This window comes from Anomaloglossus baeobatrachus, chromosome 6 (genome assembly GCF_048569485.1).
Source record: "Anomaloglossus baeobatrachus isolate aAnoBae1 chromosome 6, aAnoBae1.hap1, whole genome shotgun sequence".
Lineage (NCBI taxonomy): Eukaryota > Metazoa > Chordata > Amphibia > Anura > Aromobatidae > Anomaloglossus > Anomaloglossus baeobatrachus.
The window spans coordinates 15,563,771-15,830,313 of record NC_134358.1 but is presented as its reverse complement, the minus strand read 5'-3'; the positions used below and the strand labels follow the sequence as shown (position 1 = coordinate 15,830,313).

General features: G+C 51.1%; 5 protein-coding genes across 9 annotated transcripts in view; all 5 read right to left on the bottom strand.

Moving 5' to 3' along the window:
- Window positions 1–992: 992 nt before the first annotated feature.
- On the bottom strand, window positions 993–7,847 carry LOC142243853 (uncharacterized). 4 transcript variants are annotated; one of them, XM_075316056.1, is made up of 8 exons: window positions 7,654–7,847; window positions 6,976–7,162; window positions 2,983–3,101; window positions 2,820–2,897; window positions 2,660–2,737; window positions 2,349–2,562; window positions 2,117–2,273; window positions 993–1,982 (listed from the first exon to the last, which is right to left on the bottom strand). In XM_075316056.1, exons 6-8 carry the CDS (start codon window positions 2,461–2,463, stop codon window positions 998–1,000), a joined length of 1,257 nt encoding a protein of 418 aa, XP_075172171.1. In that variant the 5' UTR covers window positions 2,464–2,562; window positions 2,660–2,737; window positions 2,820–2,897; window positions 2,983–3,101; window positions 6,976–7,162; window positions 7,654–7,847; the 3' UTR covers window positions 993–997. The 4 variants fall into 2 exon arrangements, with proteins under 4 accessions (XP_075172171.1, XP_075172173.1, XP_075172172.1 ...); XM_075316057.1 differs by having other exon boundaries at window positions 7,678–7,847.
- A 25,724-nt stretch (window positions 7,848–33,571) lies between these two features.
- LOC142316971 (uncharacterized) lies at window positions 33,572–91,324 on the bottom strand. Its single transcript, XM_075352804.1, is given in 10 exon segments — window positions 33,572–34,860; window positions 34,862–36,270; window positions 37,813–37,900; window positions 38,016–38,092; window positions 38,196–38,271; window positions 40,369–40,433; window positions 46,111–46,234; window positions 78,560–78,730; window positions 87,579–87,677; window positions 91,236–91,324. Coding segments are annotated over 9 exon segments (2,250 nt in total). The 5' UTR covers window positions 87,657–87,677; window positions 91,236–91,324; the 3' UTR covers window positions 33,572–34,698.
- A 4,444-nt stretch (window positions 91,325–95,768) lies between these two features.
- Window positions 95,769–221,777, bottom strand: WDR97 (WD repeat domain 97). Its single transcript, XM_075315986.1, has 27 exons — window positions 219,954–221,777; window positions 219,177–219,278; window positions 181,602–181,661; window positions 168,567–168,645; window positions 162,908–163,008; window positions 154,439–155,028; window positions 153,143–153,264; window positions 143,871–144,510; window positions 139,423–139,571; window positions 138,981–139,217; window positions 137,118–137,208; window positions 136,749–136,881; window positions 136,417–136,511; window positions 135,942–135,990; window positions 132,519–132,674; window positions 127,643–127,801; window positions 125,365–125,481; window positions 121,813–122,067; window positions 119,562–119,609; window positions 112,773–112,970; window positions 110,433–110,609; window positions 110,184–110,305; window positions 109,604–109,769; window positions 106,350–106,439; window positions 103,673–103,845; window positions 102,491–102,546; window positions 95,769–96,413 (listed from the first exon to the last, which is right to left on the bottom strand). Exons 1-27 carry the CDS (start codon window positions 221,775–221,777, stop codon window positions 96,217–96,219), a joined length of 6,186 nt encoding a protein of 2,061 aa, XP_075172101.1. The 3' UTR covers window positions 95,769–96,216.
- A 4,462-nt stretch (window positions 221,778–226,239) lies between these two features.
- Window positions 226,240–236,945, bottom strand: MAF1 (MAF1 negative regulator of RNA polymerase III). Of its 2 annotated transcripts, none has more exons than XM_075352802.1 (9): window positions 236,842–236,945; window positions 235,396–235,548; window positions 233,326–233,426; window positions 232,866–232,994; window positions 232,421–232,586; window positions 232,194–232,315; window positions 228,639–228,758; window positions 228,146–228,244; window positions 226,240–227,654 (listed from the first exon to the last, which is right to left on the bottom strand). In XM_075352802.1, the coding sequence occupies exons 3-9, from the start codon at window positions 233,406–233,408 to the stop codon at window positions 227,630–227,632; spliced, it is 744 nt and encodes a 247-aa protein (XP_075208917.1). In that variant the 5' UTR covers window positions 233,409–233,426; window positions 235,396–235,548; window positions 236,842–236,945; the 3' UTR covers window positions 226,240–227,629. The 2 variants fall into 2 exon arrangements, with proteins under 2 accessions (XP_075208917.1, XP_075208918.1); XM_075352803.1 differs by having other exon boundaries at window positions 228,153–228,244.
- Window positions 236,946–265,034: 28,089 nt separating this feature from the next.
- GRINA (glutamate ionotropic receptor NMDA type subunit associated protein 1) overlaps window positions 265,035–266,543 on the bottom strand; it is a 22,961-nt gene continuing 21,452 nt past the window's right edge. Inside the window, 1 exon segment of the mRNA XM_075315985.1 lies at window positions 265,035–266,543. This exon segment is cut by the window's right edge and continues 1,115 nt beyond it. The gene's annotated coding sequence lies outside the window, so the exon portion shown is untranslated.

Below are 266,543 nucleotides of genomic sequence, written 5' to 3'. Positions count from 1 at the left end.
TGGCTGGCAATTGCCGAACAATACTACAACATTTGTCAGTTTCCAAATTGCCTTGGCTCAGTGGACGGCAAACATATAAGGATTGTGAAACCGGCAGCTTCGGGGTCTGAATACTACAACTATAAAAAGTATTTCTCAATTGTCCTAATGGCAATAACGGATGCGGACTACAAATTTATCTCAGTGGACATTGGCGCATATGGGAGATCAAATGACTCGCAGGTCTTTAAAATGTCCCCAATGTGGCGGCGAATCTATGGGAATACTTTTGATTTACCTCCTGCAAGACCTCTTCCTGGCACATGTGAGCCCCCAATGCCCTTTGTTTTTGTGGCCGACGAAGCCTTTCAACTCTCCCAACATCTATTAAAGCCATATGCAAGCCGTGGATTAACGCAAACACAAAAAATATATAATTACCGATTATCCAGAGCCAGAAGAATGGTGGAATGCTCCTTTGGGATACTAACCAGCAAATGGCGAGTCTTGTTAACAGCCATTAATTTAAACATTGAAACTGTTGATGAAATAGTGAAAGCATGTGTGGTACTACACAATTTTGTTTTAACAAAGGAACCTTTGTCCTTGGATGACCAGAGTTTGGAATCCACCTCTTTGTCTGACTACACCAGTCCTGGATTTAGGAGTAGTGTTGCCTGTTCAACAATACGTGACAAATATGCTGACTATTTTGTGTCCCCAGAAGGTAGAGTAGATTGGCAAGATCAAATGGTATAAGATTTGTCTTTAGTTTTATAAGAAATAAAAATAGTTAAAAATAAATAAAAAAATATCTTGTTAACCTTGGTAATTTTAATCTTTGTATATCTTTAAAAATTTGTAATTTTTACACCGTCAAATTATAACATGTTATGTTTTTGTATTACCTTATTATTAACTGAACTTGAAAAATAATATTCCCCCCCAAAAAAACAAGAACAAATAAATACATTTCAACTAAAATGTTTTATTTTTTATTACATACATAAATAACAAATTATAAATTCGTATATCTTGGGCTTGGGGTGGAGATAGTACTGGAGGGGCTGACAGATGGGAACACATGCACAGTGGGAGTATGGAGGGTGGAAAGTGGTGTTGGTGGTGGTGGTGGGGAAGTAACAGAAGGGGAAGGTGTGGTGGAGAAACCAAGAGGGAAAACAGGAGATGGGATGGGATTTGGTAAGGATTGAGGGGTGGAGTGGAGGGATTGGGAGACAGAAGAGGTGGCGGGTGAATTAGTGGCTTGTGTTGGGGTCATGATGGGTGTGGAAGGCGAGAGGTGGTAGTGGGTAGGAAGTGTAGGGGCAGATGTGGTTGGGAGCTGGTACTGGGCAGCAGGCTGGTACTGCGCAGCAGGGGGAGTAGGGACAATGGCTGGAGGGGGGGCAGGTGCTGGACGAGGGGTGGGTGGAGGTGGTTGGGAGGAAACCTGCGCCAGAGCCTGCTGTGTGGCTTGCATTACATGCATCTGCTGGTCAGGAGACAGCTTTTCCATGCGCTCGAGTACGGCTTGAAAAAAACAATGATTGGGTGATTTACTTGCATCTAAATGCAGCCTGTCCAGACGCGTGCACAATTCGTGTGTATTTTTATCCATAGAGGCCTTCATGAAGCTAAAACCAGAACTAGATTGTTCGGCTAATAATTGAATGGCGTTCTGGAAGGCTGCATTTAGATGCAAGAACTCGGGCGCATAGCTCCTTTCCTGACCCCTATGACGCTGACGCCCAGAACCCAAAGGAGTTCTACTGAGGGCAGCAGTGTCAGAGGGGTGGGGTAGGGGAAAAGCTATCTCGTCACCAGCAGCTTCAGGTAATGAAGTCTCACCGGAAGCTCCAGGGCAGGTGGATGGGACCGAGGTATCAGATGAAAGGGAAGGTTCAGATGGGTGGGGTCTGTGCCTGTGTTCCCCAGTGGCGGACTGTTCAGGGATCGCTCCTGACGGGTTCGATGCAGGCTCCCGAGTGCTGCAGACGGTGCTGTTAAAAAGAGGAAAAACAAAACAATAATTAATTTAATTGCTATACATTGCCACTGACTAAAAAAAAAAAAAAAGGCAAAAAAGGTCAGACATAAACTATTATACTTTGTACATATTGTGGGGAATATTTACCTTCTGCACACCATAGTTGTCCGGAGGAACGACAACGCTCTAAAGTAACGGTATTTGGATCTGCGTCCTCCGGATCCACTCGGGGCCTGCATCTCTTGATTCAACTCCTTCTTGAAGCGATCCCTGATAGACCGCCACCGCTTCTGAAGTTTGTCACCTGAAAGTGGAAAGCACAAAGTGGTTATAACACATTACATCCTGCAGCATAACCTACTGAACTGTGAATACTTACGCGCTTTCTTCTGGCCACGAGAATTGAGCTCCTCCCAACCTTCTATCGCTGCGTGGCATACCTCGTCCCAGAGTCGACGGGTTACGATAGAATCAGCGTGGCGGCGGTCAGCCATGTTCCACAGCGGCTCCCTCTCTCTAACTTCATCGATGAGGAGGTCGATGTTGATAAATCCGGCCTTCTCACCGTCAGAATCGGGAGCACGCTGTGATGCCTGTTCAAAGAAAGAAAAAAGAACAAAAAAAAAAAAAAAAATTAGACAGCAATTCACACAGACATGAAACCAAAAAAAAAAAATGTTATTTTCTTACACTATGACCACCGCCACCTCAACGCCGACCCTGAGACGGTCTTGGAGGAGCTCTATCGTGAGCCCTAGAAGTGGAAGCCTTTAGTGAAGAAAAAAAAAAACAATTATTTGCTTTTATGTGTTGGGTGTGCTGTGGTAATCAATTCCTGTATGAAACTTACACTCTGACCGCCCGCTCCGTGGATTTCGCCACCCCTTTTGTCCACTTCTGGCAGCACCTCCTGTGATGTTTCTGCAACCTGTGGAAATTTTTTTTTTTTTTAAAACTTTTGTTTTTCTTAAAAAAAAAAAAAAAAAAAAAAAAAACAAAAAAAAATAAAATACCTCAGTTTGTGAACAGGAGGGAGGGCTACCAGAAGACGACATCGCTTGTTTTTTTGACAGGACTTGCTTCAACACCAACTGCCTGGACCACGAGACTGTAGCTGACCGCAGCACTGCACCTGTAAAAAAAAAAAAAATATATGTCTAAGTACATGTACGCAGCTCAGAACAGTGATCTGTGGACAGTACTGTGGACATTACCTCTTCCCTGGAGCACTGGACTGGAGGACAGCACAACTTGGCAGGAACGAATGGCAGGAAGTGTGTAGAATGTCCACAAGGCTTTTATAGGTTTTGTGAAGAAAAAAAAAAAAAAAATTGCGCATGCTCTTGTGGCGCCCCAGGACCTGGTCGCCACAACAGCATTGCCCTCCCAAAGGGTTAATGCTGAGCCTGGAGTTAATTGGGAGATCTATTGGCCAGTAAGTTAACAACCAACACAGTTCTCCCTCCGGCCAGCAGGGGGAGCTCTGAACCTGGAACTTCAGGGAGCATTCCTTAAGTCTGGCTGGAGGGAGGAAGGAGTGGTGAGTCTGTAGACAGGAGTGAAGGAGGACAGACTGAGAGTAGTGCTGCCTTGTGAAACTGGGGCCTAGAGCTGGGATAGCTTGGCCCAGTGAAGCAAGAGGTGCAGAGAGGCACAGCAGAGACTCGGACATCGGAGTCTGTGGTTGCCAGGGCATAAAATCCATCCCTGGTAGCCGAATCCGGAGGGCAGGAGAGCTGCAAGCCCCTGGCCCAGAAGTAATCTGAAGGTACAGCTGCATTCCAAGGGCCCGGTGTGGACTCCAGCAGAGAAGCACCAGAGAGGCCTGCGCAGTCTACCACACAGAAAAAGGGACGAACAACAAGTCCCAGCAGCAAGAGGGCAATTGCAAACCCAAAGTGCAGTGTCCTAAAACAGCAGAGAAAGATTAAGGAGTAGGCCTCATACTCAACTGGCCAAAGATCACCCCAGGCACTTCCAGGCCGGCCGGACCATCTTTACCATCTGTGACGGTCTCCCTGGACTAAGTTTCTGCCGAGTAAAAGAGGAGAAGGTAAAGAGACTACTGTTTGTGCCTGGTTCTTTCATTGCTTGTCAGCCCTGCACCGTGCTAGTCGCACAACACCATAGACTTCCACAAGCACCAACTGTGCCCCGGGCATTGCTCCACCTGTGGGGAGCAGTACCACCTTTGCTGCCATAACATCATCCCGGTGGCCTCACACAGCAGCGGCGACTTAATAGCCGCATACCACAGGTGGCGTCACGAATACAAACTTAAAGTCATCCGCCACATATTCAACTGACACCCACCAGGGCCACGGAGCCGGGCCCCGCCACCACTGACTACCACCGGACTAGTCCGGCCCGGCACCGGGTGTCCCATAGCCCTGGGGTGGGCGAGTCAACTTTTGGCGTCACGAACAGGATTTCGTGCCCGGTCACACCGGGTACTGTGCGCCTGAAGAATTACGCTTAAAAGACTGTGTTACTGCGTGTTTCATTGTTTGAAAACTGCCGCCGCCATTAGCCTCGCTGAGCGCAGAAAGAAGGGGGGCGTGCCTGACAAAGAGCGCGAAGGGAGCGCGCCATCAGAGCAGAGCGCTGTTAACCCCGCGCAACCCAGAAGGGAATTTGAAAAGTGAACGGAGCCTGGTAAGGTTCACTAAGGGGGAGGAAGATGTCCGACTCGGAGGGAGGGCAGGTGGCTGCCATAGCCCGAGACGCCGCAGCACCAGCCGAAGCAATCCCAGTCGCCGTCGCCCCAGCCCCCGCTGCAGCGCCGGTAATGCCGATCACAATGCCGTACATCCCGGGAGCAGAATGGCTGCCGCAGTACTCCGGGGAGTCCCATACCTTGAGCGACTTCAGGGAAAGCCTGCACAGCTTGTTCCGGGTGTATCCTCTGACCGAGAGCCAGAAGGTGGGCATATTAATGGGACAGCTAGCCAGCGCAGCCCAGCGTGAAGTGAAGTCCTGGCCTGATACAGATAAAGGGACAGTAACCCAGATATTGGCCAAGCTAAAGAGTACTTTTGACACCCGCACCGCAGCAGAGATAAAGATGAGATTCTTTGGGTGCAAGCAGCGGGCCACAGACAGCATAAGGGACTATGCCTTAAACTTGCAGGAGGCCCTGAAAGCAGTTAAACAGGTGGACCCAGAGAGTGTACGTGAAGAAGACAAACTCCTAACTGAGCAGTTCATAGAGGGGCTCCTGTCAGATGCCCACAGGACCCAGCTGCGTATCATGGTCCTGCAGAACCCTGCTCTGGACTTTGCAAAGTTTAAGGACCAGGCCATCCGGGTACTGAGAGAATCTACACCGAATGATCCAGTACCCCTCCGGCCTCTTGCTATCACGTACCCCGGGGTGGTGCCTGCAACACGAGCCGCTGCAGGGGCTGAGGCGCAGTCCCTGGATAAGGACCCCACTGCAGAGCTCAGACAGCAGGTCCAGGAGCTGACCAAGACTGTAGCTGCCCTGGCCAAGACCGTGCAGTCTCTACAAGTGACCCCATCGCCTGCAAGACTCGAGTTGGCCTCCAGCCCAGATGACGTCCCCTGGATGCGACAGAGGAGGATTCCGCCGACCCGAGGCAGAGACACAGACCGGTATGATTCAATGGGGCAACCAATCTGCCGCCGCTGCAGCCAGGCGGGCCACATTGCACGACACTGTCCTTTAAATGGGCCGAGCCTGGGGCCAGGAGCCAACCCCCAGGTGTGAGGAAGCCCGGCTCAACCCCCAGCCGCAGCAAGTATGTGGGAGGACGCCCGGTCCTTCCTATTGTGCTGGATGGGATCCCTTTGAATGCCCTCCTGGATACGGGGTCCCAGGTAACAACCATCCCCTATAAACTGTACAAAAGATATTGGGCTGATTCAGACATTGACCATGGCCCAGATGATGATTTAACAATTGTGGCCAGTAATGGTCAGCCCTTACCCCAAATTGGGTACAAAGAAGTAACCATTAAAGTGGGGCGGGTGGAATTGCCATGTCAGGGGATGATAATTGTCGATATTGATCGCAAAGAATCTGACCCACTGCTAACCATTGGTACAAATGTGATAGAAAATTGTATTGCCGAAGTGATAATTTTGTTGCAACAGGCGTCTGAAACCGCCAGCTCCGGGCAGCAGCGTGCCCTACAGAGGGAGATCAGAGCCCTGATGAGGAGGCAGCAGGTAGAGCTAGCCGGAGGAGAAATTGGCAGTGTGAGGGTAAGTGACCCCCTCCCCATTGTAATACCCCCAAGAAGTGAAATGTTGATATGGTGTCGGGCAGCAATAGGCCTCAAGGGTCAGGATTACCATGCCTTGGTAGAACCGGTGTATTCAGACAGTAGGCCGGGAGTCCTGGTAGCCAGAGGGGTAGCAGACGTCCGCAAGGGGAGAGTGCCCGTCCGTGTCCTGAATTGTGGGGAGGAGGAGGCCAAATTGCCCCGGTACGCCACTGTAGCAAAACTGTACACTGTCAGCAACAATACCATCAAAGCAGTGGAACCCTTGATCCCGTCCGACCAGGCGGAAGACAATGGCTCCAAGGGGCAGCCGGAAGACTGGTGCCAAAAATTACATGTGGGCACCGACTCCACCCCCTCACACCAAAAGCATGGGGTTTACCGGGTGGTACAGGAGTACGAGCGGGTCTTCAGCAAACACCCCCTAGATTTTGGGCAGGTGAAAGGGGTTAAACATCAAATCCCCACGGGTGATCATCATCCCATTAAAGAGAGATACCGCCCTGTACCCCCCGCACAGTATCAGTGTGCCAAGGAAATGTTACGGGAAATGAAGGAGGCTGGGGTTATCAGAGATAGTTGTAGCCCCTGGGCAGCTCCACTAGTGCTCGTAAAGAAAAAAGATGGTACAATGAGAATGTGCGTAGATTACAGGCAAATTAACCGCATTACACATAAAGATGCTTATCCACTGCCCAGAATAGAGGAGTCACTAACAGCCTTAAAATCAGCTAACTATTTCTCCACCTTGGATCTCACCAGTGGGTATTGGCAGGTTCCCGTGGCAGAGGCGGACAAGGAGAAGACTGCATTCACGACGCCAATGGGCCTCTGCGAGTTCAACTGTATGCCATTCGGGCTCTGCAACGCCCCAGGAACATTCCAAAGGTTGATGGAGTGCTGCTTGGGCCACCACAACTTTGAAACCGTGCTGTTGTACCTGGATCTGGAACACAACACATGGGAAAGAGTGAGCACAACTACACCAAACATATACTGGAAAATCCAGAATAATGGAATCAAGCAAGAGGAGTCCCTTGTTGCATGCAAAAAGTGTGAAAAAGTTTATTAGTAACACAGAGAGATATTGTTAAGACCATTTAAAAATGGGAAAGATCAAAAGAATGATCTACCCATGAGCAAATTGGCACATCACCAACCAAAACCTCATGAATTAATATGAAGCATACAAGCTCAAAATAGCAGTACCAAAGGACAGTATACAGCAGTACATAGTCACCAATTGTAGGATTCACATAAATATGGTACAGATCAAAGAGAGCTAATACAATACCAGGTAAGTAAATAGTGAGGGAGGTGGTATGGGTGCGCCTGCCCCACGCGTTACGCCACCATATGTGGCTTCATCAGGGGTAAGTTGAGGAGTGACCAGAGCCTAAATATATATATACAAAAGGACCATTAATAATTACTAACCGGTGGGTTGAATAAACCACTCACCAAGCAGGTGAGGAGGGCAGAATCCTCTGTAATCTCCCTGTAAACTGGAACCAGGCTGTCGGCGTGCGTTCCACAGTGGAATGCAGCACCATGTGATCCGGTCATGTGACCGGAGTGACGTCAAGCCCCGCCCCTCAACTCCTATGGAGTAGGGAAGCAGTTATCAGCGTCATTCAGAGTCTGGTGTCACTAAGGATACCACAGATAAGACCCTGAACAGCAGATGTGCACATCTATTGGTTCCATAGTAATGTAATCCTTTTAGTGTAAAACAGGAAACTGGTCACCCCAGTGTGTGCTGAAACAAAAGAACGACTTAATATTTTCTCTGCAAGGACAATACACATTTAGATACAATATAATGCACAGGTGCAAAGCAACAGGAATAAGCAAACAAACAGGTATGCAAATGGAGCAGAGAATGGGTTAATTGCAGACACAGTAAAGCATCCTTGAGAAAGTTTATATGGAATTCTCATGTTTATAGTGGAACAAAGAGGGGAAGGTAAGGGGGGCCCAATCAAAATGCAGGATAAGAGTGTCTATTTTTTATAGTACCCAGTAAATAAAAGATTCTCATTAATGCCATTGGGCATAACTGTATCAAGCTGGAAAATCCACCAGGATTCAGTTCTCAGGAGTGCCGGAGTGGGATTACCACCTCGTATATTGCTCAAAACTTTATCCAAGCCAACCACGGTTGTATTTCCAATTCTGCTCCCATGGTGTCTAAGATAGTGCTGTGCCACTGTAGAGATTGAAAGATTGAAACTAATCTTTACCGTAAGTGCACATCCACTAATAGTCTTTTGCATTATAAGAGCTCACATCCTAAACATCTTAAAGTTGGTATACCGGTGGGCCAATTTTTTCGTTTAAGAAGAAATTGCAGTGCACAATCTGATTTTCTTGTACAGGCACAGGATCTGTCCAAACGATTCAGAACGAGAGGCTATCCACGGAAGATCATTCATCGAGCATACCAGAAAGCCATCAACACGGACCGCCATACTTTGCTGAAACCTAAGGACCATAAGCCCAAAAATGACTCTCCACGGTTGGTAACCACTTTTAATTGTCAGTGTCAGTGGTCAGATATATATCAGACCCTGAATAAAAATTGGAACATCTTGTTGTCTGATTCCAACCTAAAAAAGTTTATCTCTTCCAGACCACTCCTTACAGCAAGGAGATCAGCAAATCTGAGGGACCACCTTTGTAGGAGCCACTTCACACGACCTACTACCCGTATTGGGAGAGGAACCATTTTGAAGGGATCTTTCCCATGTGGACAGTGCTCTATTTGCCAATTCATGTCTCCTGTATCCAATTTTAGTAACCATCGCACCCAGAGGTCGTACCTATTACGACATTATGTGAACTGTAGGTCCCAGAACGTTGTTTACGCTCTCACCTGCCCTTGCCAACTTATTTACGTCGGACAGACTTCGCAGGAGCTGCGACATCGTATTCAAAAACACTTCTCGGACATTGCGTTGGCTTCTAAACATCTTAAACAGGGACGAACGATCTCTACAGTGGCACAGCACTATCTTAGACACCATGGGAGCAGAATTGGAAATACAACCGTGGTTGGCTTGGATAAAGTTTTGAGCAATATACGAGGTGGTAATCCCACTCCGGCACTCCTGAGAACTGAATCCTGGTGGATTTTCCAGCTTGATACAGTTATGCCCAATGGCATTAATGAGAATCTTTTATTTACTGGGTACTATAAAAAATAGACACTCTTTGTCAGGTTTCCAGGTTTTCCAGTTCTCTTTTGACTGCCCTTGCCCTCGGTTAACATGGAGGTTACCGTTCTGTTGCCCTACTTCCTGTCCAGCAGCTTAAAAGGCCGCCTCCCAGCCCAGTCCAGTGCCTGAGTATACTGCCTGCTGTGTGCTCCTGCTGTGTTTGCTGCTTATTCCGGATTGCCTCGGGATTCCCCTAAAGGACTACCTACCGATTGTCTCAGGACTGTACCCGGCTCTTAAGGCTGTGCCCGGATTCCGTTTACCATCTTCGGTCAGCATTCCGCCTGGTTCTCTTTTGGTTCGTAACCATCCTGGATAAACATTTCCGTACGGACACTCATTGACTTTACCGCTTGCTCCTTATCCCGGCCGCTGCGCATTTAGGCCTTCCGGGGTAGATTGCCGGACAGTCCCTGTATAGGGGTTCGCTCCGGTGGTCTCCCTGGGGGAGTCCGGTGCGTGGTCCCGGGAATCCCCTGCGCGTCTATTCCGGAAAGTATTGTATGTGTTATTGTATTGTTGTGTTTGTTCTGTTTCTACCGTGGTGACATACTATAAAACATCTTGTACCCGGAACTCGTCTCTGATTGTCATTGCCCTACGCTATCGAAATCCTCAGAATATAGAATAAGTATTACATTATACTCAGGCCTTTTAGAGGATTTCGCTGGGGCAATGACTGAGACACGAGTAGATCAGCTGTTCTCCATGATTAACTCCCTGCAGCAGGAGATGGAGGTGGTGCAGACTAAGCTTAGAGATGTGGAGGCACAGCTGGGCCATGATCACCAGGTACTGGGTCCGGCTATACAGGATTTGCAAGTCAGAGTGGAGGCTCAGGAAGCCGTCCCCACTACGTCCGTACCAGCTGCCGGTATGCCTAGGTTACCCCCATTCCGTTTTAATGGTGATCGTAGTCAGTTCCGTGGATTTATTAACCAATGTATACTGTTTTTCGATGTACATGCTGAATATTACCGTTCTGACCGGTCAAAGGTGTTATGTATCATCATGTTATTAACCTCACGAGCACTGGCTTGGGCTAATCCGATGATAGAAAACCGGGACATCCGTTTAAATCACCTAGATGACTTTCTGAACGCAATGGTGCAGATGTTTGATGATCCGAATCGCCGTGCTACCGCTGAATCTGCTCTCCTTACCTTACGTCAGGGAAAGCGCTCTGTCATTGAATACGCCACTGAGTTCAGGAGGTTAGTGGTAGACACCGACTGGGGAAACAATGCATTATTGTCCGTTTTCAGAAAGGGTTTGTCCGGTACCATCAAGGACGAGTTAGCCCGTTCCGAATCCCCAGGGGATTTTGACCTGTTTCTCCAGCACTGTGTGCGCATAGATACCCGTTTAACGGAACGTAGACAGGAAAAATGGGCAGCTATAAACCGTATAAATAATAATACATTTCCTTCCAGAGAACCGGCTTTCAGGACGCCACGGGAGGCTGAGGACGTTCCTATGCAAGTGGACTCTCTACAAAAGCGAGAGACCAACGAACGTCGTGAACACCGGCTCCGTGAGCGTTTGTGTTTCTACTGCGGTCAATCGGACCATTTTTTAATCGACTGCCCGAAACGTCCGAATCGCCCAAATAAGGTATTGGCAGCCATGGCAGAGTGTGATAACACAGACGCAGAGTCTGATATCTCTGAGGCAAGTGGACACTTGGATGCGGTATTTCCCTTGACGGTAATGTCTACCTCACCGAAGGACTCGGAAGGGAAATATACCCATTGTTCACTCCCCATTCAGATCCGGTGGGAGGGACAGCTAATTCCTACCTCTGCAATGATAGACTCTGGGGCAGGGGGAAATTTCATGGACTTTTCTTTTGCTAGTAAACACGGTATCCGGACTCAGCAAAGATCCTTACCGGTTACCATGGAGACGGTAGACGGATCTCCGTTAACATCTGGACCAGTGGATCGGGAAACAGTACCGCTAGAATGCGTGATGAAACCAGGTCAGCAGGAGACTCTTGTTTTCATGATGATCTCTTCTCCACATTTTCCGATTATTCTAGGTATTCCGTGGCTACGGTCTACAAATCCGGTCATCAATTGGGAAACTAAGGAGATATCCTTCCCACCGCAGAGTGATCCGGCCATTTGTCCAACTGTTCCGGTTCCGGTAACACCACATGCAGAAGGCACGGTACAGGTACCCGTTTTACCCTCGGTTTATCGTGACTTCGCTGACATATGCGACAAAAGAAAGGCCGATCGGCTTCCTCCGCATAGACCGTATGATTGCCCCATAGACTTACTCCCAGGGGCAGAAATCCCGTTTGGTCATGTTTACCCGTTGGCGGCACCTGAGCTAGAAGCCCTAAAGGAGTATATTGATGAAAGCCTGGCCAAGGGATTTATTCGCCCGTCTACCTCGCCCGCAGGGGCACCCATCTTTTTTGTGAAAAAGGAGGGGACTCTGAGACCCTGTATTGACTACCGGGAACTGAATAAAATAACCATCCGGAACCGGTATCCGTTACCGTTGATTCCGGAGCTATTGGAGAGAGTCCAACAGGCAAAGATCTTCACCAAATTGGACCTCCGTGGGGCATATAATCTGCTTCGTATACGTCCCGGAGACGAGTGGAAGACCGCGTTCCGATGTCGGTACGGACATTTTGAGTATTTAGTGATGCCTTTTGGACTTTGTAACGCTCCTGCGGCATTTCAACATCTAGTTAATGATATTTTCAGGGATATCATGGACCAATTCATGGTGATCTATCTGGATGATATTCTAATCTTTTCTGATTCTCTCCAGGAACACCAGGAGCACGTCAAGACCGTACTTACCCGGCTGAGGGACAACCACCTGTACATTAAACTGGAGAAATGTGAGTTCCACTGCTCACAAATACAATTCTTAGGTTATGTCATCTCTCCTCAGGGACTGAACATGGAATCTAGCAAGATACAAGCCATTCTCGACTGGCCGGAACCGGGAAACATCAAAGAGGTACAACGCTTTGTCGGTTTTGCCAACTTTTACCGACGCTTTATCCGTAACTTTTCAGAGATTGTTCGTCCCATCACCCTGTTGACTAAGAAAGGACAGAAGTTTGTATGGTCCGCCCAGGCTCAGGAAGCGTTCCATCGTCTCAAGGGATGTTTTACCTCAGCACCCATACTAGTGCATCCGAATCCCGCACTTCCCTTCATCGTGGAGGTCGACGCTTCCGACTACGCATTAGGGGCCATTCTTTCTCAAAGGACCGGGGACAAGAGTCTCCTGCATCCGTGTGCCTTCTTCTCCCGCAGGTTGTCCCCTGCGGAAAGGAACTACGACATTGCGGATAAGGAATTATTGGCGATTATTGCCGCCTTCAAGGAATGGAGACACCACTTACAGGGAGCCGCGCAGCAAGTGATAGTACTCACAGATCACCGTAATCTGGAATTTCTCAAGTCTGCCAGGTGCCTGTCTCCACGACAAGCCCGTTGGAGCCTATTTCTTAACCAATTCAATTTTGTTGTTACATACCGTCCAGGTTCACGTAATGGGAAAGCCGATGCCTTGTCCCGAATCCCTGCCGTGGACTCCGTGCCTGGAACCCCGTCGCAGACCGTGTTAACAGATGCCAATTTCGTTGGAGTAATCCAGGACCAGGACTTGTGGAAGGACATCAAGCTGGCCTATGATGGTGATGTATTGCTTGCTGCCCCCCCGAATGATGTAACACTTGTTCTTCGGAATGGTGTGTGGTTAAGAGAACGACGCATTTATGTCCCGGAGGCCGTAAGACTTCGGGTTCTCAAGTTGGTTCATGACTCCGTGTTGGCCGGTCATAGGGGGGTACAGAAGACGCAGGAATTTCTGAGCCGGTTTTTCTGGTGGCCTACCTGTTTAAAGGACGTGAAGGACTATGTCCACTCATGTGTGGTTTGTGCCCGGTGCAAGGTCCCTCGTGTGGCTCCTACGGGACTCCTCCAACCGTTACCCGTGCCATCTCGCCCTTGGGGGTCTATCTCCATGGATTTTATTGTGGAGTTGCCGGTCTCAGGCGGGCATAATACCATTTTAGTGGTGGTGGATCGATTGACTAAAGCTGCTCACTTCATTCCGTGTACCGGTCTTCCCTCAGCCGCAGAGACAGTGGATTTGGTTGTCCAGAACGTATTCCGATTGCATGGGGTACCGGATGAGATCATCTCCGATCGGGGCGTGCAGTTCACGTCGAGATTCTGGAAGGGGTTTTGTACGGCACTCCAGATTGATGTCTGTTTGTCTTCTGCATACCATCCTCAGACAAATGGACAAACCGAACGGACGAATCAAACCCTGGAACAATATCTTCGCTGTTATGTCAGCCATCTCCAAGACGATTGGTTGAAGATGCTTCCGTTGGCGGAGTTCTCCTACAACAACACTCAGAGCAGCTCCACTAAGGTAACGCCCTTTTTCGCTAACCTGGGTTACCATCCGACTATTTTGCCTAGGTCACCGGTTGCGGTTTCGGTACCAGCGGTGGAGGACAGAGTGACAGAACTACGACAAAATCTGGAGGTTTTAAGGAACACCGTAGCTACGGCCCAGGAGCGTTACAAGAGGTCGGCGGACACTCACCGGAAACCGGCACCCATGTACAAGGTAGGGGACTCTGTATGGTTATCCACCAAAAACCTGAGATTGGGTGTTCCTTCGCAGAAACTGGGACAAAAATTCATCGGTCCGTTCAAAATCACCGGGATCGTGAGCCCTGTGGCCTGTCGGCTACGGTTACCGCACCATCTAAAGGTACACCCGGTCTTTCATGTGTCTCTCCTCAAACCTGTTTCCCCTAATACTTTTCATGGTCGTATTGTGCCTCCTCCTCCGCCTGTGATGGTCGACGGCGAGGAGCAGTTCGTGGTTGAGGACATTATTGACTCCCGGCTCCATCGTCGTCGGCTTCAGTATCTGGTACGTTGGCAGGGGTACGCCCCCGAGGACGATTCCTGGGAACCGGTGGGTAACATTCGGGCACCCCGGAAGATTGCTCAGTTTCATCGCCGGTACCCGGACAAACCTGGCCCTGATCCGTCCTGAGGCCGTCTCTGGGGGGGGGGAGTAATGTCAGGTTTCCAGGTTTTCCAGTTCTCTTTTGACTGCCCTTGCCCTCGGTTAACATGGAGGTTACCGTTCTGTTGCCCTACTTCCTGTCCAGCAGCTTAAAAGGCCGCCTCCCAGCCCAGTCCAGTGCCTGAGTATACTGCCTGCTGTGTGCTCCTGCTGTGTTTGCTGCTTATTCCGGATTGCCTCGGGATTCCCCTAAAGGACTACCTACCGATTGTCTCAGGACTGTACCCGGCTCTTAAGGCTGTGCCCGGATTCCGTTTACCATCTTCGGTCAGCATTCCGCCTGGTTCTCTTTTGGTTCGTAACCATCCTGGATAAACATTTCCGTACGGACACTCATTGACTTTACCGCTTGCTCCTTATCCCGGCCGCTGCGCATTTAGGCCTTCCGGGGTAGATTGCCGGACAGTCCCTGTATAGGGGTTCGCTCCGGTGGTCTCCCTGGGGGAGTCCGGTGCGTGGTCCCGGGAATCCCCTGCGCGTCTATTCCGGAAAGTATTGTATGTGTTATTGTATTGTTGTGTTTGTTCTGTTTCTACCGTGGTGACATACTATAAAACATCTTGTACCCGGAACTCGTCTCTGATTGTCATTGCCCTACGCCAGGGGTGGGGAACCTCCGGCCCGCGGGCCGTATACGGCCCGTGATGACTTTTTATGCGGCCCCCGGGCACATTCCCGGGGACCATTGTGCTTTGGTGGCAGCCGCGCTTTTCCCGGCTGCCGGCCCTTTAAATCCCACTGCCTGATGCCCTGTGGGTAGATGCTAGAATGTACGGGCTCTCTCCAGATCCTGACTTCCAGGACCTGACTGCAGCCCATACATTCTAGGCTTATCCCCGGCCTGTGTGCTCTGGTGGGCGGGTAAGCAGCACGCTGCGATAAAGTCACACAGAAGAGCTGCAGCAGGTTTACCAGCCTCCCGAAACTGTGCTGTGTGTGTGTGTGACTCTCCCTCCCCCTCACTGTGAGTACTGAACCCATCGCTGCCCCCCCCCCCCCCGCTCAGTGCTGTGTACCCCCTCGTACTGTGTGTACCCCCCAATGCTGTATGTACCCCCCAATGCTGTGTGTACCCCCTCGTGCTGTGAACCCCCAGTGCTGTGTGTACCCCCCAATGCTGTGTGTACCCCCTCGTGCTGTGTACCCCCTCGTGCTGTATGTACCCCCCAATGCTGTGTGTACCCCCTGGTGCAGTGTGTACCCCCTAGTGCAGTGAGTACCCCCTAGTACAGTGAGTACCCCCTAATGCTGTGTGTACCCCCTAATGCTGTGTGTACCCCTTAATGCTGTGTGTACCCCCTAGTGCTGTATACCCCCTCGTGCTGTGTGTACCCCCTCGTGCTGTGTTTACCCCCTCGTGCTGTGTGTACCCCCTCGTGCTGTGTGTACCCCCTCGTGCTGTGTGTACCCCTTCATGCTGTGTACCTCCTAGTACAGTGTGTACCTCCCAGTGCTGTGTACCCCAAGGTGCTGTGTGTACCCCCTAGTGCTGTGTGTATCACCTAATGCTGTGTACACCCCAGTGCTGTGTACCCCCTCGTGCTGTATGTACCCCCTAGTGCAGTGTGTACCCCCTAGTGCAGTGAGTACCCCCTAATGCTGTGTGTACCCCCTAATGCTGTGTGTACCCCCTAATGCTGTGTGTACCCCCTAATGCTGTGTGTACCCCTTAATGCTGTGTGTACCCCCTCGTGCTGTGTATACCCCCTCATGCTGTGTGTACCCCCTCGTGCTGTGTGTACCCCCTCATGCTGTGTACCTCCTAGTGCTGTGTACCCCCAGGTGCTGTGTGTACCCCCTAGTGCTGTGTGTACCACCTAATGCTGTGTACCCCCTCAGCGCGGTGTAACCCCTCACTGCTGTCCGTGCCCCCCCTAGTGCAGTGAGTACCCCCTGGGTGATGTCTATGCCCCCCCACCAGTGCTGTCCGCACCACCTAATGCTGTCCATGCTGCCACCAGTGCTGTCCATGCCACGGTGAGTGCTGCCTGTGCCCCCCATATGCTGTCCATGCTCCCCAGTGCTGTGTGCCACCCCTCAGTGCTCTTAACTCGCTACTGCTGTCTGTACCCTCCCACTGCTTTCTATGCTCCTCAGTCCATGCTCTCCTGTTGATGTCTATGTTCACCCAGTGCAGTCCGTGCTGCCACCCAGTGCAGTCCGTGCTGCCACCCAGTGCAGTCCGTGCTGCCACCCAGTGCAGTCCGTGCTGCCACCCAGTGCTGTGCGTGTCCCCAGTCATGTCTGTGCCACCGCCAGGGCTGTCCATGCCCCCTACTGATGTATATGCCCCAGCCCCTCCTGTGATGTATATGCCCCAGCCCCTCCTGTGATGTATATGCCCCAGCCCCTCCTGTGATGTATATGCCCCAGCCCCTCATGTATATGCCCCAGCCCCTCCTGTGATGTATATGCCCCAGCCCCTCCTGTGATGTATATGCCCCAGCCCCTCCTGTGATGTATATGCCCCAGCCCCTCCTGTGATGTGTACTCCCAGTGTCTCCTGTAATTTATGCGCCCTGTCCCCTCCTGTGATGTGTATGCCCCCAGCATCTCCAGACAGAGATAAACCTGGAAAAGCAGCTGTGAGAAACAAGATGATCAATATCACCGAACATCACAAATCGCACCAAAGAGAAGCAGCTCCGGCCACCACAATAGGGGTGAGTTAATTAATCGTTTGACCAAATATAGCAGGGTTATTTTTCAGGTTGATAATGTTGTGCGGCCCCCAAAGGTTAGTAGGAAATTCCAAATGGCCCCCGGCAGTAAAAAGGTTCCCCACCCCTGCCCTACGCTATCGAAATCCTCAGAATATAGAATAAGTATTACACTCTTATCCTGCATTTTGATTGGGCCCCCCTTACCTTCCCCTCTTTGTTCCACTATAAACATGAGAATTCCATATAATAAACTTTCTCAAGGATGCTTTACTGTGTCTGCAATTAACCCATTCTCTGCTCCATTTGTATACCTGTTTGTTTGCTTATTCCTGTTGCTTTGCACCTGTGCATTATATTGTATCTAAATGTGTATTGTCCTTGCAGAGAAAATATTAAGTCGTTCTTTTGTTTCAGCACACACTGGGGTGACCAGTTTCCTGTTTTACACTAAAAGGATTACATTACTATGGAACCAATAGATGTGCACATCTGCTGTTCAGGGTCTTATCTGTGGTATCCTTAGTGACACCAGACTCTGAATGACGCTGATAACTGCTTCCCTACTCCATAGGAGTTGAGGGGCGGGGCTTGACGTCACTACGGTCACATGACCGGATCACATGGTGCTGCATTCCACTGTGGAACGCACGCCGACAGCCTGGTTCCAGTTTACAGGGAGATTACAGAGGATTCTGCCCTCCTCACCTGCTTGGTGAGTGGTTTATTCAACCCACCGGTTAGTAATTATTAATGGTCCTTTTGTACATATATATTTAGGCTCTGGTCACTCCTCAACTTACCCCTGATGAAGCCACATATGGTGGCGTAACGCGTGGGGCAGGCGCACCCATACCACCTCCCTCACTATTTACTTACCTGGTATTGTATTAGCTCTCTTTGATCTGTACCATATTTATGTGAATCCTACAATTGGTGACTATGTACTGCTGTATACTGTCCTTTGGTACTGCTATTTTGAGCTTGTATGCTTCATATTAATTCATGAGGTTTTGGTTGGTGATGTGCCAATTTGCTCATGGGTAGATCATTCTTTTGATCTTTCCCATTTTTAAATGGTCTTAACAATATCTCTCTGTGTTACTAATAAACTTTTTCACACTTTTTGCATGCAACAAGGGACTCCTCTTGCTTGATTCCATTATTCTGGATTTTCCAGTACATGTTTGGTGTAGTTGTGCTCACTCTTTCCCATGTGTTGTGTTCCAGATTCTATTTATGGGTTGAAGCACACTTCCATTACCTATATATATTTAATGGTGGTGCCGTCCCTATTTTGTTCTATGACTGTTGTACCTGGATGACGTCATAGTCTACTCCAAGACTTATGAAGACCACCTGAGGCACTTAGCAGAAGTGTTTGAGTCCTTGTCGAAATATGGCCTGAAGATAAAGCCGTCCAAATGTCACCTCTTGAAGCCAAAGGTACAGTACCTGGGTCATGTGGTCAGCGCAGAAGGTGTGGCACCTGATCCGGAGAAAGTCACCGTAATCAAGGACTGGCCAAGACCCACCACGGTAAAGGAGGTGCGGCAGTTCCTTGGGCTGGTGGGCTACTACCGAAGGTTCATTGATGGTTTTACCAAGGTAGCAGCGCCCCTTCAAGATCTCCTGGTGGGCCAGCCAAAGCAGGCTAAGAAGCAGAGCCCTCCATTTGAATGGAGCAGCCAACTAGAAACATCCTTTGTCCGGCTGAAAGGGGCTCTCACGGGCGAAGAGATTCTGGCCTACCCTGACTACAGCCAGCCGTTTGTACTGTACACGGATGCCAGCAACGTGGGACTGGGAGCAGTTCTATCCCAGGTGCAGGGAGGCAAAGAGAAGGTGATAGCTTACGCCAGTAGGAAGCTTCGGTCCACAGAAAGGAATCCAGAAAACTACAGTTCCTTCAAGCTGGAGTTCCTCGCTATTGTTTGGGCAGTGACTGAACGCTTCAAGCACTATCTGGCGTCGGCCAAGTTCACCATCTTCACGGACAACAATCCGTTGACACACCTGGCAACAGCCAAGTTAGGTGCGTTGGAACAGCGATGGATGGCCCGGCTGTCTAACTTTGACTTTACCATCAAGTATCGGGCTGGCAAGAAGAATAACAATGCTGATGCACTGTCCAGAATGCCTCACTTACCCGAATCTGGAGAAGACCTGGATGAACTCGAAGAGATAGAGTTACCGGCTTTCCATCATCAGGGTGTTTCCCAGTGTGAGCATGCTGTGGGAGTGAAGCGCTCGAGCCAACACGAGGTCTCGGTTAACCCATTACTCCACCATAATTGGGAAGAGACACAGAACGGTGACCCGGCTGTGCGATTGGTCAAAGAAAAGCTAGCACAAGCTGAGACTCATCTTGGCCCAGATGCTCCAGAAGAAGCCCAGCAGTTGTGGAAAGAGAGGGGACGACTGTTCACCTACCAAGGCAAGCTCTGCAAGAGATATGTCAACTGGCGAACAAATGAACTTGTCTGGCAGATAGTGGTTCCACAGAGGGATGCTCCAATGGTCCTAGCAGCTTATCATGATAACGCAGGACACTTCGGGTGGAAGAAGTTGGAGGCCCTACTCCGTGATCGGTTCTATTGGGTGCACATGAGAAAGATGATCGAGAAGTGGTGCCGAAACTGTGGCCCGTGTAACCTGAGGCGGAAGGATGATGCCAGCCAAAGGTCTCCCCTACAGCCAATTGTCACGAAGCAGCCACTGGAGTTGGTGGCCCTGGACCACGTGAAGTTAACACCAAGCCGGTCAGGCTATGTGTACGCCCTCACCATTGTGGACCATTACTCTCGTTTCCTGGTAGTAGTGCCTGTGAAGGACCAGACAGCCAGAACAGCAGCTAGAGCGTTCCAGCATCCTTTTGTCGGCCTCACGGTTATCCGAAAGGGGTACTGACTGATCAAGGTCCTGCATTCGAGGCCGAAGTGTTCCAAGAGTTCTGTAACATGTACGGCTGTAAAAAAATCCGAACCACACCGTACCACCCCCAAACCAATGGACTGTGCGAGAAAATGAACCATGTGGTTATTGATATGCTGAAGACCCTACCTCTGGAAGAAAGGAACCAATGGCCAGAGAAGTTGCCAGATCTGGTAGACCAGTACAACCATATCCCAGTAAATTCGACCAACTGCAGCCCCGCTTACCTGATGCGAGCCAGGCCTGGCAAGTTGCCTGTAGACTTTGAGATGGGGACTGTGTCGCCTGAGGCGGTTCAAGAAATAGAGGATTGGGATACAGAACAGCAGCAGCGGTACCGTAAGGTCCAGGAATGCGTAGAGAGGAGCCTGTCTCAAGCAAGAACGAGACAAGAGCAGCATTACAATCAAACAGCCCCAGCAACTCCTTAGCACCTGGAGAACAAGTCCTCAAGAAGAAGCGGAGGATGCATAAATTGGATGATCAGTGGGAAAACGAGCCCTACACCATTATCCCCCTCCAACTTTGACAATAGTAAGGTATGCCTCATAAGCAAGGATGAAGGCAAGACCTATCAAGCAATTTCTCGAGACCGCCTGAAAGCGTGCCCTGAACGGTGCAGAATCCAAAGAGAAATGGAAGAAGTACAAGGAAGTCCCCAAAGTCAAGAGAAAGAGGGGGAAATGATCCAAACAATCCTTGGAAAATTCCCCAAAACTTGGACCCGAATAAACAATGCCATAGTGGTACCAGTTTTGACGTTTCCGCAGTTGGTTGAGCCAGAAACAGAAGAGGTTCCGAATCCACCTAAAGAACCGTCCGCTCCAACACGAGATGACACGCCAGCAGTGGAACAAGAGGATCAACCCCCTGTCAGTGGTGAACCTGTCATACCCTTGGCGACTCTTAGACCACATAGGCAATCATCACGCTTACCTATCGGGGCTAGGCCTACCTGTAGTGCTGAGGTAGAAGACACACCAAGTAGTCAGGGGAAAACACCAGAGCTACGCAGGTCTCAACGCAGCACCCGGGGACAACCCCCTCCAAGGTATAGGGAGTCAACTGTATAAGGGGAAGAGTACTTATTAGAATGTAAATAGTTATGCGAAATGTCCGTCATGTTGTGTACAAAATGTTTTTCTTTTTCCTTGATTGCAAAAATGGACAATTGGGCCACTGGACTATGGGTGGCCAACACCTAAATTGTTCATAGTTAGCACCAGTGTGCTCAACACCCCTGAAGAAAAACCCGTCCGGCGTGCATAGAGTGGGGTCATCAATGCTCTGACGCACGCCCAGAGCCTACGTTGGGGGTTTGAACGCGGCGGGTCCCCCATGGAGCAGTGTAAAGGACACCCGGCAGGGAGCCACACTGGACTCTTGTAGTAATATTTAAGGTTGTAACGTTCAAGTAATGCGCCTCCCATAATGGGATGAAATGTTTTAACATGTCATGTTTGTTTCTACAGTCCGGGAGTACTGAATTTAACTAAGGGGGAGTGTGGCGCCCCAGGACCTGGTCGCCACAACAGCATTGCCCTCCCAAAGGGTTCATGCTGAGCCTGGAGGTAATTGGGAGATCTATTGGCCAGTAAGTTAACAACCAACACAGTTCTCCCTCCGGCCAGCAGGGGGAGCTCTGAACCTGGAACTTCAGGGAGCATTCCTTAAGTCTGGCTGGAGGGAGGAAGGAGTGGTTAGTCTGGAGACAGGAGTGAAGGAGGACAGACTGAGAGTATTGCTGCCTTGTGAAACTGGGGCCTAGAGCTGGGATAGCTTGGCCCAGTGAAGCAAGAGGTGCAGAGAGGCACAGCAGAGACTCGGACATCGGAGTCTGTAGTTGCCAGGGCATAAAATCCATCCCTGGTAGCCGAATCCGGAGGGCAGGAGAGCTGCAAGCCCCTGGCCCAGAAGTAATCTGAAGGTACAGCTGCATTCCAAGGGCCCGGTGTGGACTCCAGCAGAGAAGCACTAGAGAGGGCCTGCGCAGTCTACCACACAGAAAAAGGGACGAACAACAAGTCCCAGCAGCAAGAGGGCAATTGCAAACCCAAAGTGCAGTGTCCTAAAACAGCAGAGAAAGATTAAGGAGTAGGCCTCATACTCAACTGGCCAAAGATCACCCCAGGCACTTCCAGGCCGGCCGGACCATCTTTACCATCTGTGACGGTCTCCCTGGACTAAGTTTCTGCCGAGTAAAAGAGGAGACGGTAAAGAGACTACTGTTTGTGCCTGTTTCTTTCATTGCTTGTCGGCCCTGCACCGTGTTAGTCACACAGCACCATAGACTTCCACAAGCACCAACTGTGCCCCGGGCATTGCTCCACCTGTGGGGAGCAGTACCACCTTTGCTGCCATAACATCATCCCGGTGGCCTCACACAGCAGCGGCGACTTAATAGCCGCATACCACAGGTGGCGTCACGAATACAAACTTAAAGTCATCAGCCACATATTCTCTGACACCCACCAGGTCCACGGAGCCGGGCCCAGCCACCACTGACTACCACCGGACTAGTCCGGCCCGGCACCGGGTGTCCCATAGCCCTGGGGTGGGCGAGTCACTCTGTTTACCAAACCGGATGCGGCATGCATAGACAATCATTGTAGACAATGCCGCATTGTGCCGGATCCGGCACAATGCGTTTTTTTTAAGGGGCAAAAAAAACGTTACATGGAACGTTCTATCCGGCCGCCGCATTTAATTATTTTGCCGCATCCGGAAAAAACCGGATGCACCGCAAAGCCATCAGGTACAATCCGGTTACAATGCAAGTCTATGGGGATAAACCGGATGCGATACCGGATCCGGTTTACCCTTTTTTTTCCGGATTGTACCTGATGGGAAAAAACTGATGTGTGAAAGTAGCCTAACCAGGCACCCCTGTTCCCTCCCCCCCACCCACTTATTACATATAGAATGTGTAGAAAGTTTATGGACATAATTTATTTACAGAGCTTAGCTCCAGTGACATTCACTGCGAAAAAACCCGCTGTTGGTGGATTTCTTGTACATTCTCTTTTCTTCTTTTGAAAAATTCTCCTGTGAAAAATTCCTCGGTGAAGGGATGCCATTTTTTGCTGAGTTATTATAACTTATTCTCCATATTACGGCCGTATACCGTTGCTTTGTCTTCATCTGATCTCCTTTATCTCGTTGGATACATTCATGCACAAAGAAGCTGCTTGTATATATTGTAATATAAATATGTAAATATGTGTCTGTATGATATTGTAAGATATTCATTATTGTTTTTCTGCACTTTTTTTAGTGACTTGGCGTGGTAAAGGCCGCGTAGGGCCGAAATGTCCCATGTCCTCTTAGTCACCTTATCAATAAAAGTACAAGTGTGTTTGCAAAAGAAACATTCAACTTCGTCTCCTTTTTGCTTCAAAAAATTCTTCGACTCCAAGAGAGTGCAGTGCCTATAGTTGACATATAAGATTAGTAGCAGCCAATATCTGATTATACATCATACCCCAAAGATGATCCATGTTCAATACAATGTATAAAAATCATCATGCCAAGATCAGGGCAAGGAGATCAATATCTAATATATAAAGCTGTGTGTGTGTGTGTGTGTGTGTGTGTGTCCGGGATTGGCATCTGCACCATCGCAGCTACAGCCACAAAATTTTGCACACTCACACTTCTGGACCCCGAGAGCGTCATAGGCTATGTTTTGAGGGGAAATTTTAACCCCGCACTTTACAGTTATTCACCAAAAAACCTGCCTCCATTAAAGCGAATGGAGCTGGGAGCCACAGTGCAGCCAGAACTTCAGAAGAATGCGCAGCCACGCCCTTATATGGAATGTTGGCGTGTCACAATGCAGCCAGGGAAAGAGACAGACACAGACATGGAGAGAGGCAGACACAGACAGGGTAAGAGACAGACACAAAGAGGCAGGGTAAGAGACAGACACAAAGAGACAGACACAGACAAAGAGACAGACTGACAAGGAAAGAGACAGACAGGGAAAGAGAGGGAAAGAGAGAGACAGGTTAAGAGACAGACACAGACAGGTAAAGAGACAGACAAAGAGACAGAGACAGACACAGGGAAACAGACAGACAGGGAAAGAGGAAAAGAGACAGACAGGGTAAGAAACAGACAAAGACAGGTAAAGAGACAGACAAAGAGACAGACACAGGGAAAGAGACAGAGGGAAAGAGACAGACAGGGAAAGAGAAGGAAAGAGACAGACAGGGAAAGTGACAGAGATAGATAGACAGACAGGGAAAGAGATTGAGACAGACGGAGAAAGAGACAGAGACAGTCAGAGACAGACAGGGAAAGAGACAGACAGACAAAGAGATAGAGAGAGAGACAGAGAGATATATACAGAGGGGGAGACAGACAGAGAATGGGAGAGAAACAGAGACAGTTACTATCCCGGGCAGCGGATATTGTGTGCAGAATACATTTTTGTTAATACATTCTATTTTGTTAACAACAGTTATTAACCCGGGCGAAGCCGGGTAGTACAGCTAGTTAATATATAAATAATATACCAGGATCAATGGGTCAGACTAAGGGGTACTTTGCATGTTGCGACATCGCTACTGTGATATTGTCGGGGTAAAATCGAAAGTGACGCACATCCGGCGCCGGTAACGACGTCGCAACATGTAAAGCCTAGATGCGCTGATAAACGATTGCAAAAGCGTCGTAAATCGGTGATCTGTGTAGTGTCGGTCATTTCCATAATGTCGCACTAATAGGTGATACGATGTTGTTCCTCGTTCCTGCGGCAGCACACATCGCTGTGTGTGAAGCCGCAGGAGCGAGGAACATCTCCTTACCTGCCTCCACCGGCTATGCCGAAGGAAGGAGGTGGGCGGGATGTTTACGTCCCGCTCATCTCCGCCTCTCCGCTTCTATTGGCCGCCTGCCGTGTGACGTCGCTGTGACGCCGCACGACCCGCCCCCTTAGGAAGGAGGCGGGTCGCCGGCCAGAGCGACGTCGCAGGGCAGGTAAGTGCGTGTGACGCTGCCGTAGCGACGGGGGAGGGTACTATCGCGCTCGGCACCGCTATAATCAGCTAGCGATGTCGCAGCGTGCAAAGTACCCCTAAGAGTAGTTACCTTAGGCCATAACTGTAGCAGCTGTGCCGACGTCAACTTCCAACCCTACGCGCGTTTTGGCGTACCTTCGTTGGAGGGGATGGTGCCGGAGCAGCAAAGCCGATGCTATTTAAAGCACCCTCATCCAATCAAATGGGGAAGAATTCATGCGCACCATTCCAGAAATATATATGGATGGAGCAATATACAAAAAGAATGTAATAAGAGAATGTGAAATCACATATCATATAAAAAATATATATAATATATATATAATATATAAAGCTGAATGTGTGTATGTGTGTGTGTGTGTGTGTGTGTGTGTATGTCCAGGATTGGCATCTTCACCGTCGCAGCTACAGCCACAACATTTTGCACACTCACACGTCTGGACCCCGAGAGTGTCACAGGCTATGTTGTGAGGCGAAATTTTAACCCCGCGCGTTCCAATTTACCAATCAATTTTGCCCCAATCTACATAATGGGGAAAAAGCGAAACGAAAAGTGTATCCACACCGTCGCATTTACAATCACGAAATTTTGCACAGACATCTCATGTGACCCAGAGAACGTCGTAGACTATGTTTTGACAGGAAAATTTAACCCCCGCGCTTTACACTTACTCTCCAAAAAACATGCCTTCATTAAAGTAAATGGAGCCTGGAACTACAGGTTATTAGTAGGAGCTGTGAGTGGTTGCTATAGGAACAAAAGACATTCATAGTATAAGAAGCTTATATGTGAGGTAATAAGATGTCGGTGGGGAGACGGATAGAGACAGACAGACAGAGAGACAGATAGAGAGAGAGACAGAGAGACAGACAGGGAAAGAGACAGAGAGAAAGAGACAGACAGGGAAAGAGACAGAAAGAGACAAACGGTGAAAGAGACAGACAGAGACAGACCTGGAAAGAGACAGACCTGGAAAGAGACAGACCTGGAAAGAGACAGACCTGGAAAGAGACAGACCTGGAAAGAGACAGACCTGGAAAGAGACAGATGGGGAAAGAGACAGATGGGGAAAGAGACTGACCTGGAAAGAGACAGACCTGGAAAGAGACTGACCTGGAAAGAGACAGATGGGGAGAGAGACAGATGGGGAGAGAGACAGATGGGGAGAGAGACAGATGGGGAAAGAGACAGACATGCAGACAGGGACAGAGACAGGCAGACAGGGAAGGAGGAGACACCCAGAGAGACAGACAAAGATAGATGGGGAAAGACACAGACCTGAGACAGAGAAATAGAGACAGACAAGGAAAGAGACAGACAGAGACAGGCAGACAGGGAAAGAGACAGACCGGAAAAGACACAGACAAAGAGACAGGGAGACAGACGGGGAAAGAGACAGACCTGGGAAAGAGACAGACCTAGAAAGAGACAGATGGGGAAAGAAACAGAGAGATAGAGACAGACAAAAAAGAGACAGACAGAGACAGGCAGACGGGGAAAGAGACAGATGGGGAAAAAGACAGACCTGGAAAGAGACAGACGGAGCACATTACTTGGCCAATTTAGTTAAATCTGTGTGGAATATCTGTGGTGTTGAAATATATGTTGTGAAATGCTTCTATTAGCTTAGTTTTTGCCTTTTAATAATTACATTTCTATCTATTTGTTTTGTGGTTTTTGTGTGCAGAATACATTTTTGTTAATACATTCTATTTTGGTAACAACAGTTATTAACCCGGGCGAAGCCGGGGAGTACAGCTAGTATATATATATATATATATATATATATATATATATATATATATATATATATATATATATATGTATATATATATATAATATATAAAGCTGAATGTGTGTATGTATATGTGTGTGTGTGTGTGTGTGTGTGTGTGTGTATGTATGCGTGTATGTCCAGGACTGGCATCTGCACCGTCGCAGCTACAGCCACAAAATTTTGCACACTCATACTTCTGGACCCCGAGAGCGTCATAGGCTATGTTTTGAGGGGAAATTTTAACCCTGCGCTTTACAGTTATTCACCAAAAAACCTGCCTCCATTAAAGTGAATGGAGCTGGGAGCCACAGTGGAGCCAGAACTTCAGAAAAATGTGCAGCCACGCCCTTATATGGAATGTTGGCGTGTCACAATGCAGCCAGGGAAAGAGACAGACAGACAGGGAAAGAGGCAGACACAGACAGGGTAAGAAACAGACATAGACAGGGTAAGAGACAGACACAAAGAGACAGACACAGACAAAGAGACAGACTGACAGTGAAAGACAGACAGGGAAAGAGAGAGACAGGTTAAGAGACAGACAAAGAGACAGAGACAGACACAGGGAAACAGACAGACAGGGAAAGAGAGGGAAAGAAACAGACAGGGTAAGAGACAGACAAAGACAGACAGAGACAGACGCAGGGAAAGAGACAGACAGGGAAAGAGAGGGAAAGAGACAGACAGGGAAAGTGACAGAGATAGACAGACAGGAAAAGAGATTGAGACAGACAGAGAAAGAAACAGACAGTCAGAGACAGACAGGGAAAGAGACAGACAGACAGACAAAGAGATAGAGAGAGAGACAGCGAGATATATACAGAGGGGGAGACAGACATTATAATTACATTTATATCTATTTGTTTTGTGTTTTTTGTGTGCAGAATACATTTTTGTTAATACATTCTATCTTGTTAACAGCAGTTTTATATATATATATATATATATATATATATATATATATATATATACTTACTATGTGTGTGTTGTAATATGATAATGTGAAAATAAAATAAAAGTGTAATATAGTGTGTTTTATTCTTCCCTTTAACTACTTTATCCTGCCCTCCCCTTCTCTCCTTCTCCCATCCATAAAAAAAAAATATATAGAAAATAAATAAGAAAATAACAACAAATAAAAAATATTAAATAAGAAAATAAAATAATAAATCTATTTTTTTTTTATTTTATGATTTAATATTTTGTATTTTTTAGTTATTTTCTTTATTATTATTTATTATTTTCTATATATTTATATAATCCCCTTCTGTCTTTCCTTTATCTGTATATTCATCTCTTACTTAATATTTTTTGCTCTATTTCATTACATTGGTTTTTTTCTTTATTTGTATATTCACTTCTTACTTAATATTTTTTGCTATGCTGCTATATATGCCCAAAAATCTGCAAAAACATTAGTGCATGCCCTCATCATCTCCCGCCTCGACTACTGCAACCTCCTGCTCTCTGGCCTCCCTTCCAACACTCTTGCACCCCTCCAATCTATCCTAAACTCTGCAGCCCGCTTAATCCACCTCTCCCCTCGCTACTCCCCAGCCTCGCCACTCTGCCAATCCCTTCACTGGCTTCCCATCGCCCAACGACTCCAGTTCAAAACATTAACCATGACATACAAAGCCATGCACAACCTGTCTCCTCCCTACATCTGTGACCTAGTCTCCCAGTACCTACCTGCACGCAACCTTAGATCCTCACAAGATCTCCTTCTCTGCTCCTCTCTTATCTCCTCTTCCCACAATCGTGTACAAGATTTCTCCCGTGCATCCCCCATACTCTGGAACGCTCTACCTCAGCACATCAGACTCTCCACGACCGTGGAAAGCTTCAAGAGGAACCTCAAGACCCACCTCTTCCAACAAGCCTACAACCTACAATAGCCCTCAGTCCAGTAGACCACTGCGCAACCAGCTCTGTCCTCACCTATTGTACCATCACCCATTCCCTGTAGACTGTGAGCCCTCGCGGGCAGGGTCCTCTCTCCTCCTATACCAGTCTGTCTTGTACTGTTAATGATTGTTGTATGTATACCCTCTTTCACTTGTAAAGCGCCATGGAATAAATGGCGCTATAATAATAAATAATAATAAATAATAATAATATATTTTATAACATCGGTATTCCTATTTCCACAAATACATATTTATGGCCCGCTTTATCTCTCATTACATTCTTTTTGTATATTGTTCCATCCATATATGTTTCCGGAATGGTGCGCATGTGCAGATGGAGAGAGCAGATGTAATCTTTGGAGGAGTCCTTTGCTCGGCGCGGACTGGGTCACGTGATCGGCATTGCGTCATGTGATTATCACATGGCTCTGTGCCGGCCGCGTCACCCGCTCCACTTCCGGGTGACATCTCTGATCAATGCCGTCTTGCTGTCCCGGAATCTGGTACACATGCGCGAATTCTTCCCCATTTGATTGGATGAAGGTGCTTTAAATAGCCTCAGCTTTGCTGCTCTACCACCATCCCTCCCTGACGAAGGTACGCCGAAACGCGCGTAGGGTTGGAAGTTGGCGTCAGCACAGCTGCTACAGTTATGGCCTCAAGTAACCACTCTTAGTCTGACCCATTGATCCTGGTATATTATTTATATATTAATATTGATCTCCTTGCCCTGATCTTGGCATGATCATTTTTAGACATCGTATTGAACATGGATCATCTATGGGGAATTATGTATAATCAGATATTGGCTGCTACTAATCTTATATAAATTATTTATTTATGTCATTTTTTTATTAATAGTTCAGTTTATTATTTATTCACGGGTGCACTTATATTATTTCAGCGTCATTTGCACGCACAGTGCGCTTTATATAAAGCTGCTAGTGTTACATATTGGACATACTCTGTTGCACATTGTTGCTACTATAACTATTATTACACTACTTTGCACTTTATATTAGAACAATGATGTGCAGCCGCCATTTCCATTAATTTAATATACATCATTTATCTGATATCGCCATCTAGTGGCCTATATTCTTATTGCACCTGAAATGATTATTTTATGAAATGTACTTACAATCTTTTTGACTTTTTGGTGTTAAATTGCTGGGTTCAGACCCATTCTCCTGATTGTCATTTTCCTTGCTGTTTTTTAATGCTGAATTAATAAAATTATGAATTTTATCATTGTTTGCGGCTATTTTATGTTAATCGGGTTTATATATATGTGTATATATATATATATATATATATATATATATATATATATATATATATATATATATATATATATATATATATATAGCTGTACTACCCGGCCCGGGTTAATAACTGCTGTTGACAAACTAGAATGTATTTACATTCCCGGGATAGAATGTATAAATAGAATGTATTAACGCCCGGGATAGTAACTGTCTCTCTGTTTCTCTCCCATTCTCTCTGTCTCCCCCTCTGTATATATCTCTGTCTCTCTCTCTGTCTGTCTCCTTCCCTGTCTGTCTCTGACTGTCTCTGTCTCTCCGTCTGTCTCAATCTCTTTCCCTGTCTGTCTATCTCTGTCACTTTCCCTGTCTGTCTCTCTTACCTTGTCTGTCTATTTCCCTGTGTCTGTCTCTGTCTCTTTGTCTGTCTCTTTCCCTGTCTGTCTCTTTCTCTGTCAGTCTGTCTCTTCCCCTGTCAGTCTGTCTCTTTGTGTCTGTCTCTTACCCTGTCTATGTCTGTTTCTTTCCCTGTCTGTCTGCCTCTTTCCCTGTCTGTGTCTGTCTCTTTCCCTGGCTGCATTGTGACATGCCAACATTCCATATAAGGGCGTGGCTGCACATTCTTCTGAAGTTCTGGCTGCACTGTGGCTCCCAGCTCCATTCGCTTTAATGGAGGCAGGTTTTTTGGTGAATAACTGTAAAGAGCGGGGTTAAAATTTCCCCTCAAAACATTTTGTGGCTGTAGCTGCGACGGTGCAGATGCCAATCCCGGACAAACACACATACACACATTCAGCTTTATATATTAGATATATATATATATATATACATACACACCCACACTCAGGTATATAAAACCAACCACACTCGGGTATATAAACAGAACTCTATTTACTTGGAAGTATAATAAATCAGAGATCAGAGGCTAATTTAAAATTTGGTATGAGCCTTGGCCGGTTCGGCTCGCTCTCGGGGGTGATCCGAGCACTTCTGTCAAAAGTTGGTAAGGTTTGGTTTTGTTCGATAACTGTTTGCAGCTTTGCTAATACTTTACTATTACTTTATAGTGGTGCTGTGTGATGAGCGGGGGGACGTGTTGGGGAGAGGTCAGAGGAGCGGCAGACGATTTTTTTTCTTCTTAACTTTATGTGTGGATGTTCCTACAGCAAATCACAATGCAGAAAACATCCACAAAGGGAAATCCCGAGGTCATGGTGGAAGGTGGAATACGCGTGGTGTGCAGGGTCTGAGCACTGACAGGCGGACCCCTGTAACCTCTATAGTGTGCAGTGTATGGTCTGAGCACTGACAGGCGGACCCCCCCCAAGCCTGTAACCTCTATAGTGTGCAGTGTATGGTCTGAGCACTGACAGGCGGACCCCCCACCCCTGTAACCTCTATATTGTGCAGTGTATGGTCTGAGCACTGACAGGCGGACCCCTGTAACCTCTATAGTGTGCAGTGTATGGTCTGAGCACTGACAGGCGGACCCCTGTAACCTCTATAGTGTGCAGTGTATGGTCTGAGCACTGACAGGCGGACCCCCCACTCCTGTAACCTCTGCAGTGTGCGGTGTATGGTCTGAGCACTGACAGGCGGACCCCCCACCCATGTAACCTCTGCAGTTTACAGCATATGGTCTGAGCACTAACAGGCGGACCTTCCCACCCCTGTAACCTCTCCAGCAATGCTGGCAGCACTCATACATCTATTCTGAAGAGATGACCTCTGGATATGATACTGAGCTCGTGCACTCAGCTTCTGTGGTCGACCACCGTGAGGCCTGTTCTGAGAAGATCCTGTCTTGTTATACCTCTGTATGGTCTTGGCCCCCGTGCTGCAGCTCAGGGTCAGGTTGGTGACAATCTTCTTATATCCTTGGCCATCTTTATGTAGAGCAACAATTCTTTTTCTCAGATGCTCAGAGAATTCTTTCCCATGAGGAGCCATGTTGTCCTTCCAGTGACCAGTGTGAGAGATAATACCAAATGTAACACACCGGCTCCCCATTCACATCTGAGACCTTGTAACACTAATAAGTCACATGACATAAGGTAGGGAAAATAGCTAATTGGGCACAAATTTAGCTATTATCACTTATGGGGTGTACTCACTTTTGTTGCCAGTAGTTTAGACATTAGTGGCTGTGTGATGAGTTATTTGCACTATTATACAAGATGCACATTGACACTGTACATTGCATCACAGGGTCAGATCTACAGTGTTGTCCCGAGAGAAGAGATAAACTATTTACATAAATGGGAGGGGTGTACTCACTTCTGCGATATATGGTATTTTGGGAATTTATTGTGCTATTATCACTCTTTTGCCTGGTTTGTTATGGCTATTTAGGCATTATGACTGTGTGATAATATATATTTTCCCTGCTGGTAAAAAGATATGAATTTAATGTGTTGATGCATGGGGTTTATTTTATTCTATTTTTTCAGTAAAGTTTAGCATTTTACATAGGGACTAGAATCAGATTATATACTCTTATATATTATATTCTGTTAGCTCTAAAGTTTAAGACATCGTCAAGCGACAGAAATACTCAGCTGTGCAGACAAAAATGTTCATTGTCAGTTCATTACTCCATCTAAAAAGGTCAAGAAAATTGCACAATAAATTTCCTCAATCAGAAGACCCAACGAAATGGATGATAAACCAATAAGTATTTTACTGTTCATGTCGGCGGAATCCCTCACATAGCGCTATTGTCACTGGGATGGGATGACTGGACAGAGACACGTAGATTGGCCCTCAGACTGGGGATCCTGCGCTGTGCCTTAGCTCAGAGATACACTTGATGGTAGCGAGGTCTGGACCACCAGCGTGACCTTAACTCCTGTCCAAGCCCTGGTGTAATTTCCCTTCCCCTCCTCCACCCAAGGGGTGAGCCAGGACCATAGTCGCAAACCCCACAACTAAACACGGACAGAGAAAAAAACCCAAAACTCGTACACAATGGAGCAACAATACATGCACAGGGGAAAATAACATAAAAGGGAGGAAGTAAAAAGACAACCGGGAAACTTACACTCCACACATCACCAAAATTGGATCACCACAATCCGGAATCACTGCACAAGCTGGAGATATAATCAGCACTGAGTAGCAGGATTCAGAATCTTGTATAGGAAGCAGAATGCTGTGATTAATAATTAGCAACCGGAGATCCTAGCAGAGGTCCTGAGGTCAGCAGGAATTAGCCCCTGCGGGACTGAGGAAAGGAGCACATAAAACAGCCGACGTCCAGCTCTGGCTTAACAACTAGGAGACATCAGGTTGCCTGTCAGGCTCTGCAGTGTGAACAGAGCCCGACGCCGCCGTGACACCTAATGAGTCCGGAATCGAACATCGCATGACACCTATTTGCCTTCAGAGTCGAAAAATGACCTTCGTTAAATTAGATTTAAATCCAAAAAAACCTTGGTTTAGTGTAAACAGCTATGGGTAAGAAAGCGATTCATGCTTATCATTAAAATAAATACATTTTATTAAATCATATTATAAAAACATTAAAAAATCAAAGATCTCCACTGAGGAACTGAACAACCCAGGTACTTGTATGAGATTGCTGTAACATACTAGTGAAAAATATAGCGAAAACATTTAGTAAAGGGTGACAAAAGATATAAAAATCAATAAATACACATGTAAATGTAAAGCTGATCAATTCATCCCAAATATGTTATGACATAGTTCATACTGGCTGCTTACATTTGCCCAATCACAATAAAATAGAATTTTGGCATAGCACTGTTGCTGAGACATAAGATGCTGATATACACTGCCGACTTGCTCATAAGTTAAAACTTACTAGCTTCTCACCACAAGAAAGCACCGATCATGAATTAGTAAAAATGTCTTAGTCAGGTATAAATACCATATAACACATTAATGGCTGATTCGGGTCCTAGGTAGTCCATTCCTCCACCCCGACGCTCGTTTCGCCCTTTGAAGAAGCTGGACAACACCTGTCTGCACTGAGTCTACACTGTTAGCACTGTATTTAGACAGATAACAAGGCATTTGATCAAGCACATAGCTCAGGACAGTGAAAGCCATCATGAGAACTGCTGTGGGAGAAGCTGATGTGGTGGGCTATTGATTGTGCAAGATTTGTCACAGCAGCATTTCATGAGCTGAGAGGGATTGAAATGAGTAGCTAACTGATGTTTTAAAATCAATGGGCTGGAGAGATGTGGCTGGATTGTTAAGAGCAAATCCCTCCCCTGGAATGTAAATACAGCGCACTCTTGGCCAGGTTCTGGGCAAGCACTAGTGGTTGAGCTCAATGGAAGCTGTGCACTATGAAAGATAAAAGTGCTCATTGCAAAAAATTGACAGCAGATAGTAAAAGTAAGTCAATTGCAAATTTGTTTATTCTAATGCTAATTAAGTTAAAAGAAAAAAGTTTTGGTACCGTGTTAGCCAGTTTAAAAATGATCTGATTGCTCTCAGTGAGAGAAACAAAATTATAATCTTGTATTTCTGATATATTTTACTGTTAAAAGGTATCAAAAATACAAGATTATATTTTGTTTCTCTCACTGAGAGCAATCAATGCTAATTAAAGCACATTAATAACTTGAGAATAACTCTTTAAAACAGCTTCTCCCTTATGTAAGTGATCATGTGTAACAAGGTGCAGTTTAAACGGAAAACAACTAGCATTACTACATCCTCAACATGAATATGGTTTCTCGCCTGTGTGACTTCTCTGATGATATATAAGTTTAGCTTTAGTAATAAAGCCTTTCCCACATTCTAGACATGAATACGGCTTCTCTCCTGTATGAATTCTCTGATGATCCCTAAGTTTAGCTTTAGTAATTAGACATTTCCCACAGTCTAAACATGAATATGGCTTTTCTCCTGTGTGACTTCTATCATGTGTAACAAGATGTGATTTTGTTATAAAACATTTACCACATTTTAAACATGAATATGGCTTTTCCCCTGTGTGACTTCTTTTATGTGTAACAAGGTGCGACTTATATGTAAAACATTTCCCACATTCTGAACAGGAATGTGGCTTCTCTCCTGTGTGAATTCTGTCATGCATAACAAGATGTGATTTATGTCTAAAACATTTCCCACATTCTAAACAGGAGTACGGCTTCTCTTCTATGTGAATTTTCTCATGCATTATAAGATGTGATTTATCTGTAAAAGACTTCCCACACAGAGAACATGAATACGGCTTCGCTCCTGTATGAATTCTCTCATGCCTAGCAAGATGTGATTTGTGTGTAAAACACTTACCACATTCTGAACATGAAAACGGCTTCTCTCCCGTGTGACATCTCTCATGTACAACAAGATTTGATTTACGCGTAAAACACTTCTGACATTCGGAACATGAATATAGCTTCTCTCCTGTGTGACTTCTTTCATGCCTAACAAGATGTGATTTATATGTAAAGCATTCCCCACATTGTGAACATGAATATGGTTTCTCTCCTGTATGAATTCTCTCATGTGTGATCAAATGTGATTTTTTTCTAAAACATTTTTCACATTCTGAACATGTATATGGCTTCTCTCCTGTGTGAATTCTCTGATGTATAAGAAGACTAGATTTTACTGAAAAACATTTACCACACTCACAGCATGTAAAGGACATATCCCCTGTGTGGATCTTCTCATGTCTTTCAAGATTTGACTTGGAAATGAAACCTTTGCCACATTCTGAACATGAGTACGGTTTCTCCCCTGTGTGACTTCTCTCATGTTGATCGAGACCTGATTTATGTGTAAAGGATTTCCCACATTCTGAACAGACGTACGGCTTTTCTCCGGTGTGAGTTCTCTCATGTTGATCAAGGCCCGATTTCTGGGTAAATGCTTTGCCACATTCTGAACAGGAGTACGGCCTCTCCCCGGTGTGGATTCTTCTGTGCACATAAAGACGGGAACTGTTTGTAAATTGTTTTCCACAGTCACCACATTGAAACCTTTTACCTCGGTTATGAACTGTATTCGATGTAACAATCAAAGATTGGTCAACAAAAGGCATCTCATGATCAGGGAGGTCGTATGACTGATCTGTTCCATGAAGTTCTGAATATACGTTAAAGGTAACAAGGTTTTCTTCTGAACATTGCTGCATATCTTCATCTTCTACTTTAAGTGATATCATGAAGTTTCCCTCTGAGCTCATACTGGAATTTTCTGTTAAAAATAGACACATTAGTACATTTTGGTGACATCTTTTGGGCCAAAGACAGAAATGGAATCAACAGAAAAAAATAAATATATATATTTTTTTTTTCTCCTAAAGTCACTATTGGCATAAAAACTGAAGAAAAAAACAAGTGTGATTGCAGCTTTATAACATTTTATATAACACCAGGCCAACATTCTGGTATATGCTCTTTGTTAACCCCTCCCTGACTTAGCAATTTTTCCATTTTCCTCTACCTTCAAGAACCAATTTTTTTATTTTTCCTTCCACCTTTCCGCATACCAGAGCTTTTTTTTTTTTTTTGCGGGACGAGTTGTTGATTTGAATGGGAAGGTGAAGTGATTTTTTTTTTAATTGAAAATTTGTGATTTTATAATCAATTTGTTTTAATACAAAATTAAATGCACTAATTTTAGTTTATTTATTACCGTATTTTTCGTTTTATAAGACGCACCCCAAATTTGAAAGAGGAACATAGGAGGGTCTGTCTTATAATCCTAGTGGTTCTTATATTAGCTCACCAGGGTGGAGCGGCTCAGGAAGGTCACAGGAGGCAGCGAGGCAGAGTAGGCAGGGATGCTGCGGGTTCGGAGGAGGAGGTGTCACGGCTTAGGAGGGTCGGCGATGCTGCGAGCTCAGAGGAGGGGGTGTCCCGGCTCAAGAGGGTCAGTGTGCAGAGGGTTGGCGATACTGCGGGCTCGTGTGGTGTCACGGCGGTGGGCGCCATTGATCTGCCTACAGGTTTGGAGGAGATGTGTCGCGGCTCAAGAGGGTCAGTGTGCGGCAGCGGAGGGTCGGCAATACTGCGGGTTCATTTTAGGGGGAAAAAGTGAGTGTTACAAACCGAAAAATACGGTACTTCTTTCTGCAGCCGCTGCAGACGGCCAATTTCATTTGCTGGTGTCTAGAGGGCACTTTACTCACAAGTGAAAGCACCCTCTCCCGTCGGTTGTGCGTCACGGGCAAATTGCTGCCCGTGGCGCACAACATCACTAACACCCGTCACACATACTTACCTGCCTGGCAATGTCGCTGTGGCCGGCGAACCGCCTCCTGTCTAAGGGGGCAGTTCGAGCAGCGTCACAGCGATGTCGCTAAGCAGCCGCCCAATAGAAGCGGAGGGGGCGGAGATGAGCGGGAGGAACATCCCGCCCACCTCCTTCCTTCCTCATTGCCGGCGGCCGCAGGAACGGTGATGTTCCTCGGAATGCGGTGTCACATGTGTGCTGCCGGGGGAACAACGAACAACCAGCGTCCTGCAACAGCAACGATAATTGGGAAGAGAACGAAGCGTCAACGATCAACGATAAGGTGAGTAATTTTGATCGTTAACGGTCGTTCGTGCGTTTCACACGCAACGACGTCGCTAACGAGGCCAGATGTGTGTCACGAATTCCGTGCCCCCCCAACGACATCTCGTTAGCGATGTTGTTGCGTGTAAAGTTGCCTTTAGTGTCTGAGTACGACACACATCAAATATGGCCGCCCCTGTACATAGGCGACTGTGATATCACCAAGTTATTACACACCTGCGGTATCGTCCTCTGGAGTCTCCTCCTTCACGCCAGTCGGCCATTCTTCTTCACCCTCCACTTTAATATCAGTCAGATCTCCAACCTGATGTCACATAAATAACAATTTATTACAATACAGCAAATACATCAACAGAAGAAGCCCTGAAATTTCTGAGCGTTGCTCCATATTTCTGTGGTGGAGGCGCAGCTGCATCTACCTGGCAGATCTCCGGACAGTCCTGGGAATACAGAGGAGTCGGACATCTCTCCGGAGAATTTCTTACACGGACTCCATCTGTAGGAATCGGTGACACAAGAGACTGTTACATGTGATGATGGGAGTAGTGTGTAGGTGACCATCCGAATACATTTCTACTAGGAGCCCTCCCCTGCCTTACATTGATGATCAGCCATTAGCTCCGTCTCCTCTTCGTCTTCTAGAACGGTAACCTTAATATCAATCAGACTTTCAGCCTAAACAGACAAGGAAATGATAATTGTCACGGGTGACAGACAGTCATGTGGTTTCTGGCAATAGAAGGTCACAGCGTTTGGCTACGAAAAATGATCCCTGACTTTCTATTGTTCCTGCTGTTAGTATTCATTGGTATAGGTAACTTTCCTGCTGGATTTTTATCTCTATCTCTCCCCCTTTTGGACCCAGCAGGATCCTCCTTCCAGCCAGCTGCTGATTATCGGTATTCCCTTTGTGCTTAAATACTCCCATGTTCCCTGGACTTGTGCTGGTGATATTATTCAGTTCATTCTAGCTCAGGATGCAAGCAGGTGGCTTGTACTCAGCTGTGGTGTTGTTGCTGAAGTTTTGCTCAGTCATCTGTTGATAAGTAGTTCATGGTTTTCCCCCTGTGTGACCTCATTGTGTCTTCCTTTAGAGTTTAGTTTTTAGTTTTGTTGACAAAGAGCTCTTCCCGCCCGTTCTCTATTTACGACCCAGCACTAGGTATACCTAGGGTCAGGTATCTTGCTCGGTGGATAGGTGTGTAACCTATCTAGGGTGGTGAGGGACCCCAGGGACCAGCAAAAGGTTTGGTCAGGAGTCACCATCTCCCCCTTCCCTAGACACAGGAGTCCCCTTCCCTTTCACCGCTTGCTTGGTACTTCCCTTTCCCTAGTGTGACAATGCAGGAAGAGATTGTCCCTTGACCTTCTAGGAACAGAAAACACAAAAAGGTTCAAAAGACTTCTCTAACCCTCCTCCATGACATCCGGATACCACATTATGGGTGTCAGGTCCGAGCACTGCTATAAGAACAGTGTCCTGGAAAGTGGGTTGGTCATCGTGGGCCAGTTGAATGTCCACCAAGGTCTCCCGATCTGACCCCCTTAGACTTTTATCTTTGGGGTTATCTGAAGGCAATTGTCTATGTTGTGAAGATACAAGATGTGCAGCATCTGAAACAACGGATACGGGAAGCCTGTGCTGGCATTTCTTCTGCGGTGCTGCTATCAGTGTGACAATAGTGGGAGCAGAGGGTTGCATTGACAATCCAACACAATGGGCAGCACGTTGACCACATTTTATAAGTGGTCATAACATTGTAAATAACTAATCGACGAATAAAGTTATGTTAAAACTAAGCACACCATTGTTTTTTTTGTGAAATTCTCAATATGTTTTATGTGTTACGCAACCCTCTTCCCATTGGAAAAAATAAAGTTGGATCCAAAATGGCTGACTTCAAAATGGCCGCCATGGTCATCACCCATTTAGAAAAGTTTCCCCTCTCACATATACTAATGAGCCACAAACAGGAAGTTGATATCACCAACCATTCCCATTTTATTTAGGTGTATCCATACAAATGGCCCACCATGCATATATGATGCAATTGCTCCGATCCGCAAAAACAAAGGTCAAGAGCAGAGGTCTCCAACCTTTCTGACCACATTTTCTGACCACTTTGAGAGCCACATTTAGCTATGAAATAGGGTCACGAACCACATTGAACTCCTACCCTCCCAAAGTAGTGACACCCCGAGCCCCCATTACAGTATAATGACAGCCAAAGCTTTTCCACAGAAGCCACAAATAGGAAATATACCAAGATCAAGGGGTTCCTCACAAAAGTCACCAACTGGAGTTCTACTTTACATAGTTGTTTGGTAGACCTGGTGCTAATGCACCAAACTCTTAGGCAGGCGCGAGTCACACATCACAGGCCCGCGAGCCACACATGGCTCCCGAACTACAGGTTGGGGACTTCTGGTCTAGAGCAAGGTGCTCCTGAATATAAAGAGACAATGGGAGCATTCTGGAGAGGCTTTTCTCCATCTAACATGAAAAAAGCCAAAAATCGCAAGGTGACTTCAGAGATCCCTGTCGCCAACCAAAAAATCACTGCTCCGAGGTGACCTCTTTGCATCTTAACCTACTAAGATCACCAAAGTGGAGGACAGAAGAAAAATTTCCAAAATTTTTGGTGTTTCCTGTTTCTACATAGTCGATTAGAAGTCTCTCAGAGGTGAAATTACAGCAGCAAAGTGAGAACAAGTAAATAAGAAAAACCAAAATGTAAGGTCATATCCTGGTGAGAAGTTAGCACCATCTACCTGGTTATTCTGCGAGGAATAAAGAGGACTGGAACATCTCTGTGCTGGACTTCTACTGCGTCCATCTGTGGAAGAGAAGAAGCGAGATCAGGAATATTGCCCACCAATTGTCAGGATGACCACACAAGTGACTGACGATTAATGGATGAGGCGATGACTACTATTGCTACTCGGCAGGATATTGGGCACTTCCTGGGGAACATATAGTATATACACCCCCGATTCCTACACATGAGTATATACAGTTAGGCCTAGAAAGTATCTCCATGATCTTCAGGTCACACATGCGGGAGCATCTCTCGAACGAGTGACCCTAGGCTCCCATTTTTCGGATATACAATATATTCGAAAAATGGGAGCCTAGGGTCACTTGTTTATTAATACATGTTAAAAAGGTTAAAAACCTGGACGAGGGACACTTTTCGGAATATGCTTCCTTATCCAGGACTGTGAATAAGGAAGCATATTCCGAAACATGTCCCACGTCCAAGTTTTTAACCTATTTGACATGTATTAATAAGAACAGGTTTTATATTTTGGATGTTGTGCTGGACTTTTTCATTTTTCCTAGTGTCATGGCCAAGATTTTTTTTCCATGCACCATCTGACCGGACTTCCATCTAACTGGTGAGCTGGAATTGAGAGTTCACTCTCCTTTGTTTTGTAGTGAAGGAAATAAGTATTGGATCCCTCACTGATTTTGTACATTTGCCCACTGACAAAGACATGAACAGTCTATAATTTAAAGGGTCAGTTAATGTTAACAGTGAGAGAATATCCAAAATAAAACCCAGAAAAATCACATTGTATATAAAATTTATTTGCATTTTGCAGAGAGAAATAAGTATTGGATCCCCTACCAACCATTAAGAGTTCTGGCTACAGACACTTAGACGCTCCTGATCACATCGTTCCCTGCATTACAGACAGCTCTTACATTGTATAAAGACTCCTGTCCACAGACTCCATTAATCAGTCAGACTCTGACCTCTACAACATGGGCGACCAAAGAGCTTTCTAAGGATGTCAGGGACAAGACCATAGACCTGCACAAGGCTGGAATGGAGAAGACCATAGACCTGCACAAGGCTGGAATGGAGAAGACCATAGACCTGCACAAGGCTGGAATGGAGAAGACCATAGACCTGCACAAGACTGGAATGGAGAAGATCATAGACCTGCACAAGACTGGAATGGAGAAGACCATAGACCTGCACAAGGCTGGAATGTAGAAGACCATAGACCTGCACAAGGCTGGAATGGAGAAGATCATAGACCTGCACAAGGCTGGAATGGAGAAGATCATGGACCTGCACAAGGCTGGAATGAAGAAGACCATAGATCTGCACAAGGCTGGAATGGAGAAGACCATAGACCTGCACAAGGCTGGAATGGAGAAGATCATAGACCTGCACAAGGCTGGAATGGAGAAGATCATAGACCTGCACAAGGCTGGAATGGAGAAGACCATAGACCTGCACAAGGCTGGAATGGAGAAGACCATAGACCTGCACAAGGCTGGAATGGAGAAGACCATAGACCTGCACAAGGCTGGAATGGAGAAGACCATAGACCTGCACAACGCTGGAATGGAGAAGATCATAGACCTGCACAAGGCTGGAATGAAGAAGACCATAGACCTGCACAAGGCGGGAATGGAGAAGACCATAGACCTGCACAAGGCTGGAATGGAGAAGACCATAGACCTGCACAAGGCTGGAATGGAGAAGACCATAGACCTGCACAACGCTGGAATGGAGAAGACCATAGACCTGCACAAGGCTGGAATGGAGAAGACCATAGACCTGCACAAGGCTGGAATGGAGAAGACCATAGACCTGCACAAGGCTGGAATGGAGAAGACCATAGACCTGCACAAGGCTGGAATGGAGAAGACCATACACCTGCACAAGGCTGGAATGGAGAAGACCATAGACCTGCACAAGGCTGGAATGGAGAAAACCATAGAATTGCACAAGGCTGGAATGGATAAGTCCATAGACCTGCACAAGGCTGGAATGGAGAAGACCATAGACCTGCACAAGGCTGGAATGGAGAAGATCATAGACCTGCACAAGGCTGGAATGGGCTACAAAACCCTAAGTAAGACGCTGGCTGAGAAGGAGAAACTGCTGGTGCAATAGTAAGCAAATGGAAGAAATACAAAATGAGTGTCAATCCACATCGATCTGAGGCTCCATGCAAAATCTCACCCTCAGGATCATGAGGAAGGTGAGAGATCAGCCGAAAACTACACGGGGGAACTTGTTACTGATCTCAAGGCAGCTGGGACCACTGTCCCCAAGAAAACCACTAGTAACACATTGCACCGTAATAGTACCCGCAAAGTGCCACTGCTCAAGAAGGTCCATGTGCAGCCGACCCGTCTGAAGAAGGCCCATGTGCGGCCGGCCCGTCTGAAGAAGGCCCATGTGCAGCCGGCGTGTCTGAAGAAGGCATATGTGCAGCCGGCCTGTCTGATGAAGGCCCATGTGCAGCCGGCCCATATGCAGCCGGCCCGTCTGAAGAAGGCCCATGTCCAGCCGGCCCATCTGAAGAAGGCCCATGTCCAGCCGGCCCGTCTTAAGAAGGCCCATGTCCAGCCGGCCCGTCTTAAGAAGGCCCATGTCCAGCCGGCCCGTCTTAAGAAGGCCCATGTCCAGCCGGCCCGTCTGAAGAAGGCCCATGTCCAGCCGGCTCGTCTGAAGAAGGCCCATGTCCAGCCGGCCCGTCTGAAGAAGGCCCATGTCCAGCCGGCCCGTCTGAAGAAGGCCCATGTCCAGCCGGCCCGTCTGAAGAAGGCCCATGTGCAGCCGGCCCGTCTGAAGAAGGCCCATGTGCAGCCGGCCCGTCTGAAGAAGGCCCATGTCCAGCCGGCCCGTCTGAAGAAGGCCGATGTGCAGCCGGCCCATCTGAAGTTTGCCAATGAACACCTGGATGATTCTGAGAGTGATTGGGAGAAGGTGCTGTGGTCAGATTAGACAAAAATTCAGCTCTTTGGCCTTAACTTAACTCGCCGTGTTTGGAAGAAGAGAAATGCTTCTTATTGCCCAAAGAACACCGTCCCCACTGTCAAGCATGGAGGTGGAAACATTACGTTTTGGGAGTGTTTCTCTGCTAAGAGCACAGGACTATTTCACCGCATCAATGGGACAATGGATGGAGGCATGCACCAAAAAATCCTTCCCTCCTCCAGGACATTAAAAATGGGTCGTGGCTGGGTCTTCTAGCACAACAATGACCCAAAAACATAGAGCCAAGGAAACAAAGGAGTGGTTCAAAAAGAAGCATATTAAAAGGTCATGGAGTGGCCTAGCCAGTCTCCAGACCTTAATCCCATAGAAAACCTATGGAGGAGCTAAAGCTCCAAGTCGCCAAACGACAGCCTCAAATCTTAATGATTTAGAGATGATTTGCAAAGGGGAGAGGAACAAAATTCCTCCTGACATCAAACCTCATCATCAACTACAAAAAACGTCTGACTGCTGCGCTGCCACCAAGGGGACGGCCACCAGGTATTAAGTCTTGTTTGCCAGAGGGATCAAATACTTATTTCTCTCTGCAAAAGAAAAATACATTTATATAATTTATACAATGTGATTTTTAGGATTTTATTTTGGATATTTTATCTCTCACTGTTAAAATTAACCGACCCTTAAAATTATAGATTGTTCATGTCTGTGTCAGTGGGAAACTTACAAAATCAGCAAGGGATCCAATACTTATTTCCTTCACTATATATGTAGCATAGTATAATTTGTCTCAAATATCAGTATGAGATCGGAGTGCTGGCAGAAATTACAGACGTTTTGTAAAGATGAAGACATTGGTTGGTAGTAAACTCAAAACAACAAATAAACACAATGCAGATTCAATTCTCAGACACAGGAATGGATCCAATGAGCCATAAAAGGTCGTGTCTGATGACGTCACTGAAGAACGCGGCCACTTGTAAGACCAGACATGAAGCGCAGTAATGGACACCGGCAATAGGGAAGAGGAACGGAGCTTAGCTTTAAAGTTGTGACCGTGTGTAACACCACGGTCTCCTAGTGATCCCTCTCATCTAGCCGGCACATACAGTAAAGACCAAAAGTTTGGACACACCTCATTCAAAGAGTTTTCTTTATTTTCATGACTAAAAATTGTAGATGCACATTGAAGGCATCAAAACTATGAATTACCATATGTGGAATGAAATACTTAAAAAAGTGTGAAACAACTGAAAATATCTCTTATATTCTAGGATCTTCACAGTAGCCGCCTTTTGCTTTGATTACTGCTTTGCACACTCTTGGCATTCTCTTGATGAACTTCAAAAGGTAGTCACCGGAAATGGTTTTCCAACAGTCTTGAAGGAGTTCCCAGAGATGCTTAGCACTTGTTGGCCCTTTTGCCTTCACTCTGCGGTCCAGCTCACCCCAAACCATCTCGATTGGGTTCAGGTCTGGTGACTGTGGAGGCCAGGTCATCTGGCGTAGAACCCCATCACTCTCCATCTCAGTCAAATAGCCCTTACACAGCCTGGAGGTGTGTTTGGGGTCACTGTCCTGTTCACAAATAAATGATGGTCCAACTAAACGCAAACCGGATGGAATAGCATGCCGCTGCAAGATGCTGTGGTAGCCATGCTGGTTATGTATGCCTTCAATATTGAATAAATCCCCAACAGTGTCACCAGCAAAGCCCCCCCCCCACACCATCACACCTCCTCCTCCATGCTTCACGGTGGGGACCAGCCATGTAGAGTCCATTCGTTCACCTTTTCTACAAAGACACTGTGGTTGGATCCAAAGATCTCAAATTTGGACTCATCAGAGCAAAGCACAGATTTCCACTGGTCTAATGCCCATTCCTTGTGTTCTTTAGCCCAAACAAGTCTCTTCTGCTTGTTGCCTGTCCTTAGCAGTGGTTTCCTAGCACCTATTTTACCATGAAGACTGCTGCACAAAGCCTCCTCTTAACAGTTGTTTTAGAGATGAGAAGGTGTGTCCAAACTTTTGCTGGGGTCCTAGGTTCAATTCCCACCAAGGACACCATCTGCAGGAGTTTGTATGTTCTCCCCGTGTTTGCGTGGGTTTCCTCCGGGTTCTCCGGTTTCCTCCCACACACTCCAAAAACATACAGTTAGGGACCTTAGATTGTGAGCCCCAATGGGGACAGTGTTGCCAATGTATGTAAAGTGCTGTGGAATTAATAGCGCTATATAAATGAATAAATTATTATTATTATTGCAGTTGTTTTGTACTTCGTTCCTGCTCCTGTTTTTTGCATCTGAATTTCCTTTGTCTCATCCTGTATGTATGCCTGCTGTGTGACAATTTTGGTCTTCCCTTGACTGTTTTTATCTGTGGGTTTCATCACACTCTTTTCCAGTCCCTAACTGGGGATGGGGGAATCAGATCAGGACTGGTCAGGAGCAGGGCCAGGAAGGAGACTCAGGCCTCTCCACCATCAGGAGTATACGCGATATTAGGGACCCCTAGCTTGAGGGACACCATAGGAGCTTGCTGCCTCAATATCCCATAGTTATCGTGACAGCTTCCATGTAAAAAAAGTAATGTAATAGCAGAAAATAGCGCAATCTACCACAACCGCCCAACAGTGACCACAAGGGCGAACAGAGCCAACCCCAACCCAACCACCAAGAAGTCTGAGGGAAAAGAGCTGACTGCACAAGATGGAGCGAAGGCGTCAGACACGTCCTATGTACTGGGGTCACGCATACAGCACAACTCATACCTGCTGATGTAGGAGGCCGGAGACCATCCATCAGGACGTCCTGGTAGAATTCCCGGTGTCCTTCTACATAATCCCACTCCTCCACAGAGAAATAAACAGCCACGTCCTGACACCGGAGAGGAACCTGACAACCAACGAGACACACATCACCCACAATCCTCCAGTGTACACTGTATAATCTCCCAGCAGTCTCCTCTCACCACCCAGAATCCTCCAGTGTATAATGTATAATCTCCCAGCAGTCTCCTCTCACCACCCAGAATCCTCCAGTGTATAATGTATAATCTCCCAGCAGTCTCCTCTCATCCCCCAGAATCCTCCAGTGTATAATGTATAATCTCCAAGCAGTCTCCTCTCATCCCCCAGAATCCTCCAGTGTATAATGTATAATCTCCAAGCAGTCTCCTCTCATCCCCCAGAATCCTCCAGTGTACACTGTATAATCTCCCAGCAGTCTCCTCTCATCCCCCAGAATCCTCCAGTGTATAATGTATAATCTCCCAGCAGTCTCCTCTCATCACCCAGAATCCTCCAGTGTACACTGTATCATCACCCAGCAGTCTCCTCTCACCACCCAGAATCCTCCAGTGTACACTGTATAATCTCCCAGCAGTCTCCTCTCACCACCCAGAATCCTCCAGTGTACACTGTATAATCTCCCAGCAGTCTCCTCTCATCACCCAGAATCCTCCAGTGTACACTGTATAATCTCCCAGCAGTCTCCTCTCACCACCCAGAATCCTCCAGTGTACACTGTATAATCTCCCAGCAGTCTCCTCTCATCACCCAGAATCCTCCAGTGTACACTGTATCATCACCCAGCAGTCTCCTCTCACCACCCAGAATCCTCCAGTGTACACTGTATAATCTCCCAGCAGTCTCCTCTCATCATCACCCAGAATCCTCCAGTGTACACTGTATCATCTCCCAGCAGTCTCCTCTCATCACCCAGAATCCTCCAGTGTACACTGTATAATCTCCCAGCAGTCTCCTCTCATCACCCAGAATCCTCCAGTGTACACTGTATCATCTCCCAGCAGTCTCCTCTCATCACCCAGAATCCTCCAGTGTACACTGTATCATCTCCCAGCAGTCTCCTCTCATCACCCAGAATCCTCCAGTGTACACTGTATAATCTCCCAGCAGTCTCCTCTCATCACCCAGAATCCTCCAGTGTACACTGTATAATCTCCCAGCAGTCTCCTCTCATCATCACCCAGAATCCTCCAGTGTACACTGTATCATCTCCCAGCAGTCTCCTCTCACCACCCAGAATCCTCCAGTGTACACTGTATAATCTCCCAGCAGTCTCCTCTCATCACCCACAATCCTCCAGTGTACACTGTATCATCTCCCAGCAGTCTCCTCTCACCACCCAGAATCCTCCAGTGTACACTGTATAATCTCCCAGCAGTCTCCTCTCATCACCCAGAATCCTCCAGTGTACACTGTATAATCTCCCAGCAGTCTCCTCTCATCACCCAGAATCCTCCAGTGTACACTGTATTATCTCCCAGCAGTCACCTCTCTCCTCATCACCCAGAATCCTCCAGTGTACACTGTATCATCTCCCAGCAGTCTCCTCTCACCACCCAGAATCCTCCAGTGTACACTGTATAATCTCCCAGCAGTCTCCTCTCATCACCCAGAATCCTCCAGTGTACACTGTATAATCTCCCAGCAGTCACCTCTCTCCTCATCACCCAGAATCCTCCAGTGTACACTGTATCATCTCCCAGCAGTCTCCTCTCATCACCCAGAATCCTCCAGTGTACACTGTATAATCTCCCAGCAGTCTCCTCTCATCACCCAGAATCCTCCAGTGTACACTGTATAATCTCCCAGCAGTCTCCTCTCATCACCCAGAATCCTCCAGTGTACACTGTATCATCTCCCAGCAGTCTCCTCTCATCATCACCCAGAATCCTCCGGTGTACACTGTATAATCTCCCAGCAGTCTCCTCTCCTCTCCCAGAATCCTCCAGTGTACACTGTATCATCTCCCAGCAGTCTCCTCTCACCACCCAGAATCCTCCAGTGTATAATGTATAATCTCCCAGCAGTCTCCTCTCCTCATCACCCAGAATCCTCCAGTGTATAATGTATAATCTCCCAGCAGTCTCCTCTCCTCACCCAGAATCCTCCAGTGTACACTGTATCATCTCCCAGCAGTCTCCTCTCACCACCCAGAATCCTCCAGTGTATAATGTATAATCTCCCAGCAGTCTCCTCTCATCACCCACAATCCTCCAGTGTACACTGTATCATCTCCCAGCAGTCACCTCTCATAACCCAGAATCCTCCAGTGTACACTGTATAATCTCCCAGCAGTCTCCTCTCCTCACCCAGAATCCTCCGGTGTACACTGTATAATCTCCCAGCAGTCTCCTCTCATCACCCACAATCCTCCGGTGTACACTGTATAATCTCCCAGCAGTCTCCTCTCACCACCCAGAATCCTCCAGTGTACACTGTATCATCTCCCAGCAGTCTCCTCTCACCACCCAGAATCCTCCAGTGTACACTGTATAATCTCCCAGCAGTCTCCTCTCCTCACCCACAATCCTCCGGTGTACACTGTATAATCTCCCAGCAGTCTCCTCTCATCACCCAGAATCCTCCAGTGTACACTGTATCATCTCCCAGCAGTCTCCTCTCATCATCCAGAATCCTCCAGTGTACACTGTATAATCTCCCAGCAGTCTCCTCTCATCACCCAGAATCCTCCAGTGTACACTGTATCATCTCCCAGCAGTCTCCTCTCACCACCCAGAATCCTCCAGTGTATAATGTATAATCTCCCAGCAGTCTCCTCTCACCACCCAGAATCCTCCAGTGTACACTGTATAATCTCCCAGCAGTCTCCTCTCATCACCCAGAATCCTCCAGTGTACACTGTATAATCTCCCAGCAGTCTCCTCTCATCACCCAGAATCCTCCAGTGTACACTGTATAATCTCCCAGCAGTCTCCTCTCATCACCCAGAATCCTCCAGTGTACACTGTATCATCTCCCAGCAGTCACCTCTCATCACCCAGAATCCTCCAGTGTACACTGTATAATCTCCCAGCAGTCTCCTCTCATCACCCACAATCCTCCGGTGTACACTGTATAATCTCCCAGCAGTCTCCTCTCATCACCCACAATCCTCCAGTGTACACTGTATAATCTCCCAGCAGTCTCCTCTCATCACCCACAATCCTCCGGTGTACACTGTATAATCTCCCAGCAGTCTCCTCTCATCACCCAGAATCCTCCAGTGTACACTGTATCATCTCCCAGCAGTCTCCTCTCACCACCCAGAATCCTCCAGTGTACACTGTATAATCTCCCAGCAGTCTCCTCTCATCACCCAGAATCCTCCAGTGTACACTGTATCATCTCCCAGCAGTCTCCTCTCCTCTCCCAGAATCCTCCAGTGTACACTGTATAATCTCCCAGCAGTCTCCTCTCATCACCCAGAATCCTCCAGTGTACACTGTATAATCTCCCAGCAGTCACCTCTCCTCTCCCAGAATCCTCCAGTGTACACTGTATAATCTCCCAGCAGTCTCCTCTCATCACCCAGAATCCTCCAGTGTACACTGTATAATCTCCCAGCAGTCTCCTCTCATCATCACCCAGAATCCTCCAGTGTACACTGTATCATCTCCCAGCAGTCTCCTCTCATCACCCAGAATCCTCCAGTGTACACTGTATCATCTCCCAGCAGTCTCCTCTCATCACCCAGAATCCTCCAGTGTACACTGTATAATCTCCCAGCAGTCTCCTCTCATCACCCAGAATCCTCCAGTGTACACTGTATAATCTCCCAGCAGTCTCCTCTCATCATCACCCAGAATCCTCCAGTGTACACTGTATCATCTCCCAGCAGTCTCCTCTCATCACCCAGAATCCTCCAGTGTACACTGTATCATCTCCCAGCAGTCTCCTCTCATCACCCAGAATCCTCCAGTGTGCACTGTATAATCTCCCAGCAGTCTCCTCTCATCCCCCAGAATCCTCCAGTGTACACTGTATAATCTCCCAGCAGTCTCCTCTCATCACCCAGAATCCTCCAGTGTACACTGTATCATCTCCCAGCAGTCTCCTCTCACCACCCAGAATCCTCCAGTGTACACTGTATAATCTCCCAGCAGTCTCCTCTCCTCATCACCCAGAATCCTCCAGTGTACACTGTATAATCTCCCAGCAGTCTCCTCTCCTCATCACCCAGAATCCTCCAGTGTACACTGTATAATCTCCCAGCAGTCTCCTCTCATCCCCCAGAATCCTCCAGTGTACACTGTATCATCTCCCAGCAGTCTCCTCTCACCACCCAGAATCCTCCAGTGTACACTGTATAATCTCCCAGCAGTCTCCTCTCATCACCCAAAATCCTCCAGTGTACACTGTATCATCTCCCAGCAGTCTCCTCTCACCACCCAGAATCCTCCAGTGTACACTGTATAATCTCCCAGCAGTCTCCTCTCATCACCCAGAATCCTCCAGTGTACACTGTATCATCTCCCAGCAGTCTCCTCTCATCATCACCCAGAATCCTCCGGTGTACACTGTATAATCTCCCAGCAGTCTCCTCTCCTCTCCCAGAATCCTCCAGTGTACACTGTATCATCTCCCAGCAGTCTCCTCTCACCACCCAGAATCCTCCAGTGTATAATGTATAATCTCCCAGCAGTCTCCTCTCCTCATCACCCAGAATCCTCCAGTGTATAATGTATAATCTCCCAGCAGTCTCCTCTCCTCACCCAGAATCCTCCAGTGTACACTGTATAATCTCCCAGCAGTCTCCTCTCACCACCCAGAATCCTCCAGTGTACACTGTATAATCTCCCAGCAGTCTCCTCTCACCACCCAGAATCCTCCAGTGTATAATGTATAATCTCCCAGCAGTCTCCTCTCATCACCCACAATCCTCCAGTGTACACTGTATCATCTCCCAGCAGTCACCTCTCATAACCCAGAATCCTCCAGTGTACACTGTATAATCTCCCAGCAGTCTCCTCTCCTCACCCAGAATCCTCCGGTGTACACTGTATAATCTCCCAGCAGTCTCCTCTCATCACCCACAATCCTCCGGTGTACACTGTATAATCTCCCAGCAGTCTCCTCTCATCACCCACAATCCTCCGGTGTACACTGTATAATCTCCCAGCAGTCTCCTCTCCTCACCCACAATCCTCCAGTGTACACTGTATAATCTCCCAGCAGTCTCCTCTCATCACCCAGAATCCTCCAGTGTACACTGTATCATCTCCCAGCAGTCTCCTCTCACCACCCAGAATCCTCCAGTGTACACTGTATAATCTCCCAGCAGTCTCCTCTCATCACCCAGAATCCTCCAGTGTACACTGTATCATCTCCCAGCAGTCTCCTCTCACCACCCAGAATCCTCCAGTGTACACTGTATAATCTCCCAGCAGTCTCCTCTCATCACCCACAATCCTCCAGTGTACACTGTATCATCTCCCAGCAGTCTCCTCTCATCACCCAGAATCCTCCAGTGTACACTGTATAATCTCCCAGCAGTCTCCTCTCATCCCCCAGAATCCTCCAGTGTACACTGTATCATCTCCCAGCAGTCTCCTCTCACCACCCAGAATCCTCCAGTGTACACTGTATAATCTCCCAGCAGTCTCCTCTCACCACCCAGAATCCTCCAGTGTATAATGTATAACCACCCAGCAGTCTCCTCTCATCATCACCCAGAATCCTCCAGTGTACACTGTATAATCTCCCAGCAGTCTCCTCTCATCACCCACAATCCTCCAGTGTACACTGTATAATCTCCCAGCAGTCTCCTCTCACGACCCAGAATCCTCCAGTGTACACTGTATCATCTCCCAGCAGTCTCCTCTCCTCATCCCCCAGAATCCTCCAGTGTACACTGTATAATCCCCCAACAGTCTCCTCTCACCACCCAGAATCCTCCAGTGTATAATGTATCATCTCCCAGCAGTCTCCTCTCATCACCCACAATCCTCCAGTGTACACTGTATAATCTCCCAGCAGTCTCCTCTCATCACCCAGAATCCTCCAGTGTACACTGTATAATCTCCCAGCAGTCTCCTCTCATCACCCAGAATCCTCCAGTGTACACTGTATAATCTCCCAGCAGTCTCCTCTCATCACCCAGAATCCTCCAGTGTACACTGTATCATCTCCCAGCAGTCTCCTCTCATCACCCAGAATCCTCCAGTGTACACTGTATAATCTCCCAGCAGTCTCCTCTCATCACCCAGAATCCTCCAGTGTACACTGTATCATCTCCCAGCAGTCTCCTCTCATCACCCAGAATCCTCCAGTGTACACTGTATAATCTCCCAGCAGTCTCCTCTCATCACCCAGAATCCTCCAGTGTACACTGTATCATCTCCCAGCAGTCACCTCTCCTCTCCCAGAATCCTCCAGTGTACACTGTATAATCTCCCAGCAGTCTCCTCTCATCACCCACAATCCTCCAGTCTACACTGTATAATCTCCCAGCAGTCTCGTCTCATCACCCACAATCCTCCGGTGTACACTGTATAATCTCCCAGCAGTCTCCTCTCACGACCCAGAATCCTCCAGTGTACACTGTATCATCTCCCAGCAGTCTCCTCTCATCACCCAGAATCCTCCGGTGTACACTGTATAATCTCCCAGCAGTCTCCTCTCATCACCCACAATCCTCCAGTCTACACTGTATAATCTCCCAGCAGTCTCCTCTCATCACCCAGAATCCTCCAGTGTACACTGTATAATCTCCCAGCAGTCTCCTCTCCTCACCCAGAATCCTCCAGTGTACACTGTATAATCTCCCAGCAGTCTCCTCTCATCACCCAGAATCCTCCAGTGTACACTGTATAATCTCCCAGCAGTCTCCTCTCATCACCCAGAATCCTCCAGTGTACACTGTATAATCTCCCAGCAGTCTCCTCTCCTCATCACCCAGAATCCTCCAGTGTACACTGTATCATCTCCCAACAGTCTCCTCTCATCACCCAGAATCCTCCAGTGTACACTGTATAATCTCCCAGCAGTCTCCTCTCACGACCCAGAATCCTCCAGTGTACACTGTATAATCTCCCAGCAGTCTCCTCTCCTCATCACCCAGAATCCTCCAGTGTACACTGTATCATCTCCCAGCAGTCTCCTCTCCTCATCACCCAGAATCCTCCAGTGTATAATGTATAATCTCCCAGCAGTCTCCTCTCATCACCCAGAATCCTCCAGTGTACACTGTATAATCTCCCAGCAGTCTCCTCTCATCCCCCAGAATCCTCCAGTGTACACTGTATCATCTCCCAGCAGTCTCCTCTCACCACCCAGAATCCTCCAGTGTACACTGTATAATCTCCCAGCAGTCTCCTCTCCTCTCCCAGAATCCTCCAGTGTACACTGTATAATCTCCCAGCAGTCTCCTCTCCTCTCCCAGAATCCTCCAGTGTACACTGTATAATCTCCCAGCAGTCTCCTCTCACCACCCAGAATCCTCCAGTGTACACTGTATAATCTCCCAGCAGTCTCCTCTCACCACCCAGAATCCTCCAGTGTATAATGTATAACCACCCAGCAGTCTCCTCTCATCATCACCCAGAATCCTCCGGTGTACACTGTATAATCTCCCAGCAGTCTCCTCTCCTCTCCCAGAATCCTCCAGTGTACACTGTATAATCTCCCAGCAGTCTCCTCTCACGACCCAGAATCCTCCAGTGTACACTGTATCATCTCCCAGCAGTCTCCTCTCATCCCCCAGAATCCTCCAGTGTACACTGTATCATCTCCCAGCAGTCTCCTCTCATCCCCCAGAATCCTCCAGTGTACACTGTATCATCTCCCAGCAGTCTCCTCTCCTCATCCCCCAGAATCCTCCAGTGTACACTGTATAATCCCCCAACAGTCTCCTCTCACCACCCAGAATCCTCCAGTGTACACTGTATCATCTCCCAGCAGTCTCCTCTCATCACCACCCAGAATCCTCCAGTGTACACTGTATCATCTCCCAGCAGTCTCCTCTCATCACCCACAATCCTCCAGTGTACACTGTATAATCTCCCAGCAGTCTCCTCTCCTCATCACCCAGAATCCTCCAGTGTACACTGTATAATCTCCCAGCAGTCTCCTCTCATCCCCCAGAATCCTCCAGTGTACACTGTATAATCTACCAGCAGTCTCCTCTCATCACCCAGAATCCTCCAGTGTACACTGTATCATCTCCCAGCAGTCACCTCTCCTCTCCCAGAATCCTCCAGTGTACACTGTATAATCTCCCAGCAGTCTCCTCTCATCACCCAGAATCCTCCAGTGTACACTGTATAATCTCCCAGCAGTCTCCTCTCATCACCCACAATCCTCCAGTGTACACTGTATAATCTCCCAGCAGTCTCCTCTCCTCATCACCCAGAATCCTCCAGTGTACACTGTATAATCTCCCAGCAGTCTCCTCTCATCACCCAGAATCCTCCAGTGTACACTGTATCATCTCCCAGCAGTCTCCTCTCCTCATCACCCAGAATCCTCCAGTGTATAATGTATAATCTCCCAGCAGTCACCTCTCACCACCCAGAATCCTCCAGTGTACACTGTATAATCTCCCAGCAGTCTCCTCTCCTCATCACCCAGAATCCTCCAGTGTATAATGTATAATCTCCCAGCAGTCACCTCTCACCACCCAGAATCCTCCAGTGTACACTGTATAATCTCCCAGCAGTCTCCTCTCATCACCCAGAATCCTCCAGTGTACACTGTATAATCTCCCAGCAGTCTCCTCTCATCCCCCAGAATCCTCCAGTGTACACTGTATCATCTCCCAGCAGTCTCCTCTCACCACCCAGAATCCTCCAGTGTATAATGTATAACCACCCAGCAGTCTCCTCTCATCATCACCCAGAATCCTCCGGTGTACACTGTATAATCTCCCAGCAGTCTCCTCTCCTCTCCCAGAATCCTCCAGTGTACACTGTATCATCTCCCAGCAGTCTCCTCTCACCACCCAGAATCCTCCAGTGTACACTGTATAATCTCCCAGCAGTCTCCTCTCACCACCCAGAATCCTCCAGTGTATAATGTATAACCACCCAGCAGTCTCCTCTCATCATCACCCAGAATCCTCCGGTGTACACTGTATAATCTCCCAGCAGTCTCCTCTCCTCTCCCAGAATCCTCCAGTGTACACTGTATAATCTCCCAGCAGTCTCCTCTCACGACCCAGAATCCTCCAGTGTACACTGTATCATCTCCCAGCAGTCTCCTCTCATCACCCAGAATCCTCCAGTGTACACTGTATCATCTCCCAGCAGTCTCCTCTCCTCATCCCCCAGAATCCTCCAGTGTACACTGTATAATCCCCCAACAGTCTCCTCTCACCACCCAGAATCCTCCAGTGTACACTGTATCATCTCCCAGCAGTCTCCTCTCATCACCACCCAGAATCCTCCAGTGTACACTGTATCATCTCCCAGCAGTCTCCTCTCATCACCCACAATCCTCCAGTGTACACTGTATAATCTCCCAGCAGTCTCCTCTCCTCATCACCCAGAATCCTCCAGTGTACACTGTATAATCTCCCAGCAGTCTCCTCTCATCACCCAGAATCCTCCAGTGTACACTGTATAATCTCCCAGCAGTCTCCTCTCATCACCCAGAATCCTCCAGTGTACACTGTATCATCTCCCAGCAGTCACCTCTCCTCTCCCAGAATCCTCCAGTGTACACTGTATAATCTCCCAGCAGTCTCCTCTCATCACCCAGAATCCTCCAGTGTACACTGTATAATCTCCCAGCAGTCTCCTCTCATCACCCACAATCCTCCAGTGTACACTGTATAATCTCCCAGCAGTCTCCTCTCCTCATCACCCAGAATCCTCCAGTGTACACTGTATAATCTCCCAGCAGTCTCCTCTCATCACCCAGAATCCTCCAGTGTACACTGTATCATCTCCCAGCAGTCTCCTCTCCTCATCACCCAGAATCCTCCAGTGTATAATGTATAATCTCCCAGCAGTCACCTCTCACCACCCAGAATCCTCCAGTGTACACTGTATAATCTCCCAGCAGTCTCCTCTCCTCATCACCCAGAATCCTCCAGTGTATAATGTATAATCTCCCAGCAGTCACCTCTCACCACCCAGAATCCTCCAGTGTACACTGTATAATCTCCCAGCAGTCTCCTCTCATCACCCAGAATCCTCCAGTGTACACTGTATAATCTCCCAGCAGTCTCCTCTCCTCATCACCCAGAATCCTCCAGTGTATAATGTATAATCTCCCAGCAGTCACCTCTCACCACCCAGAATCCTCCAGTGTACACTGTATAATCTCCCAGCAGTCTCCTCTCATCACCCAGAATCCGCCAGTGTACACTGTATAATCTCCCAGCAGTCTCCTCTCACGACCCAGAATCCTCCAGTGTACACTGTATAATCTCCCAGCAGTCTCCTCTCACGACCCAGAATCCTCCAGTGTACACTGTATAATCTCCCAGCAGTCTCCTCTCATCACCCAGAATCCTCCAGTGTACACTGTATAATCTCCCAGCAGTCTCCTCTCATCCCCCAGAATCCTCCAGTGTACACTGTATCATCTCCCAGCAGTCTCCTCTCACCACCCAGAATCCTCCAGTGTATAATGTATAACCACCCAGCAGTCTCCTCTCATCATCACCCAGAATCCTCCGGTGTACACTGTATAATCTCCCAGCAGTCTCCTCTCATCACCCAGAATCCTCCAGTGTACACTGTATAATCTCCCAGCAGTCTCCTCTCATCACCCACAATCCTCCAGTGTACACTGTATAATCTCCCAGCAGTCTCCTCTCCTCATCACCCAGAATCCTCCAGTGTATAATGTATAATCTCCCAGCAGTCACCTCTCACCACCCAGACTCCTCCAGTGTACACTGTATAATCAGCCCAGCAGTCTCCTCTCATCACCCAGAATCCTCCAGTGTACACTGTATAATCTCCCAGCAGTCTCCTCTCATCACCCAGAATCCTCCAGTGTACACTGTATAATCTCCCAGCAGTCTCCTCTCACGACCCAGAATCCTCCAGTGTACACTGTATAATCTCCCAGCAGTCTCCTCTCACGACCCAGAATCCTCCAGTGTACACTGTATAATCTCCCAGCAGTCTCCTCTCACCACCCAGAATCCTTCAGTGTATAATGTATAACCACCCAGCAGTCTCCTCTCACCACCCAGAATCCTCCAGTGTACACTGTATAATCTCCCAGCAGTCTCCTCTCATCACCCAGAATCCTCCAGTGTATAATGTATAATCTCCCAGCAGTCACCTCTCACCACCCAGAATCCTCCGGTGTACACTGTATAATCTCCCAGCAGTCTCCTCTCATCACCCACAATCCTCCAGTGTACACTGTATAATCTCCCAGCAGTCTCCTCTCACCACCCAGAATCCTCCAGTGTATAATGTATCATCTCCCAGCAGTCTCCTCTCATCCCCCAGAATCCTCCAGTGTACACTGTATAATCTCCCAGCAGTCTCCTCTCACCACCCAGAATCCTCCAGTGTACACTGTATCATCTCCCAGCAGTCTCCTCTCATCACCCACAATCCTCCAGTGTACACTGTATAATCTCCCAGCAGTCTCCTCTCCTCATCACCCAGAATCCTCCAGTGTACACTGTATAATCTCCCAGCAGTCTCCTCTCATCACCCAGAATCCTCCAGTGTACACTGTATAATCTCCCAGCAGTCTCCTCTCATCACCCAGAATCCTCCAGTGTACACTGTATAATCTCCCAGCAGTCTCCTCTCATCACCCACAATCCTCCGGTGTACACTGTATAATCTCCCAGCAGTCTCCTCTCACCACCCAGAATCCTCCAGTGTATAATGTATAACCACCCAGCAGTCTCCTCTCACCACCCAGAATCCTCCAGTGTACACTGTATAATCTCCCAGCAGTCTCCTCTCATCACCCAGAATCCTCCAGTGTATAATGTATAACCACCCAGCAGTCTCCTCTCACCACCCAGAATCCTCCAGGGTACACTGTATAATCTCCCAGCAGTCTCCTCTCATCACCCAGAATCCTCCAGTGTACACTGTATAATCTCCCAGCAGTCTCCTCTCATCCCCCAGAATCCTCCAGGGTACACTGTATAATCTCCCAGCAGTCTCCTCTCATCACCCAGAATCCTCCAGTGTACACTGTATCATCTCCCAGCAGTCACCTCTCCTCTCCCAGAATCCTCCAGTGTACACTGTATAATCTCCCAGCAGTCTCCTCTCATCACCCAGAATCCTCCAGTGTACACTGTATAATCTACCAGCAGTCTCCTCTCATCACCCACAATCCTCCAGTGTACACTGTATAATCTCCCAGCAGTCTCCTCTCCTCATCACCCAGAATCCTCCAGTGTACACTGTATAATCTCCCAGCAGTCTCCTCTCATCACCCAGAATCCTCCAGTGTACACTGTATAATCTCCCAGCAGTCTCCTCTCCTCATCACCCAGAATCCTCCAGTGTACACTGTATCATCTCCCAGCAGTCTCCTCTCATCACCCAGAATCCTCCAGTGTACACTGTATAATCTCCCAGCAGTCTCCTCTCACGACCCAGAATCCTCCAGTGTACACTGTATCATCTCCCAGCAGTCTCCTCTCCTCATCACCCAGAATCCTCCAGTGTATAATGTATAATCTCCCAGCAGTCTCCTCTCACCACCCAGAATCCTCCAGTGTATAATGTATCATCTCCCAGCAGTCTCCTCTCCTCATCACCCAGAATCCTCCAGTGTACACTGTATCATCTCCCAGCAGTCACCTCTCATCACCCACAATCCTCCAGTGTACACTGTATAATCTCCCAGCAGTCTCCTCTCATCACCCAGAATCCTCCAGTGTATAATGTATCATCTCCCAGCAGTCTCCTCTCATCACCCAGAATCCTCCAGTGTACACTGTATAATCTCCCAGCAGTCTCCTCTCCTCATCACCCAGAATCCTCCAGTGTACACTGTATAATCTCCCAGCAGTCTCCTCTCATCACCCAGAATCCTCCAGTGTACACTGTATAATCTCCCAGCAGTCTCCTCTCATCACCCAGAATCCTCCAGTGTACACTGTATAATCTCCCAGCAGTCTCCTCTCATCACCCACAATCCTCCGGTGTACACTGTATAATCTCCCAGCAGTCTCCTCTCACCACCCAGAATCCTCCAGTGTATAATGTATAATCTCCCAGCAGTCTCCTCTCATCACCCAGAATCCTCCAGTGTATAATGTATAACCACCCAGCAGTCTCCTCTCACCACCCAGAATCCTCCAGTGTACACTGTATAATCTCCCAGCAGTCTCCTCTCATCACCCAGAATCCTCCAGTGTATAATGTATAACCACCCAGCAGTCTCCTCTCACCACCCAGAATCCTCCAGGGTACACTGTATAATCTCCCAGCAGTCTCCTCTCATCACCCAGAATCCTCCAGGGTACACTGTATAATCTCCCAGCAGTCTCCTCTCATCACCCAGAATCCTCCAGGGTACACTGTATAATCTCCCAGCAGTCTCCTCTCATCACCCAGAATCCTCCAGTGTATAATGTATAACCACCCAGCAGTCTCCTCTCATCACCCAGAATCCTCCAGTGTACACTGTATAATCTCCCAGCAGTCTCCTCTCACGACCCAGAATCCTCCAGTGTACACTGTATAATCTCCCAGCAGTCTCCTCTCACCACCCAGAATCCTTCAGTGTATAATGTATAACCACCCAGCAGTCTCCTCTCACCACCCAGAATCCTCCAGTGTACACTGTATAATCTCCCAGCAGTCTCCTCTCATCACCCAGAATCCTCCAGTGTACACTGTATAATCTCCCAGCAGTCTCCTCTCATCACCCACAATCCTCCAGTGTACACTGTATAATCTCCCAGCAGTCTCCTCTCACCACCCAGAATCCTCCAGTGTATAATGTATCATCTCCCAGCAGTCTCCTCTCATCCCCCAGAATCCTCCAGTGTACACTGTATAATCTCCCAGCAGTCTCCTCTCACCACCCAGAATCCTCCAGTGTACACTGTATCATCTCCCAGCAGTCTCCTCTCATCACCCACAATCCTCCAGTGTACACTGTATAATCTCCCAGCAGTCTCCTCTCCTCATCACCCAGAATCCTCCAGTGTACACTGTATAATCTCCCAGCAGTCTCCTCTCATCACCCAGAATCCTCCAGTGTACACTGTATAATCTCCCAGCAGTCTCCTCTCATCACCCAGAATCCTCCAGTGTACACTGTATAATCTCCCAGCAGTCTCCTCTCATCACCCACAATCCTCCGGTGTACACTGTATAATCTCCCAGCAGTCTCCTCTCACCACCCAGAATCCTCCAGTGTATAATGTATAACCACCCAGCAGTCTCCTCTCACCACCCAGAATCCTCCAGTGTACACTGTATAATCTCCCAGCAGTCTCCTCTCATCACCCAGAATCCTCCAGTGTATAATGTATAACCACCCAGCAGTCTCCTCTCACCACCCAGAATCCTCCAGGGTACACTGTATAATCTCCCAGCAGTCTCCTCTCATCACCCAGAATCCTCCAGTGTACACTGTATAATCTCCCAGCAGTCTCCTCTCATCCCCCAGAATCCTCCAGGGTACACTGTATAATCTCCCAGCAGTCTCCTCTCATCACCCAGAATCCTCCAGTGTACACTGTATCATCTCCCAGCAGTCACCTCTCCTCTCCCAGAATCCTCCAGTGTACACTGTATAATCTCCCAGCAGTCTCCTCTCATCACCCAGAATCCTCCAGTGTACACTGTATAATCTACCAGCAGTCTCCTCTCATCACCCAGAATCCTCCAGTGTACACTGTATAATCTCCCAGCAGTCTCCTCTCCTCATCACCCAGAATCCTCCAGTGTACACTGTATAATCTCCCAGCAGTCTCCTCTCATCACCCAGAATCCTCCAGTGTACACTGTATAATCTCCCAGCAGTCTCCTCTCCTCATCACCCAGAATCCTCCAGTGTACACTGTATCATCTCCCAGCAGTCTCCTCTCATCACCCAGAATCCTCCAGTGTACACTGTATAATCTCCCAGCAGTCTCCTCTCACGACCCAGAATCCTCCAGTGTACACTGTATCATCTCCCAGCAGTCTCCTCTCCTCATCACCCAGAATCCTCCAGTGTATAATGTATAATCTCCCAGCAGTCTCCTCTCACCACCCAGAATCCTCCAGTGTATAATGTATCATCTCCCAGCAGTCTCCTCTCCTCATCACCCAGAATCCTCCAGTGTACACTGTATCATCTCCCAGCAGTCACCTCTCATCACCCACAATCCTCCAGTGTACACTGTATAATCTCCCAGCAGTCTCCTCTCCTCATCACCCAGAATCCTCCAGTGTACACTGTATAATCTCCCAGCAGTCTCCTCTCATCACCCAGAATCCTCCAGTGTACACTGTATAATCTCCCAGCAGTCTCCTCTCATCACCCAGAATCCTCCAGTGTACACTGTATAATCTCCCAGCAGTCTCCTCTCATCACCCACAATCCTCCGGTGTACACTGTATAATCTCCCAGCAGTCTCCTCTCACCACCCAGAATCCTCCAGTGTATAATGTATAATCTCCCAGCAGTCTCCTCTCATCACCCAGAATCCTCCAGTGTATAATGTATAACCACCCAGCAGTCTCCTCTCACCACCCAGAATCCTCCAGTGTACACTGTATAATCTCCCAGCAGTCTCCTCTCATCACCCAGAATCCTCCAGTGTATAATGTATAACCACCCAGCAGTCTCCTCTCACCACCCAGAATCCTCCAGGGTACACTGTATAATCTCCCAGCAGTCTCCTCTCATCACCCAGAATCCTCCAGGGTACACTGTATAATCTCCCAGCAGTCTCCTCTCATCACCCAGAATCCTCCAGGGTACACTGTATAATCTCCCAGCAGTCTCCTCTCATCACCCAGAATCCTCCAGTGTATAATGTATAACCACCCAGCAGTCTCCTCTCATCACCCAGAATCCTCCAGTGTACACTGTATAATCTCCCAGCAGTCTCCTCTCACGACCCAGAATCCTCCAGTGTACACTGTATAATCTCCCAGCAGTCTCCTCTCACGACCCAGAATCCTCCAGTGTACACTGTATAATCTCCCAGCAGTCTCCTCTCATCCCCCAGAATCCTCCGGTGTACACTGTATAATCTCCCAGCAGTCTCCTCTCATCCCCCAGAATCCTCCGGTGTACACTGTATCATCTCCCAGCAGTCTCCTCTCATCACCCAGAATCCTCCAGTGTATAATGTATAACCACCCAGCAGTCTCCTCTCACCACCCAGAATCCTCCAGTGTACACTGTATAATCTCCCAGCAGTCTCATCTCATCACCCAGAATCCTCCAGTGTACACTGTATAATCTCCCAGCAGTCTCCTCTCATCCCCCAGAATCCTCCAGTGTACACTGTATCATCTCCCAGCAGTCACCTCTCACCACCCAGAATCCTCCAGTGTATAATGTATAATCTCCCAGCAGTCTCCTCTCATCATCACCCAGAATCCTCCGGTGTACACTGTATAATCTCCCAGCAGTCTCCTCTCATCACCCAGAATCCTCCAGTGTACACTGTATCATCTCCCAGCAGTCTCCTCTCATCCCCCAGAATCCTCCAGTGTACACTGTATAATCTCCCAGCAGTCTCCTCTCATCACCCAGAATCCTCCAGTGTACACTGTATCATCTCCCAGCAGTCTCCTCTCATCACCCAGAATCCTCCAGTGTACACTGTATAATCTCCCAGCAGTCTCCTCTCATCACCCAGAATCCTCCAGTGTACACTGTATCATCTCCCAGCAGTCTCCTCTCACCACCCAGAATCCTCCAGTGTACACTGTATAATCTCCCAGCAGTCTCCTCTCATCACCCAGAATCCTCCAGTGTACACTGTATAATCTCCCAGCAGTCACCTCTCCTCTCCCAGAATCCTCCAGTGTACACTGTATAATCTCCCAGCAGTCACCTCTCCTCTCCCAGAATCCTCCAGTGTACACTGTATAATCTCCCAGCAGTCACCTCTCCTCTCCCAGAATCCTCCAGTGTACACTGTATAATCTCCCAGCAGTCTCCTCTCATCACCCAGAATCCTCCAGTGTACACTGTATAATCTCCCAGCAGTCTCCTCTCACCACCCAGAATCCTCCAGTGTACACTGTATCATCTCCCAGCAGTCTCCTCTCATCACCCACAATCCTCCAGTGTACACTGTATAATCTCCCAGCAGTCTCCTCTCCTCATCCCCCAGAATCCTCCAGTGTACACTGTATAATCCCCCAACAGTCTCCTCTCACCACCCAGAATCCTCCAGTGTATAATGTATCATCTCCCAGCAGTCTCCTCTCATCACCCAGAATCCTCCAGTGTACACTGTATAATCTCCCAGCAGTCTCCTCTGACCACCCAGAATCCTCCAGTGTACACTGTATAATCCCCCAACAGTCTCCTCTCCTCATCACCGAGAATCCTCCAGTGTACACTGTATCATCTCCCAGCAGTCTCCTCTCATCACCCACAATCCTCCAGTGTACACTGTATAATCTCCCAGCAGTCTCCTCTCCTCATCACCGAGAATCCTCCAGTGTACACTGTATAATCTCCCAGCAGTCTCCTCTCATCACCCAGAATCCTCCAGTGTACACTGTATAATCTCCCAGCAGTCTCCTCTCATCACCCACAATCCTCCGGTGTACACTGTATAATCTCCCAGCAGTCTCCTCTCCTCATCACCCAGAATCCTCCGGTGTACACTGTATAATCTCCCAGCAGTCTCCTCTCACGACCCAGAATCCTCCAGTGTACACTGTATAATCTCCCAGCAGTCTCCTCTCATCACCCACAATCCTCCAGTGTACACTGTATAATCTCCCAGCAGTCTCCTCTCCTCATCACCCAGAATCCTCCAGTGTACACTGTATAATCTCCCAGCAGTCTCCTCTCATCACCCACAATCCTCCAGTGTACACTGTATAATCTCCCAGCAGTCTCCTCTCCTCATCACCCAGAATCCTCCAGTGTACACTGTATAATCTCCCAGCAATCTCCTCTCATCACCCAGAATCCTCCAGTGTACACTGTATAATCTCCCAGCAGTCTCCTCTCCTCATCACCCAGAATCCTCCAGTGTACACTGTATCATCTCCCAGCAGTCTCCTCTCATCACCCAGAATCCTCCAGTGTACACTGTATAATCTCCCAGCAGTCTCCTCTCACGACCCAGAATCCTCCAGTGTACACTGTATCATCTCCCAGCAGTCTCCTCTCCTCATCACCCAGAATCCTCCAGTGTACACTGTATAATCTCCCAGCAGTCTCCTCTCACCACCCAGAATCCTCCAGTGTACACTGTATCATCTCCCAGCAGTCTCCTCTCACCACCCAGAATCCTCCAGTGTACACTGTATCATCTCCCAGCAGTCTCCTCTCACCACCCAGAATCCTCCAGTGTACACTGTATCATCTCCCAGCAGTCTCCTCTCATCACCCACAATCCTCCGGTGTACACTGTATAATCTCCCAGCAGTCTCCTCTCACGACCCAGAATCCTCCAGTGTACACTGTATAATCTCCCAGCAGTCTCCTCTTATCCCCCAGAATCCTCCAGTGTACACTGTATAATCTCCCAGCAGTCTCCTCTCATCACCCAGAATCCTCCAGTGTACACTGTATCATCTCCCAGCAGTCTCCTCTCATCACCCACAATCCTCCAGTGTACACTGTATAATTTCCCAGCAGTCTCCTCTCCTCATCACCCAGAATCCTCCAGTGTACACTGTATAATCTCCCAGCAGTCTCCTCTCATCATCCAGAATCCTCCGGTGTACACTGTATAATCTCCCAGCAGTCTCCTCTCATCACCCAGAATCCTCCAGTGTACACTGTATAATCTCCCAGCAGTCTCCTCTCATCACCCACAATCCTCCGGTGTACACTGTATAATCTCCCAGCAGTCTCCTCTCACGACCCAGAATCCTCCAGTGTACACTGTATAATCTCCCAGCAGTCTCCTCTCATCACCCAGAATCCTCCGGTGTACACTGTATAATCTCCCAGCAGTCTCCTCTCATCACCCAGAATCCTCCAGTGTACACTGTATAATCTCCCAGCAGTCTCCTCTCATCACCCAGAATCCTCCGGTGTACACTGTATAATCTCCCAGCAGTCTCCTCTCATCACCCAGAATCCTCCAGTGTACACTGTATCATCTCCCAGCAGTCTCCTCTCATCACCCAGAATCCTCCGGTGTACACTGTATAATCTCCCAGCAGTCTCCTCTCCTCATCACCCAGAATCCTCCAGTGTACACTGTATAATCTCCCAGCAGTCTCCTCTCACCACCCAGAATCCTCCGGTGTACACTGTATCATCTCCCAGCAGTCTCCTCTCATCACCCAGAATCCTCCGGTGTACACTGTATAATCTCCCAGCAGTCTCCTCTCCTCATCACCCAGAATCCTCCAGTGTACACTGTATAATCTCCCAGCAGTCTCCTCTCATCACCCAGAATCCTCCGGTGTACACTGTATAATCTCCCACCAGTCTCCTCTCATCACCCAGAATCCTCCGGTGTACACTGTATAATCTCCCAGCAGTCTCCTCTCATCACCCAGAATCCTCCAGTGTACACTGTATCATCTCCCAGCAGTCTCCTCTCACCACCCAGAATCCTCCAGTGTACACTGTATAATCTCCCAGCAGTCTCCTCTCACCACCCAGAATCCTCCAGTGTACACTGTATAATCTCCCAGCAGTCTCCTCTCATCACCCAGAATCCTCCAGTGTATAATGTATCATCTCCCAGCAGTCTCCTCTCATCATCCAGAATCCTCCAGTGTACACTGTATAATCTCCCAGCAGTCTCCTCTCATCATCCAGAATCCTCCAGTGTACACTGTATAATCTCCCAGCAGTCTCCTCTCATCACCCAGAATCCTCCAGTGTACACTGTATAATCTCCCAGCAGTCTCCTCTCCTCATCACCCAGAATCCTCCGGTGTACACTGTATAATCTCCCAGCAGTCTCCTCTCACCACCCAGAATCCTCCAGTGTACACTGTATAATCTCCCAGCAGTCTCCTCTCCTCATCCAGAATCCTCCAGTGTACACTGTATAATCTCCCAGCAGTCTCCTCTCATCATCCAGAATCCTCCAGTGTACACTGTATCATCTCCCAGCAGTCTCCTCTCATCATCCAGAATCCTCCAGTGTACACTGTATAATCTCCCAGCAGTCTCCTCTCATCACCCAGAATCCTCCAGTGTACACTGTATCATCTCCCAGCAGTCTCCTCTCCTCACCCAGAATCCTCCAGTGTACACTGTATCATCTCCCAGCAGTCTCCTCTCATCATCCAGAATCCTCCAGTGTACACTGTATAATGTCCCAGCAGTCTCCTCTCCTCATCCAGAATCCTCCAGTGTACACTGTATAATCTCCCAGCAGTCTCCTCTCATCATCCAGAATCCTCCAGTGTACACTGTATAATCTCCCAGCAGTCTCCTCTCATCATCCAGAATCCTCCAGTGTACACTGTATAATCTCCCAGCAGTCTCCTCTCATCACCCAGAATCCTCCAGTGTACACTGTATAATCTCCCAGCAGTCTCCTCTCACCACCCAGAATCCTCCAGTGTACACTGTATCATCTCCCAGCAGTCTCCTCTCACCACCCAGAATCCTCCAGTGTACACTGTATAATCTCCCAGCAGTCTCCTCTCACCACCCAGAATCCTCCAGTGTACACTGTATAATCTCCCAGCAGTCTCCTCTCACCACCCAGAATCCTCCAGTGTACACTGTATAATCTCCCAGCAGTCTCCTCTCATCACCCAGAATCCTCCAGTGTACACTGTATAATCTCCCAGCAGTCTCCTCTCCTCATCACCCAGAATCCTCCAGTGTACACTGTATAATCTCCCAGCAGTCTCCTCTCATCATCCAGAATCCTCCAGTGTACACTGTATAATCTCCCAGCAGTCTCCTCTCCTCACCCAGAATCCTCCAGTGTACACTGTATAATCTCCCAGCAGTCTCCTCTCCTCACCCAGAATCCTCCAGTGTACACTGTATAATCTCCCAGCAGTCTCCTCTCATCACCCAGAATCCTCCAGTGTACGCTGTATAACCACCCAGCAGTCTCCTCTCCTCATCACCCAGAATCCTCCAGTGTACACTGTATAATCTCCCAGCAGTCTCCTCTCATCACCCAGAATCCTCCAGTGTACACTGTATAATCTCCCAGCAGTCTCCTCTCATCACCCACAATCCTCCGGTGTACACTGTATAATCTCCCAGCAGTCTCCTCTCATCACCCAGAATCCTCCAGTGTACACTGTATCATCTCCCAGCAGTCTCCTCTCATCACCCAGAATCCTCCAGTGTACACTGTATAATCTCCCAGCAGTCTCCTCTCATCACCCAGAATCCTCCAGTGTACACTGTATAATCTCCCAGCAGTCTCCTCTCATCACCCACAATCCTCCGGTGTACACTGTATCATCTCCCAGCAGTCTCCTCTCATCACCCAGACTCCTCCAGTGTACACTGTATCATCTCCCAGCAGTCTCCTCTCATCACCCAGACTCCTCCAGTGTACACTGTATCATCTCCCAGCAGTCTCCTCTCACCACCCAGAATCCTCCAGTGTACACTGTATAATCTCCCAGCAGTCTCCTCTCATCACCCAGAATCCTCCAGTGTACACTGTATAATCTCCCAGCAGTCTCCTCTCATCACCCAGAATCCTCCAGTGTACACTGTATCATCTCCCAGCAGTCTCCTCTCATCACCCAGAATCCTCCAGTGTACACTGTATCATCTCCCAGCAGTCTCCTCTCATCACCCAGAATCCTCCAGTGTACACTGTATAATCTCCCAGCAGTCTCCTCTCATCCCCCAGAATCCTCCAGTGTACACTGTATAATCTCCCAGCAGTCTCCTCTCACCACCCAGAATCATCCAGTGTACACTGTATAATCTCCCAGCAGTCTCCTCTCATCATCCAGAATCCTCCAGTGTACACTGTATAATCTCCCAGCAGTCTCCTCTCATCATCCAGAATCCTCCAGTGTACACTGTATAATCTCCCAGCAGTCTCCTCTCACCACCCAGAATCCTCCAGTGTACACTGTATAATCTCCCAGCAGTCTCCTCTCCTCTCCCAGAATCCTCCAGTGTACACTGTATCATCTCCCAGCAGTCTCCTCTCCTCATCACCCAGAATCCTCCAGTGTACACTGTATCATCTCCCAGCAGTCTCCTCTCACCACCCAGAATCCTCCAGTGTACACTGTATAATCTCCCAGCAGTCACCTCTCCTCTCATCACCCAGAATCCTCCAGTGTACACTGTATAATCTCCCAGCAGTCTCCTCTCATCACCCAGAATCCTCCAGTGTACACTGTATAATCTCCCAGCAGTCTCCTCTCACCACCCAGAATCCTCCAGTGTACACTGTATAATCTCCCAGCAGTCTCCTCTCACCACCCAGAATCCTCCAGTGTACACTGTATAATCTCCCAGCAGTCTCCTCTCATCATCCAGAATCCTCCAGTGTACACTGTATAATCTCCCAGCAGTCTCCTCTCACCACCCAGAATCCTCCAGTGTACACTGTATAATCTCCCAGCAGTCTCCTCTCATCACCCAGAATCCTCCAGTGTACACTGTATAATCTCCCAGCAGTCTCCTCTCACCACCCAGAATCCTCCAGTGTACACTGTATAATCTCCCAGCAGTCTCCTCTCACCACCCAGAATCCTCCAGTGTACACTGTATAATCTCCCAGCAGTCTCCTCTCATCACCCAGAATCCTCCAGTGTACACTGTATAATCTCCCAGCAGTCTCCTCTCACCACCCAGAATCATCCAGTGTACACTGTATAATCTCCCAGCAGTCTCCTCTCATCATCCAGAATCCTCCAGTGTACACTGTATAATCTCCCAGCAGTCTCCTCTCATCATCCAGAATCCTCCAGTGTACACTGTATAATCTCCCAGCAGTCTCCTCTCACCACCCAGAATCCTCCAGTGTACACTGTATAATCTCCCAGCAGTCTCCTCTCCTCTCCCAGAATCCTCCAGTGTACACTGTATCATCTCCCAGCAGTCTCCTCTCCTCATCACCCAGAATCCTCCAGTGTACACTGTATCATCTCCCAGCAGTCTCCTCTCACCACCCAGAATCCTCCAGTGTACACTGTATAATCTCCCAGCAGTCACCTCTCCTCTCATCACCCAGAATCCTCCAGTGTACACTGTATAATCTCCCAGCAGTCTCCTCTCATCACCCAGAATCCTCCAGTGTACACTGTATAATCTCCCAGCAGTCTCCTCTCACCACCCAGAATCCTCCAGTGTACACTGTATAATCTCCCAGCAGTCTCCTCTCACCACCCAGAATCCTCCAGTGTACACTGTATAATCTCCCAGCAGTCTCCTCTCATCATCCAGAATCCTCCAGTGTACACTGTATAATCTCCCAGCAGTCTCCTCTCACCACCCAGAATCCTCCAGTGTACACTGTATAATCTCCCAGCAGTCTCCTCTCATCACCCAGAATCCTCCAGTGTACACTGTATAATCTCCCAGCAGTCTCCTCTCCTCACCACCCAGAATCCTCCAGTGTACACTGTATAATCTCCCAGCAGTCTCCTCTCACCACCCAGAATCCTCCAGTGTACACTGTATAATCTCCCAGCAGTCTCCTCTCACCACCCAGAATCCTCCAGTGTACACTGTATAATCTCCCAGCAGTCTCCTCTCATCACCCAGAATCCTCCAGTGTACACTGTATAATCTCCCAGCAGTCTCCTCTCACCACCCAGAATCCTCCAGTGTACACTGTATAATCTCCCAGCAGTCTCCTCTCATCACCCAGAATCCTCCAGTGTACACTGTATAATCTCCCAGCAGTCTCCTCTCATCACCCAGAATCCTCCAGTGTACACTGTATAATCTCCCAGCAGTCTCCTCTCATCACCCAGAATCCTCCAGTGTACACTGTATCATCTCCCAGCAGTCTCCTCTCATCACCCAGAATCCTCCAGTGTACACTGTATCATCTCCCAGCAGTCTCCTCTCATCACCCAGAATCCTCCGGTGTACACTGTATCACAGACCTGGGCAAGGGGCGGCCCGTGGGCCACATCCGGCCCGCCTGCTCTCTGTGACCGGCCCGCCCGTCTTCAGCCGGTGCAGTGGAGCCGGGCTGCAGCGTGCCGAGCAGGAAGAGATCCTGTGCAGGTCCGCACAGTCAGTGCAGGCAGCGGAACGCAGGAGTCTTTCCTCTGTTCCCTGCCGGCACTAATTGTCAGTGACACACGCGCGCGCTCTGACGTTGTCAGTACTGCGCTGCGTGTGTCATTTCAAAAGTTCCCGCCGGCAGAAGAAGCAGCACAGCAGACGGAATAATTCATCTTACAGGACCTGCGATGATGTCACGCCCATGTGACTGTGTGGGAGGAGACACAGGATGCCGGGCAGAAAGCAAGACACTGAATCCTGAAGGAGATGTGGACACATGATGACTGGTAATGAGAAAAGAGGGGACATGAGGGGGAGATGGAGTTGCAGGGTGAGTGGCATATGAGGGAAGATGGAGTTGCAGGGTGAGTGGCATATGAGGGAAGATGGAGTTGCAGGGTGAGTGGCATATGAGGGAAGATGGAGTTGCAGGGTGAGTGGCATATGAGGGAAGATGGAGTTGCAGGGTGAGTGCATATGAGGGAAGATGGAGTTGCAGGGTGAGTGGCATATGTGGGAAGATGGAGTTGCAGGGTGAGTGCATATGTGGGAAGATGGAGTTGCAGGGTGAGTGCATATGTGGGAAGATGGAGTTGCAGGGTGAGTGGCATATGAGGGAAGATGGAGTTGCAGGGTGAGTGGCATATGAGGGAAGATGGAGTTGCAGGGTGAGTGGCATATGAGGGAAGATGGAGTTGCAGGGTGAGTGCATATGTGGGAAGATGGAGTTGCAGGGTGAGTGGCATATGAGGGAAGATGGAGTTGCAGGGTGAGTGCATATGAGGGAAGATGGAGTTGCAGGGTGAGTGCATATGTGGGAAGATGGAGTTGCAGGGTGAGTGGCATATGAGGGAAGATGGAGTTGCAGGGTGAGTGGCATATGAGGGAAGATGGAGTTGCAGGGTGAGTGGCATATGAGGGGAGATGGAGTTGCAGGGTGAGGGGCATATGTGGGGAGATGGAGCTGCAGGGTGAGTGCATATGAGGAAATATGGAGTTGCAGGGTGAGTGGCATATGAGGGAAGATGGAGCTACAGGGTGAGTGCATATGAGGAAATATGGAGTTGCAGGGTGAGTGGCATATGAGGGAAGATGGAGTTGCAGGGTGAGTGGCATATGAGGGAAGATGGAGTTGCAGGGTGAGTGGCATATGAGGGAAGATGGAGCTGCAGGGTGAGTGCATATGAGGGAAGATGGAGCTGCAGGGTGAGTGGCATATGTGGGAAGATGGAGTTGCAGGGTGAGTGGCATATGTAGGAAGATGGAGTTGCAGGGTGAGTGGCATATGTAGAAAGATGGAGTTGCAGGGTGAGTGGCATATGTAGGAAGATGGAGCTGCAGGGTGAGTGGCATATGAGGGAAGATGGAGCTGCAGGGTGAGTGGCATATGAGGGAAGATGGAGCTGCAGGGTGAGTGGCATATGAGGGAAGATGGAGCTGCAGGGTGAGTGGCATATGAGGGAAGATGGAGTTGCAGGGTGAGTGGCATATGTGGGAAGATGGAGTTGCAGGGTGAGTGGCATATGAGGGAAGATGGAGTTGCAGGGTGAGTGGCATATGAGGGAAGATGGAGCTGCAGGGTGAGTGCATATGAGGGAAGATGGAGTTGCAGGGTGAGTGGCATATGAGGGAAGATGGAGCTGCAGGGTGAGTGGCATATGAGGGAAGATGGAGTTGCAGGGTGAGTGGCATATGTAGGAAGATGGAGTTGCAGGGTGAGGGGCATATGAGGGAAGATGGAGCTGCAGGGTGAGTGGCATATGTGGGAAGATGGAGTTGCAGGGTGAGGGGCATATGTGGGAAGATGGAGTTGCAGGGTGAGGGGCATATGAGGGAAGATGGAGTTGCAGGGTGAGTGGCATATGAGGGAAGATGGAGTTGCAGGGTGAGTGGCATATGAGGGAAGATGGAGTTGCAGGGTGAGTGGCATATGAGGGAAGATGGAGTTGCAGGGTGAGTGGCATATGTGGGAAGATGGAGTTGCAGGGTGAGTGGCATATGAGGGAATATGGAGTTGTAGGGTGAGTGGCATATGAGGGAAGATGGAGCTGCAGGGTGAGTGGCATATGAGGGAAGATGGAGCTGCAGGGTGAGTGGCATATGAGGGAAGATGGAGCTGCAGGGTGAGTGGCATATGAGGGAAGATGGAGTTGCAGGGTGAGTGGCATATGAGGGAAGATGGAGCTGCAGGGTGAGTGGCATATGTGGGAAGATGGAGCTGCAGGGTGAGTGGCATATGAGGGAAGATGGAGCTGCAGGGTGAGTGGCATATGTGGGAAGATGGAGCTGCAGGGTGAGTGGCATATGAGGGAAGATGGAGTTGCAGGGTGAGTGGCATATGAGGGAAGATGGAGTTGCAGGGTGAGTGCATATGTGGGAAGATGGAGTTGCAGGGTGAGTGGCATATGAGGGAAGATGGAGTTGCAGGGTGAGTGGCATATGAGGGAAGATGGAGTTGCAGGGTGAGTGGCATATGAGGGAAGATGGAGCTGCAGGGTGAGTGCATATGTGGGAAGATGGAGTTGCAGGGTGAGGGGCATATGTGGGGAGATGGAGCTGCAGGGTGAGTGCATATGAGGAAATATGGAGTTGCAGGGTGAGTGGCATATGAGGGAAGATGGAGCTGCAGGGTGAGTGCATATGAGGAAATATGGAGTTGCAGGGTGAGTGGCATATGAGGGAAGATGGAGTTGCAGGGTGAGTGGCATATGAGGGAAGATGGAGTTGCAGGGTGAGTGGCATATGAGGGAAGATGGAGCTGCAGGGTGAGTGCATATGAGGGAAGATGGAGCTGCAGGGTGAGTGGCATATGTGGGAAGATGGAGTTGCAGGGTGAGTGGCATATGTAGGAAGATGGAGTTGCAGGGTGAGTGGCATATGTAGAAAGATGGAGTTGCAGGGTGAGTGGCATATGTAGGAAGATGGAGTTGCAGGGTGAGTGGCATATGAGGGAAGATGGAGCTGCAGGGTGAGTGGCATATGAGGGAAGATGGAGTTGCAGGGTGAGTGGCATATGAGGGAAGATGGAGCTGCAGGGTGAGTGGCATATGAGGGAAGATGGAGTTGCAGGGTGAGTGGCATATGTAGGAAGATGGAGTTGCAGGGTGAGGGGCATATGAGGGAAGATGGAGCTGCAGGGTGAGTGGCATATGTGGGAAGATGGAGTTGCAGGGTGAGGGGCATATGAGGGAAGATGGAGTTGCAGGGTGAGGGGCATATGTGGGAAGATGGAGTTGCAGGGTGAGTGCATATGAGGGAAGATGGAGCTGCAGGGTGAGTGCATATGTGGGAAGATGGAGTTGCAGGGTGAGTGGCATATGAGGGAAGATGGAGTTGCAGGGTGAGTGGCATATGAGGGAAGATGGAGTTGCAGGGTGAGTGGCATATGTGGGAAGATGGAGTTGCAGGGTGAGTGGCATATGAGGGAATATGGAGTTGTAGGGTGAGTGGCATATGAGGGAAGATGGAGCTGCAGGGTGAGTGGCATATGAGGGAAGATGGAGCTGCAGGGTGAGTGGCATATGTGGGAAGATGGAGCTGCAGGGTGAGTGGCATATGAGGGAAGATGGAGCTGCAGGGTGAGTGGCATATGTGGGAAGATGGAGCTGCAGGGTGAGTGGCATATGAGGGAAGATGGAGTTGCAGGGTGAGTGGCATATGAGGGAAGATGGAGCTGCAGGGTGAGTGCATATGTGGGAAGATGGAGTTGCAGGGTGAGTGCATATGAGGGAAGATGGAGCTGCAGGGTGAGTGGCATATGAGGGAAGATGGAGTTGCAGGGTGAGTGGCATATGTGGGAAGATGGAGTTGCAGGGTGAGTGGCATATGAGGGAAGATGGAGTTGCAGGGTGAGTGGCATATGTGGGAAGATGGAGTTGCAGGGTGAGTGGCATATGTGGGAAGATGGAGTTGCAGGGTGAGGGGCATATGTGGGAAGATGGAGTTGCAGGGTGAGTGGCATATGAGGGAAGATGGAGTTGCAGGGTGAGTGGCATATGAGGGAAGATGGAGTTGCAGGGTGAGTGGCATATGAGGGAAGATGGAGTTGCAGGGTGAGTGGCATATGAGGGAAGATTGAGCTGCAGGGTGAGTGGCATATGAGGGCTGCAGACTGACAGAAGGATGTGAAGGGGTGCAGAGTGTTTGAGAGGGGTAAGTTGGGGTACAGACAGGGTGAGATATGTGGGCAGGGTGTGTGATATGGGGGTGCAGGCTGTATGGGGTGTAGTGTGTGTGATATGGTGGTGCAGGCTGTATGGGGTGTAGTGTGTGTGATATGGGGGTGCAGGCTGTATGGGAAGCAGGGTGTGTGACATATGGGGGTGTAGTATATTACAGGTGTGCTATATGGAGGTGTATATAGTGGTGTAGTATATGGGGGTATAGTGATGTAGTATATTACAGGTGTACCATATGGAGGCGTAGTATATTACAGGTGTGCTATATGGAGGTGTAGTATATTACAGGTGTGCTATATAGGGGTGTAGTGATGTAGTATATTACAGGTGTGCTATATGGAGGTGTAGTATTATACAGGTGTACTATATGGGGGTGTACTATATTACAGGTGTAGTATATGGGGTGTAGTGATGTAGTATATTACAGGTGTACTATATGGAGGTGTAGTATATTACAGGTGTGCTATATGGAGGTGTAGTATATTACAGGTGTGCTCTATGGAGGTGTAGTATATTACAGGTGTGCTCTATGGAGGTGTAGTATATTACAGGTGTGCTCTATGGAGGTGTAGTATATTACAGGTGTGCTCTATGGAGGTGTAGTATATTACAGGTGTGCTCTATGGAGGTGTAGTATATTACAGGTGTGCTATATGGAGGTGTAGTATTATACAGGTGTGCTCTATGGAGGTGTAGTATATTACAGGTGTAGTATATGGGGTGTAGTGATGTAGTATATTACAGGTGTACTATATGGAGGTGTAGTATATTACAGGTGTGCTATATGGAGGTGTACTATATTACAGGTGTAGTATATGGGGTGTAGTGATGTAGTATATTACAGGTGTACTATATGGAGGTGTAGTATATTACAGGTGTAGTATATGGGGTGTAGTGATGTACTATATTACAGGTGTAGTATATCGGAGGTGTATTATATAGTGGTGTAGTATAATACAGGTGTAGTATATGCAGGGGGGGTGTAGTATATTACAGGTATATGGAGGGAGTGTAGTATATAGGGGTGTAGTGGTGTAGTTTATTACAGGTGTAGTATATGGAGGGGGTGTAGTGATGTAGTATATTGGGTAGAACTGAGGTAATTATATTAGTCCGGCCCTCTAAACCAATCCCAATTTCTCATGCGGCCCCATGGGAAAATTAATTGCCCACCCCTGCTGTATCATCTCCCAGCAGTCTCCTCTCATCACCCAGAATCCTCCAGTGTACACTGTATAATCTCCCAGCAGTCTCCTCTCATCACCCACAATCCTCCAGTGTACACTGTATAATCTCCCAGCAGTCTCCTCTCATCATCCAGAATCCTCCAGTGTACACTGTATAATCTCCCAGCAGTCTCCTCTCATCACCCAGAATCCTCCAGTGTACACTGTATAATCTCCCAGCAGTCTCCTCTCACCACCCACAATCCTCCAGTGTACACTGTATAATCTCCCAGCAGTCTCCTCTCATCACCCAGAATCCTCCAGTGTACACTGTATAATCTCCCAGCAGTCTCCTCTCATCACCCAGAATCCTCCAGTGTACACTGTATAATCTCCCAGCAGTCTCCTCTCATCACCCACAATCCTCCAGTGTACACTGTATAATCTCCCAGCAGTCTCCTCTCACCACCCAGAATCCTCCAGTGTACACTGTATAATCTCCCAGCAGTCTCCTCTCATCACCCAGAATCCTCCAGTGTACACTGTATAATCTCCCAGCAGTCTCCTCTCACCACCCAGAATCCTCCAGTGTACACTGTATAATCTCCCAGCAGTCTCCTCTCACCACCCAGAATCCTCCAGTGTACACTGTATAATCTCCCAGCAGTCTCCTCTCATCACCCAGAATCCTCCAGTGTACACTGTATCATCTCCCAGCAGTCTCCTCTCATCACCCAGAATCCTCCAGTGTACACTGTATCATCTCCCAGCAGTCTCCTCTCACCACCCAGAATCCTCCAGTGTACACTGTATAATCTCCCAGCAGTCTCCTCTCACCACCCAGAATCCTCCAGTGTACACTGTATAATCCCCCAGCAGTCTCCTCTCATCACCCAGAATCCTCCAGTGTACACTGTATAATCTCCCAGCAGTCTCCTCTCACCACCCAGAATCCTCCAGTGTACACTGTATAATCTCCCAGCAGTCTCCTCTCACCACCCAGAATCCTCCAGTGTACACTGTATAATCTCCCAGCAGTCTCCTCTCACCACCCAGAATCCTCCAGTGTACACTGTATAATCTCCCAGCAGTCTCCTCTCATCACCCAGAATCCTCCAGTGTACACTGTATAATCTCCCAGCAGTCTCCTCTCATCACCCAGAATCCTCCAGTGTATAATGTATCATCTCCCAGCAGTCTCCTCTCACCACCCAGAATCCTCCAGTGTACACTGTATAATCTCCCAGCAGTCTCCTCTCATCACCCAGAATCCTCCAGTGTACACTGTATCATCTCCCAGCAGTCTCCTCTCACCACCCAGAATCCTCCAGTGTACACTGTATAATCTCCCAGCAGTCTCCTCTCATCACCCAGAATCCTCCAGTGTACACTGTATAATCTCCCAGCAGTCTCCTCTCACCACCCAGAATCCTCCAGTGTACACTGTATAATCTCCCAGCAGTCTCCTCTCACCACCCAGAATCCTCCAGTGTACACTGTATAATCTCCCAGCAGTCTCCTCTCATCCCCCAGAATCCTCCAGTGTACACTGTATAATCTCCCAGCAGTCTCCTCTCATCACCCAGAATCCTCCAGTGTACACTGTATAATCTCCCAGCAGTCTCCTCTCACCACCCAGAATCCTCCAGTGTACACTGTATAATCTCCCAGCAGTCTCCTCTCACCACCCAGAATCCTCCAGTGTACACTGTATAATCTCCCAGCAGTCTCCTCTCATCCCCCAGAATCCTCCAGTGTACACTGTATAATCTCCCAGCAGTCTCCTCTCATCCCCCAGAATCCTCCAGTGTACACTGTATAATCTCCCAGCAGTCTCCTCTCATCACCCAGAATCCTCCAGTGTACACTGTATCATCTCCCAGCAGTCTCCTCTCATCACCCAGAATCCTCCAGTGTACACTGTATCATCTCCCAGCAGTCTCCTCTCATCACCCAGAATCCTCCAGTGTACACTGTATAATCTCCCAGCAGTCTCCTCTCACCACCCAGAATCCTCCGTTGTACACTGTATAATCTCCCAGCAGTCACCTCTCCTCTCCCAGAATCCTCCGTTGTACACTGTATCATCTCCCAGCAGTCACCTCTCCTCTCCCAGAATCCTCCAGTGTACACTGTATAATCTCCCAGCAGTCACCTCTCCTCTCCCAGAATCCTCCAGTGTACACTGTATCATCTCCCAGCAGTCACCTCTCCTCTCCCAGAATCCTCCAGTGTACACTGTATAATCTCCCAGCAGTCACCTCTCCTCTCCCAGAATCCTCCGTTGTACACTGTATAATCTCCCAGCAGTCACCTCTCCTCTCCCAGAATCCTCCGTTGTACACTGTATAATCTCCCAGCAGTCACCTCTCCTCTCCCAGAATCCTCCAGTGTACACTGTATAATCTCCCAGCAGTCTCCTCTCCTCTCCCAGAATCCTCCAGTGTACACTGTATAATCTCCCAGCAGTCTCCTCTCACCACCCAGAATCCTCCAGTGTACACTGTATCATCTCCCAGCAGTCTCCTCTCACCACCCAGAATCCTCCAGTGTACACTGTATCATCTCCCAGCAGTCTCCTCTCACCACCCAGAATCCTCCGGTGTACACTGTATCATCTCCCAGCAGTCTCCTCTCACCACCCAGAATCCTCCAGTGTACACTGTATAATCTCCCAGCAGTCTCCTCTCCTCTCCCAGAATCCTCCAGTGTACACTGTATAATCTCCCAGCAGTCTCCTCTCATCCCCCAGAATCCTCCAGTGTACACTGTATCATCTCCCAGCAGTCTCCTCTCCTCTCCCAGAATCCTCCGTTGTACACTGTATCATCTCCCAGCAGTCACCTCTCCGGTCAGCAGCTCGGTGATCTTGTTGGTGAGTTCTAGGATCCTTTTCTCGGGTATCGGTGAGTGCGGGGCTTCTGTGATGGGGCCGAGGTTCTTTCCTTCTGACTCCTGTACATGGATGATGGGAGTCACACATTCGCCCAATGTCTTCTTCACGATTGTGTAATCCTGTGTATAGAGAGTAACAGTTAACCGAGTCGGGTATTCCTCCTCCCTTAGTATAAAGTAGGAGATGGTGACCCTACCTACTAAGATCTAGAGAGGCCACATCTCTAATAGTGTAGACCTTACTTAGGAGAAGACTTTCATAAAGAATGTGTCTAGGACGACTACAACATTGGCGGAAGGTCTGAAGAATAAAACTTTTGAGGAGAGACTTACAAAGGTCATCTCACGTGGTCTCTGTAGCAGCTGTGAGCTCTACTGTCTCCTCACATCCTGGTTGTCGGGAGGCTGGTGCCGCTCCTTCAGTGACCGTTCTGGTCAACAGCCCCTTTCCACTACTACACAATCTCCTCGGTCAGTGCTGGATCTGAGCCACTGTAGTTACATATAGAGATACCAGAGACTTTGAAAAAACACGGCTCGGAAAGTGAGAGCCATGATTAGAACTATTGTGGAAACTGCCTGAGTGGTGCTAAGTGCGGGGGGCATTGTGATTATGTGGACTGATGAGAGACCGGAGTTAAAATGGAGTGGGAGTGAGGTATAGATAAAATAATGGGGTGGACAGAGGTGGCTGCTATATTATTCCTCTCCGAGAATGTAACTAGTATGCACTCTGGACCAGGCACTAGTGGCCGAGCTTCATGGAAACCAGCTGTATACCATGTAAGATAAAAGTTCTCATTGCAAGATAATAACAGCATATAGAAAGAGAAAGTTACACGCTGTTCAGGGCCACCTTTACAGGTCTGTGTTAGTGTGGTGTCCGTTTTCACACTTACTGGAGACATGTTTTTGTGGAGGTCGCCTGAGCTGTATTTTGTTTGTTCAAACGTAATAAGAATATCTGTGTATATAAATAATAAAAATGTAGATGTAGTTGTTTAATAATCTGTCTGTCTATGTAGCAATTGCACAGATCTATAATACTCCCTGTTCAAAGCTGTATAGTCATAAAGGAGTTAATCAAAGATAATGAAGCCAGAATGTGAAGCTGCAAAGTCTTATCAGTAGCTTTCACATAGAAAGAATGTACAAGAAACAAACTGCACTGTGAGAAATTAAGGAGTAAAAGTACTCCCTGTCTAGCTTCAAGGTTAGAAATGTAGATTGTATAATTGGGTGTCTTGTTGGAATACACGAGTTTAGTTGATGATGCTGGCTCAAGGAGAGCATGTCTGTGTGTTCATTGTCTGATACACTGATATATCGGCACTGGTATACAGCTAATACAGCACCGTCTCTGGATATCCCAAACGAAGACTCCAAATTCCTCCCTTGACATTTTCACCCTCAACATGTGTTAATGTGCTCCACACGGAGACATGTTCGTTTTTTTGTGTCAGCACAGCTGATCAAGCCAATGGTCATGTGTCAGTGAAAAACACAAACATTCATGTTCCATTCATGTGATATTGATCAAAATTAAAAGCAGTTAAGAAGTTAAATATTTTTATTAGTGATAAGTGAGCCTGCTCGGCACTGCCAGGTGCTCGATTGAGCATCGGGTGCTCGTCACTCATCGAATATCCTTGTGTTAGGGCGCCATGCTCAAGTTCCCAACCCAAATGTTTCATGGCTGTTTGTCAGCCATTAAATATGCGGGGATTGCCTGTCAATCACGGTAATGCCATAGCCATGTTGGTTTGTTGCTTTACAGCCCCTTCTATAGGTATACTGCTGCTGCAACCCAACTGCGTTGGTTAGGGCACGTGTAATGTTATGGGACAGGTGCTGGTGTAAGGCGAGGACGGCACACCAGGAAATATACCGGCGGATGGGGACTGAATACTACGGAACAGTCGCCGCCATGAGGCTGTGAAAAACCTCAGTGTCCATACGGCAATCAGTGAGGATACACAAGTACATAGCACCCCGTGTACTTTCTTTCTCCATCCCCACCTGGTCCACATGCACAGTAAGGGGCACTTTGCACACTACGATATTGCAGGTGCGATGTCGGTGGGGTCAAATCAAAAGTGACGCACATCCGGCATTGCAGATGATATCGTAGTGTGTAAATCCTTTATGATACGATTAACGAGCGCAAAAGCGTCGTAATCGTATCATCGGTGTAGTGTCCGACATTTCCATAATGTAGCTGCAGCAACGGTACGATGATGTTTCTTGTTCCTGCGGCAGCGCACATCGCTGTGTGAGAAGCCGCAGGAGCGAGGAACCTCATCTTACCTGCGTCACTGCGGCTTACGTCGGCTATGCGGAAGGAAGGAGGTGGGCGGGATGTTTACGTCCCGCTCATCTCCGCCCCTCCGCTTCTATTGGCCTCCTGCCGTGTGACGTCGCTGTGACGCTGCACAACCCGCCCCTAAAGAAGGAGGAGGTTCGCCGCCCAGAACGACGTGTCAGGTAAGTGCGTGTGAAGCTGCAGTAGCGATAATGTTCGCTGCGGAAGCAATCACAAGATATCGCAGCTGCGACGGGGGCGGGGACTATCGCGCTCGGCATCGCAAGCATCGGCTATCGTAGTGTGCAAAGTACCCCTAAGGATTTGAGTAGACACAGAAGCGGGATGGTTACATTGATTATTGTGTCATCGCCGCTCACCATCTTGGTTGATTTCTCAAAGTTCAGTAGAACCTCACAGATGCCACACATCCATGGCCACTCGTCCGATCTTATGTGCGGAATATGACCAGATACAGATGGGCATGGTGGAGCTGGTATTCAACTACTGCCCTCTGCTGCTCACAAAGCCTTGCCAACATATGTAATCTTGCGTTCCAGTGCGTGGATACACCGCACACCAGTCGGTAAGCTGGTACTTGAAAATGCTGCTACCGCACTGCCAGACTGTAGGTGGCTTGTGGAAATTGGTGCACGCGTGGTGAATCTTCACAAGGAGCTCAGGCAAATCTGGGTAGGTTTGAGCACTACGTTGAGCATGTGGGCTAAACATGGTACGTGTGTCAGGTTCCCAAGCTTCAGAGCTGCCACCAATTTACAGCCTTTATCCCATATGACCATTCTTGGTTGTAGATTAAGCAGACGCAGTTCTGTCTGATGTTAGACCTTTCTCTATGGCGGAGTGCGGTTTGCCACCTAAACAAATTAGGTCACCATTTCACCGAAGCAGTGCTTCCAGCGTGCCACCAATATGGATTACCCAATACTTGGTTGCGGCTCCTTTTGCATGAATTCCTGCATCAATGCGGCAATGTGGCATGGAGGCGATTAGCTTGTGGCACTGCTGAGGTGTTATGGAAGCCCAGGTTGCTTTGATAGCCGCCTTCAGCTCGTCTGCATTGTTGGCTCTGGTGGCGCTCGTAGATTCTTTGAGGTATCAACCGGCTGTATTACAAAGGGCCGGTATGTTTTGCAGAAACGTGGGTGGGTGCTCTGCAATGTGAAGTTGGCTGGGACCTGTGGTTCCACAGGATTGCATTACATGCAGAGCCATGGAAGGGTGTGTGATGCTGATTACACACTCCTTACCACCTGTGGGTGTGGCTCCAGGGGTTAAAGCAATCCTGTCTCTGAACCTGGGTGGAGTGTGTCTAGGGCAGTCTAGAGAGAGGCTGGCTCCAGACGTCCAGTGTGTGTGCTGGAAACAAGTGAGAGCAGAGCCGGGAGCTCTGGGTGTATCAGCCTGTGTGGAGGCTGAACACAGGGCTCTGAAATTGAGTCTGAGTTGAGACTGAGGTGAGTGCAGCCAGGCCAGGGCTGTAGGGTCGAATCTCTCCAGGAGGAGAGACAGACGGGTCTGCAGAGGGCCCTGGGTGCTGGAAGGAACCTTGGCTAGAGCTGTATGCTGGCAGGAGCCAGAGAGAGGGGAAGTTGCTAAAACTTCCAATATGGACTTATAATGGACTGGATGCCCACGGTACGTGGATCGTTTATGTTTAAGGGCAGTTTATGCTGAGTGTTTTTAAATAAACTGCCGGAATTTCTATAAAGAGACTGTGTACATATGTTTCTGAAGCTACCTCACACCGCTGCAAGCGAGTGGAACCCCCACGTTGCCTGCAACGTGTATATGGTGTCTCGAATGCGGGCATGCGGTCTGGTTGCTAGGGGCAACGCAGCCTGGTTGCTAAGGGCAACGGCCTAGGACGTATTGCTGTGGATCAGCGGGTCCACGAAAATCGTGTCGGCGCACTCAAGCAGCTGGCGGTGGATCGGCGGGTCCACGAAAATTTTGTCTGCGCACTCAAGCAGCTGGCGGTGGATCGGCGGGTCCACGAACAGGGACAGCGTGCAATCAGTGGGTCTGCATGGTTCTGTGCTGCAGTGGCGAGAGACCAGTGACTGGAGGTTCCAGGCCAGCCGGAATTGCGAGGCCCTGCTTGGTGAGCAGTGATACACCACAGGCTGGAGATCCTGGTTGTACGGGCGGTACAACCCGGAGAGGTTAGTGGTTCTCTAACCCCCCCCCCCCTTGTCTTTGACCACCGGGTATTACCCATTGGAGTGCTCCTCCTGTTCCTATTCTCGTTGCAGCATGGAGGGGCTGCAGAGCCAGCAGCACCAACAGCATGTGCCAGGAGTCCCAGAAGGGGATGGTTACCCAAAAGGGGCGGAGTCCCAGAAGGGGGTGGTTACCCAAAAGGGGGAGGAGTTCCAAAAGGGAATGGTTACCCAAAAGGGGTTGGAGCATTCACAAGTCGAACAGATGGACTATAGCAAGGGGCAATGGGGTTCGCTTTACCTATGTCCTACCTGCGGTATAGGCTATCCATCCGATGTGAGGCCACAGAAGTGCTCCGTGGACTTGAATGGGCTACATGTGTCCGGTCTGTTGGACCCGGGGAGCCAGCTGACCTTAGTGAGACCCATGTCCAATCTCCATTTTATGGATGGTAGGACAATATAAGGAAGCTGTGTGCATGGGACCACTAAAGAATATCCTCTGGCCAGAGTGATGATTCAGACGCCTGACCGTATGGGGCGCCCAGATGTGGGTGTGGTTCAGGATTTGATCTATCCCGTTATCATAGGTCGGGACTTTGAGTTGTTTAAGGACTTATGGAAGACAGAGGCCGGGACCGATTGCATGGGAATGAGTCGGCATTCCCCTAAGAAGGCCTCTTTACTGTACGAGGTTAAAAGGGGTCCTTGTTGTGCAGTTGTGTGGTAAGGAGGAGATAGTATCTCCTAAAATTGACTGTCCTAAGTTAGGGGTGACCAAAGAAAATAATGGACGGACCCAACTTAGTGACATAAGGACTAAGGGAATAACCGATAGCGTGACCGTTAAAAACGGGGTAGCTCCAGAAAGGGAGGCAGATATCTGGTTAAGTGGGGACATGATAGTCCAGGATACCAGGGGGAGTGATGATGACTCCAGTAAAGACACTGACTCTAGAAAGGTGACAAACGAGTACAGTGTGGTACAGAGTTGAGTAAGGGAGCTGGAGAAAGAAGTGGCTGAGCTCCGAAGTCGCTTGGCAGAGTACCAGTCCAGGTCCCAGGGAGCCTTGGAGCAGATGGAGCAGCGAGTGTCGATCCTGACCAAAACTTATTGAAGCAGGGGAGGCCCAAAGAGAGCTGACTCTGGAAGCGAAACTGGACAAGCATGTGGAAGCGGCAGGGATGAATGAGACTTCTGTAGTCAAGTGCATGGTGGATATACCTGAGGACTTAAGAGAAGCGTGTGCCACCGAGGGCATGCATGACGAATTTAAGAGAGCTGTGGAAGCGTGTGAGGTCTACTGTACCCCAGAGGCTGAACAGTTAGTGATATTGTCCACCAGTGACATTACTGGGCAGCGGGTGGCTATTCTAAAGGACATGCACTTCAGATGTGTTCGTATGAAGTGGAAGGTCCAACTGCAAAATGAGGAAGCCACAAGACAGCTAGAGTATAAAAGGAAAGCGCAGAGTCTGGCGGAAGATATTGTCCAAGTACCCCGGGCTCTGGTGGGGAGAGTCATTGGAAGAACCGGACGAGTCATGCAAGACATGGTGAATAAGTCGGGATTAGTGCGATTAAGAATCCCTGCTGCTAACGAGAGCAAGATACCCAGGGAAGCTGGTATGGCTCCGTTCGTCTGTGTCGGGACTGTAGAGAGTCTTGGAAACATTCGAAGCCTTCTTGGATATGGGGTACACCATGTACGTGACATGGAGCGGTTGAGGCAAGAAAACCTGAAAATTAAGGAGCAGCTTCGCCAACTGTGTGGGGGACAGCAGCCGTGTTCTCCCCGTTGTTCAGAGGAAAGAAGTGGAAGATGGCGTGTCGGTCCAGTAGTTAAGACACGCGATAAAAGGAATCGCCGACAGAGAAGTACCCTGCGATGTACTGTAGATAGTGGCCGCTATGAGCTTAGAGTTCCTGATAGTAGCCCTGGGGGTACACGAGTAAGCCTAGGTTAGGACAAGACTGTAGGTGTGACTGGCGACGTGTCTCTCTACTACGGTGACCCTGGGAGGGGGTCAGGGAGAGAACGGTCCGGAAATGGGACGTCCTTTAACCCTCGGTTGACAAGACCGGGTTTGGTGACAGTGTTGGGCGATGTCTCAGGGCCTAATGCTCTTGGGCACCTTGGACGGCCCTCTCGACTGGTGGGGCATGGCAGGGGGGGGGGATACCCTGTCTCGCGGCCCCAGGTCGTTGGCAAGTGTTCTCCCCTACGGGTTTGAACAGAGGGGGAGGGTATGTGACGTATCAACCGGCTGTATTACAAAGGGCCGGTATGTTTTGCAGAAGCATGGGTGCTCTGCAATGTGAAGTTGGCTGGGACCTGTGGTTGCACAGGATTGCATTACATGCAGAGCCATGGAAGGGTGTGTGATGCTGGTTACACACTCCTTACCACCTGTGGGTGTGGCTCCAGGGGTTAAAGCAATCCTGTCTCTGAACCTGGGTGGAGTGTGTCTAGGGCAGTCTAGATAGAGACTAGCTCCAGACGTCCAGTGTGTGGACTGGAAACAAGTGAGAGCAGAGCCGGGAGCTCTGGGTGTATCAGCCTGTGTGGAGGCTGATCACAAGGCTCTGATATTGAGTCGGAGGTGAGTGCAGCCAGGCCAGGGATGTAGGGCCGAATCTCTCCAGGAGGAGAGACAGACTGGGGTCTGCAGAGGGCCCTGGGTGCTGGAAGGAACCTTGGCTAGAGTTGTACGCTGACAGGAGCCAGAGAGAGGGGGAAGTTGCTAAAACTTCCACTATGGACTTATAATGGACTGGATGCCCACGGTACGTGGATAGTTTATGTTTAAGGGCAGTTTATGCTGAGTGTTTTTAAATAAACTGCCGGAATTTCTATAAAGAGACTGTGTACGTGTGTTGCTGAAGCTACCTCACACCGCTGCAAGCGAGTGGAACCCCCACGTTGCAGGGCGCAACGTTAGAATTCTCTATGGGGTTTAGGTCAGGGGAGTTTGCTGGACAATCAAGCCCAGTGATACTGTGGTTAGTAAACCAGGTATTGGGACTTTTGTCAGTGTGGACAGGGGCCAGGTCCTGCTGGAAATTGTAGTTTCCATCTACAGAAAGCTTGTCGGCAGAGGGAAGCATGAAGAGCTGTACAATGTCCTGGTAGACGCTGTGCTGACTTTGGTCTTGATAAAGCACAGTGGAGCTACACCAGCAGATGACATGGCCCCCAAACCATCAGTGATTGTGGAGACTTCACACCAGACCTCAGCAGCTTGGATTGTGGCCTCCACTCTTCCTCCAGACTCTGGGACCGCGATTTCCAATTGAAATGAAAACTTTAATTTCATCTTAAAATAGCACCTCGGACCCTGAGAACAGTCCAGATCTTCTTCTCCTTGGTCCAGGTAAGACGCTTCTGGCGTTGTCTATTGGTCATGAGTGGTGACACAAGGAATGCGACACTTGTCGCCCATGTCCTGGATACGTATGTGTGTGGTGGCTCTAGAAGCGCTGACTCCAGCCGCATCCACTCCTTGTGAATCTCCCCCAAATTTATGGATGGCCTTTTCTTAACAATCCTATCAAGGCTGCGGTTATCCCGATTGCTTGTGCACCTTTTTTACCACACTTTTTCCTTCCACTCAACTTTCCATTAATATGCTTGGATACAGCGCTCTGTGAACAGCCAGCTTCTTTACCAATGACCTTTTGTGGCTTACCCTCCTTGTGGAGTGTGTTAATGACTGCCTTCTGGTTCTGGACATCTGTCAAGTCAGCAGTGTTCGCCATGATTGTGTAAACTACTGAACCAGACTAAGGGACCATTTTAAACGCTTAGGAAACCTTTTTCAGGTGTTTTGCGGTAATTCTTCTTATTTTCTGAGAAAATGACTTTTGGGATTTCATTGGTTGTAAACCATAATCAACAACATTAACAGAAATAAACACATGAAATAGATCCCTCTGTGTGTAATGACTCTATATAATTTATAATAAACATGTGAAATACATCACTGTGTGTAATGACTCTATATAATATATAATATACACGTGAAATAGATCCCTCTGTGTGTAATGACTCTATATAATATATAGGAATAGATCCCTCTGTGTGTAATGACTCTATATAATATATAGGAATAGATCCCTCTGTGTGTAATGACTCTATATAATATATAGGAATAGATCCCTCTGTGTGTAATGACTCTATATAATATATAGGAATAGATCCCTCTGTGTGTAATGACTCTATATAATATATAGGAATAGATCCCTCTGTGTGTAATGACTCTATATATTATATAGGAATAGATCACTCTGTGTGTAATGACTCTATATAATATATAGGAATAGATCACTCTGTGTGTAATGACTCTATATAATATATAGGATTAGATCCCTCTGTGTGTAATGACTCTATATAATATCTGTCTTTTCTTTTGTATTGAATTACTGAAATAAATGATCTCTTTGGTGATATTGTAAGTCACTGAGAGGCACTTGTGGAGGTTTTACCTCTCCGCTCAGCAGGGAGATTATCTCCAGCGTGAAGTGTAATATCCTCCGGGTGAGGTCCGTCTTGTCCTCGTACATGGTGACACATTCAGGAGGAGGCTATAGAAGAGAAAACAGGATGAACTTCTTACTATACGGAGAGTCCCATTTTCTTCATATAACTGTGGCTCCAATAGTCGTAGACACTCGATTTCCTAAGGTTCTCATTTATTGTACATTCCTCTATAGATGTGAGCGGGGTGTGTACACTCCTCTATAGATGTGAGCGGGGTCTGTACACTCCTCTATAGATGTGAGCGGGGTCTGTACACTCCTCTATAGATGTGAGCGGGGTCTGTACACTCCTCTATAGATGTGAGCGGGGTGTGTACATTCCTCTATAGATGTGAGCGGGGTCTGTACACTCCTCTATAGATGTGAGCGGGGTCTGTACACTCCTCTATAGATGTGAGCGGGGTCTGTACACTCCTCTATAGATGTGAGCGGGGTCTGTACGCTCCTCTATAGATGTGAGCGGGGTGTGTACACTCCTCTATAGATGTGAGCGGAGTCTGTACACTCCTCTATAGATGTGAGCGGGGTGTGTACACTCCTCTATAGATGTGAGCGGGGTGTGTACACTCCTCTATAGATGTGAGCGGGGTCTGTACACTCCTCTATAGATGTGAGCGGGGTGTGTACATTCCTCTATAGATGTGAGCGGGGTCTGTACACTCCTCTATAGATGTGAGCGGGGTGTGTACATTCCTCTATAGATGTGAGCGGGGTCTGTACGCTCCTCTATAGATGTGAGCGGGGTCTGTACACTCCTCTATAGATGTGAGCGGGGTCTGTACACTCCTCTATAGATGTGAGCGGGGTGTGTACGCTCCTCTATAGGTGTGAGCGGGGTCTGTACATTCCTCTATAGATGTGAGCGGGGTGTGTACGCTCCTCTATAGATGTGAGCGGGGTGTGTACACTCCTCTATAGATGTGAGCGGGGTGTGTACGCTCCTCTATAGATGTGAGCGGGGTGTGTACGCTCCTCTATAGATGTGAGCGGGGTGTGTACGCTCCTCTATAGATGTGAGCGGGGTGTGTACGCTCCTCTATAGATGTGAGCGGGGTCTGTACACTCCTCTATAGATGTGAGCGGGGTGTGTACTCTCCTCTATAGATGTGAGCGGGGTCTGTACACTCCTCTATAGATGTGAGCGGGGTCTGTACATTCCTCTATAGATGTGAGCGGGGTGTGTACACTCCTCTATAGATGTGAGCGGGGTCTGTACATTCCTCTATAGATGTGAGCGGGGTCTGTACATTCCTCTATAGATGTGAGCGGGGTGTGTACACTCCTCTATAGATGTGAGCGGGGTGTGTACACTCCTCTATAGGTGTGAGCGGGGTCTGTACACTCCTCTATAGATGTGAGCGGGGTGTGTACATTCCTCTATAGATGTGAGCGGGGTCTGTACATTCTCTATAGATGTGAGCGGGGTCTGTACACTCCTCTATAGATGTGAGCGGGGTCTGTACATTCCTCTATAGATGTGAGCGGGGTCTGTACATTCCTCTATAGATGTGAGCGGGGTGTGTACACTCCTCTATAGATGTGAGCGGGGTGTGTACACTCCTCTATAGGTGTGAGCGGGGTCTGTACACTCCTCTATAGATGTGAGCGGGGTGTGTACATTCCTCTATAGATGTGAGCGGGGTCTGTACATTCCTCTATAGATGTGAGCGGGGTGTGTACACTCCTCTATAGATGTGAGTGGGGTCTGTACACTCCTCTATAGATGTGAGCGGGGTGTGTACACTCCTCTATAGATGTGAGCGGGGTCTGTACACTCCTCTATAGATGTGAGCGGGGTGTGTACACTCCTCTATAGATGTGAGCGGGGTCTGTACATTCCTCTATAGATGTGAGCGGGGTGTGTACACTCCTCTATAGATGTGAGCGGGGTCTGTACATTCCTCTATAGATGTGAGCGGGGTGTGTACGCTCCTCTATAGATGTGAGCGGGGTGTGTACACTCCTCTATAGATGTGAGCGGGGTCTGTACACTCCTCTATAGATGTGAGCGGGGTGTGTACACTCCTCTATAGATGTGAGCGGGGTGTGTACACTCCTCTATAGATGTGAGCGGGGTCTGTACACTCCTCTATAGATGTGAGCGGGGTGTGTACACTCCTCTATAGATGTGAGCGGGGTCTGTACATTCCTCTATAGATGTGAGCGGGGTGTGTACACTCCTCTATAGATGTGAGCGGGGTGTGTACGCTCCTCTATAGATGTGAGCGGGGTCTGTACATTCCTCTATAGATGTGAGCGGGGTGTGTACACTCCTCTATAGATGTGAGCGGGGTGTGTACGCTCCTCTATAGATGTGAGCGGGGTCTGTACATTCCTCTATAGATGTGAGCGGGGTCTGTACACTCCTCTATAGATGTGAGCGGGGTCTGTACATTCCTCTATAGATGTGAGCGGGGTCTGTACACTCCTCTATAGATGTGAGCGGGGTGTGTACGCTCCTCTATAGATGTGAGCGGGGTCTGTACATTCCTCTATAGATGTGAGCGGGGTGTGTACATTCCTCTATAGATGTGAGCGGGGTCTGTACACTCCTCTATAGATGTGAGCGGGGTGTGTACACTCCTCTATAGATGTGAGCGGGGTGTGTACACTCCTCTATAGATGTGAGCGGGGTGTGTACATTCCTCTATAGATGTGAGCGGGGTCTGTACATTCCTCTATAGATGTGAGCGGGGTCTGTACACTCCTCTATAGATGTGAGCGGGGTCTGTACATTCCTCTATAGATGTGAGCGGGGTCTGTACACTCCTCTATAGATGTGAGCGGGGTGTGTACGCTCCTCTATAGATGTGAGCGGGGTCTGTACATTCCTCTATAGATGTGAGCGGGGTGTGTACACTCCTCTATAGATGTGAGCGGGGTCTGTACATTCCTCTATAGATGTGAGCGGGGTGTGTACACTCCTCTATAGATGTGAGCGGGGTGTGTACACTCCTCTATAGATGTGAGCGGGGTGTGTACGCTCCTCTATAGATGTGAGCGGGGTGTGTACGCTCCTCTATAGATGTGAGCGGGGTGTGTACGCTCCTCTATAGATGTGAGCGGGGTGTGTACGCTCCTCTATAGATGTGAGCGGGGTGTGTACGCTCCTCTATAGATGTGAGCGGGGTGTGTACGCTCCTCTATAGATGTGAGCGGGGTGTGTACGCTCCTCTATAGATGTGAGCGGGGTCTGTACGCTCCTCTATAGATGTGAGCGGGGTCTGTACGCTCCTCTATAGATGTGAGCGGGGTCTGTACGCTCCTCTATAGATGTGAGCGGGGTCTGTACACTCCTCTATAGATGTGAGCGGGGTGTGTACACTCCTCTATAGATGTGAGCGGGGTCTGTACACTCCTCTATAGATGTGAGCGGGGTGTGTACGCTCCTCTATAGATGTGAGCGGGGTGTGTACGCTCCTCTATAGATGTGAGCGGGGTGTGTACGCTCCTCTATAGATGTGAGCGGGGTCTGTACATTTCCCCTATAGATGTGAGCGGGGTCTGTACATTTCCCCTATAGATGTGAGCGGGGTCTGTACATTTCCCCTATAGACTCCAGACTCTTCTCTTAGATTCCCACAACCCCCTGCGGCCACTTACCGTATATATCACGTCTCCTGGAGCCTCCGTGTACAACCTCCGAAAACGGCTGACACCAGAGAGAACAACCTTCCCGACTGCACCGAAAGCCCTGTGATGACATCGGCACCACGTGACCATACTGTAGTGTGGGCGGAGCTGATGTCTAAGCTGGTGGAGGCGGAGACCGTGTCCGGAGAAGGACCTGCTGACGTCACCCGGTCATGTGATTTTGTCGAGTCACATGACTACTCTGAAGCCGCTGTCAGTGAATGTGATGTGCTAAAGCTGTGACCATAAGATGCGACGGCTGGAAAGTGAGGAAGGAGAGAAAGGCGTAAAATAACATGGCGGCGGTGTGGAGCACACTAAGGTGTATGAAGGGGGGTTATGGGGCACACTGAGGTGTATGGAGAGGGTATGGGGCACACTGAGGTGTATGGAGAGGGTATGGGGCACACTAAGGTGTATGAAGGGGGTTATGGGCCACACTGAGGTGTATGGAGAGGGTTATGGGCCACACTGAGGTGTATGGAGAGGGTTATGGGGCACACTGAGGTGTATGGAGAGGGTTATGGGGCACACTGAGGTGTATGGAGGGGGGTTATGGGGCACACTGAGGTGTATGAAGGGGGGTTATGGGGCACACTAAGGTGTATGAAGGGGGTTATGGGGCACACTGAGGTGTATGGAGGGGGGTTATGGGGCACACTGAGGTGTATGGAGGGGGGTTATGGGGCACACTGAGGTGTATGGAGAGGGGTTATGGGGCACACTAAGGTGTATGGAAGGGGGTTATGGGGCACACTGAGGTGTATGGAGGGGGGTTATGGGGCACACTGAGGTGTATGGAGGGGGGTTATGGGGCACACTGAGGTGTATGGAGGGGGGTTATGGGGCACACTAAGGTGTATGGAAGGGGGTTATGGGGCACACTGAGGTGTATGGAGGGGGGTTATGGGGCACATTGAGGTGTATGGAGGGGGGTTATGGGGCACACTGAGGTGTATGGAGAGGGTATGGGGCACACTGAGGTGTATGGAGGGGGGTTATGGGGCACACTGAGGTGTATGGAGAGGGTATGGGGCACACTGAGGTGTATGGAGAGGGTATGGGGCACACTGAGGTGTATGGAGGGGGGTTATGGGGCACACTGAGGTGTATGGAGAGGGTATGGGGCACACTGAGGTGTATGGAGGGGGGTTATGGGGCACACTAAGGTGTATGGAAGGGGGTTATGGGGCACACTGAGGTGTATGGAGGGGGGTTATGGGGCACACTGAGGTGTATGGAGGGGGGTTATGGGGCACACTGAGGTGTATGGAGAGGGTATGGGGCACACTGAGGTGTATGGAGGGGGGTTATGGGGCACACTGAGGTGTATGGAGAGGGTATGGGGCACACTGAGGTGTATGGAGAGGGTATGGGGCACACTGAGGTGTATGGAGGGGGGTTATGGGGCACACTAAGGTGTATGGAAGGGGGTTATGGGGCACACTGAGGTGTATGGAGGGGGGTTATGGGGCACATTGAGGTGTATGGAGAGGGTATGGGGCACACTGAGGTGTATGGAGGGGGGTTATGGGGCACACTGAGGTGTATGGAGAGGGTATGGGGCACACTGAGGTGTATGGAGGGGGGTTATGGGGCACACTGAGGTGTATGGAGGGGGGTTATGGGGCACACTGAGGTGTATGGAGAGGGTATGGGGCACACTGAGGTGTATGGAGGGGGGTTATGGGGCACACTGAGGTGTATGGAGGGGGGTTATGGGGCACACTGAGGTGTATGGAGGGGGGTTATGGGGCACACTGAGGTGTATGGAGGGGGGTTATGGGGCACACTGAGGTGTATGGAGGGGGGTTATGGGGCACACTGAGGTGTATGGAGGGGGGTTATGGGGCACACTGAGGTGGATGGAGAGGGTATGGGGCACACTGAGGTGGATGGAGAGGGTATGGGGCACACTGAGGTGTATGGAGAGGGTTATGGGGCACACTGAGGTGTATGGAGGGGGTTATGGGGCACACTGAGGTGTATGGAGGGGGGTTATGGGGCACACTGAGGTGTATGGAGGGGGGTTATGGGGCACACTGAGGTGTATGGAGAGGGTATGGGGCACACTGAGGTGTATGGAGGGGGGTTATGGGGCACACTGAGGTGTATGGAGGGGGGTTATGGGGCACACTGAGGTGTATGGATGGGGGTTATGGGGCACACTGAGGTGTATGGATGGGGGTTATGGGGCACACTGAGGTGTATGGAGAGGGGTTATAGGGCCACACTGAGGTGTATGGATGGGGGTTATGGGGCACACTGAGGTGTATGGAGAGGGGTTATAGGGCCACACTGAGGTGTATGGATGGGGGTTATGGGCCACACTGAGGTGTATGGAGGGGGGTTATGGGGCACACTGAGGTGTATGGAGGGGGGTTATGGGGCACACTGAGGTGTATGGAGAGGGTTATGGGGCACACTGAGGTGTATGGAGAGGGTTATGGGGCACACTGAGGTGTATGGAGAGGGTTATGGGGCACACTGAGGTGTATGGAGAGGGTTATGGGGCACACTGAGGTGTATGGAGGGGGGTTATGGGGCACACTGAGGTGTATGGATGGGGGTTATGGGCCACACTGAGGTGTATGGAGGGGGGTTATGGGGCACACTGAGGTGTATGGAGGGGGGTTATGGGGCACACTGAGGTGTATGGAGAGGGTTATGGGGCACACTGAGGTGTATGGAGAGGGTTATGGGGCACACTGAGGTGTATGGAGAGGGTTATGGGGCACACTGAGGTGTATGGAGAGGGTTATGGGGCACACTGAGGTGTATGGAGAGGGTTATGGGCCACACTGAGGTGTATGGAGGGGGGTCATGGGGCACACTGAGGTGTATGGATGGGGGTTATGGGCCACACTGAGGTGTATGGAGGGGGGTTATGGGGCACACTGAGGTGTATGGAGGGGGGTTATGGGGCACACTGAGGTGTATGGAGAGGGTTATGGGGCACACTGAGGTGTATGGAGAGGGTTATGGGGCACACTGAGGTGTATGGAGAGGGTTATGGGGCACACTGAGGTGTATGGAGAGGGTTATGGGCCACACTGAGGTGTATGGAGGGGGGTTATGGGGCACACTGAGGTGTATGGATGGGGGTTATGGGCCACACTGAGGTGTATGGAGGGGGGTTATGGGGCACACTGAGGTGTATGGAGGGGGGTTATGGGGCACACTGAGGTGTATGGAGAGGGTTATGGGGCACACTGAGGTGTATGGAGAGGGTTATGGGGCACACTGAGGTGTATGGAGAGGGTTATGGGCCACACTGAGGTGTATGGAGGGGGGTCATGGGGCACACTGAGGTGTATGGATGGGGGTTATGGGCCACACTGAGGTGTATGGAGGGGGGTTATGGGGCACACTGAGGTGTATGGAGGGGGGTTATGGGGCACACTGAGGTGTATGGAGAGGGTTATGGGGCACATTGAGGTGTATGGAGGGGGGTTATGGGGCATATTGAGGTGTATGGAGAGGGTTATGGGGCACATTGAGGTGTATGGAGAGGGTTATGGGGCACATTGAGGTGTATGGAGGGGGGTTATGGGGCACATTGAGGTGTATGGAGAGGGTTATGGGGCACATTGAGGTGTATGGAGAGGGTTATGGGGCACATTGAGGTGTATGGAGGGGGGTTATGGGGCACACTGAGGTGTATGGAGGGGGGTTATGGGTCACACTGAGGTAGGTGTATGGAGGGGGGTTATGGGGCACATTGAGGTGTATGGAGGGGGGTTATGGGTCACACTGAGGTAGGTGTATGGAGGGGGGTTATGGGGCACATTGGGGTGTATGGAGGGGGGTTATGGGGCACATTGGGGTGTATGGAGGGGGGTTATGGGGCACATTGAGGTGTATGGAGGGGGGTTATGGGGCACATTGAGGTGTATGGAGGGGGGTTATGGGGCACATTGAGGTGTATGGAGGAGGGTTATGGGGCACACTGAGGTGTATGGAGGGGGGTTATGGGCCACACTGAGGTGTATGGAGGGGGGGTTATGGGGCACACTGGGGTGTATGGAGGGGGGGTTATGGGGCACACTGGGGTGTATGGAGGGGGGCTATGGGGGCACACCGAGGTGTATGGAGTGGGGCTATGGGGCACACTGGGGTGTATGGAGGGGGGCTATGGGGCACACTGAGGTGTATGGAGGGGGGTCATGGGGCACACTGAGGTGCATGGAGGGGGGTCATGGGGCACACTGAGGTGTATGGGGGAGGTGTTGGGACACTGAGGAGTATAGGGAGTGCTGAGGTGTATGGCGGGGGGGGCACGTTGTGGTGTATTGGGAGTGCTGAGGTGTATGGTGGGGACCCCCAGTTCTGGGGGTGGGTCCTGTATTTCCCTAGTTGGGTTGTGTCTTTGGCTTGTGCACATGCACTAAACAAGTCCTCACACCCTTCCTCCCTCTCGTAGGGCTCCCTGAATCGGCACGGAAGGGTCTGGGTCTGGGCCATTGCAGATCCGGTGGAGCAGGAATGCTGGGATAACAGACGCAGGAATCATCAGCTTTAATGTATCAAAAATTAAAACATCCAAACAATGACACACAAGATATGTCGACAAGTGGCTAAAGTGCTGCACCGAGAACCAACGCGTTTTGGCAATCCCTGTGGCTCTGCTGTAATCATGGTTATAACCGCTACCGTACATCCAGTGTCGCCCGCAGCCGGCGTCTGTAGATGGTGACTGATCCGCTATCAGCTGCTCATTCTGGGTCAGTCACCGTCTGCTGCCGATGGCGTCACACAGACGCGGGGTGGATCAGGGTCAGTCCAGACTTGAATGGTTTGCGGAAATGTAACCCGGCTCGTATAGAGCACGAGCGATCCGGAAATTACTCTATGTACAACAATAACAGAAACTGAAGACTGTGGATGGTGAAAATGAAGGGGCCTAAAGCTTCACCATAAAAGCATCATCTGGGAGATGTGGCTCCCGCCATTAATATCTCTCTGTGTAGGATTGCTGCACAATGAAATGTCTCTGAATGTCTTGTCTGAGGGAGCCGGTGAAATATTCCCTCGCGGAGGCGTCTGTGTCACCGATGAACGGGTGGACGGTCACCTTCTTCACAGGCAGGTTAATAAACGGGATGATGTCAGAACGTAGAAGTGGGCGAAGAGCATAAACGTTTCCACCTGGAAGAGAAAATGTGATGATGATGAGTCTGAAGACGGTAGGACAGGAGGGCCACAGCGCTAACATCTGAAGAGGGTACAACAGGAGGGCCACAGTACTAACATCTGAAGACGGTAGAATAGGAGGGCCACAGCGCTAACATTTGAAGAGGGTAGAATAGGAGGGCCACAGTGCTAACATCTGAAGACGGTAGAATAGGAGGGCCACAGCGCTAACTTCTGAAGACAGTAGAACAGGAGGCCCACAGTACTGACATCTGAAGAGGGTAGAACAGGAGGGCCACAGCGCTAACTTCTGAAGACAGTAGAACAGGAGGCCCACAGTACTAACATCTGAAGAGGGTAGAACAGGAGGGCTACTGCGCTAACCTCTGAAGAGGGTACAACAGGAGGGCCACAGTGCTAACTTCTGAAGATGGTAGAACAGCGCTAACATCTGAAGAGGGTACAACAGGAGGGCCACAGTGCTAACTTCTGAAGATGGTAGAACAGCGCTAACATCTGAAGAGGGTACAACAGGAGGGCCACAGCGCTAACTTCTGAAGATGGTAGAACAGCGCTAACATCTGAAGAGGGTACAACAGGAGGGCCACAGTGCTAACTTCTGAAGATGGTAGAACAGCGCTAACATCTGAAGAGGGTACAACAGGAGGGCCCAGCACTAACATCTGAAGATGGTAGAACAGCGCTAACATCTGAAGAGGGTACAACAGGAGGGCCACAGCGCTAACTTCTGAAGATGGTAGAACAGCGCTAACATCTGAAGAGGGTACAACAGGAGGGCCACAGCGCTAACATCTGAAGATGGTAGAACAGCGCTAACATCTGAAGAGGGTACAACAGGAGGGCCACAGCGCTAACTTCTGAAGATGGTAGAACAGCGCTAACATCTGAAGAGGGTACAACAGGAGGGCCACAGTGCTAACTTCTGAAGATGGTAGAACAGCGCTAACATCTGAAGAGGGTACAACAGGAGGGCCACAGCGCTAACATCTGAAGAGGGTGCAACAGGAGGGCCACAGCGCTAACTTCTGAAGATGGTAGAACAAGAGGGCCACAGCGCTAACATCTGAACAGGGTACAACAGGAGGGCCACAGCGCTAACATCTGAAGAGGGTAGGACAGGAGGGCCACAGCGCTAACTTCTGAAGACAGTAGAACAGGAGGCCCACAGTACTAACATCTGAAGAGGGTAGAACAGGAGGGCCACAGCACTAACTTCTGAAGAGGGTAGAACAGGAGGCCCACAGTACTAACATCTGAAGAGGGTAGAACAGGAGGGCCACAGCACTAACATCTGAAGAGGGTAGGACAGGAGGGCCACAGCGCTAACTTCTGAAGATGGTAGAACAGGAGGGCCACAACGCTAACTTCTGAAGACAGTAGAACAGGAGGCCCACAGTACTAACATCTGAAGAGGGTAGAACAGGAGGCCCACAGTACTGACATCTGAAGAGGGTAGAACAGGAGGGCCACAGCACTAACATCTGAAGAGGGTAGGACAGGAGGGCCACAGCGCTAACTTCTGAAGATGGTAGAACAGGAGGGCCACAACGCTAACTTCTGAAGACAGTAGAACAGGAGGCCCACAGTACTAACATCTGAAGAGGGTAGAACAGGAGGGCCACAGCGCTAACTTCTGAAGACAGTAGAACAGGAGGCCCACAGTACTAACATCTGAAGAGGGTAGAACAGGAGGGCTACTGCGCTAACCTCTGAAGAGGGTACAACAGGAGGGCCACAGTGCTAACTTCTGAAGATGGTAGAACAGCGCTAACATCTGAAGAGGGTACAACAGGAGGGCCACAGCGCTAACTTCTGAAGATGGTAGAACAGCGCTAACATCTGAAGAGGGTACAACAGGAGGGCCACAGCGCTAACTTCTGAAGATGGTAGAACAGCGCTAACATCTGAAGAGGGTGCAACAGGAGGGCCACAGCGCTAACTTCTGAAGATGGTAGAACAAGAGGGCCACAGCGCTAACATCTGAAGAGGGTACAACAGGAGGGCCACAGCACTAACATCTGAAGAGGGTAGAACAGGAGGGCCACAGCACTAACATCTGAAGAGGGTAGGACAGGAGGGCCACAGCGCTAACTTCTGAAGATGGTACAACAGGAGGGCCACAGCGCTAACATCTGAAGAGGGTAGGACAGGAGGGCCACAGCGCTAACTTCTGAAGATGGTAGAACAGGAGGGCCACAGCGCTAACATCTGAAGAGGGTAGAACAGGAGGGCCACAGCGCTAACATCTGAAGAGGGTAGAACAGGAGGGCCACAGCGCTAACATCTGAAGAGGGTAGAACAGGAGGACCTCGGCGCTAACCTCTGAAGAGGGTAGAACAGGAGGGCCACAGCGCTAACATCTGAAGAGGGTAGAACAGGAGGACCTCGGCGCTAACATCTGAAGAGGGTAGAACAGGAGGGCCACAGCGCTAACATCTGAAGAGGGTAGAACAGGAGGACCTCGGCGCTAACATCTGAAGGGGGTAGAACAGGAGGGCCACAGCGCTAACATCTGAAGAGGGTAGAACAGGAGGGCCACAGCGCTAACATCTGAAGAGGGTAGAACAGGAGGACCTTGGCGCTAACATCTGAAGAGGGTAGAACAGGAGGGCCACAGCGCTAACATCTGAAGAGGGTAGAACAGGAGGACCTCGGCGCTAACATCTGAAGAGGGTAGAACAGGAGGGCCACAGCGCTAACATCTGAAGAGGGTAGAACAGGAGGGCCACAGCGCTAACATCTGAAGAGGGTAGAACAGGAGGGCCACAGCGCTAACATCTGAAGAGGGTAGAACAGGAGGGCCACAGCGCTAACATCTGAAGAGGGTAGAACAGGAGGGCCACAGCGCTAACAAGACCTGCGGGCACAGAGCCTTCTGGAGAAGTCGCGGGACCAGACCGGATCATGGTCGTATACATGTCTGGTGTGCAAGGGCTGGGGAGCAACTCAAAGAGTCATCAGCAACTTATCAGCTACATCCTCGGTAATCAACAAGACAATGACCGCATGGAGGTTTTTACATCAATTATGGAACGCATTCTGAGCTGAGGTCCACTTCAAAAACCACGTGTGAGGGTGCGATGAGTGCCTGTAGTGTGGAGTGTGAAGCTCCACAGCATAGAAAAACAATGAAATGACAGGTCCTTGTAGGCAGCGCGGGGAGGCAATGGTTGCACGTCTGCTTTGCACCGTTGGGATTCTGGGCTCAAATCCCACTAAGGACAATAAGGAGTGTGTAGTATGGAAGGAAACCCCCGAAGAGACACTGATGAGGCGCTCAGATTGTGAGGCTTAGGCCACGTTCACACGTTCAGTATTTGTTCCACTCCTGATTTTGGCTACAATCGGAGGAAAAGCACAATAGAAACTCGGGCACCACTTGTACGTTTTTCTGAACATGTGAATGTGGCCTTAATGTGGTCTGTGAAGTGCTGAGGAACATGATGTCGCTGTACAATCCACACCAAACATGACATTAAAGTGGAAAAGCTGTGGAAAAAAAACACTTAAAAAATGTCATCACAACTGAAAAACCACAGGTTATGGACACGGATTTCTCTTAAAAACAAGTTGGATTTTTCCACCTCAAAAAAATCCTCGACCTCCTGTGTGAGTGACCATAATACTACACCCCTAATCTTCACTTATACATACGGTAATATGATCCAACCTGTGTGCACCCCTGACTACGACAACTGTAGAGCGTAATCAGGGTGGGAGGAGGGTGAGATTAATATTCTCATCTCGTGTTTCCACCAGATTTTGGGATGTTTGTAGGACGTTGTGCCACATTTATGAGGGGAGACGTTCTGGGTCATAATTGTCCCCTAGTATATCTCGGAGGGTTGATGTGTAGATTCTTGAGGTTCTCCTTCTGTCTACTCCATGTCGTAATGGTGCTAATTATGTGCACGGGGGCGTCTGCTCACGATAGTCCTTCCAGCATCCATTCTCAGCAGACTAGGATTGCTCCGTTAATCCCGGCGTCTTGACCTCTCTTTACGGTGAGCCCTTTAGCCGTCATACAGATGTGGCACCTATTCTGCTCCCCTCGGCTCCCTACTGTCATCTCTACAAGTCTATGGTATCTCAGCCTTCATCTACGTCCCGGTTCCCTTCACCCGCTCTCCAGTGTTTGTCTGCAACACTTGTCATCCATAAACCATTTCTCATTCCCTCAAGGAAACAAAACAATAATGGAAGACTGATCTGTTTAGGTATTTTTCGCTTGCTTATTTGTGTGACTTTATTTGTATACCTTTTAGGCTGCGCGCCCACGATCAGGATTAGCAGCATTTTGGACACTGTGTTTTCACTGCTTCCAAAATACTGCATTGTGCAGCACAGGCACAGTGGATGGGATTTATAGAAATCTCCGGCCCCGTGTTTCTTTTATAAGGTCCGTAAATTGGCTTGCTGAGCCGCAGCGTGTCAATTTATTCTTGCGGATACCCTAGTGTTCTGAGTGGGAAACAGTGAAAATCCACTGTCAGTAATTTTGATCATGGGCACAGACAGCGTGTTCTCCTGCCCAGGATACTAGCATCTCCGCAGAAGAGAGTACGCTGCCTCCTGAACACCGGCGCTCCAGATCGTGGGCACGGACCCTTTTATGTTTTTAATTTTGAAGCATAAAACTTTAATGTTTGGTTCTTGTCTACTTTAAAGAATTCACAGCCTTAAGGCCGCTTTACACGCAACGAGATGTCGTTTAGGGTCACGGAATTCGTGACGCACATCTGGCCTTGTTAGCAACGTCGTTGTGTGTGAAACGCACGAACAACCGCTAACGATCAAAATTACTCACCTTATCGTTGATACGTCGTTCTAATCTCTAATATCGTTGCTGCTGCAGGTCCGATGTTGTTCCTGCGGCAGCGCACATTGCTACGTGTGACACCGCAGGAACGAGGAACCTCACCGTACCTGCGGCCGCCCGCAATGTGGAAGGAAGGAGGTGGGCGGGATGTTCCGGCCGCTCATCTCCGCCCTTCCGCTTCTATTGGGCGGCCGCTTAGAGTCGCCGCACGAACTTCCCCCTTAGAAAGGTGGCAGTTCACCGGCCACAGCGACGTCACTAGGCAGGTAAGTCCATGTGACGGGGAGTAACGATGTTGTGCGTCACGGGCAGTGATTTGTCTGTGACGCACAACCGACAGGGGCGGGTGCTTTCACCAGCGATATCGCAGCAATGTCGCTGTGTGTAAAGTGGTCTTTAAGCCTCTTTCACATGTCCGTGAATAACCACACATGTTTTGCTCGGACGTGTAAAAGGTGCGTATGGCACTCCGTGTTCCGTGATTTTGGCACATGAGTGTTCTCTGTGTGCTATGTGTGATAATATATGGAGAACAGGAACTTTCTGCTCACCTGTCCCTGGCACTGCTGTCCGTGGTGCTGATGTCTTCTGCTCTGTGGTCTCCCGCCCGGCTGACTCCCCGCTGCTTCAGTGAATCCACTGGTCCAGTGAATATGCAATGAGCAGGGGCCGGAAGCAAGTGACCACAACGGCAGAGTCATCAGCGCTGGAGAAAGTGAGTGTAGAAATTCATTTTATTTCACAAAAACGTGGTTTTCGCCAGTACGTGTCACACTGATGTCACACAGAGCACATCCGTGCAATCCGTGTGACACCCGTGCTGCCGAAAACAAAAAATGGACATGTCTACGTGTGGAGTGCACTGACACATGTATACTCCACACGGACATACGGTCCATGGGAAAACACGCACATGTGCGCAAACCCATTGATTTTAACGGGTCAACGTGCGCCTGTGTCTCCCATACATGTGAAAAAGAATGTCACACGTACCGGAGACACGGATGTGTGAATGGGGCCTTACAGGGAGTGCGTGATCTTCTGACTGTCAGACAGTTATCTATACTTCGGGGACTCCTCACCCTATATAATAAGTGTGATGAGTGGTTGCAGCGTGTTGTGTATCCGGGGTGTGTGGACTTTGTCAGGGGGGGTGGAGGGCAAAACGGAGTGAGAGTAGATCAATTAACCCTTGCAGTTGCAGACAATGTCACATGCTGAGAAGAGTGTGTATATGACACCCGGCACTCACCGTTTCTTTTTCTTTCTCGCTTCTCAGTCTCGCCCAGCCGCAGTAAAGCTCGTCTACTGCAAATTAGAGAAACCATTATATGACCACAGGGGGCAGTATTGTATCATGTCACAGTTACTAGTGATGACCACAGGGGGCAGTATTGTATCCCGTCACAGTTACTAGTGATGACCACAGGGGGCAGTATTGTATCCCGTCACAGTTACTAGTGATGACCACAGGGGGCAGCATTGTATCACATCACAGTTACTAGTTTAAGACAGTGGTAAAATCCTGGAGGGGAGATATTTATCACTGAGGTTATTAGCCTCAGTGATGTGACACCCAGAATGTATCCTCCGGCATCAGTAGGGTGATGAGAAGGTTAATCGGCCATGTGAACAGTCAACGAGATTGGTAGGATGGCTGTTCACATATCTCCACCCTACGGTGTGATCCAGCACGTAACATGAAGGCCTATGGAATCACTTGTCCTGTATATGGAGGTAGCAGACCTCCAGAAATGGGCTTCTTAGTAAAGAGTGGACCCCTGTGTCTGAGCGAGCGAATCCCGCAGCTATAGGGACTGTTTGGTATTTTCTTTATGCCAGAAAGACTGTTTGTTTTTTCCCTCACCCTATGACGGCACCACAAGATAAGGGTGCCATCATGGGTTTGGAAAAAACACATTACCGGTAAGTAATTACGTATATTTCCCTCACCCATGATGGCACCATTTTCTTGTGGTGCCGTCATGGGTTTGGAAAAAACACATTACCGTTAAGTAATTACATATTTTCCCTCACCCATGATGGCACCCTTATCTTGTGGTGCCTTCATGGTTCGGAAAAAACACATTACCAGTAAGTAATTATGTATTTTTGTTTTATTTTGTTTGGACTGGTTTATGAAATTCCTCTGTCTATTTCGTAGAGCAGCTAAGGGAGACGATCTGCCACACCTAGTAATGACCACAGGGGGCAGTATTGTATTAGATGACAGTTATTAGTGATGACCACAGGGGGCAGTATTGTATCACATCAAAGTTACCAGGGGGGGGCAGTATTGTACGGTGCATGTCCGAATGTGTAAAGTTCCTACAGTGTCCAGGTTCATGGCAGCATGGAAGGAAATAGGGTCACCTAACCACTCAGCATAGGGACGCACCGGGTGACTTGTGAGGTGGGGGTCTCTAGGTGTTACCTGTCTATCGGTGGCAGGGCGAGCACCGTGCTTCCGCGTCCCGGGTCACAATCCTGCAACACCTGCAGCTCTCTCTTCTCCCGGATATCACAATAATAATTCAGAACATCGATGGCCGTCACATCGTAGTCTTGATGTTCCTGACGTTCCTCTCGTCTCGATCTGTTACCACCCTAGAAGATGTACATGGTGGTCACATCACATGATCTTAGAGGCGGAGCTTCCTAGTGACAGCGCTCATGTGGCAGCTCAGGCGCCAAAGTGTGATGAAGCCAGTCAGTAGGAAGCAGAGGAGCAGTGAAGGGTCTGATCTATCCGTACAAAAGGGAACAAGTTGGTCGAAACAGGGAAGAACCACAAGTACCAGGAGGACGAGCTAAGGAGATGTCAATACTACTGAAGTAACTAGGAAGAAGCAAAAATATTAGGAGACTAAGCATGCAAATACAAGAAAAAAGCACTCAAGATCCTGAGGATTTCCAGTACTGTGCAGAAGTCTTAGGCAGGTGTGGAGAAATGCCTAGCAGTGAGAAGCTTTAGACACAGAAGGGTTAGTAGTTTATTTTTTATCAATCAAGAAAATGCAAAGTAACTGAAGAAAAGAAATGTGAATTTCCTATCTGGTGACCGCCTGCCTTCTCCGTCCTCAGTATTCAGTGACCGCCGCCTCCTCCATCCTCAGTATTCAGTGACCGCCGTCTCCTCCGCCCTCAGTATTCAGTGACCGCCCGTCTCCTCCATGTTCAGTATTCAGTGACCGCCCGTCTCCTCCATCCTCAGTATCTGGTGACCGCCTGCCTCCTCCATCCTCAGTATTTAGTGATCGCCTGTCTCCTCAGTATTCAGTGACCTCCCGTCTCCTCCGTCCTCAGTATCCAGTGACCGCCCGTCTCCTCCATGTTCAGTATTCAGTGACCGCCCGTCTCCTCCATCCTCAGTATCTGGTGACCGCCTGCCTCCTCCATCCTCAGTATTCAGTGACCGCCCGTCTCCTCCATCCTCAGTATTCAGTGACTGCCCGTCTCCTCCATCCTCAGTATTCAGCGACCGCCAGTCTCCTCCATCCTCAGTATCTGGTGATCGCCTGCCTCCTACATCCTCAGTATTCAGTGACTGCCCGTCTCCTCAGTATTCAGTGATCGCCTGTCTCCTCAGTCCTCAGTATTCAGTGATCGCCTGCCTCCTCCATCCTCAGTATTCAGTGACCGCCAGTCTCCTCCATCCTCAGTATTCAGTGATCGCCCGTCTCCTCCATCCTCCGTATTCAGTGATCGCCTGTCTCCTCAGTCCTCAGTATTCAGTGACCGCCAGTCTCCTCCATCCTCAGTATTCAGTGACCTCCCATCGCCTCCATTCTTAGTATTTGGTGACCGCCCATCGCCTCCATCCTCAGTATTTGGTGACCGCTGTTTACTTCCGTTCTCAGTATTCAGTGACCGCCCGTCTCCTCCATCCTCAGTATTTGGTGATCGCCCGTCGCCTCCATCCTCAGTATTTGGTGATCGCCCGTCGCCTCCATCCTCAGTATTTGGTGACCGCTGTTTACTTCCGTTCTCAGTATTCAGTGGCCGCTTGTCACCTCAGTCATCCGTATTCGATGACTCCCCATCGCCTCAGTATTTTGTGCACATCAGTCACCTCCATCCTCTGTATGTGGTAACTGCCTGTTGCCTCCCTTCTCTGTATTCGATGACCACCTGTCGTCTCCATTTTAAGTACTTGGTGACTGCCCGTCGGCTGTCTTTAGTACTCGGTGACCACTTGGCCTCTCCAGCCTCAGTATTCAGTGACCACTTTTCGCCTGTGTCCTAAACATTCGATGACCAACCATCACCTCTGTCCTCAGTATTCTGTGACGGTTCGTCGCCTCCATCCTCAGTATTCGGTGACCACCTTTCTCCTCTATCCTCACTATTTAGTTAATATTTGTCATCTTCTCAGTATTTGGTGATCACCTTTAGCCTCCGTTCTCAGTATTCGGTGACCATTCATTGCCTCCATTACTAACACAAATCTTTGATAATGTGGTCCCAAGCTCTCTTCTGGTCATTGACCAGGTCCTCCCGTGCAGTTCTGGGCAGATACATGACCTTTCTCAGAATCATTCTTACCCACGAAGTGAGATCTTGCATGGAGCCTCAGACCAAGTAAAATTACCGTAAGTCATCGTGTCCTATTTCTAATAATTGTGCCAACAGTTGTTGCCTTCTCACCACGCTGCTTGCCTATTGTCCTGTAACCCATCCCAGCCTTGTGCAGGTCTACAATTTTGTCCCTGGTGTCTTCAGACAGCTCTCTGGTCTTGGCCATGGTGGAGAGGTTGGAGTGGGATTGAGTGTGTGGACAGGTGTCTATTATACAGGTAATGAGTGCAGAATAGGAGAAAACATAACAGCTCTGTGAGAGCAGAATTCCTGCTGGTCTGTCGGTGATAAAATACTTATTTCATGCAATAAAATGTAAATTAATTATTTAAAAATTATACAATGGGATTTTTTGTGGGGATTCTAGTTGTCACAGTTTAAGTGTACCTATAATAAAAATTACAGGCCTCTCCATTTTTTGTAGATAGGAAAACTTGCAAAATCGGCGGCGGATCATATACTTATTTTCCCCTATGCTGTTTGTATTTGTTTATTGGGCAAACTCCTACTGATGTCTACAAATCCCGTCTCACCACGCTCCTCGCAGGCTGACATTTCCTGGTCTTCTCTCCATGTGATGTCAATGGCTCCTTATTCCTGGTGGTCACTGTGTGGAGATGATCCTAATGGTGAAGCATGGACCATGTCAGATAAGCGGGCTATGTGTACTGGGTGTAATATATAACAAACAGTAGGCAGTGTGGTGGGATCTACTCAAGAGGAAAGCCAACTTGAGATCCAGATTTTCAGGTCACAGCTGATGAAATAAGTATTGAACGCTTCACCGATTCTCTAAATATATTTCTAAAAGACCTATTGATGTGATTTTCTCACCAGATGTTGGTACCAACCCATCCAATCCACAAAGGCAAAAAAAAATAAATCAAAACTATAGATGTCTGTAAATTTTGTGATGTGTAATAATGATAAATGACACACAGAAAAAGTATTGAACACACTTACTGAAATGTACGTAACCCCTTTATCCCCGGGAATTTTCCGGTTTTCGTTTTAACTTTTTCTCCCCTTTTCCAATAGCCATACCTCTTTTTTTAGTTTTCGGTCAGTTTTGCCATATCAGGGCTTGTTTTTTTTTGTGGGACACATTGTACCTTTAAACGACTCCATTCATTCTGCCCCATATTGTACTGGAAAATGGGAAAAAAATTGCAATTGCAAAAAAAGTGCAACTCCACAATGGCTTTTTGTTTTTTTTTTTGTTTTTAATTTACAGTGTTCACTTTATGGTAAAACTGACCCGTAGCATTCTCATTTTTTCGGGATCTGGGGCTCATCAGCTGACCCCCACGGGGAACAGCGTGATCCGGGATTAATGCAGATAAAGTAGACAGCTAGGGGCTCTAATTATCGGGCTGGGAAGGCCCATGGTTATTTGGCCCTTCCCAGCCAAAAAAATAGAAGTCTGCAGCTGCTCAAGAATTTGCACATCCATTAGATGTACTAAATCTGACACTTTACCTGGCTCATTTTTCCAGAAGATTTTCAGGAAAAATGCTTGAGTTGCCCATTTGACTGCAAATATACTCAGTAACCTGATCGAGCTGTCCAAGCATCAAACTGCTTGTTACGAGTACCGAGCACCTGAGCATGGTAGTGCTCGCTCATCACTACTGGTGAAAAATTCATGTCAATAGTTCTTTTAGAAATATATTTACTTAGAAAATTGGTGACTTGTTCAATTATTTCTTCACCTGCTGTACAAGGATCAGACTTTCAAAGTTCATGTCTACACCATACCCAAAATTCAACATGCGCCATATTTTTTTCTACTGGATAACACAGTACCAAAACCTTTTTGTTTTATCTTTTTAAATGTAATGCCATCAGAAGGATATGATGTCGACTTATTAACCTTTTATTGTTTAGAATGCATACATCCTGTATTCCTTTTCATCACACAGTCTTCTCTTATAATCTTCAATTTCACACCGTCCATCACACTGTCTTGTCCTGCAATCCTTGGCTTCATAATGTCCTGTCCTATAATACTGGTCATCACACCATCATGTCCTGTAATCCTTGGCTTCATAATGTCCTGTCCTGTAATGCTGGTCATCACACCATCCTGTCCTGCAACCCTTGGCATGGTAATGTCCTGTCCTGTAATGCTGGTCATCACACCTTCCTGTCCTGCAACTCTTGGCATGGTAATGTCCTGTCCTGTAATGCTGATCATCACACCACCCTGTCCTGCAACCCTTGTAATGGTAATGTCCTGTCCTGTAATGCTGGTCATCACATCATCCTGTCCTGCAACCCTTGGCATGGTAATGTCCTGTCCTGTAATGCTGGTCATCACACCTTCCTGTCCTGCAACTCTTGGCATGGTAATGTCCTGTCCTGTAATGCTGGTCATCACACCATCCTGTCCTGCAACCCTTGTAATGGTAATGTCCTGTCCTGTAATGCTGGTCATCACACCATCCTGTCCTGCAACCCTTGGCATAGTAATGTCCTGTCCTGTAATGCTAGTCATCACGCACCATCCTGTCCTGCAATCCTTGACATCGTAATGTCCCGTCCTGTAATGCTGGTCATCACACCATCCTGTCCTGCAATCCTTGGCATGGTAATGTCCTGTCCTGTAATGCTGGTCATCACACCATCATGTCCTGTAATCCTTGGCATGGTAATGTCCTGTCCTGTAATGCTGGTCATCACACCATATTGTCCTGCAACCCTTGGCATGGTAATGTCCTGTCCTGTAATGCTGGTCATCACACAATCGTGTCCTGTAATCCTTGGCTTTATAATGTCCTGTCCTGTAATGCTGGTCATCACACCATCATGTCCTGTAATCCTTGGCTTCATAATGTCCTGTCCTGTAATGCTGGTCATCACACCATCCTGACTTGCAACCCTTGGTATGGTAATGTCCTGTCCTGTAATGCTGGTCATCACACCATCATGTCCTGTAATCCTTGATATCACAACGACCTATCCTGTAATACTCATCATTACACTGTCCTGTCTTGGAATCCTAGTCCTCACACTGTTCAGTCGTGTAGCCTTCTTGACCTGTAAACCACATCCTCACATTGTCCTGTGTTACAATCCTGCTTATTCCACTTAAGCGGGCTTTACACACTGCGATATCGGTCCCGATATCGCTAGTGTGGGTACCCGCCCCCATCTGTTGCGCGACACGGGCAAATCGCTGCCCGTGCCGCACAACATCGCCCAGACCCGTCACACATACTTACCTGCCCGGCGACGTCGCTGTGACCGGCGAACCGCCTCCTTTCTAAGGGGGCGGTCCGTGCAGCGTCACAGCGACGTCACTGAGCGGCCGCCCAATAGCAGTTGGGGGGAGGAGCTGAGCGGGACGTAACATCCCGCCCACCTCCTTCCTTCCGCATAGCGGCCGGGAGGCAGGTAAGGAGAGCTTCCTCGTTCCTGCAGTGTCACACGGAGCGATGTATGCTGCCGCAGGAACGATTTTTGAGAATGGACCCCCATGTCACCGATGAGCGATTTTGCACGTTTTTGCAACGATGCAAAATCGCTCATCGGTGTAACACGCAACGGCATCGCTAATGCGGCCGGATGTGCGTCACCAATTCCGTGACCCCAACGACTCCGCATTAGCGATGTCGTAGCGTGTAAAGCCCCGTTTAGTCTTCTGCTCCTCATCATCAGTGGGTAGTGATCTGCAGTCCTTGTCATCAGGTCATTTTATCCTGAAATCCTCACTCTCACACGGCCAACAATGTTAGAACTCGATGTTGATGATTTCTTTGATCAAGAAGACAGGAGACCTTCTTACCATCAAGCGAAAAGTCCATAGACGCAACCAGTCCTCACAGACTTTCTTCAGAGCTTCTCTATGGTTTCCAGTCTTCTCCCAACTGTCCCAGGAACTGCACTTTTTGGCAATAAATCCATGGGGGTCATGAACGCCAAATTCATTGAAGAGAGAAATAAACCTTCCCCTGTAGGTACAAGATGGAGACTGGTAAGAGTTACGGCTGTGGAGATATACAGCTCCTGACATCTACACCTGGAGACACATCAATCTGTCTGATACACTTCACTTCCAGAGGGAAGAGTGAGACCAAAGCTCGTAACCTACTCGTCCATCCACCAGATCGGCACATTCTCCCGTTACTCAGCCACATTGTCCGATATTAATATTGTGCTGGACACATTTTGCAAGGGCTGCATTACAAAATACTGTATGTCACTGATTAATCTGGACCATACCACCGGCTATACGACCGGGAGAAATACTTCATTTTCTGGAACAATGTCAACACTTTTGGCCATGACTGTATAGTGGTCCTCTGCCTTGTGGATCTATGAGCGTCCCCTTCTTCTCAGTGTGGACCCTCTGTGTGTGCACCAACCTGTGCGGGGCCTGGAGCTGCGTACACGTCACCAGGAGCTCCACAATCAGCTCCCCGCTATCACAGGACAGGTCGTTCATGAATCGCAGACACAGCCAGACAAACTCCTGCTCCTCACAGGCCTGGAGAGAGAATCAGAACATGCTTTGTGGTCCCAGACTGGTGCTGTAGACATGAATTTAATGTGGATGGGTTTGTTGGAAGACATGTTGATCGCGGTTAGTATTGGGGGCACGGCTGTTAGTTTACCGTCAGGTCAGCTTCATGGCTGAGGACATCTCTGAGGGTTTGGAGGAGGCGTGGGGATTTCAGGTGTCCTTGTTGGTGCAGAGTCTGAAGAGCGTGAAGCAGCTGAGTGCCCATCGGTGGTCCAATCTGGAGCAACATCTGTACCAAGCGCGACTCAAATTCGGAATATTGTGCCTCCTGCAAGGAAGCAAAGGAGGTCACTATGGCTGGAATATGGGATTATGGAGTCTGATAACAAGGGTGCAAAATGTTTATGAACAGCCCCTTATAACGTCACAGTCGTGAGAGAAACTATCTGTCCTTAGGTGGTCTTAACATGAGGTAAATCCAACCTGAGATGAAGAACATGACTTACGTGTCGCTATTTATTTACCGAAACCTAGGCCACAATATAGGAACTGTGTGTAAGAAATTAAGTGCACCCTTCCATAGATAAGGGGGTAACCAGCAGCCAATCAGCTATTAATCAAATTACCGTATTTTTCAGATTATAAGACACACTTTTCCTCCCAAAAATTTGGGAGGAAAATAAGGGGTGCGTCTTATAATCTGAATGTACCTTACTGGGAGGTGGTGGAGAGGGGTAGCAGGAGGCAGAGGCCATCCTGAAAATGTCAGCGTTGCGGGCTTCAAATACTGGCACCTGGAGTCAGCGCATGTGTAGATGGAGCTGGCTCAAGATCTCACCTGTGCACGTGCCGGCTCCAGCCCATTGATCTCCCAGCAGTGGACTTAAGAAAAATGGCTCCCGGAGGTAGCGCATGCACAGATGGGATCTCGGCTTGTCATTGAGCCAATAGCTCAATCTGCGCACGCGCTGAGTCCGGCCGCCATTTCTTTAAAGCCAGCACCACCGACCGTTTCTGGATGTTGCCTACCTCATAGCGCCCGCAGCGAGCATCCGGGACACCTGCCACACCACCAGCACCGTCGCCGTGCTCCACCACCGCCCCTGCCTCCTGTTATCCTGCTCCACTACCGCTGCCGCTGGGAGCTGAAGCTTTAGAGAAACTCTTCAGACAGACAGGAGACATGATAACTCAATAACGCCTTACAAAATGATATGTCCTAGCCAGATACCAGTTACATTTCCTAAATATTTTCTTTGGGAACGTGATGAAGGTCTGCATATGTCTCAACCTGTTCTAGCGCACCGCGGGGATACATACAACAGCTAGTAGAAGCCAGGTAGTGAAGCTGTGTTTGGTCTTCAAGCATAAAGGGGGGCAGCCTGCTCGGATGGCACCAGAACTGCATTCCTATGACCTTCCATTGAGAAGGTATTGACTATCATAGGTTTTTGGAGTTTTCAGCTACCAGACACAAGGGGAGGGAAACTAGGACCAACTCAGGGTGGGAAAAGGAGTGACTGACCAAGTGGTTGTTTGCTAGTGCAAGGTGGTGGTCGAAGGTTGTCTTTTGAGAGGAGGAACCAGGAATCCCCTGGTATCACACACCCCCTCCATGTGGTTTCCATCACCAAGGCCTATCAACCAACGGTAACGGACTTCATCTGCTTATACCTCTTGTATCATCACCTGTATCTGCATATCTGACCACAGTTTGTATTTCCTTTGTGTATCTAGTGTTTTGTCTAGTGTGCCCTTAAGGCGATAAAATATCCAATTTACCGTGGGCTGTTCTTTTATCTCAGTCCACAAATTCTCGCGTCCGTGTGCTCGGTTACTTACATGCTACTGGGCTGTTTCTGGCCCGACATCATCTCGCTACAGACCAGGCTTATATCTAATGAGGAACTGGTGGCGATCTTACCAACAGGCAGGTCTTGTTTTCTCTGGGTCTAGTGAACGGGGCCCCTGAGCCTGTCAGGGTTGTGAGCGAGGATAATGCCACGCCGAAGGTGGATCACCCTCTCTTCCTTCCCATGCCTACCTGTGGCCATGTGGACATGGGGTGCCAAAATGACCTTACGTATCCCCAGGGGGTGGGAACGTCACTTGTTGGCGGAAGTGACAAGACCGTATCTCGTGACTCCGACGTTTTAGAGACGTCAGGGCCAGGACTGTGCGGTGCGGTTCATCACACCTGGCTTTTGGTAAATAATGTGGTGTAATGTGTCATGCATTGTTCTGTATCTGAGGTTGGATTTACTGACATTCAAGACGTTCTAAGGACCAGATGGGTTTGTCTTATGTCCTGTATGTAAAGCCCCAAAGATCAAATCCTACTTAGAGGAGTACGTAAAAAAGCCTCCATCTTATAAATCAAGCCTTATAACTAGAAGCAAATAAAAACTGCATTCCTGTAACCACCTCTGTACAAAGGAAACGGGGCCCCATAATAAGAACACCACTGGCACCACACCACGGGCTCTGTCACCTCGGGGAGAACAAGGGAGAACCAGCTCTGATCCTGAAACTGCAAAATGAATGGTGGGATCTGTGGAAGCTCTGACGTCTCCGGGCTGTCCACAGAAAGCTCATCATCCGGGAGGATTGTAGATGTGGAGCACGCCTGGTCTGCAGGAGGACTCGGTGCAGGAGATCGTGGAGGAGGCTGTACGGGGATGACGGGCTCCTGAAAAATTTGACAAAGTCCTAAGGAATTAGTAAAGGTGATGGAGAACATCCATGAATATTACAAAAGTCAGGAAGAACAAAACCATACAACTCAGCTACTCAACACAAGGGAAGAAAAGTGGCAAATGGACTGGTTTCCAGCTAAATTCCAGTCAGTGTCATTACAGTGGGGGAAATAAGTATTTGATCCCTTGCTGATTTTGTAAGTTTGCCCACTGACAAAGACATGAACAGTCGATAATTTTAAGGGTAGGATAATTTTAACAGTCAGAGATAGAATATCAACATGGCTCCATCCATTGTCCTATTGATGCGGTGAAGTAGACCTGTGCCCTTATCAGAGACACACCCCAAAACTTAATGTTTCCACTTCCATGCTTGACAGTGGGGATGGTGTTCTTTGGGTCCTAGGCAGCATTTCTCTTCCTCCAAACACAGCGAGTTAAGTTAAGGCCAAAGAGCTCAATTTTTGTCTCATCTGACCACAGCACCTTCTCCCAATCACTCATCCAGGTGTCATCCAGGTGTCATTGGCAAACAGACGGGCCGGATGCACACATGGGCTTCTTCAGACAGGCCGGCTGCACATGGGCCTTTTTCAGATGGCTAGCTGTACATGGGCCTTCTTCAGACAGGCCGGCTGCACATGGTCCTTTTTCAGATGGCCAGCTGCACATGGTCCTTCTTCAGACAGGCCGGCTGCACATGGGCCTTTTTCAGATTGCTAGCTGCACATGGTCCTTCTTCAGACAGGCCGGCTGCACATGGGCCTTCTTCAGATGTGCCGGCTGCACATGTGCATTCTTCAGATGGTCCATCTGCACGTGGGCCTTCTTCAGACGGGCTTGGCTGCACATGGGCCTTCTTCAGACAGGCCGGCTGCACATGGGCCTTCTTCAGACAGGCCTGATTCACATTGGCCTTCTTCAGACAGGCCGGCTGCCCATGGGCCTTCTTCAGATGAGCCGGCTGCACATGGATCTTCTTCAGACAGGCCGGCTGCCCATGGGCCTTCTTCAGACAGGCCGGCTGCCCATGGGCCTTCTTCAGACAGGCCTGCTTCACATTGGCTTTCTTCAGACAGGCCGGCTGCACATGGGCCTTCTTCAGACAGGCCTGCTTCACATTGGCCTTCTTCAGACAGGCCGGCTGCACATGGGCCTTCTTCAGACAGGCCTGCTTCACATTGGCCTTCTTCAGACAGGCCGGCTGCACATGGGCCTTCTTCAGACAGGCCTGCTTCACATTGGCCTTCTTCAGACAGGCCGGCTGCACATGGGCCTTCTTCAGGCTGGCCGGCTGCCCATGGGCCTTCTTCAGACGGGCCGGCTGCCCATGGGCCTTCTTCAGACGGGCCGGATGCACATGGGCTTTCTTCAGACGAGCCGGCTGCACATGGGCCTTCTTGAATAGTGGCACTTTGCGGCCACTGCAGGATTTTAAGCCATTACGGCGTAATGTGTTACCGATGGTTTTCTTGGCGACAGTGGTCCCAGCTGCCTTGAGATCATTAACATGTTCCCCCGTGTAGTTTTAGGCTGATCACTCACCTTCCTCATGATCCTGGAGACCCCACGAGGTGAGATTTTGCATGGAGCCCCAAGTCGGTGTTGATTGACACTCATTCTGTATATCCATTTTCTTACTATTGCACCAGCAGTTTCTCCTTCTCACCCAGCGTCTTACTTTTGGTTTTGTAGCCCATTCCAGCCTTGTGCAGGTCTATGGTCTTCTCCAGTCCAGCCTTGTGCAGGTCTATGGTCTTCTCCATTCCAGCCTTGTGCAGGTCTATGGTCTTCTCCATTCCAGCCTTGTGCAGGTCTATGGTCTTCTCCATTCCAGCCTTGTGCAGGTCTATGGACTTCTCCATTCCAGCCTTGTGCAGGTCTATGGACTTCTCCATTCAAGCCTTGTGCAGGTCTATGGTCTTCTCCATTCCAGCCTTGTGCAGGTCTATGGTCTTCTCCATTCCAGCCTTGTGCAGGTCTATGGTCTTCTCCATTCCAGCCTTGTGCAGGTCTATAGTCTTCTCCATTCCAGCCTTGTGCAGGTCTATGGTCTTCTCCATTCCAGCCTTGTGCAGGCCTATGATCTTCTCCATTCCAGCCTTGTGCAGGTCTATGGTCTTCTCCATTCCAGCCTTGTGCAGGTCTATGGTCTTCTTCATTCCAGCCTTGTGCAGGTCTATGGTCTTCTCCATTCCAGCCTTGTGCAGGTCTATGGTCTTCTCCATTCCAGCCTTGTGCAGGCCTATGATCTTCTCCATTCCAGCCTTGTGCAGGTCTATGGTCTTGTCCCTGACATCCTTAGAAAGCTCTTTGGTCGCCCATGTTGTAGAGGTTAGAGTCTGACTGATTAATGGAGTCTGTGGACAGGAGTCTTTATACAGGGGACAATGTAAGAGCCGTCTGTAATGCAGGGAACGAGGGGATTAGGAGTGGCCAAGTGTCTGTAGGAGCCAGAACTCTTAATGGTTGGTAGGGGTCAAATACTTATTTCTCTCTGCAACATGCAAATAAATTTATATAATTTATACAATGTGATTTTTAGGATTTTATTTTGGATATTTTATCTTTCACTGTTAAAATTAACCGACCCTTAACCCCTTCACCCCCGGCCACTAAAACACCCTAATGACCGGGCCATTTTTTGCAATTCTGACCAGTGTCACTTTGACAGGTTATAACTCTGGGACGCTTCAACGGATCCTGGCGATTCTGAGATTGTTTTTTCGTGACATATTGTACTTCATGTCAGTGGTAAATTTAGGCCGATATTTTTTGCGTTTATTTGTGAAAATTTAGGAAATTTGGCGAAAATTTTGAAAATTTCGCAATTTTCAAACTTTGAAAATTTATGCCCATAAATCTGAGAAATATGTCACACAAAATAGTTACTAAATAACATTTCCCACTTGTCTACTTTACATCAGCGCAATTTTCGAAACAATTTTTTTTTTCGTTAGGAAGTTAGAAGGGGTCAAAGTTCATCAGCAATTTCTCATTTTTCCAACAAAATTTAGAAAATAATTTTTTTTAGGGACCACATCACATTTGAGGTGACTTTGAGAGACCGAGGTGACAGAAAATACCCAAAAGTGACCCCATTCTAAAAACTGCACCCCTCACTCTGCTCAAAACCACATCCAAAAAGTTTATTAACCCTTTAGGTGCTTCACAGGAACCAAAGCAATGTGGAAGGAAAAAATGAAAATTTTACTTTTTAACACAAAAATGTTACTTTAGCCATAAAATTTTCATTTTCACAAGGGAGAAAAGAGAAAGTGCACCCTACAATTTATTGTGCATTTTCTCCTGAGTACGCCGATACCCCATATGTGGTAAAAATCAAATTGTTTGGGTGCACGGCAGAGCTCGGAAGGGAAGGAGCGCCATTTGAATTTTTGAACGCAAAATTAGCTGCACTCATTAGCGGACGCCATGTCGGGTTTGAAGACCCCCTGAGGTGCCTAAACAATGGAGCTCCCCCACAAGTGACCCCATTTTGGAAACTAGAGCCCTCAAATATTTTTTCTAGATGTTTGATGAGCACTTTGAACACCTGGGGGCTTCACAGAAGTTTATAACGTTGAGCCGTGAAAAGAAAAAAAAATTTTTTTACCACAAAACTGTTGCTTCAACTAGGTAGCTTTTTTTTTCACAAGGGTATTGGGAAAAAATGCAACATAAAATATATCGTCCATTTTCTCCTGAGTACGCAGATACCTCATATGTGGTGGAAATCAAATGTTTGGACACACGGCAGTGCTCGGAATGCAAGGAGCGCCATTTGAATTTTTGAACGCAAAATTAGCTGCACTAATTAGCGGACGCCATGTCGGGTTTGAAGACCCCCTGAGGTGCCTAAACAATGGAGCTCCCCCACAAGTGACCCCATTTTGGAAACTAGAGCCCTCAAATATTTTTTCTAGATGTTTGATGAGCACTTTGAACACCTGGGGGCTTCACAGAAGTTTATAACGTTGAGCCGTGAAAAGAAAAAAAATTTTTTTTACCACAAAACTGTTGCTTCAACTAGGTAGCTTTTTTTTTCACAAGGGTATTGGGAAAAAATGCAACATAAAATGTATTGTCCATTTTCTCCTGAGTACGCAGATACCTCATATGTGGTGGAAATCAAATGTTTGGACACACGGCAGTGCTCGGAAGGCAAGAAGCGCCATTTAAATGCAAAATTAGCTGCACTCATTAGCGGACGCCATGTCAGGTTTGAAGACCCCCTGAGGTGCCTAAACAATGGAGCTCCCCCACAAGTGACCCCATTTTGGAAACTAGAGCCCTCAAATAATTTTTCTAGATGTTTGGTGAGCACTTTGAACACCTGGGGGCTTCACAGAAGTTTATAGCGTTGAGCCGTGAAAAGAAAAAAAAATTTTTTTACCACAAAACGGTTGCTTCAATTAGGTAGCTTTTTTTTTCACAAGGGTAACAGGAAAAAATGCACCATAAAATGTATTGTGCATTTTCTCCTGAGTACGCAGATACATCATATGTGGTGGAAAGTAATTGTTTGGGCGCATGGCGGGGCTCAGAAGAGAAGGAGCGCCATTTGACTTTTCAAACGCACAGACGCAGTGCACTGATCGGCCGCTGCAGGACGCACGGTCGGATGCGATAAAAAAAGCGTCGGGGATACGTAAAAAAAAAAGTCACGCCAAAAATTGACCATGGATGCAGATACGTTATGTGCATCCCTGATCAGCGCTCGGCGGGACGCACAGACGGATGCCATACAAAAATTGTCGCGAATACGGAAAAAAGTCACGCCAAAAATTGAGCAGGGATGCCGATCCGTTATCTGCATCCCTGATCAGCGCTCGGCGGGACGCACGGACGGATGCGATACAAAAAGCGTCGCGAATACGGAAAAAAGTCACGCCAAAAATTGAGCAGGGATGCCGATCCGTTATCTGCATCCCTGATCAGCGCTCGGCGGGACGCACGGTCGGACGCGATACAAAAAGCGTCGCGAATACGGAAAAAAGTCACGCCAAAAATTGAGCAGGGATGCCGATCCGTTATCTGCATCCCTGATCAGCGCTCGGCGGGACGCACGGACGGACGCGATACAAAAAGCGTCGCGAATACGGAAAAAAGTCATGCCAAAAACTGACCACGGATGCAGATCCGTTATCTGCATCCCTGATCAGCGCTTGGCGGGACGCACGGACAGATGAAGTGTAAAAATGGACAGGATACAAGAAAAAAAAAAAAAAAAAAGTTATACTCACAGTACCAAGAGGATCACTGACCAGAAGAGTTGCAGAGGAACAAGAAGGCAGTGAGATAGACAGCTTTACACCAGCAGCAGGCAGGACGTTGGACAGATCAGCAGAAGGACCCAGCGATGGAGGCAGATGTGATCGGGCCAGTGAAGACCTCGGACGACCCGTGAAGGCAGGTAAGAGGACGTCGGGGGGGGGGGGGGCAGGGGGGGGATGGGGAGTGGGGGGGGGCAGAGGGGGGGCAGATGGGGGGGGTTAGAGGGAGAGCAGAGGGGGCGGAGAAGCAAAGGCAGAAGGAAGGAACCTTGGAAGCAGAATAGAGATGACAGAGGAGGCAGGCAGATCGCGTGGGGAGCAGATCGGGATGCCGGGGGGCAGATCGGGGCGTAGGGGGGCAGATCGGGGCGTAGGGGGGCAGATCTGGGGGGGGCACGGGCAGGGGCCTTCACGGGAGCGCGCAGGGGCCTTCACGGGAGCGCGCAGGGGCCATCGCCGGAGCGCAATACTTACCTTTGGAGCTGGCGCGGTGACAGCAGAGGCGGCGTCTGCGGCGGCAGCAGCGGTGGCGTGGTACCAAAAGTACCAGCCACTCCACGCTGCAGCCATGTTGGGGGAGGGTCCCCAGAGCAGCACAGGCCTGGGGAGGGCGGCCACCGGCAGATCAGACCGCCCCACTGCACACTGATTGGAGCGATTGCGCGTCATAGCACGATCGCTCCAATCAGTGCTGCAGGGGCTGGGGGCGGCATGTTTGAGGTCCACCTATGATATGCTGCAGCAGCTGCGGCATCTCATAGCTGGATCTCATAGGATCGCACTAATTCGGGCGTTATTTTTGCCGAAATTAGTGCGATCGATGTGGTTGGCGGTTCAGATTTGAACAGCCAATCACATCGATCGTCGATAGGGGGTGGCGATGCCGCCCCCCCTGGGGTCAAGCAAAGGTCCCCTGCTGTAAGAAACAGCAGGGGACATCATTTGAAAGCCGTTGCTATGGCCACGGCAATCAAATGAAGTTTAGGCCGTAAAATTACGTCCCTGGTCGTTAAGTCACGTTAAAATAGGACGTAATTTTACGGCCCGCGGTCGTGAAGGGGTTAAAATTATAGACTGTTCATGTCTTTGTCAGTGGGCAAATGTACAAAACCAGCAAGGGATCCAATACTTATTTCCTTCACTGTATCTCCATGAGAAACTCAAGGTCTACAATATGAAATTACCCTGTATCATATTTCTTCTGTGACTGTTGGGGGCTCTGTCTGCGCTCAGAGGGGGTAACAAAACACAATTTCCTCCGTGACCCTGAGAGAGACTCCCTGGAGGTCTCCCCCAACACCATCCTACCTTTGTTTGGATCGGATGTGGCCTTGGAATCCGGGACAGCCTTGTTTTCTAAAAGAGAAAGAAATGGTCTCCTGTCACATAGTGACTAAAGAAAGTCCGACGTATGGCAAAACACACAACAAAACAAGGGGTACACCGGAGACACTATAACAACGGCGGGCCCTAGCACTAGTGAGGGGGAAGATGGGACACCTCGTGCACTCACCTGCAGCCCTACCCTGCACTCCTAGCCAGTCCCTATACAGATTACGCACCTGACGTTGAACAGGATACCCTGGCAGACCCTGTAAGAACCCTGGCTAGTGAGCTGGAAGGTGACTAGCCACACCGCTGCACTAATACAACATCAGTGAAAGGAAAGACAAACAGGGAATAACAACAAACAGGTAGGGTCATGGGGACTGTCTACGGGGGAAGCTGATGGCTTGATGACACCACACTACAGAGGCAGAATCATGGGGACCATCTACAGGATAAGCTAATGGTTTCATGACAACACACCACAAAGGCAGAGGTGTCATGGGGATAGTCTATGGGGGAAGCTGATGGGTTGGTGACACCGCACCATAGAAGCAGATAAAAAAGGGAAAGTCTATTGTGGGAAACGTCTATGGTGAGATGTTAGGATCCCAGCATAACGCCCACACCACAGTGAAAGAGTCATGGGGCCATTTACAAGAGGAGGTGATGGGTTGATGACACAGCACTACAAAGGCAGAGTCATAGGGACATTTCTACGGGGAAAGCTGATGGGTTTGTGATACCACACCACAAAGGTAGTTATGGGGGCCTCCATGGTCGGATGTCAGGATCCCAGTATGTTCCCACACCAATATTTGTAGAGTTATGGAGAACATCTATGGTGAAAATGTGATGGTTTCCTCATTCATGTGAACATCACATCAGTCTCTGCCACAGAAAGTAAAGTAATCTACCCCAAAGGGTTCACGCCCCTGGTATAAGGGGTGTTACGTCACCACTGGAGTCCACCCCAGCGACTTCTGCTCCGATCGCCAGGCGACGCCGTGTTCCTGCCGTGGATGGTGCTGGTGATGGGAGAGGAGTCGATGCCAGCGGCATCGGTGGGCGCAGGCTCCGCTCATCCACTAGGCTGGGTTTCCCTGGAGCTTGCAGTACTACTGGCTGACTGTAGGTGGTGTGTGTCTTCCAGCTTGAAGTTGCCAGCATTCACCTGCAGCCAATGGGAAGACACCACACCCTTCTTATTCCCCCTCCTGTCACATGACCACTGCCAGAGATAGTTCTGTACTCCTGGCTCATGTGCTGTTTGTATTTTGATTCTTGTGTGCTGACCTTTGCTTGTTGTTTGACTACCGTCCTGCCTGCTGTTTTTGTACCTTGCTGCCCGATCTGGATTTGACCTCCGCTACTTTTTCTGATTACGTCCTTGTCTGCCGATTCTGTCCCTGTTCTGCTATTCCTGGTTTGACCCTGCCTGACTACTCTCATCGGACTGCAGCCTTCCACAGGTAGAGATCTCCAGGGCCCTGTGTAATTCCAAATCCCTGTATAGGTTTTAAAGGGTTTCAGGGGGTCCTGCTTGGCGAGTGGCTTCCCTCTAGTCTGTCCATTACATCCCACCTGAGTCTGTTGATCCAGGCAGGCGTTACAAGGGGTAAGGCACAATTGTAAGGCAATGTCCTGGAAGAGTTTTAACTACAGTATCCGTTTCAAAAAGTTAGCGACAAATGTCCCATACTGAGGTGAGGGACCAAACAGAGGGGAAAGCACCATGGCAGGGGAAACAGGACCCACGTCTTGGACAGAGTATTGGAAACAGGAACACCAGGAATAATAGACTTCTAGAACAATGAAGGACAAAGAAAGAAATCTCTCCAGTATGAAGATCTCTCTCTTGACACTAGATAGGCACTTACATGGACATGACATAGGGGTACCTGGGGTGACAATACAGGAATTTTACATTTTTGGACTAATAACCCAGACACAAACAAACCTGAAGGGAGTTGGAGAAGAGAGGAAGGAGGGAGCAGCGTAGGAGACAGCGCCATGTCCCTACCAGAAATGGGTACTGGACAGGAGTGCATGATGTCTAGACCGCTGCACAGGTTGACATATGATCTCAGGGACATGTGATGAACATGTGACTTAGGGTAGTCTGGATCATACAGACAGACGTGTCCTGCTGTGATGTACAGGATAGGTTAATCCTATGCAGCCACCTCCACACGGTACCGGAAGGCTCTACTGTCTACACTTGGATGTTTACCTGCGGCCTTGTGGTTCTCGCCTGCTTATGGTTTTCGGCAGGAGGTGACGTAAGAGGAGGTGAACTTGTCTCAGGTACAAGTGATTGCTTGTTTTTTGTAGTCATTATGGCCAGAAGGTCCTGAAGGATAGACGGTAATTCATCTATATCACCCGTCTCCTCCGCAATCGCCTCAGTTGTCTCTTCAGTCTCATCACTCTTTTTCTCCTTTTCTACCTCAGGACGTTCTCGAGCCGTCACTATAGATTGTGTATTCTAAAGAAACAAGAGTAGTAAAGGAAAAATAAGGACCCAAACTCACTATAAAGTGACCCATAATCACTGATCTGTAACCTGTAACCCACATCTACGGAACCATACCACCCACCTATAATCAAAGACGATATATTTCTACTGACCCATACCACCCACCTATAACCAATGACCCACATCTACAGACCCATACCACCCACCTATAACCAATGACCCACATCTACAGACCCATACCACCCACCTATTACCAATGACCCACATCTACAGACCCATACCACCCACCTATAACCAATGACCCACATCTACAGACCCATACCACCCACCTATAACCAATGACCCACATCTACAGACCCATACCACCCACCTATAACCAATGACCCACATCTACAGACCCATACCACCCACCTATTACCAATGACCCACATCTACAGACCCATACCACCCACCTATAACCAATGACCCACATCTACAGACCCATACCACCCACCTATAACCAATGACCCACATCTACAGACCCATACCACCCACCTATAACCAATGACCCACATCTACAGACCCATACCACCCACCTATAACCAATGACCCACATCTACAGACCCATACCACCCACCTATAACCAATGACCCACATCTACAAACCCATACCACCCACCTATAACCAATGACCCACATCTACAGACCCATACCACCCACCTATAACCAATGACCCACATCTACAGACCCATACCACCCACCTATAGTCAAAGACCTATATCTGCTGACCCATACCACCCACCTACACTGTGGAGAATTATTAGGCAAGTTGTATTTTAGAGGATTTTTTTTTATTATTGATGAACAAATATGTTCTCAATCAACTCAAAAGACTCATAAATATCAAAGCTTAATATTTTTGGCATTTAGAGTGCGGTTTTCTAGATTTGGCTTCTTAGGAGGATCTGTTTGTGCAGGTAACTATTACTGTGCAGAATTATTAGGCAACTTAATAAAAACCAAATCTATTCCCATCTCACTTGTTTATGGTCACCAGGTAAACCAATATAACTGCACAAAATTTAGAAATAAACATTTTTGACATGCAAAAACAAAACCCCAAAAAATGAGTGAACAATATAGCCACCTTTCTTTATGATGACACTCAGCAGCCGACCATCCATAGATTCTGTCATTGCTTGATCTGTTTATGATCCACATTGCGTGCAGCAGCCACCACAGCCTCCAGACACTGTTCCCAGAGGTGGACTGTTTTCCCTCCCTGTAGATCTTACATTTTATGAGGGACCACAGGTTCTCTATGGGGTTCAGATCAGGGGAACAAGGGGGCCATGTCATTATTTTTTCATCTTTTAGACCTTTACTGGCCAGCCATGCTATGGAGTAGTTGGATGCATGTGATAGAGCATTGTCCTGCATGAAAATCATGTTATTCTTGAACGATACGACTTCTTCCTTTCCTGTAGCACTGCTTGAAGAAGTTGTCTTCCAGAAGCTGGCAGTAGGTCTGGGAGTTGAGCTTCACTCCATCCTCAACCCGAAAAGGTCCAACAAGTTGATCTTTGATGATCCCAGCCCATACCAGTGCCCACCTCCACCTTGCTGGCGTCTGAGTCGGAGTGGAGCTCTCTGCCCTTTACTGATTCAGCCTCTGGCCCATCCATCTGCCCATCAAGAGTCACTCTCATTTCATCAGTCCATAAAACCTTTGAACAATCAGTCTTCAGATATTTCTTGGCCCAGTCTTGAGGTTTTATCTTATGTTTCTTGGTCAGAGGTGGTGGTTTTTCAGCCTTCCTTACCTTGGCCATGTCCCTGAGTATGGCACACCTTGTGCTTTTTGATACTCCAGTAATGTTACAGCTCTGAAATATGGCCAAACTGGTGGCAAATGGCATCTTGGCAGCTTCACGCTTGATTTTCCTCAATTCATGGGCAGTTATTTTGCGCCTTTTTTGCCCAGCACGCTTCTTGCGACCTTGTTGCTATTTGCCATGAAACGCTTGATTGTTCGGTGATCACGCTTCACAAGTTTCGCTATTTCAAGACTGCTGCATCCCTCTGCAAGACATCTCACAATATGGACTTTTCAGAGCCCATCAAATCTCTCTTCTGACCCATTTTGGCAAAGGAAAGGAAGTTGCCTAATAATTAAGCACCCGTTATATAGGGTGTTGATGTCATTACACCGCGCCCCTCCTCATTACAGAGATGCACATCACCGGAGTTACTTCATTGGTAGTTGGTTCTCAGCCTATACAGCTTGGAGTAGGACAACATGTATAACAAGTATCATGGGATCAAAATACTCATTTACGTAATAATTCTGCACACAGTGTATAATCAAAGACCTATACCTATTTACCCATACCACTGACATATGAGCAATAACCCATATCTACTGACCCATAATACTGACATATAACTACTAACCCATATCTACTGACCAACAATATAACCAAACCATGACCAATGCCCTATATCTACTGATCCATACCCCCAGCATATAACCAACGCCTCATTTCACCGGCATATAACCAATGACCCATAGCTACTGACCCATACCACCGACATGTAACCACTAATCCAAATCCCTTGACCCATACCAACAACATATAACCGATATCTACTGACACATACCACCAACCTATAACCACTAATGAAAATCTACTGACCCATACCACCAATGTATAAACAATATGTACTGACCCATACCTCTATGCTATAACCATACCACATATCTACTGACCCAAACCACCAACCTTTAACGACTAATCCAAATCTAGTGACCCATACCATCAACGTATAACCTATACTTACTGACCCATATCACCAACCTATAACTACTAACCCATAACTACTGACCCATACGACCAACGTATAACAATAATATTTATCTACTGACTCATATAAGGAACATATAACCAATGACCACAGGACGCATCCAGAGGACAGGAGTCTCCTCTATTCGTCATGTGTTATGGCTTTGGAGATGGACATCTCCAGAAGGACAGACATCTCTTCCAGGCACAGGGTTATGAAGTGGACATTTCCACCATGACTGGAGACTCCTGTGTCCGGGCTGCTTGTGGTGACATCATTGTGAGTTTTAAGGAGAAGTTTAGGAAGACAGAATAGTCCATAATGATTTTTGGCAAGTGAGGACCAAAGAGCTCACAAATATTGCGCTGATCCCATGGCAGCTCCTCCTTTTGTACAGGCGTTATCTCTCTAATGCACAGTCCCCAACACTTCACGTAATGCCGCTCTTCTACACACTCCTCATTCTCATACATCATGGACTCACTATTGGCTGCACGGGATTTCTTCTTTTTGCCAGTCTGAGGTCCTCCTCAATCTTCTTTGGCCAGAGGAGCTGGAGAAGAGCTGAGTTTGGAAGGACACCAGCGGCTAAAAATGAAGTCTAAAAAGAAGAGAGTGAAAATAATGGCTGCAGTGATAAACGATCGCTGATACCAGCCGAGTCATGGCGTCCACCCTCCCGATCTTACACCATGATTATGTAGTACGGACATATGCTGGAAAACAGAAGACAGGAACATGAAGGTGCGGGTAGGAGCCCACCTGGTAAACTTCTGTGCCCCACAACAAAGCATGAAGAGCAGAGGTCCCTGCTGGTCGTTCTTAAAGCTCTGTGTGCTGAGCGGCAATCAGAAATTCCCTATTGGGCCCTAATTCTCCATAATTTTGGTATTTTCAGAGCCATTGATCTTCACTCCACCACCATCTTTGACCCCGAAGAAGATTCAGACACTAATTTAGTTGTAGACGAAGCTGACGGAGAAGATCCTGATAATCTAGGCCATGAGACTGGGGAGCCTCACAAACTAAAACAGGTCCATCTACAGTGTAAACCCTTAGTTTCCCTCCTCTTCTTATACAGACACATCTGCAGATGTGTCTTTATAGAGAGCGGAGGGAAAAACCTGCAGATGTGTCTGTATAGAGAGTGTAGGGAAAAACCTGCAGATGTGTCTGTATAGAGAGTGTAGGGAAAAACCTGCAGGTTTTTCTCCTGTTTTCGGTCAATTAGGAACCAAGATTTCTATTTGCCAAATGCCAGAATAATGAGGGAGATAATGTTTTCAGGCATTTTTATTCCTTTCTGCACAGTGACGTTTCCTCCAGTTCATTAGTATTTTGTGGCATTGCCCTTACATTGTACGACTTGGGGGAAACGTTTTGGATCCTTCCAGAAGCTTCTCACAATAGTTGGTGGCATTTGGGCCGATTCCTCCTGACAGATCTGGTGGAGCTGAGCCATGTTTTGAGGTCGCCGCTCGCTCCGGCCTTTTCAGCTTTGCCCCCACTTTTTCCATGGACTGACATCAGGGTTTTGTGATGGCCACTCCAAAACATTGACTTTGTTCTCCTTAAGCTACTTTGTAACCAGTTTGGCAGCTTCGGGTCATTGTCCATTTGGAAGACCCATTTCTGACCAAGCTGTAAGTTCCTGGCTGATGTCTTGAGATGTTCTTCAGTATTGCCACAATCTTCTTTCCTCATGATGCCATCTATTTTGTGATGTGCACCAGTCCCTCCTGCAGCAAAACAACCCCACAACATGATGCTGCCGCCACCGTGTTTCACAGTTGGGATGGTGTTCTTAGGCTTCAAAGCTTCTCCCTTTTTGCTCCAAATGTAATGATGGTCATTATAGCCAAACTGTTCAATTTTAGTTTCACAGACCAAACGACATATCTCCAAAAATTAAGCTTTTTGTTCCTGTGTGCATCTGCAAACATTAATCTGGCTTTTTTCTGTTTCTTTTGGAGTAATGGATTCTTCCTGGCAGAGTGGTCTTTCAGCCCATGTTGATACAGGACTTGTTTCACTGTGGATTATGACACAATCTTACCAGCTTCCGCCAGCATCTTCACAAGGTCTTTTGCTTTTGTTCTTGGGTTGACCTGCACATGTCTGACCAAAGCACGTTCATCTCTGGTGCACAGAACCCGTCTCCTTGCTGAGCAGTATGATGGCTGGACATTCCCAGCTTGTCTGTACTTGTGTATAATTGTTTGTACAGATGAACGAGGCATCTTCAGGTATATGAAAATTGCACTCAAGGATGAACCAGACTTGTGCAAGTCCACAATTCTCTTCCTGAGATCTTGGCTGATTTCTTTTGACTTTCCCATGATGTTACACAAAGAAGCCGTGTGTTTCAGGTGTGCATTACAATACATCCACAGGTGTGTCTGTAATTAACTCAGATGTTGTCAATAAACCTATCAGAAGCTTCCAAAGACAAGACATCATCATATCGGTGGTCTCATATTGTTTAAAGGCACAGTACACTTAGTGTATGGAAACTTTTGACTTTGTTTTAAGGCATTTTTATTACTTTCTGCATTCTCTCTCTCATTATTCTGGCATTTGGCAAATAGAAATAATTTTGGTTCCTAATTGACCTAAAACGGGAGAAAGCTCATTCATGGGCAGAAATGTCCCCGTGTAAAGGACATTTATATGTGGAAAAAAAATCTCTCAGGAACCAAGAGGACAATGGTTTCCAGAATACAAAAAGTAGATGACAAGACGTAGACATCACAGACACTTACTTGGAAACCCCTTGAAACCAGATCCATGGAGAATCCCAGAGCTGAATCCGTGAAGAATCCACGACTGTTCTGCAGCGGAACAAATGGCCGTGTCCCCGGCTCCTGAACTCCAGAGACCCTAAGCAGCTCATCTGGATCAAAGTCATCCTGCTCAGGAATCTAGAAGAGAAGAACTGAGCTGAAGAAATGTCAAGTAAATACAGACCAAGACAACGCTGACGGACCATAGAGACCAGCAGGGTTTGACAGGTGTGAGCGAAGATGCAGACTGGACACCAGGACCAAATACTGATCAGACAAGGACTGAAAACACACCCAACGGGATCAGGCACTGATCACACACACACACACACACACACACACCGGTATCAGGCACTGGTTATACACACACTGGGAAGTGCACTGATCATACACACACCGGGACCGTGCACTGACCATACACACACCGGGACCGTGCACTGATCAGCCTAGGTATCACAATAGTAACGGAGTGACTGGGAATTGGGACTCCTAAACTGGCCATCACGCTAGGGGAGCCCCAAACTATCCCTTATCCCAGAGGTACACTTAATGGTGATGAGGTCTGGACTCCCAGTATAACCCTAACTCCTGAGAAGCCCTGGTCATATACCCCTTCACCCCCACACCGGGGTCGGGACTGGAGTGATAAATCCCCACACAAATAGACAGGCAGGGAGGAACTAAAACTTTAACTCAGAGCAGTCACCCACAGAGGTAAAGACAATACATGCACGAGGGGGGGGGGGGAGAATAAGAATAGGAAGGAAATACACAATGACAAGGGTATCTCCACAACACACCAGAATAGTATACAGCAGTAATCCAGCAGCTGAATCACCATGCACCACAACCGGTAATGCTTTCACTATATTTGCATGGAGGGACAGAATCCACCATCTATCAAAGGGTGGAGGCGGTTGTAATAGGTCTCCCTTAGCCCTTGACCCCAGCAGCAACTCACAGGCTAGCAGGAATTAACACCTGCCAGACCAATCACCACCGAGCACAAAACTGGTCAATGCCCGGCTCTAATTATGCAACACAGAAGCACTGGGGGGGGGTGTCAAACTGTGCAGTGTGAACAGAGTCCAAAGTCGCCATGACACCTGGTGCATATAGAGCAGCACACCACAAGACAGTACCTCTCCCTGTACAAAGGGCCTCAGAACCCTCAAAACTATGTTTCTCCGGATGACGGTGATAGAAAGCTCTAGCAAGGCGCTCCGCATGAATATCTGCTGCTGTGGTACCCAAAACCCCTCCTCAAGACTATAACCTTGCCAGTGCACCAAATATTGTGGAGAACAACACACGACCCAGGAATCAATAATACTGGACACTTCAAATACCAAAGACTCATCCACCAAAACCAGGGGTGGAAAGAAGGGTTAACAAACACTCAAATTTCTTTAAAAGATTTATGAAACACACTGAGTTTTATATACTGCAGGTAAAGCCAAGTGGAAGGCCAACGCGTTGATGACGGCCGTAATCCTGAACGGATCAATGAAACGAGGTCCTATCTTAAGTGAAGGTATCCTCAGCTTGATATTCTTAGTGGATAACCATAGCCAATCATTCACTCACAGGTCCGGACCAGGCACACGTCCACCATCAGAAACATGCTTGTACCTAGAGCCCATGTTAAGCACATGTTGCTGAACTTTTCTCCAAGTAGACGATAACGTTGACCCCAAATGGTTCTCATCTGGTACCCCGGAAGAGTGACCTTTACCCAAAGTACAGAATTGAGGATGCTGACCATAGACACCAAAGAAAGGAGACACACTAGAGGACTCGTGGCGGTGATTATTAACAGCAAACTCAGCTAGAGGAAGGAACGAGGACAACTCCTCCTGGTTATCAGAGGCAAAACAGCACAAACACTGCTGAAGGTTCTGTTCATGCGCTCTGTTTGGCCATTGGACTGTGGATGGAAAGCCGATGAGCGAGACAACTTAATCCCCAGAATTGCGTTCCCATATCAGAGACTATGTCAGACGGGACTCCATCGAGTCTGACATTCTCTCGAATAAATACCTGGGTTAACGTCTTAGCATTAGGAAAAGAAGACAAGGCAATAAAATGAGTCATTTTGAAAAATCTGTCAACCACAACCAAAATGACCGTATTACCAGCAGAAGGCGGAAAATCTGTAATGAAGTCCATGGAAATATCCATCCATGTTTTGCTAGGTACACTCAAAGGCAGCAGACACCCACACGGACGAGAGTATAATGGTTTAGCAGAGGTGGTACAACAAGACACATATGAGACCACATCCCTCTGGATTTTGGGCCACCAAACACGACGCAACACGAGATCTAGTGTGCCCTTCACCCCAGGATGACTATTCAGGAAAGAATCATGATGTTCCCCCAAAACCTTTAAGGCGAAGGTTAAGGGGAACAAATGACTTGTTTGCAGGAACCCCAAATGGTGCCTCATCCTGGGCCTCAGCAATCTCAGACTCAACCGCAGTACTGAGTGCCGACACAACCACACATTTTTGCAGGATGGGCACTGGTTTCTCATAAGGTTCCCCACCTGGAAAACTCCTGGACAATGTATCTGCTTTAGTGTTTTAAGTCTCAGGACAGTACGTAACGAAAAAATTAAACCTGTTAAAGAACAAAGACCACCGATCTTGTCTCGGAGAAAGGCGCTTTGCTGACTCAAGATACAGGAGATTTTTATGATCCGGAATTACAGTGACAGGATGAATAGCTACCTCCAAAAAGTGTCGCCATTCCTTAAATGCCAATTCATTAGGAAGCAATTCCTTATTACCTATGTCATAATTACGTTCGGCTGGCGATAACTTCTTAGAAAATAAAAGTACGTGGACGGTGTAAACCAACTGACGGACTCTGAGACAACACAGCCCCCACCCCCACCTCAGAAGCATCAACCTCCACAGTAAAGGGAAGTGACTCATTGGGCTGTATAAGTAACGAGCAGACGCAAAGCATTATTTTAGACAGTCAAATGCACGTAAAGCACTGTCAGACCAGTCAGAAAAGTCTGTACCTTTCTTTTTCATGTCAGTCAGAGATCTCGCTATAGCAGAAAAATTATTACTAAACTTTCTGTAATAATTAGCAAACCCCAAGAACCGTTGTAGCGCCTTATGATTTTAAGGACGGTCTCACTTTAGAATAACCTGCAGCTTAGAAGGATCCATCCTAAACCTGAGGCCGAATATAAAATAATTGCACAGTAGTAATGGAGTTTCTGAGTATCGGGACTCCTAAACTGGCCATAACTGTCCCTTATTCCAGAGGTATGCCTGATGGTTGCAAGGTCTGGCCCCCCAGCGTAACCCTAACTCCTGAGAACTCTGGTTATATACTCCCTCACTCCCACCCCGGGAGGAGGCCGGGATTTGAGTGATAAATCACAGCAGTCACTCACTGAGGTAAAGACAATATGTGCACGGGAAAAAAAGGGGGGGGGAGGGAATAAAGAAAAGGAAGGAAATACACAACGAGAAGGGTATCTCCACAACACAGCAGCAGCAACTCACAGGCTAGCAGGAATTAACTCCTGCAACACCGATCACCAGCGAATACAAAACTGGTCGACGTTCGGCTCTGTCTAAGCAACACAGAAGCAGCAGGTGGTATGTCAGACTCTGCAGTGTGAACAGAGTCCGAAGTCGTCACGACAACTGGTGCTTATACAGCAGCACACCGCATGACACCAGGACTGAAGATACTCAAACTGGGACCGGGCACTGATTGTACAGACCTCAGAACTGGGCACTGATCATACACACGCCGGGACTGGGCACTGTACATACACGCACTGGGTCCGGGCACTGTACATACATATGCCAGGACCGGGCACTGATCATACACACACTAGGACTGGGCACTGATCATGCACACACCAGGACCAGGCACTGATCATACACCCACCAGGACCGGGCACTGATCATACACACACCAGGACCAGGCACTGATCATACACACACCAGGACCAGGCACTGATCATACACACACCAGGACCAGGCACTGATCATACACACACCAGGACCAGGCACTGATCATACACACACTAGGACCAGGCACTGATCCTACACACACCAGGACCAGGCACTGATCATACACACACCAGGACCAGGCACTGATCATACACACACCAGGACCAGGCACTGATCATACACACACCAGGACCGGGCACTGATCATACACACACCAGGACCGGGCACTGATCATACACACACCAGGACCGGGCACTGATCATGCACACACCAGGACCAGGCACTGATCATACACACACCAGGACCAGGCACTGATCATACACACACCAGGACCGGGCACTGATCATACACACACCAGGACCAGGCACTGATCATGCACACACCAGGACCGGGGACTGATCATACACACACCGGGACCGGGCACTGATCATACACACACCGGGACCGGGGACTGATCATACACACACCGGGACCGGGGACTGATCATACACACACCGGGACCGGGGACTGATCATACACACACCAGGACCGGGGACTGATCATACACACACCAGGACCGGGGACTGATCATACACACACCAGGACCGGGGACTGATCATACACACACCAGGACCGGGGACTGATCATACACACACCAGGACCGGGGACTGATCATACACACACCAGGACCGGGGACTGATCATACACACACCAGGACCGGGGACTGATCATACACACACCAGGACCGGGCACTGATCATACACACACTAGGAAAAATGTGTCCACCCTGGAGACTATAATGTTAGTGTTTAGGATCTGGGAGCAGGAACTCTCAGCCCCTTGTGTCTGCACCAGACTCCGGCTCCCGGCACCACGTTATGTGCCACTCACGGGGACACCGGCCGTCTGCTGGTACATGAGCTGCAGGTATCTCTCCATGGCTTCTCTTCTGGATTTTTTGTTGCTCTTCGTCCTCTTGCAGGATCGCAGTTTTCCCATCTGGATAAGGTGAAGATCTTGATCCCGGATACTTAATGATGAAAACTCCTGGAAATGTAAAATAAGAAGTAAGATGGCACTAAGGATTCAGCGACTGTCACCGACCACAATTTATCATTACACATTATATAATGTCCGGGTACGACCCCATTATGTAACATCCAGTTCAGCCCCATTATATAACGTCCGGGCCCATTATATAGCGTCACTTCTGGCCCCATTATATAGCGTCAGGTCCGGCCCCATTATATAATGTCTGGCCCCATTATATTGTGACGCCCTGGACACAGGGGTCACAGGTCACAACATCACCACATACACCACACCCCCACACTAGAAAGGTACCATCAGTCAACCATAAAGACCTGATTGCCTCCCTCAGTGTTAGACAGGCACACCAGGTGGGCGGAGTCAGGCGGAAAGACACGCCCCCGAGGAGTCTGCTGGCCTGAGGCAGGAAAACACAAACAGTCCAGTTCTGCCCAGCGCAGAGAGGAGTTGAGTCTCGTAGAGTGCAGCACAGTGGAGTGAAACAGTCAAGCAGGCAGACGGCAGTGACTGCCTGCAGGAGACCGGGAACACGACCAGCGGAACCGTAAGGGACCGGGACAGGGTAGTGGCCCGCCGGAACCGAACCAGGGAGCTAACAGGATACCGGAGCACCAGGCAGGGTACTCAGAGTCCGAACTAGGCTATATGCCACCACCATAGTCGAATTAACTGATTGCGGTCTGGACCTCAGGGGTTCATTCCCACCAAAGTCCCGTTTGACGGCAACAGCCCAACCCGTCCGGATAGTAGCCACCGCCAAAGGCCAGAGATCCAAGGGCCAGCGCCTGCGGGCAAAGGAGCTCCTCCGACATCTACACGCCAGGGAGTGGACTACCAGTGCCCAGGCACAGTGGTCAAACTACTACATAGATGCAGGAGAAAGGTGGACATTGCCAACCTGACTAGGAAGCTGCAGACGGCTGCGGGCCCCGTTCATACCTTCGTTTGGTTTACCAGTGACTCTGTGTGGTTTAATCGTGAGTACACCAGTGCCCTCAGGCACCGCACCGCGCGGCACTGCAACCCTGCGCCCTGCACCCCGGCCCTCGCACCACCAGGCCCTGGGACCAACATCCCCTACCCACGGAGGGATCAACACCTAGCTGCGTCACTACACCGCTCCCGGGAGTCCCCGTACCTTCACCTCAGCAGTGGTGTCCACCATCACCACAACCCATGGGTGGCGTCACGAACAATCATCCCAAAACCAAATACCCGCATTCCCCCGTGTGCAACGCCAACCCCCTTGCAGAGCGACATGACCCCCGGGTCCATGAGAGGCTTGAGCCACCCCCCCTAGAATGCGAGCACGGATCAGAGCGGCTCGGCGGCCGCAGCCGAGGCCGCGGGGCGGTACAATATAATATCTGGCCCCATTATACACCGTGTGCAGAATTATTAGGCAAATTGTATTTTAGAGGATTTTTTTTATTATTGATCAACAACTATGTTCTCAATCAACCAAAAGACTCATAAATATCAAAGCTTAATATTTTTGGCAGTTGGAGGGGTTTTTTTTTAGATTTGGCTTCTTAGGAGGATCTGTTTGTGCAGGTAACTATTACTGTGCAGAATTATTAGGCAACTTAATAAAAACCAAATCTATTCCCATCTCACTTGTTTATTGTCACCAGGTAAACCAATATAACTGCACAAAATGTAGAAATAAACATTTCTGACATGCAAAAACAAAACCCCAAAAAATGAGTGCCCAATATCGCCCCCTTTCTTTCTGATGACACTCAGCAGCCGACCATCCATAGATTCTGTCATTGCTTGATCTGTTTACGCTCCACATTGCGTGCAGCAGCCTCCACAGCCTCCAGCCACCACAGCCTCCAGCCACCACAGCCTCCAGACACCACAGCCTCCAGACACCACAGCCTCCAGACACCACAGCCTCCAGACACCACAGCCTCCAGACACCACAGCCTCCAGACACTGCTCCCAGAGGTGACCTGTTTTCCCTCCCTGTAGATCTCACATTTTATGAGGGTCCACAGGTTCTCTATGGGGTTCAGATCAGGTGAACAAGGGGGCCATGTCATTATTTTTCATCTTTTAGCCCTTTACTGGCCAGCCACGCTGTGCAGTAGTTGGATGCATGTAATGGAGCATTGTCCTGCATGAAAATCATGTTTTTCTTGAACGATTCCGACTTCTTCCTGTACCACGGCTTGAAGAAGTTGTCTTCCAGAAACTGGCAGTAGGTCTGGGAGTCGAGCTTCACTCCATCCTCAACCCGAAAAGGTCCCACAAGTTGATCTCTGCTGATCCCAGCCCATACCAGTGCCCACCTCCACCTTGCTGGCGTCTGGCCGGAGTGGAGCTCTCTGCCCTTTACTGATCCAGCCTCTGGCCCATCCATCTGCCCATCAAGAGTCACTCTCATTTCATCAGTCCATAAAACCTGTGAAAAATCAGTCTTCAGATATTTCTTGGCCCAGTCTTGAGGTTTTATCTCCTGTTTCTTGGTCAGAGGTGGTGGTTTTCAGCCTTCCTTACCTTGGCCATGTCCCTGAGTATGACACACCTTGTGCTTTTTGATGCTCCAGTAACGTTGCAGCTCTGAAATATGGCCAAACTGGTGGCAAATGGCATCTTGGCAGCTTCACGCTTGATTTTCCTCAATTCATGGGCAGTTATTTTGTGCCTTTTTTGCCCAGCACGCTTCTTGCGACCCTGTTGGCTATTTGCCATGAAACGCTTGATTGTTCGGTGATCGCACTTCAAAAGTTTGGCAATTTCAAGACTGTTGCATCCCTCTGCAAGACATCTCACAATATGGACTTTTCAAAGCCCGTCACATCTCTCTTCTGACCCATTTTGCCAAAGGAAAGGAACTTGCCTAATAATTAAGCCCCCCTTATATAGGGTGTTGTCATTACACCGCACCCCTCCTCATTACAGAGATGCACATCACCGGATTTACTTCAATGGTAGTTGGCTCTCAGCCTATACAGCTTGGAGTAGGACGACATGTATAAAAAGTGTCATGTGATCACAATACTCATTTGCCTAATAATTCTGCACACGGTGTATAACGTCTGACCCCATTATGTAGAGTCAGGTCCAGCCCCATTAAATAGCGTTAGGTCCCATTATATAATGTCAGCTCCGGCCCCATTATATAAAGTCAGGTCCAGTCCCATTATATAGCGTTAGGTCCCATTATATAATGTCAGCTCCGGCCCATTATATAACGTCTAGCCCCATTATATAAAGTCAGGTCCAGTCCCATTATAAACAGTCTCCTCCTTGTACCTCCTGTTTTTGTCTAGTTTTCTCCTCGTAGTCTGAGTTGATAAAGGGCCTGAAATAGAAAATAGCAAAAATGTGACTGCAGGACGAGCAGACCGTGTTACACAGACAGGAGACTCACCGGCACATGAGAGGATTTTGACCCCTAGAGACAGTCAGCATGGAGGACACGTGACTCACAGGCCATTAGTTATGCTCACAGGCACATGAGGGGACTACGGCACCTGGAGACAGTCGGCATGGAGGAAAACGTGACTCACAAGCCTTTCATTATCCCCACAGGCACATGAGGGGACTGTGGCCCCTGGAGACAGTCAGCATGGAGGTACACGTGACTCACGGGCCCCTGGAGACACACTGCAGACTTTGCTCTGACATTACTTTCAGTGTCTATCCATTGATTTACAGAAATCTAAAACAAAAACTTCAGAAGAGAAGACAGGAATGGCAGAATAACAACGGGAAGCATTGTGGCTACCTGTGCACGTGGTCAGGTGCCTTCAGGTCCTCCATGGATAAGAGAGCTAAGTCATCCCCAGGATTGGGAGGATGGGGAGCCGCTATGCACATTATCTAGGAGAGAAGGAGACATACAGACAGAAATCACAGCACGAAATCCATAGTGTGCACAGGTCCTAATGTCTCAGCACTGCATGGTGAGCAGCCATCACTAGAGGATCTCTCGGAGACCTGGGTGAAGGCATCTGTCATGGTGGACAGTGGAATCATCTGCCTCTATACTCTTCACTCTCCACTGACCTGTGCTGAGTAGACAGATCATCACATGGTCATGTCTAGAAGACGTCTTACCTTCAGCTTGTACGGCTGTGGCAGTAACGTCATAAGACTGATCCGACAAATGTGTCCCTGAATTCCCACGAGGAGCTCTCCCCGACTGCTACAAAGTGAGAGGCTCTCAGGTGAGGCATGAAGACGGAGGAGCCTGCAACCAGAAAACAGGTGTGACCACGAGACTCCAGGGATCTGTGCCCTGGACCCATCATATCAACCCACAAGGGCAACAAGCAAGTGCTATAAGATACCCCACATCTTGTGGAAAGCCTTCCCAGGAGAATGCTCCATATTACCTTGGTTGTGGAAGGAGATGTCCACTAACCTCACATGGGTTGATGGTCGGGGGGGGGCAGATACTTAATCTATAGAGAATAATGACAAGACCTGAGCAGCTGGTTCTCTTCCGTCCAGATCCGAATCATCTGATCTCTTCCACACGAGACCACTAATCCCAATCCTGGGCTGGAGCACAGGCCTGAAAGCAGAAACTATTATAAACCCCGAGGACTGAAGGTCTTGGGCAGGATCACCAAGGTGAGACGGACTTTAATATAGGAGAACGTATTGTAGAGGCAGCCCTAGCATCCATGGTGGGTGACGTGAGCGTATTAGTCTCCCTATTACACAATATGCTATAAGCCTGGCACAGACAATACAATGTAAAAAGTCTACACCATATAACCTGGTCCGAAGGAATCTGCAGCTGAGCCCGGTGGATCCTCACAATGGTGCTGACAAGATGAATCATATCTATACCATATACCCTGTCCCTGGTTCTGAGGAATCTGAAGCTGTGCCTGGTAGATCATCACCATGGTCCACACGAGATGTTCTGAATATACACCATACACCCGGTCCCCGGTCATGAGGAATCTGCAGCTGAGCCCAGTGGATCATCACCATGGTGCAGACGAGATGTACGGAATCTATACTATACACCCAATCCCTGATCCGTAGGAATCCGCAGCTGAACCCAGTGGGTCATCACCATGGTGCTAACGATATGTGCTGGATCTACACCATAGCTCGGTCCCTGATCCGAAGGAATCTGCAGCTGTGCCTGGTGGATCATCACCAAGGTGCTGGCAAGATGTGCTGGATCTACACCATACACCCTGTTTCTTGTCCAGAGGAATCTGCAGCTGAACCCAATGGATCATCACCATGGTGCTGACTAGATGGTGCTGGATCTATATCATACACCCTGTTCCTGGTCGGAGGAATCTACCGCTGTGCCCAGTGGATCCATCACCATGGAGCAGACGAGACGTACCGTATTTACACCATGCACCCTGTCCCTGGTTCAAAGGAATCTGCTAATGCGCCGGGTGGATCATCACTATGGCGCTAACAAGATGTGCTGGATCTACACCAAACACCTGGTCCCCAGTTTGGAGAAATCTGTAACTGAGCCAGACCTTCTGCATTGTCCACTCTTATACGCCTCTGCTCTGTGCCAGTCATTGCACTGGCTGCCCATATATCATAGGATCCAATTCAAACTGCTTGTTCTCGCCCACAAAGCTCTCCACAGTGCAGCACCCCCTTACATCTCCACCCTCCTCTCTGTCTATCAGTCCACCCGTTCTCTACGCTCTGCAAGCGACTTTCGACTAACATCCACACTAATTCGAACCTCCCACTCCCGGATCCAAGACTTCTTCCGAGCTGCACCAACCCTCTGGAACGCTCTACCCCAAGAAGTTAGGACAAATCACAACTTACTCAGCTTCAGACGCACCCTAAAGACGCATCTTTTTAGGGCGGCCTATCACACTCCCTAATCAGATTCGATTCACATAGTCCCTCTACAACCTCTCACAACATAGCTCCACATCAAACTCCATGGCACCCAAAGGCATCTCAAGGCTCGGGCCCACTGGTCCAGGAAACCATTATCCAGCCCCATTTCCGTGAGATGGTTGGATTGTCATCGTAAATAAGCACTTGAACCTTGCCTCTCCCCCCATCTCATTGTAGATTGTAAGCTCTCACGAGCAGGGTTGTATTTTTTTTTCCCCTCTAAATATTGTATTTCTATAACTGTTACTTGTTTGTATATGATCCTCCTGAATTGTAAAGCGCTACGGAATATGTTGGCGCTATAGAAATAAAGATTATTATTATTATTTATTATTATTATTATTTACTCCAGCCACATTCTTCTAAAATCTCTCTATGTCTAAGAACATCAGTGTGGACTGAGAAGGCCTTGATATACAGATCTGCAGGAAAGAGCCCCTTCACCTGTTATCTGGTCCTGATGGTCATCACTGGCCAGATGATCGCTCCGTGTCCCAGTTGTCAGACAGTATTGTACAATCGTGTAGGTTGCACTAGAGTCATCATGGAAGGCAACAAAAAGCTGAGACTGGAGGTAGCACATGCGTCGTACCGACTGAGCACAGTAAAAGGTCATGCACAGACTCAGGCTCTCCTCGCTGTATGGGTAGAGGCGCCAGACCTTCACAGTCAGATCTGATCCTAGGAAGGAAGATGTCGTAATGGAGTCATTAGTAATCCCATTAATCATTGTACCCCTGATATGCTAGAATTTCTATTTCCAGATTCAGAAATCAGACATCAGCACCGAGCAAAGACAAAAGAACTAATGTACAAATTTCAGTAGTAAGAACCTCCTCCAAAAGTGGAGAAGTAACACGTGCCGAAGGGTCATGTGGCCGCTCACCAGCCGATATGATGTACTGCTTCTCTGGGCTGGACATCAGACAGGTGACTTGGCCAGGATTATGAGCATCAGTGTCACATTGCAGCTGGTCTGAGTGCCAGTTATACACTCGGAGGTGGCCATCATCTAATCCAACTATACAAAACAACCTGGAAGACACAAGGCAATGAATGAAGACAGTGAGGTCTGTAGGTCTCACTGCTCCATCCAATGATCGTATGAGGGAAGGAGAAGGAGACAATTAGGAAAAGGGTGATTAGATCAACAGGAGAAAGAAAGGAAAGAAGAATTCACAAAGTGAAGAAATGAAAACAAAAATCAGGATAAATCCGAATAGACGTACAAAGTGAAAACCTGACATGCCGGCCACCCCATCATCAGTCAGCACTCCAGAGGAGTCATCCCCGCTTCTGTCATACTTTCATCCAAGCTATCCCTCCATCTCAGTCATCCTGTCATTCATCATCTCAGTCATACCTACAACTCAGTTATCCAGATGCATCATCTCAGTCATCCCTTGTTATCAGTCATCCTGTTATCTCAGTTATCCTGACATCTATCATTAGGTCACCCTCCATCGGAGTTATCCCTTCATTGTAATCATCTTGTCACCTTAGTCATACCTTCACCTCAGTCATCCCCACTTATCAGAGATTCTGTCATTCCAGTCAACCCTCTAATTCAGTCATCCATCATTTCAGTCATTCTGTCATCTGTTATCTTGTCATCTGTCATTTCAGTCATCCCTCCATCTCAATCATAATGTCATCCTCTCATGTGTCATTGCAGTCATCCCTGTTTCTGTCATACTTTCATCCAAGTCATCCTGTCATCCATTATCTCTGTCATACCTACAACTCAGTCATCCAGACGTGTCATCTCAGTTATCCCACCATCTTAGTCATCTCTGTCATCTCAGTTAACTTCCATCTCAGTCGTCCCTTGTTCTCAGTCATTCTGTCATCCATCACCTCAGTCATCCTGTCATATCAGTTATTCTGACATCTATCATTTAGGTCTCCCTCCATCTGAGCCATCACTCCATTTCGGTCATCCTGTTCACTTAGTCACACCTTCACTTCAGTCATACTGCATTTCAGTCACTGTCATTCCAGTCAACTATCCATCTCAGTCATCCCTACATGCCATTCATCCTGTAATCCCTCCATTTCAGTCATCCCTCCATCTCACTAATCCTATCATCTGTCATCTCAGTCATCCCTCCATCTCACTAATCCTATCATCTGTCATCTCAGTCATTCCTCCATCTCAGTATTCCTAATCATTCATCCATCTGAATCATGATGTCATCCCTACATCTCAGGCATTCTGTCCTCTCGGTCATCCTGTCATGCGTTGTCTCAGTCAGCCGTCCAATATCATACCGCCATTTTAGTCATCCATCATCAGCTATCCTGTCATTTCAGTCATCTTGTGATCCATCATCTGTCATCCCATTATGACACATTTTCCCATCTCAGTCATCCCTCCATGTCAATCATCCTCTCATCCCTCCATGTTGGTCATTCCTTCATGTCATTTATCTCATCTCAATCATCCTGTATCCCTTCATCTCAGTCATCCTGCCATACATATTCTCAGTCATCCCTCAAACATCAGTCATCCTGCCATCTTAGTCATCCCATCATCAGGTATCCCATTTCAGTCATCCTATGATCCATCATCACAGTTTTTCCATCAGTAGCCATTCTGTCTTCTCAGTCATCCCTCCATCTCAGTAGATAGGGATGGCATGGCACTTCTGGCCGGGTGGTGCGAAAGTAGGTTCCAAACCCATATATCGTATCAAGTAATACTTGGCACTCAATAGGTGATTTTATTCAATTTATTATGGCCAGATATTAAACAGGCAAAAATGTTTCGATCAGGCGACCTTCACCAGGGTGCTGAAATCATACAATAAATAGGAATATATACAGTGACAACAAAAATAACAATATTGTCATAAATGGCGGAAAAGCAGAAGAAAAATATGAGGAAAGCAACACCATTCCTAGTGTAAAGCATGGAGGTGGATCGCTGATGATGTGGGGATGTGTGAGCTACAAAGGCATAGGAAACTTGGTGAAAGCTGAAGGAAAGATGAATGCAGCACGTTATCAGCAAATACTGGAGGCAAATTTGCACTCAACAGCATGGAAGCTGCGCATGGGACATATTTGGACGTTCCAACATAACAACAATCCAAAGCACACGGCCAAGTCGACCTGCCATTGGCTACAGCAGAACAAAGTGAAGGTTCTGGAGTGACATCTCAGTCTCCTGACCTCAATATAATTGAGCCACTCTGGGGAGAACTCAAGAGCGCAGTTCATGCAAGAAAGCCCAGGAATTTACAGGAAATGGAGGCGCCAAGAAGAATGGGCAGCTTTACCATCTGACCAAGAAGAATGGGCAGCTTTACCATCTGAGAAAATAAAGAGCCTTCATCCACAACTGCCACAAAAGACTTCAAGCTGTCATTGATGTTAGAGGGGGGCAATACAAGGTATTAAGAACTGGGGGATGGGAACTTTTGATCAGGGTCATTTGGATGTTTTTGGTTGTCATTATGATTTAAAAAGCGAAAACACAGTAGTTTGACAATAAATGGCTTCACCCAACCACTAACCATGAGTGGAAAAAAAGATTGTGTTATCATTCATATTCTCTGAAGAGAGGCCAAGAAAGCAAAAAATCTGCTGGGGTGTGTAAACTTTTGAGCACAACTGTATGTTGTCATCAGTTATCTTAATCATCCTTCCACCTCAGTCATCTCTCCATCTCAGTTACAGAGGGGAAAAAAAAGTATTTAGTCAGTTCCCAATTGGGCAAGTTCTCCCCCTTATAAAGATGACATTTCCCTGTAATTGACGTCATAGGTGACCACAACTATGAGAGATAAAATGAGAACACAAATCTAGAAAATCACCGCATTTGATTTGAGAAGATTTTATATGCAAATTATGGTGGAAAATAAGTATTTGGTCAATAACAAAAGTTCATCTCAATATTTTGTTATAACTGCTTTGTTGGCAATGACAGAGGTGAAACATCTCCTGTAAGTCTTCACAAGGTTGGCACACACTGTTAGTAATATGTTGGTCCATTCCTCCATGCAGATCTCCTGTAGAGCAGTGATGTTTTGGACCTGGGAAACATGGACTTTCAACTCTCTCCAAAGGTTTTCTATGGGGTTGAGATCTGGAGACTGGCTAGGCCACTCAAACATTCCCAAAGCATGGTGTTGCCACCCCATGCTTCACAGTAGGTATGGTGTTTTTTGGATGCAACTCAGCATTCTGTCTCCTCCAAACATGACGAGTTGTGTTTCTACCAAACACTTCTACATTGGTTTCATCAGACCATATGACATTCTCCCAGTACTCTTCTGGATAATCCAAATGCTCTCTAGCAACCTTCAGACGGGCCCGAACATGTTCTGGCTTAAGCAGGGGAACACGTCTGGCACTGCCGGATCTGAGTCCCTGGCGACGTAGTGTGTTACTGATGGTAGCCTTTGTTACGGTGGTCCCAGCTCTAGGCAGGTCATTCACTAGGTCCCCCCGTGTGGTTATGGGATTTTTGATCACTGTTCTTGTGATCATTTTGACCCCACGGGCTGAGATCTTGAGCGGAGCCCCAGATCGAGGGACATTATCAGTGGTCTTGTATATCTTCCATTTTCTTATTATTGCTCCCACAGTTGATTTCATCACACCAAGCTGCTTGCCCATTGCAGATTCATTCTTCCCAGCCTGGTGCAGGGCTACAATTTTGTTTCTGGTGTCCTTCGACAGCTCTTTGGTCTTCACCATAGTGGAGTTTGGAGTGTGACTGTTTGAGGTTGTGGACAGGTGTCTTTTATACTAATAACAAGTTCGAACAGGAGCCATTACTACTGGTAATGAGTGGAGGACAGAGGAGCCTAAAGAAGAAGTTACGGGTCTGTGAGAGCCAGAAATCTTACATGTTTTAAGATGACTAAATACTTATTTCCACCATAATTTGCAAAAAAAAATCTTCCCAAATCAGACGCGGTGATTTTCTGGATTTGTTTTCTTATTTTGTCCCTCATAGATGTGGTCTACCTATGATGTCAACTACAGGCCTCTCTCATCTTTTTAAGTGGGAGACCCTACACAATTGGTGGCTGAATAAATACTTCTTTTCCCCTGTATGTTATAATAAGTCATCCGTCAACTCAGCCGCCATTCATCTCCGTCATCCTTCCAGCTCTATCATCCCTCCATTTCAGCCATCCAATCAACCCAATTATTCTTTTAGAACTGTTATGCCATCATCTTAGTCTTCTGATCACACTCTTCGTGTCATCATGACATCAGTCTGAACTTTCCAATCATCCCATTACTCCACACAATGTGGTCATCGGACCATTTTGGTCTTTCTCTCTATACATCCCATTTTTCCAGTGACCTCACACTTACCTGTGTTTCGTCCTGTTGTCCTTTTCTTTTGAGCCTTCCTCTCGTTGCTGTGTTCCCGCTCCTGTGCCGTCAATATCTGTTGCCTTCTTCTCCACCATGTAAGAGAACAGGCAGAAGCAGCAGGGAAGACTCTGTGAGCTGCTGGCCTTCATCCGACTGACCACCCGCATGGGACTGGTCAGGGCACTGGCCTTCAGTAGGTGTCCATCTCCGAGCAGTGCAGTGACCGTCTCCTGCAGTGGACAGTATTCTGCAGCTAGCAGTCGCTCCCCTACATCCAGCTTTGTTATCAGCTGTCCAGTGGCTGTACATAGGAGCCGCACAGTACCATCAGCGCAGACGCACAGGGTTCTGGAGGGGGTGAGATCTTCATGGACAATAATTGTAGTCACTGTTGTTCCCAGCATGCAGTGCAGTTGGTACAAGTGCTGAAACTGCCAGACATGTAGTTCACTGCTACAACAGGATACAATATGGTCCCCATTGCTGAAGAAAGAAACCAGTCCCAACACAGGTCCTGATAGTCGCTGCTCCTCCATCTGCTCCTGTCTGGTGAGGTCCCATGTGCGGAGAGAAGAGTCCTCAGACCCAGAAGCCAGGACTGTCCCTGAAGAGATGAGTGACAGCGTGATGACAGGACCTGGTCAGGAAGAGAGGAGAAGAAGATGGACAGTGGGTAAGGGGCAACGTACATTAGTGGTCAGTGAGTGACAGCGTGGTGACAGGACCTGGTCAGGAAAGAGGAGAAGATGGACAGTGGGTAAGGAGCAACGTACATTAGGGGTCAGTGAGTGAGTGACAGCGTGATGACAGGACCTGGTCAGGAAGAGAGGAGAAGAAGATGGACAGTGGGTAAGGGGCAACGTACATCAGTGATCAGTGGGTGAGTGACAGCGTGGTGACAGGACCTGGTCAGGAAGAGAGAAGATGGACAGTGGGTAAGAGGCAACGTACATTAGTAGTCAGTGGGTGAGTGACAGCGTGGTGACAGGACCTGGTCAGGAAGAAAGGAGAAGATGGACAGTGGGTAAGAGGCAACGTATATTAGTGGTCAGTGGGTGAGTGACAGCGTGGTGATAGGACCTGGTCAGGAAAGAGGAGAATATGGACAGTGGGTAAGGGGCAACGTACATTAGTAGTCAGTGGGTGAGTGACAGTGTGGTGACAGGACCTGGACAGGAAAGAGGAGAAGATGGACAGTGGGTAAGGAGCAACGTACATTAGTGGTCAGTGGGTGAGTGACAGCGTGATGACAGGACCTGGTCAGGAAGAGAGGAGAAGAAGATGGACAGTGGGTAAGGGGCAACGTACATTAGTGGTCAGTGAGTGACAGCGTGGTGACAGGACCTGGTCAGGAAAGAGGAGAAGATGGACAGTGGGTAAGGAGCAACGTACATTAGTGGTCAGTGGGTGAGTGACAGCGTGATGACAGGACCTGGTCAGGAAGAGAGGAGAAGAAGATGGACAGTGGGTAAGGGGCAACGTACATCAGTGATCAGTGGGTGAGTGACAGCGTGGTGACAGGACCTGGTCAGGAAGAGAGAAGATGGACAGTGGGTAAGAGGCAACGTACATTAGTAGTCAGTGGGTGAGTGACAGCGTGGTGACAGGACCTGGTCAGGAAGAAAGGAGAAGATGGACAGTGGGTAAGAGGCAACGTATATTAGTGGTCAGTGGGTGAGTGACAGCGTGGTGATAGGACCTGGTCAGGAAAGAGGAGAATATGGACAGTGGGTAAGGGGCAACGTACATTAGTAGTCAGTGGGTGAGTGACAGTGTGGTGACAGGACCTGGACAGGAAAGAGGAGAAGATGGACAGTGGGTAAGGAGCAACGTACATTAGTGGTCAGTGGGTGAGTGACAGCGTGATGACAGGACCTGGTCAGGAAGAGAGGAGAAGAAGATGGACAGTGGGTAAGGGGCAACGTACATCAGTGATCAGTGGGTGAGTGACAGCGTGGTGACAGGACCTGGTCAGGAAGAGAGAAGATGGACAGTGGGTAAGAGGCAACGTACATTAGTAGTCAGTGGGTGAGTGACAGCGTGGTGACAGGACCTGGTCAGGAAGAAAGGAGAAGATGGACAGTGGGTAAGAGGCAACGTATATTAGTGGTCAGTGGGTGAGTGACAGCGTGGTGATAGGACCTGGTCAGGAAAGAGGAGAATATGGACAGTGGGTAAGGGGCAACGTACATTAGTAGTCAGTGGGTGAGTGACAGTGTGGTGACAGGACCTGGACAGGAAAGAGGAGAAGATGGACAGTGGGTAAGGAGCAACGTACATTAGTGGTCAGTGGGTGAGTGACAGCGTGATGACAGGACCTGGTCAGGAAGAGAGGAGAAGAAGATGGACAGTGGGTAAGGGGCAACGTACATCAGTGATCAGTGGGTGAGTGACAGCGTGGTGACAGGACCTGGTCAGGAAGAGAGAAGATGGACAGTGGGTAAGAGGCAATGTACATCAGTGGTCAGTGGGTGAGTGACAGCGTGGTGACAGGACCTGGTCAGGAAGAAAGGAGAAGATGGACAGTGGGTAAGAGGCAACGTATATTAGTGGTCAGTGGGTGAGTGACAGCGTGGTGATAGGACCTGGTCAGGAAAGAGGAGAATATGGACAGTGGGTAAGGGGCAACGTACATTAGTAGTCAGTGGGTGAGTGACAGTGTGGTGACAGGACCTGGTCAGGAAAGAGGAGAAGATGGACAGTGGGTAAGGGGCAATGTACATTAGTGGTCAGTGGGTGAGTGACAGCGTGGTGATAGGACCTGGACAGGAAAGAGGAGAAGATGGACAGTGGGTAAGGGGCAATGTACATTAGTGATCAGTGGGTGAGTGACAGCGTGGTGACAGGACCTGCTCAGGAAGAAAGGAGAAGATGGACAGTGGGTAAGGGGCAATGTACATTAGTGATCAGTGGGTGAGTGACAGCGTGGTGACAGGACCTGGTCAGGAAGAAAGGAGAAGATGGACAGTGGGTAAGGGGCAACGTACATTAGTGGTCAGTGGGTGAGTGACAGCGTGATGACAGGACCTGGTCAGGAAAGAGGAGAATATGGACAGTGGGCAAGGGGCAACGTACATTAGTGGTCAGTGGGTGAGTGACAGCGTGGTGACAGGACCTGGTCAGGAAAGAGGAGAAGAAGAAATCCACTCTGGTGATTTGTCTTCCCTTTTGGTAATGGGAATTGAGAATGTCCGTAAACCTCGTAGAGGAGGAGATTGGGAGAATCGGCTTCTTTCCAGGGAATCTTGCTGGATTTGATACCTGAACGCGCGCATTCCCCTCAGTCTTAATTACCGCAATCACCTTTTTTTTATTTTTTAGAAAATAAGTGAAAATATTTTTCAGGGTAAAAAAGTTCTATATATTTTCAGTTTGTGTTATATTGCATTTACCTATAAAATTGGAAAACATTTTATAGGGCACGGATTTCATGAATATTAGTGATTTCATTCTATCATTCCCCGGAATGATTCCCCGGGCGTCTCCCTTTAGGCGACTTCCTTTTGTTTGTGTTCACATAGATCTGTTCTCACTGAACAATACACCATCTATGAAGAAGGAGCCGCTATTCTCAGGGTCTGAAACGCGTAAGATTTTAAAAATTTCTCATTTTTAATCATCTTTAATGAAATGGAACTTTCAAAACAGAAAAAATTTTAAGCAGAGCACGAAGCTATCAAATACCAATGACGTGGAGGGAAACGTCACTGTGCAGAAAGGAATGAAAATGCCTGAAAACATTCTCTCTCCCTCATTATTCTGGGATTTGGCAAATACAAATAATATTGGTTCCTAATTGGCCTAAAACAGGAAAAGTTTACTCTGATTTCATGTCAGATAGTGAGAAAAACCTGCAGATGTGTCTGTATAGAGAGCGGAGGGAAAAACCTGCAGACGTGTCTGTATAGAGAGCAGAGGGAAAAACCTGCAGATGTGTCTTTATAGAGAGTGGAGGGAAAAACCTGCAGATGTGTCTTTATAGAGAGTGGAGGGAAAAACCTGGAGATGTGTCTGTATAGAGAGCAGAGGGAAAAACCTGCAGATGTGTCTGTATAGAGAGCAGAGGGAAAAACCTGCAGATGTGTCTGTATAGGGAGCGGAGGGAAAAACCTGCAGATGTGTCTTTATAGAGAGTGGAGGGAAAAACCTGCAGATGTGTCTTTATAGAGAGTGGAGGGAAAAACCTGGAGATGTGTCTGTATAGAGAGCAGAGGGAAAAACCTGCAGATGTCTGTATAGGGAGCGGAGGGAAAAACCTGCAGATGTGTCTGTATAGGGAGCGGAGGGAAAACCTGTAGATATGTCTGTATAGAGAGCGGAGGGAAAAAACCTGCAGATGTGGCTGTATAGAGAGCGGAGGGAAAACCTGCGGATGTGTCTTTATAGAGAGCGGAGGGAAAAACCTGGAGATGTATCTTTATAAAGAGAGGAGGGAAAAACCTGCAGATGTGTCTGTATAGAGTGGAGGGGAAAAACATGCAGATGTGTCTTTATAGAGAGCGGAGGGAAAAACCTGCAGATGTGTCTTTATAGAGAGGGAGGAAAAACCTGCAGATGTGTCTTCATAGAGAGTGGAGGGAAAACCTGCAGATGTGTCTGTATAGAGAGCAGAGGGAAAAACCTGCAGATGTGTGTGTAGAGAGCGGAGGGAAAAACCTGCAGATGTGTCTTTATAGAGAGCGGAGGGAAAAAACCTGCAGATCTGTCTTTATAGAGAGCGGATGTGCACCAGATACTGCAGAAAATGATGAATGACCCGGGAATCAATAATTTACAAGGGGGATCCACAACGGTTAGAGAAAAGGAAGTTTAATCAGAATCACAAATGCAGATTCTTTACTGTAAAAGCAGTGAGACTATGGAACTCTCTTCCACATAATGTTGTAATGGTTGATTCACAGCTAAAATTTAAGAGAAGCCTGGACGCCTTTCTGATAGAATATAATATTGCCGGCATGGCCGGCCTTAGGCAAGTGCGACTTGTGCGGTCGCACAGGGCACCGACAGCCATGCTTCAGGGGGGGCGCAGCAGAGAGGTAAGAAGTCGTACATTTCCTGGCTCCTCCGGTCCCAGCACTGCGTTTTTACTGTAACCGCCGCTGGTTAATTACTTAGCTTTATGTAGCCCTTGGCCAGCCGGGCCCACCACCTTCACCGAGCCCCAGTCACAGCTGCAGCAGAGGGGCCCGGCGGTGTCGCTCCAGCCACAACTGCAGTCTGCACATGACTAAGGTACGTGCAAAGTCATCCTAGGGCATCGCTTAGAAAATAAGCCATGTGGTGGGGGAGGCACTGTGAGTGGAGCAGAGCAGAAAGGTGGCGCGTCATCCCGCAGCCCAATGTGATGAGGTCATCACTTTGCACCTCATCACAGTGCTGCAGGCAACGCGGAGCTGGCGAGCGCGCGGTATCCGGCAGGGAGAGGTAGGCGCTCTATGAGCTGAAGATTGCCGGGGGTGGTGGGATTGTAGTCAGCCGTGGGGGGGGGGGGGGGGCGCTGACTACAGCTGCAGGGGGTGGGGGGGAGGGGCGCTGACTACAGCCGCGGGGGGAAGGGGGTGTGTGCTGACTCCAGCCACGGGGGGCTGCTGGCTCCAGCCACTGGGCGGGGGGGGGGGTGCTGACTACAGCCGCGGGGGGCTGACTACAGCAGCGGGGGGTGGGGGGGGCCACTGACTCCAGCCACGGGGGGGCGGGGGGGTGCTCACTACAGCCGCGGGTGGTGGTGGTGGTGAGGCACTGACTCCAGGGGCGGGGGGGTGCTGACTCCAGCCGCGGGGGGGCGGGGCCACTGACTCCAGCCGCAGATGGTGGGGGGGCGGCTGACTCGAGACCTGGGTCGTGGGGGCGCCCGCTGACTGCAGCCCCTGCCTTGCTTTAGCTGGATGTGTGGTGAGCACACATCCAGCTGAAATGCATTGCTGCTCAGAGAGGACGCTGCAGGATGTGGGAGCTGGGGAGGGTGAGTAAAATGTTTGTTTTTTTTTCTTTTTGCAGTAGACAAATATACGAAGAGAGACCCAGGAAAGACACATATACACAAGAAGGAGGAGATATATACCAGGAAGGGGACAAAAACCAGGATGGAGACATATATACCAGAATGTGCCCAGGAGGGGAACATATATACATTAGGAGGAACCTAGGATGGGGATATATATGCTGGGAAAGGGACAAATAAACCAGGAGGAGGACATATATACCAGGAGGAGGACATATATACCAAGTAGCGGACAGAAACCAGGATGGGGACATATATACCAGAATCTGCCCAGGAGTGGCATATACATACCAGGAGGTGCCCAGGATTGGACATATATACCTGGAAGAGGACATTTATGCTAGGAAGGGAACAATAAACCAGGATGGGGACATGCATACCAGGAAGGGCCCAGGATGCAGACATATATGCCAGGATTTGGACATATATGCCAGGAGGATATTATACAAAGAGACAATGTGTGTGGGGGGGATAGTATACAGAGGAGTAGTGTGTGTGGGGTGATATACAGAGGAGCATTGTGTGTGTGTGTGAGGATATAGATATATATATATATATATATATATATATATATATATATATAAAGAGGGGCAGCTTGTGTGGGGGATAGTGTACAAAGGGGCAGTGTACATGAGGGATATTACACAGAGGGTCATTGTGTGTGTGTATATTATACAGAGTTGCAGTGTGTGGGAGATATATAGAGGGGCAGTGTGTGTGTGTGTAGGATGCTACACAGAGGAGCACTGTGTGGGATATTATACAAATGGGCAGTGTGTTTTGGTATTTACAGAGGAGCCGTGTACGTATGGGGACATTATACAGAGGAGCAGTGTGTGGAGGGGGATATATTGAGGAGCAGTGTTTGTGGGGAGATATTATACAGAGGAGCAATGTGTGGGAGGATATTATACAGAGGAGCAGTGTGTGTGTGTGTGTGTGTGTGTGTGTGTGATCTTACAGAGGGGCAATGTGTAGGGATATTATACACAGGGATATCGTGTGGGGGTACACTGAGGGGCAGTGTGTGTGGGAATATTATAAATAGGGTCAGTGTGGGAGAGAGATTATGGAAAGGGTCAGTGTAGAGAGTATATTATGGAGAGGGGAAGGGTAGGGGCTGTATTATTAATTTTCTAAGGGATATGCTTTATTTTCTGGAACAACTTCAAAGGTGCTAACACTTTTTGCCATGACTGTGTGTATATATATATATATATATATATATTATATATATATATATATATATATATATATATATATACATACATACATTTTTCAAAGAATGGTGGTGAGTGTGGAGGGTTTGAGGGGTGGAGTTGGAGCTGGGGTGGGGTGTAGTGTCCATGGATACGGCATAAATGGTTGAAATTGGGAGACCTCTAAAAAAAACTGGTGGTGGATTTGAGGTGCAGATTCTCCAGCACAAATTTGTAATTTATTGTACATTTGAAGAGATCAATTTTCTTAGGATATAAAAAAAAATGGCCTCCTGTCCTCGTTTGTTTCCTGGGAAACTGGGTAAAAAAATCAGTAGAGGGGGCACCAAAGGGCAGTTTTGCACAAGGCACCATTCAGGCTAAGGCCGGCCCTGATTGCCGGGTATGTGCAGTAGATTCTGTGATGGACGCTGATCCAGGGACCTTGTTGTAGTGCCGTATGTGGCGTTGTGAAGGAGTTTTCCCCTAATGTTGAGCTCACTGTCTGCCCCATGGAGGTTTCCCAGTCTGGACTAACATGTTAGGGTCATGGGTTGAACTCGATGGACTTAGGCGGGCTTTACACGTTGCGACATCGGTAACGACATATTGTTAGTGACGCACATCCGGCATCATTACCGACATCGCAGCGTGTGACACCAAGGAGCGACGATCCACGATCGCAAAATCGTCAAAAATCGTTTATCGTTGACACGTCGCTCCTTTTCATAATATCGTTGGTGGTGCATGCCGCTGGTTGTTCGTCGTTCCTGCGGCAGCATACATCGCTATGTGTGACACCGCAGGAACGACGAACATCTCCTTACCTGCGGCCGTCGGCAATGAGGAGGGGAGAAGGTGGGCGGGATGTTGAGGAGGGGAGAAGGTGGGCGGGATGTTATGTCCCGCTCATCTCCGCCCCTCCGCTTCTATTGGCCGGCCGCTTAGTGACGTCGCGGTGACGCCGAACGTCCCTCCCACTTGAAGGAGGGATTGTTCGGCGGTCACAGCGACGTCACCGACCAGGTATGTGCGTGTGAAGCCACATATCGCATGTGTGACGGGGGCGGGTGCTATCGCGCTGCACATTGCTAGCGATGTTGCAGCGTGTAAAGCCTGCCTTAGTTTCATAGTGTTTAAGGTTGAAGGTAAAATTATGTGTCATCCGACAACACAGGAGGGTGCTAGACGGGACGGACAGCGCCCATCTGTCCAGGAGTCAGGGGTTCACCTAATGGGGTTGGGCAGCAATTCCAGACACAACCATGGACGGAGGGGGCGCTGTCCACAGATGTATTGCTGCCCTATTACCTGACTAATCTTCAGAAATCCCCAGCTTATCAGGTTGATGGTAATGACACTAGTGTACCGGGACGGCCATTGTCCAGACGTTGCGTCTAGTGACTAGTGAAGATCACCTGTCTGCACTGACACACTGTGACGTAAATCAGCGCTCTTCATTAATTGGAGCGCAGTCTCTTATCTCCCCACCACTGAGAATCCATTGCCCGACACCTCACATCTTCGCTCCCCACCCCAGGAGGTGGATGTAGGGGTTCAGTTGAGTCTCCTGGGCTCGTATGGCCGACCACCTTACTGACAACCTTCCATCCACACAGGCTCCACAGCACCCATCAGCTCCACAGCACCCATCAGCTCCACAGCCAGGTGACCAGGGACAGAGGACCCTGCCCGCCAACTATTCCTGTAACCTCCATCTTCCAGTGTGCGGTGGCTCCTCCACACACCCCTCTACAACCTCTTCCCCCCGCTGTATATCTCTGGGCAGTGTTGTGCTTACCTACCCCTACATGTGTTTCGCCATTGCTTCCTCAGGGGAGTCATCACATTGGTACATTATGTCTGGGTCTTCCTTGTATCGCTTTTATTTGTGTCTATTAATGAACAATTTCAATTCAGACAATAATGAAACTGATCTATGTCTATACTGCACAGATGTGAACGCTCCTGCTGTATGGGAATCACCAGTCATTTCAGGAGAGTCACCGCCACTGATTAGCAACTGCGCCATAATATAGGTTTGTATAAAGCTGGACCTGAGAACTCACCGGTGTGTCCCACGAGCACAGCCACGAGCCGCCCCGCTCTGTCCCACACGTTAATACTTCCGTCTCTGGATCCCGATATTAGAAGGTGAAGCTGCGCCGAATATAAGAGGCTGCTGATCGCTCTGCGGAAACACGGAGGCCATCACATATTACATAGCCACAGAGGAGGCTACAGCGAGGCAGTAATGCACCAGCCGCCCAGCTCCCCGCGCAGAGTGTCATCACCCCCGCGCACAGTGCCATCACCCCCGTGCACAGTGCCATCACCCCCGCGCACAGTGCCATCACCCCCGCGCAGAGAGCCATCACCCCCGCGCAGAGAGCCATCACCCCCGCGCAGAGAGCCATCACCCCCGCGCAGAGAGCCATCACCCCCGCGCAGAGAGCCATCACCCCCCCTCAGCATCCCAGCACCCTCTTACCTCCCCGCGCTGTGTCCCATCACCCGACACTGTGTCCCATCACCCGACACTGTGTCCCATCACCCTCGCACCTCCCCGAACTGTATCCCATCACCCTCATACCTCCCCAAACTGTATCCCATCACCCTCATACCTCCACGTGCTGTATCCCATCACCCTCATACCTCCCTGTGCTGTATCCCATCACCCTCATACCTCCCCGAACTGTATCCCATCACCCTCATACCTCCCCGTGCTGTATCCCATCACCCTCATACCTCCCCAAACTGTATCCCATCACCCTCATACCTCCCTGTGCTGTATCCCATCACCCTCATACCTCCCCGTGCTGTATCTCATCACCCTCATACCTCCCCGTGCTGTATCCCATCACCCTCATACCTCCCCGAACTGTATCCCATCACCCTCATACCTCCCCGTGCTGTATCCCATCACCCTCATACTTCCCTGTGCTGTATCCCATCACCCTCATACCTCCCCGAACTGTATCCCATCACCCTCATACCTCCCTGTGCTGTATCCCATCACCCTCATACCTCCCCGTGCTGTATCCCATCACCCTCATACCTCCCTGAACTGTATTCCATCACCCTCATACCTCCCTGTGCTGTATCCCATCACCCTCATACCTCCCCGAACTGTATACCATCACCCTCATACCTCCCCGTGCTGTATCCCATCACCCTCATACCTCCCCGTGCTGTATCCCATCACCCTCATACCTCCCCGTGCTGTATCTCATCACCCTCATACCTCCCCGTGCTGTATCCCATCACACTCATACCTCCACGTGCTGTATCCCATCACCCTCATACCTCCCCGTGCTGTATCCCATCACCCCCGCATCTCCCCGCACAGCTTCCCATCACATTACCTGGTGTGTAGATGTGGTCTCACTCTCCGCAGGGTCCCATCCTCCAGGTCATAGTCCCATACACCAGTCCTACATGCAGCATAACACGTGTGCACCTCAGGAGCCTCGGTGTCTGTGGTGAGCGCGGTGACCATGTCCTCCGCCGTCATGCCCAGGCTCAGGTATCGCTGCAGTACAAGGCTTCGTCCGCTGTGGCCGACACTCCACACATTGACTCCTCCACGTCCACCGCTCAGGACCAGGTTTGTGCTTGGGTGGTAGACACATGAGGAGACTCCCTGCTGCACAGGAGCCCTGGACAGAAGCATAAACGAGCCATCGAGCAGCAGCAGCTCCTGATGAGTCCAGGCCACAAACTGCTGAACCTGCGCCGCATACAGCAGACCGACCACCGGCCACGGAAGCTGCCTGCTGCCACGAAACCGCCCGTCCTCATGATACAGATGCACCGACCCTGCGCAGTCCAGCGACACGAGGATCCTCTGCTGACACACATAAACGACACAAAGCAGCGGAACCGGGACAGTGACCCGCCGACGTAACCGCACCCCGTGCACCAGGACGGAGGGCTGCAGCTCTGCTCGTCTCATCTGCAAAGAGGACAACAACCCCCATCACCCTCCAGTTATATCAAACTTATCTGTAAGGCTAGTTTCACACTTGCGCTATTTTGACGCAAACGGAATCTTTCACTAATGTAGTACAGTTCATTTATTTACAGTGGAAGCGCGTTACTATGGCGCGTGTGTGTGTCATGTGTGGCGCCCTGGACAAGCCAGGTCGTCACAGAACTACACCAACACACCCCACCCCACACTCCCGGTCAGGCACACCGAAGCCAAACACAAAAATCCTTATTGCCTTCCTCCAGGGGCTGATGTCCACACCAGGGGGTGGGCCAGGCGGTTGGTCCCGCCCACCGAGGAGTTCACAGTCCTGGAGGCGGGAAAAGGAGTCAGTTTAGTTTTGAAGTGGAAGAGTGAAGTGGTAGCAGAGGAGACTGACCGTGTCCGGGTGTGTGGCTCGGGCACATACAGCAAGGTTGGCAGATGGTGGTGACAGTCTGCAGGAGGGGCCGATTGGAGCGAACCATAAGGACCGTGGACGGGCGGTGGCCTGACGGTACCGGATCGGGGAGCGAAGAGAAGCCAGCACCATTCGGCAGGGCCTACGGACCCCAACCAGGCTAGGAGTCGCCGTAAAACTGGTCAAATCCATTAGCGAAGGGAACCTCCGGGGTTTCCCAGCAGTCAAGACCCGATTGAAGGCAACAGCTCACACCGTAGAGGGAAACACAGTCACCGCCAAGGCTACAGTTCCCAGGGTCAGAGCCTGCGGGCAAAAGGGGCTCCTTCAGCCTCCATCCAAGCTGGGGAGCGGGTTACCGGTGGGAAGCCATTGGAACCGTACACAACACAGGTGCAGGGAAAGGCAGTCACCATCAACCTGCCGGGAGGAGAACAACCGCAGCCGTCTGTGGGACCCGTCCATCCAGCCGTTCGTTTGACCAGAGACTCCGCGTGAATTACTGGCTGAGTGAGTACCACCGTGCCGTGCGGCACAGCGCTGCCCCCGCGACCCTGCACCTCACCAGGCCCCGTAAACCCGCCTACCATCCATCCCTACCCCTCACCGGGCCCCGGGACAACCAACCCCCTACCCACGGAGGGGAGAAATAACATCCAAGCTGCTCCCTGTCATCGCTCCCGGGATCCCCGTCCAAAGCAGCGGTGGTGTCACAACCTCACCACAACCGTGGGTGGCGTCACGGACAATATCCCTAAACCAAACCACCCCCTTTCACTCACGGGCGAGGAACGCCACTCGAGTCCCCAGGATCCGGCCCATCGCTCGAGCCACCGAGCAGCAGCAGCCGGACCCGAGCAGTGGGTGAGCGCAGCGTCCCCTCCTCCGCCCGCGACAACTTTCAGTAACCGCTTATGTCCACACGATGTCGCGCTTCCACTGTAAATAAATGAACTGTACTACATTAGTGACGGATTCCGTTTGCGTCAAAATAGCGCAAGTGTGAGTGGGCCCTTACAGTAATTACTGCACCCGTGTGACCTATACCTAGGATAGCTGGGAAGGACAGGGTTAATCCAGCTCCCAAGGTCTTGATTAGGAGTGCACCTGCAATGTTTTACCAAAGAACCAGCAGATGGGTTCAGTGTGAGTCAGGCCAGAGGTGGTCTGCAGAGGAGAGACATGCCGGGGTCTATAGAGAGGCTGGAGAGACAGCCGAGATGTGATCTGTAGAGGAGAGACATGCCGGGGTCTATATAGAGAGACTGGAGAGACAGCCGAGATGTGATCTGTAGAGGAGAGACATGCCGGGGTCTATAGAGTGACTGGAGAGACAGCCGAGATGTGATCTGTAGAGGAGAGACATGCCGGGGACTATAGAGAGACTGGAGAGACAGCCGAGATGTGATCTGTAGAGGAGAGACATGCCGGGGTCTATATAGAGAGACTGGAGAGACAGCCGAGATGTGATCTGTAGAGGAGAGACATGCCGGGGACTATAGAGAGACTGGAGAGACAGCCGAGATGTGATCTGTAGAGGAGAGACATGCCGGGGACTATAGAGAGACTGGAGAGACAGCCGAGATGTGATCTGTAGAGGAGAGACATGTCGGGGTCTATAGAGTGACTGGAGAGACAGCCGAGATGTGATCTGTGGAGGAGAGACATGCCGGGGTCTATAGAGTGACTGGAGAGACAGCCGAGATGTGATCTGTAGAGGAGAGACATGCCGGGGTCTATAGAGAGACTGGAGAGACAGCCGAGATGTGATCTGTAGAGGAGAGACATGCCGGGGTCTATAGAGTGACTAGAGAGACAGCCAAGATGTGATCTGTAGAGGAGAGACATGCCGGGGTCTATAGAGAGACTGGAGAGACAGCCAAGATGTGATCTGTAGAGGAGAGACATGCCGGGGTCTATAGAGTGACTGGAGAGACAGCCAAGATGTGATCTGTAGAGGAGAGACATGCCGGGGTCTATAGAGAGACTGGAGAGGCAGCCGAGATGTGATCTGTAGAGGAGAGACATGCCGGGGTCTATAGAGAGACTGGAGAGGCAGCTGAGATGTGATCTGTAGAGGAGAGACATGCCGGGGTCTATAGAGTGACTGGAGAGACAGCCGAGATGTGATCTGTAGAGGAGAGACATGCCGGGGTCTATAGAGTGACTGGAGAGACAGCCAAGATGTGATCTGTAGAGGAGAGACATGCCGGGGTCTATAGAGTGACTGGAGAGACCGCCAAGATGTGATCTGTAGAGGAGAGACATGCCGGGGTCTATAGAGTGACTGGAGAGACAGCCGAGATGTGATCTGTAGAGGAGAGACATGCCGGGGTCTATAGAGTGACTGGAGAGACAGCCGAGATGTGATCCGTAGAGGAGAGACATGCCGGGGTCTATAGAGAGACTGGAGAGACAGCCGAGATGTGATCTGTAGAGGAGAGACATGCCGGGGTCTATAGAGAGACTGGAGAGACAGCCGAGATGTGATCTGTAGAGGAGAGACATGCCGGGGTCTATAGAGAGACTGGAGAGACAGCCGAGATGTGATCTGTAGAGGAGAGACATGCCGGGGTCTATAGAGTGACTGGAGAGACAGCCGAGATGTGATCTGTAGAGGAGAGACATGTCGGGGTCTATAGAGAGACTGGAGAGACAGCCGAGATGTGATCTGTAGAGGAGAGACATGTCGGGGTCTATAGAGAGACAGGAGAGACAGCCAAGATGTGATCTGTAGAGGAGAGACATGCCGGGGTCTATAGAGTGACTGGAGAGACAGCCGAGATGTGATCTGTAGAGGAGAGACATGCCGGGGTCTATAGAGAGACTGGAGAGACAGCCGAGATGTGATCTGTAGAGGAGAGACATGCCGGGGTCTATAGAGAGGCTGGAGAGACAGCCAAGATGTGATCTGTAGAGGAGAGACATGCCGGGGTCTATAGAGAGTGACTGGAGAGACAGCCAAGATGTGATCTGTAGAGGAGAGACATGCCGGGGTCTATAGAGTGACTGGAGAGACAGCCGAGATGTGATCTGTAGAGGAAAGACATGCCGGGGTCTATAGAGAGACTGGAGAGACAGCCGAGATGTGATCTGTAGAGGAGAGACATGCCGGGGTCTATAGAGTGACTGGAGAGACAGCCGAGATGTGATCTGTAGAGGAGAGACATGCCGGGGTCTATAGAGTGACTGGAGAGACAGCCGAGATGTGATCTGTAGAGGAGAGACATGCCGGGGTCTATAGAGTGACTGGAGAGACAGCCAAGATGTGATCTGTAGAGGAGAGACATGCCGGGGTCTATAGAGTGACTGGAGAGACAGCCAAGATGTGATCTGTGGAGGAGAGACATGCCGGGGTCTATAGAGTGACTGGAGAGACAGCCAAGATGTGATCTGTAGAGGAGAGACATGCCGGGGTCTATAGAGTGACTGGAGAGACAGCCAAGATGTGATCTGTAGAGGAGAGACATGCCGGGGTCTATAGAGAGACTGGAGAGACAGCCAAGATGTGATCTGTAGAGGAGAGACATGCCGGGGTCTATAGAGAGACTGGAGAGACAGCCGAGATGTGATCTGTAGAGGAGAGACATGCCGGGGTCTATAGAGTGACTGGAGAGACAGCCAAGATGTGATCTGTAGAGGAGAGACATGCCGGGGTCTATAGAGAGACTGGAGAGACAGCCGAGATGTGATCTGTAGAGGAGAGACATGCCGGGGTCTATAGAGAGACTGGAGAGACAGCCGAGATGTGACCTGTAGAGGAGAGACATGCCGGGGTCTATAGAGAGACAGGAGAGACAGCCGAGATGTGATCTGTAGAGGAGAGACATGCCGGGGTCTATAGAGTGACTGGAGAGACAGCCAAGATGTGATCTGTAGAGGAGAGACATGCCGGGGTCTATAGAGAGACTGGAGAGACAGCCGAGATGTGATCTGTAGAGGAGAGACATGCCGGGGTCTATAGAGAGACTGGAGAGACAGCCAAGATGTGATCTGTAGAGGAGAGACATGCCGGGGTCTATAGAGAGACAGGAGAGACAGCCAAGATGTGATCTGTAGAGGAGAGACATGCCGGGGTCTATAGAGAGACAGGAGAGACAGCCGAGATGTGATCTGTAGAGGAGAGACATGCCGGGGTCTATAGAGTAAATAGGAATAACGTTTGGAACACCATTCTAAGTCTGAACTGGGTGCAAAAACCTAAAAAAAATCACTATGGGGAGATAAGGTATGCACACCAGTGACTATGCAAGGGGAATACATGGAATAGCAGAAACTGCTGTGTGAATACTGACTTGAAAAATCCAATAGCTATATGCAAGAGTGAATATGTGAAAAATGGAATCTGCATTTTTAGGTTTTTTAGGTTTTTGCACCCAGTTCGGACTTAGAATGGTGTTCCAAACGTTATTCCTATTTGTTAGTATTTTTTCGTTTGTGAACCCTCCCCACCACACCTATTGCCAATCCATATCATACGCATAAATAGCCTGGGTCTCAGCGTCCCATACACGGTAAGTTTTTTACCTGCATGAGAGGACACACACAAGCTAGGGACCCCAACGTAGAGAAATACTTTGGCGTAGTGTTGGGGTCTATTGCATTGATCAATTCAGTAGCTAAATTTCTCTTGATTCATATGTTCATGGCAGTAATGCAGATTCCATTTTTCACATTTTCACTCTTGCATATAGCTATTGGATTTTTCATGTCAGTATTCACACAGCAGTTTCTGCTATTTCATGTATTCCCCTTACATAGTCACTGGTGTGCATACCTTATCTCCCCATAGGGGTCTATAGAGAGACTAGAGAGACAGCCAAGATGTGATCTGTAGAGGAGAGACATGCCGGGGTCTATAGAGTGACTGGACTAAAAACTTGTGAACGCTGCACAATACCTAATGCCTACATGAGCGATTTTCTACATCGTGTGACCTGTACCCGTGTGATCTTATATGACCTGTACCCGTGCGACCCTGTATGACCTGTACCCGTGCGACCCTGTATGACCTGTACCCGTGCGACCCTGTATGACCTGTACCCGTGCGACCCTGTATGACCTGTACCCGTGCGACCCTGTATGACCTGTACCCGTGCGACCCTGTATGACCTGTACCCGTGCGACCCTGTATGACCTGTACCCGTGCGACCCTGTATGACCTGTACCCGTGCGACCCTGTATGACCTGTACCCGTGCGACCCTGTATGACCTGTACCCGTTTGACCTTGTATGACCTGTACCCGTTTGACCCTGTATGACCTGTACCCGTTTGACCCTATATGACCTGTACCCGTGCGACCCTGTATGACCTGTACCCGTGCGACCCTGTATGACCTGTACCCGTGCGACCCTGTATGACCTGTACCCGTGCGACCCTGTATGACCTGTACCCGTGCGACCCTGTATGACCTGTACCCGTGCGACCCTGTATGACCTTTACCCGTGCGACCCTGTATGACCTTTACCCGTGCGACCCTGTATGACCTTTACCCGTGCGACCCTGTATGACCTGTACCCGTGCGACCCTGTATGACCTGTACCCGTGCGACCCTGTATGACCTGTACCCGTGCGACCCTGTATGACCTGTACCCGTGCGACCCTGTATGACCTGTACCCGTGCGACCCTGTATGACCTGTACCCGTGCGACCCTGTATGACCTGTACCCGTGCGACCCTGTATGACCTGTACCCGTGCGACCCTGTATGACCTGTACCCGTGCGACCCTGTATGACCTGTACCCGTGCGACCCTGTATGACCTGTACCCGTGCGACCCTGTATGACCTGTACCCGTTTGACCCTGTATGACCTGTACCCGTTTGACCCTGTATGACCTGTACCCGTGTGACCTTATATGACCTGTACCCGTTTGACCCTGTATGACCTGTACCCGTGCGACCCTGTATGACCTGTACCCGTGCGACCCTGTATGACCTGTACCCGTGCGACCCTGTATGACCTGTACCCGTGCGACCCTGTATGACCTGTACCCGTGCGACCCTGTATGACCTTTACCCGTGCGACCCTGTATGACCTTTACCCGTGCGACCCTGTATGACCTTTACCCGTGCGACCCTGTATGACCTGTACCCGTGCGACCCTGTATGACCTGTACCCGTGCGACCCTGTATGACCTGTACCCGTGCGACCCTGTATGACCTGTACCCGTGCGACCCTGTATGACCTGTACCCGTGCGACCCTGTATGACCTGTACCCGTGCGACCCTGTATGACCTGTACCCGTGCGACCCTGTATGACCTGTACCCGTGCGACCCTGTATGACCTGTACCCGTGCGACCCTGTATGACCTGTACCCGTGCGACCCTGTATGACCTGTACCCGTGCGACCCTGTATGACCTGTACCCGTGCGACCCTGTATGACCTGTACCCGTGCGACCCTGTATGACCTGTACCCGTGCGACCCTGTATGACCTGTACCCGTGCGACCCTGTATGACCTGTACCCGTGCGACCCTGTATGACCTGTACCCGTGCGACCCTGTATGGCTTGTACCCGTGCGACCCTGTATGGCCTGTACCCGTGCGACCCTGTATGGCCTGTACCCGTGCGACCCTGTATGACCTGTACCCGTGCGACCCTGTATGACCTGTACCCGTGCGACCCTGTATGACCTGTACCCGTGCGACCCTGTATGACCTGTACCCGTGCGACCCTGCATGACCTGTACCCGTGCGACCCTGCATGACCTGTACCCGTGCGACCCTGCATGACCTGTACCCGTGCGACCCTGCATGACCTGTACCCGTGCGACCCTGCATGACCTTTACCCGTGCGACCCTGCATGACCTTTACCCGTGCGACCCTGCATGACCTGTACCCGTGCGACCCTGCATGACCTGTACCCGTGCGACCCTGCATGACCTGTACCCGTGCGACCCTGCATGACCTGTACCCGTGCGACCCTGCATGACCTGTACCCGTGCGACCCTGCATGACCTGTACCCGTGCGACCCTGCATGACCTGTACCCGTGCGACCCTGCATGACCTGTACCCGTGCGACCCTGCATGACCTGTACCCGTGCGACCCTGCATGACCTGTACCCGCGCGACCCTGCATGACCTGTACCCGCGCGACCCTGCATGACCTGTACCCGCGCGACCCTGCATGACCTGTACCCGCGCGACCCTGCATGACCTGTACCCGCGCGACCCTGCATGACCTGTACCCGCGCGACCCTGCATGACCTGTACCCGCGCGACCCTGCATGACCTGTACCCGCGCGACCCTGCATGACCTGTACCCGCGCGACCCTGCATGACCTGTACCCGCGCGGCCCTGCATGACCTGTACCCGCGCGGCCCTGCATGACCTGTACCCGCGCGGCCCTGCATGACCTGTACCCGCGCGGCCCTGCATGACCTGTACCCGCGCGGCCCTGCATGACCTGTACCCGCGCGGCCCCGTATGACCTGTACCTTTGTGACGAGGGATCGCTGCTTTCCCCGGAGATGTCCCCACAGGTCCTGACTCTTCTCTCTGGATGTGTCCATGTTCCGGGGTCTGAGCTCCTGGAGATCTGCGGAAGAGACACTGACGTCACCCTGAGATTAGTGTCACCGTCCACGTCACGGGCCCCACGCGTCTGATGTCCATACACAGGACAGGTGCGGAAAACTCGCTGCAGTCACAAGCTTCAGGCACAGAAGGGTTAATAGTTTATTATCAGTGAACAAAATTTAACGTAACCGAAGAAAAGAGAAGTGTCAATCCCTCAGTGTCCGGTGACCGCACGTCTCCCCCGTCCTCAGTATTCAGTGACCGCCCATCTCCTCCGTCCTCAGTATCCGGTGACCGCACGTCTCCCCCGTCCTCAGTATTCAGTGACCGCCCATCTCCTCCGTCCTCAGTATCCGGTGACCGCACGTCTCCCCCGTCCTCAGTATTCAGTGACCGCCCGTCTCCTCCGTCCTCAGTATCCGGTGACCGCCCGTCTCCTCCGTCCTCAGTATCCAGTGACCGCCCGTCTCCTCCGTCCTCAGTATTCGGTGACCGCCCGTCTCCTCCGTCCTCAGTATTCAGTGACCGCCCGTCTCCTCCATTCTCAGTATTCAGTGACTGCTCGTCTCCTCCGTCCTCAGTATTCAGTGACCGCCCGTCTCCTCCGTCCTCAGTATTCAGTGACCGCCCGTCTCCTCCGTCCTCAGTATTCAGTGACCGCCCGTCTCCTCCGTCCTCAGTATCCGGTGACCGCACGTCTCCCCCGTCCTCAGTATTCGGTGACCGCCCGTCTCCTCCGTCCTCAGTATCCGTGACCGCACGTCTCCCCCGTCCTCAGTATTCAGTGACCGCCCGTCTCCTCCGTCCTCAGTATCCGGTGACCGCCCGTCTCCTCCGTCCTCAGTATCCAGTGACCGCCCGTCTCCTCCGTCCTCAGTATTCAGTGACCGCTCGTCTCCTCCGTCCTCAGTATTCAGTGACCGCCCGTCTCCTCCGTCCTCAGTATCTGGTGACTGCCCGTCACCTCCGTCCTCAGTATCTGGTGACCTCCCGTCTCTTCCGTCCTCAGTATCTGGTGACTACCCATTTCCTCCATCCTTGGTATCCTGTGACCGCCCGTCTCCTCCGTGCTCAGTATCTGGTGACTGTCCGTCTCCTCCATCCTCAGTATCTGGTGACCGCCTGTCTCCTCCGTGCTCAGTATCTGGTGACTGTCCGTCTCCTCCATCCTCAGTATCTGGTGACCGCCCGTCTCCTCCATCCTCAGTATCTGGTGACCGCCCGTCTCCTCCGTCCTCAGTATCTGGTGACCGCCCGTCTCCTCCGTCCTCAGTATTTGGTGACCGCCCGTCTCCTCCGTCCTCAGTATCTGGTGACTGCCCGTCTCCTCCATCCTCAGTATCTGGTGACTGCCCGTCTCCTCCGTCCTCAGTATCTGGTGACTACCCATTTCCTCCATCCTTGGTATCCTGTGACCGCCCGTCTCCTCCGTGCTCAGTATCTGGTGACTGCCCGTCTCCTCCATCCTCAGTATCTGGTGACTGCCCGTCTCCTCCGTCCTCAGTAATCAGTGACCGCCTGTCTCCTCCGTCCTCAGTATTCAGTGACAGCCCGTCTCCTCTGTCCTCAGTATTCAGTGACCACCCGTCTCCTCCGTCCTCAGTATTCAGTGACCGCCCGTCTCCTCTGTCCTCAGTATTCAGTGACCGCCCATCTCCTCCGTCCTCAGTATTCAGTGACCGCCCGTCTCCTCTGTCCTCAGTATTCAGTGACCGCCCGTCTCCTCTGTCCTCAGTATTCAGTGACCGCCCGTCTCCTCTGTCCTCAGCATTCAATGACCGCCCGTCTCCTCTGTCCTCAGTATTCAGTGACCGCCCGTCTCCTCTGTCCTCAGTATTCAGTGACCTCCCGTCTCCTCCGTTCTCAGTATTTAATGACTGCACATTTCCTCCATCCTCAGTATCCGGTGACCGCCCGTCTCCTCCGTCCTCAGTATTCGGTGACCGCCCGTCTCCTCCGTCCTCAGTATTCGGTGACCGCCCGTCTCCTCCGTCCTCAGTATTCGGTGACCGCCCGTCTCCTCCATCCTCAGTATCCGGTGACCGCCCGTCTCCTCCGTCCTCAGTATTCGGTGACCGCCCGTCTCCTCCATCCTCAGTATCCGGTGACCGCCCGTCTCCTCCGTCCTCAGTATTCGGTGACCGCCCGTCTCTTCCTTTCCTCGGTATCCGGTGACCGCCCGTCTCCTCCGTCCTCAGTATCCAGTGACCGCCCGTCTCCTCCGTCCTCAGTATTCGGTGACCGCCCGTCTCCTCCATCCTCAGTATCCGGTGACCGCCCGTCTCCTCCGTCCTCAGTATTCGGTGACCGCCCGTCTCTTCCTTTCCTCGGTATCCGGTGACCGCCCGTCTCCTCCGTCCTCGGTACCCGGTGACCAAGAAACTTGGCAGGAGGTTGCCTCAAACATCTAGGAGAACTGAGCCCTGATCTTCTGTGTATGAGGCTTGTGCGGATCCTTCAGCGTCTTGATCCCATACAAAAGGGATGATCTGATATCGGGGATCTGTGAGGCCGGATCAACACCTCCAGGAATCCACGTTCTTAAGCCCGCTACACACGCTTCAATATATCTCACAATCCGTCGTCGGGGTCAAGTTGTAAGTGACGCACATCCGGCATCGTTTGTGAGGTATTTGCGTGTGACATCTACGTGTGATCAGGATTGAACGCAAAACCGTTGATCGCAAACACATCGTATCATTCTCTAGAATTGAGCGTTTTGTTGCACGAACCTAGTGAATTGTAACGTGTGACATCCCTCATACGATTTTGTTGTCTGAGGCTATGTGCGCAGGTGTGCGCTCTGCACCGCAGCTTAAAAAAGGTCCGCTTCAGAGCGCAGCTGAAAAGCCTCACAATGCCTGTCATTCACTAATCTCTGTCAGTCGGTCACTATCTCTGTCCCTCACTGTCTGTCCATGTCAGTCTATCCCCCTCTCTCATACTCACCGATCCCCGGCGCTGCACGGCATTCACACTGCTCCGGCGGCTTTTACTGTTTTGAAAAAGCCGGCCGCCCATTAAACAATCTCCTATTCCCTGCTTTCCCCGCCCACTGACGCCTATGATTGGTTACAGTGAGACACGCCCCCACTCTGAGTGACAGGTGTCACACTGCACCCAATCACAGCAGCCGGTGGGCGGGTCTATACTGTGTAGTGAAATAAATAATTAAATAATTAAAAAAAACTGCGTGCGTTCCCCCCCAATTTTAAAACCAGCCAGATAAAGCCATACGGCTGAAGGCTGGTATTCTCAGGATGGGGAGCTCCACGTTATGGGGAGCCCCCCAGCCTAACAATATCAGCCAACAGCTGCCCAGAATTGCCGCATACATTATATGCGACAGTTCTGGGACTGTACCCGGCTCTTCCCGATTTGCCCTGGTGCGTTGGCAAATCGGGGTAATAAGGAGTTAATGGCAGCCCATAGCTGCCACTAAATCCTAGATTAATCATGTCAGGCGTCTATGAGACACCCTCCATGATTAATCTGTAAATTACAGTAAATAAACACACACGCACCCGAAAAAATCCTTTATTAGAAATAAAAACACACACATATACCCTGGTTCACCACTTTAATCAGCCCCAAAAAGCCCTCCATGTCCGGCGTAATCCAGAATGCTCCAGCATCGCTTCCAGCGCAGCTGCATGGAGGTGCCCGGAGCTGCAGAAGACACCGCCGCTCCGGTCACCTCCACGCAGGTAATGAAGACAGCCGCGCGATCAGCTGATCTGTCACTGAGGTTACCCGCTGTTACTGGATCCAGCGGTGGCCGCGGGTAACCTCAGTGACAGCTCAGCTGATCGCGCTACAAGGCTCATACACAGGAGGATCCACACAGCCTCATACACAGGAGGATCCGCACAGCCTCATACACAGGAGGATCCACACAGCCTCATACACAGGAGGATCCGCACAAGCCTCATACATAGGAGGATCCACACAAGCTTCATACACAGGAGGATCCGCACAGCCTCATACACAGGAGGATCCGCACAGTCTCATACACAGGAGGATCCGCACAGCCTCATACACAGGAGGATCCGCACAAGCCTCATACACAGGAGGATCCACACAGCCTCATACACAGGAGGATCTGCACAGCCTCATACACAGAAGGATCCGCACAGCCTCATACACAGGAGGATCCACACAGCCTCATACACAGGAGGATCCGCACAGCCTCATACACAGGAGGATCCGCACAAGCCTCATACACAGGAGGATCCACACAGCCTCATACACAGGAGGATCTGCACAGCCTCATACACAGGAGGATCCGCAGAAGCCTCATACACAGGAGGATCCGCACAGCCTCATACACAGGAGGATCCGCACAGCCTCATACACAGGAGGATCCGCACAGCCTCATACACAGGAGGATCCACACAGCCTCATACACAGGAGGATCCGCAGAAGCCTCATACACAGGAGGATCCGCACAGCCTCATACACAGGAGGATCCGCACAGCCTCATACACAGGAGGATCCGCACAGCCTCATACACAGGAGGATCCGCACAGTCTCATACACAGGAGGATCCGCACAGCCTCATACACAGGAGGATCCGCACAGCCTCATACACAGGAGGATCCGCACAGCCTCATACACAGGAGGATCCGCAGAAGCCTCATACACAGGAGGATCCGCACAGCCTCATACACAGGAGGATCCGCACAGCCTCATACACAGGAGGATCCGCACAGCCTCATACACAGGAGGATCCGCACAGCCTCATACACAGGAGGATCCGCACAGCCTCATACACAGGAGGATCCACACAGCCTCATACACAGGAGGATCCGCACAGTCTCATACACAGGAGGATCCGCACAGCCTCATACACAGGAGGATCCGCACAGCCTCATACACAGGAGGATCCGCACAGCCTCATACACAGGAGGATCCGCAGAAGCCTCATACACAGGAGGATCCGCACAGCCTCATACACAGGAGGATCCGCACAGCCTCATACACAGGAGGATCCGCACAGCCTCATACACAGGAGGATCCGCACAGCCTCATACACAGGAGGATCCGCACAGCCTCATACACGGGAGGATCCGCACAGCCTCATACACGGGAGGATCCGCACAGCCTCATACACGGGAGGATCTGCACAGCCTCATACACAGGAGGATCCGCACAGCCTCATACACAGGAGGATCTGCACAGCCTCATACACAGGAGGATCCGCACAGCCTCATACACAGGAGGATCCACACAAGCCTCATACACAGGAGGATCCGCACAGCCTCATACACGGGAGGATCCGCACAGCCTCATACACAGGAGGATCCTCACAGCCTCATACACAGGAGGATCTGCACAGCCTCATACACAGGAGGATCCGCACAGCCTCATACACAGGAGGATCCGCACAGCCTCATACACAGGAAGATCCGCACAAGCCTCATACATGGGAGGATCCGCACAGCCTCATACACAGGAAGATCCGCACAGCCTCATACACAGGGGGATCCGCACAGCCTCATACACGGGAGGATCCGCACAAGCCTCATACACAGGAGGATCTGCACAAGCCGAAAGCCTGGTCCGTACCACACTCACCATCATCCGGGATTGCACCACAGCCCGGCATCGCCAGATCTCTGGCGTCCACACTTATCAACAAGATCAGGAACTCCTCCTGTATGTAGGAAAACAGATATAAGATATTGTACCAGGAGATTATATTCATCAAACCAGTCTGCCTGCAGCCTCCAGGACCTCTGCTACTAGTCTCCTGTCTGCCTGCAGCGTACCTCTGCTACTAGTCTCCTGTCTGCCTCCAGGACCTCTGCTACTAGTCTCCTGTCTGCCTGCAGCCTCCAGGACCTCTGCTACTAGTCTCCTGTCTGCCTGCAGCCTCCAGGACCTCTGCTACTAGTCTCCTGTCTGCCTGCAGCGTACCTCTGCTACTAGTCTCCTGTCTGCCTGCAGCGTACCTCTGCTACTAGTCTCCTGTCTGCCTCCAGGACCTCTGCTACTAGTCTCCTGTCTGCCTGCAGCCTCCAGGACCTCTGCTACTAGTCTCCTGTCTGCCTGCAGCCTCCAGGACCTCTGCTACTAGTCTCCTGTCTGCCTGCAGCGTACCTCTGCTACTAGTCTCCTGTCTGCCTCCAGGACCTCTGCTACTAGTCTCCTGTCTGCCTGCAGCCTCCAGGACCTCTGCTACTAGTCTCCTGTCTGCCTGCAGCCTCCAGGACCTCTGCTACTAGTCTCCTGTCTGCCTGCAGCGTACCTCTGCTACTAGTCTCCTGTCTGCCTGCGGCCTCCAGGACCTCTGCTACTAGTCTCCTGTCTGCCTGCAGCCTCTAGGACCTCTGCTACTAGCCTCCTGTCTGCCTGCAGCCTCCAGGACCTCTGCTACTAGCCTCCTGTCTGCCTGCAGCCTCCAGTACCTCTGCTACTAGTCTCCTGTCTGCCTGCAGCCTCCAGGACCTCTGCTACTAGTCTCCTGTCTGCCTGCAGCCTCCAGGACCTCTGCTACTAGCCTCCTGTCTGCCTGCAGCCTCCAGTACCTCTGCTACTAGTCTCCTGTCTGCCTGCAGCCTCCAGGACCTCTGCTACTAGTCTCCTGTCTGCCTGCAGCCTCCAGACCTCTGCTACTAGTCTCCTGTCTGCCTGCAGCCTCCAGGACCTCTGCTACTAGTCTCCTGTCTGCCTGCAGCCTCCACGACTTCTGCTACTAGTCTCCTGTCTGCCTGCAGCCTGCAGGACCTCTGCTACTAGTCTCCTGTCTGCCTGCAGCCTCCAGGACCTCTGCTACTAGTCTCCTGTCTGCCTGCAGCCTCCAGGACCTCTGCTACTAGTCTCCTGTCTGCCTGCAGCCTCCAGGACCTCTGCTACTAGTCTCCTGTCTGCCTGCAGCCTCCAGGATCTCTGCTACTAGTCTCCTGTCTGCCTGCAGCCTCCAGGACCTCTGCTACTAGCCTCCTTTCTGCCTGCAGCCTCCAGTACCTCTGCTACTAGTCTCCTGTCTGCCTGCAGCCTCCAGGACCTCTGCTACTAGCCTCCTGTCTGCCTGCAGCCTCCAGGACCTCTGCTACTAGTCTCCTGTCTGCCTGCAGCGTACCTCTGCTACTAGTCTCCTGTCTGCCTGCAGCCTCCAGGACCTCTGCTACTAGTCTCCTGTCTGCCTGCAGCCTCCAGGACCTCTGCTACTAGTCTCCTGTCTGCCTGCAGCCTCCAGGACCTCTGCTACTAGTCTCCTGTCTGCCTGCAGCGTACCTCTGCTACTAGTCTCCTGTCTGCCTGCAGCCTCCAGTACCTCTGCTACTAGTCTCCTGTCTGCCTGCAGCCTCCAGGACCTCTGCTACTAGTCTCCTGTCTGCCTGCAGCCTCCAGGACCTCTGCTACTAGTCTCCTGTCTGCCTGCAGCCTCCAGGACCTCTGCTACTAGTCTCCTGTCTGCCTGCAGCCTCCAGGACCTCTGCTACTAGCCTCCTGTCTGCCTGCAGCCTCCAGGACCTCTGCTACTAGTCTCCTGTCTGCCTGCAGCCTCCAGGACCTCTGCTACTAGCCTCCTGTCTGCCTGCAGCCTCCAGGACCTCTGCTACTAGCCTCCTGTCTGCCTGCAGCCTCCAGTACCTCTGCTACTAGTCTCCTGTCTGCCTGCAGCCTCCAGGACCTCTGCTACTAGTCTCCTGTCTGCCTGCAGCCTCCAGGACCTCTGCTACTAGCCTCCTGTCTGCCTGCAGCCTCCAGTACCTCTGCTACTAGTCTCCTGTCTGCCTGCAGCCTCCAGACCTCTGCTACTAGTCTCCTGTCTGCCTGCAGCCTCCAGGACCTCTGCTACTAGTCTCCTGTCTGCCTGCAGCCTCCAGGACCTCTGCTACTAGTCTCCTGTCTGCCTGCAGCCTGCAGGACCTCTGCTACTAGTCTCCTGTCTGCCTGCAGCCTCCAGGACCTCTGCTACTAGTCTCCTGTCTGCCTGCAGCCTCCAGGACCTCTGCTACTAGTCTCCTGTCTGCCTGCAGCCTCCAGGACCTCTGCTACTAGTCTCCTGTCTGCCTGCAGCCTCCAGGACCTCTGCTACTAGTCTCCTGTCTGCCTGCAGCCTCCAGGACCTCTGCTACTAGCCTCCTGTCTGCCTGCAGCCTCCAGTACCTCTGCTACTAGTCTCCTGTCTGCCTGCAGCCTCCAGGACCTCTGCTACTAGTCTCCTGTCTGCCTGCAGCCTCCAGGACCTCTGCTACTAGCCTCCTGTCTGCCTGCAGCCTCCAGGACCTCTGCTACTAGCCTCCTGTCTGCCTGCAGCCTCCAGTACCTCTGCTACTAGTCTCCTGTCTGCCTGCAGCCTCCAGGACCTCTGCTACTAGCCTCCTGTCTGCTTGCAGCCTCCAGGACCTCTGCTACTAGCCTCCTGTCTGCCTGCAGCCTCCAGTACCTCTGCTACTAGTCTCCTGTCTGCCTGTAGCCTCCAGGACCTCTGCTACTAGTCTCCTGTCTGCCTGCAGCCTCCAGGACCTCTGCTACTAGTCTCCTGTCTGCCTGCAGCCTCCATGACCTCTGCTACTAGTCTCCTGTCTGCCTGCAGCCTCCAGGACCTCTGCTACTAGCCTCCTGTCTGCCTGCAGCCTCCAGGACCTCTGCTACTAGCCTCCTGTCTGCCTGCAGCCTCCAGTACCTCTGCTACTAGTCTCCTGTCTGCCTGCAGCCTCCAGGACCTCTGCTACTAGCCTCCTGTCTGCTTGCAGCCTCCAGGACCTCTGCTACTAGCCTCCTGTCTGCCTGCAGCCTCCAGTACCTCTGCTACTAGTCTCCTGTCTGCCTGTAGCCTCCAGGACCTCTGCTACTAGTCTCCTGTCTGCCTGCAGCCTCCAGGACCTCTGCTACTAGTCTCCTGTCTGCCTGCAGCCTCCATGACCTCTGCTACTAGTCTCCTGTCTGCCTGCAGCCTCCAGGACCTCTGCTACTAGTCTCCTGTCTGCCTGCAGCCTCCAGGACCTCTGCTACTAGTCTCCTGTCTGCCTGCAGCCTCCAGGACCTCTGCTACTAGTCTCCTGTCTGCCTGCAGCCTCCAGGACCTCTGCTACTAGTCTCCTGTCTGTCTGCAGCCTCCAGGACCTCTGCTACTAGTCTCCTGTCTGCCTGCAGCCTGCAGGACCTCTGCTACTAGTCTCCTGTCTGCCTGCAGCCTCCAGGACCTCTGCTACTAGTCTCCTGTCTGCCTGCAGCCTCCAGGACCTCTGCTACTAGTCTCCTGTCTGCCTGCAGCCTCCAGGACCTCTGCTACTAGTCTCCTGTCTGCCTGCAGCCTCCAGGACCTCTGCTACTAGTCTCCTGTCTGCCTGCAGCCTCCAGGACCTCTGCTACTAGCCTCCTGTCTGCCTGCAGCCTCCAGTACCTCTGCTACTAGTCTCCTGTCTGCCTGCAGCCTCCAGGACCTCTGCTACTAGTCTCCTGTCTGCCTGCAGCCTCCAGGACCTCTGCTACTAGCCTCCTGTCTGCCTGCAGCCTCCAGGACCTCTGCTACTAGCCTCCTGTCTGCCTGCAGCCTCCAGTACCTCTGCTACTAGTCTCCTGTCTGCCTGCAGCCTCCAGGACCTCTGCTAGTAGTCTCCTGTCTGCCTGCAGCCTCCAGTACCTCTGCTACTAGCCTCCTGTCTGCCTGCAGCCTCTAGTACCTCTGCTACTAGTCTCCTGTCTGCCTGCAGCCTCCAGTACCTCTGCTACTAGTCTCCTGTCTGCCTGCAGCCTCCAGTACCTCTGCTACTAGTCTCCTGTCTGACTGCAGCCTCCAGGACCTCTGCTACTAGTCTCCTGTCTGCCTGCAGCCTCCAGTACCTCTGCTACTAGTCTCCTGTCTGCCTGCAGCCTCCAGTACCTCTGCTACTAGTCTCCTGTCTGCCTGCGGCCTCCAGTACCTCTGCTTCTAGTCTCCTGTCTGCCTGCAGCCTCCAGTACCTCTGCTACTAGTCTCCTGTCTGCCTGCGGCCTCCAGTACCTCTGCTACTAGTCTCCTGTCTGACTGCAGCCTCCAGGACCTCTGCTACTAGTCTCCTGTCTGCCTGCAGCCTCCAGTACCTCTGCTACTAGTCTCCTGTCTGCCTGCAGCCTCCAGGAGTTGTAGTATTCGGGGTCAGTGGTGACAGGAGGAGTTGTAGTATTCGGGGGTCAGTGGTGACAGGAGGAGTTGTAGTATTCGGGGGTCAGTGGTGACAGCAGGAGTTGTAGTATTCGGGGGTCAGTGGTGACAGGAGGAGTTGTAGTATTCGGGGTCAGTGGTGACAGGAGGAGTTGTAGTATTCGAGGGTCAGTGGTGACAGGAGGAGTTGTAGTATTCGGGGTCAGTGGTGACAGGAGGAGTTGTAGTATTCGAGGGTCAGTGGTGACAGGAGGAGTGGTAGTATTCGGGGTCAGTGGTGACAGGAGAAGTTGTAGTATTCGGGGTCAGTGGTGACAGGAGGAGTTGTAGTATTCGGGTCAGTGGTGACAGGAGGAGTTGTAGTATTCGGGGGTCAGTGGTGACAGGAGGAGTTGTATACGGGGGTCAGTGGTGACAGGAGGAGTTGTAGTATTCGGGGCAGTGGTGACAGGAGGAGTTGTAGTATGGGGGTCAGTGGTGACAGGAGGAGTTGTAGTATTCGGGGCAGTGGTGACAGGAGGAGTTGTAGTATCGGGGTCAGTGGTGACAGGAAGAGTTGTAGTATTCGGGGGTCAGTGGTGTCAGGAGGAGTTGTAGTATTCGGGCGTCAGTGGTGACAGGAGGAGTTGTAGTATTCGGGGGTCAGTGGTGACAGGAGGAGTTGTAGTATTCGGGGGTCAGTGGTGACAGGAGGAGTTGTAGTATTCGGGGGTCAGTGGTGACAGGAGGAGTTGTAGTATCGGGGTCAGTGGTGACAGGAAGAGTTGTAGTATTCGGGGGTCAGTGGTGTCAGGAGGAGTTGTACTATTCGGGGGTCAGTGGTGACAGGGGGAGTTGTAGTATTTGGGGGTCAGTGGTGACAGGAGGAGTTGTAGTATTCGGGGGTCAGTGGTGACAGGAGGAGTTGTATACGGGGGTCAGTGGTGACAGGAGGCGTTGTAGTATTCGGGGTCAGTGGTGACAGGAGGAGTTGTAGTATTCGGGGTCAGTGGTGACAGGAGGAGTTGTAGTATTCGGGGTCAGTGGTGACAGGAGGAGTTGTAGTATACGGGGGTCAGTGGTGACAGGAGGAGTTGTAGTATTCGGGGGTTAGTGGTGACAGGAGGAGTTGTAGTATTCGGGGTTAGTGGTGACAGGAGGAGTTGTAGTATTCGGGGTCAGTGGTGACAGGAAAAGTTGTAGTATTCGGGGTCAGTGCTGACAGGAGGAGTTGTATACGGGGGTCAGTGGTGACAGGAGGCGTTGTAGTATTCGGGGTCAGTGGTGACAGGAGGAGTTGTAGTATTCGGGGTCAGTGGTGACAGGAGGAGTTGTAGTATTCGGGGTCAGTGGTGACAGGAGGAGTTGTAGTATACGGGGGTCAGTGGTGACAGGAGGAGTTGTAGTATTCGGGGGTTAGTGGTGACAGGAGGAGTTGTAGTATTCGGGGTTAGTGGTGACAGGAGGAGTTGTAGTATTCGGGGTCAGTGGTGACAGGAAAAGTTGTAGTATTCGGGGTCAGTGCTGACAGGAGGAGTTGTAGTATTCGGGGTCAGTGGTGACAGGAGGAGTTGTAGTATACGGGGGTTAGTGGTGACAGGAGGAGTTGTAGTATTCGGGGGTTAGTGGTGACAGGAGAAGTTGTAGTATTCGGGGTTAGTGGTGACAGGAGGAGTTGTAGTATTCGGGGTCAGTGGTGACAGGAGGAGTTGTAGTATTCGGGGTCAGTGCTGACAGGAGGAGTTGTAGTATTCGGGGTCAGTGGTGACAGGAGGAGTTGTAGTATACGGGGGTCAGTGGTGACAGGAGGAGTTGTAGTATTCGGGGGTTAGTGGTGACAGGAGGAGTTGTAGTATTCGGGGGTTAGTGGTGACAGGAGGAGTTGTAGTATTCGGGGTCAGTGCTGACAGGAGGAGTTGTAGTATTCGGGGTCAGTGGTGACAGGAGGAGTTGTAGTATACGGGGGTCAGTGGTGACAGGAGGAGTTGTAGTATTCGGGGGTCAGTGGTGACAGCAGGAGTTGTAGTATTCGGGGGTCAGTGGTGACAGGAGGAGTTGTAGTATTCGGGGTCAGTGGTGACAGGAGGAGTTGTAGTATTCGGGGTCAGTGGTGACAGGAGGAGTTGTAGTATTCGAGGGTCAGTGGTGACAGGGGGAGTTGTAGTATTCGGGGTCAGTGGTGACAGGAGGAGTTGTAGTATTCGGGGGTCAGTGGTGACAGGGGGAGTTGTAGTATTCGGGGTCAGTGCTGACAGGAGGAGTTGTAGTATTCGGGGTCAGTGGTGTCAGGAGGAGTTGTAGTATTCGGGGTCAGTGGTGACAGGAGGAGTTGTAGTATTCGGGGTCAGTGCTGACAGGAGGAGTTGTAGTATTCGGGGTCAGTGCTGACAGGAGGAGTTGTAGTATTCGGGGTCAGTGGTGACAGGAGGAGTTGTAGTATTCGGGGTTAGTGGTGACAGGAGGAGTTGTAGTATTCGGGGTCAGTGGTGACAGGAGGAGTTGTAGTATTCGGGGTCAGTGGTAACAGGAGGAGTTGTAGTATTCGGGGTCAGTGGTAACAGGAGGAGTTGTAGTATTCGGGGTCAGTGGTGACAGGAGGAGTTGTAGTATACGGGGGTCAGTGGTGACAGGAGGAGTTGTAGTATTCGGGGGTTAGTGGTGACAGGAGGAGTTGTAGTATTCGGGGGTTAGTGGTGACAGGAGGAGTTGTAGTATTCGGGGTCAGTGCTGACAGGAGGAGTTGTAGTATTCGGGGTCAGTGGTGACAGGAGGAGTTGTAGTATACGGGGGTCAGTGGTGACAGGAGGAGTTGTAGTATTCGGGGGTCAGTGGTGACAGCAGGAGTTGTAGTATTCGGGGGTCAGTGGTGACAGGAGGAGTTGTAGTATTCGGGGTCAGTGGTGACAGGAGGAGTTGTAGTATTCGAGGGTCAGTGGTGACAGGAGGAGTTGTAGTATTCGGGGTCAGTGGTGACAGGAGGAGTTGTAGTATTCGAGGGTCAGTGGTGACAGGGGGAGTTGTAGTATTCGGGGTCAGTGGTGACAGGAGGAGTTGTAGTATTCGGGGGTCAGTGGTGACAGGGGGAGTTGTAGTATTCGGGGTCAGTGCTGACAGGAGGAGTTGTAGTATTCGGGGTCAGTGGTGTCAGGAGGAGTTGTAGTATTCGGGGTCAGTGGTGACAGGAGGAGTTGTAGTATTCGGGGTCAGTGCTGACAGGAGGAGTTGTAGTATTCGGGGTCAGTGCTGACAGGAGGAGTTGTAGTATTCGGGGTCAGTGGTGACAGGAGGAGTTGTAGTATTCGGGGTTAGTGGTGACAGGAGGAGTTGTAGTATTCGGGGTCAGTGGTGACAGGAGGAGTTGTAGTATTCGGGGTCAGTGGTAACAGGAGGAGTTGTAGTATTCGGGGTCAATGGTAACAGGAGGAGTTGTAGTATTCGGGGTCAGTGGTGACAGGAGGAGTTGTAGTATTCGGGGTCAGTGGTAACAGGAGGAGTTGTAGTATTCGGGGTCAGTGGTGACAGGAGGAGTTGTAGTATTCGGGGTCAGTGGTAACAGGAGGAGTTGTAGTATTCGGGGTCAGTGGTAACAGGAGGAGTTGTAGTATTCGGGGTCAGTGGTAACAGGAGGAGTTGTAGTATTCGGGGTCAGTGGTGACAGGAGGAGTTGTAGTATTCGGGGTCAGTGGTGACAGGAGGAGTTGTAGTATTCGGGGTCAGTGGTAACAGGAGGAGTTGTAGTATTCGGGGTCAGTGGTAACAGGAGGAGTTGTAGTATTCGGGGTCAGTGGTGACAGGAGGAGTTGTAGTATTCGGGGTCAGTGGTAACAGGAGGAGTTGTAGTATTCGGGGTCAGTGGTAACAGGAGGAGTTGTAGTATTCGGGGTCAGTGGTAACAGGAGGAGTTGTAGTATTCGGGGTCAGTGGTGACAGGAGGAGTTGTAGTATTCGGGGGTCAGTGGTGACAGGAGGAGTTGTAGTATTCGGGGTCAGTGGTAACAGGAGGAGTTGTAGTATTCGGGGTCAGTGGTGACAGGAGGAGTTGTAGTATTCGGGGTCAGTGGTGACAGGAGGAGTTGTAGTATTCGAGGGTCAGTGGTGACAGGGGGAGTTGTAGTATTCGGGGTCAGTGGTGACAGGAGGAGTTGTAGTATTCGGGGGTCAGTGGTGACAGGGGGAGTTGTAGTATTCGGGGTCAGTGCTGACAGGAGGAGTTGTAGTATTCGGGGTCAGTGGTGTCAGGAGGAGTTGTAGTATTCGGGGTCAGTGGTGACAGGAGGAGTTGTAGTATTCGGGGTCAGTGCTGACAGGAGGAGTTGTAGTATTCGGGGTCAGTGCTGACAGGAGGAGTTGTAGTATTCGGGGTCAGTGGTGACAGGAGGAGTTGTAGTATTCGGGGTTAGTGGTGACAGAAGGAGTTGTAGTATTCGGGGTCAGTGGTGACAGGAGGAGTTGTAGTATTCGGGGTCAGTGGTGACAGGAGGAGTTGTAGTATACGGGGGTCAGTGGTGACAGGAGGAGTTGTAGTATTCGGGGGTCAGTGGTGACAGCAGGAGTTGTAGTATTCGGGGGTCAGTGGTGACAGGAGGAGTTGTAGTATTCGGGGTCAGTGGTGACAGGAGGAGTTGTAGTATTCGGGGTCAGTGGTGACAGGAGGAGTTGTAGTATTCGGGGTCAGTGCTGACAGGAGGAGTTGTAGTATTCGGGGTCAGTGCTGACAGGAGGAGTTGTAGTATTCGGGGTCAGTGGTGACAGGAGGAGTTGTAGTATTCGGGGTTAGTGGTGACAGGAGGAGTTGTAGTATTCGGGGTCAGTGGTGACAGGAGGAGTTGTAGTATTCGGGGTCAGTGGTAACAGGAGGAGTTGTAGTATTCGGGGTCAGTGCTGACAGGAGGAGTTGTAGTATTCGGGGTCAGTGGTAACAGGAGGAGTTGTAGTATTCGGGGTCAGTGGTAACAGGAGGAGTTGTAGTATTCGGGGTCAGTGGTGACAGGAGGAGTTGTAGTATTCGGGGTCAGTGGTGACAGGAGGAGTTGTAGTATTCGGGGTTAGTGGTGACAGGAGGAGTTGTAGTATTCGGGGTCAGTGGTAACAGGAGGAGTTGTAGTATTCGGGGTCAGTGGTGACAGGAGGAGTTGTAGTATTCGGGGTCAGTGGTAACAGGAGGAGTTGTAGTATTCGGGGTCAGTGGTGACAGGAGGAGTTGTAGTATTCGGGGTTAGTGGTGACAGGAGGAGTTGTAGTATTCGGGGTTAGTGGTGACAGGAGGAGTTGTAGTATTCGGGGTCAGTGGTGACAGGAGGAGTTGTAGTATTCGGGGTCAGTGGTAACAGGAGGAGTTGTAGTATTCGGGGTCAGTGGTGACAGGAGGAGTTGTAGTATTCGGGGTCAGTGGTGACAGGAGGAGTTGTAGTATTCGGGGTCAGTGGTGACAGGAGGAGTTGTAGTATTCGGGGTCAGTGGTAACAGGAGGAGTTGTAGTATTCGGGGTCAGTGGTAACAGGAGGAGTTGTAGTATTTGGGGGTCAGTGGTGACAGGGGGAGTTGTAGTATTTGGGGGTCAGTGGTGACAGGAGGAGTTGTAGTATTCGGGGTCAGTGGTAACAGGAGGAGTTGTAGTATTCGGGGTCAGTGGTGACAGGAGGAGTTGTAGTATTCGGGGTCAGTGGTGACAGGAGGAGTTGTAGTATTCGGGGTCAGTGGTAACAGGAGGAGTTGTAGTATTCGGGGTCAGTGGTAACAGGAGGAGTTGTAGTATTCGGGGTCAGTGGTGACAGGAGGAGTTGTAGTATTCGGGGTCAGTGGTAACAGGAGGAGTTGTAGTATTCGGGGTCAGTGGTAACAGGAGGAGTTGTAGCATTCGGGGTCAGTGGTGACAGGAGGCGTTGTAGCATTCGGGGTCAGTGGTGACAGGAGGAGTTGTAGTATTCGGGGGTCAGTGGTGACAGGAGGAGTTGTAGTATTCGGGGTCAGTGGTAACAGGAGGAGTTGTAGCATTCGGGGTCAGTGGTGACAGGAGGAGTTGTAGTATTCGGGGGTCAGTGGTGACAGGAGGAGTTGTAGTATTCGGGGTCAGTGGTAACAGGAGGAGTTGTAGCATTCGGGGTCAGTGGTGACAGGAGGCGTTGTAGCATTCGGGGTCAGTGGTGACAGGAGGAGTTGTAGTATTCGGGGGTCAGTGGTGACAGGAGGAGTTGTAGTATTCGGGGTCAGTGGTAACAGGAGGAGTTGTAGCATTCGGGGTCAGTGGTGACAGGAGGAGTTGTAGTATTCGGGGGTCAGTGGTGACAGGAGGAGTTGTAGTATTCGGGGTCAGTGGTAACAGGAGGAGTTGTAGTATTCGGGGTCAGTGGTGACAGGAGGAGTTGTAGTATTCGGGGTCAGTGGTAACAGGAGGAGTTGTAGTATTCGGGGTCAGTGGTAACAGGAGGAGTTGTAGTATTCGGGGTCAGTGGTGACAGGAGGAGTTGTAGCATTCGGGGTCAGTGGTGACAGGAGGCGTTGTAGCATTCGGGGTCAGTGGTGACAGGAGGAGTTGTAGTATTCGGGGGTCAGTGGTGACAGGAGGAGTTGTAGTATTCGGGGTCAGTGGTAACAGGAGGAGTTGTAGTATTCGGGGTCAGTGGTGACAGGAGGAGTTGTAGTATTCGGGGTCAGTGGTAACAGGAGGAGTTGTAATATTCGGGGTCAGTGGTAACAGGAGGAGTTGTAGTATTCGGGGTCAGTGGTAACAGGAGGAGTTGTAGTATTCGGGGTCAGTGGTAACAGGAGGAGTTGTAGTATTCGGGGTTAGTGCTGACAGGAGGAGTTGTAGTATTCGGGGTCAGTGGTAACAGGAGGAGTTGTAGTATTCGGGGTTAGTGCTGACAGGAGGAGTTGTAGTATTCGGGGTTAGTGCTGACAGGAGGAGTTGTAGTATTCGGGGTCAGTGGTGACAGGAGGAGTTGTAGTATTCGGGGTCAGTGGTAACAGGAGGAGTTGTAGTATTCGGGGTCAGTGGTAACAGGAGGAGTTGTAGTATTCGGGGTCAGTGGTAACAGGAGGAGTTGTAGTATTCGGGGTCAGTGGTAACAGGAGGAGTTGTAGTATTCGGGGTTAGTGCTGACAGGAGGAGTTGTAGTATTCGGGGTCAGTGGTGACAGGAGGAGTTGTAGTATTCGGGGTCAGTGGTAACAGGAGGAGTTGTAGTATTCGGGGTCAGTGGTAACAGGAGGAGTTGTAGTATTCGGGGTTAGTGCTGACAGGAGGAGTTGTAGTATTCGGGGTTAGTGCTGACAGGAGGAGTTGTAGTATTCGGGGTCAGTGGTGACAGGAGGAGTTGTAGTATTCGGGGTCAGTGGTAACAGGAGGAGTTGTAGTATTCGGGGTCAGTGGTAACAGGAGGAGTTGTAGTATTCGGGGTCAGTGGTAACAGGAGGAGTTGTAGTATTCGGGGTCAGTGGTAACAGGAGGAGTTGTAGTATTCGGGGTTAGTGCTGACAGGAGGAGTTGTAGTATTCGGGGTCAGTGGTGACAGGAGGAGTTGTAGTATTCGGGGTCAGTGGTAACAGGAGGAGTTGTAGTATTCGGGGTCAGTGGTAACAGGAGGAGTTGTAGTATTCGGGGTTAGTGCTGACAGGGGGAGTTGTAGTATTCGGGGTCAGTGGTGACAGGAGGAGTTGTAGTATTCGGGGTCAGTGGTAACAGGAGGAGTTGTAGTATTCGGGGTCAGTGGTAACAGGAGGAGTTGTAGCATTCGGGGTCAGTGGTGACAGGAGGCGTTGTAGCATTCGGGGTCAGTGGTGACAGGAGGAGTTGTAGTATTCGGGGGTCAGTGGTGACAGGAGGAGTTGTAGTATTCGGGGTCAGTGGTGACAGGAGGAGTTGTAGTATTCGGGGTTAGTGCTGACAGGAGGAGTTGTAGTATTCGGGGGTCAGTGGTGACAGGAGGAGTTGTAGTATTCGGGGTCAGTGGTGACAGGAGGAGTTGTAGTATTCGGGGTCAGTGGTGACAGGAGGAGTTGTAGTATTCGGGGTCAGTGGTAACAGGAGGAGTTGTAGTATTCGGGGTCAGTGGTGACAGGAGGAGTTGTAGTATTCGGGGTCAGTGGTAACAGGAGGAGTTGTAGTATTCGGGGTCAGTGGTGACAGGAGGAGTTGTAGTATTCGGGGTCAGTGGTAACAGGAGGAGTTGTAGCATTCGGGGTCAGTGGTGACAGGAGGCGTTGTAGCATTCGGGGTCAGTGGTGACAGGAGGAGTTGTAGTATTCGGGGGTCAGTGGTGACAGGAGGAGTTGTAGCATTCGGGGTCAGTGGTGACAGGAGGAGTTGTAGTATTCGGGGGTCAGTGGTGACAGGAGGAGTTGTAGTATTCGGGGTCAGTGGTAACAGGAGGAGTTGTAGCATTCGGGGTCAGTGGTGACAGGAGGCGTTGTAGCATTCGGGGTCAGTGGTGACAGGAGGAGTTGTAGTATTCGGGGTCAGTGGTAACAGGAGGAGTTGTAGCATTCGGGGTCAGTGGTGACAGGAGGAGTTGTAGTATTCGGGGTCGCACTCACTTTTGGCTTCTGGTTGCGCTGCGTCCTGTTGTCATAGAAGCGAAAAGTGAGACAGCGGGGCTGTGACGTCAGAGGGCGTGGTCATCGTCAATTATAGGCGGGGCGAAGAGGGGCGGGGAGCATTAGAGTAATATAACAGTAGGGGGCGGTCCCGCGGGGTCTCCCGGTGTCAGCTGTAATGGGCGGTCCCGCGGGGTCTCCCGGTGTCAGCTGTAATGGGCGGTCCGGGTCTTCTGGATCATTCATGGACCCCAGGTGACCACATATTTAACATTTAACTCCTCTGAAACTCCGCCCACTTACAACGGTGTAATAATTCGCTGAGTGGGCGGGATTTGTTCAGGTGGGCGGGGTTCCGTCCAGTGAACGCCGGGCTTTTACGCCGGCTGCTTTCACACATCCGGTTTGAGCCCTGCGGCTCAATCCGGCTGTGAAAACTATGCAACGGATGCGGCGAAAACACCGCATCCTTTGCATACGTTTTTACATGCGGCAGGTCTGGTTTTTTCCGGTTGCGGCATGCTACTGAGCATGCGCAGTGGAAAATACCGCATGCGGCGACCGGATGCGGTTTTTTCCGCATCGCGCCGCATCCGGCCTCCATAGGGATGCATTGAAAAATGCGCCGCAGCGGCCGGATGCGGCGCGATGCGGTGTTTTTTGCCGGAGCAAAAAACGTTGCAGGGTACGTTCGATCCGGCCGCCGCATCGGCTAAATCTGCCGCATGCGGCAAAAACCGGACCGAACGCAAGCCCCTACGGCACAATGCGGCACTAATGTAAGTCAATGCAAAAAAAAACCGCAATCGGCGTTACAAAAGCCGGTTGCGGTTTTTCTGCAGAACGCCGTATTGTGCCGCAGAGCCAAAATCCGGATGTGTGAAAGTACCCTTACATTAGTGCCGCATTGTGCCGTAGGGGCTTGCGTTCGGTCAGGTTTTTGCCGCATGCGGCAGATTTAGCCGATGCGGCGGCCGGATCGAACGTACCCTGCAACGTTTTTTGCTCCGGCAAAAAACACCGCATCGCGCCGCATCCGGCCGCTGCGGCGCATTTTTCAATGCATCCCTATGGAGGCCGGATGCGGCGCGATGCGGAAAAAAACCGCATCCGGTCGCCGCATGCGGTATTTTCCACTGCGCATGCTCAGTAGCATGCCGCAACCGGAAAAAACCGGACCGGCCGCATGTAAAAACTGATGCAAAGGATGCGGTGTTTTCACCGCATCCGTTGCATAGTTTTCACAGCCGGATTGAGCCGCAGGGCTCAAACCGGATGTGTGAAAGTAGCCTTAGTCAATGCAAAAAAAACCGCAATCGGCGTTACAAACGCCGGTTGCGGTTTTTCTGCAGAACGCCGTATTGTGCCGCAGAGCAAAAATCCGGATGTGTGAAAGTAGGCTACTTTCACACATCAGTTTTCTGTATTCAGGCACAGTCCTTTTTTTTCCTGATCCAACGGATCCTGAAAAAAAAGTGAAAACCGTATCCATCGGATCCGTTTTTTAACGGATCCGTTATGCCGGATCCGTTAAAAAACGGATCCGGTGGATACGGTTTGCATCCGTTTTTGCATCCTTTTCGTCCGTTTTTTGGCTGGATCCGTTTTGTTAATTACATTGGAGCATGCTCAGTTTAGAAAAACGGATCCGGCGTCCATAGGCTTCTATTGTAAAACACGCCGTATCGCGCCGGATCCGGCGCGATGCGTTTTTTTTGCCGGACAAAAAAACGTTGCAAGCTACGTTGCCTCCGGCCGCCGCTTTAACTAATTTTGCCGCATCCGGAAAAAAACGGATACAACGCAAAGCCATCCGGTACAATCCGGTAACAATGCAAGTCTATGGGGAAAAAACGGATACCCGTTTTTTTCCGGATTGAACCTGATGGCAAAAAACTGATGTGTGAAAGTAGCCTAAGGAAAATAAGTGGCTCTGATTGGCGGCGGCTCCTGTCAGTCACAGCGAGGGTCGGAGCTTTGTGTCGCATCCTCCGCGACCGACACATCACTAATTTCAGCTGTCTCTCTGGGTGTCAGCTGTGTGGGGGGATACAGCGAGGTCTCTGGGTGTCAGCTGTGGGGGATACAGCGGGGTCTCTGGGTGTCAGCTGTGTGGGGGGATACAGCGAGGTCTCTGGGTGTCAGCTGTGGGGGATACAGCGGGGTCTCTGGGTGTCAGCTGTGGGGGATACAGCGGGGTCTCTGGGTGTCAGTTGTGGGGGATACAGCGGGGTCTCTGGGTGTCAGGTGTGGGGGATACAGCGGGGTCTCTGGGTGTCAGCTGTGGGGGATACAGCGGGGTCTCTGGGTGTCAGTTGTGGGGGATACAGCGGGGTCTCTGGGTGTCAGCTGTGGGGGATACAGCGGGGTCTCTGGGTGTCAGGTGTGGGGGATACAGCGGGGTCTCTGGGTGTCAGCAGTGTGGGGGGATACAGCGGGGTCTCTGGGTGTCAGTTGTGTGGGGGATACAGCGGGGTCTCTGGGTGTCAGTTGTGTGGGGGATACAGCGGGGTCTCTGGGTGTCAGTTGTGTGGGGGATACAGCGGGGTCTCTGGGTGTCAGCTGTGGGGGATACAGCGGGGTCTCTGGGTGTCAGCTGTGGGGGATACAGCGGGGTCTCTGGGTGTCAGCTGTGGGGGATACAGCGGGGTCTCTGGGTGTCAGGTGTGTGGGGGGATACAGCGGGGACTCTGGGTGTCAGCTGTGTGGGGGATACAGCGGGGTCCCTGGGTGTCAGCTGTGTGGGGGATACAGTGGGGTCTCTGGGTGTCACGTGTGGGGGATACAGCGGGGTCTCTGGGTGTCACGTGTGGGGGATACAGCGGGGTCTCTGGGTGTCAGGTGTGGGGGATACAGCGGGGTCTCTGGGTGTCAGCTGTGTGGGGGATACAGCGGGGTCTCTGGGTGTCAGCTGTGTGGGGGATACAGCGGGGTCTCTGGGTGTCAGCTGTGTGGGGGATACAGCGGGGTCTCTGGGTGTCAGGTGTGGGGGATACAGCGGGGTCTCTGGGTGTAAGCTGTGTGGGGGATACAGTGGGGTCTCTGGGTGTCACGTGTGGGGGATACAGCGGGGTCTCTGGGTGTCACGTGTGGGGGATACAGCGGGGTCTCTGGGTGTCAGTTGTGTGGGGGATACAGCGGGGTCTCTGGGTGTCAGTTGTGTGGGGGATACAGCGGGGTCTCTGGGTGTCAGCTGTGGGGGGATACAGCGGGGTCTCTGGGTGTCAGCTGTGGGGGATACAGCGGGGTCTCTGGGTGTCAGGTGTGGGGGATACAGCGGGGTCTCTGGGTGTCAGCTGTGGGGGATACAGCGGGGTCTCTGGGTGTCAGTTGTGTGGGGGGATACAGCGGGGTCTATGGGTGTCAGGTGTGGGGGATACAGCGAGGTCTCTGGGTGTCAGCTGTGGGGGATACAGCGGGGTCTCTGGGTGTCAGCTGTGGGGGATACAGCGGGGTCTCTGGGTGTCAGCTGTGGGGGATACAGCGGGGTCTCTGGGTGTCAGCTGTGGGGGATACAGCGGGGTCTCTGGGTGTCAGGTGTGGGGGATACAGCGGGGTCTCTGGGTGTCAGTTGTGTGGGGGGATACAGCGGGGTCTCTGGGTGTCAGGTGTGGGGGATACAGCGGGGTCTCTGGGTGTCAGCTGTGGGGGGATACAGCGGGGTCTCTGGGTGTCAGTTGTGTGGGGGGATACAGCGGGGTCTCTGGGTGTCAGGTGTGGGGGATACAGCGAGGTCTCTGGGTGTCAGCTGTGGGGGATACAGCGGGGTCTCTGGGTGTCAGCTGTGGGGGATACAGCGGGGTCTCTGGGTGTCAGCTGTGGGGGATACAGCGGGGTCTCTGGGTGTCAGCTGTGGGGGATACAGCGGGGTCTCTGGGTGTCAGCTGTGGGGGATACAGCGGGGTCTCTGGGTGTCAGCTGTGGGGGATACAGCGGGGTCTCTGGGTGTCAGGTGTGGGGGATACAGCGGGGTCTCTGGGTGTCAGCAGTGTGGGGGATACAGCGGGGTCTCTGGGTGTCAGTTGTGTGGGGGATACAGCGGGGTCTCTGGGTGTCAGCTGTGGGGGATACAGCGGGGTCTCTGGGTGTCAGTTGTGTGGGGGATACAGCGGGGTCTCTGGGTGTCAGTTGTGTGGGGGGATACAGCGGGGTCTCTGGGTGTCAGCTGTGGGGGATACAGCGGGGTCTCTGGGTGTCAGCTGTGGGGGATACAGCGGGGTCTCTGGGTGTCAGGTGTGGGGGATACAGCGGGGTCTCTGGGTATCAGCAGTGTGGGGGGATACAGCGGGGTCTCTGGGTGTCAGTTGTGTGGGGGATACAGCGGGGTCTCTGGGTGTCAGCTGTGGGGGATACAGCGGGGTCTCTGGGTGTCAGTTGTGTGGGGGATACAGCGGGGTCTCTGGGTGTCAGTTGTGTGGGGGATACAGCGGGGTCTCTGGGTGTCAGTTGTGTGGGGGATACAGCGGGGTCTCTGGGTGTCAGTTGTGTGGGGGATACAGCGGGGTCTCTGGGTGTCAGTTGTGTGGGGGATACAGCGGGGTCTCTGGGTGTCAGCTGTGGGGGATACAGCGGGGTCTCTGGGTGTCAGCTGTGGGGGATACAGCGGGGTCTCTGGGTGTCAGCTGTGGGGGATACAGCGGGGTCTCTGGGTGTCAGTTGTGTGGGGGATACAGCGGGGTCTCTGGGTGTCAGCTGTGGGGGATACAGCGGGGTCTCTGGGTGTCAGCTGTGGGGGATACAGCGGGGTCTCTGGGTGTCAGCTGTGGGGAATACAGCGGGGTCTCTGGGTGTCAGCTGTGGGGGATACAGCGGGGTGTCTGGGTGTCAGGTGTGGGGGATACAGCGGGGTCTCTGGGTGTCAGGTGTGGGTGATACAGCGGGGTCTCTGGGTGTCAGCTGTGTGGGGGGATACAGCGGGGACTCTGGGTGTCAGTTGTGTGGGGGGATACAGCGGGGACTCTGGGTGTCAGCTGTGTGGGGGATACAGTGTGGTCTCTGGGTGTCAGCTGTGTGGGGGATACAGTGTGGTCTCTGGGTGTCAGCTGTGTGGGGGAATACAGCGGGGTCTCTGGGTGTCACGTGTGGGGGATACAGCGGGGTCTCTGGGTGTCAGGTGTGGGGGATATAGCGGGGTCTCTGGGTGTCAGGTGTGGGGGATACAGCGGGGTCTCTGGGTGTCAGCTGTGGGGGGATACAGCGGGGTCTCTGGGTGTCAGCTGTGGGGGGATACAGCGGGGTCTCTGGGTGTCAGCTATGTGGGGGATACAGCGGGGTCTCTGGGTGTCAGGTGTGGGGGATACAGCAGGGTCTCTGGGTGTCAGCTGTGGGGGATACAGCGGGGTCTCTGGGTGTCAGCTGTGGGGGATACAGCGGGGTCTCTGGGTGTCAGGTGTGGGGGATACAGCGGGGTCTCTGGGTGTCAGCAGTGTGGGGGGATACAGCGGGGTCTCTGGGTGTCAGCTGTGGGGGATACAGCGGGGTCTCTGGGTGTCAGCTGTGGGGGATACAGCGGGGTCTCTGGGTGTCAGGTGTGGGGGATACAGCGGGGTCTCTGGGTGTCAGCAGTGTGGGGGGATACAGCGGGGTCTCTGGGTGTCAGTTGTGTGGGGGATACAGCGGGGTCTCTGGGTGTCAGTTGTGTGGGGGATACAGCGGGGTCTCTGGGTGTCAGCTGTGGGGGATACAGCGGGGTCTCTGGGTGTCAGGTGTGGGGGATACAGCGGGGTCTCTGGGTGTCAGCAGTGTGGGGGGATACAGCGGGGTCTCTGGGTGTCAGTTGTGTGGGGGGATACAGCGGGGTCTCTGGGTGTCAGGTGTGGGGGATACAGCGGGGTCTCTGGGTGTCAGCTGTGGGGGGATACAGCGGGGTCTCTGGGTGTCAGTTGTGTGGGGGGATACAGCGGGGTCTCTGGGTGTCAGCTGTGGGGGATACAGCGGGGTCTCTGGGTGTCAGCTGTGTGGGGGATACAGCGAGGTCTCTGGGTGTCAGCTGTGGGGGATACAGCGGGGTCTCTGGGTGTCAGCTGTGGGGGATACAGCGGGGTCTCTGGGTGTCAGCTGTGGGGGATACAGCGGGGTCTCTGGGTGTCAGCTTTGGGGGATACAGCGGGGTCTCTGGGTGTCAGCTGTGGGGGATACAGCGGGGTCTCTGGGTGTCAGCTGTGGGGGATACAGCGGGGTCTCTGGGTGTCAGTTGTGTGGGGGATACAGCGGGGTCTCTGGGTGTCAGCAGTGTGGGGGGATACAGCGGGGTCTCTGGGTGTCAGTTGTGTGGGGGATACAGCAGGGTCTCTGGGTGTCAGTTGTGTGGGGGATACAGCAGGGTCTCTGGGTGTCAGTTGTGTGGGGGGATACAGCGGGGTCCCTGGGTGTCAGTTGTGTGGGGGATACAGCGGGGTCTCTGGGTGTCAGCAGTGTGGGGGGATACAGCGGGGTCTCTGGGTGTCAGCTGTGGGGGATACAGCGGGGTCTCTGGGTGTCAGCTGTGGGGGATACAGCGGGGTCTCTGGGTGTCAGGTGTGGGGGATACAGCGGGGTCTCTGGGTGTCAGCAGTGTGGGGGGATACAGCGGGGTCTCTGGGTGTCAGTTGTGTGGGGGATACAGCGGGGTCTCTGGGTGTCAGTTGTGTGGGGGATACAGCGGGGTCTCTGGGTGTCAGCTGTGGGGGATACAGCGGGGTCTCTGGGTGTCTGGTGTGGGGGATACAGCGGGGTCTCTGGGTGTCAGCAGTGTGGGGGGATACAGCGGGGTCTCTGGGTGTCAGTTGTGTGGGGGGATACAGCGGGGTCTCTGGGTGTCAGGTGTGGGGGATACAGCGGGGTCTCTGGGTGTCAGCTGTGGGGGGATACAGCGGGGTCTCTGGGTGTCAGTTGTGTGGGGGGATACAGCGGGGTCTCTGGGTGTCAGCTGTGGGGGATACAGCGGGGTCTCTGGGTGTCAGCTGTGTGGGGGATACAGCGAGGTCTCTGGGTGTCAGCTGTGGGGGATACAGCGGGGTCTCTGGGTGTCAGCTGTGGGGGATACAGCGGGGTCTCTGGGTGTCAGCTGTGGGGGATACAGCGGGGTCTCTGGGTGTCAGCTGTGGGGGATACAGCGGGGTCTCTGGGTGTCAGGTGTGGGGGATACAGCGGGGTCTCTGGGTGTCAGCAGTGTGGGGGGATACAGCGGGGTCTCTGGGTGTCAGTTGTGTGGGGGATACAGCGGGGTCTCTGGGTGTCAGTTGTGTGGGGGATACAGCGGGGTCTCTGGGTGTCAGCTGTGGGGGATACAGCGGGGTCTCTGGGTGTCAGTTGTGTGGGGGATACAGCGGGGTCTCTGGGTGTCAGTTGTGTGGGGGGATACAGCGGGGTCTCTGGGTGTCAGCTGTGGGGGATACAGCGGGGTCTCTGGGTGTCAGCTGTGGGGGATACAGCGGGGTCTCTGGGTGTCAGGTGTGGGGGATACAGCGGGGTCTCTGGGTATCAGCAGTGTGGGGGGATACAGCGGGGTCTCTGGGTGTCAGTTGTGTGGGGGATACAGCGGGGTCTCTGGGTGTCAGCTGTGGGGGATACAGCGGGGTCTCTGGGTGTCAGTTGTGTGGGGGATACAGCGGGGTCTCTGGGTGTCAGTTGTGTGGGGGATACAGGGGGTCTCTGGGTGTCAGCTGTGGGGGATACAGCGGGGTCTCTGGGTGTCAGTTGTGTGGGGGATACAGCGGGGTCTCTGGGTGTCAGCTGTGGGGGATACAGCGGGGTCTCTGGGTGTCAGCTGTGGGGGATACAGCGGGGTCTCTGGGTGTCAGCTGTGGGGGATACAGCGGGGTCTCTGGGTGTCAGCTGTGGGGGATACAGCGGGGTCTCTGGGTGTCAGGTGTGGGGGATACAGCGGGGTCTCTGGGTGTCAGGTGTGGGTGATACAGCGGGGACTCTGGGTGTCAGTTGTGTGGGGGGATACAGCGGGGACTCTGGGTGTCAGCTGTGTGGGGGATACAGCGGGGTCCCTGGGTGTCAGCTGTGTGGGGGATACAGTGTGGTCTCTGGGTGTCAGCTGTGTGGGGGGATACAGCGGGGTCTCTGGGTGTCACGTGTGGGGGATACAGCGGGGTCTCTGGGTGTCAGGTGTGGGGGATATAGCGGGGTCTCTGGGTGTCAGGTGTGGGGGATACAGCGGGGTCTCTGGGTGTCAGCTGTGGGGGGATACAGCGGGGTCTCTGGGTGTCAGCTATGTGGGGGATACAGCGGGGTCTCTGGGTGTCAGGTGTGGGGGATACAGCAGGGTCTCTGGGTGTCAGCTTTGGGGGATACAGCGGGGTCTCTGGGTGTCAGCTGTGGGGGATACAGCGGGGTCTCTGGGTGTCAGCTGTGGGGGATACAGCGGGGTCTCTGGGTGTCGGGTGTGGGGGATACAGCGGGGTCTCTGGGTGTCAGCAGTGTGGGGGGATACAGCGGGGTCTCTGGGTGTCAGTTGTGTGGGGGATACAGCGGGGTCTCTGGGTGTCAGTTGTGTGGGGGATACAGCGGGGTCTCTGGGTGTCAGCTGTGGGGGATACAGCGGGGTCTCTGGGTGTCAGTTGTGTGGGGGATACAGCGGGGTCTCTGGGTGTCAGTTGTGTGGGGGGATACAGCGGGGTCTCTGGGTGTCAGGTGTGGGGGATACAGCGAGGTCTCTGGGTGTCAGCTGTGGGGGATACTGCGGGGTCTCTGGGTGTCAGCTGTGGGGGATACAGCAGGGTCTCTGGGTGTCAGCTGTGGGGGATACAGCGGGGTCTCTGGGTGTCAGCTGTGGGGGATACAGCGGGGTCTCTGGGTGTCAGCTGTGGGGGATACAGCGGGGTCTCTGGGTGTCAGCTGTGGGGGATACAGCGGGGTCTCTGGGTGTCAGCTGTGGGGGATACAGCAGGGTCTCTGGGTGTCAGCAGTGTGGGGGGATACAGCGGGGTCTCTGGGTGTCAGCTGTGGGGGATACAGCGGGGTCTCTGGGTGTCAGCAGTGTGGGGGGATACAGCGGGGTCTCTGGGTGTCAGCTATGTGGGGGATACAGCGGGGTCTCTGGGTGTCAGGTGTGGGGGATACAGCGGGGTCTCTGGGTGTCAGCTGTGGGGGATACAGCGGGGTCTCTGGGTGTCAGTTGTGGGGGATACAGCGGGGTCTCTGGGTGTCAGCTGTGGGGGATACAGCGGGGTCTCTGGGTGTCAGGTGTGGGGGATACAGCGGGGTCTCTGGGTGTCAGCAGTGTGGGGGGATACAGCGGGGTCTCTGGGTGTCAGTTGTGTGGGGGATACAGCGGGGTCTCTGGGTGTCAGTTGTGTGGGGGATACAGCGGGGTCTCTGGGTGTCAGTTGTGTGGGGGATACAGCGGGGTCTCTGGGTGTCAGCTGTGGGGGATACAGCGGGGTCTCTGGGTGTCAGCTGTGGGGGATACAGCGGGGTCTCTGGGTGTCAGCTGTGGGGGATACAGCGGGGTCTCTGGGTGTCAGGTGTGTGGGGGGATACAGCGGGGACTCTGGGTGTCAGCTGTGTGGGGGATACAGCGGGGTCCCTGGGTGTCAGCTGTGTGGGGGATACAGTGGGGTCTCTGGGTGTCACGTGTGGGGGATACAGCGGGGTCTCTGGGTGTCACGTGTGGGGGATACAGCGGGGTCTCTGGGTGTCAGGTGTGGGGGATACAGCGGGGTCTCTGGGTGTCAGCTGTGTGGGGGATACAGCGGGGTCTCTGGGTGTCAGCTGTGTGGGGGATACAGCGGGGTCTCTGGGTGTCAGCTGTGTGGGGGATACAGCGGGGTCTCTGGGTGTCAGGTGTGGGGGATACAGCGGGGTCTCTGGGTGTAAGCTGTGGGGGATACAGCGGGGTCTCTGGGTGTCAGCTGTGGGGGATACAGCGGGGTCTCTGGGTGTCAGGTGTGGGAGATACAGCGGGGTCTCTGGGTGTCAGGTGTGGGGGATACAGCGGGGTCTCTGGGTGTCAGCTGTGTGGGGGATACAGCGGGGTCTCTGGGTGTCAGGTGTGGGGGATACAGCGGGGTCTCTGGGTGTCAGTTGTGTGGGGGATACAGCGGGGTCTCTGGGTGTCAGCTGTGGGGGATACAGCGGGGTCTCTGGGTGTCAGTTGTGTGGGGGGATACAGCGGGGTCTCTGGGTGTCAGTTGTGTGGGGATACAGCGGGGTCTCTGGGTGTCAGGTGTGGGGGATACAGCGGGGTCTCTGGGTGTCAGCTGTGGGGGATACAGCGGGGTCTCTGGGTGTCAGCTGTGGGGGATACAGCGGGGTCTCTGGGTGTCAGCTGTGGGGGATACAGCGGGGTCTCTGGGTGTCAGCTGTGGGGGATACAGCGGGGTCTCTGGGTGTCAGGTGTGGAGGATACAGCGGGGTCTCTGGGTGTCAGTTGTGTGGGGGGATACAGCGGGGACTCTGGGTGTCAGCTGTGTGGGGGATACAGTGGGGTCTCTGGGTGTCACGTGTGGGGGATACAGCGGGGTCTCTGGGTGTCACGTGTGGGGGATACAGCGGGGTCTCTGGGTGTCACGTGTGGGGGATACAGCGGGGTCTCTGGGTGTCAGGTGTGGGGGATACAGCGGGGTCTCTGGGTGTCAGCTGTGTGGGGGATACAGCGGGGTCTCTGGGTGTCAGCTGTGGGGGGATACAGCGGGGTCTCTGGGTGTCAGTTGTGTGGGGGGATACAGCGGGGTCTCTGGGTGTCAGGTGTGGGGGATACAGCGGGGTCTCTGGGTGTCAGCTGTGTGGGGATACAGCGGGGTCTCTGGGTGTCAGCTGTGTGGGGGATACAGCGGGGTCTCTGGGTGTCAGGTGTGGGGGATACAGCGGGGTCTCTGGGTGTAAGCTGTGGGGGATACAGCGGGGTCTCTGGGTGTCAGCTGTGGGGGATACAGCGGGGTCTCTGGGTGTCAGGTGTGGGGGATACAGCGGGGTCTCTGGGTGTCAGGTGTGGGGGATACAGCGGGGTCTCTGGGTGTCAGCTGTGTGGGGGGATACAGCGGGGTCTCTGGGTGTCAGCTGTGGGGGATACAGCGGGGTCTCTGGGTGTCAGCTGTGTGGGGGATACAGCGGGGTCTCTGGGTGTCAGGTGTGGGGGATACAGCGGGGTCTCTGGGTGTCAGGTGTGGGTGATACAGCGGGGTCTCTGGGTGTCAGGTGTGGGGGATACAGCGGGGTCTCTGGGTGTCAGCTGTGGGGGATACAGCGGGGTCTCTGGGTGTCAGGTGTGGGGGATACAGCGGGGTCCCTGGGTGTCAGGTGTGGGTGATACAGCGGGGTCTCTGGGTGTCAGGTGTGGGGGATACAGCGGGGTCTCTGGGTGTCAGCTGTGGGGGATACAGCGGGGTCTCTGGGTGTCAGGTGTGGGGGATACAGCGGGGTCTCTGGGTGTCAGCTGTGTGGGGGATACAGCGGGGTCTCTGGGTGTCAGCTGTGGGGGATACAGCGGGTCTCTGGGTGTCAGCTGTGGGGGATACAGCGGGGTCTCTGGGTGTCAGGTGTGGGGGATACAGCGGGGTCTCTGGGTGTCAGCTGTGGGGGGATACAGCGGGGTCTCTGGGTGTCAGCTGTGCGGGTTACAGCGGGGTCTCTGGGTGTCAGCTATGTGGGGGATACAGCGGGGTCTCTGGGTGTCAGGTGTGGGGGATACAGCGAGGTCTCTGGGTGTCAGCTGTGGGTGATACAGCGGGGTCTCTGGGTGTCAGGTGTGGGGGATACAGCGGGGTCTCTGGGTGTCAGCTGTGGGGGATACAGCGGGGTCTCTGGGTGTCAGGTGTGGGGGATACAGCGGGGTCTCTGGGTGTCAGCTGTGTGGGGGATACAGCGGGGTCTCTGGGTGTCAGCTGTGGGGGATACAGCGGGGTCTCTGGGTGTCAGCTGTGGGGGATACAGCGGGGTCTCTGGGTGTCAGGTGTGGGGGATACAGCGGGGTCTCTGGGTGTCAGCTGTAGGGGATACAGTGGGGTCTCTGGGTGTCAGGTGTGGGGGATACAGCGGGGTCTCTGGGTGTCAGCTGTGGGGGGATACAGCGGGGTCTCTGGGTGTCAGTTTTGTGGGGGGATAAAGCGGGGTCTCTGGGTGTCAGCTGTGGGGGGGGATACAGCGGGGTCTCTGGGTGTCAGCTGTGGGGGGATACAGCGGGGTCTCTGGGTGTCAGCTATGTGGGGGATACAGTGGGGTCTCTGGGTGTCAGTTGTGTGGGGGGATACAGCGGGGTCTCTGGGTGTCAGCTGTGGGGGATACAGTGGGGTCTCTGGGTGTCAGTTGTGTGGGGGGATACAGCGGGGTCTCTGGGTGTCAGCTGTGGGCGATACAGCGGGGTCTCTGGGTGTCAGCTGTGGGGGATACAGTGGGGTCTCTGGGTGTCAGTTGTGTGGGGGGATACAGCGGGGTCTCTGGGTGTCAGCTGTGGGTGATACAGCGGGGTCTCTGGGTGTCAGTTTTGTGGGGGGATACAGCGGGGTCTCTGGGTGTCAGCTGTGTGGGGGGATACAGCGGGGTCTCTGGCTGTCAGTTGTGTGGGGGGATACAGCAGGGTCCCTGGGTGTCATTTGTGTGGGGGGATACAGCGGGGTCTCTGGGTGTCAGCTGTGGGGGATACAGCGGGGTCTCTGGGTGTCAGCTGTGGGGGGATACAGCGGGGTCTCTGGGTGTCAGCTGTGGGGGGATACAGCGGGGTCTCTGGGTGTCAGCTGTGGGTGATACAGCGGGGTCTCTGGCTGTCAGTTGTGTGGGGGGATACAGCAGGGTCCCTGGGTGTCAGTTGTGTGGGGGATACAGCGGCGTCCCTGGGTGTCAGTTGTGTGGGGGGATACAGCGGGGTCTCTGGGTGTCAGTTGTGTGGGTGATACAGCGGGGTCTCTGGGTGTCAGTTGTGTGGGGGGATACAGCGGGGTCTCTGGGTGTCAGTTGTGTGGGGGGATACAGCGGGGTCTCTGGGTGTCATTTGTGTGGAGGGATACAGCGGGGTCTCTGAGTGTCAGCTGTGGGGGATACAGCGGGGTCTCTGGGTGTCAGCTATGTGGGGGATACAGCGGGGTCTCTGGGTGTCAGGTGTGGGGGATACAGCGGGGTCTCTGGGTGTCAGCTGTGGGTGATACAGCGGGGTCTCTGGGAGTCAGTTGTGTGGGGGGATACAGCGGGGTCTCTGGGTGTCAGTTGTGTGGGGGGATACAGCGGGGTCTCTGGGTGTCAGCTGTGGGGGGGGATACAGCGGGGTCTCTGGGTGTCAGCTGTGGGGGATACAGCGGGGTCTCTGGGTGTCAGCTGTGGGGGATACAGCGGGGTCTCTGGGTGTCAGGTGTGGGGGATACAGCGGGGTCTCTGGGTGTCAGGTGTGGGGGATACAGCGGGGTCTCTGGGTGTCAGTTGTGTGGGGGGAAACAGCAGGGTCTCTGGGTGTCAGTTGTGTGGGGGGATACAGCGGGGTCCCTGGGTGTCAGTTGTGTGGGGGGATACAGCGGGGTCTCTGGGTGTCAGCTGTGGGGGATACAGCGGGGTCTCTGGGTGTCAGCTGTGGGGGATACAGCGGGGTCTCTGGGTGTCAGGTGTGGGGGATACAGCGGGGTCTCTGGGTGTCAGCTGTGGGACATACAGCGGGGTCTCTGGGTGTCAGTTGTGTGGGGGATACAGCGGGGTCTCTGGGTGTCAGTTGTGTGGGGGGATACAGCGGGGTCTCTGGGTGTCAGCTGTGGGGGATACAGCGGGGTCTCTGGGTGTCAGCTGTGGGGGATACATCGGGGTCTCTGGGTGTCAGGTGTGGGGGATACAGCGGGGTCTTTGGGTGTCAGCTGTGTGGGGGGATACAGCGGGGTCTCTGGGTGTCAGCTGTGTGGGGGGATACAGCGGGTCCCTGGGTGTCAGTTGTGTGGAGATACAGCGGGGTCTCTGGGTGTCAGCTATGTGGGGGGATACAGCGGGGTCTCTGGGTGTCAGCTGTGTGGGGGGATACAGCGGGGTCTCTGGGTGTCAGCTGTGTGTGGGGATACAGCGGGGTCTCTGGGTGTCAGTTGTGTGTGGGGATACAGCGGGGTCTCTGGGTGTCAGCTGTGGGGGATACAGCGGGGTCTCTGGGTGTCAGCTGTGTGTGGGGATACAGCAGGGTCTCTGGGTGTCAGTTGTGTGTGGGGATACAGCGGGGTCTCTGGGTGTCAGCTGTGGGGGATACAGCGGGGTCTCTGGGTGTCAGCTGTGTGTGATACAGCGGGGTCTCTGGCTGTCAGTTGTGTGGGGGGATACAGCAGGGTCCCTGGGTGTCATTTGTGTGGGGGGATACAGCGGGGTCTCTGGGTGTCAGCTGTGTGTGGGGATACAGCAGGGTCTCTGGGTGTCAGTTGTGTGTGGGGATACAGCGGGGTCTCTGGGTGTCAGCTGTGGGGGATACAGCGGGGTCTCTGGGTGTCAGCTGTGTGTGATACAGCGGGGTCTCTGGCTGTCAGTTGTGTGGGGGGATACAGCAGGGTCCCTGGGTGTCATTTGTGTGGGGGGATACAGCAGGGTCTCTGGGTGTCAGTTGTGTGGGGGGATACAGCGGGGTCTCTGGGTGTCAGCTGTGGGGGATACAGCGGGGTCTCTGGGTGTCAGCTGTGGGGGGATACAGCGGGGTCTCTGGGTGTCAGCTGTGGGGGGATACAGCGGGGTCTCTGGGTGTCAGCTGTGGGGGGATACAGCGGGGTCTCTGGGTGTCAGCTGTGGGTGATACAGCGGGGTCTCTGGCTGTCAGTTGTGTGGGGGATACAGCAGGGTCCCTGGGTGTCAGTTGTGTGGGGGATACAGCGGGGTCTCTGGGTGTCAGTTGTGTGGGATACAACGGGGTCTCTGGGTGTCAGTTGTGTGGGGGGATACAGCGGGTCTCTGGGTGTCAGTTGTGTGGGGGGATACAGCGGGGTCTCTGGGTGTCAGCTATGTGGGGGATACAGCGGGGTCTCTGGGTGTCAGCTATGTGGGGGATACAGCGGGGTCTCTGGGTGTCAGGTGTGGGGGATACAGCGGGGTCTCTGGGTGTCAAGTGTGGGGGATACAGCGGGGTCTCTGGGTGTCAGCTGTGGGTGATACAGCGGGGTCTCTGGGTGTCAGTTGTGTGGGGGGATACAGCGGGGTCTCTGGGTGTCAGTTGTGTGGGGGGATACAGCGGGGTCTCTGGGTGTCAGCTGTGGGGGGGGATACAGCGGGGTCTCTGGGTGTCAGCTGTGGGGGATACAGCGGGGTCTCTGGGTGTCAGCTGTGGGGGATACAGCGGGGTCTCTGGGTGTCAGGTGTGGGGGATACAGCGGGGTCTCTGGGTGTCAGGTGTGGGGGATACAGCGGGGTCTCTGGGTGTCAGTTGTGTGGGATACAGCGGGGTCTCTGGGTGTCAGTTGTGGGGGGGGATACAGCGGGGTCCCTGGGTGTCAGTTGTGTGGGGGGATACAGCGGGGTCTCTGGGTGTCAGCTGTGGGGGATACAGCGGGGTCTCTGGGTGTCAGCTGTGGGGGATACAGCGGGGTCTCTGGGTGTCAGGTGTGGGGGATACAGCGGGGTCTCTGGGTGTCAGCTGTGGGACATACAGCGGGGTCTCTGGGTGTCAGTTGTGTGGGGGATACAGCGGGGTCTCTGGGTGTCAGTTGTGTGGGGGGATACAGCGGGGTCTCTGGGTGTCAGTTGTGTGGGGGGATACAGCGGGGTCTCTGGGTGTCAGCTGTGTGGGGGGATACAGCGGGGTCTCTGGGTGTCAGCTGTGTGTGGGGATACAGCGGGGTCTCTGGGTGTCAGTTGTGTGTGGGGATACAGCGGGGTCTCTGGGTGTCAGCTGTGGGGGATACAGCGGGGTCTCTGGGTGTCAGGTGTGGGGGATACAGCGGGGTCTCTAGGTGTCAGCTGTGTGGGGGGGATACAGCAGGGTCTCTGGGTGTCAGCTGTGTGTGGGGATACAGCGGGGTCTCTGGGTGTCAGCTGTGTGGGGGATACAGCGGGGTCTCTGGGTGTGAGCTGTGTGGGGGATACAGCGGGGTCTCTGGGTGTCAGGTGTGGGGGATACAGCGGGGTCTCTGGGTGTAAGCTGTGGGGGATACAGCGGGGTCTCTGGGTGTCAGCTGTGGGGGATACAGCGGGGTCTCTGGGTGTCAGGTGTGGGGGATACAGCGGGGTCTCTGGGTGTCAGCTGTGGGGGATACAGCGGGGTCCCTGGGTGTCAGCAGTGTGGGGGATACAGCGGGGTCTCTGGGTGTCAGCTGTGTGGGGGATACAGCGGGGTCTCTGGGTGTCAGGTGTGGGGGATACAGCGGGGTCTCTGGGTGTCAGTTGTGTGGGGGATACAGCGGGGTCTCTGGGTGTCAGCTGTGGGGGATACAGCGGGGTCTCTGGGTGTCAGCTGTGGGGGATACAGCGGGGTCTCTGGGTGTCAGCTGTGGGGGATACAGCGGGGTCTCTTGGTGTCAGGTGTGGGGGATACAGCGGGGTCTCTGGGTGTCAGCTGTGGGCGATACAGCGGGGTCTCTGGGTGTCAGCTGTGGGGGGATACAGCGGGGTCTGTGGGTGTCAGCTGTGGGTGATACAGCGGGGTCTCTGGGTGTCAGTTTTGTGGGGGATACAGCGGGGTCTCTGGTGTCAGTTTTGTGGGGGATACAGCGGGGTCTCTGGGTGTCAGCTGTGGGTGATACAGCGGGGTCTCTGGCTGTCAGTTGTGTGGGGGGATACAGCAGGGGTCCCTGGGTGTCATTTGTGTGGGGGATACAGCGGGGTCTCTGGGTGTCAGCTGTGTGTGGGGATACAGCGGGGTCTCTGGGTGTCAGTTGTGTGGGGGGATACAGCGGGGTCTCTGGGTGTCAGCTGTGGGGGATACAGCGGGGTCTCTGGGTGTCAGCTGTGGGGGGATACAGCGGGGTCTCTGGTTGTCAGCTGTGGGGGATACAGCGGGTCTCTGGGTGTCAGCTGTGGGTGATACAGCGGGGTCTCTGGCTGTCAGTTGTGTGGGGGGATACAGCAGGGTCCCTGGGTGTCAGTTGTGTGGGGGATACAGCGGGGTCCCTGGGTGTCAGTTGTGTGGGATACAACGGGGTCTCTGGTGTCAGTTGTGTGGGTGATACAGCGGGGTCTCTGGGTGTCAGTTGTGTGGGGGGATACAGCGGGGTCTCTGAGTGTCAGCTGTGGGGGATACAGCGGGGTCTCTGGGTGTCATTTGTGTGGGGGGATACAGCGGGGTCTCTGAGTGTCAGCTGTGGGGGATACAGCGGGGTCTCTGGGTGTCAGCTATGTGGGGGATACAGCGGGGTCTCTGGGTGTCAGGTGTGGGGGATACAGCGGGGTCTCTGGGTGTCAAGTGTGGGGGATACAGCGGGGTCTCTGGGTGTCATCTGTGGGTGATATAGCGGGGTCTCTGGGTGTCAGTTGTGTGGGGGGATACAGCAGGGTCTCTGGGTGTCAGTTGTGTGGGGGGATACAGCGGGGTCTTTGGGTGTCAGCTGTGGGGGATACAGCGGGGTCTCTGGGGTGTCAGCTGTGGGGGATACAGCGGGGTCTCTGGGTGTCAGCTGTGGGGGGATACAGCGGGGTCTCTGGGTGTCAGGTGTGTGGGGATACAGCGGGGTCTTTGGGTGTCAGCTGTGTGGGGGGATACAGCGGGGTCTCTGGGTGTCAGCTGTGTGGGGGGGATACAGCGGGGTCCCTGGGTGTCAGTTGTGTGGAGATACAGCGGGGTCTCTGGGTGTCAGCTAATGTGGGGGGATACAGCGGGGTCTCTGGGTGTCAGCTGTGTGGGGGATACAGCGGGGTCTCTGGGTGTCAGCTGTGTGTGGGTTTACAGCGGGGTCTCTGGGGTGTCAGTTGTGTGTGGGGATACAGCGGGGTCTCTGGGTGTCAGCTGTGGGGGATACAGCGGGGGTCTCTGGGTGTCAGGTGTGGGGGATACAGCGGGGTCTCTAGGTGTCAGTTGTGTGGGGGATACAGCGGGTCTCTGGGTGTCAGCTGTGGGGGATACAGCGGGGTCTCTGGGTGTCAGCTGTGGGGGATACAGCGGGGTCTCTGGGTGTCAGCTGTGAGGGGATACAGCGGGGTCTCTGGTGTCAGCTGTGGGGGTTACAGCGGGGTCTCTGGGTGTCAGCTATGTGGGGATACAGCGGGGTCTCTGGGTGTCAGGTGTGGGGGATACAGCGGGGTCTCTGGGTGTCAGCTGTGGGTGATACAGCGGGGTCTCTGGGTGTCAGCAGTGTGGGGGATAGAGCGGGGTCTCTGGGTGTCAGCAGTGTGGGGGATACAGCGGGGTCTCTGGGTGTCAGTTGTGTGTGGGATACAGTGGGTCTCTGGGTGTCAGGTGTAGGGGATACAGCGGGGGTCTCTGGGTGTCAGGTGTGGGGGATACAGCGGGGTCTCTGGGTGTCAGCTGTGGGGGATACAGCGGGGGTCTCTGGGTGTCAGCTGTGTGGGGGATACTGCGGGGTCTCTGGGTGTCAGCTGTGTGGGGATACAGCGGGGTCTCTGGGTGTCAGGTGTGGGGGATACAGCGGGGTCTCTGGGTGTAAGCTGTGGGGGATACAGCGGGGTCTCTGGGTGTCAGCTGTGGGGGATACAGCGGGGTCTCTGGGTGTCAGGTGTGGGGGATACAGCGGGGTCTCTGGGTGTCAGCTGTGTGGGGGGATACAGCGGGGTCTCTGGGTGTCAGGTGTGGGGGATACAGCGGGGTCTCTGGGTGTCAGCTGTGTGGGGGATACAGCGGGGTCTCTGGGTGTCAGGTGTGGGGGATACAGCGGGGTCTCTGGGTGTCAGCTGTGGGGGATACAGCGGGGTCTCTGGGTGTCAGCTGTGGGGGATACAGCGGGGTCTCTGGGTGTCAGCTGTGAGGGGATACAGCGGGGTCTCTGGGTGTCAGCTGTGGGGGTTACAGCGGGGTCTCTGGGTGTCAGCTATGTGGGGGATACAGCGGGGGTCTCTGGGTGTCAGGTGTGGGGGATACAGCGGGGTCTCTGGGTGTCAGCTGTGGGTGATACAGCGGGGTCTCTGGGTGTCAGCAGTGTGGGGGATAGAGCGGGGTCTCTGGTGTCAGCAGTGTGGGGGATACAGCGGGGTCTCTGGGTGTCAGATGTGGGGGATACAGCGGGGTCTCTGGGGTGTCAGGTGTGGGGATACAGCGGGGTCTCTGGGTGTCAGCTGTGGGGAATACAGTGGGGTCTCTGGGTGTCAGGTGTGGGGGATACAGCGGGGTCTCTGGGTGTCAGCTGTGGGGGGATACAGCGGGGTCTCTTGGTGTCAGTTTTGTGGGGGGATACAGCGGGGGTCTCTGGGTGTCAGCTATGTGGGGGATACAGCGGGGGTCTCTGGGTGTCAGCTGTGGGGGATACAGTGGGGTCTCTGGGTGTCAGTTGTGTGGGGGATACAGCGGGGTCTCTGGGTGTCAGCTGTGGGGGATACAGCGGGGTCTCTGGGTGTCAGCTGTGGGGGGATACAGTGGGGTCTCTGGCTGTCAGTTGTGTGGGGGGATACAGCAGGGTCCCTGGGTGTCAGTTGTGTGGATACAACGGGGTCTCTGGGTGTCAGGTGTGGGGGATACAGCGGGGTCTCTGGGTGTCAGTTGTGTGGGTGATACAGCGGGGTCTCTGGGTGTCAGTTGTGTGGGGGGATACAGCGGGGTCCCTGGGTGTCATTTGTGTGGGGGGATACAGCGGGGTCTCTGGGTGTCATTTGTGTGGGGGGATACAGCGGGGTCTCTGGGTGTCAGCTGTGGGGGATACAGCGGGGTCTCTGGGTGTCAGCTATGTGGGGGATACAGCGGGGTCTCTGGGTGTCAGGTGTGGGGGATACAGCGGGGTCTCTGGGTGTCAAGTGTGGGGGATACAGCGGGGTCTCTGGGTGTCAGCTGTGGGTGATACAGCGGGGTCTCTGGGTGTCAGTTGTGGGGGATACAGCAGGGTCTCTGGGTGTCAGCTGTGTGGGGGGATACAGCGGGGTCTCTGGGTGTCAGCTGTGGGGGATACAGCGGGGTCTCTGGGTGTCAGCTGTGGGGGATACAGCGGGGTCTCTGGGTGTCAGCTGTGGGGGATACAGCGGGGTCTCTGGGTGTCAGGTGTGGGGGATACAGCGGGGTCTCTGGGTGTCAGCTGTGTGGGGGGATACAGCGGGGTCTCTGGGTGTCAGGTGTGTGGGGATACAGCGGGTCTCTGGGTGTCAGGTGTGGGGGATACAGCGGTGGTCTCTGGGTGTCAGTTGTGTGGGGGGATACAGCGGGGTCCATGGGTGTCAGTTGTGTGGGGGGATACAGCGGGGTCCCTGGGTGTCAGCTGTGTGGGGGATACAGCGGGGTCTCTGGGTGTCAGCTGTGTGGGGGGATACAGCGGGGGTCTCTGGGTGTCAGCTGTTGGGGGATACAGCGGGGTCTCTGGGTGTCAGCTGTGGGTGATACAGCGGGGTCTCTGGCTGTCAGTTGTGTGGGGGATACAGCGGGGTCTCTGGGTGTCAGTTGTGTGGGGGGAAACAGCAGGGTCTCTGGGTGTCAGTTGTGTGGGTGGGATACAGCGGGGTCCCTGGGTGTCAGTTGTGTGGGGGGATACAGCGGGGTCTCTGGGTGTCAGCTGTGGGGGATACAGCGGGGTCTCTGGGTGTCAGCTGTGGGGGATACAGCGGGGTCTCTGGGTGTCAGGGTGTGGGGGATACAGCGGGGTCTCTGGTGTCAGCTGTGGGAGATACAGCGGGTTCTCTGGGTGTCAGTTGTGTGGAGGGATACAGCGGGGTCGCTGGGTGTCAGTTGTGTGGGGGGATACAGCGGGGTCCCTGGGTGTCAGTTGTGTGGGGGATACAGCGGGGTCTCTGGGTGTCAGCTGTGGGGGATACAGCGGGGTCTCTGGTGTCAGTTGTGTGGGTGATACAGCGGGGTCTCTGGGTGTCAGCTGTGGGGGATACAGCGGGGTCTCTGGGTGTCAGCTGTGGGGGATACAGCGGGGACTCTGGGTGTCAGCTGTGTGGGGGGATACAGCGGGGTCTCTTGGGTGTCAGTTGTGTGGGTGATACAGCGGGGTCTCTGGGTGTCAGCTGTGGGGATACAGCGGGGTCTCTGGGTGTCAGCTGTGGGGGATACAGCGGGGTCTCTGGGTGTCAGCTGTGGGGGATACAGCGGGGTCTCTGGGTGTCAGCTGTGGGGGATACAGCGGGGTCTCTGGGTGTCAGCTGTGTGGGGGATACAGCGGGGTCTCTGGGTGTCAGCTGTGTGGGGGATACAGCGGGGTCTCTGGGTGTCAGGTGTGGGGGATACAGCGGGGTCTCTGGGTGTCAGTTGTGTGGGGGGATACAGCGGGGTCCCTGGGTGTCAGTTGTGTGGGGGGATACAGCGGAGTCCCTGGGTGTCAGTTGTGTGGGGGGATACAGCGGGGTCCCTGGGTGTCAGTTGTGTGGGGGGATACAGCGGGGTCCCTGGGTGTCAGTTGTGTGGAGATACAGCGGGGTCTCTGGGTGTCAGCTATGTGGGGGGATACAGCGGGGTCTCTGGGTGTCAGCTGTGTGGGGGGATACAGCGGGGTCTCTGGGTGTCAGCTGTGTGTGGGTTTACAGCGGGGTCTCTGGGTGTCAGTTGTGTGTGGGGATACAGCGGGGTCTCTGGGTGTCAGCTGTGGGGGATACAGCGGGGTCTCTGGGTGTCAGGTGTGGGGGATACAGCGGGGTCTCTAGGTGTCAGCTGTGTGGGGGGGATACAGCAGGGTCTCTGGGTGTCAGCTGTGTGTGGGGATACAGCGGGGTCTCTGGGTGTCAGTTGTGTGTGGGGATACAGCGGGGTCTCTGGGTGTCAGCTGTGTGGGGGATACTGCGGGGTCTCTGGGTGTCAGCTGTGTGGGGGATACAGCGGGGTCTCTGGGTGTCAGGTGTGGGGGATACAGCGGGGTCTCTGGGTGTAAGCTGTGGGGATACAGCGGGGTCTCTGGGTGTCAGCTGTGGGGGATACAGCGGGGTCTCTGGGTGTCAGCTGTGGGGGATACAGCGGGGTCTCTGGGTGTCAGCTGTGTGGGGGATACTGCGGGGTCTCTGGGTGTCAGCTGTGTGGGGGATACAGCGGGGTCTCTGGGTGTCAGGTGTGGGGGATACAGCGGGGTCTCTGGGTGTAAGCTGTGGGGGATACAGCGGGGTCTCTGGGTGTCAGCTGTGGGGGATACAGCGGGGTCTCTGGGTGTCAGGAGTGGGGGATACAGCGGGGTCTCTGGGTGTCAGCTGTGTGGGGGGATACAGCGGGGTCTCTGGGTGTCAGGTGTGGGGGATACAGCGGGGTCTCTGGGTGTCAGCTGTGTGGGGGATACAGCGGGGTCTCTGGGTGTCAGGTGTGGGGGATACAGCGGGGTCTCTGGGTGTCAGTTGTGTGGGGGATACAGCGGGGTCTCTGGGTGTCAGCTGTGGGGGATACAGCGGGGTCTCTGGGTGTCAGCTGTGGGGGATACAGCGGGGTCTCTGGGTGTCAGCTGTGGGGGGATACAGCGGGGTCTCTGGGTGTCAGCTGTGGGGGTTACAGCGGGGTCTCTGGGTGTCAGCTATGTGGGGGATACAGCGGGGTCTCTGGGTGTCAGGTGTGGGGGATACAGCGGGGTCTCTGGGTGTCAGCTGTGGGTGATACAGCGGGGTCTCTGGGTGTCAGCAGTGTGGGGGATACAGCGGGGTCTCTGGGTGTCAGCAGTGTGGGGGATACAGCGGGGTCTCTGGGTGTCAGATGTGGGGGATACAGCGGGGTCTCTGGGTGTCAGGTGTGGGGGATACAGCGGGGTCTCTGGGTGTCAGCTGTGGGGGATACAGTGGGGTCTCTGGGTGTCAGGTGTGGGGGATACAGCGGGGTCTCTGGGTGTCAGCTGTGGGGGGATACAGCGGGGTCTCTTGGTGTCAGTTTTGTGGGGGGATACAGCGGGGTCTCTGGGTGTCAGCTATGTGGGGGATACAGCGGGGTCTCTGGGTGTCAGCTGTGGGGGATACAGTGGGGTCTCTGGGTGTCAGTTGAGTGGGGGGATACAGCGGGGTCTCTGGGTGTCAGCTGTGGGGGATACAGCGGGGTCTCTGGGTGTCAGCTGTGGGGGGATACAGTGGGGTCTCTGGCTGTCAGTTGTGTGGGGGGATACAGCAGGGTCCCTGGGTGTCAGTTGTGTGGGATACAACGGGGTCTCTGGGTGTCAGGTGTGGGGGATACAGCGGGGTCTCTGGGTGTCAGTTGTGTGGGTGATACAGCGGGGTCTCTGGGTGTCAGTTGTGTGGGGGGATACAGCGGGGTCCCTGGGTGTCATTTGTGTGGGGGGATACAGCGGGGTCTCTGGGTGTCATTTGTGTGGGGGGATACAGCGGGGTCTCTGGGTGTCAGCTGTGGGGGATACAGCGGGGTCTCTGGGTGTCAGCTATGTGGGGGATACAGCGGGGTCTCTGGGTGTCAGGTGTGGGGGATACAGCGGGGTCTCTGGGTGTCAAGTGTGGGGGATACAGCGGGGTCTCTGGGTGTCAGCTGTGGGTGATACAGCGGGGTCTCTGGGTGTCAGTTGTGGGGGGATACAGCAGGGTCTCTGGGTGTCAGTTGTGTGGGGGGATACAGCGGGGTCTCTGGGTGTCAGCTGTGGGGGATACAGCGGGGTCTCTGGGTGTCAGCTGTGGGGGATACAGCGGGGTCTCTGGGTGTCAGCTGTGGGGGATACAGCGGGGTCTCTGGGTGTCAGCTGTGGGGGATACAGCGGGGTCTCTGGGTGTCAGGTGTGGGGGATACAGCGGGGTCTCTGGGTGTCAGCTGTGTGGGGGGATACAGCGGGGTCTCTGGGTGTCAGGTGTGGGGGATACAGCGGGGTCTCTGGGTGTCAGGTGTGGGGGATACAGCGGGGTCTCTGGGTGTCAGTTGTGTGGGGGGATACAGCGGGGTCCATGGGTGTCAGTTGTGTGGGGGGATACAGCGGGGTCCCTGGGTGTCAGCTGTGTGGGGGGATACAGCGGGGTCTCTGGGTGTCAGCTGTGTGGGGGGATACAGCGGGGTCTCTGGGTGTCAGCTGTTGGGGGATACAGCGGGGTCTCTGGGTGTCAGCTGTGGGTGATACAGCGGGGTCTCTGGCTGTCAGTTGTGTGGGGGATACAGCGGGGTCTCTGGGTGTCAGCTGTGGGGGATACAGCGGGGTCTCTGGGTGTCAGTTGTGTGGGATACAACAGGGTCTCTGGGTGTCAGCTGTGGGTGATACAGCGGGGTCTCTGGGTGTCAGTTGTGTGGGGGGAAACAGCAGGGTCTCTGGGTGTCAGTTGTGTGGGGGGATACAGCGGGGTCCCTGGGTGTCAGTTGTGTGGGGGGATACAGCGGGGTCTCTGGGTGTCAGCTGTGGGGGATACAGCGGGGTCTCTGGGTGTCAGCTGTGGGGGATACAGCGGGGTCTCTGGGTGTCAGGTGTGGGGGATACAGCGGGGTCTCTGGGTGTCAGCTGTGGGAGATACAGCGGGGTCTCTGGGTGTCAGTTGTGTGGAGGGATACAGCGGGGTCGCTGGGTGTCAGTTGTGTGGGGGGATACAGCGGGGTCCCTGGGTGTCAGTTGTGTGGGGGGATACAGCGGGGTCTCTGGGTGTCAGCTGTGGGGGATACAGCGGGGTCTCTGGGTGTCAGTTGTGTGGGTGATACAGCGGGGTCTCTGGGTGTCAGCTGTGGGGGATACAGCGGGGTCTCTGGGTGTCAGCTGTGGGGGATACAGCGGGGTCTCTGGGTGTCAGCTGTGTGGGGGGATACAGCGGGGTCTCTGGGTGTCAGTTGTGTGGGTGATACAGCGGGGTCTCTGGGTGTCAGCTGTGGGGGATACAGCGGGGTCTCTGGGTGTCAGCTGTGGGGGATACAGCGGGGTCTCTGGGTGTCAGCTGTGGGGGATACAGCGGGGTCTCTGGGTGTCAGCTGTGGGGGATACAGCGGGGTCTCTGGGTGTCAGCTGTGTGGGGGGATACAGCGGGGTCTCTGGGTGTCAGCTGTGTGGGGGATACAGCGGGGTCTCTGGGTGTCAGGTGTGGGGGATACAGCGGGGTCTCTGGGTGTCAGTTGTGTGGGGGGATACAGCGGGGTCCCTGGGTGTCAGTTGTGTGGGGGGATACAGCGGGGTCCCTGGGTGTCAGTTGTGTGGGGGGATACAGCGGGGTCCCTGGGTGTCAGTTGTGTGGGGGGATACAGCGGGGTCCCTGGGTGTCAGTTGTGTGGAGATACAGCGGGGTCTCTGGGTGTCAGCTATGTGGGGGGATACAGCGGGGTCTCTGGGTGTCAGCTGTGTGGGGGGATACAGCGGGGTCTCTGGGTGTCAGCTGTGTGTGGGGATACAGCGGGGTCTCTGGGTGTCAGTTGTGTGTGGGGATACAGCGGGGTCTCTGGGTGTCAGCTGTGGGGGATACAGCGGGGTCTCTGGGTGTCAGGTGTGGGGGATACAGCGGGGTCTCTAGGTGTCAGCTGTGTGGGGGGGATACAGCAGGGTCTCTGGGTGTCAGCTGTGTGGGGGGATACAGCGGGGTCTCTGGGTGTCAGCTGTGTGGGGGGATACAGTGGGGTCTCTCGGTGTCAGCTTTGTGGGGGACACAGCGGGGTCTCTGGGTATCAGCTGTGGGGGGTACAATGGGGTCTCTGGGTGTCAGCTGTGGGGGATACAGTGGGGTCTCTGGGTGTCAGCTGTGAAGGGGGTACTGGGGGTCAGCTGTGAAGGGGTACTGGGGGTCTCTGGGTATCAGCTGTGGGGGATACAGCGGGGTCTCTGGGTGTCAGCTGTGAAGGGGTACTGGGGGTCTCTGGGTGTCAGCTGTGAAGGGGTACTGGGGGTCTCTGGGTGTCAGCTGTGAAGGGGGTACTGGGGGTCTCTTGGTGTCAGGTGTGGGGGATACAGCGGGGTCTCTGGGTGTCAGCTGTGTGGGGGGATACAGCGGGGTATCTGGGTGTCAGGTGTGGGGGATACAGCGGGGTCTCTGGGTGTCAGGTGTGGGGGATACAGCGGGGTCTCTGGGTGTCAGTTGTGTGGGGGGATACAGCGGGGTCCCTGGGTGTCAGTTGTGTGGGGGGATACAGCGGGGTCCCTGGGTGTCAGCTGTGTGGGGGGATACAGCGGGGTCTCTGGGTGTCAGCTGTGTGGGGGGATACAGCGGGGTCTCTGGGTGTCAGCTGTGGGGGGATACAGCGGGGTCTCTGGGTGTCAGCTGTGGGTGATACAGCGGGGTCTCTGGCTGTCAGTTGTGTGGGGGATACAGCGGGGTCTCTGGGTGTCAGGTGTGGGGGATACAGCGGGGTCTCTGGGTGTCAGTTGTGTGGGATACAACAGGGTCTCTGGGTGTCAGCTGTGGGTGATACAGCGGGGTCTCTGGGTGTCAGTTGTGTGGGGGGAAACAGCAGGGTCTCTGGGTGTCAGTTGTGTGGGGGGATACAGCGGGGTCCCTGGGTGTCAGTTGTGTGGGGGGATACAGCGGGGTCTCTGGGTGTCAGCTGTGGGGGATACAGCGGGGTCTCTGGGTGTCAGCTGTGGGGGATACAGCGGGGTCTCTGGGTGTCAGGTGTGGGGGATACAGCGGGGTCTCTGGGTGTCAGCTGTGGGAGATACAGCGGGGTCTCTGGGTGTCAGTTGTGTGGAGGGATACAGCGGGGTCGCTGGGTGTCAGTTGTGTGGGGGGATACAGCGGGGTCTCTGGGTGTCAGTTGTGTGGGGGGATACAGCGGGGTCTCTGGGTGTCAGCTGTGGGGGATACAGCGGGGTCTCTGGGTGTCAGCTGTGGGGGATACAGCGGGGTCTCTGGGTGTCAGCTGTGGGGGATACAGCGGGGTCTCTGGGTGTCAGCTGTGGGGGATACAGGGGGGTCTCTGGGTTTCAGCTGTGTGGGGGATACAGCGGGGTCTCTGGGTGTCAGCTGTGTGGGGGGATACAGCGGGGTCTCTGGGTGTCAGCTGTGTGGGGGATACAGCGGGGTCTCTGGGTGTCAGGTGTGGGGGATACAGCGGGGTCTCTGGGTGTCAGTTGTGTGGAGGGATACAGCGGGGTCCCTGGGTGTCAGTTGTGTGGGGGGATACAGCGGGGTCCCTGGGTGTCAGTTGTGTGGGGGGATACAGGGGGGTCCCTGGGTGTCAGTTGTGTGGGGGGATACAGCGGGGTCCCTGGGTGTCAGTTGTGTGGAGATACAGCGGGGTCTCTGGGTGTCAGCTATGTGGGGGGATACAGCGGGGTCTCTGGGTGTCAGCTGTGTGGGGGGATACAGCGGGGTCTCTGGGTGTCAGCTGTGTGTGGGGATACAGCGGGGTCTCTGGGTGTCAGTTGTGTGTGGGGATACAGCGGGGTCTCTGGGTGTCAGCTGTGGGGGATACAGCGGGGTCTCTGGGTGTCAGGTGTGGGGGATACAGCGGGGTCTCTAGGTGTCAGCTGTGTGGGGGGGATACAGCAGGGTCTCTGGGTGTCAGCTGTGTGGGGGGATACAGCGGGGTCTCGGTGTCAGCTGTGTGGGGGGATACAGTGGGGTCTCTGGGTGTCAGCTGTGTGGGGGGATACAGTGGGGTCTCTCGGTGTCAGCTTTGTGGGGGACACAGCGGGGTCTCTGGGTATCAGCTGTGGGGGGTACAATGGGGTCTCTGGGTGTCAGCTGTGGGGGATACAGCGGGGTCTCTGGGTATCAGCTGTGGGGGATACAGCGGGGTCTCTGGGTGTCAGCTGTGAAGGGGGTACTGGGGGTCAGCTGTGAAGGGGTACTGGGGGTCTCTGGGTATCAGCTGTGGGGGATACAGCGGGGTCTCTGGGTGTCAGCTGTGAAGGGGGTACTGAGGGTCAGCTGTGAAGGGGTACTGGGGGTCTCTGGGTGTCAGCTGTGAAGGGGGTACTGGGGGTCTCTGGGTGTCAGCTGTGAAGGGGGTACTGGGGGTCTCTGGGTGTCAGCTGTGAAGGGGGTACTGGGGGTCTCTGGGTGTCAGCTGTGAAGGGGGTACTGGGGGTCTCTGGGTGTCAGCTGTGAAGGGGGTACTGGGGGTCTCTGGGTGTCAGCTGTGAAGGGGTACTGGGGGTCTCTGGGTGTCAGCTGTGAAGGGGTACTGGGGGTCTCTGGGTGTGAGCTGTGGGGGAAGGAGCAGCGGAGTCTGTGGGTGTTGTCAAGGTGTAAATTTAGTTGAAGATAGCTAATCTCCGTTTGGGATATTCAGAGGCCGGTTCCGTATTAGCCATATGTCAGTGCCGATATTAATGAATCAGACAATGACCACACAAGACATGTTCTCTCTCTGAGCCAGCATCACCCACTGAAACTCGTGTATTGGATAGAATCAATTATACAGAATGCATCATTGACCTTGGGACTAAAACAGGGAGTATTCCACTCCCCAATCTTTCCCAGCATGTTATGAAATACATCTCTGTTCGTTATACATTCTTTTTATGTGAAACTACTGATAACACTTTTGCTCATCATTATGAAGACTTTCATTGTTTGTACATCTGTTCACTCATCTTGGTAACCCCTTCATGACTATACAGCTTAAAATCATATTATGAATCTGTGCAATTGCTATATAGACACACAGATAATTATGCAACTACATCTATATTTTGTTTTTTTACATACACAAATAATCTTATTACGTTAGAACAAACAATCTATAGCTCAGGAGACCTCCACAGTGTCAGTTATAAGAGGTTACAGCGGGGCTTCGGAGTATTAGCTGGGGGATGGTTCTGCTGGTTCTCTGCGTGAAAGCCTCCTCCACTCCACTATTACCTCACACCTCTTCCGGCCCCCTATCCTCTCACACCTCCTCCAGCCTTCTCTCCTCTCACACCTCCTCCGGCTCCCTATCCTCTCACACCTCCTCCAGCCTTCTCTCCTCTCACACCTCCTCCGGCTCCCTATCCTCTCACACCTCCTCCGGCCCCCTATCCTCTCACACCTCCTCCGGCCCCCTATCTCACACCTCCTCCGGCCCCCTATCCTCTCACACCTCCTCCAGTCTTCTATCCTCTCACACCTCCTCCAGTCTTCTATCCTCTCACACCTCCTCCAGTCCCCTATCCTCTCACACCTCCTCCGGTCTCCTATCCTCTCACACCTCATCCGGCCTCCTATCCTCTCACACCTCCTCCAGTCCCTTGTTTCCTCACACTTTCCAGTCCCTTTCTGGACATTCTACCTACTCCAATCCCCTATTCCCTCACACCTGTTCCAGTCCACTATTCCCTCATATTGTCTGCAGTTCCATTTGCTCACACTTCCTCCAGTTTCTTTATCACCCTGCTACAACCCCCATTAACGTGTTCCCCCACACCTCCTCTGGTTGCCTATGCCCTGACACCTCCTCTGATTCCCTTTTCTTTCAGGCCTCCTCCAGTCTTCTATCCCCTCACACCTCCTCCAGTCTTCTATGCCCTCACACCTCCTCCAGTCTTCTATTCCCTCACACCTCCTCCAGTCTTCTATTCCCTCACACCTCCTCCAGTCTTCTATTCCCTCACACCTCCTCCAGTCTTCTATTCCCTCACACCTCCTCCAGTCTTCTATGCCCTCACACCTCCTCCAGTCTTCTATTCCCTCACACCTCCTCCAGTCTTCTATGCCCTCACACCTCCTCCAGTCTTCTATTCCCTCACACCTCCTCCAGTCTTCTATTCCCTCACACCTCCTCCAGTCTTCTATGCCCTCACACCTCCTCCAGTCTTCTATTCCCTCACACCTCCTCCACTCTTCTATGCCCTCACACCTCCTCCACTCTTCTATTCCCTCACACCTCCTCCAGTCTTCTATTCCCTCACACCTCCTCCAGTCTTCTATGCCCTCACACCTCCTGCAGTCTTCTATTCCCTCACACCTCCTCCACTCTTCTATGCCCTCACACCTCCTCCACTCTTCTATGCCCTCACACCTCCTCCAGTCTCCTATCCCCTCACACCTCCTCCAGTCTTCTATGCCCTCACACCTCCTCCAGTCTTCTATTCCCTCACACCTCCTCCAGTCTTCTATGCCCTCACACCTCCTCCAGTCTTCTATTCCCTCACACCTCCTCCACTCTTCTATGCCCTCACACCTCCTCCAGTCTTCTATTCCCTCACACCTCCTCCAGTCTTCTATTCCCTCACACCTCCTCCAGTCTTCTATGCCCTCACACCTCCTCCAGTCTTCTATGCCCACACCTCCTCCACTCTTCTATCCCCTCACACCTCCTCCAGTCTTCTATCCCCTCACACCTCCTCCACTCTTCTATCCCCTCACACCTCCTCCAGTCTTCTATCCCCTCACACCTCCTCCACTCTTCTATCCCCTCACACCTCCTCCAGTCTTCTATCCCCTCACACCTCCTCCACTCTTCTATCCCCTCACACCTCCTCCAGTCTTCTATCCCCTCACACCTCCTCCACTCTTCTATCCCCTCACACCTCTTCCAGTCTTCTATCCCCTCACACCTCCTCCACTCTTCTATCCCCTCACACCTCCTCCAGTCTTCTATGCCCTCACACCTCCTCCAGTCTTCTATTCCCTCACACCTCCTCCACTCTTCTATGCCCTCACACCTCCTCCACTCTTCTATTCCCTCACACCTCCTCCAGTCTTCTATTCCCTCACACCTCCTCCAGTCTTCTATGCCCTCACACCTCCTGCAGTCTTCTATTCCCTCACACCTCCTCCACTCTTCTATGCCCTCACACCTCCTCCACTCTTCTATGCCCTCACACCTCCTCCAGTCTCCTATCCCCTCACACCTCCTCCAGTCTTCTATGCCCTCACACCTCCTCCAGTCTCCTATCCCCTCACACCTCCTCCAGTCTTCTATGCCCTCACACCTCCTCCAGTCTTCTATTCCCTCACACCTCCTCCAGTCTTCTATGCCCTCACACCTCCTCCAGTCTTCTATTCCCTCACACCTCCTCCACTCTTCTATGCCCTCACACCTCCTCCAGTCTTCTATTCCCTCACACCTCCTCCAGTCTTCTATTCCCTCACACCTCCTCCAGTCTTCTATGCCCTCACACCTCCTCCAGTCTTCTATGCCCACACCTCCTCCACTCTTCTATCCCCTCACACCTCCTCCAGTCTTCTATCCCCTCACACCTCCTCCACTCTTCTATGCCCTCACACCTCCTCCAGTCTTCTATTCCCTCACACCTCCTCCAGTCTTCTATGCCCTCACACCTCCTCCAGTCTTCTATTCCCTCACACCTCCTCCAGTCTTCTATTCCCTCACACCTCCTCCAGTCTTCTATGCCCTCACACCTCCTCCAGTCTTCTATTCCCTCACACCTCCTCCACTCTTCTATGCCCTCACACCTCCTCCACTCTTCTATTCCCTCACACCTCCTCCAGTCTTCTATTCCCTCACACCTCCTCCAGTCTTCTATGCCCTCACACCTCCTGCAGTCTTCTATTCCCTCACACCTCCTCCACTCTTCTATGCCCTCACACCTCCTCCACTCTTCTATGCCCTCACACCTCCTCCAGTCTCCTATCCCCTCACACCTCCTCCAGTCTTCTATGCCCTCACACCTCCTCCAGTCTTCTATTCCCTCACACCTCCTCCAGTCTTCTATGCCCTCACACCTCCTCCAGTCTTCTATTCCCTCACACCTCCTCCACTCTTCTATGCCCTCACACCTCCTCCAGTCTTCTATTCCCTCACACCTCCTCCAGTCTTCTATTCCCTCACACCTCCTCCAGTCTTCTATGCCCTCACACCTCCTCCAGTCTTCTATGCCCACACCTCCTCCACTCTTCTATCCCCTCACACCTCCTCCAGTCTTCTATCCCCTCACACCTCCTCCACTCTTCTATCCCCTCACACCTCCTCCAGTCTTCTATCCCCTCACACCTCCTCCACTCTTCTATCCCCTCACACCTCCTCCAGTCTTCTATCCCCTCACACCTCCTCCACTCTTCTATCCCCTCACACCTCCTCCAGTCTTCTATCCCCTCACACCTCCTCCACTCTTCTATCCCCTCACACCTCTTCCAGTCTTCTATCCCCTCACACCTCCTCCACTCTTCTATCCCCTCACACCTCCTCCAGTCTTCTATGCCCTCACACCTCCTCCAGTCTTCTATTCCCTCACACCTCCTCCACTCTTCTATGCCCTCACACCTCCTCCACTCTTCTATTCCCTCACACCTCCTCCAGTCTTCTATTCCCTCACACCTCCTCCAGTCTTCTATGCCCTCACACCTCCTGCAGTCTTCTATTCCCTCACACTTCCTCCACTCTTCTATGCCCTCACACCTCCTCCACTCTTCTATGCCCTCACACCTCCTCCAGTCTCCTATCCCCTCACACCTCCTCCAGTCTTCTATGCCCTCACACCTCCTCCAGTCTCCTATCCCCTCACACCTCCTCCAGTCTTCTATGCCCTCACACCTCCTCCAGTCTTCTATTCCCTCACACCTCCTCCAGTCTTCTATGCCCTCACACCTCCTCCAGTCTTCTATTCCCTCACACCTCCTCCACTCTTCTATGCCCTCACACCTCCTCCAGTCTTCTATTCCCTCACACCTCCTCCAGTCTTCTATTCCCTCACACCTCCTCCAGTCTTCTATGCCCTCACACCTCCTCCAGTCTTCTATGCCCACACCTCCTCCACTCTTCTATCCCCTCACACCTCCTCCAGTCTTCTATCCCCTCACACCTCCTCCACTCTTCTATCCCCTCACACCTCCTCCAGTCTTCTATCCCCTCACACCTCCTCCACTCTTCTATCCCCTCACACCTCCTCCAGTCTTCTATCCCCTCACACCTCCTCCACTCTTCTATCCCCTCACACCTCCTCCAGTCTTCTATCCCCTCACACCTCCTCCACTCTTCTATCCCCTCACACCTCTTCCAGTCTTCTATCCCCTCACACCTCCTCCACTCTTCTATCCCCTCACACCTCCTCCAGTCTTCTATCCTCTCACACCTCCTCCAGTCTTCTATCCTCTCACACCTCCTCCACTCTTCTATCCCCTCACACCTCCTCCACTCTTCTATCCCCTCACACCTCCTCCACTCTTCTATGCCCTCACACCTCCTCCAGTCTTCTATCCTCTCACACCTCCTCCAGTCTTCTATCCCCTCACACCTCCTCCACTCTTCTATCCCCTCACACCTCCTCCAGTCTTCTATCCCCTCACACCTCCTCCACTCTTCTATTCCCTCACACCTCCTCCACTCTTCTATGCCCTCACACCTCCTCCAGTCTTCTATCCCCTCACACCTCCTCCAGTCTTCTATCCCCTCACACCTCCTCCACTCTTCTATGCCCTCACACCTCCTCCAGTCTTCTATCCCATCACACCTCCTCCACTCTTCTATTCCCTCACACCTCCTCCAGTCTTCTATCCCCTCACACCTCCTCCACTCTTCTATCCCCTCACACCTCCTCCAGTCTTCTATCCCCTCACACCTCCTCCACTCTTCTATTCCCTCACACCTCCTCCAGTCTTCTATCCCCTCACACCTCCTCCACTCTTCTATGCCCTCACACCTCCTCCAGTCTTCTATCCCCTCACACCTCCTCCACTCTTCTATTCCCTCACACCTCCTCCAGTCTTCTATCCTCTCACACCTCCTCCAGTCTTCTATGCCCTCACACCTCCTCCAGTCTTCTATGCCCACACCTCCTCCACTCTTCTTTTTTTTTTTCCAATTTAAAGTTTTATTGGTTTTCAAAGGAAAGAGTACAACAACATTGCAAACCATTGAATACAATTTTGATAAACAAGGAGCCAACACGGCGGCTAAAGGCCACAGGCTCAGTAATCTTTACAACTGTCGTTGAGGAAATAATCAAACAACATGACTTACTAATAGAGAACAAGAAACCAAAGTAAAGGTAAAGAAGGATGAACAAGGAAAAGAGTAGATCAGAAGTGGGTGGGGGGGACAAGAGGGGGAGAACCGTAGGGGGAAAGATGTGGATAGGAGTATGTTGGCCGAGGCTGGCGTCCCGTCTGTTGGGCGTGAACCTGAAAAGAATGCAAATGACTATGGAAGGTGTGGCTAGCTGAGAGTCTTATTTACTGAGGGTCAACGAGGGCAAGAAACCTTGGGTCAGAGAGAAAAGATTCCCACTGATACCATTTAGAGGAGGCTTCCACTAGCTGGCCTCGCGATTGAGCCATTACCATCTCCATGCGGTGTATTACATTTACTTCTGTCGCCCATTCCTCTATGGACGGGGGGGTAGGGTCTTTCCAATGTCGTGGGATTACTGTCTTGGCGGCCTGGAGTAGATGTCCGGTAAGAGACTTTTTATACACCTTTTCTGGTATTTTAAACATAAACAATAGGGCTGCCTCGGGGCGACTGGGGACTAAGATCCCTGTGACCTCCTGGATGCCCACCAGCACCTTGCTCCAGAAGGCCGCCAAGCTCGGACAGTACCACCAGATATGGGCCATGGTACCTCCCTGTGCTCCGCACCGCCAGCATGTGTCAGGGATTTCGGGGCACCACCTATGAAGGGATGACGGGACCTTGTACCACCTGGAGAGAATTTTGTAGCAAGTCTCTTGCATTCTCGTTGCAACCGCTGACTTGTGGGTCAGGCGGAAGCATCGTTCCCATTGATCCCTGGAGAATGTCTGGCCGAGCTCTGCCTCCCAAGCAGTACAGAAGCGAGGAAGTGGTGTTTCTGCTGCTACTGTCAAGATCCCATAAATCCTTGATATTGCATGTCTAGTGTCGGGTATCCCTGTACAGATAAGTTCAAAAGGGGTTGGGGATGAGGGACAAGTTAGGTCTAGCCCCTGCGTGGTTATGAAGTGTTTAAGTTGGGCATATTCAAAGTAGAACCGCATTTTGAAGTCTCTCTGCCCCACAATGTCCGGAAGTGGGAGAAGAACCCCTTCTGGTGCCACCTGTCCCAGTCTCAGGGGGTTCTGTTTTGAGCTTCCCAAAAAGTTATTAGACGATGCCCCTGGTAAAAAGTCAGGGTTATCCGTCAGTGGCATGAGGGGTCCCTGAGTCTGGAGCAGGCGCTTAATCCGTGGCATTGAGTGTACTGATTGTAATGTTTGTTTAGTGGTGTAGGACATTCCTATCTTATGTTTGGTAAGAAGTGGCCAGTTCCATGGCATGGATAGAATAGATAAGGGGCACATGTCGTGTGCCAGGCGGACCCAGAGCTTCGATCCAGAGTTATGTAAGAGGTCTAAGACCCTTGCATGGGCAGCAGCCAGATAATAACGCCGACAGTCAGGCAGCCCCACCCCTCCCGCCCCCTTGGTCCTAGTTAGGACATTTCTCCCGAGTCGGGACCGTCCCTTGGACCACACAAATTGATTAAACAGGCGCTGTAACTTTACCCAATACGACGCCGGGACATATACCGGGACCGTCTGGAGTAAGTAGAGCAGTCTGGGCAGGGCTGTCATCCTGAGGGCACTGATCCTACCGAACCATGAGAGGGTGCCTCTATGCCATACAGTCAGGTCCCTCTCGAGTTTGGAGAGAAAGTTTTGAAAATTAAGCTGGAAAAGTCTGGTTACATCAGATGGGATAGTGATACCTAGGTAGCCGATACTGCCGTGTGGTGGCCATTTGAAGGGGAAGTTTGGTTTTATAGCATCTACTGTTGCTTGGGAAAGTGATATGTTTAGGGCTTCAGATTTGTCAAGGTTGATTTTAAAATTGGACCATTTGCTAAAACGATTGAGTTCACGCATTAAGGATGGAAGGGAAGTGAGTGGGTTTTGCACATAAATAAGTAGGTCATCCGCGAAGGCGGCGCATTTATATTCTTGAGTGGCAACTTTAATCCCCCGTATGTCGGGGTTAAGCCGGATGGCCGACAACAGATGCTCCATGACTAAGATATAGAGCAATGGGGATAGGGGGCATCCCTGTCGAGTCCCGTTATGGATATCAAAGGGACTCGACAGGGTGCCATTAATCTTTAGACGCGCGGTCGGGGAACAGTATAAGGCCAAAATTTTAGATGAGAAGGTTGGACCAAAACCAACATGGGACAAAGTCTGAGAAATAGAATGCCAGGAAATTCTATCGAATGCCTTTTCGGCGTCTAACGATAACATCATCACGGGGATTTTTTGGGTGTGAGCATGTTGGACCAGGTCTAGGGTTTTTAGGGTGTTGTCCCTTGCTTCCCTACCAGGAACGAATCCTGCTTGGTCCAAGTGCACCAGATCTGGCAAAAGGGGATTGAGTCTGTTTGCAAGAAGCTTAGCATAGATCTTCAAATCCACATTGAGCAACGATATTGGTCTGAAGCTGCTACATGCGGTAGGGTCCTTACCAGGTTTTCGGAGCAAAGCCACATGAGCTGTCGTGGAGTGGGGAGGGAATGGGGTCTCATCTGATATAGCGTTAAAAGAAAGGAGCATTAGGGGTGCTAACTGTTCTGCAAACGTCTTATAAAATTTGGCTGGGAATCCATCCGGGCCGGGACTTTTGTTACCGGGTGTGTCACGGATTACTGACAGAATGTCCTCAAGAAGAAATGGCTTCTCGAGGTCCTCAATTGTGGACTGATTAAGAGGTTGAAAGGGAGAGGGCATTGTAGGGGGCTCGTGGTCTATCTCAGGAAACCGAGGGGTCAGATTGTATAATTTGGAATAGTACGCATGGAAGGCAGAAGAGATATCAGGAGTAGCATAGAGCATCTCGTCTCTTGTATTTTTAATGCAGGGAATTAGAGTGTGGGCTTTCCCTTCCTTCAGTGCATTTGCCAATAGTCTGCCCGGCTTATCCCCGAATTCATAAAATTTCCCCCTTCCCACTTGCAACAGGCGCTGGTATGACGCATCCAACAATTTCTTGACCTGTAATCTGGCCTGCAAGAGGGCCTGTAAGGTGGTGGCTGATAAAGCTCGCTTATGAGCAAGCTCTAACCCCGAGACCCTGCGGAGGGCCTCTGTTAGATTCTGGGCTTTTTCTTTTTTAATACGGGCTCCATGTTTGATGAAAGTGCCCCTCAAGACGCACTTCAGTGCCTCCCACTTAAACGTGGGGGCTGTGTCGTCTGCCAAATGATCCTCTGAAAAATGAGTGATCGTGGTCAGCACATCAGAAACACAGAGCTCATCCATGAGCAAAGATTCATTAAGCCGCCATGTTCCCGCAGGGGCTGGGAGGGAAGGAACCTCCACCTCACAGTATACTGGGGCGTGGTCTGACCACAATATGCTGCCTATTCCAGTCTGTCGGACCCAAGGGAGAGCATTGTGCTGTATGAAGATGTAGTCTATACGACTGTAGGAGTCTTGTGAGTGCGAGTAGAAACTATAGTCTCTATCTGACGGATGTGTTATTCTCCAAGTGTCAAACAACTGGATACTTAATAGAACCCTTTTGATACGTTTGATGGTGGTGTATGAAATGCTGGACTTCCCCTTGGAGTTATCTAATGTAGGGTCCAGAGTAGCATTAAGGTCAATACAGAGAATTGCTGTACCTCTAATTAGGGGCATCGCAGTGTCGGCAAGGCTAGCCAGAAAGTCATCTTGTCTCTGGTTTGGGGCGTAAGCATTTATGATTGTGAATGTTTGGTCTCCAGCTATTAGTGAGAGGATAATATACCGTCCCGTACCGTCTGATGTGCAGTTTATAATTTGATGTGGAAGAGACTTGTGAATGGCAATCGCCACTCCCTTTGAGCGGGATTCTGGGTTATCTGAAAATAACCAGGTTTGGTAGTACTTGTTCTTTAAGATAGGGGGGTGTCCCTGTTTGAAATGCGTTTCTTGAAAACATACTATTTTCACCTTGTGCTTGTGGAAGTGGTAGAGGACCTGTGCTCTCTTCTCCGGCACGTTAAGACCCTTAGCATTGAAGGAGGCGATTGTCAGGTTGGCCATCTGTAAAAGATTGAAGTGTTATAGGTACATGAGATATAGGGACGGACTAGCCCGTCTCGGCCACCATTTGGGGAGGGAGAAGGAAGTGTGAACTGTGAAAGGCAGATGAAGAGTAAAAAGAATAGGAGTTGAAGCAGAGAAAACAGCAGGGGTATAGCTCCCGCACAATACACTAGCTGAGAACAAACGTTCCGGGGGAGCTTGTCCGCCTCACCCGGGCAAGACAGAGGGTCCCGACCTACTTGGGGGAGAAAAAGATCAGACATAACCGTTGATAGCTCCGTAGTATACTGTTAACATTAGAGATTACCATAAACACTGGCGCATATAATCAAAAGTTTGAGTAATAAGGGCCTTGGGCACTCGGCAGGTTAGAAAGTAAAGTCTATGTACTTAGCTAGTTAAAGTTGACGATACATTGGATAGTCCCCGATATCTTGACCTTTATCTCGGACGGCCCAATCTCCGGTCCCGAGTCTCTCTCGGGGGGAGTCCCCTTGCATGAACGGGGGATGGATTTGCGTGGGGAGGGGCTGGGCGTTCCCTTGGGACCCACGGTTGGAGCAAGGTGGTGGGCCATTGAGAGATGGAGATTGGGGGTAGACCCAGGTTTGAGGTAAAGGATGGGAGGTCTTCTGGTGACCGCATTACCCACCATCTTGAATTTTTTTGTACCGACAGAGAAAAGGGAAAACCCCAACGAAACGGGAGACCCCTTTCTCTAATGACATCCAACAAGGGTTTGAGAACCGCCCTCTGAGCTAAGGTGTGTCTCGAAAGATCCGGCATGATGCGTATTGTAGATCCATTGTACGTTAGGGACTGTTTCTTTCGAGCTGCTTGAAGGATAGCTTCCTTTGCTGCAAAATAGTGCACCCTGCATACAATGTCTCTCGGGCGGGGGTCCCTTGGGTCCGGGGGGCGTAATGCCCTGTGGGCCCTGTCAAGTTCCAGGGGGGCCCCGGGTGGTCTTTTTAGTAGATTATTAAAGATTGAAATAAGGACTGAAGGTATGTCAGGAGGGGCAATTGACTCCGGCAGACCCCTGATACGCAGGTTATTTCTTCGATTTCTATTCTCTAAGTCGTCCACGTGCTGTTGGAGAGAGAATAGCTGCTTGGACTGAACCTGCAGTGTGGCTTGGACAGATTGGATGTCAGCTTGAGATGTTGTTTGTTGGTCTGTAAGGACATCCACCCTTTGGGTGAGTGAAGAAAGGTCCATCCGTAGCTGGGCAAATTCTTGCTTACATTCTGCCACTACCTGGTTGGCCAAAGCAGCTATATCATTTTTAGTGGGCATTGCTTGGAAAAGGGACCGTAGGTCTGCTAAGGATGCTGGACGCTCTTCATTTATCACATTAGTGGAGAAAGATGTTGTGGAAAAAGAGCCGATAGAGTCCTGCAAAGCTGGGTCATATAGTATTTGTGAACTTCTAGAGGTGCTTATATTTCCTCCCAAGTGTGCTACTGTGGTAATCTGTTGTGGAGGGGTCCCTGGTGCCCTGGGCCCATCGTTCCACTGACCTTTAGTGGTTGCCACCATGCTACCTCCTGGGCCCGTCGGGCTATTTTCCCTTGAGGAGCCCGTGGACCACCTCGCAGGGGGAGTATAAGGAGGGGGCCCTTGGAGGTTTCCCCCAGTCTGGTCCTGGGGCCCTTGGATGCTGTAGGATCCCCTCTGCTCCACATTAGTGCCCGTATATGGCGGTGTTATAGGGGGGGCCGTCAGGTAAATAATTGTGCCTTTTGCAAATGATGGGGGGCTGCTGTCGCCAGCCATGACTGTGCCCCTTCCCCCCTCCCCCAGTCCAGTTATCGCCTGCGGGCTGGAGATTTTGGTATGCGGTGGGGCCGGGGTGCCCGGGTTTTGTTTCCTACCTCCATCGGTGGTGCTGTTGACAACGCGGGAGACTGGTGACCGCGGGGCCCCCTCACTCTGGGAGCGCTGCTGTAATGGATGTTTCCCGAACGCCGCTCCAGAGCCTGTCTGCGTGTGTGCTGCAGGCTGAAGAGGCATTAGGCATCTGGAAGCGACCGGAGGTAAGTCGATGTTCTGCCGGCCACCGGGAAGTTCCATTCCCATCGCAGGCTGCGATGAAGGAGTAGCGGGCGGTGATGCTGCCGCTGAGGGGTCATCTTGCTGACGCTGCAGGGCCTGGTCTGGAAGCGTGCGGCGGCCATTTTGGAGTGGGGCCTGTGATTCATGTTGTCGGCCGCTCCTCCGCACATCCCCCGGCCCGTGACCGTCACTGCTGTCGGTGGTCACCGCGGTTCCCCCGGGTCCCCGCGACTCCACTGTCGACCCCCGCCTCTCCACCGACGTCTTGAGGTCAGTTATCGGGTCAGCAGGCCGCGATTCTTGCTGCCTTTCCAGCTCGGGCTGCGATAGAGCGCTGGAGCCCCGTGGATTAGACAGATATGCCCCAATTTTGCCTTGAGCCATGGGGACCTTCTTTGGGGTTCGTGCTGTGGCCTTTTTGCCCGTTAATTTGCCCATTTTGGAGTCTTGGGCCAGTGCTATGGAGTTCTGCAGAGAGGAGCTCAGAGAAGCTGCTTCCTCACTCGGCCATGTCCGGCTCCGCCCCCCTTAGTCCTCCTCCACTCTTCTATCCCCTCACACCTCCTCCAGTCTTCTATCCCCTCACACCTCCTCCACTCTTCTATCCCCTCACACCTCCTCCAGTCTTCTATCCCCTCACACCTCCTCCAGTCTTCTATCCCCTCACACCTCCTCCAGTCTTCTATCCCCTCACACCTCCTCCACTCTTCTATCCCCTCACACCTCCTCCACTCTTCTATCCCCTCACACCTCCTCCAGTCTTCTATCCTCTCACACCTCCTCCAGTCTTCTATCCTCTCACACCTCCTCCAGTCTTCTATCCTCTCACACCTCCTCCACTCTTCTATCCCCTCACACCTCCTCCACTCTTCTATCCCCTCACACCTCCTCCACTCTTCTATGCCCTCACACCTCCTCCAGTCTTCTATCCCCTCACACCTCCTCCACTCTTCTATCCCCTCACACCTCCTCCAGTCTTCTATCCCCTCACACCTCCTCCACTCTTCTATCCCCTCACACCTCCTCCAGTCTTCTATCCCCTCACACCTCCTCCACTCTTCTATCCCCTCACACCTCCTCCACTCTTCTATGCCCTCACACCTCCTCCAGTCTTCTATCCCCTCACACCTCCTCCACTCTTCTATCCCCTCACACCTCCTCCAGTCTTCTATCCCCTCACACCTCCTCCACTCTTCTATTCCCTCACACCTCCTCCAGTCTTCTATGCCCTCACACCTCCTCCAGTCTTCTATCCCCTCACACCTCCTCCAGTCTTCTATCCCCTCACACCTCCTCCACTCTTCTATGCCCTCACACCTCCTCCACTCTTCTATCCTCTCACACCTCCTCCAGTCTTCTATCACCTCACACCTCCTCCACTCTTCTATCCCCTCACACCTCCTCCAGTCTTCTATCCCCTCACACCTCCTCCACTCTTCTATTCCCTCACACCTCCTCCACTCTTCTATGCCCTCACACCTCCTCCAGTCTTCTATCCTCTCACACCTCCTCCAGTCTTCTATCCCCTCACACCTCCTCCACTCTTCTATCCCCTCACACCTCCTCCAGTCTTCTATCCCCTCACACCTCCTCCACTCTTCTATTCCCTCACACCTCCTCCACTCTTCTATGCCCTCACACCTCCTCCAGTCTTCTATCCCCTCACACCTCCTCCAGTCTTCTATCCCCTCACACCTCCTCCACTCTTCTATGCCCTCACACCTCCTCCAGTCTTCTATCCCATCACACCTCCTCCACTCTTCTATTCCCTCACACCTCCTCCAGTCTTCTATCCCCTCACACCTCCTCCAGTCTTCTATCCCCTCACACCTCCTCCAGTCTTCTATCCCCTCACACCTCCTCCACTCTTCTATTCCCTCACACCTCCTCCAGTCTTCTATCCCCTCACACCTCCTCCACTCTTCTATGCCCTCACACCTCCTCCAGTCTTCTATCCCCTCACACCTCCTCCACTCTTCTATTCCCTCACACCTCCTCCAGTCTTCTATCCTCTCACACCTCCTCCAGTCTTCTATGCCCTCACACCTCCTCCAGTCTTCTATGCCCACACCTCCTCCACTCTTCTATCCCCTCACACCTCCTCCAGTCTTCTATCCCCTCACACCTCCTCCACTCTTCTATCCCCTCACACCTCCTCCAGTCTTCTATCCCCTCACACCTCCTCCAGTCTTCTATCCCCTCACACCTCCTCCAGTCTTCTATCCCCTCACACCTCCTCCACTCTTCTATCCCCTCACACCTCCTCCAGTCTTCTATCCTCTCACACCTCCTCCAGTCTTCTATCCTCTCACACCTCCTCCAGTCTTCTATCCTCTCACACCTCCTCCACTCTTCTATCCCCTCACACCTCCTCCACTCTTCTATCCCCTCACACCTCCTCCACTCTTCTATGCCCTCACACCTCCTCCAGTCTTCTATCCCCTCACACCTCCTCCACTCTTCTATCCCCTCACACCTCCTCCAGTCTTCTATCCCCTCACACCTCCTCCACTCTTCTATCCCCTCACACCTCCTCCAGTCTTCTATCCCCTCACACCTCCTCCACTCTTCTATCCCCTCACACCTCCTCCACTCTTCTATGCCCTCACACCTCCTCCAGTCTTCTATCCTCTCACACCTCCTCCAGTCTTCTATCCCCTCACACCTCCTCCACTCTTCTATCCCCTCACACCTCCTCCAGTCTTCTATCCCCTCACACCTCCTCCACTCTTCTATTCCCTCACACCTCCTCCAGTCTTCTATGCCCTCACACCTCCTCCAGTCTTCTATCCCCTCACACCTCCTCCAGTCTTCTATCCCCTCACACCTCCTCCACTCTTCTATGCCCTCACACCTCCTCCACTCTTCTATCCTCTCACACCTCCTCCAGTCTTCTATCACCTCACACCTCCTCCACTCTTCTATCCCCTCACACCTCCTCCAGTCTTCTATCCCCTCACACCTCCTCCACTCTTCTATTCCCTCACACCTCCTCCACTCTTCTATGCCCTCACACCTCCTCCAGTCTTCCATCCTCTCACACCTCCTCCAGTCTTCTATCCCCTCACACCTCCTCCACTCTTCTATGCCCTCACACCTCCTCCAGTCTTCTATGCCCTCACACCTCCTCCAGTCTTCTATCCCCTCACACCTCCTCCAGTCTTCTATGCCCTCACACCTCCTCCAGTCTTCTATGCCCTCACACCTCCTCCAGTCTTCTATCCTCTCACACCTCCTCCACTCTTCTATGCCCTCACACCTCCTCCAGTCTTCTATCCTCTCACACCTCCTCCACTCTTCTATGCCCTCACACCTCCTCCAGTCTTCTATCCTCTCACACCTCCTCCAGTCTTCTATGCCCTCACACCTCCTCCAGTCTTCTATCCTCTCACACCTCCTCCAGTCTTCTATGCCCTCACACCTCCTCCAGTCTTCTATGCCCTCACACCTCCTCCAGTCTTCTATCCTCTCACACCTCCTCCAGTCTTCTATTCCCTCACACCTCCTCCACTCTTCTATGCCCTCACACCTCCTCTGGTCTTCTATCCCCTCACACCTCCTCCAGTCTTCTATCCTCTCACACCTCCTCCACTCTTCTATCCCCTCACACCTCCTCCAGTCTTCTATCCTCTCACACCTCCTCTAGTCTTCTATCCCCTCACACCTCCTCCACTCTTCTATGCCCTCACACCTCCTCCAGTCTTCTATCCTCTCACACCTCCTCCAGTCTTCTATCCTCTCACACCTCCTCCACTCTTCTATGCCCTCACACCTCCTCCAGTCCCCTATTCCCTCACACCTCCTTTGGTCCCTTTCTCACTCTATTACTTATATCACTGACCCCGTTCCCTCACACCTCCTCTGGTGCTCTATTCCTTCACACCTCCTCCAATGTTATTCCCTTACGCCTCCTCTGATCTCCTGTCCCCCTCACTCTTTCTCTGACCCCATGCCCTCATACCCCCTCTGATGTTCTATTCCATCATACGGTATGTACTTTAGTCCCTTTCCCCAGCCTTTTACCTACAATATTAACCCTCTTTTTTCCTGGCCTTTTTCTTTGCTATTAGTATACTGCCATTACTGACAAAGCAGCTCTTCTATATACACACCCATGTATAGTTTCCCGGCTCCTGTCCTCTAATCTGTTATTCTATTAGCACTGTTGCTTTATAGTCTGCTCCTGCTCCTCACCCTACAGAAACCGGCCTCACTAAAGTCTCCAACCATCTACCAACAGCTAAATCTAATGGTAACTGATCCTCCGGGATTTCTGATGCTGGTGATCGTTGGCTCCTCCACACCACACTCCGCTCTATTGGTCTTGCAGATACTGGTCTTTCCTAGTTTTTCTTTCCATCTTTATGACAGCTTGACCGGGGCCTCATTTTCACTTTCGAGGTCGTCCCTCAGTCTGCAGGGTATCCAGTTGTAGATATGGCATAGATAATCGTCTGCAGGTTGGGGTGTTTCAAGTGTGGGTGGACAGCGAGGACTTCAGGATTGGGGTATTTGTCAGGAACATATAGAATCATTTCCACGTTTAAGATGTCTGTTAGTTGTAGGTGGAGACCTGGAGTCACGTCCCTCGGAGAGGTGAATAGTGTGGTTCCCAGATTAAGGCTGTGCAGACAACAGGGTCTCTACTTGAGGAGGCTTCAGTCAGCGTAAGGTGTTTGTAGGTTTGGGTTGACTATCCTGCAGCTGCATGTTGGGTGACCATGTTGGCAGTAGACAGCAGTAATCCTAGTTTGAGGTGTCTTGCAGCTGCACGGCAACATCTTCAGGTTTAGGAAGACAGAAGCAGAATCTGTACTGACCGTAATCGTACAAGAGATGAAGCCAGAGGCGTCTCTTCACTACCCCACCATCCGCCCAGCTGAAGACACAAGAACAACTCTTCTTTTCAAAGAATCTTTAATAATCTGGAGAAAATTACCAATTGCATAAAAAACTTCTAAAAACACAAACATTCTGCAACCAATACTGTATGCAGAGCAATAAAGAGGGCTTCAGTCAGAAGAAGTACAAGGTTGGGTTGTGGAGGGTGAGGAGTTCACACATCGGGGATATTAGCCTCAGGCCAAGCTGAAATAAGACAGGAGAGAGGGCAAGGAGCTCACACATTGGGAAAATGACCAGGCAGAGGCCAAGCCTAGACGAGACAGGAGTGAGGGCGAGGAGCTCACATATCGGGGATAATGAACAGACCGAGGCCAAGCTAAAGACAAGACAGGAGTGAGGGTGAGAAGCTCACATATTGGAGATAACGCTGAGGTCAGTCTGAGATAAGACAGGACTGAGGGGAACAAGCTAACACATTGGGGATAATGGCCACGCTAAGACGAGACAGGGTTGAGGGTTAGGAGCTTAAACATCAGGGATAATGACCAGGCTGAGACGAGACAGGACTGAGGATGAGGAGCTCACACATCGGGGATAATGACCAGGCTGAGGCCAAGCCGAGACAGAGCTCACGGTGAGGAGCTCACACATAAGGGATAATTCCCAGTCCAAGGCCAAGCTGAGATGAGACAGGGCTGAGAGTGAGGAGCTCACACATCATGGATGATTCCCAGTCCAAGGCCAGGTTGTGAAGGGTGAGGAGCTTACACATCAGGGATAAAATTTGAGGTCAGGTTGAGATGTGATAGGACTAAGGGAGAGGAGCTCAGACATCGAAGAAAAGTCAAAAGGACAGGTTCTGAGAAGAACTTCACTCATCACTGGTAACAACATCCCAGGCCGTAAAGAAAGAGGGCTGAGGCCATGACAGCAATGACTGACTGGATAAAATGACCCTTAATCTGGGGCAGGCTCTACCCTCCGCGCCTTGACTGCGCCGATAGGAGCTTCCTCTTCACAGACTGCAGTGGCCAATCTGAAGATCTACAGAAAACACTCATTGTACATACAACCAATATCAGATATGTTCACAGCCCAAAAACTGAAGAGTAAAAAAAAAAGCAAAAAGCTGGACACATACAACTATACAGCAGCCAGCACAACTCATCCCATCCAACTGTCCGGGAATAGATTTACAAAAGAACGGTACGGATCCTCTATGTACAACAGTCAGCAGCCGTTCACCGCGACCGACAGAAAAGTCTTTATATCGATGTTCCTGATGCACAGCGAGCCAAGCCCCCGACGTCTCCAGGTCTCGTCATTAGCACAACAGGAAGAGGACAACACATGGGAGAGGGGCAGTGCACATTGGGAGGATGACACAGAGAAGGGAGGAGAGCATGGGCTCCATATCATCCCGGGCTCATGCTGGACGGAAAACCTCAGTAGCTGCACATCATCGACGGCCTGAAAAAAGAGAAAAGGGTGAGTGAGCAGGGCACCGGCCGGCCATCGCTACAGTCCACATCATCTCCAATGGCCTCCAGTGGCATACACTGTAGATGGATGGACCAGGAGACGCATCTTAGGGCATCATATATAAACATAGAACTGCACGGAAATGAAATGTGACCTCATACCTCCAATCAGATCGGCAGCCGTCCCCTACAACAATGTTCCCCAACTCAAGGCCCACCAACAGTGCGTGTTTTCAGCATTTCCCTAGTATTGTATAGGTGATTGGAATCATCACTTGATGATTCCAATGCGAAGGAAATCCTGAAAACGCGCACTGTTGGTGGGCCGTGAGGACTGGAGCGGAGGAACACGGCCGTACAAGACAGCAGTATACACCGGTGAAAACAACCATCATGGCTGTTGACAATCTCCAGCCCACCGATGGTAGCAAAATGACAATTAGGACAAGGGAAGCATCGGCACCAGACAGTGCGTCTTACCAATCACCTCCGACGTGGCCGGCTTCATCATCTTCCATTTCCTCTTCAAGATCCATATCTAGCTCAGAGCCCACGTCAGCCCGTTTATAGGTGTAGCCACTGAAACACAAAAAGGTGGGACCTGAGGTCAGAGGCACTAAGGGCAGTCATGTGTGTGCAGAGGACCGGAGAGCTGACACGTGTCTATAGACCAACACCAGATCCATCCAGGTATAAAGACGTGTACAGTGGACTGAAAGGGTGTCACGTGTAAAGAAGCAACGAGGGAGCGAGAGGTGCACAGGGGTCTAAGTGGAAAGGAGCGTGGGGAGGGGGGGCTCACAAGGAAAGGAGGTCAGAAAGCAGCACCATGGGGGTAAATGTGGAAGTAGCATCACGCGGGCACACTCGGTAAGGAGCAGCTTTGGGGGGGGGAAGGGGGCACAAGGAAAGGAGCAATGCAGGTGCACACGAGAAAAGTAGCATGGCTGGGGCGCACAGTTGTGCCCATTACCTAATGGAGCGACATGTGAAGAACACAATTCTTTTCAGCTTCTTATTGTAGAAAAAATAGTTGAAGGACCACAGATTTCCATCTTCTCCAAAGGGATCGGAGTCCAGGTCGGGGTTGTAGCTGTTAGGAAAGACACAACATGCAGAAAAGAATAGATGGTTGGCACTCACATATTCAAGGATCATGTATGGATCGGGAGGGATGCTCCGTAATAATGGGACCCCCAGCACTTGGGTGCTCTGAGGCAAGGACATCCTTACTTGGAGATCGGCGGGAGCTGGTCAGAGATGGACAACCTTTCCGTCCACCCTTGGATGGTTGCGTTTGACTGTAGCTCTATCATCACTAGTAGTGATGGGTGGACCCAGACTGTAAGAGTCCAGATCCGCACGGTTTCAAACTTACCAGAGGCCGGCTCTAGTGAAATAAAAAAAATAAAGAAAACAAGAATGAAGCAAGCCCTTCAACTTACCAAGGCTTGCCGTGGCAGTAACTGCTCCCCCGACCTCGAATTCTTCTTCTGAGGCCGCGTATTAAGCTCATGCATATGCCCATCGGCAGTCCTGGTGTATGTGATTGGTTGCAGTCAGAAGAGCCCCCAGCCAGCGTGACAGCGTCTGAATGTAACCAGAGACCCGATGCAACAAGCCTGGCTCTTCCCGATTGCCCTGGTGCGGTGACAATCGGGGTAGTGAGGGGTTAATAACAGCCCATAGCTGCCACTAAGCCCTAGATTAGTAATGGAATGAGTCTGAGACCCCCCTCTTTACTAATCAGTAAGTGAAAGTAAAAACACAAAAAATCCTTTATTTGGAATAAGACACAAAAAAACGCCCTTTCACCTTTATTAAACCCCAAAACACCCCTGCAGGTCTGACGTAATCCACACGAGGTCCCACGACGAATCAGCTCTGCTACATCTGAAATTGCAGAGCGCGATCCTGGACTATGACCGAACGCTGTAACTGCAGCAGGGACTGAGCCGCGATCAGCGGTGACGTCACTCAGGTTAGTTGCGGTCACAGCAGAAAGCTTCTCCACCTGTGATCGCAGGCTCTGTCGTCTCATAGCCTGTGTGCGGCTGTAGACCCAATAAGACCCGTCTTCTCACCGGTCCATACAATGTGGCGCCTCTTCTCTTTAGGCCGGTCTGGGCGTTCTTCGGGAACCTTTCCTACAAGTCTTTTTCCCAGCGATGGTTCATTACGAAGGTTTCTCGCACAGTTTGGCTTCACGTGTCTTCTGAATGATCCAGGACTCACAGATCACTGCAGATCTTCTGTGATCTCCCTGGAGCCGATCAGTGGACGCTTCTTTACCATTCTTGTTATTCTGTGATCTGTGCAGATCGTCAGATTTATTTTCCTACCACAGGTTTTGGGTATATGTTATATATACAGCGCTCAGTATAAATCAGTACATCACTCCTGTATATGTTATATATGCACAGCGCTCACTATAAATGAGTACACCCCCTCCCGTATATGTTATATATGCACAGCGCTCACTATAAATGAGTACACCCCCTCCCGTATATGTTATATATGCACAGCGCTCACTATAAATGAGTACACCCCTCCTCTATAGGTTATATATATACAGCACTCAGTATAAAGGAGTACACCCCTCCTGTATATGTTATATATACAGCGCTCAGTATAAATGAGTACACCCCTCCTGTATAGGTTATATATACAGCACTCAGTATAAAGGGGTACACCCCTCCTGTATGTTATATATACAACGCTCAGTATAAATATGTTATTTATACAGCACTCAGTATAAAGGAGTACACCCTTCCTGTATATGTTATATATACAGCACTCCGTATAAATGAGTACACTTCTCCTGTATGTGTTGTATATATCGTGCACCCCAAGCAGCTCGTACATCCTCCATAAGGACACCAGCACCACCAGGTCTCACTGGAGGCATGATGCAGTTTTCTTTGTCTTCCTGAACCCTGTGGGGCCATTTCTCTTTGTCTCCCCAATTTGCGTTTCTTCTTCTTTACATAACTTGCTGGTGATCTTCGTCCTTCTCACCTGCGGCCGCTCCCGTTGCGGTGTCATTCCCGTGCTCCCCGGACGTCTCTGCGAGATGCTGTAGCTCCATCTTTCTTACATTTTCTATCCCTTTTGCTAATGGCTCTGACTGATAAAGGTAAATGCTACAAGATCACAGCTTCACTTATGTAAAGTGATTTTCCCCTCTGGTCTTGTGACATTTCTCTTCCATGTGGTGCCATCACTGAGCTCATAAAATTGGCAGCAGTTTTCTGTTATGGCCTTTCATCGTCCCCTGTCTGCTGGACACCAATGTAATGAAACATCAGAAATAATGGGGTGCACTTTTTTTTTTTTTTTTTTGCAACAAGATCTTGAATGAATTGGTTAGGAAAAATGCTTTTTGGGTGCAAAAATAACAATTCTGGTTTGCAATCAAAGGCCGACATTTGTGGGAGGATTTTAGAGTCTGGAATCCATAGAAAATGTGGATGCTGAAAGGAAACTAAAAAGGTTTTCTAACATCTGTTGGGGTGTACTGATTTCTGCCGGGCACTGTATACGTGTTCATTACATGGGGTGTACTCATTTATACATGTAGACAGATAGATATGTATATGATTTGTCGGCTCCGGCGTGTAAGGCGCTCCCGGTCTGACTCTGAGGAGCTGGTCCTCTTACTTCCCTCGGCCAGGCTCTAGTTTATCATTGGACAATCGGGGGCAGCTCCTCGTCAGAACCTGACTATGTGTGAGAGTCCAGACCAATGTCCAAGGAGTAGAAAGCCACGGCATACACCATCTAATATTCCAAGGGGCTTTATTTCATGGTAAAGTGCAGATAAAAATAGCGAGGAGAGGGCTGGGTGCAGGCCCCCTAAAGACGGACGACGGCCGTTTCGCACCTCTTAGTGCTTCGACAGGTCCAATACAGTGGATTGGACCCGTTGAAGCACTATGATGTGCGAAACAGCCGTCGTCCGTCTTTAGGGGGGCCTGCACTCAGCTCTCTCCCCGCTATTATTATCTGCACTTCACCATGAAATAAAGCACCTTGGAATATTGGATGGTGTATGCCGTGGCTTTCTACTCCTTGGACATTGGTCTGGATTTTCTTTTCCTATGCCCCGTGCACCCATCACTCTTTCCATGAGGAGGACTTAAGCTGACATGTTTATCTGGTTAGAAGGTAGAGCACGGTTTGTTGCAGAAACCTCTTCTGTTTGATATGTGTGAGAGTCCCATGTGAGGGGACAGGTGCCACCCGCTCAGACAGCAGCCACGTGAGAGGGACGGGGCTGAATCACCGCCCGATGCAGTCCCGAGCCGCCTGTGCACTGTGAAGGGTTTCGGCTGCAGTCTGTAGCCGCCCGCGCAGGACTGTGCAGGGTTTGGATTCCTGCGCTCGTCCCTTTTATCAGTACAGACTTGTATTCTCGGTGCTGAAAGACTCTGACCTCCCAGGACAAGAGCACCCAAGGGCCGAGGATCCCATAACAGCCAGAGATTAGGTCACCCACAAACCACCATTGCTGCACAGCGCCCCCTACCTGTAGATGTCGCACTCCGAAAGGCAGATCTCCTCGTCCACTGCGTCCCACAAATCCGGCTTCAGGGGAGAGAAATCCTCACCCAGAGCGGACACCAGACTGCTATTCACAGCGTTCACCACCTGAGGACGACAGACCGGGAGCGTCGGTGAGACAGGCTGAGGAGAGGTGAAGGGGCGGCTCTGACACCCCCTCCCCCCCAAGAGGACGACACCCAACCTTCTTACCCAGTTCAAACTCGGCTCCCGGCTAAACTCGTGGCTCCGTGCGGCACTGAAGTCATAGTCTGGGCGAAAAGACTCATTCAGCGTTGCGATGAGGTAGAACAGGGTCTTCCTGCTGCACTTGTCACTCAGCGGACCCTCCTCATCTCCTCCAACACTCTTCCCCAGCCTGGAAGGAAGGTCAGAGTCGGTCAGAGGGGGGGCCCAAGGTCAGAGTCGGTCAGAGGGGGGGGGGGCAAGGTCAGAGTCGGTCAGAAGGGGGGGGGGGGTTAGGTCAGAGTCGGTCAGAGGGGGGGGGGGCAAGGTCAGAGTCGGTCAGAGGGGCCAGGGCGAAAACTGTCATGGACCCGGGGACTTCTGCGGCATGTGGAGGTGCAAGCTGTATGATGACCACCCAGGAACTGCAGATACTGAACAGATGTCATCAAATCGCCCCCAGTACACGCACCTGCTGGGGCTGAGGCCGCCCGTCTGCGGAGGAGACAGAGCTTCCAGCACGTGCGGCTGCCCCTCCTGACAAAACTGCTTGAACATGTGCTTGTCGTCTCCAGCCATCTTACAGGAATAGCTCTCAATCCTGCAAGACAGAAATAAGAGGTCACCAGAGCGCAGGTCAGTCAGGCGAACAGCCCCTCCTGCCTCTACGGGTCAACGGCGGCTCCTCCCGCTGCCTGCCTCTACGGGTCAACGGCGGCTCCTCCCGCTGCCTGCCTCTACGGGTCAACGGCGGCTCCTCCCGCTGCCTGCCTCTACGGGTCAACGGCGGCTCCTCCCGCTGCCTGCCTCTACGGGTCAACGGCGGCTCCTCCCGCTGCCTGCCTCTACGGGTCAACGGCGGCTCCTCCCGCTGCCTGCCTCTACGGGTCAACGGCGGCTCCTCCCGCTGCCTGCCTCTACGGGTGGCTCACCTGCCAATGATGTGCGAGTCTCCGGTCTCCACGCACAGTTGGGAGTTCACGGCTTCAAAGTGAGAATTCTCCAGAAGCTTCATCCCTGCGAGAGGCGAAACCTACAGAGGACGGAACCACGAAGATGGGAGGGGGGGACAATAATAATATATAGAGGAGACCACTGATATATGGAGGGGGGACACAATAATAATATACTGTGGGTACAGAAAGTATTCAGACCCCTTTAAATTTTTCACTGTTTCATTGCAGCCATTTGGTAAATTCTCATTAATGCACATTCTGCCCCATCCCTCATCTGGACAGAAAAAAAAAAAAAAAAAAAAAAAAAAAAAAAAAAAAAAAAAGTAGAAATTTTTGAACTTTTTTTTTTTTTAAACAAGAAAAGCTGAAATATCACCTGGTCATAAGTATTCAGCCCCTTTGCTCAGTATATCACATGGTGATAAGTATTCAGCCCCTTTGCTCAGACACTCATATGTAAGTCCCATGCTGTCCATTTCCTTGGGATTCCCCTTGAGAAGGTTCTCCGCCTTCATTGGAGTCCAGCTGTGTGTAATTACACTGATAGGACGTGATTTGGAAAGGCGCACACCTGTCTATATAAGACCTCACAGCTCACACTGCATGTCACACCAAATGAGGATCATGAGGTCAAAGGAACTGTCCAAGGAGCTCAGAGACAGAATTGTGGCACGGTACAGATCTGGCCAAGGTTACAAAAGAATTTCTGCAGTACTCAAGGTTCCTAAGAGCACAGAGGCCTCCATAATCCTTAAATGGCAGAAGTTTGGGACCAGCAGAACTCTTCCTAGACCCGGCCGTCCACCCAAACTGAGCAATCGTGGGAGAAGAGCCTTGGTGACAGGTAAAGAAGAACCCCAAGATCACTGCGGCTGAGCTCCAGAGATGCAGGCGCAACATTAGGGAGATGGGAGAAAGTTGCACAAAGTCACCTATCACTGCAGCCTCCACCAGAAGGGCCTTTATGGCAGAGTGGCCTGACAGAAGCCTCTCCTCAGTGCAAGACATATGAAAGCCGGCATAGAGTTTCCAAAAATACACATGAAGGACCCCAGACTATGAGAAATAAGATTCTCTGCTCTGATGAGACGAAGATAGAACTTTCTGGTGATAATGCTAAGCGGTATGTGTGGAGAAAACCAGGCACTGATCATCACCTGCCCAATACAATTCCCACAGTGAGACATAGTGGAGGCAGCATCATGCTATGGGGGCAGGGACAGGACGAGTGGTTGCAATTGAAGGAAAGATGAATGCGGCCAAGTACAGAGATATCCTGAAAGAAAACCTCTTCCACAGGGCTCTGGACCTCAGACTTGGCCAAAGGTTCAACAAGACAATGACCCTAAGCACACAGCTAAAATAACAAAGGAGATGCTTCAGAACAACTCTGTGACCATTCTTGACTGGCCCAGGCAGAGCCCTGACCTAAACCCAACTGAGCATCTCTGGAGAGACCTGAAAATGGCGTCCACCAACATTCACCATCCAACCTGACGGCACTGGAGAGGATCTGCAAGAAGAATGGCCAAGGATCCCCAAATCCAGGATCCCAAGAAGACTCATGGCTGCACTGGCTCAAAAGGGAGGGAGCCTCTACTCAACACTGAGCAAAGGGGCTGAATACTTATGACCATGGGATATACTGCGCAAAGGGGCTGAATACTTATGACCATGGGATATACTGAGCAAAGGGGCTGAATACTTATGATCATGGGATATACTGAGCAAAGGGGCTGAATACTTATGACCATGGGATATACTGAGCAAAGGGGCTGAATACTTATGACCATGGGATATACTGAGCAAAGGGGCTGAATACTTATGACCATGGGATATTTCAGTTTTTCTTGTTTAATAAATCTGCAAAAATTTCTACATCTGTTTTTCTTTCTGGGAAGATGGGGGGGGGGGGGGGGCAGAGAGTACATTAATGAGAATTTACCAAGTGGCTGCAATGAAACAAAGTGAAAAATGTAAAAGAGGTGTGAATACTTTCCGTACCCACTGTACAGAGGAGACCACTAATGTATGGAGGGGGGGGACCTGTATGTTGGGATCTTCTTGTTCTTCCGCTCTTGATCTTAGTTTCTCGGGTGGAATCTATGGGATATCGAGGCGACACCGAAACTCCGAGCACAAAGTACTGAGGCCCCCGAACACCACATCACTGCACCGACACGGGGTCCGGAACCGAACCTGGAGAAAACGAAAAGAGCTTAAATACTCTGTGCTGCTGAGAACCCGCTCCCCTCACACTGAGGCTCCGGAGCTGTAATCCTCTGTGCTGCTGAGAGCCCACTCCCCTCACACTCAGGCTCCGGAGCTGTAATCCTCTGTGCTGCTGAGAGCCCGCTTCCCTCACACTGAGGCTCCGGAGCTGTAATCCTCTGTGCTGCAGAGAACCCGCTCCCCTCACACTGAGGCTCCAGAGCTGTAATCCTCTGTGCTGCAGAGAACCCGCTCCCCTCACACTGAGGCTCCAGAGCTGTAATCCTCTGTGCTGCAGAGAACCCGCTCCCCTCACACTGAGGCTCCGGAGCTGTAATCCTCTGTGCTGCAGAGAACCCGCTCCCCTCACACTGAGGCTCCGGAGCTGTAATCCTCTGTGCTGCTGAGAACCCGCTCCCCTCACACTGAGGCTCCAGAGCTGTAATCCTCTGTGCTGCAGAGAACCCGCTCCCCTCACACTGAGGCTCCGGAGCTGTAATCCTCTGTGCTGCAGAGAACCCGCTCCCCTCACACTGAGGCTCCAGAGCTGTAATCCTCTGTGCTGCAGAGAACCCGCTCCCCTCACACTGAGGCTCCGGAGCTGTAATCCTCTGTGCTGCTGAGAGCCCGCTCCCCTCACACTGAGGCTCCAGAGCTGTAATCCTCTGTGCTGCTGAGAGCCCGCTCCCCTCACACTCAGGCTCCGGAGCTGTAATCCTCTGTGCTGCTGAGAACCCGCTCTCCTCACACTGAGGCTCCGGAGCTGTAATCCTCTGTGCTGCTGAGAGCCCGCTCCCCTCACACTGAGGCTCCGGAGCTGTAATCCTCTGTGCTGCTGAGAGCCCGCTCCCCTCACACTCAGGCTCCGGAGCTGTAATCCTCTGTGCTGCTGAGAACCCGCTCTCCTCACACTGAGGCTCCGGAGCTGTAATCCTCTGTGCTGCTGAGAACCCGCTCTCCTCACACTGAGGCTCCGGAGCTGTAATCCTCTGTGCTGCTGAGAGCCCGCTCCCCTCACACTCAGGCTCCGGAGCTGTAATCCTCTGTGCTGCTGAGAGCTCGCTCCCCTCACACTCAGGCTCCGGAGCTGTAATCCTCTGTGCTGCTGAGAGCTCGCTCCCCTCACACTCAGGCTCCGGAGCTGTAATCCTCTGTGCTGCTGAGAGCTCGCTCCCCTCACACTGAGGCTCCGGAGCTGTAATCCTCTGTGCTGCTGAGGCTCCGGAGCTGTAATCCTCTGTGCTGCCCCCGGTCAGACCCGCGATTATCACGATTATTTACCTGTCTCCTTCCTGGTTTCCGCGATAACAGATCAGCGTGACGTCACTTCCGTCATTCCCGTTATAAACAGATCAGACATAACGAACGTGCTCTGCGTCATGACGTCACCGCAGAAAACTTGTTGATTGGTCAATTATTGTCCTGAGGGCGGAGAAAACGGGTTCTCTCGGCTCCTCCTCGCTGTGGGGTCTCCCGGCGGCTCCTCCCCGCTGTGGGGGTCTCCCGGCGGCTCCTCCTCGCTGTGGGGGTCTCCCGGCGGCTCCTCCTCGCTGTGGGGTCTCCCGGCGGCTCCTCCCCGCTGTGGGGGTCTCCCGGCGGCTCCTCCCCGCTGTGGGGGTCTCCCGGCGGCTCCTCCTCGCTGTGGGGGTCTCCCGGCGGCTCCTCCTCGCTGTGGGGGTCTCCCGGCGGCTCTTCCTCGCTGTGGGGGTCTCCCCGCGGCTCTTCCTCGCTGTGGGGGTCTCCCGGCGGCTCTTCCTCGCTGTGGGGGTCTCCCCGCGGCTCTTCCTCGCTGTGGGGGTCTCCCCGCGGCTTCTCCTCGCTGTGGGGGTCTCCCCGCGGCTCCTCCTCGCTGTGGGGGTCTCCCCGCGGCTCCTCCTCGCTGTGGGGGTCTCCCGGCGGCTCCTCCTCGCTGTGGGGGTCTCCCCGCGGCTCCTCCTCGCTGTGGGGGTCTCCCGGTGGCTCCTCCTCGCTGTGGGGGTCTCCCCGCGGCTCCTCCTCGCTGTGGGGGTCTCCCCTCGGCTCCTCCTCGCTGTGGGGTCTCCCGGCGGCTCCTCCTCGCTGTGGGGGTCTCTCGGCTCCTCCCCGCTGTGGGGTCTCCCGGCGGCTCCTCCTCGCTGTGGGGTCTCTCGGCTCCTCCTCGCTGTGGGGTCTCCCGGCGGCTCCTCCTCGCTGTGGGGTCTCCCGGCGGCTCCTCCTCGCTGTGGGGGTCTCCCCGCGGCTCCTCCTCGCTGTGGGGGTCTCCCCGCGGCTCCTCCTCGCTGTGGGGGTCTCCCGGCGGCTCCTCCTCGCTGTGGGGGTCTCCCGGCGGCTCCTCCTCGCTGTGGGGGTCTCCCGGCGGCTCCTCCTCGCTGTGGGGGTCTCCCCGCGGCTCCTCCTCGCTGTGGGGGTCTCCCGGCGGCTCCTCCTCGCTGTGGGGGTCTCCCGGCGGCTCTTCCTCGCTGTGGGGGTCTCCCCGCGGCTTCTCCTCGCTGTGGGGGTCTCCCCGCGGCTTCTCCTCGCTGTGGGGGTCTCCCCGCGGCTTCTCCTCGCTGTGGGGGTCTCCCCGCGGCTCCTCCTCGCTGTGGGGGTCTCCCCGCGGCTCCTCCTCGCTGTGGGGGTCTCCCGGCGGCTCCTCCTCGCTGTGGGGGTCTCCCCGCGGCTCCTCCTCGCTGTGGGGGTCTCCCCTCGGCTCCTCGCTGTGGGGGTCTCCCCGTGGCTCCTCGCTGTGGGGTCTCCCGGCGGCTCCTCCTCGCTGTGGGGGGTCTCTCGGCTCCTCCTCGCTGTGGGGGGTCTCTCGGCTCCTCCTCGCTGTGGGGGTCTCCCCTTGGCTCCTCCTCGCTGTGGGGGTCTCCTGGCGGCTTCTCGCTGTGGGGGTCTCCTGGCGGCTCCTCCTCGCTGTGGGGGGTCTCTCGGCTCCTCCTCGCTGTGGGGGGTCTCTCGGCTCCTCCTCGCTGTGGGGGTCTCCCCTTGGCTCCTCCTCGCTGTGGGGGTCTCCTGGCGGCTTCTCGCTGTGGGGTCTCCTGGCGGCTTCTCCTCGCTATAGGGTCTTCTGGCGTCCCCTTGCTGTAGGGCCTCCTGGCAGCTCCTCCCTGTATTGTTTCTCGGCGGCTCTTTGGTCTAAGGGATAAGGGATCCCGGCGGGTCCTCCATGTAGGGGCTCATGGGCCTCCCCAGCCTGAGAATACCAGTCCCCAGCTGTCTGCTTTATCTTGGCTGGGTATCGTAATTGGGGAGGAACTCACGGGTTCCATTTAACCCATTAACGACCAAGAACGTACTGGTATTGATCAGCAGACGTGTGGCTAACAGGCCACCCACACCTGTTAACCCTTTAGATCGCACTGACAGCGTGATTTAAGGAGTCGCATCGGGATCACGCCGTGTTCCACCGCCATCAGTGGCCCTGTGATGCTATCTAGGGGTGTCAATGTGTTGTCATGGTAGCAGAGTTCAGATGATGACCCTTATCGCTACCCGACAGAGCGCCGCCACTCACAGGAATGCTGCATTTCTCCTGATCAGAGCGATGCTGCACTGATCAGGAGAAATGCACAGGTGATCGGACACTGCAGTGATAAAATAGAGCGATTATGTCTGGCTCACTGTGTATGTAATAGGTGCTCAGAAAAAATAAGAGTCGATCCAATAGAAATAGCTCTGGCACACTGAATTGATAGCGTGAAAAAAACTCAGATGCTGAATATTTTTTATTTTTGTGCAAAGGATAAGTGATAATTCATCCAACGTTTCGACCGTATGACGTAGGTCTATATGAACAACGGGACCGTATTTCTTCTATTGCATATGGTCATCACCATTAGATAATCAATGGACAAGCTTGCAATCCTTATGCACTTGAAGATAGTAGTAAATAGGTGGTAGAGGCCTTTTCCAGAGCTGGAAGCGATATATACGAGGGGCGATCCAAAAGTAATGATAATCAATAATAAACACAATGAATATATTAAAAAAATATATATATATATATTTCTACATAGTCTCCTAACAAGTCTATACATTTAGTCCATCTCTTTTCTAAACTTAGAATTCCCTTTGAAAAAAATTCTTGATCTTGACCCTCAAAAAAATCCCCAACAGCGGTTATCACGTCGCTATTGTCGGCAAATTTCTTGCCCCGGAGGTGTTCCTTGAGGCGAGGAAAGAGAAAGAAGTCACTGGGGGCTAGATCTGGCGAATGGGGGGGGGGGTGTTCCACCAGTTCAAAGCCCGCTTCTTGAATGGTTGCCATGGCAACTGCAGCTTTGTGAGCCGGCGCGTTATCTTGGTGAAACAGCACTCCAGCCCGCAGTTTGCCGCGCCTTTTCTCTTTGATAGCCTCCTGCAATTTTCTTATTTGTTCTGCGCAGTAGGAGCCCGTAATAGTGGCTCCCTTCTCCAAATAGTCCACCATAATAATTCCTTTCAGCGTCCCAAAAAAACGGACGCCATAACCTTCCCTGCTGAGCTTGACACTTTGAATTTCTTCGGCGTCGGTTCGTCGGCTCGTTTCCATGTCATCGATTGTTGTTTAGTTTCGGGATCAAAGTGGTGGATCCAGGTCTCGTCCATGGTCAAAAAACGTGACAAAAAATTCTCCTTGTCTGCTTGGAACTTTTCGAGATTTGCTACTGAAATGTCAACTCGTTTCTTCTTTTGCTCGTCGGTTAACATTTTTGGCACCCAACGCGCGGAGACCTTTCTCATATGCAATTCTTTTGCAAGGATTCTTTGAATACTGCCATATGAGATCCCTGTGACCTCAGCTACATGCCTGATAGTCACTCTTCCATCTGCCAATACAACTTCTTCAACTTTTTTCACGTTTTCTTCATTGAGGGACGTGGATGGGCGTCCTTCACGATGTCCATCTTCCGTCGATGTGCTTCCCAGCTTAAATTCCTTGGCCCAGTGTGCAACTGTGGAATAAGGAGGAGAAGAGTCCCCCAATGTTTCCGCCAAGTCACTGTGGATGTCTTTGGTAGTTATTTTTTTCAAGCAGAGGTATTTGATGACAGCTCTGAGCTCGTTTTTTTCCATTTTGATGTTCACTCCTCGGGAGTTCATATTCAAATGAATGTAGCTCCCGGGAATCGTGGCCTATTTAAGTGATTTTTTTTTTTATTTTTTTTTCTGGACTAGTGGGTACCTAAGAGAGAAGAAAACATTTTATTTTAATTTCTGTGTGCAATAGAAATAACCGATTATCATTACTTTTGGATCGCCCCTCGTAATTGTGGTTGATTCTGAAATACTATGTTGTAGTCAATGGTAGATATTTTTGGAGATGGAAGGGAATGATGTGGTTCCTTCACTAAAGGGTTCTCAGTTGCCTCAGGATAACATTAATGCTTTATGTAGCGTAAGGGAAGAAACACACAGGCACTGATGCCACCACCGAAAGATCCACATCACTACACTCTGCCTGACTGTGTCCTTTTATTTCCACTAGTACCTTCCAGGTTTCTCATAGAGCCCTGCAGGGACGTTTGCTCCTTTATTCATGGCTTCAGTGCCTGTGTGTTTCTTCCCTTATGCTACATAAAGCATTAACCCCTTCAGCCCTTGGGCACTTTCCGTTTTTGCGTTTTTGTTTTTTGCTCCCCTTCTTCCGAGAGCCGTAACTTTTTTATTTTTTCCATCAATCTTGCCATATGAGGGTTGGTTTTTGCGGAACAAGTTGTACTTTTAAATGAAACCATAAGTTTTACCATATGGTGTACTGGAAAACAGCAAAAAAATTCCAAATGCGGAAAAATTGCAAAAAAAGTGTGATCGTACAATAGTTTTTTGGGATGTTTTATTCACGGTGTTCACTACATGGTAAAACTGATGTGTCATTGTGATGCGTGAGGTCGGTGCGAGTTCGTAGACACCAAACATGACGAGGTTTAATTGTATCTAAGGGGTTAAAAAAAATTCACAAGCTTGTCCAATAAAAGTGGCGTACGTTTTGCGCCATTTTCCGAAACACGTAGCGTTCTTATTTTTTGGGATCTATGGCTCAGTGACTGCTTATTTTTTGCATCTCGAGCTGACGTTTCTAATGGTACCGTTTTTGCGCAGATGCTACGTATTGATCGCCTGTTATTGCATTTTGCGTAAAATTTGTGGCGACCAAAAAACGTAATTTTGGCGTTTGGAATTTTTTTGCCACTACGCCGTTTACCAATCAGATTAATTGATTTTATATTTTGATAGATCGGGCATTTCTGAACCCGGCAATACCAAATATGTGTATATTTATTTATTTTTTAACCCTTTAATTTTCAATGGGGGGAAAGGGGGTGATTTGAACTTTTAGGTTTTTTTTGTTTTTTTTTATTTTTTAAAACTTTTTTTTTTTTTATATTTTACTAGCCCCCTAGGGGGCTATAGCGATCAGCAATCCGATCGCTATTATCTATCTGCTGATCACAGGTATACAGCTGTAAACAGCAGATTCAGTCACTTTCTTTTTCCCTCTGCTCTCGGCCGAGGGAAAACGAAAGTGAAACATCATAGCTGCAGGCGTCATCACATGACCCTGTGATACGATGGCAACCACCGATAGTCACGTGATCACGCACGTGACTTCCGGTGGGGACGGCGGTAAGTAAAAAACATAGCCGCGCGCATTTAGATCTTGCTGCCAGACTTTGGCAGCAAGATTTAAGGGGTTAATGGCCGCGGGTGGAAGCGATTCCACTCGCAACATGCAGGCAACACATGTCAGGAAAAGTGCACAGCACTGCTTACCCTTTCAAGAGGTAGTGAGATGATCTCGTTTCACCACTAAGCAGTGTGGTTGTTGCTTTGTGACATCGGGCACAATCCTAATGACTATTTATGTGATATGTACTAATCAAAACACTCTGTCAAACTAGCAAGATTTTGAAGTAGTCCTTTATATAATCTTGGAAGACAGTGGGAATATTGAATATTAATGATTAAATATATGAGCTCCATTATGGGTGTCTGGCGGTTTAAACCCCTAATAAAAGTAAAAAATAAAAAATATTATACATTTAAAAATAACCTTTAAATTATGTATCAATAAGGTTTAATTATATTTATAGTAACTCTATCGGTGTATAATAGTTATTGATGAGCTAATGGATTCTATAAAAATAAATAAAAACGGGGAAATGCCGACACACACTCATAAGGATAAGAAAGTAACATAAAAAAAGTTTTTTCTTTTTTGTCTGTTTGAAAAATTCTTATGAATACATATATTAATCAGACTGTGGTTCAGTTCGACTAAGATTTTGAACAAAATTACTATATAGCATAATACTATTGCAGGATGTGTTTGTTTTTTAATCAGATTTTAAATGCTTACTCACGTTTACTTTGTATGGACCCGTGAAAGCGCCCCTAGAGGTGCGAAACGGTACCGTCGTCCTCGTGCTCCCCTCCCTCATGTCTGTTACACCTGTCAGCATTGAAAAATAAAGCTGTCTGAAGCTACCTGCAGAGTGCTGCCCGCTCCTTTATTTTCTATGAATTGCAGGCACACATGTCAGCTGTTGAAAACAGCTGACATGTGTGCTGACCGCCGCCGCCTGCAGGGGGCGGGGCTTAATGGGACACGCTCCATGACTGATATATCCGTCCATGGTCGTGAAGGGGTTAATGTTATCCTGAGGCAACTGAGAACCCTTTAGTGAAGGAACCACATCATTCCCTTCTACCTCCAAAAATATCTACCATTGATTACAACATAATATTTCAGAATAAACCACAATTATATATCGCTTCCAGTTCTGGAAAAGGCCTCTACCACCTATTTACCACTATCTTCAAGTGCATAAGGATTGCAAGCTTGTCCATTGATTATCTAATGGCGATGACCATATGCAATAGAAGAAATACTGCCCCATTGTTCATATAGACCTAAGTCATACGGTCGAAACGTTGGATGAATTATCACTTATCCTTTGCACAAAAATAAAAAATATTCAGCATCTAAAGAGTTTTTTTTCATGCTATCAATTATTTCAGTGTGCCAGAGCTATTTCTATTGGACTGCAGTGATAAAGTCCTCTAGGAGGACTAGTAAGAACAATAAAAAAATGTAAAAAAAAAAGTTTTAAAAAATGGGAAAAAAAAAATAAAAGAACACTTAAAAGTTCAAATCTCCCCCCTTTTCACCCCATTGAAAATCAAAGTTAAAATAACGTTACAATATACACATACTTGGTATCTGCATTCAGAAATGTCCGATCGGTACACGGCGTGGCGAGAAAAAAAATTAAAACTCCAAAATTGGAGCTGATATATATGATATATGATGATATACAGTGGCATACAAAAACTTGGGCACCCCTGGTCAAATTTGCTGTTACTGTGAACACTTAAGCAAGTTGAAGATTAAATGATCTCTAAAAGGCAGAAAGTTAAGGATCACACATTTCCTCTGTATTTAGGCACAAAAAAGTGTTTTCATGTTGTACATGTTTAAACTAACAAAATGGAAAATGGGCCAATGCAAAAGTTTGGGCACCCTGCATGGTTAGTACCTAGTAGCGCTCCCTTTGGTGAGTATCACAGCTTGTAAACGCTTTTTGTAGCAGCCAACAGTGTGTCAGATCTTGTTTGAGGAATTTTCCTCCATTCTTCCTTGGAGACGTCTTCCAGTTCTGTGAGATTCCTGGCTCGTCTTGCATGCTCTGCTCTTCCTTGGAGACGTCTTCTAGTTCTGAGAGATTCCTGGCTCATCTTGCATGCTCTGCTCTTCCTTGGAGACGTCTTCCAGTTCTGTGAGATTCCTGGCTCGTCTTGCATGCACTGCTCTTCCGTGGAGACGTCTTCCAGTTCTGTGAGATTCCTGGCATGTCTTGCATGCACTGCTCTTCCATGGAGACGTCTTCCAGTTCCGTGAGATTCCTGGCATGTCTTGCATGCACTGCTCTTCCTTGGAAACGTCTTCTAGTTCTGAGAGATTCCTGGCTCGTCTTGCATGCTCTGCTCTTCCTTGGAGATGTCTTCTAGTTCTGAGAGATTCCTGGCTCGTCTTGCATGCTCTGCTCTTCCTTGGAGATGTCTTCTAGTTCTGAGAGATTCCTGGCTCATCTTGCATGCTCTGCTCTTCCGTCGAAACGTCTTCCAGTTCTGTGAGGTTCCTGGCTTGTCTTGCATGCACTGCTCTTCATTGAAGATGTTTTCCCCTTCTCTGAGATTCCTGGCTCGTTTTCTATACACTGCCCTCCCTGGGAGACATCTTCCAGTTCTGTTAGATTCCTGACTCGTCTTTCAGTTCTGTTAGATTCCTGGCTCATCTTGCGTGCACTGACGAAGCGATCAACGCGAAACGCGCATTGGGGCATCTGCAGGCAGAACCCTAGTATTCTCAACATGGGTAATTTATACTGACCTTTGCCTTAATCTTTTGATTTTGATCCCACCTACAAAATGATGCTTATTTTGCTCGTTTAGAAATATTTGTGGTAGGAGAGATCTGTTATGTGCACAATTAAGTGCAGAGAGGAGATTTTTACACTAGTTACTGTCACCTTAAAAGACAAGTGTGTACTGATACAAAAATTATTTGGCTAAAGTCACAAATTTGTCTGTATCTGATATTTGTATGACCTTTTTGACACAACCACTAGATGTCAGTGTCTTACTTTGTATGATACTACAAATGATTACTAACATGTAAACCTTGTGATTTAATATATTCTGTGGAAATTTATGTAACAAAGGGCCCGTCAAGCTTTCCATCTGCGGTCACCTACTGTTATAACACATTGTGCTTTCATGTTTTTTTCAATAAAATATTGTTCTTTTATTTGGTGCAAAAAAGATTCCAACTTGTTTTGTTTAAAATATTTTAAAAAATGTTGTAGAGTCCTCCGTATCTTGATACCAAGCACAGATTTGTTGACAAATCAAAGCTATCATTAACCCCTTAAATTACCCAGATTGCCACTGCATCAGGGCAATTGGGATGAGCTGGGTAAAGTGCTGGGATTGTCACATTTAATGGACAATTCTAGGGTGGCTGCGCGCTGCAATTTTTAGGCTGGGGGGCCCAATAACCATGAGCCTCCCCAGCCTCAGAATACCAGCCTCCAGCTGTCGGCTTTATCATGGCTGGGTATCAAAATTGGGGGGAACCGCACGCCGTTTTGTAAATTATTTTTTTTTAAAAAAAAATATGCGTGGGGTCTCTTATTTTGATATACAGCCAAGATAAGCACACGGCTGGGGGCTGCAGCCTGTAGCCGTATGCTTTATCTGTGCTGGGTATCAATATACGGGGGATCCTGCACCATTTCTTTTATTTATTTTTACTCTTATGGGACCCGGACAGCCGCTGTAAGGACAACCAATCACAGATGCCGGTAGTCTGACTGCATCCAATCACAGACGCTGTCGCAGATGGTGGGCGGGGGAAGCAGTGAATATGTATGAGATGTAATGAGCGGCCCTGGAAGCAGTGTGAGAGCTGCGCGGAGACTGGTGAGTATATCCTGCTTTTTTTATATTATCCGGATTACCGAACAAGAACCGGACATATGGGTAAAAGTCTGTGTTCGGGTCTGGGACCCGGAAACCTGGTGTTCGGTATGAACCCCAATCTTTACAGTTGGGGTTCGCTCATCCCTATTAACAACCAATCAGCCAAGAATCCTAATGCACGTTCCAGCCACATTTGTTCCCGCTCAGTAATCCATGCGTAGCTTCTTCTTATCAGAGTTTTTTTGTGTTGTGTTGTATTTTTCTTCAAGGAGGGGAAAGATTAAGATTTTGCAGTTGTTTTCCTGGTACACTGTACATGCTACTGTTGAGATGATGATGATGATGAGACTTAAGCGGTCTCTCGGTATCTGACTGCTGATTCAAATTATAATGTCATGTGTGCACACGAGACTAAATAACAGACTGCAAGTCAGTTATAACTATCTCCATGACAGATGCTGACAAACTGATCTTTATTCTCCTCGGACAAAGCTTTTATAGTAAGGGTGTATACAAAAGTATGGTCCAATCAAGTATCGCAGGTCGGGGCTTCAAGACGTATAGGAATTTGCATAATCTCTGTTGGATTGGTCAGTCCAAACTTTAGGAATTCTCCTTTGTTCATCATCTTGGGTGTAGACAGGATGTGGCAGCCATCTTCAAATTACAAATACTCATATATATATATACACACACATATATATATATATATATATATTGTATTAAGGAAAAAAACTGAATATGTAACATATATAAACATGTGTTAGTAAGAAACAAAAACATTCATAAATATGTGTGTTAGTTTACATTTACTAAACTATATACCTGAGTCTATGTAATGGCTGAATTAAGTATTTTTGGTTACTCAATTCTTATCCTCAACACTACAACAATATGGCTGGAGCAGATCACCGTGCGTCTCCCTACACAGCGACTCTCCATGAGTGGATGCTCCGAGCAACGCATGTTTTTTAGGGGGTGACATTTTTGTTGAGTGAAAAATAGAAACAAAAAATATATTAAAAAATATAAGGAAAAAATGGTTAAGTGTTTGCATGACTGTATTGCCTAATTTAACCCCTTCACCCCGGGCGATTTTCTGTTTTTCGTTTTTTGCTCCCCTTCTTCCAAGAGCCATAACTTTTTTTATCTTGCTGAATGAGGGCCTGATTTTTTTTTAATCATTAGTCTTACCATATAGCGTACTGGAAAACGGGAAAAACATTCCACCCTATAAAATTGCAAAAAAACTGCTATTGCACAATTCTATTTATTTATTTTTTATTTACCATGTTGACTATGTGGTAGAACTCACCTCATATTATGATTCCTCAGGTCGGTACGAGTTCGTGGACACCAAACATGAATACTTTTACTTTTATCTAAGCGGTGGAAAAAAAAATCTGACATTTTTTTAAAACAAAAATTGCGCTTTTGTTGCCATTTTCCCGACCCGTAGCGTTCTTATTTTTGGGATCTATGGTTCAGTGACGACTTATTTTTTGCATCTTGAGCTGACGTTTTTAATGGTACCATGTTTGGGTAGATGGGATGTTTTTGATGTTGTGGTGACCAAAAAAATTATAATTTTGGCATTTGTAATTTTTTTTCTCGCTACGCTGTGTATCGATCAGAATAATTGATTTTATATTTTTATATATCGGGCATTTCTAAACACGGCGATACCAAAGATGTGTATATTTATGTTGTTTGTTTTATTTTCAATGGGGCAAAATTGGGGTTTGTGTTTTTTTATTTTTTTCATATTTTTAAAAACTTTGTTTTTCTCTTTTTATTGTATTAATAGTGCCCTTTGGACGATCGCTGCTTCAACTCCCCTATCTCTTGTGCTGTACACAGTGGTGCATTAGTGCTGCCATGTACAGCAGAAGATACCATCTCCTATGAATGTCGCTTGCAGTTGGCGCTCACAGGAAATTGGTCTTGACAGATACAAGGGTCATCGGCTGATCCCCGGCTGTCATGACAAATATTGGTGCACCATGATCACATCACGGAGCCGTAATAAATCCCACTGTCTGTCAAGATTTAACTGTAACCAGCCGTTGGCGGATCTCCGATGTAACCACGGCTGTTAGAGGCGGATAATCAGCCAACATGCAGGGAAATATGCGGGATTAGTGTGCAAGCCACATCAAAGGCAGGGACATAGCAGAAAGCCCAAGGTCATGAAGGGGTTAAATCAAAATATATTCATGTGTTTGTATACTGGTAAGGTCTCTTCTCCACGTTCCCAGTGTTGGTGTATACTGCTCAGGTCTCTTCTCCACGTTCCCAGTGTTGGTGTATACTGCTCAGGTCTCTTCTCCACGTTCCCAGTGTTGGTGTATACTGGTCAGGTCTCTTCTCCACGTTCCCAGTGTTGGTGTATACTGGTCAGGTCTCTTCTCCACGGTCCCAGTGTTGGTGTATACTGGTCAGGTCTCTTCTCCACGGTCCCAGTGTTGGTGTATACTGGTCAGGTCTCTTCTCCACGTTCCCAGTGTTGGTGTATACTGGTCAGGTCTCTTCTCCACGTTCTCAGTGTTGGTGTATACTGGTCAGGTCTCTTCTCCACGTTCCCAGTGTAGGTGTATACTGGTCAGGTCTCTTCTCCACGTTCCCAGTGTTGGTGTATACTGGTCAGGTCTCTTCTCCACGGTCCCAGTGTTGGTGTATACTGGTCAGGTCTCTTCTCCACGTTCCCAGTGTTGGTGTATACTGGTCAGGTCTCTTCTCCACGTTCCCAGTGTTGGTGTATACTGGTCAGGTCTCTTCTCCACGTTCCCAGTGTTGGTGTATACTGGTCAGGTCTCTTCTCCACGGTCCCAGTGTTGGTGTATACTGGTCAGGTCTCTTCTCCACGTTCCCAGTGTTGGTGTATACTGGTCAGGTCTTTTCTCCACGTTCCCAGTGTTGGTGTATACTGGTCAGGTCTCTTCTCCACATTCCCAGTGTTGGTGTATACTGGTCAGGTCTCTTCTCCACGTACCCAGTGTTGGTGTATACTGGTCAGGTCTCTTCTCCACGTTCCCAGTGTTGGTGTATACAGGTCAGGTTTCTTCTCCACGTTCCCAGTGTTGGTGTATACAGGTCAGGTTTCTTCTCCACTTTCCCAGTGTTGGTGTATACTGGTCAAGTCTCTTCTCCACGTTCCCAGTGTTGGTGTATACAGGTCAGGTTTCTTCTCCACTTTTCCAGTGTTGGTGTTTACTGCTCAGGTCTCTTCTCCATGTTCCCAGTGTTGGTATATACTGGTCAGGTCTCTTCTCCATGTTCCCAGTGTTGGTGTATACTGGTCAGGTCTCTTCTCCATGTTCCCAGTGTTGGTATATACTGGTCAGGTCTCTTCTCCATGTTCCCAGTGTTGGTATATACTGGTCAGGTCTCTTCTCCATGTTCCCAGTGTTGGTATATACTGGTCAGGTCTCTTCTCCATGTTCCCAGTGTTGGTGTATACTGGTCAGGTCTCTTCTCCATGTTCCCAGTGTTGGTGTATACTGGTCAGGTTTCTTCTCCACGTTCCCAGTGTTGGTGTATACTGGTCAGGTCTCTTCTCCACTTTCCCAGTGTTGGTGTATACTGGTCAGGTCTCTTCTCCACGTTCCCAGTGTTGGTGTATACTGGTCAGGTCTCTTCTCCATGTTCCCAGTGTTGGTGTATACTGGTCAGGTATCTTCTTTACGTTCCCAGTGTTGGTGTATACTGGTCAGGTCTCTTCTCCATGTTCCCAGTGTTGGTGTATACTGGTCAGGTATCTTCTTTACGTTCCCAGTGTAGGTGTATACTGGTCAGGTCTCTTCTCCACGTTCCCAGTGTTGGTGTATACTGGTCAGGTCTCTTCTCCACGGTCCCAGTGTTGGTGTATACTGGTCAGGTCTCTTCTCCACGTTCCCAGTGTTGGTGTATACTGGTCAGGTCTCTTCTCCACGTTCCCAGTGTTGGTGTATACTGGTCAGGTCTCTTCTCCACGTTCCCAGTGTTGGTGTATACTGGTCAGGTCTCTTCTCCACGGTCCCAGTGTTGGTGTATACTGGTCAGGTCTCTTCTCCACGTTCCCAGTGTTGGTGTATACTGGTCAGGTCTTTTCTCCACGTTCCCAGTGTTGGTGTATACTGGTCAGGTCTCTTCTCCACATTCCCAGTGTTGGTGTATACTGGTCAGGTCTCTTCTCCACGTACCCAGTGTTGGTGTATACTGGTCAGGTCTCTTCTCCACGTTCCCAGTGTTGGTGTATACAGGTCAGGTTTCTTCTCCACGTTCCCAGTGTTGGTGTATACAGGTCAGGTTTCTTCTCCACTTTCCCAGTGTTGGTGTATACTGGTCAAGTCTCTTCTCCACGTTCCCAGTGTTGGTGTATACAGGTCAGGTTTCTTCTCCACTTTCCCAGTGTTGGTGTTTACTGCTCAGGTCTCTTCTCCATGTTCCCAGTGTTGGTATATACTGGTCAGGTCTCTTCTCCATGTTCCCAGTGTTGGTGTATACTGGTCAGGTCTCTTCTCCATGTTCCCAGTGTTGGTATATACTGGTCAGGTCTCTTCTCCATGTTCCCAGTGTTGGTATATACTGGTCAGGTCTCTTCTCCATGTTCCCAGTGTTGGTATATACTGGTCAGGTCTCTTCTCCATGTTCCCAGTGTTGGTGTATACTGGTCAGGTCTCTTCTCCATGTTCCCAGTGTTGGTGTATACTGGTCAGGTTTTTTCTCCACGTTCCCAGTGTTGGTGTATACTGGTCAGGTCTCTTCTCCACTTTCCCAGTGTTGGTGTATACTGGTCAGGTCTCTTCTCCACGTTCCCAGTGTTGGTGTATACTGGTCAGGTCTCTTCTCCATGTTCCCAGTGTTGGTGTATACTGGTCAGGTATCTTCTTTACGTTCCCAGTGTTGGTGTATACTGGTCAGGTCTCTTCTCCATGTTCCCAGTGTTGGTGTATACTGGTCAGGTATCTTCTTTACGTTCCCAGTGTTGGTGTATACTGGTTAGGTCTCTTCTCCATGTTCCCAGTGTTGGTGTATACTGGTCAGGTCTCTTCTCCATGTTCCCAGTGTTGATGTATACTGGTCAGGTCTCTTCTCCTCGTTCCCATTGTTGGTGTATACTGGTCAGGTCTCTTCTCCACGTTCCCAGTATTGGTGTATACTGGTCAGGTCTCTTTCTCCACGTTCCCAGTGTTGGTGTATACTGGTCAGGTCTCTTCTCCTCATTCCCAGTGTTGGTGTATACTGGTCAGGTCTCTTCTCCACATTCCCAGTGTTGGTATATACTGGTCAGGTCTCTTCTCCACGTTCCCAGTGTTGGTGTATACTGGTCGGGTCTCTTCTCCACGTTCCCAGTGTTGGTGTATACTGGTCAGGTCTCTTCTCCACGTTCCCAGTGTTGGTGTATACTGGTCAGGTCTCTTCTCCACGTTACCAGTGTTGGTGTATACTGGTCGGGTCTCTTCTCCACGTTCCCAGTGTTGGTGTATACTGGTCAGGTCTCTTCTCCACGTTGCCAGTGTTGGTGTATACTGGTCAGGTCTCTTCTCCACGTTCCCAGTGTTGGTGTATACTAGTCAGTTCTCTTCTCCACGTTCCCAGTGTTGGTATATACTGGTCAGGTCTCTTCTCCACGTTCCCAGTGTTGGTGTATACTGGTCAGGTCTCTTCTACACGTTCCCAGTGTTGGTGTATACTGGTCAGGTCTCTTCTCCACGTTCCCAGTGTTGGTGTATACTGATCAGGTCTCTTCTCCACGTTCCAAGGGTTGGTGTATACTGGTCAGGTCTTATCTCCACGTTCCCAGTGTTGGTGTATACAGGTCAGGTCTCTTCTCTATGTTCCCAGTGTTGGTGTATACTGGTCAGGTCTCTTCTCCATGTTCCCAGTGTTGGTGTATACTGGTCAGGTCTCTTCTCCATGTTCCCAGTGTTGGTGTATACAGGTCAGGTCTCTTCTCTATGTTCCCAGTGTTGGTGTATACTGGTCAGGTCTCTTCTCCATGTTCCCAGTGTTGGTGTATACTGGTCAGGTCTCTTCTCCATGTTCCCAGTTTTGGTATATACTGGTCAGGTCTCTTCTCCATGTTCCCAGTGTTGGTATATACTGGTCAGGTCTCTTCTCCACGTTCCCAGTGTTGGTGTATACTGGTCACTATCTTGTGGATGTATTCAGCTTTTCCTTCACCCAGAAGTATTGTATTGGGTTTTCCCTCCACTCTCTATAAAGACACATCTGCAGGTTTTTCCCTCCGCTCAATATAAAGAGAGGAGTGGGCAGAGAGAGGAATGGGCAGGTAGAGAGGAGTGGACAAGTATAGAGCACTCATAGAGGAGTGGGGAGGCAGAGGAGGAGTGGGCAGGTAGAGAGGAGTGGGCAGGCAGAGGAGTAGGCAAGCCTAGAGGAGGTATACAGGAGTGGGCAGGCAGAGGAGTCGGCAAGTATAGAGGAGGTATAGAGGAGTGGGCAGGCAGAGAGGAGTGGGCAGGCAGAGAAATAGGCAAGTATAGAGGAGGTATAGAGGAGTGGGCAGGCTAGAGAGGAGTGGGTAGGCAGAGAGGGGTGGGCAGGCAGAGAGGGAGTGGGCAGGCAGAGGAGGAGTGGGCAGGCAGAGGAGGAGTGGGCAGGCAGAGGAGGAGTGGGCAGGCTAGAGAGGAGTGGGCAGGCAGAGGAGGAATGGGCAGGCAGAGGAGGAGTGGGCAGGCAGAGGAGGAGTGGGCAGGCAGAGGAGGAGTTGGCAAGCAGAGGAGGAGTGGGCAGGCTAGAGAGGAGTGGGCAGGCAGAGAGGGGTGGGCAGGCAGAGGAGGAGTGGGCAGGTAGAGAGGAGTGGGCAGGCAGAGAGGGGTGGGCAGGCAGAGGAATAGCCAAGTATAGAGGAGGTATAGAGGAGTGGGCAGGCTAGAGAGGAGTGGGCAGGCAGAGAGGAGTGGGCAGGCAGAGAGGGGTGGGCAGGCAGAGGAATAGGCAAGTATAGAGGAGGTATAGAGGAGTGGGCAGGCAGAGAGGGGTGGGCAGGCAGAGGAATAGGCAAGTATAGAGGAGGTATAGAGGAGTGGGCAGGCTAGAGAGGAGTGGGCAGGCAGAGAGGGAGTGGGCAGGCAGAGGAGGAGTGGGCAGGCAGAGGAGGAGTGGGCAGGCAGAGGAGGAGTTGGCAGGCAGAGGAGGAGTGGGCAGGCTAGAGAGGGGTGGGCAGGCAGAGAGGGGTGGGCAGGCAGAGGAGGAGTGGGCAGGCAGAGAGGGGTGGGCAGGCAGAGGAGGAGTGGGCAGGCAGAGGAGGAGTGGGCAGGCAGAGGAGGAGTTGGCAGGCAGAGGAGGAGTGGGCAGGCTAGAGAGGAGTGGGCAGGCAGAGAGGGGTGGGCAGGCAGAGGAGGAGTGGGCAGGCAGAGGAGGAGTGGGCAGGCAGAGGAGGAGTGGGAAGGCAGAGGAGGAGTGGGCAGGCAGAGAGGAGTGGGCAGGCAGAGGAATAGGCAAGTATAGAGGAGTGGGCAGGCAGAGGAGGAGTGGGCAGGCTAGAGAGGAGTGGGCAGGCAGAGAGGGGTGGGCAGGCAGAGGAGGAGTGGGCAGGCAGAGGAGGGGTGGGCAGGCAGAGGAGGAGTGGGAAGGCAGAGGAGGAGTGGGCAGGCAGAGAGGGGTGGGCAGGCAGAGAGGAGTGGGCAGGCAGAGAGGGGTGGGCAGGCAGAGAGGAGTGGGCAGGCAGAGGAGGAGTGGGCAGGCAGAGGAGGGGTGGGCAGGCAGAGAGGAGTGGGCAGGCAGAGGAGGGGTGGGCAGGCAGAGAGGAGTGGGCAGGCAGAGGAGGAGTGGGCAGGCAGAGAGGGGTGGGCAGGCAGAGAGGAGTGGGCAGGCAGAGGAGGAGTGGGCAGGCAGAGGAGGGGTGGGCAGGCAGAGGAGGGGTGGGCAGGCAGAGGAGGAGTGGGAAGGCAGAGGAGGAGTGGGCAGGTAGAGAGGAGTGGGCAGGCAGAGGAGGAGTGGGAAGGCAGAGGAGGAGTGGGCAGGTATAGAGGAATGGGCAGGCAGAGAGGGGTGGGCAGGCAGAGGGGTGGGCAGGCAGAGGAGGAGTGGGCAGGCTAGAGAGGAGTGGGCAGGCAGAGAGGAGTGGGCAGGCTAGAGAGGGGTGGGCAGGCAGAGGAGGAGTGGGCAGGCTAGAGAGGGGTGGGCAGGCAGAGGAGGAGTGGGCAGGCTAGAGAGGGGTGGGCAGGCAGAGGAGGAGTGGGCAGGCAGAGAGGAGTGGGCAGGCAGAGAGGGGTGGGCAGGTAGAGAGGAGTGGGCAGGTAGAGAGGAGTGGGCAGTCAGAGGAGGAGTGGGCAGGCAGAGAGGAGTGGGCAGGCAGAGAGGAGTGGGCAGGCAGAGGAGGAGTGGGCAGGCAGAGAGGGGTGGGCAGGTAGAGAGGAGTGGGCAGGCAGAGGAGGAGTGGGCAGGCAGAGGAGGAGTGGGCAGGCAGAGAGGAGTGGGCAGGCAGAGAGGAGTGGGCAGGCAGAGAGGAGTGGGCAGGCAGAGAGGGGTGGGCAGGCAGAGGAGGAGTGGGCAGGCAGAGGAGGAGTGGGCAGGCAGAGAGGAGTGGGCAGGCAGAGAGGGGTGGGCAGGCAGAGAGGAGTGGGCAGGCAGAGAGGGGTGGGCAGGCAGAGAGGAGTGGGCAGGGTTTAGCACTGCCTGGAAAGTTAAAAAATAAAGCACATGAAGTTGTGTATTCATGAAGAGCTGTATGTTATAAGCAGCCGGCATAGAGGAAGTGAAGCAAACAATGGAGGCAGCAAAGGTAGAAGTAAAGCATTATGGGAGGCTTTCTTCATCACAGTCCAGCACAAATTAGCTTAGAATTTCTTTTAGTTTTGAGTCGTACAAAGACTTCCAAAAGCTACAGACTGTTAGAAGTTAACTAGGACGACTGGTTGCACAGGTGCGTCCCCGGCAGCTTCTCCCCGCCCAATACCCTGGATTAAAGTACTAAAAGTATTAATCGAAGTTACCTTTATTTGAAGGCCGTTATTTTCAAGATGTGAACCGGAGAAAACACGGGACTTTTAAATAAAAAGATTTTCTATATTTACCTGTATCCAGCGCTGTTTTCTTTGCATCGCGGGGACAGCACGTGTGTGTGTGTGTGTGTGTGTGTGTGTGTGTGTGTGTCTAGTGAGGGCCTCGAAGCCGGAGCATTGTGGGGACAGCACGCGTGTGTGTGTAGTGAGGACCTGTAAAGCGGAGCATTGCGGGGACAGCATCGGGGACTTATCACAGTTCCCAATGAACTCTGATGAACCCGTGAAGTCACCGTCCTGACACCTGCTGTAGCATGGGTGTCGCGGGGGTGTAATCAAGATGTCATCACAGTTCATTGGGAACTCCAATGACCTCCTGGACGTCACTGTACATACGCTGCTTGCTGAATACTCACCTACCCCCGCGATGCTATCCTCGGCGGTGCTGTCCCCGCGATGCTACAGCTTCTGTGTTTTTTCCGGTATGTGTCACACGCATGCAAACACAGATGTAACACATGTGACACACATATGACCATAACCATGCGTGTAACTTGTACCTGAATAAACTCGGACGCCTGAAACCAGCCTTACTATGTACGATCTGTGCATAAAAGTTCCAGTACGTGTTATGAGCGTCTGCAGTCTCAAGATGCTATACCAGGAGCATCCTCTGCTGATTACACCTGGTTATTGATAAGATATAATCTGCTGTACGTGGAGTATCCTCTGCTGATTACACCTGTGTAACGCCCATATTGCCGTCCCTGCCCTGTCCTGCCCCCCTCCCGCTGTGGGGATGTCTGTTCTCTCACCTGTCTGGCCATCCTGAGCATGGCCGTGCCATGCTCAGATTATGCTGCTGTCTCCTGGGACCTGCATAAACCACCTGGGTATGCCGGTAGGGTGCATGTGTGGCCATGCCTCTTTTCTTAAAGGGCCAGTGCACCCTGACCCGGAAGTGCCTCTCAGGTCAGCTGAGAGGTTTCAGGTATTTAAGGCACCTTCCCCTTAAGGGAGGTGCCTGGGCAAGAAGTTAGTTACACTGCTAATTCTCAGGTCCCTAGTGCTGTTGTCACTGCTGCTGTTATTGTGCTACATTCTGCTGATTATTTGTGCCCTTGTTTCAGTGCACTCCTAATCAGCTGCTGCTGCAACCATCTATGCCAGTTGTGTGCTACGATACAAGCCGCTGCCATCTGTCCATACCGGACAAATCCAGGAATTCATCTGTTTTTGCTGTTGCTACTTCCAGAGACTTTATTGTGTACGTGGCGCCAGCTGCCGAGGTACCACAGATTCCCTGGGGCTGCCTTCTGCCAGCTGCTTACCAGCGTGTGTACCTGCTGCCACCTCTGGTGGCAGAAGTGAAGACTCGGCAGCAAGTCCAGTTTGCTCCCCCAAGCAAGTGAATGGTACCTTCAGTCCAGGGGACCCACTAATACAGTGATCGCCCCATGAGCATAACAGTTTGCCCAGGCCATTAATGCTGCTGGCGCCAATGCTGTCCAATTGGCCAGAGTACAACAGGAGCTTATCTGTCAATGTGAGACACAGACCTGGATGCTCTCCTTTCTGACATCAGTGTATGCCCGCCTGAACATTCTGCAAGCCGCCATCTCGCTGGTTTCCATTCAGAGCGTTGTTCCAGATCCAATGGTCAGTCCCACCTCGGCCTCCAGACATTGTCTCACATTTCCTCCTTGGCATAATGGAGACCCAAAACTATGCAGAGAGTTCCTGAACCAATGCTCTCACCATTTCAAGCTTGTACCTCACCACTTTGTCTTGGATCAGGCCAAAATGGCCTTCCTTAAGTCCCACCTGGAAGGAAAGGCTTTGGCCTGGATGAATCCATTATGGGAAAGGGAGATCCAGTTACTTCTAATTTACAGTCCTTTCTGGAAAACTTCCGCAAGGTGTTTGAGGAGCTTCCTCCTCCTCACTGCTCAGATTCCACCAAGGGAGTGTTACAGTAGTTCAGCATGCTGTCCCGTTCCGCACCCTGTCCTCTGAACTTGGCTGGAATAACGAAGTGCAGATGGCTATCTTCTGGGAAGGTGTGTCTGGAAGAATAAAGGATGAGCTGGTGGGTTGTGATATGGCATCTGCTCTAGACTGACTAGTATCGCTGGCTATCTGCATCGACCTTCGGTTTCAAAAACGCTCGAGGAAGATGAACCAAGAGAAGAGGTCAATATTCCTGGCTCCTTAGTTCCAGAGGCCAATCCTGCCGCTACCTGCAGCTTCCACTGAGCCCATGGAGGTAAATTATGTGCACCTGGCAAGTCGCCCCCATGAAGTCCAACGCACAGCTGAGGGGTGTTTCTACTGCGGAAATTCCACGCACCTGATCCGCTTCTGTCCCAAGAAGCCAGGAACTATCTTGCCTAGGGTCAGGAGGAGAGGCTACTCCTCCCCATGGTCATATTTATCCTCTCAGGCTGAGACTCAAGGTATGTTTGAGTACATAAAGGAGAATCTGACAAGAGGTTTAATTCAAAAGTCTTCCTCTCCAGCCGAAGCTGGTTTCTTCGTCAACAAAAAGGATGAGGCTTTTTGGCCATGTGTCAACTACAGAGGGCTCAACCAAATCACAGTGAAGAACAAGTACCCGCTACCGCTTCTACCGGAATTGTTCGATTGATTCCGAGATTCCAGGATATTCTCCAAGCCCGACCTCTGTGGTGCGTACAATCTGGTTTAGATATGATCGGCAACAAATGGAAGACAGCCTTCAACACCCATGACGGCCACTATGACTATCGGGTGATACCATTTGGGATTAGCAATGCCCTGGCAGTTTTCCAGGAATTCATCAACAACATATTCCGAGATCTGCTATACATGTGTGGTGGTATACCTGGAGGACATTTTTGTATTCTGCCTACACAGAGGAGGAATGTTAATCAGGTGCTGCAGAGGTTAATGGAGAATAGTCTGTATGCCAAATACGAGAAGGGCCTTTTTTAGCAGTCGTCCCTGCCTTTCTTAGGTTACACCATCTTGGATACCGGTCTGAGGATGGATCCGGTGGATCCGGACAAGTTGTCAGCGGTACTGAAGTGGCCTCATCCCTACGGTCTGAAAGCAATCCAGCGGATCCTTGGCTTTGCCAAATATTATAGGCAATTCAGACGGTTCTCATCCCTGATCCTTCTCATCTCAGCCTTGACCCGCAAAGGGGCAAATCCGAAAGCGTGGACCCCAGAAGCAGAAGATACCCTATTATCTCCCTCAAGCAGGCCTTCTCTTTGGCTTTGGTACTGTATACAGTCATGGCCAAAAGTTTTGAGAATGACACCAAAATTATATTTTCACATGATCTGTTGCCCTCTGGTTTTTAATTGTGTTTGTCTGATGTTTACATCACATACAGAAATATAATTGCAATCATATTATGAGACCGGAAGGATCTATTGACATTAGAATGAGTTAATGCAGCAAGTCAATATTTGCAGTGTTGACCCTTCTTCTTCAGGACCTCTGCAATGCTCCCTGGCATGCTCTCAATCAACTTCTGGATCAAATCCTGACTGATAGCTGTCCATTCTTGCATAAGCAATGCTTGCATTTTGCCAGAATTTGTTGTTTTTTGTTTGTCCACCTGTCTCTTGATGATTGCCCACAAGTTCTCAATGGGATTAAGATCTGGGGAGTTTCCAGGCCATGGACCCAAAATCTCTATGTTTTGTTCCATGAGCCATTTAGTGATCACCTTTGCTTTATGGCAAGGTGCTCCATCCTGCTGGAAAAGGCATTGTTGGGCGCCAAACTGCTCTTGGACGGTTGGGAGAAGTTGCTCTTGGAGGACATTCTGGTCCCATTCTTTATTCATGGCTGTGTTTTTAGGCAAGACTGTGAGTGAGCCGATTCCCTTGGCTGAGAAGCAACCCCACACATGAATGGTTTCAGGATGCTTAACAGTTGGCATGAGACAAGACTGGTGGTAGCGCTCACCTCTTCTTCTAATAAGCTGTTTTCCAGATGTCCCAAACAATCGAAAAGGGGATTCATCTGAGAAAATGACTTTACCCCAGTCCTCAGCAGCCCACTCCCTGTACCTTTTGCAGAATATCAGTCGGTCCCTGATGTTTTTTCTGGAGAGAAGAGGCTTCTTTGCTGCCCTCCTTGAAACCAGGCCTTGATCAAGCAGTCTCCGCCTCACAGTGCGTGCAGAAGCACTCACACCAGCCTGCTGCCATTGCTGAGCTAGTCCCATCCCGCAGCTGAAACAGTTTTAAGATAAGGTCCTGGCGTTTGCTGGTCCTTCTTGGGCGCCCTGGAGCCTTTTTGGCAACAATAGAAGCTCTCTCCTTGAAGTTCTTGATGATGCGATAGATTGGTGACTGAGGTGCAATCTTTGTAGCTGCGATACTCTTCCCTGTTAGGCCATTTTTGTGCAGAGCAATGATGACTGCACGTGTTTCTTTAGAGATAACCATGGTTAACTGAAGAGAAACAAACAATCATACCAAGCACCAGCCTCCTTTTAAAGTGTCCAGTGGTGTCATTCTTACTTAATCATGACTGATTGTTCCATTAACACAGGTGTGGGTGTTGATGAGGACAGGGCTGGCGATCAATCACTAAAACAATGTTAGCTGCTCCTTTTAAGGCAGGAATGCAATGATGTTGAAATGTGTTTTGGGGGTTGAAGTTCATTTTCTTAGCCAATATTGACTTTGCAAGTAATTGCTGTTAAGCTGATCACTCTTTATGACATTCTGGAGTATATGCAAATTGCCATTAGAAAAACTTAAGCAGTAGACTATAAAAATTAATATTTGTAGCATTCTCAAAACTTTTGGCCATGACTGTAGACCAGAGACTAGCAGGAAAGTTTATCCTGGAGGTGGATGCTTCATCCTGTGATACCGGTGCGGTCCTCATGCTGAAGTCAGCTATGGCTAAGACTGTGACTTGCAGATTCTTTTCCAGTGCCTTCTCTCTGGCAGGACGAAATTACTCGATTGGCGACAGAGAATTGCTGGCGAACAAATTGGCCTTGGAGGATTGGCGATACCGTCTGGAGGGAGCGGTGCATCCGGTCTTTATCTTTACTGACCACAAGATCCGGGCTTATATCCAGTCGGCTCAGAAGATGAACCCACGCCAAGTCCAGTGGTCGCTGTTTTTCGCCTGTTTCGACTTCGTTCTGCACTTCCGCCCTGCTGAAAATGTGAAGGCTGATGCGCTGTCACAGTCGTTTACGTCGGGCGAACAGGAGGAGGAGCCTCAGCACATTATCGAGCCTTCCTGGCTGGTGATGACGGCTCTTATAGACATGTCCCAGGTTCTCCCCGGTAAGACGTTCGTTGCGGAAGCAGACAGCAAGCAAGTTCTTCAGTGGGGTCATTCCTCAAGACTGGCCGGCCACGGTAGACAGAAGTCCTTGCAGCTGATCTCTAGGCATTATTACTGGCCTACTTTGCGACAAGACGTCATGGAGTTTGTTTCGGCCTGTCCTTGAGCCCCCAACAAAACCCCGAAGAAGCTCCCTGCTGGTCCAATGCTTCCTTTGCCGGTGCCATCTGCTCCTTGGCAGCATATTGGGATGGACTTTATCAATGACCTGCCAAAGTCGTGCGGTTCACCACTATCTGGGCAGTGGTTGACAGATTCTCTAAAATGGCCCCTTTCATGCTGTTGACCGCCAGTGCTTGCTGAGCACTTCATTCAGCACATCTTTCGGCTGCATGGTCTACTACTTCACATTGTGTCTGACAGAGGTGTTCCGTTTACCTCACAATTCTGGAGGGCCACTTGCAAGCTGCTGGATGTCAACTTGGACTTCTCGTCAGCCTACCATCAACAGCACCACTGCCCAGTGCAACGGGTGAATCAGATCCTGACGAACTTCCTGTGGCACTTCGTTAACGAGCATCACTGACTGGGTCAAGTTCCTTACTTGGGTGGACTTCTCTTATAACAATCACACGAGTAAGTCCTCTGCCAAGTCTCCTTTTCATATAGTGTATGGACAACGACCCAGAATCCTGTTCTCAGTGGCACTCACCACTGGCAATCCTGCGGCCGACCCCCTCGTCAAGACTTTCTCCGATATCTGGCAGAGACCAAGTTTTCCCTGGAGTAGTCCTCTATTCGTATGAAGAGGCATGTGGACATGAAATGCCTAGATCCTAATTCGTTCTGGCCCAGAGACAAGATATGATCCTCTTCCCGATATGTCCGTCTCAAGTTGCCATCCTACAAGTTGGGTCGCCACTTCATCGGTCCCTTTAAGGTGCTCCAGAGGATTAACGTGGTGTCCTACAAGCTGAAGCTTCCGGCCTCGCTACACATCCCCAAATCATTCCATGAGTCCCTCCTCCAACTTGTCTTTCTGAGCCGTTATTACACGGATGCAGGTACTTCTCCACTTCCGGACAGTGATGAAGACACCTCTGAGGTAAAAGCTATCGTTTCTGTTAAAAAGGTCCGAGGTAAAACCTACTATTTGGTGGACTGGAAGGGGTTTAGTCCTGAGTTATGTTGCTAGTTCTCAAGTCCCTAGTGCTGCTGATTTGTGCCTTTGTTTCAGTGCACACCTAATCTGCTGCTGCTACAACCATCTATGCCAGCAGTCTGCTATGATACTTGCTGCCACAAGTATCCTCACCAGCCGCTGCCATCCATCCATCCCGGAACGAATCTAGGAATGAGCCTGCTCTTGCTGTCGCTACTACCAGAGACTGTATTGTGTACGTGGCAGTAGCGAAGCCTCGGCGGACAGTCCAGTTCGCTCCCCCAGACAAGTGTACGGTACCATCGATCCAGTGGACCCATTAATACAATGCTCGCCCTGCAAGCATAACAACCTGGTTATTGATAAGATATAATATGCTATACGCGGAGTATCCTCTGCTTATTACACCTGGTTATTGATGAGATATACTACGCTATACATCGTGTGCAGAATTATTAGGCAAGTTGTATTTTAGAGGGTTTTTTTTTTTATTGTTGATCAACTTTGTTCTCAATCAACCCAAAAGACTCAAATATCAAAGCTTAATATTTTTGGAAGTTGGAGTGGGTTTTTTTTTAGATTTGGCTATCTTAGGAGGATCTGTTTGTGCAGAATTATTAGGTAACTTAATAAAAACCAAATCTATTCCCATCTCACTTGTTTATGGTCACCAGGTAAACCAATATAACTGCACAAAATTTAGAAATAAACATTTCTGAGATGCAAAACCCCCCCCCAAAAAATGAGTGAACAATATAGCCCCCTTTCTTTCTGATGACACTCAGCAGCCGACCATCCATAGATTCTGTCATTGATTGATCTGTTTACGATCAACATTGCGTGCAGCAGCCACCACAGCCTCCAGACACTGCTCCCAGAGGTGGACTGTTTTCCCTCCCTGTAGATCTCACATTTTATGAGGGACCACAGGTTCTCTATGGGGTTCAGATCAGGGGAACAAGGGGGCCATGTCATTATTTTTTCATCTTTTAGACCTTTACTGGCCAGCCACGCTGTGGAGTAGTTGGATGCATGCGATGGAGCATCTTCCTGCATGAAAATCGTGTTTTTCTTGAACGATACCGACGTCTTCCTGTACCACTGCATCAAGAAGTTGTCTTCCAGAAACTGGCAGTAGGTCTGGGAGTTGAGGTTCACTCCATCCTCAACCCGAAAAGGTCCCACAAGTTGACCTTTGCTGATCCCAGCCCATACCAGTTCCCACCTCCACCTTGCTGGCGTCTGAGTCGGAGTGGCGCTCTCTGCCCTTTACTGATCCAGCCTCTGGCCCATCCATCTGCCCATCAAGAGTCACTCATTTCATCAGTCCATAAGCCATTTGAAAAATCAGTCTTAAGATATTTCTTGGCCCAGTCTTGACGTTTTATCTTATGTTTCTTGGTCAGAGGTGGTGGTTTTCAGCCTTCCTTACCTTGGCCATGTCCCTGAGTATGGCACACCTTGTGCTTTTTGATACTCCAGTAATGTTGCAGCTCTGAAATATGGCCAAATTGGTGGCAAATGGCATCTTGGCGGCTTCACGCTTGATTTTCCTCAATTCATGGGCAGTTATTTTGCGCCTTTTTTGCCCAGCACGCTTCTTGCGACCCTGTTGGCTATTTGCCATGAAACGCTTGATTGTTCGGTGATCACGCTTCAAAAGTTTGGCAATTTCAAGACTGCTGCATCCCTCTGCAAGACATCGCACAATATGGACTTTTCAGAGCCCGTCAAATCTCTCTTCTGACCCATTTTGCCAAAGGAAAGGAAGTTGCCTAATAATGAAGCACCCCTTATATCGGGTGTTGTGTCATTACACCGCACCCCTCCTCATTACAGAGAGGCACATCACCGGATTTACTTCATTGGTAGTTGGCTCTCAGACTATACAGCCTGGAGTAGGACGACATGTATAAAAAGCATCATGTGATCAAAATACTTATTTGCCTAATAATTCTGCACACAGTGTAGGTGGAATATCCTCTGCATATTACACCTGGTTATTGATGAAATATACTATAATGCTGTACACTGAGTATCCTCTGCTTAGTACACCTGGTTAATGATGAGCTATAATATAATGCTATACATGGAGTATCCTCTGCTTATTACGCCTGGTTATGATGCCATTCCTAGAAAGCCATCACCAAGAGTTCTGTATTGCCAACATCATAGTGTCATGGGTGTGACAGACAGTCATGTGGTGTCCGGCTATAGAAGGTCACAAGTTTGGCAGCACAAACTGCTCCCTGACCTTCTATTGTTCCTGCTTGGTGTATTTGGTATTTTATGTATTTCCTCTGCTTGGTTTTCATCCCCTTCCCTTTAGGACCCTACGGAGCTATTCATCCTTCAGCTGTTAATCTTCAGCACTTCCCTTTGTGTCTCTAAATACCCTCATTCCCCCTTACTCTGTGCTGATGATAGCGCTAAGGCTGCTTTCACACCTCCGGTTTTTGCTATGCGGCACAATCCGGCACTTTGCAGGAAAATCGCAACCGTTTTTTTTTTGCTGTCGGTTGCGATTTTCCTGCATAGACTTTAATTAGTGCCGTATGGCCTTGCGTTCCGTCCGGTTTTTGCCGCATGCGGCAGATTTAGCCGATGCGGCGGCCGGATGGAACGCTGCCTGGCACGTTTTTTCGTGCGGCAAAAAAACCCGCATCGCGCCGCATTCGGCCGATGCGGCGCATTTTTCAATGCATGCCTATGGCGGCCGGATGCGGCGCGATGCGGCAATAACCGCATCCGGCCGCCGCATGCGTTTTTTGCCACTGCGCATGCTCAGTAGCATGCCGCAAGCGGCAAAAACCGGACTGGCCGCAAAGGAAAAACTTATGCAAAGGATGCGGTGTTTTCACCGCATCCGTTGCATAGCTTGCACAGCCGGATTGAGCCGCAGAGCTCAAGCCGGATGTGTGAAAGTAGCCTTACATTGTTAACAAGTCTTCAGTGCAAGCAGTCAGCTTGTAATCATCTGGAGAAACTTTGTGGTTGTTGCCATTTCTCTCCATGAGTCATCTGGAGATAAGATGTTCGTTTACTTTCCCATTTGTTATCCCTGTGTCTTCATTAGACCTTAGTGGGGTTGACTTATCCCATCTGCTCCCTACCCAGGGTCAGGTATCAGAATTGGCGCATAGGTGCAGAACCCATCTAGGGTGGTGGTGAGGAAAGCCAGGGCCCAGTGGTAGGCTTGGTTAGGGGGTCACTATCTCCTCCTCCTTCCCTACACACACAGGGTTTCCCTTCCCCTGTACCTAGTGTGACATCTTCACTGTACGAGCAGCTACTCTGTATTCTTCACTGTACAAGCAGTGAGACTGTACATTTTATACCCTGGGAGTGGTAAGACGGAAATCTATACAGTGCGAGAAGTGAGACTCTGGATTCTTCATTGTACGAGCAGTGAGATTATCTCTCGGCGGCCAAGTGAACAGTGTTCATTGGTGGCCAAGAGGGCTTCCACGTGACCACACATACAGGAAGGAAGCAATGTGTTCACATTAGTTACTATGAGGAAAAAAAAAAACAAAACACACCAAGCAGCCAGCACTGATAAGACAGGACAATCACCAACCGTGTCCAAAAGAATCATCACCATTTTCACTAGAAAAAGTGACAAAGTCTTTAAGAGGAAAACTACTTTATTTAATTTACATATCTGTAGTCATCATGCAGTGAGCAGCAAAAGCCATTGGGGGCAGTGTTCCAGCACAAGTCCATGGCACATACAACCCCCAGGAGTGCCAGTGATCAGAGCGCATCAGCCACCCCTCGTCTGGACATCATGGAGGAAAGCCATGGGTCCTGGGAGTGCCAGTGATCAGAGCGCATCAGCCACCCCTCGTCTGGACATCATGGAGGAAAGCCATGGGTCCCGGGAGTGCCAGTGATCAGAGCGCATCGGCCACCCAGTCTGGCCATCATGGAGGAAAGCCATGGGTCCCAGGAGTGCCAGTGATCAAAGACCATCAGCCACCCCTTGTCTGGACATCATGGAGAAAAGCCATGGGTCCCGGGAGTGCCAGTGATCAAAGACCATCGGCCACCAGCTGTCTGGATATCATGGAGAAAAGCCATGGGTCCCGGGAGTGCCAGTGATTAAAGACCATCGGCCACCAGCTGTCTGGATATCATGGAGAAAAGCCATGGGTCCCGGGAGTGCCAGTGATTAAAGACCATCGGCCACCACCCGTCTGGATATCATGGAGGAAAGCCATGGGTCCTGTGAGTGCCAGTGATCAAAGACCATCGGCCACCCCTCGTCTGGACATCATGGAGGAAAGCCATGGGTCCCTGAGTGCCAGCGATCAAAGACCATCGGCCACCCCTCGTCTGGACATCATGGAGGAAAGCCATGGGTCCCGGGAGTGCCAGTGATCAAAGACCATCAGCCACCCCTTGTCTGGACATCATGGAGAAAAGCCATGGGTCCTGGGAGTGCCAGTGATCAAAGACCATCAGCCACCCCTTGTCTGGACATCATGGAGAAAAGCCATGGGTCCCGGGAGTGCCAGTGATTAAAGACCATCGGCCACCAGCTGTCTGGATATCATGGAGAAAAGCCATGGGTCCCGGGAGTGCCAGTGATTAAAGACCATCGACCACCCTGTCTGGACATCATGGAGGAAAACTGTGGATCCTGTGAGTGCCAGAGATAAGAGGCCAATGACAATCGCCCGCCCCCACCCCCCCCCCCCCCCTCCCCATCTGGACTCATGGAGGAAAGCCATGGGTCCTGGGAGCGCCAATGATCAAAGACCATTAGCCACCCCTGCTTGAACATTATGGAGGAACGCCTCTGTTTGGACACCATGAAGTAAAGCCACAGGTCCTGGGAGGGCCTGAGATCAGAGACCAATGACCATAGGCCACCCCCTGTCTGGACATCATGGAAGGAAGCCATGAGTCCCTGGAGTGCCAGTGATCAGAGACTAATCGGCCACTCCCTGTCTAGACATCATGAAGGAAAGCCTTGGGTCCTGGGAGTGCCAAAGATGAGTGACCATTGGCCACCCCGTCTGGACATCATGGAGGAAAGCTGCAGGCTTTGGGAACACTAGTGGTCAGAGAGTATCAGCCGTCCCATGTCTGGACATCATGGAGGAAAGCTGCAGGCCTTGGGAATACTAGTG

Coding starts and splice junctions, on each gene's coding strand:
- LOC142243853 (XM_075316056.1), bottom strand. CDS start 2,463: ATGGCTGACCGCCGCCACGCTGATTCTATCGTAACCCGTCGACTCTGG. Junction 2,274..2,348: donor TCGTGGCCAGAAGAAAGCGC/GTAAGTATTCAC, acceptor TTCCACTTTCAG/GTGACAAACTTCAGAAGCGG. Junction 1,983..2,116: donor ACAACTATGGTGTGCAGAAG/GTAAATATTCCC, acceptor TCTTTTTAACAG/CACCGTCTGCAGCACTCGGG.
- WDR97 (XM_075315986.1), bottom strand. CDS start 221,777: ATGGGCAAATTAACGGGCAAAAAGGCCACAGCACGAACCCCAAAGAAG. Junction 168,646..181,601: donor AGCGCAACCAGAAGCCAAAA/GTGAGTGCGACC, acceptor TCCTACATACAG/GAGGAGTTCCTGATCTTGTT. Junction 139,218..139,422: donor GCAGTACATCATATCGGCTG/GTGAGCGGCCAC, acceptor CTTCCTTCCTAG/GATCAGATCTGACTGTGAAG.
- MAF1 (XM_075352802.1), bottom strand. CDS start 233,408: ATGAAGCTTCTGGAGAATTCTCACTTTGAAGCCGTGAACTCCCAACTG. Junction 232,587..232,865: donor GGCGGCCTCAGCCCCAGCAG/GTGCGTGTACTG, acceptor CCTTCCTTCCAG/GCTGGGGAAGAGTGTTGGAG. Junction 228,759..232,193: donor TCGGAGTGCGACATCTACAG/GTAGGGGGCGCT, acceptor CTTTCCTAACAG/CTACAACCCCGACCTGGACT.